The sequence below is a fragment of the Diabrotica virgifera genome, chromosome 2 (assembly GCF_917563875.1).
Source record: "Diabrotica virgifera virgifera chromosome 2, PGI_DIABVI_V3a".
Classification (NCBI taxonomy): Eukaryota; Metazoa; Arthropoda; class Insecta; order Coleoptera; family Chrysomelidae; genus Diabrotica; species Diabrotica virgifera.
In genome coordinates, this window is record NC_065444.1 from 274,275,698 (window position 1) to 274,564,055 (window position 288,358).

At 32.9% G+C, this 288,358-nt stretch overlaps 4 protein-coding genes across 11 annotated transcripts in view; 1 reads left to right on the plus strand and 3 right to left on the minus strand.

Moving 5' to 3' along the window:
* Positions 1-9,535, plus strand: part of LOC114335738 (protein groucho) — a 645,524-nt gene extending 635,989 nt beyond the window's left edge. For all 5 annotated transcript variants that reach the window (XM_050644661.1, XM_050644662.1, XM_050644664.1 and 2 more), the window contains 2 exons: positions 683-970; positions 8,871-9,535. In XM_050644661.1, the coding sequence (XP_050500618.1) occupies positions 683-970; positions 8,871-8,978 (396 nt within the window). In that variant the 3' untranslated portion in view covers positions 8,979-9,535. The remainder of the gene's footprint in view (positions 1-682; positions 971-8,870) is intronic.
* Positions 7,288-8,508, minus strand: LOC126880641 (uncharacterized). Its single transcript, XM_050644666.1, has 2 exons — positions 7,788-8,508; positions 7,288-7,723 (listed from the first exon to the last, which is right to left on the minus strand). The coding sequence occupies exons 1-2, from the start codon at positions 8,046-8,048 to the stop codon at positions 7,547-7,549; spliced, it is 438 nt and encodes a 145-aa protein (XP_050500623.1). The 5' UTR covers positions 8,049-8,508; the 3' UTR covers positions 7,288-7,546.
* A 21,356-nt stretch (positions 9,536-30,891) lies between the features above and the next one.
* On the minus strand, positions 30,892-240,395 carry LOC114335736 (unconventional myosin-IXa). Of its 4 annotated transcripts, none has more exons than XM_050644658.1 (22): positions 240,075-240,395; positions 226,534-227,523; positions 150,322-150,470; positions 142,723-143,033; positions 134,557-135,014; positions 121,168-121,572; positions 106,451-106,696; positions 100,441-100,673; positions 96,875-97,116; positions 93,385-93,545; positions 88,222-88,426; positions 83,574-83,704; positions 82,927-83,067; positions 77,842-78,028; positions 65,579-65,817; positions 62,817-63,107; positions 61,024-61,369; positions 56,708-57,097; positions 47,620-48,192; positions 44,475-44,830; positions 40,315-40,525; positions 30,892-35,956 (listed from the first exon to the last, which is right to left on the minus strand). In XM_050644658.1, exons 2-22 carry the CDS (start codon positions 227,385-227,387, stop codon positions 35,723-35,725), a joined length of 6,363 nt encoding a protein of 2,120 aa, XP_050500615.1. In that variant the 5' UTR covers positions 227,388-227,523; positions 240,075-240,395; the 3' UTR covers positions 30,892-35,722. The 4 variants fall into 4 exon arrangements, with proteins under 4 accessions (XP_050500615.1, XP_050500616.1, XP_028141824.2 ...); XM_050644659.1 differs by having other exon boundaries at positions 106,502-106,696; positions 239,680-240,395; XM_028286023.2 differs by having other exon boundaries at positions 239,680-240,395.
* A 33,200-nt stretch (positions 240,396-273,595) lies between these two features.
* LOC114335740 (putative sodium-coupled neutral amino acid transporter 10) lies at positions 273,596-282,857 on the minus strand. Its single transcript, XM_050643218.1, has one exon. The coding sequence runs from the start codon at positions 282,768-282,770 to the stop codon at positions 280,254-280,256; it is 2,517 nt and encodes an 838-aa protein (XP_050499175.1). The 5' UTR covers positions 282,771-282,857; the 3' UTR covers positions 273,596-280,253.
* Positions 282,858-288,358: the final 5,501 nt, after the last annotated feature.

Genomic DNA, 288,358 nt, shown 5'->3' on the forward strand with positions numbered 1-288,358 from the left:
CCATGACCTTTCTGACCCATTGTCAGAACGCATGACTCACTGTCATGCGTTCACTCTGTTCTCTGGTGTGTAGTAGTGGATCCAGGTTTCATCAACGATTACCAATTGACACTGACGCACGCCAAAAGTCCGACGGATTGCGCTTTATTAAGTTTATTTTATCAACAGGATAATTTTTTTATATATAAAACTACATTCACAATATGACTAGTGCGCTCTTCACAAATTGTCTTCTACTTCCACTTCTCTTTCTGGCGGGCGAACACATACTTAAACTTCTTGACTCTCTTCTTTTTTACTATCTTATACAACTATCTCAGGCAGCGATGAATTCCCGGTACCGCCTCGCCATCTGGCTACCAGGCCAAGACTTTACTGGCGAAAGGAAAAACTAAGACTGAATTCCTTGTTCTCACGCTTTGATGATCTCTTCCCGTCAAAACAAAACTCTTAGTTGACGATTGGATTCCACTTCTCGGCTTTTGTCAATGTAAATAAACAGATTTTTTTGCTAACGGCACTTTTGAAGGTAAATAAATGGTTGGGTTTTGTTTATTCTAATTCCTCGGTTTTGTTAATTCTCTCTTCTTTGGAGAATTGTAAGATGCCAATTAACATCTTATACATGGTAGAACAAAACAATGCTAGAGTACACATATCTTACATTTTTTTTTATTTTTAGGTTCGCAGTTGGGATCTTCGAGAAGGCAAGCAACTACAGCAACACGACTTCAGTTCTCAGATCTTCTCTTTGGGATATTGTCCCACGGGAGAATGGCTGGCAGTCGGGATGGAGAATTCTCACGTCGAAGTGTTGCACGCTACGAAAGCAGACAAATATCAATTGCATTTACATGAGAGCTGTGTACTTAGTTTGAGATTCGCAACGTGTGGCAAATGGTTCGTTTCCACCGGTAAAGATAATTTACTGAATGCTTGGAGGACGCCATATGGAGCCAGTATATTCCAAGTAAGTATTATATTATATCCCATTTTTAGCATATCTTGACCTCAATGGTTTAGTTACTAGTAATTGACATCCTGATATCATATTCAATAATGATAATGATAATATATTAGCACTTCTAGTCAAGCAGGCTCATGGCTTGGTTTACTCCCCCCCACTAGTAATTGACATCCTGATATCATATTCAATAATGATAATGATAATATATTAGCACTTCTAGTCAAGCAGGCTCATGGCTTGGTTTACTCCCCCCATTCCTGTTTATTTTCCGCTTTTTCTGTCCAGTTGCTTTCATTCAATTCAATACAAATTTGTAGAATAATCTTTTTTGAGATCGATGTACGGAGTGGAAATAGAAATGCCGAACATTAGTTATAGACCAAGAGGCAGCGCTGAAAAATCTCTTTGAATTTACTAAAGCTAGATTTTTCACAGTTGATTACTGTGAGTGTGTAGAGAAACATACTGCGGTCGGTCAAGCGAAACGTAGAACAGGGGTTACTTGAGAGGGTATCAAAGTTGCTTTCCTACGAAGGTAATTAAATCCATTTACTAAGGCTGAAAATCAGTACACACATTCTAAATTAAATATATATAAATAAAAGTTATTATAGTCGGTCAGCTGTATGACGGGACAGAGCCGGTCGATCGGCCCCAATAGTCGATTGAGGAAGTGAAGCATTTTGGCTCGCAATTTTTTCGTCCAGCATGGATTTACTTGAAATTTTCACAGAAGGTAGGGAATAGTCCAAGGATCATTTTCTATATCATGCCGCTATCATACGTTAAAACCTTGGGGGTGGTTGCCATCCCATCTCGGGGGTGGTTGCCATCCCATCTCGGGGGTGGGAATTTTTTATATAGGTATTCATTTCTTACTGGTATACCCATTCCTTCGCACTTTCTTTTCCAAGTTTTCAGAATTTTTTTCTAGGAATATTTTGAACAGGGTAGGGGATGTGGAGCAGCCCTGCACAGTTCACCAAGAATAGCTGAAAGTCTGAAAATAACCACGCCCATTCGTCATCCGACGGATCTCGCACTGAACGTTCACTTAATATCCACCGTTTGTAACGTGAACAAGTCGGTACAGTCTGCGAAACATTTTTTGTAAGTACGAACCGCAAAGGAGAATCAATTTAAAATTTGCAAATTTTGTTTAAATCGAATCTGAAAGGAAAAGTTTTAAATAATCAGACACGGGAAGTGATAGCAAACGTGATTCATTTTATGATAAATTAAGCGAAAAACAATGAACCGTGTAGAGATTTGAAAAAAGTGCAGGAACGTGTGGTATTGGCAACAGGTGTTGGTTTAAGCAGCGTTCAAAAAATTGCTCGGGAAATGCAATTAATTGAAGATGGCGAATATTCCTCATTTGTAACTCCAAACAAAAAGAGAAAAAAAAAGCGCTTCAAAAACGTGCTTGGACGATTTTGATATAGGGCGTCTTCGACGTTATATAATGGATTTTTGTATAACACAAAAACAAGTCCCAACTGTGAAACGCATACACAGAACATTTGCAGAGGAGTACAACTACTCAGGTTCCATAGAGAGCCTACGAACAGTAATTAGAAAGATGGGATTTCGTTGGCGAAAAACCAGAACTAATAGAAAATTATTAATGGAAAAGCCCAATATTCAACATCTTAGACTGAATTTCTTACGTAGTATGAAACGTTACAGGAACGCAAATCGCCCAATTATATGTATACATGGATGAAACATACGTCCATTCATCTCATACCTACCAAAAGAGCTGGTCCGATAGTTCAAACAAGGGCATACAAAAACCAGTATCTAAAGGACAGATGCTTGTGATAGTGCATGCTGGAGGTGAAAGTGGTTTTGTTAAAAACGCTTATCTGCGCTACAAACCTACTATAAAAACAGGAGATTATCATGATGCAATGAACTACGACAATTACAAAAAGTGGCTTCAGGATAAACTGATACCAAATTTGCCCCCGAACAGCGTTTTAGTGATTGATAATGCACCGTATCACAACGTACAAACTGAGAAATGTCCAACTATGTCTTCCAGGAAAGCAGAAATGCAGCAGTGGCTGACAACGCGAAATATTTCCTTTACAGATGACATGTTGAAATTTGAATTATACGACATTATAAAATTACGCAAACCTCTGTTTAAAACCTATGAAATTGACAAAATACTCGAGGATAAAGGACATTCAGTTTTACGGTAACCCAAGATATTATCCGGATTTGAATCCTATAGAATTAGTATGGGCTTCTATAAAGCAATATGTCGCTGAAAAAAATGTCAGTTTTGATTTTAAATTAGTGAAAAGTTTGTGTGGACTGAATAAAACGATGACGACAAATGCTATGGAAATGGATACGAGAAAGGTTATAAATATCTCTTTTAACAAAAGTATTGGTACAAAGACACCATATTTATGCTTCACCGGGACCGAACATCTAATTTCTATTTAGTATTGCAATAGACGATTTTATTACTACTTTATTACCCTACTGCTTACGCCCTTTTTCTCCGAAACCTTTTGGTCAATATAATGGTAATATAAAGTATAAATAGTCAATATAAAAATATAATTTTTGGTTATAATGCCATAATTTATAGCAACACAAGCGCTTTTTGTTGGATCTATTTTATTACATCTCACTTTGTAAAAAAAATACTACAAATATACTGAAGAAAAGTAATGACAGTAATAATAATTGTGTACGGGACCTATTAGAAACTATTCAAACTTTACGTTTCTTTATTTGTGTCTTCGATTGTACCTATATTTTAAAGTTCACCCGCGCGTACAGGCTATCTTTTTCCTTCCGAGTGCGTTCTCACTTCATTGTTCGCGCAGGCAGTTAGAATTTCAGACTTTCAGCTATTCTTGGTGAACTGTAGTAGTCCCTTTGTCGTCTTAACCCATTTAACGCCGAAACTTTTATTCTTTTATATTGAATGAGATATTTAATTTTTAGGCTTATTAAGGATGACAGAAATAAAGTATGGAAGAAATTTTGCAAAAAATACGATAGGTTTTTCAAAAAAGGGTGTCCTTTTAAAAGGACGGTGGCATAATCAATGATTGCGAATAACAAAATAATTAATAGTACCAAAATTTTAAAACGAAAGTTTTTTATTCTAATTATTTCAACAAATTAACATACAAAAATCTTAAATATCTAGTTTGTATGATATTTATAAAAGCATTGTTTTGGATGTAGTGCTACATTACATTTATTGCAGCAAAAATTACATTTTTTGTGCCAAGCAGCACAACGAGTTTGAGTATCCTTATAGACAATAAGGTGGTCCATCCGATCGTATCTTGAGTGACTATGCAAATTGGCTGAAGGTTTGCTAGGCCCTCTTTTTGTTGTCTTTTTAAAAGATTCAAGAATGCCTACTGTAATTGTGCGACGATGCTGTAAATGATCCATTTTACCGCCACTAATTCTATGAAGTTGCCAGGCATTTTGTTCTGCTAGATCCACTATGTGGCTTATTATGGGAAAATACCATTTCTTGCCACGGATGGCTACTCTGTAGTAACTGATATTTTCATCTGCCCGATCGACGCCACCCATGTTTTCATTATACTGTTTTATAATATTAGGTTGATCAACAAGCACCTTCTTTTTTCTTTTTGAGAATACCGTTGTACTTGCTTTGTTGGGTATATTTGATTATGATTGGATATTATTGAAACAACATTATTGTCATTCCATTTGCAAACTACTATTTCACTTTCTTCTGCCGTGCAGTAGTCAAACGAACCCCTTTCTTTCTTTTTCAGTGTGTCTGAACCCTCAATATCACAATCTTTACCTAGGCGATTTTCTCTTATTGTACCTGTTCCTTTACATCCCCTTGATGTAAGTTCTTCCAAAAGGAGCAGCGTGGTAAAATAGTTGTCAAAATATATATCATAGGGTAATTTGGAAGCCTTGACTTCTAGGGCATCAACAAATTGTAAGACAATACTAGGTCCCAAACCAAGAAGTTTATATTTATCTTGAATAGTGGATGAAGATCCCTGATATGGATCAAACCACTCCACATAACCTAGCCTAGTAGTCCCCATCCAAAACTTATATCCCCATCTGATAGGTTTACCACGGATAAACTGCTTGCATCTATGTTTTCCATAATACGGAACCATTGACTCATCCAAACTGTGGTGTTCTTCTTGTGGTGCTAAATCAAGAAATTTTTGATTCATTACATCAATTAGTGGTCGAACCTTTGAAAATTTGTCCTGTGTATCTAATTTTGCATTGTCGCAGCAATGAATATTCTGCATAATCAATCTGAAACGGTTTCTAGACATTGCATTAGCTACAAGGTCGTGAGTAGAATCAGGAGATTTTTCCCAGTACATATCTCGGCTAGGAACACTCATATATCCACTATATAATAAAATTCCAATAAATCATTTAATTTCGTTTGTTGTAATATCGCCTTCACGGTTATGTAAATTGGCGTACATATTTGAAAATTCAACAAGCATCTGAATAACTGTATTATCAAAAAATAAGAAAAAAGTATCTACCGGGGAAATGATGTTTTTTGGACCTTCTATTATACTCCAACTTGAAATCTTGCTATCTATATCTCTCTTGGTCCATCGATAGTTTTTGCGGCGTTTGCTCTTCTGTTCTTTCACATTTACTGTAGGAGCTGCTTGTTCTTTAGACTTTGAAGTATTCTTTTTAGAGTGCGGCAAAGGGATGTCGTCTTCATCTTCTTTTATATCGGATTTGGTATGGGTTTTTTGATCATTTATGACTATCTCTGCCTCCCCTCGTAGTTGATTTCCTGGCAAGTTACTTATTTCCACAGCATCTTCATCACCGCTGTCCTCGTCAGTCTCTTCCCCATCTTTGGGTGGAAAAATAATTATGTCATCAGGAAGTTCATTATCTGACAGATTTTCTATCTCGTCCATTAACTCACTTAAAGTCAAAGGTTTTGTCCAGTACCTAAAACAATATTCATACTTAGTATAGCGAAAAACGCCACCGTTCTTTATAAAGAACACCAAACTTTGATAACCAATATACAAAAATAATACTAATTTTTCTATTATATAACTTTTTATATATAATAATAAAGGCATTTTAAATACATACATAAAATATCTTTGAAATTAAGGGATCTAAACAATATATTTTACTCACCTTCTATCAGTCATGTTTGGAAACTGTAAACAGTCTTTCAGGTAACCTCAAAAATTATGCAGAAAACACCAGATTTATATAATAATTGTTAATTTTATTTAATAAAATGGCTTCTTATTACACGAACCAGCACGCCATCTCCTTAATAACTAGCAAAATAATTAAGTTACAGGCATCTTTGTAGCGAGGTCTTTTAAAAGGACGGTGGCCTTAAATGGGTTAAATGGACTGCATATTTTATTGCCCATTTTGATAGCTACTTTGTTATTTTTGTCGAGTGCTTTACTTATTTTATTAATATTCATATAAACTTTGATGTCTTCCATTCCTTCTCATAGCTGTTCTAAATATCGAGTCATCTTCTTAAGCTATAGAAAAATCAGATGGACAGATCTATTTTTGGCCATTATTTTTTCTATTAGTTCGACAGTGTAAATGTACTGGTCTTCTCTGATTTTCTCCTTTATATGTATTTCTAATTTTTCCTTTATGGTCTGTCCGTACAGTCTCCCCATAGAAGATATAATGTTTGATTCCTCGATAGCTATTTTCTTTCTTATATATCAATGTCGTAATAATATATGCTTGACTCCATTCTGCCGGTAAGTCGTCTCCATTCGGTGCTCTTTCAAATCTTTTTCGTATCCTTCAGAATAGCTTTTCCGATCCGTTTTTTATCAATTCATTTGGTATTCCGCCGGGGCCTTCTCCTTTTTTTTTTTCATTAAATCGAATACAGGACCAAGTCAAAAAATACTACATTATTTTCTTGGACATTTTAAATGGATCACCCTATATTTTATGTTACTGCTTCTGTCTATAATACTTTTAACGTTCTAGTCCCAATAACGAGTCATAGAATGAGCTATACACGCTGTATATACTTATATTCTGTATAGTGATGTAACCAATAAAAAACGGTACCGTTTTTTAAAAAAAAAACCGTTTTTTATTGCAAAAAAAACGAAGCCTTCGTTTTTTTTGTTTTTTTTCGTTTTTTTTTATTTTGATTTTTTAAGTGGGTACAGTTTATTTAATGACAAAAACATATAATAAATATAATATTCTGTATAATTTTATAACAAAATAAGTATTATTTCGTTTCATAATTAATTTCGTATAAATCCTTTAAATAAAAAGACCATGGGTATAAACAAAATAAGAAGAGTTTATTCGTTAACTTGCAAAATCAAAGCAAAAATAAGTAATAAAAATTTATCAAATAAAAAAAACAACGTCTTAATGATTGAAAAGGTTCAATTAATTAACCGAATCCCTTAAATTAACACTGATCCGTCCCGTCGCTATCTGCATTTTCTTCAGACTCTGAAGCTTCCTCTTCATCACTTTCAAAGACAGACTCCGACTGATCTGAATTGGATATTATCATTGGTTCCGGTTCAGATTCTAATGCAGGATTGACTGTGAAGCTAGGATAGCTGCAATTGTGTCCTCATTCCATAGAAAAGCCTTTTTGAATAGTCCTTCTTTTGCAATAAAATTGACAACGTCAGCTAAGACGGCTGCTTCATCGACATCTGGCATCTTCTGTGCTACCTTGTATATGACTTCTGTCGCATCAGTCTACATTAAATAAAAAAATTAATAGAAATATAACTAAAACCCACTATAACCTAAAAAAAATTACCATCTCATCTGAGCTAAGTTCGCAGCCACGATATTTTGGATCCAAAAGGTTAGCTACAAAATGAACACTATAAATAGCAAACTTCTTCCGATTTTCAAAAATTGCCCTTGTATCTGCTTCCTCTTTGGATAACAATGGACTTTTAGTGACATTTTCTAATGAGGTGTTAACCATTTTTTTAAATAAATGCAGACATTTTGAAATCGTTGGTGTGTCACCTTCTACAGAGGTAATTGTGTTAGCAATTGGTTCCAGAAGCATAATGTATCCTTGTACCCGGTCCCAAAATATATCGCTTAGAGCATTTTTTTTAAAGATGGGTGTTTGCTTACTGTCTTTTCAACTTCTTCATTGATAGCCATCCTTTTTATTATTTGTTTGTTAGCAAGCAATGATTGTAGACAAAGAACTAATGATCCCCATCTGGTAGGCACTGGGAGTTTAAGACTGCAACTTATTTTTAATTCGTTTTTTTTTCCTTTACCCACGCAGATAATATGTGGCTTTGTCGGATGGCCTTTGTAAGGGCAACAGCCTCGGCAGTAAACGATTTCAGACTTGTTAAATTTAGCACTAAATATTATTATATATATAGTTATTTAAATAAGCACTAAACACAAATATTTCCGGCACAAGGCAAGTAAATCACAAAATAACAACAGAAACAGAACACCTGCAAAAGCTAATCGGTAATTCCCCGGTTTTCTCAGCGCCAACGAATACGAGCGTCCTGCTAAATTACGGTCATTCCCCAAAAGCAACGACGTAAAAAAATAATAGATAAAGGCAGTAAGGGTTTAATGTTTCAATATTTTTTAAAAAGGAACGTCAAACACTGAGTTTCTAGATGTTTTGGATATAATATTGAAATATTGGGTGATTTTTAGGCTTACAAACAACTCCTAATATTGATATTGTTAATATTACGTTGAGAAACTAATAAAAAACAATTAAAAACAAAAAAAACACGTTTTTTATTGTTTTTTTTTTTCGTTTTTTTTTAGAATTAAAAAAAAACACGTTTTTTTACATCACTAATTCTGTATTAAATATCATTTTAATTGTTTTTTTTTTAATTTTCAGTCCAAAGAATCCTCAAGTGTTCTGAGTTGTGACATCTCCACTGACGACAAATACATAGTAACAGGATCTGGAGACAAGAAGGCGACAGTGTACGAAGTGATATACTAAAAGTGCGCGCGTTTGTAAAAATATACACAAAAACTTTTACCATGTGACTTAAGCGTCTTTGACTATATTAATTTTTGCATTCTATTGTACATAAAAGATTGTAGATGTTTACTACAGAGGGCGTAACTGTTTATCGTTTTCAGCTTCTGTCAAAATTTCACTATTTATCGAGTACTTTCCTGTACTTTGACACCCTGTACATTTTTCTAGATAGCTGAGCAAAGAGGGACATTTTTAATTTATGTTTTTTTTTATCTAGGGCAAGCCTCAATGCGATAAATACAGTGTGTACCAAAACTAGGAAATCTCTTGGCAGATACGAAATTTTGGAACAATCTGTATATTTGTTATTTGTTTTACAAAAATCTGACATATTGTTAAAACGTGTGTGTGAATTAGATGTCAATGAATTAAATAAAAAAACATGGCACCAGTGATTCAAATTCAAATACTTAACAATTTAGAACTTTTCATTGGTTTCTCGATGTTATTACGAAACAGAAGATTACGTAGCATATTTTTCGTAATTAAATAAAATTATATAATTACAACAGAAAGCTTATTTTTATTTTAAACCTTTCAACATCCGTTTCCTTCTAATCCACCAAGTACAGAACCTATAATAAATAACCAGAAAAACAGGAATGATCTGCAAATGTTACTAATGAGAACTGAAAACATTATGTTGATGTTTTGAAAATGTACATAGAACATACAATTGAAAAATTCTATTTCACAATTTTTTCATGGACTGTATCTATAGCAGTGTTTCCCAACCTTTTGGGTCGTGTCTCCCTAGTCATGCCAAAAATTCTTATGCCCCCCCCCCCTGACATAATATTATTCACTAGAAAATGGTGGGTTTTAGGAAGAAATCGGTAGAAAATTGTTAACGAAACAGTTAAGTCAATTTTCAAAACGGATAGGTATAATGAAAAACTCAAATTCAGATTCCAAATAATTTTAATACAGATTTTTCTGTATTAATTTATTATTTTAATTTAGTAAGATCCTTGCTGCACAGAGATTTTATATTAGTTTACAATTTGGTTAGCTTCAGTATCAAGTCTCCACGTGGAGTTATATACAACCGATTTCTTTTTTACCAGTAAATCATTTACAGCACTAAATCTACATCCAGCTAAATATGGATAACACGATAGCAATAGTTTTCTTGCACATTTGGTTGAGTTTATTTCATTTCTGTTTTCCCACAAAGTCATACCATCGCTTAATATTAAATACAGTTTTATCTGATTAGTCATTTTGCAACTCGATGAGTTTTACTTGAAGTTGCTTATTCAATATATTTAGTTTTTCAAAGATTTTGGCTAAATAACTCACAATTATTTTACCACCGATTGTTAACAGATACTTTATTTCAAGTAAGTCGCATAAAAAATCAATAAGTATCAGACAGTTCCATAAATATTTTTAAGCAGTTCCCTTCAGATAACCACCTTAGTTCAGCTTCATTTCGTTCTTCACAAAATAGCTCGAAGAGACACTAATATTTGGCATTAGATTTAATAGCATTAACACACTTTCTTACAGGCAAGATGTTCTTAGCTATCAAGTTTTTCCTATGAATAACACAATGTACAATTTATCATTTATGGATTCGCATTTTTCATAAATTTTAAGAAGCCATTTTTCTTGCCCATCATATTAGGAGCACCATCAGCAGCACAAGATATCATATTCTTCATTACATATTGTGCCTTTTACATAACAAAATTTCTTCAACACAACGCCCTGTTTCAATATACGAGTATCTTATGTAAGTTAACACTGCTTCATTGTCCCTCAAAATTGATTCATCCATTTGCACCAAAAAATTTCTTGTTTCCAGCTTTTCAACAAGTTGTTTTTCAATATCTTCACCCATTTCTTCTATTCTTCTGCTAATAGTATTGTTACTGAGTGGAATAGCTTTTACATTTTTGTCATCTTTTTCAGAAACTCTCACTCACTTTTTTTCAGTCACTCTCAAATTCTGTTATTGACGGTTTTAGCGATGAATAAAGATATTTGATAACTAGCCTCAAGAATATGATTATTAGATGAAGTATGTATAAGCACTAAATAGAGAATTTAATGTTTTTCACAGAAATCTAGCATTGCATTTAAATGACCAATAATGAAACTCGTGTCGAGTCCCTATACGAATTGCCCCCCCTAACTATCAAATTGCCCCCTGTGGGGCGTGGGCCCCACGTTGGGAAACACTGATCTATAGCTTTTCGATTTTTGGCTGTATTTTATACTAAATCTTAACCCGGGAGTAGTCGCGCTCACTTCTGTAACGTCGATAGTCGCGTGTGAGATTCTATCTCAAAATACGAATTTAAAACAAATTTTTATTTTGTACTATTTTTATCTACTTTTTATGTTGAAAATATATATTTCTAACAATTTTATTAAAAAAACCTGTGTTAGCGGCCACCTGTCCTAACGGCCAGTTTACTAATTTTCCAAACCAATTATATGTATACTACAAAAACTGGCAATACCGTCCACCTTTCTGTATCGGCCAATAGTTATTTCATTTCTAGTGGCCGTTACTGAAAAATGTTACTGTATGTATTACGAAAAAGGATGAAATGTGAGATTCTATCTAACGGCGCAACTACTCGCGGGTTAAAGCTAATTGGCTCTCCCCAAAGCCATAAATTCCACAAATAGAAGAAGAAGAAGAAAAAAAATTTCTACGCATTACTACACCCTTCCTCGAGGCACTTCCTCGATGATAAAAATTGAGATTCTATCTCACCACGCAACTACTCGCGGGTTAAAAACATTAAAAATGGTAAGTTCTCGATAGCCTTTCGATTTGCTGATGTATTTTTACTAGATATTAAAAACATTAAAAATGGTAAATTCTAGATAAATAATGTTAATCCATCATTTGTTAATGAACAGCAGCCACCCCGCAGTTGTTTTTCTCTTGAGAAATCGTATAAACTCTAAGAAATGTAAAAATTTAAAATCTTAAAAACATTAAAAATGATAAATTCTCGATAAATAAACTGTAGCCTCCCCGCAATTGCTTATCTCTCGAGAAATCACAAACTCTAAAAAACGTAGATTTTTCACAAACAATTTTATTTCAACATTTTTTTCATTTGCGATAGATAGCCTTTCGATTTTCTGATCTATTTTTACTAATTATTAAAAACATTAAAAGTGGTAAATTCTTGATAAATAATATTAATCCGTAATTTTTTAATGAACTGTAACCATCCCGTAGTTGCTTTTCTCTTGAGGAATCGTATAAACTCTAAACGTAAATTTTATTTCATTATTTCTTCATGCACTTTATAGCCTCTGATTTTCTTCTGCATTTTGACCCAATTTTATTAGGAATACCTGTTCAACCATGTAGACAAGACGAAACCGGCGGGTTCGTTGGACAAAATATTCCCATGAGATTTTTTTGCATTATCATATTCGTGAGACATCCCAGAATAAGGTTCAAGAGTCCACGTGAAAAGTGGTCCAAAATTTTTTTTTTTCAATTTTCTTTTAATCAAATTGCAAAAATCAGTATTTTCGGTCCGGGCACATTTTTTAGGTTTTTTGGACCGTTCTGGTCTCTTTTATAATTTTTCTCTAACATTGCTCGTTTTCGAGTTATAAGCAATTTAAAATTAAAATATACGAAAAATGGCTATTTTTAAGACTCAGTTAAAAGTTATTATTATGAAAGTCAGAAAGTGATCAAATAAAAGTTTAAAGCCCGCTCTACAAGATCCTGAAGAAATTTTTGTCATTATTTTATCACTATGCTGTTATTTTTAAGTAAAACTAATAAGCGCCATGCACGTATTAGGCGGCCAGCAATGATGAGTGCGAGAGAGATGCCATTCCGGCAGTCAATGGTGCATCTTACTCGCACTCACATTTACAGCCGCGTCAATACGATCTTACGGCTCATTATTAATAATTAAAAATAACAGCTTAGTAATAAATTAACGACACAGATTTCTTCAGGATCATGTAGTGGAGGCTTTAATCTTTGATTTGGCCACTTTCTGAACTTCATAATAATAATTTTTAACTGAGTTATTAAGCCTTAAAAATCGCCATTTTTCGTTTTTTTTTTCAATTTTAAATTGCTTATAACTCGAAAACGAGCAACTTTGGAGAAAAATTATAAGAGACCTTTTTTGTCCAGAATGGTCCAAAAAAACTAAAAAAATGTGTCCGGGCCGAAAATATTTGCAATTTGATTTAAAAAAATTTAAACAAAAATTGGACCACTTTTTAGGTGGGCGATTTCTTGAACCTTATTCTGGGATATCTCACGAATATGATTAACCCTTAAACGCCCAACCTTTTTTAGGTTCCATGTACGCCCAAGGGTGGGTAAAAAATGTCCACCTCGAAAATAGCTAATATATTTATTGAGAGTTGTTGAAAATGGATTAAACTTAAGAATCTTATGCTAAATAAGCACAGCATCTTCTAAAATATTAATATAAACAATTTGCAAACCTTACAACAAAATTACAATGTACATCAAATTAACATACCAGTAATTCAGATTTGTCGATTTTCTCCATATTCTTTCTTTCAGCCTCCTCATTGGCGGATAATTATGTAGATTATGTAATTATACATCGATAATTATATGGATTATCTTCCTACCAACGAGAAATTTTATAGAAACCTTTAGTAACAAGTTTTGCCAAGGATGTACTTTTTATGCCCATCCATATTTAACTCAAGATGCTGCTTTTATTTTCAAAAATATTGGTAGAACCAAATTAACATTCGATAATGGGCTGCCTTTTTAACAATAAATAATTTTTAAAAAAAATTTAAACGCGTAATAAATATGTTACAAGGGAATACGCATTAGGTGGACATTTTTTACCCACCCTTGGGCGTTTAAGGGTTAAGCAAAAAATCTCATGGGAATATTTTTTCCAACGAACACGCCGTTTTCGCCTTGTCTAATGATATTCTAATAAAGGGTAATATTCTTCAAGGTAAAACATAGAACACATTAAAAAAAATTAAAGATATCTTAATATTTTTTATTTACAAATTATGTATCATATTTGTATATTAATATAAACAATTCTGTCATTATTGTTAACATTTGGTATAGTTATTAATTTAGATATAAACGTTTTCTTAACAAACATTTACAATAAGAAAAAAACTCAGTCACTGAAATGCCCCCAATGGTTATATCAGTAAAATAAAAGTAAAATAGAGAGAGTATCATAAATGTCCTATTTTGATTAAGTATTGGAACATTTCTAATTCCACAATGATCACGAATTTGTCATTACGTTGATTAGTTGTTAAATACATGACAAGAATTCGGTTTGCTGTGAAATTTTACACATTCCGATTTGTCGACATTCTGAACACCCTCAGAAAGTAGACTGTTCCATTTTAAGGATACTTTATGTATTTTCACATGTAATAATTCAAATGCAATTTTTGATAACAATAAAACAGAAGTCGATAAAAAATCTTGTTTTAAAATTACATTTATAAAGTTACACATTCTTCCACAGCTTCACAAATATTAAGAAAAACTACTCACAATAATATATATGTAAGCCTACACCTGGGGTTGTAAGTACAGAAAAGAATACTCACTATGAAAAGTTCAGATATTTTTGTTCTAAGAATATCAGTTCCTTTTTAGGTTTTTTGGTTAACGACCAATCTAGCAGAAATACATCAAACATAAAAGTGCATACATCTAAAAGAGAAGACACAATAACGGAAGAAACAATGCCAGATGAATAGAAAGAACGGGGTATTATACAAATCCACAAAAAAGGACACAACAAGCAATGTACTAACTGCCTGGGAATAAGGGTACGAACATGCCGAAGATACATGGATGAGCGCGGTGTAGGTCGCGATCGCGGTCGAGGTTTACATCGATGACGGGCAGACGCAGAACATACCGAAGATACCTTCCTTTCAGTGTTCTTTGCGGTTTCCATATAGCCAAAACTTGTCGCAAGCTGATTACAACAAGAAATGAATAAATACACCAGCCGTATCTACGGCGAATGTCACGTGGTTTAAAAACTACCAATAAACTTTTTACCACGCGATCAGCAGCTCTATCGCGATGTAGATGAAGACGGGGCTCCTAATCAATGAAAACACAACTAAATATGTATATGAGCCGCAATAAATGAAACAGATACAATAGGACAGAATATCACCATCGATGACTTCAACTTTGAGCGCGTTAGTGAATTTAAGATCTTAAAACAACAATAATTGAAGACAATAACGGATCACAAGAAATAAACAATAGGATACAGCACCTCAACAAATGCCTTTATGTCCTTCAAAACGTTACAAAATATAAACGACTAACAAGGCATACAAAGATGCAACTACATATTATATAAAACAATCATACGACCCGTAGTGATGTATGATAACGAAACGTGGACGATAACCAAGGCAAACGAAGGCGACTACGTATTTGGGAAAGAAACATCCTAAGGAAGATCTTTAAGCCTGTGATTGATGGAGCAACAGGATAATATAGGATAAGAACTAACAAAAGGCTCGAAGAACTATATCCAGAGCTAACCTAAAAAAAAAATATAAAGTCCAGAAGACTCCAATGGGAGACTTCTTTCGTCAGAAGACATTCTGACGAAAGAATAATATGGCTGGTATGGGAACAAGTCCAACTGGAAGAAGACCAGGTGGACGACCTTGACTCCGGTGGCGAGAAACTATAGCAGGAAATCTTAAAGCTATGTGCGTGGATAATTGCATGGAGATTGCTCAGACAGAGAGGAATAGAGCATGTTGTCAAGTTGGCTAGATTCCACGAATGCCATGGAGTAAGAAAGTATTATAGATGTTTGCTCACAAAAGTTGTTAAATCGTTTCTTATGAGAAAGCTGATGTTTCAGCAGACCATGTTAAACTGACTATATTCTGTAGAAATTTAAAACTGTGTATGAGTCACTGAGATTAACGTGATACAAAACAATCAAGACAACCAGACAATTTTGTTTGTTAAAGCACAAAAAATCAATGGTGTGGGTTTAAAACAAAGAGTAAAAACAATATACAGAATAAAATGCAGAAAACATTTAAATCCAAATAACTAAATGCTGCACAACGACTCTGAAGAAATGAAACTATACAAAATATGTAGAATTACTATATAGCTCCAATTGTAACAAACTCGATACAAATAGCAGCATCATTGCAAACGATCTATCTACGCCTTAAACTATCAGGAATACCTTTGTCTAACTCAGATTGTAAAGTAAATACTGTAAAACTTTTGAAAAAGACAATTTATGTATCCTTTCAATGCAGAGGTGATGCACAATATCTAGACAGCTGTTTCTGTCTTACGACGTCCTCAATAGAGCTGCGTGCACACCTTTGAAGCAAAACGAAATGAAACTGTCTATTTATGTGGAATTTTAACACGTTCACGGACAGTGCGTCAAATGTATAAGCAACTGTTGTGACAATATGAATTTTGCAAAGTAGAATGGCGACGGTTAAACTGCAAAACCTCGTAAGTCAGTTTTATGTAACTTTAGAGGAGAGACGAAAAACATTTTAGCTTCTTTATGTAAGATTCAATTTATTCGTTTTTTGTGAGTAGGGTTCTTTTTAGGTAACGATTACATTACCATTAAGTAAAATTCAGTAATATCGTTTTTTGCCAAAAAGCTACTTACGAGGTTTTGTAACTTAAAATCTTAAACTATCATTAAACTTGCGAGGTTTTGTCTCATAAAAATGCTACTTACGAGGTTTTGTAACTTAAAATCTTACTTACGAGGTTTTTGTAGATGTCGCTAGTATCATTTAATTTAAATATTGACTTACAAGCTTTCGTAGTTTAAAAGATATGTAAAAGTATAAAGCAACAAAGTATAAAAGTCATAATGGACCAAAAATCGACGTACGAGGTTTTGCAGTTTAACCGTCTATAGGGAAATTGCTGAATTTCCTTTAGCGCTTATATAGTCCGTCTAGAAAGTATCCGGAATTGTATATTTTTCCTAATTTTAATAGATTTTCGTTTTGTAACATTTTAAGACAAAAGTAATGCAACAAGTAGGTTGTGCCGATAGTAGGTTATGGACAAAATCGCATGACAACACCATCTGTCAAATATTGTTGTTTGTAAACCGACTTAAGATTTGTGAAATAATGTCGCAAGTAGAAAAAAAAAAGTGGTGGAATATTTGTATCGAAAGGGTGTCCGAAACGTTAAAAAAATAGTACAATTGACTGAACTCAAAAAAAGTGCAGTGTATGAGAAAATAAAGAGGATAAAAAATGGCATAGATATGAGACATAGACCAGTTTCGGGCTACATAGACATGTAGCTACATATCAAGGAATCCAAAAAAAATCCCTACAATGACACCTCTGCAAAGGCAACAAAGAATAGATTTTTGTCAACGTTTTCGAGAAGATAATTTTAATAATGTCTTTATATCCGATGAAAGTTGTTTCCAGCTTGGTGAAAATTATCTAAAAGTCCTATCAAGAGAAAATGTTACCGTTCAAATATCTAAATTTCTCACTAAAATAATGGTTTGGGGAGCAATATCTCAGCGTGGTGCTACACCTCTCTGTATAGTTAATGGTACTGTTGATAGTGCGAAATATTGTGACATCCTAAATAGTTTTTTTCTTGAACGGCTCATGTTTTATATCCAGAGGGGTGGCGTTTTCAGCAAGATAATGCAAGATGCCATACTTCTGCTTATACCCAAGCTTGGATGCAAGAACACGAATTGGCAACAATTCCGTAGCCAGCAGCATCTCCAGATCTTAGCCCCATTGAAAATATATGGGGACTGATAAAGATTGAAGTGGAACGAGCAGCGCCACGAGATAAAGAAGGTTTGATTCGGCCAGTTTTACAGGCCTGGAACACCATTACCGAAAATTATGGCCTTGACCTAGTTTCGGGTGTACCTGGACGTTTAGTTAAGTGTTTAGATTTAAATGGAGGTTGTATAAGTAAATGAGATGAATTATTTGTTGAAATTTTATATTTCAAGTGATAGAAATAAATACATACCGTAAAATTATAATTCTGCTTTCTTTTTTCCGGATACTTTCTAGACGGACTATAGTTTATGGAAACAATAAGTTTTTTGTCGTGTCACATTTCGTGTCACATTTCATATGCATCTGTAGATGTAATGTGACAAAGAATGTACCGATTTTTTTGCACAACTCGTTATTTTAAAAATGTCGTCTACAGACATTGTGTCACCTTACATCAATAGAAATTAGACGTCTACAGACGTTCTGTCCGTCAACGTGTTAAAGATAGTTTAAAATTAACTTTTTTAATACTTTTCTTTATAATTATCTATCCAGTCCAAAATTGATAATCGGAAAGAGAAAACGATATAAAGTATCCCCATTGGAACAAACTATATATAGGAATGCAGTCGTTTGAGCTCTTCAAGACAAAAATTTGGAATGGCATTTACTTACCAATATAAAAATACACAGTGTAGAAAAACGAAACTTATAAAAAAGGTTAGTAAATTAAATATTATTCAAGAAAACTTATAGTAAAGCAGGGTTAACTAACTTTCAATGTTTGATCTGTAAAAAAGACTAAATATAATGCATTTTAATAAGAAAATGCAGATTTAGAAACTGAATACGAGTAGACATTACACAAACGCAATGAATTCAAAAAAACTGTACAATCCATTAAGTGGTCGTTTGCACCATAATAGAAATTAAATTCAATAGAAATTATGGTGCAAACGACGCGCGATTGCGATTTGTGTCTTGCTTACAATTAAAAATATTTAAAAAAAGTGACTAAAGTTTCCTTTTTATAAAAGCAACGAAAATATGTAAAAAAAGTAATACAATCTAATAAATAATATTAATATTAAATTTACATTAATCTCATAGAGAACATATTTCAAGAATTTCAAACCTATAAAAAAGTGTATAATGAGGCTAATCTTTCAACAACTGTTCAAAATGCTTTAAAACGTAAACAGTCACATTATACAGTAATAATAAAAGTGTACAAAAGATATTTTTGATATATACTGAGTGTTACTTCCAAATTTTTTGTCCAAGAACACTACAAATTGTTATTACCAACGAATATTGCTTTGATTTTTAAATATTGTTGAATAAAAAAGTGACAAAATGAGTATTGCGCATAACAACAATTTTTTCATACACCTTTTAAATGTACAGTATGACTCAACAGTAACAAATTCATCTTTACAGTCAAGACACCCTGTAGATCACGACAAAACAATCATACTCTAATTCTTAAAAAATCCAACAATAACAATAATAATAATTATCAGCCTAATTGGCACAAGAATGTCTTTATTAGTTGGTGGATTTGAAAGTACAATAAGTGCAGTCTATTGTTGCGTTTTTCATATTTTTGCATCACAATTGATTGCATATTATTCAGTGTTTAACAACATTAAGGTTTACAAGATATTTTGCACTACTTACTAAAATTACACGATTTGGCACTGCATGTTTAATTGGCCTTCATATTGAACAGACATTTAATTTTGGAAAATACAACTATTCTGCAATATTCATACGTTACAAATAAAAGAATAATAATAGATCTTTGCAAAAGAAACAGAAATTATAAAATTACATCTTAATTAACGTTTTAACTTCAAAATCAAACACCGTTTCCAATAATTTGAAAAGGCAAACACCTAAGAGTGAAAACAAGGGCCCGAATATACAGGCCAGTTATGACTTACACAGCCGAAAAAAAAAACCAGATACAAGCAAAACACAAAGACATCTGGAGGCCAACGGAATGAAGATCTTAGGAAGGATTGCTGGAAAAAGACTACAGGACATGGTAAGAAGTGAGGAAATCAGACGCATATGTGGTGTAGACAATACAAATGCCTGAGTAGAATCAACATATAAGAGCGGGATTTCTGAATCAAGGATAGTAAAAATAGCCAGGGATAAGGCACCGTTAGGCAAAAGAAGTATAGGACGCCCAAAGAAAAGATGGAATGACAATAGGGGCAGAATAAAAGGCACCGTTGAAAAAAAAAAAGAATGTGTGTGTACTATGTACGCACGTAAGAAGATATTCTTCTATTATATAATAGGTAATTTAAACGAAGTAAATATACTTAAAAGGTTATTTGTATTTTATTTAAAAATCAAACTAACTTTCTTATCTACTACTTTCAAAAAATTTTTATTAAAACAACCAAAAATAAAAAAGAATATGAATCGCCGGGAATTGAACCCGCAACCTTCGAATCTCAGTGCTAACGCATTTCTAACTACTCCATCGAGGCACTAGAAATAAATATGTAAGTTTCGGATATAATTACACAACACGGCGACATATAGTGTAAAAATGTTATGCTTACATAATATTTTATTAATCCAAAAACACAAGAATTATAATAAATAATACATTTCCTAAAACCACTAATATATTCTTTTAATGACTCATTTGCACGGTTACAGATACATACATACCTATCTTGAAAGATTAGCAATGAACTACAGTACTGTCAAAACTACATACTGTCAGTGTGCGCAGGCGCGCGGTAACAATATGTACAATTGGTATGTACAATTTTACCCTCAATCGATTCGCCGCTAAAGAAGAATATCTTCAAAAACAGGCAGTACTGCATACATAAAAGAAAAAGAAGAATGAACAGTTTCAAATTCTTCATATTCAAAATAAAAGCCTTAAGCTATCTTTATTAAAATCTATGGAAATTAATAAATTGAAAAATACAGATATAATTCTGAATGACCAACTCGAGACAAACAGCTCCCCCATAGTAAACTAAATCACTTGAGAAAGGCACTCTGCCGAAACAGTTGTAGTCATATAGTTATAATAAATTTTGTGGAAGTATAGAAAACAAACGTTTTCAGTGTTTTATTGTTAGATAAAATGAACTTCCATCAAGTAACGGTCGAATCCATCAATTATTGAAAAGAAGAACTTCAAAATCGACACTTATATCAAAATATACTTTTACAATAAACGCAACTTATTTAAAATTATATTTTCACAATAATTTTCGATTTGTAAATCAAAAAGTATTGTTTATTTATACCCATGTCTGGTTTATTACGAGAAAGTGTTTGATCGAGTACAGCACGCAAAGATGATGAAAATACTAAAAGAAGCAGAAATTAACAACCAAGATCTGAAAATTGTTAGAAACCATTACTGGAATCAGATCGCAAATCTCAGAGTTGAAGGTGAACACAAGGAAATATGTGAAAATCATGCGTGGAGTGAGGCAAGGTGTATTTTGTTTCTTCTAATCATGGCCCTCAACTCTGAAAGAATTGTTATCGAAGCTTTGCAAGAAATCGAAAAGACAATCTACTAAATAGGTACCTGCTAAATAACATTAGATATGCAGATGACACCATAGTATTTGAGGACAATCTGAAAGACCTACAAGTCCTTACGAACAAAATTAGGTATTACAGTCAACAATATACTGAATATAAACGTAAAGAAAATAAAGCTCATGTCTTCATTATGTCTGCAAACATTAAATCTCGAAAGTAATAATACTTCTGACAAACTGTTCGAAATGAATCCAGATATGCCCTCCTACAATCCATCCTGTAAGGAAAAAAATTTGAAAAGCGAGGTCCAGAAAGAAGAACATCCTGGTGAAAGGACCTCAGAACATGGTTCAACGGAACATCTGTTCAGCTTTTCCCCGTCGTTGCAGATATTAATGATAGGCACATCAAAAGATAAAAAAAATCACTATATTATGAACAGGCACCAAAAGAAGAAGAAATCAAAAAGTCAGTCATAAAACGTTTATTTTATAATGTTCATTTATTATAATATTAGTCTGGGCTGATTATCGGAGAATAGGACATTTTTGGGAAAAGTTATTTACCAGCAATTTTATTGCTGGAATCGAAGCTTATGATTGTATATATTAATAATATAGATATATGCAAAGTCCGCAGATAGTGTGCTACTTTTTTTATAAACAAACGAAAATCGTGTTTTTTTCAATTTTTGCTCTATAACTCCAAAGATTTTAACTTTAGACCAAAAACACCCAAATAAAAATTCACCGCAATTAAATTCTGCATAGAGACGTGTTTTTTCCGGTTTACTTCGACGAAAACTTTCCCCGGAAAAAGCGGGTTTTTCCAACAAAATCTTTAATTTTCAACTAAACTTTTAGATAAGCAGTTGTTAATCAATAATTAAATAACTTGGTAACGTAAAAGCCCTTTCCGTATATATTATAACTCCAGAAGCAGATGGAAATTGAATGAACAGTTTAGCAACAATTGAAATGTTAATTAAAAATTTACGGTCGCTATAATAACGACAATAATTATGATGCATAAGAATAACTATGATTTTTTCATAAAAAGACACTATACCTATCTAATGTACTTTACAGAATTGAAATTGGACTATTTAAGCGGCCTCAGGAATATTTTAAAATTATAAACAATTTTTTGGCTTATAAACAAATAGAATATCTCGCGAAATATTAAACTAAATTAAATTGTGAAAACGGTATTCGAAAGACAGCGGCAGGACGCTTCTTTTAAAAGAAAAAACTTTTAATTATGACGAGTAGTTCCTGAGATACAACCGATCAAAGTTGACCGAAATTTACGGCAAAGATATAAACAATAGGATCATAATTTTCAAACCATCACCTTTTTATTTTTATCCTCTTTCTCCACACCAATTTTCATATCTTTAAAATCGTCATAACATATATTATTATAATAAAAACTATCGATAATACGTGTGAAAATTGCCAAAAATAGCAAAATTCCAATGAAAAATTAGGTTGTAGAAAATGTAACCCTCAAAGTTCAAAATCGGAATACGTTAAAAAAAAATGCATTTTCTCGGCTTCCCATGGAGCAATTTCCTTCATTCTTTTTTTGTTCCCAAGTAACTCGAGTAGAGCCATCGAACTAACGCATTATTAAATGACAAACTTGCTTTTCTTTTGTTATAATAAATTAATTTATTTATTATAACACAATATTTTAATTTGTTTAAATAAAAATTGTTTAAATAATTATACAGCTTTCAAATGAGAATATTTATGTTTTTAACTTTAAAAGGTACTCTTGTAGTAAGTTTATCTAAAAAAAAGCCTACAACTGCAAAAATATGTAATTTTCTGTTCTTATAAATAAATTAATCTGTTATAACAAAACAAAAGCAAGTTTGACATTTAATAATGCGTTAGTTCGATGGCTCTACTCGAGTTACTTGGGAACAAAAAAAGATTGAAGGAAATTGCTCCATGGGAAGCTGAGAAAATGCATTTTGTTAACGTATACCGATTTTGAACTTTGAGGGTTACATTTTCTTCAACCTAATTTTTGATTGGAATTTTGCTATTTTTGGCAATTTTCACACGTATTATCGATAGTTTTTATTATAATAATATATGTTATGAGGATTTTAAAGATATGAAAATTGGTGTGGAGAAAGAGGACAAAAATAAAAAGGTGATAGTTTGAAAATTATGATCCTATTGTTTATATCTTTGCCGTAAATTCCGGTCAACTTTAACCGGTTGTATCTCAGGAACCACTCGTCATAATTAAACGTTTTTTCTTTTAAAAGAAGCGTCCTGACACTGTCTTTTGAATACCATGTTCACAATTTAATTTAGTTTAATATTTCCCGAGATATTCTATTTGTTTATAAACCAAAAAATTGTTTATAATTTTAAAATATTCCTGAGGCCGCTTAAATAGTCCAATTTCAATTCTGTAAAGTGCATTAGATAGGTACAGTGTCTTTTTATGAAAAAATCATAGTTATTCTTATGCATCATAATTATTGTCGTTATTATAGCGACCGTAAATTTTTAATTAACATTTTAATTGTTGCTAAACTGTTCATTCAATTTCCATAGACTTCTGGAATTATAATATATACGGAAAGGGCTTTTGCGTTACCAAGTTATTTAATTATTGATTAACAACTACTTATCTAAAAGTTTAGTTGAAAATTAAAGATTTTATTGGAAAACCCCGCTTTTTCCTGGGAAAGTTTTCGTCGAAGTAAATCGGAAAAAACACGTCTCTATGCAGAATTTAATTGCGGTGAATTTTTATTTGAGTGTTTTTGGTCTAAAGTTAAAATCTTTGGAGTTATAGAGCAAAAATTGAAAAAAAACACGATTTTCGGGCGTCATTTTGTTTATAAAAAAAGTAGCACACTATCTGCGGACTTTGCATATCTATATTATTAATACATACAATAATAAGATTCGATTCCAGCAATAAAATTGCTGGTAAATAACTTTTCCTTGTATTTTTCTATTTAGCCCAGGGTATATACATTTTTGATGTTAATGAACCTAAATTTTAATTGAAAATACGTTAAAACAAAATATGATATCCGGTTCGAACAGCCATTTATTTATTGTAAACCGGATAGGGTATAAAAACATGGTTAAAGAAATCAACACCAAGGATCAAAACGTGAAATATTATTTGTAAATTGTAAAAATTACCTACTTTTGATCATTCCTAATTATTTATGATTTAAAACCCTCTAACAGGCAAGACCGTCTTAAGACGGTCCTTGTACTCGTATTAGCTTATAAAACTTATACCGAATGGTTTTTGCTGCCACAGTAACGACATGCATCTTTAAAAAATCTTACTTGACGTTACTCGATACAACTAAACACATTCTGGCATCGCGATTACGTTATTATCGTTAGTCAAGTGCTAACATCCCATAAAATGGCAGTGAAAATTATTTCTTCATAAACATTATTTTTAAATCGCCAAAAAACACGTTTAGATCAAAGTGATCAACTTGATAATTTTATGGTAAGTAGATTATATTTCATGTTTCAGTAATATAATAAGCTTTTAGTAAAAACTATTGTGTAAATAGGCTTTATAAACAAAAATACCAAGACGGTCTTGCCGGTGTACGTATAGAAAATATCCCCTTCAGTATGAAATTTTGTTATCTTTTTGTGCGTAGGAACATGCTTATTTTCCTGTTGTTCTATTATTTTTCTTTTCTGTGACCGATGCATCGTTTAAATCGTAACCATAAGAACAAAATCAATTTGGAAGAATTGTCCGATGAACAATTATTTGACTTTATTGATTCCGTTGAAATCGACGATAGCATTTATAGTAGTGACGATAGTATTGTGGATCCCGACTGTGTTGATGATAGTATTGAGCCTGAAAAGCCTTACAGCCTATCCGAGGTATCAGAGGCTAAATCACAAGTTATTGACGACTGCATTCAGGAAATGCTTGAAGCTCAGACAACTGATGCATTTGTAAATGATATTTTGCCAATGGATATAGTAATGTTGATCAATCAGCAGCATCTTCAACATTAGTTTTGGATGATGTAGCGACCGAAACATCACGCAAAGGAAACGCATCGAAGTTGATTGTCCACAAATCATACGTAAATATAATGCTCACATGGGTGGAGTCGATTTGATGGATGGCCTTAGGGGTCGATATCACATTCGAGCTAAAAGCAGAAATATTATGATTCGGATTTTCTATCATTTTGTCGATATGGCCGCCACAAACGCATTCATACTATATAAACGTATACGTGCCGAAAAGGCAAATAATTCCAGTGACTGTTGCGAAAAGGAGAGGCTTCTATCTCTTTCACAATTCCGTGATGAGATAGCATCTGGCCTTGTTTCTTTCAAGGAAAAACGAAATGTAGATCGACCATCATCAGCTCGAAATGGTGAACCTGGTTCTTCTAGTAAAACTAGTTCATCTGGTGTTGAAAAAAGAGGGGTTCATCAAGTTGCTGATGTACGTTTTGATGGTGAAAACCATTTTCCAGTTTGGGTTGATCGAAAAGGCAAGAAAATGTGTAAGTTGTGTAAAAAATCTGATACGCAGCTTGTTTGTTTCAAATGTGACCTCCATTTATGCGGCACAGTCGGTAAAAATTGTTTTTGGGATTACCACCATCAAAAATAACATGTTATATACTCATTTTTCTTAATAAATCTTGTTTTATAATAAACATCTACCAAATTTATTTTTTACTCATAACCCGACAAGACCGTCTGTAGACGGTCTTCACTATTTCTCACCTAGCACTTATTCTAGACAAGATTTTTGGCAGAAAATTTAAAAATAAGTTATTTTTGCCTATATTTACTTGAAAAAAAATATCAACTTCAACAGATAATTTTTACGATTTGGCCTGTTAGAAGGTTAACTAATGAATTTAATCGTGAAAAATATCTTGTAAAGTACTGGAAGAAGAGTTTTGAAAGTCGATAATAAAATATTTGCAATTTTAATTAAATATATAGTTTAAATATATCGAAAATATAGTATGAAGAGAAACTATCTATGTTTTATAATTTACTGCTTATTGATATGCAGGAAATATATATTTGTAGTTTTGACAAGAAAGGCTAAGTTTCATATAGAGATTTCTATCAATATAGGAAAACGTGTAGAGGAACTGTTACACCAAAAAGCTAATTTTGGGCCATTTTTGAATCTATTTGTTGCTTTACTCTGGTACTATCACAGAACAATAAATTATTCAAATTACCGAACAAAACATGAACAAATAATGATAAATTCAACTATTTTAAATGAAATCAATTAATAGACATACTCACAATCAATTTTATTTACTCCAGACGACCCGTTTCGCCGTCTACAAGATGCACAGCATCATCAGGTCCCGGTAACAGTAAACTCAATGATGCCGATACAAGGAATGATTTCTGAAGCCTGCACTATCATACTTTTTTGCTCAATTATTGCTAAAAGGAAACTGATGGAAACTATGGACTTAACTGTATTGATTAGTCAATATTTGCTAATCAATGCAGTAAGTACATCCTTTCCCTATTAGCAATAATTAAGCAAAAAGATATTCATAAATCATTCCTTTTATCGGCATCATTTAGTTTACTGTTGCCGGGACCTGATGATGATGTGCATCTTGTAGACAGCGAAACCGGTAGTCCAAAGTAGATTATAAATTGATTGTTAGTACGTCTTTTAATTTTTTTCATTTCATTACGGACTCACATATGCAATCCATTCATCAATTTCAACTATTTTAATACAGATTTAAGATCAACACAACATACACATCTAATAAGTTAGTTGGTGATTCATACAAACGATGTATATTCATTTTTTTAAATGTATCTTTGTTGTAACAATTTCTCAACCGGCCTTTAAATAACTTCTATAGGAAAATCAGATTTCGGTATAATTAATATTACCCTGCCTATTATAGTACACATCTTAATATTTTTACATCACAACTGATTTTTGCAAAGGATACAAACAGGCATTCGACAATTCATTTTATATAACGTGAACAGTTATATCGATAAATTCTTATTTATGTTAATTACTCACCCTATAAGCACAACGTACTAAAATTGGCATTTGGTTTGAAATATCTGTAATGAAGATCAAGTTTTCAAGTGTGGCCCGACAACTCACCAGACATGAATCCCATTGAAAATGTCTGAATATGTCTAAAAAGGAAGTTGGCTGAGGAAGCAATAATAAACTAGGTTCAGTTGATAAAGAGAATCATTATTCACTGGAACCATAATGACCATTTAAAAGAAATAGCAGCAAGATGCATAAACAGCATGTCTAGAAAAGTGGCTGCACTTCTTAAAGCCAAGGTGGCTCAACAAAATATTAGTATTGTAGTAAAATTAGTATTAATAGTAAGCTGAAAATTTGTTAATAGCTTAACGGTGTCTAGTCGGACAAACTTTGATGTACGGGAACACTGGAACAGGGAAAGTTTTAATTGTGGAACAGGTTAAAAATTTGGAACGTCTGACTACGAAAACGTTCCATGTATTTTGTCAGACAGAACTTCCAATTGATTTGTTACCATTTCATTAAACTCTCATGCAAAAATCAGACTCGTGTTTATCACTGGCCATTTTAATGAGTGGAACAGGAAGAACATGTCAAATGACAGGAATCATGTTGGTTAGTAATAGCAGTCTGATTTTTGCATGAGAGTTTAATGAAAGGGTAACAAATCAATTGGATGTTCTGTCCGACAAAATACATGGGACGTTTTCGTTGATGTTCCAAATTTTTAAACTGTTCCACAATTAAAACTTCCCCTGTTCCAGTGTTCCCTTACATCAAAGTTTGTCCGACTAGACACCGTTTAGCTATTAACAAATTTTCAGCTTGCTATTAATCAACTTTTTTTTGGTACGCGGGATCCAGACCTATATGTGATAATTTCAATTTTTTATCATCATTATCATTTTTTATATTCGAAAACAAATCTTATTCCCTATTTTAATTGTCGCTTTACTGTACGAAATGACGATGCATGCCATATATTAAGAATCTTTTGTGTTAATGTCACATACATTATACGTTGTTTCAAGGGTATTGCTTTTTTAAAATAGGTTTAATGAAGTATTGCAAAAAAGTTTACTGGTAAAAACTGGTCAGTTTTCACTGGAACTGATTATTTCGAACATTTCCTATCTTTATTATTATTATTTATACCAAGAGAGCATTTTGTCATAGTTACGGTAAAAGTGGATCTTATCTGTCAAATGCCAGTCCTCCAGTTGCTCTAGTGACTCTTTCTACAAAAACTTGGTGACAATTATTCATGACACTGTCAGTGATATTTTTTGTAAAAGGTCACAGTATTTTAATATAGATAGCTATACAGGATCATTATTTACGTCATGGCGCCTTATACACACTTATAAAAACTTTTCCAATGATTAGCAAGAACCGTTTGGCACTTTAGGTACAATATATTTATAAAAGTTTTTATTGCTAAACAATTCGGCTGATTTTTGCAAGTTAAAGATGGAATTTTAGAAGAATATTCCCCATAAGATTTAAGTTGTCGCAGTCATATTTCTAGGACTATTTAAACAAATTTACTCGAACACTATTCATAATTGCTTACGATTGCCAGAAAAAAGTAAATCTCTGCTCCATCGACTTCCAAAAAGCTTTTTATAGAGTCCAGCATAAAAAGACAGGGTTGCGCGTTTTGTCCGTATTGATACTATCTACCTTAAAGGGGATAATATAAAGAAGTTGGAAGCATTTGAGATGTTGTGATATAGAAGGATTCCAAAATATCATGGATCCACGAGTTACAAATGCAGAAGGGTTCAAAAGGCTACAAAAGGATTGTGAGGTCATAAGGAACATCAAAACAAGAAAGCTGGAATATTTAGGCCACATTACCAGAGGAATGCAAAGTAAAATTAAGGGTAAAAGATCCATAGGGAGACGAAGAATTTTCTGGCTGAGAAACTTAAGAGAATGGTGTAGTTGCAGATCAGTGGATCTTTTCAGAGCAGCCGCCAATAAGGTACGGATAGCTGTGATGATAGCCAACCTCCGATAGGAGAAGGAACTACAAGAAGCATGAAGAATTGTTGAAATAACTGCAGAAAATGAGGCTGGACTATTGAAACCAAGAAACAAGCTTAAAATATTCCAACTACACAAATAAAAGTGTCCATAAACAAAGGGGTGTCCGACAAGGGTGTGTCATGTTTGAATTGCCTTTCAATCTGTACTCCGAATGTATACTAAAATACGCTCTAGACGACGCCAAAATTAACAAGAAAAGAAAAAAGTCCTACAAAATATACTAGACACAGTTAATAATGCAAGAGAAGCAATTGCACTAACGTTATATGTATTCTCAAAAAACTTAAGTAATGGTAATTAGCAAAGTCAATGAAAACTGTCATATTGATCTAAATAATAATTCAAGGAAACGATTCAGGACAGAATTGAAGACCTTGGGACCAGAAGGGGACAAGCCACAATTTCGTCAAAAATGAGTTAAACTAGAAATCGCACACTTTAAATCATATTAATGTCTCAAACACAAAAAATTTAAGCTGTTTTCTCATAGATGGCGTCGCTGTAGTAAGTCCCGTTGTGTCATCAACATGTCGCCTTCTGGCAACGATACCGGGACGACTCAAAAAATGTGTTTCGAGAAAATCGAGTTGCAAGTTTTTGTCATTTTGCACAGCTATTGTATGCTTTGAGTTATATTCGTTTTTAACTAAAACTATGTTCTTTGTTTCAGTTGATATCAAAGATTGTTTTTCAGTTCATTTTGGCAATCTTTTGGTACCACTTGAGTTAACAATTAGCAATTAATTGAAATTTTTTTGAATTGTCCCAGTATTGTTGGAAGAATCATTTCATTATTATGAATATTTTTGTGATCATTGTGGCATACTATCCGTTGCAAGATAATTCGGATGGAATTCCCCAGATTAAGAGACTGGGCCGATATCAAGTACAAAATGACTGTACTCCCTTAATGCTGTAACGAATAGTCACCCTTAATCTTTCGTTACATTAGGTTCAATTTTAAATTCTATCCAAAGTTTAAAGGTACTTTACTAAATCATAATATAATACACACGAATAGTACACACTGAGAAAATTCAAAAGGTTCACGACGGATTTTAGCGTTAGCCCACTACTCGCGCCGCGTTTACCTCCTACCACTCTGAATGTAATAGTGGACCTAGCGCCCTCACTCGGAGAGTATTGCACTTAAAAATGTCCCAGTCATCGCGGATTATAGAGCTTAAAATCCTCTATAAATATGTTAGTGTAGACATCTCAAAAACGACCAATTTTGAGTTGTCCCGGTATCGTTGCCGGAAAGCGATGTGTAGTAATCAACATGGCGGTGGAACATTCCGTGTATGTAAACGGAAAATAGACTTTCCTGAGTTTGATTCTGAAGACGGTGACCAAGATCCATTTCTAAATGAAAGCGAAGATGACAAAGACTATACAGTATCCGGAAGTAGCAGCGATTCGGAAGATATAAACTCAGAAACAGTAAGTTTATTAAATCTGTGGCTTGTCCCCTTATGTTATATTTTTCGGACATAAAAATATTAGGATTGTTGTGAAGGTTTTTTGTGGCTTATCCCTTTTTAGTAAAATACCTACTTTATTGTAGAAAAATGAATGGGTTTATACCCCACAGACTTCTGGAGGTCTTTTGCCAACTCCAGAAAAGAAGGAGCCTCCTAGATGGAGACACAATGATACCCAACGACATAAAAAAATTAAGCGCAAGACTAAAATAAATCTAGGTTACGAATATATAAATACAAAAGGGAAGAAAACAGAACCACAAAAATTAGATGCACCTTGCGGTTGCACAAAACAGTGTAGACAGAAAATGGTGCTTGTCAATAGATTCTACCATATACTGAACCACTACTGGAATATATTGAAAATTTGGACGACTTTTCAGATATTGAAAATATTGACAACTGAATTATTTTATTGTTGCATTTTATGTTCATTTTTTAGAATATCATTTTTTATACAAAAGGGGATAAACCTCATATTTGTTCAAAAAGTGTTCAAAAACACAAAAACCGTTAAATAAACATTTGTGTTACTTTTCTTGTGTATTTAATAACATATTTCCAAACGATTATGGGCCTTACTTCCGAGAAAAATATAAAAATTGGATTTCAGGATTTGAAAATAAGTTTAAAATGATGTTTTCTCCAAAATATTGTTTGGTGGCATGTTTCCTTTTGGTCCCAAGGTCTTCAATTGATGATAGTAACACTGCTTTAAATGTAAATGCTTAAATGCAGTTATCCTTACACATCCATAACAAACTCTCCGTAGGTTTTAAGAAATGTCATTATTTCGACGAAAGAGTTTATAGCACTCATTTCTATCATCAAGCCCGTTCTCAACTACGCGTAAGAAACATGGATCATGACAAAAAACAATGAAAAACTCTTAGGCTGTTTTGAATGTAAATTCCTCAGACATATTTATAAAGCCGTGCAAGGAAACGGATTATTGCGCAGGAGCTATAATTTTAAACACTACCGCCTTTGTAGTGAATCTGATATTATTAGGTGCATCGTCCATCGTAATAAACAGACTGCAGAGACTAGGCCACGTAGACAAAATGAACGAGATGGATTTTAACCAAAGAACGGTTGGAGTGAGAAGGAGAGGCCCAGAGCACGATTTAACCAGGTGGAAGAAGACTTGAGAGTATTCCTAATACCAAGGAGAAGAATAGGAAGAAATGGAAGCTGATCGTGTAACAGACTAAGACTCACTACAAATTGTACAGTCAATAATTATGATGCTTTAAATAAAAACATTGTTTCCGTTACTTTTGTGCTTCAAAATCCTGTGCTGTACTCAAAAGAATACGCCTATAATATTTCTGAAAAAACTAGATAAACTATTAATATGAATATTCTAATATCGAACTCTAACTTAACGCTTACTAAAACAATCATTTCAAAAAAAATCTTGGATTACATGGGTATAAGAAAAAACTGGCATAGAAGAATTTATATATTTATGTTTTATGTGTATGATATAAGGCGAAGATGGGTATTTGCAACAATTACAGATTTATTTCTAGTATTAAATAATAAATAATTAAAACACTACAAATAGATCTTTTTTATTTTTTTTATCGTTTAAATTGATAAACCATAATATAAATGAATATTACAACTTTCTACTTGGCCAAACAGTTCTTGAATCTTGAAAATAACCGGATATATAATATACAAGGGGAGAAATTAAACAGGGAAACCTAGGTATCACACATTAGAATACAGCCAGGTTTAAGATCTAATATATCCTTTTTAAGTGCAAATCCAGATTCCCAACAAACTTTAAATAAAACGTACGACAGATATCTGCTTAGAATGACGTTTTATTTAAATTTCAAAGTAAACCTACATACAAAGCAGATAAACTAAGATCATGCTGGTAAAGTTATATATTGTAACATGTACTTTATGCTGAGCATTTTTAAGATATATTTCAAAAATGTTTGAGATATTAATTTTTGACCATACTGTCTACTTATTAGGTACTCTTTCTGACTATTCCGTACAGAACTTATACTCAATAGACTGGAACTATCTCCTCTTTCCAAGTTCCGTGCAATACCCTGTACATTGGTTTAATATTTCGTTATGTAGGAGTAATGGCCTTACACCGTCACCCCATATATTGTTATTTATAAACTAAAAAGGGTAGTTCCCTAGGTTGGCTGTATACCACATAGTTAAAAAACTCAAACATGGATTGGAACTCAATGGATTGAAAAAATGTGTCCAATTCAGAACGTTTTCGGACCTATCAGTCCATCATCAGTGAATTCTAATACTTGCTAAATAGCCCCAGAACCAAACAATGGTTGAAATTATTATAATTCAATCTACATTATGTTGTAGTGATATTGAACAGGCTAAACGCCGATGTTAAAAGATATAACCTCAGGGAACATGGTGAAAATCTATAGGTATAAACTCTGAGAGTTTCACCATGTTCCCGGAGGTTATATCTTTTAATATCGGCGTTTAGCCTGTTCAATATCACTACAACATAATGTAGATTGAATTATAATTTCAACCATTGTTTGGTTCTGGGGCTATTTAGCAAGTATTCGAATTCACTGATGATGGACTGATAGGTCCGAAAACGTTCTGAATTGGACACATTTTTTCAATCCATTGGGATTTTTAAAATTTTTAATAAATATACCAATTGCATAGAAGTGGTTTTTACTTCATGTTTGAGTTTTTTGTTATTTATAACTTTTGAAAGCAGTATTTCTATACAACTGTGACTACTTATGATATTAGGGTCTCATTCATGTTCATATTTGATTATCGGTTATATAGATGTAAGCTGATAAATAGGTCAGTCACCTTGTTCTAGCCTTGTCCCCTTGTAGTAGATTCTGTTCTCATTTGATTACACTGGGGAACAATTTGAAAAAAAAATGTGTTGGCTTTGATTTTTGAGCTGTTTTCTCTACAACGTCAAGTTCTTCCTCTACCCCAGAATCTATAGATTGTTATGTTAACAACGGAACGTTGCATATATAGGGATACGTATTTCTTATGGACGATAGAAGCGCGCCGATGCCACTCCGTCTGATTACAATTAATAGTATATTGGCAGTCTAATAACAACACGTGCCTGAGAGTTTTGGCAACACTGACCTATACAGATTCGTTAGCTTCTTGAAGACAAAAATATTTTACCCAAACAATGTTGAAAGAAATTGAAAAGAATGCTTGGTTGGCTTTCAAAAACATTGTTAAAGACTTTCTTGGAAATATAAAAACACAGAATTATGCTAATATTGTCCAGAATTTCTTAGAGACTTTCTAATCCAGCAGAGGAGAGCAGGGTGAATGATTACATCAAAAATAAACTCATAATACAACACCCACTGTTTAAAAATCTGGATAAGACCGCCAGAAGACAACCAGTAACTCAAAAATTCAATTTATATGAACCCTTTCACTCCTGGTGTGCACATTAAATTTATTGAGGCACTAAGTATTTGATGTGTAAATTTAAATTTCATCGGTTATCAGCAGTTGTCTACATTTGTACACATATAAGAAAACTGTAAAATACTACCTGTACAATGTTGAACGTTATAATTACCTGTTAGTACACAGTGATGAGTGCGCTAATAGCCGACAAAATGACGTAAAAGACGGAAACCATATTAAGTTTTGTTCTGAAGCTATTTCCTTGTGGCATTTTTATGATTAATTATTTATATGGGAAATAAGCCACAATTAAAATGAAAAAAATAATTTTATTAACGTTTCGACGCCCAAATCGGGTGCCGTTGTCATATTAAGTTGTGAGATGAAAAGAGAGGAAAATAGTAGAGGTGGGAAATTTAGCGATAGAAACCTACAAATTTACTCTATATTGATTGTTTCGCACCTTTAGACGTATCAGACGAGTTTGGCAACTACCACTGTGACAGTGACAGTTTTATTTGACATAGTCCTCTGACACGTCTAAAGGTGCGAAACAATCAATATACAGTAAATTTATAGGTTTCTTTCGCTAAATTTCCCACCTCTACTAGTTTCCTCTTTTTATCTCACAACTTAATAAATACATGTCCACATTTTTGGACATCTGTATCTAAAAGATGTATTTTTGGAGAGAAATGTTTTTTATGATTGAATTTGTATTTAGAGGCCATCTATGGTTATAAAGATGAATAATCAATAAAAATGAATAAGACAAAAAGAAGTTCTTGTAGTCAGATGTGTAGCAAGGAAATATAGCTTGATAATACAGGTTACATGCCTCTTTTTCATGAAAAAAAAAAAACATTGCTAGCCAATGCCAATTTTCAAACTATAAATTCAAATTTAGAATAATGGACGAAAATGCTAAATACATATTGTATTTCAATTTTTGTATTAATAAAACATTTATTTTCTTACTTTTAGGACTAACAAAATGTACATTCCATTGTAAAAATTTCAAGTGTTTCTGTTTTGAAATACACATTGAAAAATAAAAATGTTCATGTAAAATACATGTTTCAATCTACACTGTATAATCATAGAATTATTTCTCCACGTGCAGATGTTGATCATTGATTGTCATACCTACCATAAACTTATTTTCTACAAACTTCGAGATTGTTTCTTTCCAAACCTATATCACAATATAAAACACTAAAAATGCACCGTTGTAATATCTATCACAATCTTCTAATCTAACATAACCTCAATTTATCTACTTTCGTTTGCGGTCTCACCAATTCCAACATTAAAAGTCCCGATTAGGTAATCTATGTACAAAAGTAAATCTAAATCAACAGAAACCACAGACAGACACACCTAATCTTTTTACACCATAATAGGATCGTCTGGACAGTCTTCGGAACATTTCGCGTCTGTCGAAAGTTGCCGACGTAGCTTCGGAATCGGGCCCGTGCTGATCGAGCGCACGATCGGCCGTTGATTGTGACGTTTGTCGGCTAAACACGTGAGGTCGTCTAAACTACCGTCGCCATCTGTTGACAGCATGTCATCGTCAGAGGTGGCGTGAGTGAGCGTTGGAAGAGTTGATGTAAGATGTTCCTGTAAACAGATAAATCCACTTAGAACCATTCTCTGCATCATTAAAGTAAAGTACAGTTGTACAGAAATATCTGAAGCCACGAAGGTCACTCAGGTAGCAAATCAAGGAGAGAGGACTTCAATTGAATGAGTTGGTACAAAGAGTAAACAGTCATACATTTAATATTCTTCTTCTTCTGGTTCCTATCCGTTTCGGATATTGGAAATCATATTGGCAATCATAATCTTGCTCGCTGTGGCCCGAAACAGTTCGGTTGAGGTTTTCTTAATCCATGTTCTCAAATTCTGCAGCCATGATATTCTCCTTCTACCGGGTCCTCGCTTACCTTTGACTTTCCCTTGCAATATGGACTGCAGCAGGGAGTGAAGATGCTGACTTCTCATAACGTGTCCCTGATAGTGCAATTTTATGCGTTTGATGGTAAACAGAATCTCCAGTTCCTTCTTAATTCTTCCTAGAACGTTCTTGTTCGTGATCCTTGCTGTCCATGATATTCTCAGCATTCTTCTATAAAGCCACATCGCAAATGCTTCAAGGTTTGTAATAGTGGTGTCCGTAAGCGTCCATGCCTCCGCTCCGTACAATAATACAGAGAAAACATAACATCTCAAATGTCTCATTTTTGTATCTAGGGATATATTGTGGCTTTTGAAGATGGCGCTCATTTTGTTCCTTTCCTATGCGGTACTTTATTTCCTGTACATTGCTCCACTGCTCATGTATAATAGTTCCCAGGTATAGTACCCTCGGAGATCCGTGGAAAAAATTTACACCCAAAATAACAAAATTCAGTTTGGCAACACTGTGCCAATGTTGATACTAACATATCCTTTTTAAGATAAGCACAACGTTAATTTAGTCCAAACAAATTAATATATTTTTTTTGCCAACAAAAATGAGATTTTTCAACCAAATAATGTTTCAAATATGATGTGCAAAATAATTTTTAATTGGGTTCTGCTAATGGGCTTGCTTTTTTTGTCATTAAAATAAAAAAAAACTAAATTTTACTCATTAAATCAATGTTGTCCGGTTATCGTCTTAATTATTTTAACTGTACTAATATCCGTTGAGTAATTATGAATGATTATTAGGTCGTTAAAACATTTTATCTATAGCGGCTTCTGGAATATCTTAAAAATATCGAATTTCATTGATAAAATGCGCATATTCCACCGATCTTCGCTTCGACAATACCAATACTGTTTCGCGCGCTCTATCTGCATTCTAATTAATGTACAGATGAGCCCCGTTTATATTCTCCTTGCTGATAATCATTTGTTTCGTTTTTTGGGTATTAATGTTTAGTCCGTACTGTTGACTGTACCTACTCGTTGATTCTGTCCATTAGCCTCTGATGTCCCGCTAAACTATCTGCTATCACCATGGTGTCGTCGGCATATCTAATATTGTTTACTCTTTCTCCATTTAGAAGGATGGCTTCGTCTACTCCGTATAAAACCTCGTTAAAAATTCTCTCTGAGTACATATTAAATATCAACGGCGATAGGATATATCCCTGTCTAACTCCACATAGTATTTTTATGTGATCGTTTCTTCTCCGTTAATTTTCATATATGCGGTATGATTCCAGTAGAGTTCTGAAATTATTCTGAGGTCTTTGTCATCAAAGTCTGCTTGTTTTAAAATGTTAATAATCTTTTGGTGTTAAACTCTGTCAAATGCCTTTTCATAATCGATCAAGCATGCGTATACGTCGCAGTTAACGTCCCAGCATCTTTGAATCAGGACCTGTATTCCAAAAAGTGCCTCTCTGGTACTCCCTGCATTAATGAACCCGAACTGTCTGTCCGATATTTGTTGCTCGCACTTCTTTTAAATTCTTGCATGGATGACTCTAAGAAACAGCAACTCTATATCTTTAAGCAAGCGTATAAGACGGTTGTGTCGGACCTTATCGAACGCCTTATTGTAGTCAATAAAACAAACAGAGTGGTTGATTTACATCCATACATATTTGCATGAGGATGTTAAATCCAAATAATGCCTCTCGTGTACCCATGGCATTCCTAAATCCAAATTGGGTTTCAGTTGTGTTCCACTTTTCTGAAAATTATTAAATGGATAATTTTTAAGAATATTTTTAGTGTGTGACTCATTAGACTAATTGAGGGGGTTAGAAGTAAAAGGGTTTAAGGGCACTTTTTTAAAATTTTACTCTAAGTATAGATTCGCATACCTAAATGGTATTAGAACTTGGTGGTAAAACGATTTAAGCACATATTATTTTGCCCTACAGTCGCCATCTATCGTCATTACATTTAGTTCACTGAAAACAATTACAGTTTGCTTTGATAGTAAACAGGTTTAACCGTGCGCTTGAACCGTTTTACCACAAAACTATTTTTATCATTCTGTAAAAACAAATAGTAATAAAATAAACGGAGTGCGCTTGAACCATTTTACCACAAAACTATTTTTAGTATTCTGTAATGTGTAATAACCCTCCTTAATACAGCTTACAAAATATTTTCGAGCATCTTATATGGTCGCCTAAGTGCATATTCAGAGGAGCTTCTTGGAGAACATCAAAGTGGTTTTAGGCCTGGTCGATCAACAACAGACCAGATCTTTGTGCTAAGACAAATACTGGAAAAAACCAATGAATTCAATATCGACACATACCATCTTTTCGTAGATTTTAAATCAGCCTATGATAGTGTCCTAAGAAATAAATTGTATGAAGCCATGGATGAATTCCACATCCCTGACAAACTGATAAGATTGGTTAAGGCTACAATGCGTAAAGTCATTTGCAAAGTCGAAATACAGGGCGAACAATCACAGGCGTTTGAAACGAATACTGGGCTGCGACAGGGAGATGCGCTGGCGTGTCTCCTCTTCAACATAGCTCTGGAAAAGGCGGTCAGAGATGCCCGAATAGACAACAGAGGAAATATTTTTAATAAATCATCCCAAATTTTGGCATATGCCGATGACGTGGACCTAGTTTCCCGCACAACACGCAAACTAGAAGAAATGTATACCACCTTCTCAAATGCCTCAAAAAATATGGGCCTGACAGTAAACGAGGATAAAACTAAGATGATGGCATCAACACCCAACAATAGAGTCAGAAACATCGGTCACCAATTCTCTGTTGATAATTCTACCTTTGAAGTGATGGACAAATTCACATACTTAGGCTCCCTGATCACCAAGGAGAACGTCATGACGGAAGAAATCAAGCGAAGGATAATCCTAGCGAACAAATGCTATTTTGGACTGAGTAGACATATGAGAAGCAGAAACTTAAGCCAAAAAAACAAAAATAACCATATACAAAACCCTTATACAACCAGTGCTGACATATGGATCGGAGACATGGACCATCTCCAAGGCAGATGAAAATCTTCTGCTTATATTTGAACGAAGGATCCTGAGAGGCATATTCGGTGGCATCTGTGAAAACGGTATTTGGAGGAGGAGGTAACAACTACGAGGTATACCACAGATATAAACATATATTTGGTGGTAAAGACGTAGTATCTCTTATAAGAATAGGACGACTAAGATATGCAGGACATCTAGCAAGATCACATAATAACAACCCTCCTAGAAGAATCCTTATGTCACAACCTGTGGGAAGTAGAAATAGGGGTAGGCCAAAACTTAGATGGAAAGATGGTGTAGATGAGGATGGGAGAAAAATAGGCGCAGCAAACTGGCAACGGTTGGCAATGGATAGGACTGACTGGCGTAATAGACTTGCGAAGGTCGAGGCTCTTTCATAGGGCTGTAGCACCATTGATGATGATGAATGTGTAAACACATGTTAATACAGGATTAATTTCAAGTAAATAAATATTAGATTTGTGACCAATTTTGAAGACTAATTCAGTATTATGCAACGTGCCAGTTGTAGTTACTCTGTGGATAACAGCTGGGACAAAAATGATTAGTAATATGTAGTTAACATCTGCACTTGAACCGTTTTACCAGTAACATTTATCAACACCATATACCGATTCAAGTACATTTTTTTAATCATTGAAAAAAAGGAAGGATATAATAAGAGTAATAATATACCCTTATATTTTTATCATTTTATAGTACATTATACACTAGACATATTTTGGTTTAATGACTCCTAGAATTTATAAAACTCAAACAACTTTGAAGCTGATTATCTCAGAACTATCAAAACTGCACTTAAACCCTTTTACGTCTGGCCCCATCAATTATACTGTGGTCATTACATTCTCTTGCATTAGGTTTTTTGGTAATGTAATAAATGTTGATTTGCGCCAATCTCTCGGAATAATACCCGTATTAATATATAGTACATATTATACATATAAGTTATGACATGGGCTAGTAAAATAATCAGTCTTACCTTTTCTTTTTGGATTTCCTGTATGTGGTCCTCCAATAAGTGTTCTTCCTCATCAGTAGGCTGTTGAGAAGGCTGATTAGCAGGCAGAAGCTCGTCGGGAGTGAATACTTTGGAACTTCTTAAGCTAGAGAGTCTATTCGTCGCAGCTTGACACGCTGTATCTAAAGTATCGATGTCATCTAATGTGCTTCTTATTTTCCTCAGTTGCACTCTGAAAAAAATTGAAGTTACTAGGACACTAGATACAGAGAGTAACGTATCGATATTTTTGACAGCTGTCAACGAGAAAAGAAATTAATTATATCAGTATGTGGAAAAATTGGAAAAATCAATTGACCTGCTGGAGTAAATTATTGGCGGTAGTTTTTTAGCACTGTCGACATTGAATATGGAACGGTCGCCATTTTGAAACTTCACGGCAAATCATACAAAAATCTAGGAATATACTTAGTAGTGCAAGAGCTTTCAAATGAGATATTATTTGCTATATATGATTCCATTTATAATAATTTTACAAAATGGCGTACGTCCACCATTCTGAATAATTAAGTCACTTCTTTTGCCCTTTAATTCGTCCAATTTTGAACAAAGGCTTCTCCCAGTTTCCTCCATTCGCTTCTGTTTCTAGTGTGTTCCTGCACAACAATGGAGACCATGGACAGGAAAGAGAGCAACATGGCGACCCCACTGGACTAAGTCACTAAGATAACACAAAAACAATATACAAACAATATTATATTGTAAACCATTTCAAATAACTTGGCAGCTAGTTAAATGTAAATTGTGACTCTGATGAAGAGATAATAACCATGATCGAAATATGTATTCCTTTTATGACCTGGAAATCAATTCTCTTTTAACAGAAACCTGTCGATGAATATTCGCAAGAAGGTCTCGAAATGTTATGTGTAACCTATCTTATTGTATGGTTGTGAGACGTAGACGTTAAAAACTACAATGCTAAACAAATTAGAAGTATTTGAATTTTGGTGCTATAGACAGATCCTAAAGATATCGTGAGCTTCATACACTTCCAATGAAGATGTTCTTCAAATGATGAATTCAGAACGTCTGCCCATAAAGACAAGAAAAACAGAATACTTCGGCTATATAAATAGAGGAACTAAATATACTTTTTCTCAGGCGCTTCTTTCAGTGCGTTACAGTTTTTTGATTTCTTTCTAACGCATTCAGTTGGAAGTGACAGAAAAAAGGTACTTCCGTGATTATACTCATTTATAACATTTATTCTAGTTGTTGATAGATGGCGCTATATTAAAAAAATATTTACGTATTATCTATACGACTATAATCTGTACAATTTATATGACTATACGAATCAAAGAACATACATTTTTATAAATGCAATAAACACGATTGATTTGTTTTTATACCAAATTTCAAATAAAAGGGTTATACTGCAATACCATTTTCATGTTTGGCTGATCACGACTCTGACAACTGTCACATTTGACTAAAATGTCATGCAATAATTCTCTACATTCTTAAAATCATATATGACGTCAAAATTAATGACACACTGAAAGACTGAGAAGAACTTTAAATTTTAGTAGTAGATTTTAGAAGATGTAATAGGTAAATCATTTTTTTCCGATTATAGGCCATCTATCAACAACTACACTCACCGGCACAAAAAACGGGCACCCCAAAAAATTAATGACTTGTATTTCCGATTTAAGTAATTTTTTTAATATGTTATAGCCTTATTCTTTATCAATATCGCTGTAATAATAGTGTTGCTAGACAGGTACATTGTCATTGTATACAGGGTGTACGAATCAAACTGTGTTTTTTTTTCTCAAACTTTGGAACACCCTGTGGAATGTTCTAGCTTTTATAAAATACTGAAAACCCAACTATAGCCTCAGGTTTTCTTAACATTCTGATTTTTGATTCATTCGCTTATGTGGGATAATAAAAAAGTTAGGCACTTTAACAACTACCCCTGTTTTTCGTCAATACAGGGTGTTTTTAAATAAGTACGGCAAACTTTAAGGGGTAATTCTGCATGATAAAATAATACAGTTTGCTTTATAAACGTATGCCCCCAAATGCTTCGTTTCCGATATAGGGGGTGTTAAAATTGTTCTTACAAACTGACGATTTATTTATTGCTCTAAAACGGTTTGTGATATGCAAATGAAATTTGGTAGATTTTAAGAGGTAGTTATTGCGCATTTTTTGGAATACAATTAAGAATTTTATATTCACCATTGGCGTGCATACGGAATATATCTAAAATGTTTATACCCGTATGTACGCCAATGGTGAATATAAAATTCTTAATTGTATGCCAAAAAATGCGCAATAACTACCTCTTAAAATCTACAAAATTTCATTTGCATATCACAAACCGTTTTAGAGCAATAAATAAATCGGCAGTTTGTAAGAACAATTTCAACACCCCCTATCTCGGAAACGAAGCATTTGCGGGCATACGTTTATAAAGCAAACTGTCATTATTTTATCATGCAGAATTACCCCTTAAAGTTTGCCGTACTTATTTAAAAACACCCTGTATTGACGAAAAACAGGGGTAGTTGTTAAAGTGCCTAACTTTTTTATTATCCAACATAAGCGAATGAATCAAAAAACAGAATGTTAAGAAAACCTGGGGCTATAGTTGGGTTTTAATTTCAGTATTTTATAAAAGCTGGAACATTCCACAGGGTGTTCCAAAGTTTAAGAAAAAAAGAATGTGTGTGTACTTTGTACGCACGTAAGAAGTTATATGTACTTCTATTATATGATTTCAACGAAATTAATATTCTTTAAACAGTTTATTTACATATTAAACTTATACTTACTATTTCTCAAACATCTTTATTAAAACAGTGCCAAAAATTAAAATAATAAAAGAATAAAACACACACAAACACATTGAAAAATGCCACAAATGATTTCTGAACAATAATTGTCGGAATTTTTTTTAACTAAATACTGAAAAAAAAAATTATATAATAAAATATACTTACAATCATAAAATGTATAAAAAAAAAATAAAAAAGTAAAAGTTTCTAGTGGGTTTCGAACCCGCTTATCACCGCAGTTAGTATTGAAATTCATTCACCTTAAACATTTACCCACGGAGACCATGCGTCATCGTTTGCGAAGATCAACTAACTAAAGGATTAAACTTTTGACAGTTCTGAATTAAATAAAATTATTTTGATCTTGAATTGAAAAACATAGAATAAGAAAACAATATATTAGGTGAATATTGATAGAAATTTTGATGGTATGTAATTAAATTTAATTATGTAAATCAAAGCATTACATACTATTTTGATAGGTTCTACCAAATAGGTAGGTACCTATGAAATTTTTTATTAGGATACTGAAACATTTACAATTATTACGTACCTGTCGCTTTTAAAAACTATTTAAAAAGTCACTACAATTATAAACTTTTTTTCTCTGCCATCACAACAATAAAAACAAATATGAATATACACAACATTAATTTGTTTATCCAAAATCTCCATATTGAACAATTATTGACAGATGATTTTAACACCCAATCAGATCCCGTATAACGTTTATACCATACTGTCGGTGTGCGCATGCGCCCAGTAAAATCAAAATTTTCACCCTCGTGCCTAAAGAAGTATAACTTCAAAAACACAGTTTGATTCGTACACCCTGTATACAATGACAATGTACCTGTCTAGCAACAATATTATTACAACGATATTGTTAAAGAATAAGGTTAACACATATTAAAAAAATTACTTAAATCGGATATATATCAGGTTTAGGAAATACAAGTCATTAAAAATAGCCCATTTTTTCGGGTGCCCATTTTTTGTGCCGGTGAGTGTAGAATAAATGTTATAAATGTGTATAATCACGGACGTACTTATTTTTCTGTTACTTGTGACGCACTGAAAAAAGCCTCTGAGAAGTACCATGCCATCTACTTCGCCTTATAATATTGGGAAAAGTGGAGTGAAAGAGATGCATTGGTCGAAAGAAACTTTCATGGCTGCGTAATATTAGAGATAGAGAAAGTTTTCAAGAAATTGTAATCAAGCAGTCAACGTCTGATTACAGATAAGGTACCTAAAGAAGGAATTGTACAGGCAGTCTTATATTCCTTATTATACAATTGTCAATTATATCCTAGTTTGTAACTTTACCTGATGATGGTCTCAATACACTGCGTCTGACTGCTGATATCGATGAGACTCTCTTGCGCAGGAACCACTTTATTAGTCCTTAACACACACGGTGCAAACACTATCGCTAACGAAGCGGCACTCATCCTGTTCGTCTCCTCGTGGAGAGCCACTCTGGCCAAGTGGAACATCAACCTTTCCATCAGATCGTAGTTTGGAGGAGGCAGCTTCTTCAAGATGTCGTACAGGGTGGTCACCCGATCACTTTCCACATCCAAATTGGCTGCGGTGATGAAATTCTCGTAGCATTCGAACGTCAGAAGCGGTTCCGGCATTTCTCGGAGGAAACTCTTAAGAACTGATGCCAGCACGTGGACCTATAATCACACATTTTAAATCAGAAATCTAATTTTTAAAACTAATCTCATTATATAATCAAAACTTTATTATATTGTGACGCTCCTAGACCCCGATTTACCGCCGAAAATTCCGGCCTATTTTTTGTAATTCTGCGTAAACAATTTTTGTCTACCTAAGCGAGGATAATTTATTACCTGTTTGATTTATGATGTAACATTCTATTCATTATAGACCCTTGCCGATTGTACTAGTAAATTATTTTTACCTGTAATTTATTCCGTATTTTAAACGCTTCTATGTTTTCGAATTGTTCGATAAAGTGGTTTATTTACCTTTCAATTTTTCTAGACTATTGTTTGTTTTTTAACCAAGAGGAGTGACTCACATTTACCGCGCTGTATTGCTTGTTTGTAATTGGTCCAACCGCAGGCAAGTTTACTCCACTGTTATAAAATTTTGGCACAAATGACATTTATCAAATTTTGACACTAGTGACATTTCATAGGTTAATTAAGTATATCGGCGATTTTTGTGTTTTCTGTGTTATTCCTTTAATTTTTAGATTGTTAGTCTGCTTTTATATAAAAAGCAGTTGTTTTTTGAACTCTTTAGCGACGTATTAATTTAATATAATATTTATGGATTATCGTTGAGGGTCGATTAGATCAACCAAAAAAGAAGATGTATTTGGTTATTTTTCTAGTGACTTTCTTGGGTGTGAATCTGTCTTTTTAGTTTACTCCTCCTGGTTAAAAAATAAACTATAACTGTATATACTATTTAAGGAAACTAAAATAAATATCGTAGTATTTCTAATGAATTAAATGTTAAGTGTTTATTTATTTTAAAGTTTTTGTAAAGCCTTTCATAGTGTATGTAAATAAAATAATATAAAGTACGTCTTTTTATTTAAATAAATATAAGTTAGCGTCTAAATATAAATCAGTAAAAATAAAATAGTAAAGTCAATCGCGTAACATTACAATATATTCGTTTAATCTCGTTCACAAGCTAAGACATTTTAATGAGAAAATACATACTATATAATATACCAATAACACTAGCCTTACAAACAAATGCATGATGATTGGTAAACAATAAAGACATTGGACAATCCAGTAATCCTTTTTATAGTTTCAACAAAACGCACTCATAGCATTTCCTTATCACACTAAAAAGCTTTTTCACTTCTGAAGTGGTTGCCACCCTTTTTGGATATTTATTGTCTTCCATTTAATTGCAAAATAGGCACAACTTAAAAACAAAATTGAAAAGGAATATTTTAGTCCACCATAGACCACATGTTTACACTAACCCAAATTATACAGAAAAAATTAACATATAACCAAGAAACCCATATATTGTACGTTGACTTAAACAAAGCCTTAAGCAAACTCTGGGAAACTCTACAAGGCTCTAACATCAATTTCGAATTAATAAAAGCCGTAAAATCATTCTACAATAATAGCAAATCGTAAATCAAAATGGGACATAGCGTAACAACAGGATTCGGTATAACAAAAGGTCTAAAACAAGGATGCTATCTATCACCAATGTTGTTCAAAATATATTTAGAGCAGACGCTAGCGAGTTGGAAATGGAAATGCCAAAACATGGGCATACCTCTAGATAATGATACAACATTATACAGTTATGAGCGCGCTAATAACCGGCAAAATAACACAAAAGATGGAGAACATAATACATTGTGAATTAGAAAGAGATGAAACTAGTAGAGCTGGAAATTATCGATATAAACGTATAAATTAACATTATATTACATAGTTTCACACCTTTAGACGTCTGTGACAGGAGTATTTTATAAAATTCTCCTGTCACAGTGACAGTTTTCATATTTCTCCGATGCGTCTAAAGGTGGGAAACTATGTAATGTAATGTTAATTCATACGTTTATATCGATAATTTCCACCTCCACTAGTTTCATCTCTTTTTACCTCACAATGTATTATATGTTCCATCTTTTGCGTTATTTTGCCGGTTATTAGCTCCCTTATCACTGTATATACTATCATTCGCAGACGACCAAATTATTATAGCACAAGACATAATATATTATATAGAAATGACAGGCAAACTTGTAGAAGAATACAGTATCTGGGGCCTAGAAGTAAACGTAGTAAAAACAGAATACATGTGTATTGGTGGAACACAACAAGACTTACAACTATCAAATGGTCAAACAATCAAACACGCAAGTCTGTACAAATACTTGGGAATGAAAATAACAAAGGATGGAACACTCGATGAAGCAATACTTGATAGAAATATGAAGGGAAGAAGGGCAATATCAATGTTGAACGGAGTCTTATGGGATAAAACAATAAACAACAAAAACAAAAAGAGAGTATACGACACTATAGTAAAGAGCATAATAATGTATAGCTGCGAAATATGGCCATTGAAAGAACGAATCGAACAAAAATTAAGAGCCACAGAGATGGACTACTGGAGAAGAGCGGCGGGAAAGTCGCATCGAGACAGGGTTACAAATGAAAGAATCAGACAAATGATGGGAATAAGACATGACATCACAGAGTTTACCAAGTAAACAATTAATATGGTACGGGCATGTACAAAGTATGCCTAATAACAGAATCCCAAAGAAAATGTTCCAGTGGAACCCAAAAGGAAAAAGAAGAGGAATAAGACCACGGAAGAGTTGGCGAGAAGGTATTGACAAGGAGAAAACGGTAAATTAAATGATGTCGCACGGGTAAAGAACCGTGGACTAACTGTAAACATCATTTTGTTGCTAAGTTTAAAAAAAATTGTTGGTCAAACTTACTTGATACCTCTCGAACTCAACTTCCTCTGGATTCTCATCCATTCTATTTTTTAATTCTTTAATCTTGGAACTAACACCGGATTTCCTATAAATTCCTTCCGCATATAACCCATGCAATTCGATCGTACTAAGCAATCTCTCGATAACCAAAGGTATCTTACTATCCTCCGTGACTAACGTAACCAGAGGCACTCCGAAAACCTTCTTCGTTTCACCTTGTAATCCCGCTTCTTTCAGACACTGGTTCGCGTTAAGGTAGCACTTTTTGTGGCACGTCATCTTACAACTTTGACATACTAAACCGCGTTCTATGGGCCACATGAAGAACGAACTACAGATTTCGCACGCAGTAGGAATATTGATGATGGTTAATAGGAAGGTATGGCCGTTGTGCTTGTGCATCTCCAATTTTCGCTTTTTCTCTTTTTTCCTTTTGGATTTCGAAGGCTTTTCTTCGGCTCGAGATGACATGAATTCGTCCATGAAGCCTCGGAACGCATTGACGCCCATCGTTACGGGGAAGTCCGCCGCATCGTTGGATTTTTGTTCGCGCTGGCAAACCGTTTGCATCGCCTAAAAAATAAATAGTTGTTTTAATGGGAGATTTTAAATTTACACACCAAGAGCTAGTAAACATCTTTCAGTAATTTTTGTAACGATTCAAAAAACCTGTTATTTTTTTTAATTCCATTTTAATTCAGAAAGAAGTCAATTTTTTTCGATCCTGTATAATGTTCATAAAAACCACCCCCTCATTGGTTTCGATTCTGGGAAACGAGACCTTTGTTCATTTTGTGAGCACATTACAGTCCCTGGCCATAGTATTATCGTTGATTGATAAATACGGAAAGATACGAAACCCTATGCATTATTTTGTTGTCTTTAAAACCTGCCCGTATAGTGGCGCGCCTAGCTTAAATTTGTTGGAACTAGCCTTAGAGGGAAGTGTAAAATTCTCCTTACTCAAGGAACTAGCCAAGAACACGCGGTTATTTGACGTGGCCCGTATTCAAAATTTTAACGCAGCAGTCACTATCATATTAATCTGTATTAATTTTTTTTTTGTTTTTGTTTCTGCAAAAATGTTGAAAATATAAATTGACTATAGAGTTTTTTTCACTACTCTTGACCTCACAAGTAAATACTTTTCGAGTTATTTGCGAGTGAATATATTCATTTCTCAAAAAATAGTATGTTTTTAGACGGATTTTCGCAAATAACTAAAAAAGGAAGTATTTCACCAAAAAAACATTCATAGCAAAAATACAGCTTATCAAAAAGTGAAAAAAATGTTTTATATAAATATGACATATTATGAAGTCGTAGACCCAGTAAAAGCAGAGTTATAGCTAATGAAAAGTAGGTTCTTATTATTTGTCAAATTCAAAATTGAATATTTCTACATGAAATAACCAAAAAATTAAGAACTTTTCGGGGAAAACTCATCATAACTTTTTTAAAAAGTTTAAAATAAGCTTTATTTTTTTGAGTTTCTAGTATCAGAAGTAAACAAGTTGCGCACAAAATAAAGTTGATCCTTTTTTTTTTGTAAAAAATATCTAAAAATCGCCTCCTAATTAGCATCTCAAATGAAATTAATCAGTAGCGCTTCATAAGTTACTTTACGTATGTATGCTTATTATAGAGGATCTGTAAGTTTCATCGGTTCATAGTGCTTATTTTTGAAAGGCTGTAGTTAAAAGGGCTTCAATGAGTCACTAATCACGAGTATATGCAAATTCGGAACAGCCATATCTTAACCAATTTTTGTATTACAGAAAAACAAAATATTCAGAAAACCAAAACCTTTAAACTTTGGGATATTTCGTATCACAGGTTATTTAAAAAAAAGGCATTTTTTTCAAAATAAAAAAATACTGTAAAACTAAATTTACGATGAAATTTACAGATCATGTGTATTATAAACAATACATAAGTAAAGTCACTTGTGAAGCGGTAACAATAATTTGATTTTATTCGTCTTGAGGGGCCAAACGAAAAACACAAACTACTCTTTTTCTTTTTAAATCGTGTGCTGTTGTGATTTATAGCAAATTTATAGCATCTCTTTCGAAATAAAAATGTTATGCAAGTTCCCTTTTAGAGGGTGATTTTCACGCTTTTTTAAAACTATTTTTACAAAAAAGGACCAACTTTATTTTCAGCGTAACGTGCTTACTTTATGCTAGAAACATTTTTAAAAACAAAAACAAAGCTTTTTAAACACTTTAAAAAAGTTGCGATGAGTTAGCAAATTTATAGCATCTCTTTCGAAATAAAAATGTTATGCAAGTTCCGTTTTAGAGGGTGATTTTCACGCTTTTTTAAAACTATCTTTTACAAAAAAGGACCAACTTTATTTTCAGGGTAACGTGCTTACTTTAATGCTAGAAACTTTTTTAAAAACAAAAACAAAGCTTTTTTAAAGAAATGTGCTTTATTTTTTGGTTATTTCACGTTGAAATATTCGATTTGGAATTTGACGAATAAGAACTTACTTTTTTAGCTACAACTCTGTTTCTACTGAGTATAAAGATTTTATACAGACATTTTTTTTTAAATTTTTTATAAAGTATATTTTTATTGAATACCTTTTTCGATAAAATACTTACTTATTGTGTTATTTGCGTAAAGCCGTCTAAAAACGTGTATTTTTTTGTTAAAAAACGAACATATTCACTCTCAAATAACTCGAAAAGTATTAGCTTAGTCAAAAAACTGAATGGAATAAAACTTGCTACAATTAATCAGTTTATCCACTTGATAGATACTAGATAGTATTAGACTTATTGATATTATAGCTACCTAGCCTTATACAAAGTGGGTTTAGAAAGTCTACATTAGACAACCTAGTGGATATTGAATCTGTAATTCATGGGTAATTTGGATGTGATAAAGTATGTTTGGCTTATGGCTATCTTTTATTATATTGTATAACGCGTGCCATTTGGGGATTAGATATAAGAATTCTATTAAGTTGGTCAATTCCAGGAAACATAAAATTTATTAGTAATTTCCTATATAGACGAAACTTATTCGAATAGATAACGTCCTTTTAGACTCAAAAATCCAATTAAACGACATTCCTCAATGGTCTACTCGTTGCACTTTTCCTTATTGCAATCAATGACATCGCTAAATCACTTAACCCACTAGTCATTTAGAAATTAGAGAATTGGTCAAACACTACTGGCCTAGAATTTTCTTCCACTAAAACGAAAACAATAATCTTCAGTAAAACTCCAAAGAAGCACATTATACTACCAAAAATCTACCTAAAGAATTTCTTCTTCTACTTTTTCTTTTATATAGGCAGTACTGCCTGTTTTTCTTCAACGGCGCCTTTCATTCTGTCCCTAAATTGTCATTCCATCTTTTCCTTGGGCATCCTATACTTCTTCGGCCTAATGGTGACTTGTCCCTGGCTATTCTTATTATCCTTGATTCAGACATCCTGCTTATGTGTTGATTCCACTCTTCTTTTCTATTCTTTACCCAGGTATTTATATTGTCTACCCCACATATGCATCTGATTTCCTCACTTCTTACCCTGTCCCGTAGTCTTTTTCCAGCAATCCTTCTTAAAATCTTCATTTTGTTGGTATCCAGACATCTTTGTATTTTGCTTGCATCTGGTCTTGTTTCGGCAGTGTAAGTCATAACTGGTCTAATAACTTCAGTCAAATGACTTATATATTCGGTCCTTTGATTCCACTCTAAGGTATTTGTTTTTCCAAATTGTGTCGTTTAGGCATCCGGCCGTTCTACTGGCTTTAATTATTAGTCTTTAACCTCTTCTTCGATATTATTGTCGGCTGATAGATTAATTCCCAGGTATTTACTTTTATTGTCTAAGTCCAATTGGCATCTTATTGGTTCTTTGGATATTACTAAGCTTTTTGTTTTTGGGCTGATATTTTCATATTCATTTCTTTTGCGCTAATGTTGAATTCATGCAGTAATCTTTGTAGGTCGTCTTCGCACTCTGCTACTAACACGGTGTCATCAGCGTAACAGAGTATTTTTATCTCTTTATCGCCCATTTTTTACACTCTTTTTTCTTCACTTGTTTTATCATTGCATCCAGCGTTATGTTTAACAGTAGAGGGCTTAGTGAATCTCCTTGCTTGATTCCTGTGTTTGCTTCTATATGGATTCTGTTATTATTCCATTGACTTCATTTCTATTTTATTTCGTACATAAAGGTTTTCTATCAGTTTTATAATATCCAGTGGTAAATTTTTGTCATATAGTAGGTGTATCACGTCTTTTAATTGTATTCTATCAAACGCTTTCTCTAGGTATATAAAACAGAAAAACCCTCGCTTGTTACACTCTAATGATTTCTCCGCTATTTGTTTTATCACAAAAACTGCATCGTTATGATCTTCCCCTTCTAAATCCTTGTTGTTCAACCGATATATTTATGCACGCCATTATTTTCTTCATCAGTATTTTTGTTGGGAGTTTCAGTATAGTGCTCCGTAAATTAATCCCTCTATAATTACTGGGGTCTGCCCTATCACTTTTCTTAAATAACGCTATCATCTAAGTGGTACTCCATTCTTCTGGAATTCTTCCTGTATTTATTATTTTACTTATCAGGATATTCAGTTCTTTGTGAAGTCTCTCTCCTCCGTATTTTAAAAGTTCATTAGCTATTCCATCTTTCCCTGGTGCTTTTCGATTTTTCATCTGTTTTAAGGCGTTCGTTATCTTTCTCTTTAATTTCTGTTTACTCATCCGATTCTAATCCTGGTTTTCCAGTTCTTCATGATTAGATGTTTGATACAGGTTTTCTAGGTAAGTTGTCCATGTATTTGTATCAATATGTTTTACTTCTACTATCAATTCCTTCATCTCTGCTGTTTGACCTCTTATCATTTTCCACATTTCCTTTTGCATCCCGTATAAGTCGTGCTCCATCTCTTTTGAAAATGCTTACCAATGTTCTGTTTTCTTCCTTCTTACTATTGAGTTTAACTCATTTCAAACTCTTTTATATTCTTCACATATGTTTGTCTCGTTCTTTTGAATTTGTATTCTAGCTAGATTTTCTTTTTTTTTGGCATTTTATTTTTATTTCTTCACAGATCCATGGGGTGTTCTCCTTTTCTTTCGTATATGTTTACTTATCTTACGATCTCCAAATGCGTCCGTTGCTGCCATTTTGATATTATCTCTAATCTTCCTCCAAATTTCTTCTATGTCTTCATCTGGTGTTATGTAATTTTCGTTCAGTACTTTTTGCAGTCTTCTCTGAAATCTCGTGTCTGTTTTACCTTTATTCTTGTCTCACATTCAATAGGGTCTTTTTTCCTGTTTTTTTGTAGATGTATTCTGATTTTTCCAAGTACTAGGTTGTGATCACTTCCGATATTAGCTGCACTTAAACATCTTATGTCTAGTACTTGAGAATTATGGATGTTTCTGTTTGTCAATATATAATCAATATCGGATCTGTGTGCTCTTGTATTTTTGAATGTATATTTTTCTTGATCTTTGTGTCTGAAGAACGTATTGTTTATTCGAAATTCGTTCTGAGAGCAAAAGTTAATAAGTAGTTCCTAAAGAGTTTACAATAAATTATTCATAATTGATTAACTTCTTGGGAACAAAACTGGATAATCGTCTATCTTGGTAAGACAATATACACTCACTCCGCTCAACTTAATGAAAAATATCTCTCATAAACAATGGGATGTCGACGTCCAAACTCTTATGACTGTTCACTGAAATTTGGGTTTCAACCTGAGATACAGTCGGAAAAATGAAAGAATACCCATGAACGAACATATAAAACACGCTGTATTTTCCTGTCATCATGTCGCAAAGAAAATTGCCCAGCGCAAGTACATGTAATAATAATTATTACATGTACCTGTGCTGGCCAATTTTTTGTGTGATACGGTGACAGGAAAATAAAGCGTGTTTTTTATGTTCGTTCATGGGTATTCTTTCATTTTTTCTATTGTACAATACGCTAAAGTGTTACGTTTGGCTTGTTCTCTTGTATGTAATGAAAGCATGGATAATAAAGGCCAGCTCCACTAACAAACTTGAAGTCTTTGAAATGAGGTGCCTGCACCGAATGCTTAAAATATCATGGGACATATTTAGGGACATATTGCGAGGAGAACGATATACTTGTCGGCAACTGGAACTCGAAGGAAATATAGAGGGTAAGAGAGGTCTAGAAAAAGATGTCATGGCTGGTTAATATTCGCCAAATGATATTAATGAAATTACTCTTAATAGAATAATGTAATCGTGACTATCTAATATCTCACCTGACAATACAATGCACGGTGGACGTCTACGCAGAAATACACGGCACCTTAAGAAGTAAAGTTAATAATAAACAATTCAATAATTATACTTAGTCACTATTTTCCCCCTAACTCGGAAAATATCAACGGCACGAAAAAACTTGGAAGAAATTGTTGGAAATCGCGATTGCAACCATTCATGTGTCCTTACCATTTTTCTCTCGAAGAGTTTAAAGTGGCCGAGCGGGTTACTAAGTCAATTTCATTTAAGTAAATACGTTTGCAATATCTCCAAACAAAATATACAATTATCAGAAGAAACTGTAATTAACGAAAATAACTACCTATTTTTTTTATCGAGATTATGAGGCAAATAAGAAATGTACAATATTTAAAATCACCGAGTGAGTATTTTTCTCGTTAAATAAATTTTTTATTAAATAAATTATATTATTATACATATATATTATATAAAATTATTAAATAAACTTTAGAATATTTAATGATTTGTTTCAAGAATTCAAATTAGAAGACAAATTACAACTACAAAATTATTCTTGCTAATTTAAAAACGAGTTTAGAAAGTAATACATAGGTACACTCCAATAATTATTTACCATTGTTATCGTTGAATGAGAACTCAAATTTAAATGCATCAAAAGAATTAAATAATTTTTATTTTAATCCGATCGACCCGACCGACCCCAAATTCCGATAACCAAAGCTACCTGAATACGTCTCATCGTTGTCTCAGGTAAATTCAATCTCGCACCTAGAAAGCTGCTAACGCCATCTATTTCTAAAACCACTGGTGTCGTACATAAACGCTCATTTAGTTTCGTATCTTCCAGTATATTTATCAGTCAACGGTATTATGACCACCTATAAATTTTTACAAAAATCAACTACATATTCCACTAAGTTCGTTTTGTTTAAAATATGATTTTTAAATTTAATTTTGTTATGCAGCGTTAATGTTATTCATTAACTATAATATATTTAATAATAAACAGCAATAAAATATTTGAAAATATTACATATTTATATTTTTTTAATATTTGTTCAACTTCTGACCTTATAATCAGATGGAAAATATTTGGGAGCTTTTAAAACGTGAAATTTCCGATGAAAAGGTCACTAACGAAATTGCTTTGATTAAAGAACTAATATATCGTTGAAACCGCAATGACAAATTGAAGCAAAAAATTTAACTGCATTCAAAATATGCCAAGACGGGTACTAGCGGTAATCAAAGTTAGAGGGGGCTCAGCAACATATTAAAAAAATACAAATATGTGATATTTTCAAATGGTTTATTGCTGTTTATTATTAAATGTATTATATTTAATAATAAACACCAATAAAACATTTAAAAATATCACATATTTTTATTTTTTCAATATTTTGATGAGCCCCCTCTAACTTTGATTACCGCTAGTACCCGTTTTGGCATACTTTGAATGCAGTTAAATTTTTTTTTGCTTCAATTTGTCATTTTGGTTTCAACGATATATTAGTCCTTTAATCAAAACAATTTCTTTAGTGACCTTTTCATCGGAAATTTCTCGTTTTAAAAGCTCCCAAATATTTTCCATCTGATTAAGGTCAGAAGTTGAACAAAATATTAAAAAATATAAAATATGTAATATTTTCAAATATTTTATTGCTGTTTATTATTAAATATATTATAGTTAATGCATAACATTAACATTGCATAACAAAATTAAATTTAAAAACCATATCTTAAACAAAACGTACCTAGTGGAATAGTTGATTTTTGTAAAAATTCATAGGTGGTCATAATAATATGGCCAGGGACTGTAGCTTGCTTAACTTTAATAGGGCCACACGTTAGGCGCCACTTAATGTGTAGCATACCAGGGGCACTAAAAATTTAGCACGCTAATGTGTACACAAAATGAATAAAGGTCTCGTTGCTCAGAATCGGAAGAGATGTGGGGGTGGTTCTTGGGAACGTTATACAGGTTGAAATAAAAGTTACTGCTTTCTGAATTAAATGCAATTTATGGAATGGAATAGTTTGTGTTATAAACTAAAAGTCAAACAATTAGGCATGCACGTCATAGATTTAATGTCATCATAACATACCGGTACAAACTTGACGATAAACAAATTCAACAAATTTTTCCTCACATATATTAGTTTTTTCGCTACCTTTAAGTTTAGCAGGAAAGCGTTGTTGTCAAAAAACATATTTGTATTTACCACAGTAACTAGGGGCTACACTGTTTCTCTTTGTCTTGAGTGTGAAACAAAGATAACTAATAAGTATCAAAGTCACATTGTCCTATAGAAGGTTATGTAAGATTTTTGTTTGTTTATTTTTCTCTTCCTCTTTCATGGCCTTTGGTCGCTGTGCCCATTTAGCCAGCAACATTTCTTAAAATTAACGCCTAACTAAACCTACCATTCAACAAAACTATGTATTACGAACCTAATCGACCAATCAAGGATAGGAAGAGAAAGTGAAGTTGATTAAAAAATAAACTGTGGTTAAAATTTAAATTAAAAAAATAAAATATAATTTGAAAACAATAATTTGACATCATGTCACCTCCAATATTATGACAGACGTTAGTTACCATTTACAATCTCACCAAATATAATAATGACATCATATAAACTCGTCACTAATTCTAGCCAATGAAATGCTCGCTGTAATAGGAATGGCATGTCAAAAAAGTCTGATTATTCCCTATGTATTTTTTCAAATTTAGAATATGACAACAAGGGGAAAATTACGTGCATTCCTTATTGTTTGACTTTTCATATATTTGATATTTTGAAACATCACTTACTTGATTAAAAACGAGAATGAGATCCTTGTACTTAATATTGCACGTCTCCAAACTATTATGCTTCGTTGCATTGCTATAAATCTGCACCAGATTGTCCTTGAACTCCCTTAAAGCCTGTTTAAACAGTTTGTCGACGTCACTGTTCTTTCCTCCCACGGACTCCATCTTCATGATTTTGTCGGTGATGAACTGCTGCATGAGAGTGAGTTCTTCGGCTCCGGTTATGATTTTATCAGTTCTGTCCATAAACTCGGACGTTCCCGTCAGACTGAACTTACTCTCGTCTGGTTTGCGCAGATCGTAGGGCGTCCGGGAGTGTTTCCGGTGTTTTCGCCGTCCGGAACGGATCTCGGCGTTGGGGGCGTTGCGTTCGCAGGGCATTTCGAAAACCTAAAAGGAAAGTGATAATACAAAACATATATTGATATACATGGAAGGAACTTATTAGAAACAAAAAAACAGTCATTGGTTTAATAGTGGTAAGAAAAGCAAATAAAACAATAATACAAGATTTAAGAGTATACCGTATTTAAGTATACGTATTAAGTAGTACTAGGGAAATTCATATACACGGGAAAACGATAAAAAGACAATATCCAAAGAGATAAGGAAATTTAAAAAATCACAAATACGAGGTATAAAATAGAATTAAGTATTTTCTATGGGAAATAAGCCACAATTTTACTAAAAAATGAATTTATTAACGTTTCAAAGCCCAAATCGGGTTTCGTTGTCAAAATACAAAATACTATTAAAATAAACAAAAATGTTGTTGCTAAGTAAAAAAATTCTTCTAATAATTTATTTAATCTGACTCATTTATATTGACAATTCAGACGTATATTATACATTTTAAAGTAGAAGACTTTAAAATGATATCGCCAATATTTATGAGTTGCGTTCCTGGGACGACTTTACTAAAAGATACTTCATTCGATTACATGAAATCAATCCCAACTCAAGAATATCCGTCGCAAAAAAGTCATAGCATGTGATCTGTCTTTAAAAAGACAACCAAATGCAACGATGATAGTAAAATTCTCGCGTTAGAGATTCCATAGTTTTTTATAATTCCTGGTTTTCCCTCGTGATTTACTTTGGAATCTCTAACGCGAGAATTTTACTGTTATCGTTGCATTTGGTTGTCTTTTTAAAGACAGATCACATGCTATGATTTTTTTGCGACGGATATTCTTGAGTTGGGATTGATTTCATGTAATCGAATGAACTATCTTTTAGTAAAGTCGTCCCAGGAACGCAACTCATAAATATTGGCGATATAATTTTAAAGTCTTCTACTTTTAAATGCATAATATACGTCTCAATTGTCAATATAAATGAGTCAGATTAAATAAATTATTAGAAGAATTTTTTTACTTAGCAACAACATTTTTGTTTATTTTAATAGTATTTTGTATTTTGACAACGAAACCCGATTTGGACTTCGAAACGTTAATAAAATCATTTTTTAGTAAAATTGTGGCTTATTTCCCATAGAAAATACTTAATTATAAGAATGCCACAAGGAAATAGCTTCAGAAGAACATAAAATAGAATGTCTACAATTTAGTATTCGAACACTATATATCAGAATAGGCTACAGAATAAGATACAGATGAACAAAGAATGAATCCCAATAGAAACGTATCAACAATGAATAAAAGGACAAAATAAATAAAGCGGCAAACGAAGTGCTGACACAAGAATATATATTTGAAGAAATACAGTGACGAACTATAATGGCGCGTCCGCATTGGTAAATTTTTCGTGCGTATTGAACTGATGGTTCGTCGCAAATTTTTACCAGTGAGGACGCGGTGCTCAAATCATTTGATCTTCGCTCGAAAACGATAACCGATCGAGCGTGTGCCTCGAAAATTCTTGTGTCCGATTTATCATCTTGTCTACTCCTTGTCAGGAGTAGACAAATCATTGCACAAAATTATTGCAGGAGAATATACCGGAGTATATCTCACAAGATTCTGCGACAATAATGACGGAGGAAGCCAAAATTACAGAGGAAGATATAAGTAAAGCACCACAGAAAGCCGAAAATAACAAAGCACCGGGACCAGGGAACATAAAAATGCTGAACTTGATGTATCTTAAAAGGAGATCCCAGATGAGCGGAATCTATCCTACAACAAAGACAAAAATATTGTAACACGTATAACTTTACTTGACTTGGAGAAAACATACTACAGCGTACCCAGGAAACAAATGTGGGCAGCAATCAGAAGAATGCAACTTTGAGAGAAATGGGTAAATATAACAAAGACTGTAAATATAAATGGTAGGGGAGCCCAAGCGGGGATTTTTGCAGTTACTCGAGCGCGTCAGATTATCATGTGGGGAGAAACCTGGTACCCTGCAGATGTACCTCTACCATATATTGGCTCTTAACACAGGGAAGTTCGTTAAGGGGGGCCCGAAAAAAAATCTATCCTTAAAAATACTCGAAATTTTCAGATTAAGATAAGGTAAGTTAAGTCATGCAAAAAAGTGTATATTTCAAAAATCTGACGATTTGAGCGGGGCGTAAGGAAATGGATGAGTCAAAAAGTTTCACAAAAAAAGCGAATATTTCGCGAAATGAACATCAGATCGAAAAACTAAAAAATACGTCTTCAATATTTTTCAAAAATCTATCGAATGGTACCCCCACGGAGAGGGGTGGAGGTAAATTTGAAATTTTAAATACAAACCCCGCGATACTTCATAAAATGAACATCACATCGAAAAACTGCAAAATACACTTTCAAAATGTTTTTGAAAAATCTATCGAATGGTACCAAACACGACTCCCCGCGGTGGTGGGGTGGGGTGAGGGGTTACTTTGAAATCTTAAATGGGACCTAAAAATTTTTATTGCAGATTTGGATTCTTTACGTAAAAATAAGCAACTTTTATTCGAAACATTTTATCGAATTATGAATAGATGGAGCTATAATCGGAAAAAACGATAGTTATAAATGGAAAATTTAATTAAAAAATGAAAATTTTTTTTGGTTTTAGGCCCGAATAATCACAACCCAATAGGTCCCCATAACGCTCGAGTGACTACAAATTTAGCATACTTTGCTCCTCTACCAAAAGAAACCAGGTGCAAATAAAATTGGGCAATAAAATAATAAAATCAATCATTGCAATAAAAGGCCTCAAACAGGGATTTGGACTATCACCTACACTTTTTAACATATACATAGATCAGGCTTTGAAAAAATGGTATAGAAAATGTGGAACAATGGGCATACCAGTACAAGAGAATATATTATTACATTCTCTACTTTTCGCCCATGACCAAGTCATTTTTGCACAGGGCAGAGAGGACATAGAATATATGATAAGGAAATTAAAGGAAGAGTATGAGCTATGAGGACTCCAGATAAATATATGTGAGACCGAATACTTATGCATTGGATCCAAGGATGCAGATTTGAACTTAAGTTTAGAAGAGGCCATTAAGAGTCGAGTAAAGAGTAGTATGTTTTGGTAGTTTGAATGTTACACATTGGAGCCCAACGTGGAGCCAACAGATTTTAAATTGTATAGTACTGAAGCAGTAATTCCCATACAAAAAGTGTAGATGGGCGATGAAAGATTTGTTTGTCCTTTGAGATGTACCGGCGAACGAACGCCGAAAAAATCAGCGCTTTCAGCTTTGTAATGCTGCATTATTAATGCATAATTAAGAAACTTACAAATTTTTAGTAGATAATATGGTTTGTTTTTAAACCAAGAGGAGTGATTCAAATTTACCACGCTGTAATGCTTGTTTGTAATTGGTCCAACCGCAGGCAAGTTTACTCCACTGTTATAAAATTTTTACACTAATGAAATTTATCAAATTTTGACACTATTGGCATTTCATAGGTTAATTAAGGTATATTGTCGATTTTTTGTGTTTTCTGTGTTATTCCTTTAATTTTTAGATTTTTAGTCTGCTTTTATATAAAAAGCAGTTGTTTTTGGAACTCTTTCTTAGAAGCGACGTATTATATAATATTTATGGATTACCGTTGAGGGCCGACATGATCAACCAAAAAGAAGATGTATTTGGTTATTTTTCTAGTGACTTTCTTGTGTGTGAATCTGTCTTAAGTTTCTTAACACAGAATCTGTGTTAAGTTTACTCCTCCTGGTTAAAAAATAAACCATGGCATCAAAGCCAGAGACAGCTAGATAACTACAAAAATGAGGCATAAAAGGTAGAAACACCAAAGAGTAAACAGAGAAGACTGAAACACTACAAAGTACTTACATACATTCGAAAAATATCTATAAAATGTTTATTTAGTTATTAAAAACAGACTTACCTTGTTTTGAATACACTTAGTGTGAAACTGTTTCTTGCAATTCGTGCATTTGTATCCTGGTGTGTAGAAGGCATCTAGCTCGGTGTTACAGAACATACACAGATCATCCTTGGATATTCTAGGTATTTTCCTGAAGGAGTGACCGGCGATAGAGAGGGCATTCACGTCGTACTTGTAATCATTCGTTTTGATAGACGGACTGGCGTCCAGGCCGCCGGGATGATCAGAAATGACGGCGATTTTCGTAGCCGGATCGCTGTTTCTTCGCCTCAGGTCGAGTTGCGGCAGATTTTGGCGTTGGCGTTTCGGCGTTAGGCTTTGTTTGGTTCCACCGTCTGTCGAATTTCTGTCAAAAAATGGTTTATATTAAAACATGTACGTTGATACAACTTCAAATGAATTTGGGATACACGGGATAAGGTAACAACAGTAATCTTCAACAAATATTGAAATAACCAGACTTAAATTGATATTAGCTTCTTAGGTAGTCATTTCTACTGAATTTATTTACTATTCTTATGCACAGTATCGGAAAGAATTTAACCTAGGTATTTACTTTCAACGGCAGGAAGTGAAAGAAACATATTTAAAACGGCATAGCGATATTAAAACTGATCTAAATAGCAGTGTTCCGATGGTAGGTTACGGAGTCAATTAAAAATAAGTGTAAACAATGAACAATAATAGATTTATTTGTGTCGATAAAAAGAAGGGCGTGTTTTGCTTATATCTCGAAAGGGTATGTTGTTGAACTATTCCGACGACCGCTTGGTTGTGTCTCTCGACGGGAGACTGTGAATCGACTCGTAGTTATCTATCGACTAACTGTGGCTGAAAAAAACCACAAACGCTAATATGTTTGTGTTTCTAGAATATGGCTAGAAAAGGCAATAAACTACTACATCTGGCGTTTTAAAAGTTGAGAACCTTTCTGTATTTTAAGAAGTTAACATAAAATTTGATAAGGTAATTAATGTATGGGGAATTCAGTTTGTTAAACTGAACACACCAAAAACATATTATGGTTAGGGATACATTTCGTTTCGTAAAACTTCTTAGCATCTGGTTTGTATATTAGATGTGAATTTATATGACCGTTTTGAGAAAAGTTATTAAAAAATAAAATTAGCAAAAATAGTAATTAAAGCGTGTCGCCACAGCAGCTTACTATTTTTATTGAGTATAAACCACACTTTTACTTTAAAATAAGTTCATTTTAACGTTTTGATTTCCACTTCGGAAATCGTTCTCAAAATACAATACATTACAATTTATTTATTGTTTGTCCGAAGTTTGTTATTGTTTTATTTATTGTATTGTTGTCCGAAGTGGAAATTGAAACGTCAAAATAAACTTTAAAATAAGTTATATTGTGTCATATTGTGGCTGGCAAACCACTCGTATTAATCTGAAGTCGAGAGAAGAGTGTAAGATTCTAAATAGAGGCACGCAGGGTGCTGCCCCACTATGACAATGACAAATTTTGACAAACTTTTTTTTAACATTTTACTGCCTAGTTAAATAACCTTTTCGGTATTCCCTGCAATAATGTGTGCATAAAATATCTTCTTACAGTGCGAAGTGAAAAAAATGTCACAAATTACAGCTCCCGGAACGAACCATGGCCGGTAACAACCGCTGTTGTCGGTCGTACACCCACCTAATCTTTACGCAGACAGGGTTTCTCTCACAGGCTATGGTTCGGTTCGGGAGCTGTAATATGGAAAGGAAAGACAACAAGTACAAAATGAAACTTCACATGTACTTCACAATTAAATAAAAAAAAACCTCACCTCTCTTGTATAATAAACTCAGGATGCACTTTAGATTCGTCTATGGTCCCCAAAAACACGTTCTTATCTAAACTAAGGCTATCTGTAACCTCCTCTCCCAAACTCTTAACGTGCCCTCTTTTCGACTTTCTCGTATTTCTAGCAGGCGCCTCCGGTCGTCCCAGGATCTGCTCCAGCTTGTTAGGCGTTTGCACGTAGGGATAGGCATCAGGTCGATCATCGGGCAGAAATTTTTCCCTGTTCGGCCTACGTACTGGTTGATAGCTTCTTAGGTGTTTCGAATCACTATGCCTGGAACAGAAGGACCCATATACATAAAAAAATATAAAGCTTAAATTTTTGCATTTTATAAAATTATATATCTAAACAAACTCAACTTTTAACGCTAATTAATAACTGAATCTCTTTAGAACTATACACAATATTGTGATTAAAAATTTTTAATTTAAAGAAGCTCTAGGCTTATACAATCCTAGAAGAATTTGTGTTTGGCAGATAATCAAGTGTCGAAGAAAAACTAGATACTTGGAAGAAATATTTATGTGAAAGTAACTTTTGCAGATGAAAGGCGTAATACCATTGAAGATACGGAATGCCAAACAGAACCACTAAATATGGAAAAGCTGTACGTCCTGACAAGTTTTGTGCAGAATTCATAATACTTATGAATGAACAGTTAAAAATAAAATGGATAACAATTATGTTTAACAAAATATATATTATGTAACTGGAAAAATATCCCAACACTGCTTAAAGTCGACCTTCGTAACTGTACCCAAAAAATTAAATGCAAAGATTAACACATGCAAAGATTAAGGAACAATTATCCTAATGAGCCACTTTTAAAACATTTTTAAAAGTGATACATGGCAGAATATGTAAAAACATGCGAAGAACAATGGACACAATTTGGATTCCGCGATGCCTTCCGAGTGCCTAGGCACTCGAGAGGCTCTATTCGCTATAATCCAAGTGCTTATGCAGAGGTGCAGGGATGTCAACTATAACATATATATTTGTTTTATCGACTGCAAAAAGGCATTTGATAGTATTGTAATGTAAACATTGTATTGAACATGTGTAATTAATATTACAACTAAACTGCCAACATTAAAGTGGATGACCAATTCAGAGAGACAGTCTCCATAGATAGAGGAGTGAGACAAGGATGCATTCTGTCCCCGGTGTTATTTAATATGTACTCTGAACATACCTTTGAGGAAGCACTGGGAGAAATATAGAGCAAGACATATTAGTCAACGGAGTGCGTCTAAACAACAATAGTTTTTGCAGATAGCTTAGATGGTTTGCAAAGAATAATGTCGAAAGAATAATAATACGAAAAAAAGCAAAGTACATGGTAGTCAGTAAGAGCGAAATATCAAATAACGGCTTTTGGTTAACCAACAACCAACTGACAGGGTGACAGTACACATACCTTGGTACCAACACAAAAAACCAATGGGACCAAATCTAATGAAAATCTCTTTTCAGAAGTCACGATTTACCACTTGGTACAAAGATCTCTATCATCATAAACTATGTATTTTCTACGTTATTATACGGAGTGGACGCCTGGACACTTTCTGAAGTTCCTTTAAGTAAACTCGAGGCCTTCGAGATGTGGTGTTACAGACGCATTTTAAGAATTTCATGGGTGGACCGTGTCACTTATCTTTAGGTCCTACATAGAACAGGCAAGGAATCCGAAATTATTAAAACAATCAAAGAGCGCAAACTATAATATTATATTGACCATGTTGCAATGAACAGAGATATGGCTTGTTCTTCAGGATGAGGGTATTTGGAAAGAGCGGACCAGGAAAAAGAAAAATATTTTGGCTTCAAAATCTAGAAAGTAGTTCAATACATCTACGACCGGACTATTCCGAATAGCAACAAGCAAAGTTAGGATAGCCATGCTCATCGCCAACATCCGGAATGGATAGACACCGTAAAAAAGAAGAATGTAAAGTAGGCATATGTGAAAAAAGAAATTATGCAGTCGCTGTATACAGGAGTATTTTGAAGTATACTAACCGTGGCCAAATCACTTATTTGAAATGTGCTTCTATATGCGTCTATGTCTATATTCGTTGGTAAGATATACTTGTGGCAGAGATGAGATATTTACGAAGGGTACAGGGAACAACCTGAAGAAATAGGGTACGAAATAATGTTATAAGGGATGAATTAAATCGATTGAAAAAAGGCAGTTAAGTTGGTAAAAAGAGATTGTAAACTCCAGCACAAGGGAAAAAGAAGAGAGGAAGACAGAGAGTTGAAAAGAAAAAAAGTTATAGCAAAACAACTTGACAAAAAAAGGTTACATGAAGAGAAGCAAAGAAGATGGCAAAATATAGGAAGATCTGGAAGAGATTCATGCTCAGTTGAAATGAAAATGCATTCCATGCCTTTAAGATATTTATTTTTAGAATTAAAGAACTTTGAAGAGGATTACGGCAGATAATTTGGATAACCGCAGACCTACAGAAGCTGATTATAAATTCGATCGTTTCAAACCATTTATCATTATTTTAAAAAGTGTATGGATCGATAGTATTAAGCATTTATTCAGGCTTACAGGCCTGAAAAAATTATCTATCTGTGGCAGACGATCAAGAAGCCTTCGCAATGGTGATCTCCAATGTCGGATAATTCTGATTGGTGAAGAAGACTAGAAGACGACCAGATATACCCTGATAAACTTAATATATTAACGACAAAAATAATCCTAAACACCAAATATAGTTTGTGCTTACCTTATGTCTTTCCTAACCACAGTCGGTGGCACCCAGCAATTAACAGCTTCAGTTCTCGTCAAAGGTGTTTTGACGTAATAGTCTCGTGTAACAGGTTCTTTGTCCCACATAGATCGATCTCTGATTATAGGCGGTGCTGAGTGTGTGACTCTGCTCTCCGAGTAAGGATCACTGGTTGTGCTGGTAGATGACCATTGTTTGTCCAGTAGAGGTTGTTCCTGTTTGTGAAGTTCTCGGACCTTGTAAAGATATTTTTTTTAAAATTAAGTTTTTAGAAAAATTTAAAAACGAAAATGTTAACCCTATATTGCATGAATTTTAAATATGCAAACTAAAAATGTTTTTTTTTATTTTACATGGCTTTAATTATGAACATAAATGTTCCCCTAATTTAATTTTTGAGTCGGCCCCCCTTTTTGGAAAATTCGGAATGTGTATTGTAAGCAACAATATGCAATTAAACTACATTAATCAGATAAAACAAAAATTTTGTATCGCCACTTTTCGGTGTTTTTTGGATTACACTGCTTTATACTGCTTCTTCCTTTGAAAGGAACAATTTGTTCATCTATTGACAACAACTCTCCAAGGGGAATTGTAGAACATAATTCATTCACTTTAGTGATCAACGGTCTTATCTTGTATGAATGGTCATAATCTGGAGAATATTTAGATGGTTGTCTAGTATTGTCGCTCATAGTAATTTTGTTATAGCCTGAAATTGATTCACAGACATTACATCGGCTACTTGGGTAATCCTCATTTTTGGATTCAAAAACATTGGTTGTTGCGGTAGTTTATATATAGGTAGGGTAGACATGTAGCATGACATACCAATAAATTGTTCAATTTCATTTTTTTTACACCAAGTGGCTTATTTCGACTTTTTTGAATACTATATAAATTTGACTGCTCTATTAGAGTTCCAATCAACTCGTCATCAAAAAGTTTAGTAAAGTATTCTATTGGTTGTTTTAGTTCACTTGTCGTAGGTACATTACCTTTCCACTTCGGAATAGGTAATGCAATTTTTGTTTTACAAAAATAGGTTTTGTACAAGCAGATTTTGTTTTACTGTCATCAGAATCATCTGGCACTGCTCTTATAACAACATTTTCATTTCTGTTACTCCGATTTCCATACAATCGATTTACACTAACTAAATAATTCCATGATTTAATTGCATAAAGTTGCCTCAAAGCAAGACCTGTTTACAACTTGATTTGTGATTCTTATTTTATATTTACAATTATAAAATTACTAGGAATTACTTCCCTCACATAAGCTTATTAGAAAAAGTAACCAATTTTACGTTGAAAAATGGTGTACAACAAGAAAACAACTTCTTGAAAGGTCTTCTACCTCTCGCTTATAACACACGACTGGCAACGCCCGCGAACTTTTGGCGCGAAAACTTGTCTTGACATAATGACGTAGAAGTTTTGCGTGATTACATAGATAGAATGTATCTTTCAGAACACAACATGCAGTTTAAATTCACTTAATAGTTAAAGGTTATAGGGGAGTGCAATTAGAACGAAAAGATACAATGTTTCGGAAAAAATCAAACAAGGTTATATTTTTCTAAAACTTTTTTTGTTAGTTTATAAATATGTTAAAGTAAAAAGTTCTACTCACAAATTTTGCCGCTAATTGTTTATTAATTGTTTAAACAATAACAATTGTTTTGTATAAATAATGTTAAGAATATGGGTGAATTCAACATTTTATTTTGATAAAAAATGTTTTTATTTTAGTTTTGATTATGCTGAACCCGAATCTGACATTACAATTTGCAAATTCAAAATGGCGGATTCAAAATGGCGGATTTTTTCCTAAAAATCCTTAAAATGTAGTTGTAAAATCCTAATTTTAATAATTTACCTGAATCAAATTTTGATAATTTAAATTATAAAATGGCAGATCCAAAATGGCGGATAACTTAAAGAATAGTTGTAAAATCATAATTTCTTTACAAAATGTATTTATTTCTACATATATTTATTTCTGAGAGCTTTGATAAACCTAACTTAAATGTTAACATTATAAACTATAAAATGGCGGATCCAAAATGCGGATTTTCGAAAAAGAACATAAAAAATAACATTTTTCTAAAACATTTATTGTCTTTATTTTTAACAGGTTGTTGAATCTGAATTAAAGATTAAAAATTTAAATTTCAAAATGGCGGATCCAAAATGGCCGATATTTAAATGAAAAACAAGTAGAATCCAATCAAAAAAATATGGAATTTCATTCTTAAAAAAAAGATAAACAAATAATTTTCACAATAATATTAAAAATTAAAATGTATTAGAAAGAAAGAACAAATTCTTCAAAATCTATCTCTTCAATATCACCTCCAACTACGCTGACATCTTCGCTTTCTTCAATTTCTTGTTCATTTAAAACGGGACAATTCAAACAGTCTTGTCCGAAACAATGAGAATAATATTGATAAAATATAATATTTTATATTTGCATATTAAGTGTTAGACCATGCACAGCTATTTATGGCGAATAACTTTCTTCATAAAATTAATAATAAAACAGTTATCTTAAATAATAAGTGAAAATAATGCTGTTGGGTATAATTAATTTGAAACAATATTTAAAAAAAAAACAAATTTTCGATTAGAAGGATATAATTAGGTATTGGAACATAGTTTTTAATTCCAAACAACTTTTCTTTATAAAAATTTTCGATATTGTGAAATATAAAGGTACTTTACTCTTGAGTGAAATTCATATTTTTTAAAGTACCTCGTACAAAATTAACAAAATTTGATACTTGATGGTTGCATCTTATGTTATATACGATGCAGAGTATTTTATAAAGAATAACTTTTTTTCGTAAAACTGATATTAAAAAAGTTATCAATAGGTTCCAAGTTACGCAGACATACTGTATAAGAGCTAAAAAAATTTTTTTTGTTGAACATTTATTATTGTTGAAGCTTATTATTAAATGTATTTTAGGTAAGTTTTACAGAAAAAAGTTTTGATCACTCTGTATATACATTTTTTCAGCTGGTAATTTTCGGTTTTTGTATTACATTTTTGTTATCTTTCTTAGTTTTCTCAAAAAGAAATTATTTATTTGACATTTAAACTAAAATAATTCAGTGCTTTTTAAAAATTACATCCTAAGCTTTAAAAAGATATCAAAAAAATTGTATTAGATTTATTCAAGCTTGAGTAATACCGTCTTAAAGTGGTGGGAATTCTGTACAACTACGAAGTTTTAAAAAATTACATTTTTTGAGACATCGTATTATTTGAATTAAATTTTTGAGATTTTTGAAGTTATACTTCTTTACCGGCGATAGAGGGTAAATTTTTATATGGGAAAACCTAGCGACCGGGCGCATGCGCATTATAACTTTGTTCTGATTGGATGTTCAAATGACATGTCAAAAATTATTCAATATGGTGGCTGTGGCACAGCTGTAGTTAGATTATTTATGGTTGTTGCGTTTTAAAATTTGTGTGAAAAGAAACAACAAACAAAAGTTAGTTAATAGTTATACTGCCTTTTTAAATAGTTTTCATATACCTATATTTTTGGACTTTTGGACTATTTTGGACAAGGAAAACTCATTCTAATTTGGTAAGTACCTAGTTTTTATTATAATCATATTGTAATTATACATTTGGATTAGGTTGAAATACATACATTTATTTTTTCAAGAATGCGGATTTTAGAGAGAAATCCCAAATTAGGTTCGATTTTTATTTTTAAATTATGATTTTTTGGCGTAGATTTATTTATCTAGTAGGTATGTAATGCTTTGATTTACATACTTAATTTGATTACCAACAAAAGTTCTACCAATCTTCATCTAATATATTGTTTTCTTACTGTTTTGTTATATTTTTATATTTTCTTCCACAAAATTTAAACTACATAATTTTCAAAACAATTGTCAAACAGTAAAACGTTCAGTTACCGTATTTTTCCACATGATAAATAATGTGCGATTGGACGAGTGAGTCTACGCTTCGATTACGAGTCAAAGCGGCACGAAATTCAAGGGTTCAATTCCCGATGCAAGTTTTATTTTTTTATTTTTTTATGCATATTATGATTTTAAGTATATTTGTTATATAATTTTTTTTTTCAGCAAATGCGTATTTAAAATTTTTGCCAACAATTATTATCGTCCAGAAATCATTTTTTCTTTGTGGCATTTTTCAATGTGTTTGTGTGCGTTTTATTCTTTTATTTTTTTAAATTTTTGGTATAGTCTTAAAAATCACATAATATGTAGTAGAAGTATAACTTCTTACGTGCGTACAAAGTACACATACATTCTTTTTTTTTTGAATGAAACATCGTTTAGTAAGATGATTGAGAGGTAAGTTGTGCAAATTTGAGAGTTTTATAAGTAAAATTGTATTAGTTACACATTTTTAAATCATTTTTAAACAAAATTCATGTAAGGCTCACTTTCCGCACACACTGTACTTATGTCCATACATTTTATTTCTCTTTATTACAACCATAAGATAGCTTATTTGATCTTCTTTCAGGTCCAATTTGTAAAATTTCTTTTGATCCATTAGTTAAAGAATTACATTAAAAAAACTCAACCGTGCACTTCTTCCAACGCTAGTTTACAGTGCGCCAATGTGTGTGAGAAGTGTGACTTTAGCGTTATAAATAAAAAATTACAGAAGCTAGAGATTTAATTTTAGAAAAATCTTTATATAAGGTTTTTTTTGTAAAATTTTCTGAATTTTTCAATGGTCAAGTCAGTTTTTTTCTAAAAATTACATTTTCGGAGTTATTTAAAAAAACATCTAAGTTCGCTGTTCATTTGTTTAATAAAAAATGAAGCACCCACTTCTCGAGTAGAACTTTTTGATATGTTGTTTATTAAACATTTCTTAATAAAATTACAAAAAGTTTTATCTTGTTTGATTTTTTCCGAAGTGAAAATCTAAATGCACTCCCCTATTAGTTTTATAACGGAAGTTAATTTTGGTGTTGCCTTAAAGCAACGCTATGCAATATAGGGTTAAATCAATAGTTTGTTTTAAATTGATGATGGCCACACACAAATATTTACAAAGGAAAGGTAGAAAGTTTTCGATCTAGCCTATGAGAGTTAGCACACGTTTTCCAAAAGTTAATACCACTTGTGATATTGTATTTAGTGTAATATTCCTAACTTCCTACATTCCTAAATATTTCTGTCTTATGGAAACTTTATTTCTTAAGCAGCAATTAAAACAAAATTTAAAAATGATTTATGTTAATATATCATTTTTCAGCAGTAGCGTCTTAGCTGAGATTTTGGCCCATTGTTGAAAACGATCGTTTTTAAGAGCGTAGGCACAAAATTTCGGGCCAATGCTGTTTAAATGTATTGATTTTTTTCGAATCCTGAGAAAACTAATAAGTATTTTTGAAAAATTTAAACGCAGAATAGAAGATTACATTATTACCGAGGACCGAAAGTCCCCAAAGACTTCTATAATCAGCCCTATTCTGTAACTTTTAACAAATCGAATAGAAATGACCAAGTCGAATCGTAATTACCCAAAATCGGAATGTTTGATATCTATCGCGTCATTTTTGTGTTTGGATTGGTATTCTGTAACTCATATCGTAATGGAAATCTCTGACTTCTATTTCACACGGTTCTGAGGAGGCGACAACCGCGCATTAACCAGTGTTCTGTGTTCTGGTTGTTACTCGAAATATGCCACCGTTGCCATATCCTCAATGTTTTCATACTTTCTTCATACTATCCTCTAGTTTTGAAAAGTAAATAAAATATTAGTGTAAATACTGGATGCAAAAAGCTCAAAAGAGAATAAATGGTTTTAAATTAGAGTTAATTAAAATTGATATAAAAAAGAAGATAAACTGATAAATAAAAAGAAAAGTGAAAGTGAATATAAGAAGTATAAATGCTTTTAACGCTCGGTTTTATAATCAGTTAAAGTGGACTTTAAATTATAAGTTGGTACCTTTATCAATGCAATTCATACGGGTAAATGTCAACTTTAAAGTGAACTTTATTTAATGTTCACTTTAAGTTGATTATGAAACCGGGCGTTTTAAATCAAAGATATTTAAGTTGATGTTATTAGGTTTGTTTCAACATGAACTTTTGGACGGTCCAGAAACCGTCACGAAACTACTTGTACCGTTTGTTGTGCGCATGTTCGTAATTGTGTCGCCCAGTTATCGTCCGATGACGGTAATTTGGAAACTGGTGTTGGAACGGTTACCTGACTCATAACTGATTTATCTATCAATATGTATATTGTTGTTGGTATATCCAATGATAAAAACCAAAGACGTATGCCGTAGATATATTAATTATTATGTGACACATGACAGAAGCTCGAAACAAATGACAATCAATGAAAAACTTATGAAAAAAAAATGATTACTGAAATGGTCATCACGAAACTGTCACTACAAGATCACAATTCTTGTTGGAACAGTGGGAAGGACGATCCGATGACGATCATATTTTGTTGGAACGGATTTTGTTTAAATAAATTATTTAAAATTGATATTACTAATAATATGCAATCTTTAAGATTCGACTCCAGCTGAAATAACTGCTAAACAACTTTTCCCAAAAATGGCAACTTTTCTATAATTTGTTCAGACTATGAGCGTTGACTGATAAATATACAAGTAGGTATACTAGTATAATATACAAATATATATATTTATCAATCAACGCATAAGAAGTCTATTGTATGATATTCTCGTAAATTATACCATTGATTGAAATTGTACAAGAAATAAAAGCAAAAACAGTATGGCAACACTGCGAGTGGCAAACATTCAGATGTCACATAGCAAATAAATAAGATTAGGTCCTACAACATGTCTAAATTAAATATATAATTATCTAAACAAATAAAACCACAGACTAAAAATGAAGCAGCTAAAAAAAAGGTAGAAATACTATAAATAATTATAAATAAGTAGTAATCAATTATTTTTATATATAAAATATAAACGCCAAAACAAAACAAAATGCGCTTGCGTCAACCACAATTCCGATAATCGAAATCTCACCTCGACAGGGTAAATGCTGTCGAAGTGATTTCTATTCACTATTACGATTGTAGAGATTCCGAAGTAGTTATGGAATACGGATTTGGACTATTTCTATTCGACTTAGCCACTTCTATTCGATTTTACTGACTTCTATCATCGAAATGAGTTACAGAATAGGCTTGAATGTTTATTTTAATAAGTTACAGGGCTAAAAAAGAGAAAATTTAGTGTGCTTTTTAATTTCAAATATCTCATTCAAAAGAAACTTTTTGTATATTCTAAGGGACTTCGGCCCTCGGTAATGATGTAGTCTTTCAATCTGCGTTTAAATTTTTCAAAAATATTTATTAGTTTTCTCAGGATTCGAAAAAAATGAATGCATTTAAAAAGCATTGGTCCAACATTTTGCGCCTACTCTCTTAATAGAACCACAACTGATACAACACAACTCATTTTCACCACAACTCTTCAACTTAGTTCTGGAAGACAGCAGTACAAGAATCGAAAAACCGACTACAGTATAGAACTTGATAATAACATAATTAATTATTTTCTACAAATTACAAGTTTTCATCAATAGTGAGTTAAGAAAAATCCTTAGTATATTTTGGCCTAATTGAATCTCGAATGAAAATTTATGGAACCAAACCAACCATCCCAGATATGGGATGCAACCAATGCAGTCCTTATGAGAGTTCTTAGCGCTGTGATGCCGATTTTATCAAAAAGAATTTGTAATCGAACATTAGAGATATTAAATATAACTGTTTTAGAAAGGCAATCTACAATTTTAGGATTCATATGCGTAGTAAAATGTATATCAAATAAACTTACACGCATATGAATCCTAAAATTGTCGATTGTCTTTCTAAAACAGCTTTAATTTAATATCTATAATGTTCAATTACAAATTATTTTTGATAAAATCGGCATCACAGCGTTAAAAACTCTAATAAGGACTGAATTGAATATGTTCCCTATACTGCAAAGTTAACGTGGGACAGACTACAGGGTGAGGCAAATAAAGGGCCTATTAGAAATATCTCGAGAACTAAAGGCAACAGAATCATGAAAATTGGACTAAAGGGGTTTTGAAGGATGATCTATTAAATGAAAATATTTTCATCTCTTTGGAACTTCCGGTTATATCGGAAGTTGCTTATAACTTCGTTTTTTTAAATGGGACACCTTGTATATTTTTACATTTTTGGATTCTCTTCGATGTTTTCTTTCTTAAAATATCAGGTTTTGTAATATTATACAGGGTATTTTAAAAGATAATTACGTTTTTTTATTAATTTCGTAGCAAAATTAACACCCTGTAGAATTGTAGTAGTTTGACATATAAAACTCTACTTACGTTCAAATGATTTTTAATATACTCTACTATTGTTAAGAATCATTAGTATAGCTAAATTTTTAATTTTAGTATACAGGGTTGGTCGAAATTCGGAATGAGTATTTTCTGAGTTTTCTTAAATGGAACACCCTGTATTTTAGTATTGTAATGAAATGATATTTTATGGTACTTTTTTATTTCTTAAGCATTTCCTATACCTAACTGCTTTAATTTGTGCTTAATTGTTAATCGCACCAACAATCTTAACTACGTAGGTATTTTGATAGCTAAACCATTATTGGTAATTTTAAGGACCAGTCTGGATTAATATGTATTTATTTCTGAAAAATTATTTGGGATTGAGTATTTTCACGGCCAACCTAATAAAATTTTACGTATTTTTTGTTGCAATTAATGTTTAGCTTGAATCACCAATAACTCACAAATTAAAGCAGTTAGGTATAGGGAATGCTTAAGAAATAAAAAGTACTATAAAATATCATTTCACTACAATACAAAAATACAGGGTGTTCTATTTAAGAAAACTCAGAAAATACTCATTCCGAGTTTCGACCAACCCTGTAACTAAAATTAAAAATTTAGCTATTTTAATGATCCTTAACAATAGTAGAGTATATTAAAAATCATTTGAACGTAAGTAGAGTTTTAGATGTCAAACTACTACAATTCTACAGGGTGTGAATATTGCTACGAAATTAATAAAAAAACGTAACTATCTTTTAAAATACCCTGTATAATATTACAAAACCTCATATTTTAAGAAAGAAGACATCGAAGAGAATCCAAAAATGTAAAAATATACAGGGTGCCCTATTTAAAAAAAAAACGAAATTCCGGTATAACCGGAAGTTGCAAAGATATGAAAATATTTTGAAATATTGAAAATATTTTCATTTAATAGATCCATCCTTCAAAACCCCTTTATTCCAATTTTCATGATTCTGTTGCCTTTAGTTCTCGAGATATTTCTAATAGGCCAGTTATCTGCCTCACCCTATATAGCAACAGAAAAAGAATAAAGCATAAAATTTTAAATTTTTGCTATATAATTTTCATATAAAATAATAACCATTCTTTGTACATCGCCCTCTAAATTTTTAATGTATTTTTTATTAAAAAGTAAATTATACTAACAAAAACCACATATTTTGCTATTTTAACATTTATGTAATGAGTCTTCTTTTGAATTTATTGTACTATATTGGAAGATTATATCTGTTAATGATTGTTTTTGTTTTTAGAACGCTACACATTAAGACTTCCAAGCATCATTAGGAATAATTATTGTATGCATTCTTAATATGAGTAATATTTAAATCATGTATTTGGTATTTTAATGAATTCCGGTTTTACATATTTATAGAAACTTGTAGTATTTGAATTTTATATCCTTTTTTATTTGTTGCCATTCATATAACACTAATTTTTAAACTTATTTAGAGATATATTATTATTGCTTATCCAAAATAATTATGTCAATAATTTTGTTACCTCTTTTTAGCATTACTCGCTTTGGTAGTTATTATTTTTTTCGCTACTATCTAAAAATCTAATGAATCGTAGGATATTCAAACACTAACACAAATAAGACTGTGACATTACACGGTCAATTATAACAATTAATCAATGGTTTTCAATAATATTATTATTCAATGAATAAGAATGATCATCACACAAATAAGACGAAGTATGAATTACAATTAGCTGGGAGGAGAAGATAATTATAATTCATAGTTTATTGATTACAATAAACAATACCTGAATCATCTGTGACATACTGACGATATAATTCGGATATCTGATACAAAAATGAATTTAAAATGTATGTATGACGAATTAAATAGTGAAGACAAAACAATCAGACAAAACACGATCTGTACTCTGTACCTAAATTTTTTTGTCATAATCGATTTCTTTAATTAGATTTTTAGAGGGCGAGCATTTAAAAAGCATGAATGTTATCTAGCTCCAGCGACACTATTACATGTTTCGTTCTACTTCGAGCTCATTAAATAGCGGTGGGTCTAATAAAATCCCGAAGATCCAATTTTTTTACTTATTGAAAAAATTAATAATTGCAGTTTTATAAAAAAGAACTTTTTATAATAAAACGTTTTCATTATTATAGGACCCAATATAAAATTATAAACTATTTTGTTGTTTCAATTTCCGTCATAAAAGAATTTTGTAATCGACTCTTTTAGAGGCATATTTTCTCTAGCGGATTTAAACTCATATAAACCAAAGAAAATATTTAAAATGGTAGGTATATATAATAGTTATGTATAAAAATTAACTCAAAGTGATACTTGCCTCCACAACTCTTCTAGTTGTAATACAAAAAGAGATATATGGTAGGTGAAAATAGTTTGTTTTTTGGTACATTCTCAAATTGGTGTATTCAACTTGAAATAACCGAGAAATGATCGATTTTAGGTGTATAATGCTACCAATACCTTTTGTAGTTCTTGAAAAGACCTTTAAAATGAGCTATATTAAGGTCCATTACATTAAAACTAAGCGAGATATGCGGCAAACAAAATTGATAACTAATGTGTTTTAAGAAAAAATGAGAAGTAATTTTAACCCCCGTCCACCAAAATGTAAATGCATCGTTTTCCTTCTACAATACCTTTTACTATAGTGTTATTTATATGTTCAGAAAGTTGGACGGGTTTAAAATGAATGGTTTTTGAAAAAAAAGGTCAAATTATAGATAGCATTTTTAAATTTTCTTAAAAATCTTCCTTTTTCTCCTTGTAACTTGAAAATGATAAGAGATACAGTAATGAAAAATAAAAATAAAATTTTTATCTGAAACAACCCTACATTTTTGTGTGGTATCCTTTTTTCGTATCACTTATCATTTTCGAGTTACATGGAGAAAAAGGAAGATTTTTAAGAAAATTTCAAAATGCGCTCTATAATTTGATCTTATTATTTTTTAAAACATTCATTTTAAACCAGTCCAACTGTTTGAACATATAAATAACACTATAATAAAAAGTATTGTAGAAGGAAAACGATGTATTTAAATTCTGATGGATGAGGGGTTAAATATACTTCTCATTTCTTCTCAAAATACATTAGTCATAAACTTTTTTGCAGAATATCTCGCTTAGTTTGAATGTAATCGACATTTAGTAGTGCTCATTTTAAAGGTTTTTTTTAAGTACTATAAAAGTTGTAAGTATCATTATACACCTAATATCGACCGTTTTTCTGTTATTTCAAGTTGAATACACCGATTTGAGTATGCAGCAAAAAAAACAAACTCTTCTTACCTACCATATCCCTCCTTCTATTTTAACTAGAAGATTTATGAAGGAACGAATCTCTTTGTTTTTTTTTATGACCTACAGAAACATTTTATATAGTTTTTTTGTTAGATTCATAGTTTTTAAGATATTCACAAAAATCCGTCCAAAAAGGTGTTATTTTTCAATGAAAATGGCCAATTTTCAACCACGAATAACTCAAAAAATATTGAGTTGTCAAAAAATAATCATAGAACAGTTTTTGCTTAAAATTAGGTTCTCTAGCCTCTCCCGTGGCTATTTTAACCAAAGAATTTTTCACTAACGGGAAGGGGTGGGAACCACCCCCAAGATAAATGCGCACATCGGCATAGGGTAGACTTTGTTTTTTGAGCTATTCCCTACTTAGTGTGAAAATGTCAAGTAAATCGATGTAGTAGGATGGAATTCGAAGCCAAATACCCTCATTGACTGCCCTAAAAACGCCTTGTTGCGCCACTGGCAGCGAATGTGTTAACAAACAAAATTGTTTCACTAACACTTAAATAATCAAGCGCAAAAATTAATAAACAAGCTTTTAGATAAAAATTTTTGTAATGTAAAAATTACTTACTGTTACGCTTGAATGAGAATCAGAACTCTGCTGGGACTCCAGGCTCCTTTGGGAACTTAACGAATCTCCACTGCCTTTCCGTTGAGGAGTGTAATCCAAATCAGAATAATCGATAGTTTGGTGCGATTTGGGAGTCTTCTTTCGTATCACGTCTAAAGTTATCTTTTCCGGTTTTAAGTCTTCATACCTAAACATTTAAAAACGATTTTTTTTAAATGTTGCTGTCTTGCTGACAAATTTCTTTTATTGCGCGAGTATAAGAAATATGATGTTAAATTAAAATAAAAATCAAGATCTTTAGCAATAATATTGTAAGACTGTGAAATCTTTAGTAATAATATTTATAAATGTACTTGTATATTTTTATAAAACATATTCATGAAAAGTTAAGAGAAAAATATTCAGAAGTGTTTATCAAAACAATTCCCTGTACAACGTGTTCGAACTAAAATTGTATTAAAACAAAACTCAGAAATACAGATTGGTACGACCGTTAATGATTACAGCGACTGAAGTGAAAAGCACAAACATTTTGAACGTGCGTGAATATTATTTAATAAATGAATACTATTAAAACGCCATAACTATATTTAGAAGATTGTTATCGTGAATTCCGATCTTTCATTCTTATGTATGGTGACAGTGACTGTATATCAAAATTATTTTATAATAAATGGAAATTTCACAAAAATGATTTTTTGATAACATTTAACAAATAATAAAGGTTGAATAGAAAAAGCAAGGAAAAGTTTCCACAAATTGAATAAGATAGCTTGTACCGGGTGTCCCAATAAGAATGGCTCTCGGCAATATCTCAGGGACCGTTTATAGTACAGTTTTGAGAAAAAAATATTTATAACAAAAGTTGCCTCGGAAAAGCCTGGAAATTATTTTCATAATTCTAGGTCCACCGCTAGAGGGCGTAAACTGAATATCAACAAGCTGAAAATGCGAGCATTATCATAACGAAAACTTAGTTTATTTACGTATTTTAATTCATAATATGGAAAATTGCTATTATGAAAAGTAGTTTAGAATTAATAATTATGTTTTATTGTGCAATTATATCATTCTAATTTAAATATTATGAACTATAAAGGTAGTTTAATTTTGATCGAAATTCATATTTTTTATATACCTCGTATAAAATTAATAAAATTTTACAATATGATGGTTGCATCATAAATCTTAGAACATGAAGAGGTTTTTATGAAGAATAACTTTTCTTCGTCAAATTAAAAATAAAAGACTTATAAATGAAAATGTTGGTATCCATAATTTGAGAAAAATCTTCAAATATTTTTTTCCATTAGAAGGATGTAATTGCACATATCAGACCATAATTTTTTATACCAAACAATATTATTTCATATACTGTCGGTTCGCTAAACTCAGACACAACTGGTTAGTGATTTTAGTCAATAATTTTGCCAATTTGGCAAAAAAATAATTACTAATTAGTTAATAATTACTAAATAATTAGTAATTTTGTCAATTTTGGCAAAATTCGCAAAAACAAAAAAATTACCTACTAAAATTATTAGCCAGTTGTGTCGAGTTTAGCGAACCGACTATATTTTAATTTCGTAGCAAATGGAACAGTCCATTTATCATAAAGGGGAGGCCGTATACCCGTATAGACCTTTTTAAAGCTGTTAATAAATAATTATTGCTTTTAAAATATACTCAAATTGTATTTTTGAACATCTTATTTATTTTATATAATAATTAAATTCACTATCAAATGTCATTGATGTTTTATTAATACTTAATTTAAAATTTAGTTTGACATTCACAAAGTGTCAAACTCAAATGTAAATAACCTATGCTTTGCTTAACAAATTGAGATTAAAAAACTAGCCTACTTAATAGCAACGATTTCAGCTGGACGTGTAGTGTGTAGGAAGAAAATAAAACGATTGTGACGTCACATTTTAGACTTTGAAGCCGATTATCTCGAAGACGGTTAGAAATATCGAAATGCCGTTTTCAGATTTGGATTCAGAAGAAAAAACTACGTAAGAATCCATCGATAGATCTGATCCGAGTATTGCAGGAGCGGCAACGCAATAACACACACACTTTTGCGAATTTATAAACGAAATGTTTTCGTTGAAAATTAAAAAATCAAAATTTTACAAAATTTACCTGATGAAAGGGCTCTGGAAATCCAATCATCGCATTCTTCATAAAATTCTGCGCATATTTGATTTCACAAGTTTAAGTCTACCTTTTCAAATAAGAGGTGGATGTAAGTGGGAACCCCCTTATGAAAAAATAGCTGTAAGTCCGGTTCTGCTAAATCGAATTTTGCATACTTGGTCTTGTTGAAAACAGCTCTTTTTCGTCAATGTACATAAGTGTCTTATTTTCAAATTGCCTAATAAGTAATATGCAAGCTAGGAGGCGTTATTTAATTATTTTCAGAAATCTAGTTTTCTTTGGAAAATATTAAATACGAGTATTCATTTTTAATCCTGTATTACAAAATTAGACCAAATTAGCAATATAATGCCGAATCTTTTTTCGATCTCGAAATATCTTAAGAAATGTGTAAATTTTAAACATAAACCGGTGTTACTGTCACCGGTAAACGAGGTTAAGAAAAAGTAGTGTGCTATGGAAAAAACAATATAAACATTTTCCAGATTTAAACGTATATAATTAATTAAAACAACAATAAGACAACCAACACTATAAAATATAACAAAGAGATAAAAGCAACTACTTACTTAGTCTTATACTTACTTAGCCTAAATGTTCAAATTGCTGCCCATCATTTTTGATGAAATCATTTTTGATGAAAGCATTTACTCTTTCAAGAGTAGATTGAATAGCAACAGCTTTAACTGTTTTAGACTTTTATTTGTGGGGACGGATTTAAGACCTTGTTTTTGCCGCTAGGCCCACTACGCGAGAAAACATGATCTAGAATCTAGAATCTAGAGAATACGAAACGCCATTCAAAGCATTGCGAAAGCAGAAATTGAGTCTGCTGTTCAATCTACTCTACATTTAGGTCGTCACTAAGTAAGTAGTTGCTTTTATTTCTTTGATATATTTTAAAGTGTTGTTCGTCTTATTGTTGTTTTAATTAATTATATACATTTACATCTGGAAAATGTTTCTTTGTTTTTCCATAGCACACTACTTTTCCTTAACTTCGTTTATCGGTGACATTAACAGTTGTTTAAAATTTACACGTATCTTAAGATATCTCGAGATAGAAAAAAGGTATCCACATGCGGTTTTCGGTATTATGTTGCTAATTTGGTCTAATTTTGTAATACAGGATTAAAATGCATATATGTATTTAATATTTTCTAAAGAGAACTAGATTTCTGAAAATAATTAAATAACGCCTCCTACCTTGCATATTACTTATTAGGCTATTTCGAAAATAAGACACTTACATTGACGAAAAATAGCTGTTTTCAACAAGACCAAGTATGCAAAATTCGATTTAGCAGAACCGGACTTACAGCCATTTTTCATAAGAAGGTTCCCACACACTCCCACCTTTTATTTGCAAAGGTAGACTTAAACTTGTGAAATCAAATATGCTCAGAATTTTATGAAGAATACAATGATTGGATTTCCAGTGTCCTTTCATTAGGTAAATTTTGTAAAATTTTGATTTTTTAATTTTTGATATTCAATTACGCCCTCTAGCGGCGGACCTACAATTATAAAATAATTTCCAGGCTTTTCCCGAGGCAACTGTTGTTATAAATATTTTTTCTCAAAGCTGTACTATAAACGGTTCCTGAGATATGGCCGAGAGCCATTCTTATTGGGACACCCGATACAATTGACCTGAAACGAAGAGATTCCCGACACAACTCTACGAAATGGAAACGGTCCTAAGAAGACCTTACATTATGTATTAAAACGCCTGATCCTAGCATTCTGCTATCTCCTCAGCTATTAAGAATAGGTAATCTTCTATTTCCTGACTATATTGCCTAATTACTTCGTTTCTTGTAATGCTATGATCTGAAAGTTTTATTTTCTAAGTTCGAGTACCATTTCTTTTAATTTTCCTGCTTTGTAGCTTCCTCTTGAACTTACTCCATGTTGCCATTGGTATTACTTCATTTGATTTTATTGTTTTCTTCAATGTTTTGTATTTTTCCTCTCGTATCCTTTTTCTTTGCTGTGTCCGTTATACTTCAATAGTTTTTTGAGCTGTTATAATTTACTTTTTCCAATTTTTGTGTTTCTACGTTCCTTTTTCTTACTTCATTATCTACAATAAACCTTTGATATTTTAAAAAAATCTACAAGGAAAAAATTTTCCTGTAGCTGGCTGTATACCATTAATCACAAAAAAAATTTATTCAAAAATCCTTTATATAAGGTTTTTTTTATAAAAAACTCTCAAAACATCTAAATCCCAGAACGCTTTCGATCTACATAGGTCATCATCAGTGCTTATACAGGCAGATTAAATTTAGTGGTTCAGCATGTGATTTGTCCATATCAGCACTGATGATGATCTATGTAGATCGAAAACGTTCTGGGATTTAGATGTGGGCCTTTGAAGATTTTTAAAATAAATATATACCTTTTATAAAGTATTTTTCAATAAATTCTTTTGATATTTTACGTTCGCAATTTTTCCTTGATTATCTTCTTTAGCAGTTGTTCTAATTTTGGATTGTATGTCTTTTTCAAGTTTTGTTACGTTTTCATTTATGCTCCTCACTTTAGTCATTTCCTGAATAGAAATATCGTTTTGAAATGTATTTTGAGTAAATAGAGTGAAAAATCAAATATGTTTTCTTTGTAAAAGTATTTCATTATCAAACAATCCTAGAATTGTAAACAGCTTTAAAACAAATAGTCTACCGCAAAAATGTTGATTAGTCACAGAATCACTTATTGTGTCATTATCTATATGAATGATTACCTATTTTTGTAATTAAGAAAATATTTTATTGGTCAAATGATCAATTATACTCGAAATTAACCATTTTCAGTAATTTATCAAAATTTACCAAAATACGAATAAAAAAATTCTCGTAAGTAATAACAAGCTTCGTTCGTTTATAAAATGACACTTATAATAAAATAGGTCTTTACCTGTAATTTCCCGAGTTATTGAGATAATGATGATAATAAGCAGGTTGTTGAGTTGACACGCTCGGTAGTGAAACGGTCGACCTTAAACTTATTTTTCCGTGCGAAGTAGTATCAATGTCGTCCTCAGGTATACCACTGCTCCTACAAATAAAAAAATGTATTTGACAAGCAATAATAAATGTGTATATTAAAAAAATGTATATATGTAATAAGTAAGAAAATCATCTATATGATATGGTTTGAAAACTTAGAAATTTCGTTATTTTGACTTCTGAGTGATATCAAAAACTCAAAAATTTTTAAAACTAAAAAACTCCACAAGGTTATCTCGAGAAACTCATAAGCTAATAAAACCTTTTTGAATTTTTTGTTTCACATAATCTATTGACGAGTTCTGAACCGCATAATCCATTTTTTTGAGGTGTCTGTAAAAATTTGCCACCGTTGGCTTATTTTTCAATATTTTGCTTTGAAAATTTTTTTGAGTATTCTTTGAATTATACTGAATACGATTATTTAATTTAAAAATAAAATCATTCTAACATAGATTCAAAAAAATTCACAAAAATGTGCTTGAATGTTAATTTCAAACCATACCTCCCTCCACCCTTAAATATGGCTAATATAAAAATATAAAAGATACTTACTCATCAGAATCCAACAGTTTTCTATCGATTTGATCTGTACGTACTTCTTCAAGACTAGAATCTTTACTAATGAATGCCTCATCTGAGCTTCCATGTTTTATTTGGAGGTGAGCAGGAAGTGCACTAACAATCTAGAAAATAAATCGACAAATATAGATAATAAGTTAACATAAAGGCACTCTATAAAGGTGGGCAAAAATAAAGTCTAAAGTAGAAGCCACAGTTTAGAATGCAGTGTTGGTCTTAGGACGCGCATCGATGCCGCTCATGTCGGCACAGTGGTAGTTTGGCCATATACTGAGAAATCACCGGTCCTGATGCGCCGCTCGGGGCAAACCGGCAACGTGGTCGGCCGTTCTCCCGTAAGAAATACATTGCTCTATGCTATTTACACTGCATTCTAACTGTGGCTTTTAGTATAATATCTTAGCCTCAACCAAGGAAGTTAGCATCACTATTATTCACCACAAAGCAAATATTACTGAGAAATCACTAGAGTATAATAGACCAGCATTTCTGTGTCTGACTGACTTGAAGAAACCATTTGACAGGGTAAGGCTCAAAGATTTAATCCATTTTTTGTTAATAGAGACTATGTATACAGGGTGTAACAAAAATACAGGTCATAAATTAAATCACCTATTCTGGGACCAAAAATAGTTCGAATGAACCTAACTTACCTTAGTACAAATATACAGATAAACAGCCCTTTGAAGTTACAAAATGAAAATCGATGTTTTCGAATATATCGAAAACTATTAGACATTTTTTACTGAAAATGAAACTGTGGCATTTTTATGGCAGGAATATCTTAAAGAAAAATTATAGTGACATTTGTGCACCCCATAAAAATTTTATGGGGGTTTTGTTCCCTTAAACCCCTCCAAACTTTTGTATACGTTCCAATTAAATTATTATTGTGACACCATTAGTTAAATTCAATATTTTTAAAACTTTTTTGGCTGTTAGTATTTTTTCGACAAGGCAGTTTTCTAATATGTTTACATAAAGATTTTATGGGGGTTTTGTTCCTTTAGACCCCCTAAATGGTTGTGAACGTTCCAATTAAACTATTACTGCGATACCATTAGTTAAACACAGTGTTTTTAAAACTTTTTTGGTTCTTTGTATTTTTTCGATAAGGCATATTTTATCAAGATGTGGCTTCTTTTTTAATATGGTTCAAAATATACCTAAAAATGTAAATCATAAATAAATTTTCCTATTATTATCAAGTCTCCATAATCGTAATTAGCCATATACAAATATGTGGTGGATTTGACAAATATGCAAAATATCTCTATAAAAACTGACGTTTCGAAAAAGTACTAAGAGGCAAAAAAATGTTTAAAACATTGTGTTTAACTAATGGTACTACAATAATAATTAAATTGGAACGTACACAAAAGTTTGGGGAGGTTTAAAGGAACAAAACCCCCATAAAATTTTGATGGGGTGTCTAAATTTCACTATAATTTTTTCTTAAGATACTACTACCATAAGAATGCTACTTCAAAGGGCTGTAACTTTTTTATGTGCACATTTGTACTAAGGTAAGTTGGGTTCAATCGAACTATTTTTGGTCCCAGAATATGTGATTAAATTTATGACCTGTATTTTTGTTACACCCTGTATAAAAAATTATTGAAAACGTCTACCAAAACAACAAAATAGAGGTTACAATAGATAGGCAACTTATAGAACCTATAGAAATAGACAGTACAATAAGACAGAGGTACTCATTGAGCCCTATGCTCTTCAATTTAATCATGGATCAAATTATCAAAAGTATCAAGAAAATGATTAATTATTTATATGGGAAATAAGCCACAATTAAAATGAAAAAAATAATAAAAAAATAAATATTTTGTATTTTGACAACGGCACCCGATTTGGGCGTCGAAACGTTAATAATAGTAGATTATACCACGAGTCAATAATGATGGCTATTATTCCCGAGGAATATTTACGAACCGAGCCGCGTTAGCGGCGAGGGAGTAACATTCCGAGGGAATGAGAGCCATTATTGCGAGTAATATACTCTACTTTATCTACGACAAATTAATTAATTTAAGATTTTTAATGAACAACTTTATTTGTTAAAAACATTAAAATTGGTAATAGTACAATTAATAGTACAACATAGATTTAATCATTGAATAGAATGACCATAATGAAGACGGTTTATATTTTGCACTTAATTCAGCGAAATAGGCCAGCAGAACATTTTCGGAAAATGATTTCGCGTTGTTTCGAACACGCCATTCGCTGAAGGTTGCGTACGTTTTATTATAAATGGATTTCGATGTTTCAGGTATTAAGGTAGATGCTGTTGCTGTAGCTAGTTCTCCAATTTCTGGTGGTGTACAATTAAAAGATTCTTCATTTTCGTCCATCTCAACACAAACTGTCAAATATACTATTCGTTTGACAGTGACACTTTTTGAGGTTAATAATTTTGTTTCCGTGGTGAATTTTGTGATTGTTGTGCCAGAGGGATTAATAGCTATTAATCCCGCATTATTAATCCCTAAGGGATTATTATATGGCATTATATTGCAAACACCACAAGTATAATACATATATTATGTATCAGTCGTAGATAAAATTATTTTTTCATTTTAATTGTGGCTTATTTCCCATATAAATAATTAATCATAAAAATGCCACAAGGAAATAGCTTCAGAACAATATCAAAAAAATAGGATGGGAAACAAAGAAGTAAAAATACTCTGTTACGCAAATGAAGGTAGTCTACAAATTCTAGTCCACAGATTTAACATAAAACCAAAAGAATTTAATATAGAAATCTCAACTCAAAAGACTAAAACAATAGTAATCAGCAAACAACTAACCAGATGTAAAATAGAAATTAATGTCATCATGATTAAATAAGTAATGAAAAAAAAAAAAAACCGTAGAATTACACTGTCCAGTACACTGAGACGTGGACAAATAAGTGAGAGATCAAGTACAAAAAGCAAATAGACTGGCAGGATACCTTAATACCGCTATATGGCCAAACAAACATAATTATTAACACTGAGATGAAGTCAAGAATTTATAAAGTCAGTGTAAGACCAATAACGACATATGCATCAGAAATAAGATTCGGCATAGCCACAACACAAAGACTACTGGAAACGGCAGAGATGAGTGTACTGAGAAGAATTACTGGAAATACGCTGAGAGATCGAAAGAGGAGTGAAGACATTAGAAGAAAATGTAACGTACAGTGTATAAACGAATGAGCACTAAATAGAAAAAAGAATAGAATAACCACATAAGCAGAATAGGGGAGACCCGTGTGGTCAAAATAGCAAGAGATAAGTCACCAATCGGTAGAAGAAGTATCGGTCTACCGCGCAAAAGATGGAGTGGCAAGCTTCCATAATGGTATTAATAATAGAAAACATACGAGAAGGATGACTTTTATGAAGATAACTCTCAGAACGTTTATATAATATTCCTTGGAAATAAGAATTAATTTATGTATAAATAAATATCAAAGAAAATTGTTTACCTCAAACTCTTCTATAAACAGAAACTTAATGACACAAAGTGACATGGGTTTTTACACTAATATCAAACCGACACCCGAACGTTAGGTCTTCACTGCAATTGTCCAAAGTTTAATGTCAATGAAATGCAACCTCTAAACAGCATACAATCTTATGAATGCAAGATCGTCGTACCTGAACCCAGTTAATTATAATTGTGGGAATGTACCTCATACAAAACAATTAGTACCACTATTTGGTGTTCAAGTACAAAGATTCGATGACGTGGGAATGTAAACAGAAAGAAATATGCAATTGTGACATAATTGTTTTCATTTTAACGATGCCATAATATGATAATTACAATTAAATTAGGATTATTATAGTAGCCCATAAAAATATTATAAACAGATAAAAACAAACGAAAAGATCCTAAAATGGGCCAAATACTAGGCTGTTTAATAAGTTTTGAGACTCGATAAGAAAAACACAATTTTATGGTTTGAAATACATACACTTTCTCCAACGACATTCCAATTTACAACTTCCATCCTTCAACGGATAATCTGGAAGAGCTGCAAAATACGCTTCCACAGCTGTTATGACCTCATCATTCAATGAAAAACGATTTCCACGCATGCATTTTTTTAGGTATTAAAACAGACGAAAGTCGCTAGGTGCCAAATCTGATGAATAGGGGGAATGCTTTAACAATTCGAACATTACTTCACGGATTTTAGCCATTGTTAAAATGCTTGTTCCGATGGTAGGTTACGGAATCAATTAAAAATAAGTGTAAACAATGAACAATAATATATTTATTTGTGCCGATAAAAAGAAAGGCGTGTTTTGCTTATATCTCGAAAGGGTATGCTGGGTTGTGTCTCTCGACGGGAGACTGTGAATCGACCCGTAGTTATCTATCGACTGACTGTGGCTGAAAAAAAAAACCACAAACGCTAATATGTTTGTGTTTCTACAATATGGCTAGAAAAGGCAATAAATTACTACATCTGGCGTTTTAAAAGTTGAGAACCTTTCTGTATTTTAAGAAGTTGATATAAAGTCATAAAGGAGTGATTACACCATGATGATGATGATGATTATTTAAAAGGATAATCGAATAAAACATGATTAATTGTACTTACCTGAGTTCTCCTTGGCGGTATGCCCCCTTTTATCTTCATTTCACATATCATTTTCCGAACTTTACAACCTCTACAATGAGCTTGGAATATAACTAGTGTTGTCTTTAACTTTTGTAACCAACTTCTAGATTTGTAACCTCTCCAATGTTTTTGTATCTTCAGTGTTGCTTGAAGTCTTCTAATATATTTTTGAACCAAGAACATCCTAAAAATAATGTACATACTTAAATACGTTTGAAACAATTGCATTAAAATGAACAAAATAAATATTACCATCATGGGGGTGAGTGAAACAAGATGACCAAATACTTATAGCAATTACATAGCAAACGGATACGTCGTTTATTTTTCTGGAAACTAAGACCATATGCATCGAAACAGAGTATGAATAATTATGAATCAGCATATTAGTAAGCATGTCACTAACTTCATCTCAATGTCAGACAAAGTAATTTCAATACAGCTGAATGCCAAACCTGTAAATATAAATATAATCGAAGTTTATGCTCCCACTGCTGGTGTAGATCAGCAGAAGATTGAAGAATTTTATGATCAAACAGAAGAAGTGCTAAAAATAAAAATAAACACGAAACAATAATAATTATGGAAGACTTCAATGCTAAAGTTGGACAGAAGATAACGCAAAACACACTGGAAAGTGTAGCTTGGAAGAGAGAAATCAAAGAGGTGAGCGACTAATCGCATTCTGCCAAGAAAATGACTTAGGTTATTACACATACCTGGTTTCAACTTCTAGGAAGGCGTCTGAACATATGAAAATCCTTTCAAGATGGACAACAAGGTAAAATAGTACGGAATCAAATATATTACATCTTAATAAACCACCGATTTTGAAATAATATTAATGTAAAAACTTAATACATACAAAAATAATGTACTGCAAAATACGAAATAAATTAAAGACATTCACAAAGCCAACTAAGCCTAGTAAGATATATCTCGACCCCCTTAAAAAACTCCCAAACGCTCGAACACATAATATCACAGCAGATAAATAGAAAAATACACAGAATAGCAAGTGTGCCAAACGAAAACAGAACCATCAACGAATGTTGGTACGACATACAAAACTCGATTTTAGGAAAAGTAAAAGGTCTAAAACCACCTAAAATATTGGTAAAAAATGAGTGGATGGCACAGGAAATCCTAGACTTGATAATTCAGTCAATTTGTACTCTCCGAGCTCCCTAATGGGAAAGTTTTGGGGTAGTTCTGATCTCTTTCATTATGTATGTATTTTGGGCTGCTTAATTCGAATATGAGGTTTGCGGACAAAATTTCTTGACGGAACATTGGAAAAAGCGAAAAATTTCTCCTTTTTTTGGCTTTTTGCTCAAATCTCGAAAACTATTATCTTTTAGTAAATAGTCTGTTAACAGAAATTAAAGTACTTAAAATTCTCTACAAACATCACTATTTACTTTTTTGAAGTTATACTTCTTAAGGCGCGATTGAGAGTAAAATTTCATAATACTGTGCGCATGCGCACACAGACAGTATGGCGTTTAGTTGCTAAATATTTCTAGTTATGTATAAATATATGAGTGCAAGAAAAGGTGTGAAAAGAATAGATTAGTGTTTTTAGTAAATATATTTATTATAATTTTTGTGTCTTTGGATTTGTCTTCCTCAGGAGTAAAATGAGTATTATTAAAACATTTTATTGTAGTATATTTATTATACATCACCTTGTCTGTTTGTTACCGTGAATTGTCATTAGATACGTTCGAACCGATACAGACACAGTCTTCGTAGCGTATTTGGTATAGCATTCGACCAGAGATCGAAAGATCTTGAATTCGAATCCAGTGCAATCCTATACTTTTTTTATATTTTTTTGAAAGCGGTAGGCACAAAATTAGTTTGGTGTTTAAAAAAAATTAAAACAAAATGTTTAAAGTATATTTATTTTTAAGAAATCATATAATAGAAGTATAACTTCTTACGTGCGTACAAAGTACACACACATTCTTTTTTTTTTCAGACGAACCGTTCGGTCTAAAGTGCAAGTTGAAAATTGCCAGTTTTTAACGGTCTCGGCAAAACCCACTTTTTACATTCCAAAACCTTATTTTTTATTAGAATGCTGTCATTTGATAAATTTCTTTTAGTTTTCTGTACAAATATACATGTAAGTTCATAATATGAATATGGTATGTCTCTTGTCACAGCTTCCATGAATCCGTTCCATCCTAAAATACCGAGAATGTCTCTGCTTCTACCTTAGAGCCACAGAAGATCAGGCACAGAAGGAGTCACAGTTTCAGTTGGTGTGAACATTCCCTTCGGATCTGTTATCTTGATTTCTGATAAACCTTGGAAGTTTTGTCCTTTCAAAATGTATTAGTTGAACAGCTCCCTGACTTCCATAAACCTCAGGCGCGGGTTTAGTTTTTAACCGAGGAATGGATTTGTTAGGAGCTACTGCATGTTTTGGTGCAATACAAGAAATGCCACCCATGACGTGAAACGTGTGGTATCCGTCGATAAATATATTAAAATCAGTGTTATCGTACACTTCTTCTTCATGTGCCTTGTCCGTTGCCGACGTTGGCTATCATCATAGTAATTTTAATTTTGTTTGCGGAGTTTCTGAATAACTCGATAGATGTTAGTCCAAACCATTGGCGTAAGTTTTGAAGCCATGAGTGTCTTCTTCTTCCAGGTCCGCGTTTGCTGTCTATTTTACCCTGTATTATCAGTTGGAGTATATAATATTTATCATGTCTCATAATATGACCGAGGTATTCAAGTTTCCGTTTCTTAATAATTAAGAATTATTAATAATTCTGAATAATTAAGAATTTCTTAATAATTAAGAATTTCTCTTTCACAATTATTGTGAAAGAGATTTCTTTTTGTTTTCCCATTCGGCGCAGTACCTCTACATTGGTGGTGTGAGTCGTCCAGGATATTTTGAGGATACCACACTTTTCACGTCATAGGTGGAATTTCTTGTATTGCACCAAAACATGCAGTAGCTCCTAACCAATCCATTGCTCGGTTAAAAACGAAACCCGCGCCTGGGATTTATGGAAGCCAGGGAGGTGTTTAACTAATTCATTTTAAAAGGATAAAACCTCAAGGTTTATCAGAAATCAAGTTTAACAGATCCGAAGGAAATGTTCACACCAACTGAAACTGTGACTCCATCTGTGAAAAGCAGAGACATTTCCGGCCTCTTAGGATGGAATGGATTCATGAAAGCTGTCACAAGAGACATACCATATTATGAAATAACATTTATTATTTGTGCAGAAAACTAGGTGAAATTTACCAAATGACAGCATTCTAATAAAAAATAAAGTTTTGGAATGTAAAAAGTGGGTTTTGCCGAGACCGTTAAAAATTGGCAATTTTCAATTTGCATTTTAGACCAAACGGTTCGTCTGAAAAAAAAGTAAGTAGTGATATTTGTAGAGAATTGTAAGTACTTTAATTTCTGTTAACAGACCATTTACTGAAAGTTAATAGTTTTCGAGATTTAAGCAAACAAGCGAGAAAAAGCAGAAATTTTACGATTTTTTTCGCGATTTTTTCATCAATGTTCCGTCACGAAGTTTTGTCCGCAAACCTCGTATTCGGATTCAGCAGCCCAAAATACATATATAATGGAAAAAATCAGAACTACCCCAAAACTTTCCTAGTCAAAACACAATTTTATTGAATTATGATGGAAATCCGTGAAATCAACTAACTCCAAAAATGAAAAATTAAATAAGTCAAATAATCTTCGCTCAAGAACTCATGTAAAGAAATAAAAGACCTCCAAAAAAACACGACAGTTTCAACCTCTACAAGAAACTTAAATACCTCCGGAATTACAAAACTGAATAATGCTCATGTACTTAAAAACGCAGACGGAATAATTTCGTATCACGAACAGCAATGCAAAGAACGGGAGAGATACATCAGTGACCTTATTGACGATGTTTCTCGAGAAAACACATACTATTTGTGGCAACCAGTTAGACAAAGGTCCCAGTATACTGAAATCAGAAAAGCAATACAGCAAGCCAAAAATAATAAAGTACCTGGACCAGATCAAATCCCTGCTAAGCTACTTTAACCACTAACCTTTGGACGAGGAAAACATTATCTACTTACGACATTCTTCAACAAAATTTACAACGAAAAATACCGGCTAAACAAGTTTTAGTTATAATAACGCTTTATTATTTTTAAAAATAATTTTTTTTTCACATCAAACAACAAATTATAAAATGTAGGTAATTCAATTTTTTTAAGAAAAAACAGAAAACTTAAAACATAAACTAAAGAACAGAAAATAACCCAATAAAAACAAGAGTTTTCAATCAATGTATACTTCGGGTCCTCAAATTGGCTCTCGACCTGGACGTTTACAATGGCAAGTAAGGGAAAAAATAGCAAAGGGAAAGATCCATGGCTGAAAGACAAATGCTGAAAATTAAACTAACAGACAGGAAAAGAAACGAATGCATCCATTACAATATAATATTGAGAGATGTCTCAACCCAAACAGCAAACCTTAAATGGAAGTTCGCCGGACGTACCCTAAGGCAGGATGAAAGATGAACTAACTAAGATGATGATACATTGGAGACAGTGGAACTACAAACGAAAAAGAGGAAGGCCATAAATGCGATGATTGAATGACCTGAACAAACTCACCGCGCCGGCGCTTGGTCAAAATGGATGCAAAATGCCCAAGATAGAGAGGCATGGAAGAAGGAAAAGGAAGCCTATGTCCAAGAAAGGATGTTTAGGGTGATTAGAAAGATAAATAAAATGTTCATTACAATGAATTATGTAATCCCATATAAGTAATATTTAAAAAATGTAAAATATTTCATTTGCTGAAATTTTAATACGTAAAGAACTGGTCTGGAGCTAAGTCCTAAATATAATTTATAAAGTGAAAATGATAAAAAAACCATTGCAAGCAAACGTAAAATATTCTTTGTTGAAGAAATATTTTTAAAGTCATGTCACTTTATCACAAATGTAAATATTAAATAATCAATAAAATAAAAGTAGGCGGTGTGACAAGTATACAAACCTTACGAATACAACAAATCACTAAAATATGGAACTACTACTGTCGATATTCAAAGCGAACCCAACTTGAAAAAACAAACAGTTAACAACTTGGTTACTAACCTGCAGTACGACTGAAGAGTTATCACAGCAGTCTTAATCCTCAAAAACCGTCTTCTCTCCAAACGTGCTCTAAACCATCGTTGTAACGTCACTATACTAGCCATAATTTGTTGATGTAGTTTGCAATCCAGTTTATACTTCTCACTCTCTCTCATAAAAACCTAAACAAATAATAGAAAGTCATTAATATTAAAGGCATAGTAAACAAATTTTTGGTAAAAAGTAACAACAAATAAACAAAAAGATTAGGTAAATTGAACAAAAGACACTAAATATCCGTGTCATCAAAATAAGTTTAGGGAATTTTTAATATAATAATTGACTTGTTTTTCATGTAACTGAAATCTAGTAGGCAAAATGTTAGTAAACAATGTATTTATTCGTTATCTCTTTCTAAAGTTGTATGTGTGGAAAGGAGTTCAGGACTTCAGATTTAGTCCATTAGCTATAGATCGTTTTTTATTTATCATGCAGAATGGGAATGTTGATGAGAGCATTTCTACGAAGACATAACCCAAAAAAGAAAACATGGCATAAATAATCCACACATAAAAATGGTTGTGGCGTTAAATGATATTTTATATTTTGTTCTTTAAAGTGACATTCTTTGTCTATTGCTTTTCTAAAATCTGTTATTTTACTAAATCAATGATGTTCACATAGTGTTTTATCAAATAAGTTTGATGAGCGAGGCTTTATTTCCTTCTATTATCAGTTTTAAGAATTCTTACTAAACACCTGTAAAGATTTGTGAACTCCATATTTATGTTAAATGCTTTAAATTTTTTTGAATTTCTTAGACTTGGCATCAAGAGTTCACGTTTCCATTGAGCACTCCAGGCCAGAACAGAACATTTCGAATATTACTGCACAGTTATTGGATCATATCAAGATGTGGTTGAGAATACCACGTCTGGCCCATTACCAAATCGTTGAAATTTGTGATGCACTTGCCATTCTGGCCAAATATTGAGTCATATTATTCTTTTATTTGTCACCCATGTCTCCTAGATATAAAGTGAGCAGCTTTCCACTAGTATTTTAAAGGTGTGGTGTTTAGTTTTACTTAAAATATCGTCGCTCGATGTAATATTATTGTAATTGTCGTATTATTGCATTTCCTTTTATTATTATATCCATTTCATCTAATCATGTATTTGTTAAAGTTGCTCCTAAGTATTTATATTCATTTGTTTATTTTATTAAGTTGTGATTCACCCCCAGATCTTCTGCAGTGTTTCAAATGACCATGTATTGCGTTATATCATAATTGATTTCCAAAACCCATCTTTCAAATTCCTCTTTTGTATCATGCTGACAATGTCGTCTTTGTCTTCTGCTAAAATTATTTCGCTCATCCTTAAGAAAAGTGTCCCAACTCAAAAAACAACTTTTTCCGTCGACCGTCCATTTATGATCCATTTTAACACCCTCAAAATCATTGATTAATCGCCCCTATTAATGAATGATTTTCTATTAATGAACGATTTCATTATAGGCAACACAGAATACATTGCTTGCACAGTGACCTGTGGTGTAGGCAACCAAACATATACCTATTTATATTCCCACTAAAAAATTTAAAATCAAGTAGCCGCTGTTAGTACTATCTGTCATTGTATGTCATTATTTACTTTATTGTTTAAACTTCTGTGTATTTAAAAAAATCAAAAGATGGATATATCTTTATATCTGAAAAGTACGGTCGACGGAAAAGTTTTGTAACGAACTCGTGAATTAAAATGGCGATTAACAATCTCGAACATTAATGCGCTCGCCCCGCTCACGCGTTAAAATATCTCAATTGTTAATCGCCCTTATTAATACACTTGTTGGTTAAATAACTATTTTCAGGGGAGACAAAAATAGATATTTTAGATTTTAATTTAACTGTAAGTTTTAAACGGTAACTGCTAAAATTTATAAATTAAAAACGAATAATATGGAGAAGTGAATGTTTCCAATAATTGTGCAAGAGACAAAACCAAAAAAACTATGATATCTGATTTAACAAAGAAAAAAAAGATCAAAATTTTGAGTTATGTCACTTTTCTTTTAAAATATTGGCCACTTTTTTTTAAATTAACGAAAAATACTTAGGACACTTTTCTAAATACAACGGTTTTTGTGATAAATAACGATAAGTTCACGTCGAATATCAGAGCATAACTGAAAAGTGTCAGTCATTGTTCCGGAATAAAAGTACCTATTTAATTTTTATTTTTCAAGGAATAATTACACTACCGCCATCTTTCGAAGGTGGAAGTAAACATCTATGGGACATTTTTCCTGATAAAAGTGTAGGATATTTTGGAGTGGATTTCACAAGATAACTCGATTTATGCATTTTTTGAGTTGTGTCACTTTTCGTTCCGGATGAGCGATTTGATTATCGGCAAACAGAAGGCTATGGATATGGTTGTCGTCAATTTGTACTCTTATCTGTACACATTTCTTGTTACAGCTTTTTAGCGTTTCATCTAGATAAAAGTTTCAATAAGATTGGTGACAGACATTATCCTTGTCTGAATCCATTATCAACTTTGATAAACGGTTCCGAGTAGTTGTGTCAAGAGTTTTATTCTACATTTATTGCCTTGGTAAAGTTATTTTACGGCATTTATGTAGGTGTTATCTACTCCGTGATTTTCCATTGCTTTCCAGAGGTTGTTGACAGGGACACTATCACAGGACTTTCGAATGTCCACAAATACAATGTACAATTCAGAGTAGCCATCGTCTCCCATGTCGCATGATTCTGTTTGTACGAAACAGAATCTTTTGCTTTTCCCCCTCTAAATAATTTTTGGTTCTCTCACGTTTTTTGTTCATTTTTAGCAATCAAACAAAGATTAACAAATAACAAAATTTATAGGTTATGGATCTGATTACAGTGGTGAGTACATGCACAGCGCTTACGCCAACGAGTACAGTCGGTGGAAAAATCATTACGCTAGAACGTATTCGACAAATATGTGGCGGACAAGTAGATATTGAAACGCTAATTAATTTTATTCGACCAATAACTATGTTCCGTTGGTGGTTTACGGAAACAATTAAATGAAATTAAAATAAGTGTAAGCACAACAAACTGTCAATAATATATTTATTTGTGTCGGTAAAATAGCGTGAATATTTCTCGAAAGAGGGTTTGTTATTCTTTGTGAGTGTGGTGGTGTGACTGCACAGGGTGCCCGCTGTGACTATACTAAACTACAAACGGTAGTTTTACATGTCTGTGGTTTTTAAAGAAGTGGAAGACTGATTTATTGACATGTGGAATTTTGTTTCCCATAAACTGAACAGACCATTAACATCTGGATAGGGATATATAACAGGCCCTTCTATGCATATGGTTTGTATATTAAATGTGAATTCATTTTATTCGACCAATAACTATTCACCGATTTATTAATTTGTTATTGGTGAAACCGACCCTAACTTACTCAACACAGTTTAGTTATTATTGTATTCTGTAATCTGTACATACCTTCGTGCTTCCCAACTGATAATTATCCCTATCGAGGTTAAGAGTAGCCAGGAAGTCCCGTACGTCGTGTTGAGAGCTCAAAAGACCTTTGGGAAGGAGAATCCTATAGAGCTGGATGAATTCATCGTAGGTCAAACGAACATTAAAGCCGGCTTGTCGGATACGAACGGTTTCGAGCATACCGGTGTAGCGTAGTTGTCTTTGTACTGTTTGTTCGTCGAATGTGTTAGGAATTTTATTGCCTGAAAGAAGAATAAGTTAATTTCAAATATATTACGCAAAAAATATTTAGTAAACATTATAAATCTAAAATTTGACAAGGCTCTGTTCAACTGCTATCGACTGCGTGATGAAAAGTACTCTAAAATATGGTGCCACCCTTGGAGCTAAGGGCGGTAGTAACACAGGTTCTTTTCAATGTTAAGCAGCTAAGGGAGAAACAAACATCTTGACTCGAAGAACACCAAGTTTATACTCCCTTAGCTGCTTAACATTGAAAACAACCTGTAGTACTACCGCCCTTAGCTCCCAGGGTGGCGAAATATATTATATGGCGATCCTGGCAGGAACGCCATATAAAGATGTTGGTTAGCCATCTGGTGGTTGCTAGGGTTGATTAGCAGGAATGCATTTAAATAGTCATAACTCATTTATTCGGTGAACTAATACCATATAAATGTATTCAGTTGATAGGTGATTACATTGTTCTGCTCTTACGGTAGCAAACCCCCAAACCTAACTAACTCGTCTAACTCACTCAAATGACCAATTGATCTCGAATCTAATCGTGTTCCCTTATTTATCAATACTTCGTTAGGTAAATATGTTTGTATATATTTTTCATTACTGTGTACAAAGTTTAATAAACAACTTTGCTGATGTTAGCAAAACTACATTGCGTGCACTTATCAAAGGTGTTCTACTTATGCAATTAAACGTATGCCTGGTGTTTATTGTTTTATAAATAAATATCTAATGATTAATTTAGTTAATTTAAGGAATTTTAAAAGATCTTAATAATCAGATAAATCCTATAACAGAACAGTGGACAACAGGTTTGCGATATCGACAACATCAAACATCGAGTGGAGTCAAAAACCAACACTGAGTTATCTCCAAGCTGGTTTATCTTCAGTTGAATCTAAGTTAATGTCCTAATGAAGGTTTTGTCAGGAAGTTGAAAAATCACAAAAATCAGCTGTTCACTTCAAAAAAACTTCTGCCAGAGTGGAACCTTCCACAATGATACGATTAACCTAACTTCGTCCTCTACTATTAGTGCGATAACTATGAGGTACCCGAAAAAAATCTACTAACTACAACAGAAAAAGACAAGTAGCACTGGTATCAAGAAACGATGTGGCTGGACTATTCTGTAAAGAATTTATAAAGTCAGTGTAAGACCAACAAAGACTTGTATCAGAAACAAGACCCGATACAGCCACACCACAAAGACTATTGGAAAGGGCAGAGATCAGAGTACTGAGAAGAATAGGGATGTTCACTAATTTTTAAATAAAGTTAAATTCAATAGATATTAAGGCATATAAAAACGTAGTAATCATAAAACTCTTTAAAAATGTATATTTTTTAAGATAAATGAGTTCATAATGTTGATATTCTTGGAGGCTAGAAAAACGGTACCCTGCAGCGAGGCTACGGTCTGTGACGTCAGCAGTCGTATCGTCTTTGATCGACGACTAGTTTTGTATACTTATTTACGAAGTTGAATCTGTGCAGTTCTTTACGTATTTAATTAGTAAAAATGAAACCAAATAAGTGGCGATTTATTCCTTGTTGTGTAAATACCTCTAAAAACAATTCTGACAAGAGTTTTATTACAGTTCCAGCTAATTTAAATCGTAAACAGAAATATAAAAAGAAGTATGTATGTAGATACCTATCAATAAAAACCAAGCTTTTCTCTTGCGAAGATCACTTCTTTATTGTAAGTTATGGATATTTTCCTAAATATATGAGTTTTTAAATAAGTACATACTCATTTTTACCCAATTCTATGATATGCTTTAGATTTAAGTTAGCTTGGTTATAAAAAATAAGTTATAAAAATTCTTAATACCTCCAGCCGAAAACTTCATATTTTGGACTTCTAAATATCTGTTTCTAAATATCCAGGCAACGAAATGGGTTAGCAAGAAAAAAGTTTAGAAAAATAAGAAGTACCTAGTTTATGATCTTTCAATTTGTCTGCAGGTTTAAAAGACTTGGTGTCCATAACGTAGTAATAAAGTACATATTTATTACCGACAGCCTCTATAAACTAGACATCATTTAAAGTAGTAGGGCAAAATCTGGGGCAAATGCTATTTAAATGCATTAATTTTTTCGAATCCTGAGAAAACTAATAAATATTTTTGAACAATTTGAACGCAGAATTAAATATTACATTATTACTCAGGGCCGAAAGTCCGTTAGAATAAACAAAAAGTTTCCTTTGAATGAAATATTTGAAATTAAAAATCACACTAAATTTTCTCTTTTTCTTTTCACCCCTGTACCTTATTAAAATAAACATTCCACTACGCTGTGGTTGATTTATTTCTTTACAAGATGACAAGAAATCAGACACCATTCACCATTGTTACATGTACAGTAGGTAGGTTAAGCGAATCAGCTATTTTAAAACCTTTCATTTTATTTATTTATTTGTACTACCCAAAATATGTCCTTAGAAACAGTCTATCCATTTTAAACTAAACAAATTCACCATAAAGCTCCACGTTAGCCCTGATAAAACAATAAAAGAACAAAACACCCCACCCTCTTATCTATGGAACAAAATACAAAATAAAGTGACCTGAACTAACGTCAAACAGGTACCTAAAGAGAAAGAATACTGTGGACATGACACGCGTTGGGGTATACGACTAGTGACGTCAGAAGCGTTTTCTTGAAATTTAAAATAATGCTAGATTTCTAATGAAGTTTTTTCATATACAGGCTTTTTTAATTTTCTTAATATTTTAAACAAATATTCCTAGGGTGTTTCTTAATCGTTTTACATGTTTAAAATGACTATTAAATTTTTTGTGAACATCCCTATTACAGGAAATAAGCGGAGAGATCGAAAGAGCAGTGAATACATTAGAAGGCAATATAAGTAGTGTTGGTTAACGTACAGTGTATAAACGAATGGACACCAAATAGAGAAACGAAGGAATGGAATAACCACATAAGCAGAATGGAGGAGACACGTTTGGTCAAAATAACAAGAGATAAATCACCAATCGGTAGAAGAAGTATCAGCCGATCGCGCAAAAGATGGAGTGACAACCTGCCATAGAGGTATCAATCCGCCAATTAACAAGCAGAATTGCTTATAAAGAGGAAGAAGAAAAAGATAATTTTGTCTCTTTACAAGACTCTCTCTTCATGTTATTCTAAATGATTCTTCTCAATTCTATCAATTGTAGAAAATGGAGCGACAACTCTTAACCAAAGGTCTATATCAACACTTACCATATTCAGCCATACTATTAACTGTATTTTAAATGATCAAAAGTATCATAATATAAAATGTTCTCATATGTTAAAATGTTCCTTACCATTTGATTTGATACACCTAATAAAAAAGGGATTCGCTTGATTGAGCGTATCCATGAGCGAATGGAGGCTTTGTTGAAATTGAGCTGTAACCGTCATCGGTTGTTTCCTCGCCTTCCCTAACTGGCCTTGAGGTTGAGCAGTGATGCCGGTTCTACCCACCAACGTTTTGACCGTTTGGAGGTTCTTCAGTCCCTTCTTGCTGCGTTCGCGCGGCCGGAATGATTTGTTCTTCCTGTGAGAAAAGAATGTTACTAGAAGGAAATGGATAGATGCGAATAATATAAAATGTACATTGAGTATACATATATTCTAGAAAAGCTTGAAAAAATCGTGCTTAGATTTTTATTTCTGTTTCAGTAATTTAACAAATATTTTCTTATAATTATTGGATTTTGAGTTTTTATTGGTATTCATTTTATGCTTTCATTGCATATTCTATCGTTGAACATTGAATGAAGATGAATATTTTTTGAATATCCTGAGTACAAAGTTTGAAAAATATTTTTAAAACGGCTCATCAAGCTGATGATTCGGTAGTCACTACATATTTTCGCATTTGGTTTGTTGGGCAGCGTCACAAAAGTTGACAGCACATAATCTGTTGGTATATAGCCAGCCTAATATTTTTTTAAAGATAATATTTTTGAAGAGAGATCTTTTACCTGAACTTAAAGAATTTCTTTATTTCAATCAGTATTTCATCCGTTACGGTCACTTTTCTGGTCTTTGCAAATCTTATTGCTCGTTCTATTTAGTCCATGGTATTTCACAGGTTAGTGTATTTATCAATTGGTAAACCATGGAGTAAGAATTTGTGCAGTACAGACATTGGTGATCAACTGTACCACAGATAAATGGAGATGTACTCCCATATAACCAGGGCCACAAAAAGACGGTTTTTTGAAATGTTTTTTGCGCGGTCTTTGGCCAACTGTGGTTTTTCCTTGTTTAACAAATGTGAAACTTACTCAGGAACAATACGTAACATTCAATATTAAAATGAAATAAAATCTAAACAACTTGCAATCATAGCACTTTTCTAAAATAATTTTAGGCTTGAATCGTTAAGCAACATGCAAATTTTGATAAATTTATTATTTAACTTTCAGTGTTTTAGATAATGATGAAAACTAACTACATATTATAATTTGATACATATTTAATTACTGATTACTGATCGAACTGATAGGGCTTTTCATTGATTGTCATTTGTTTCGAGCTTCTGTCATGTGTCGTCTAATATTAATATATCTACGTCATACGTTATTGGTATATACCAATGATACAAACCAAAGACGTATGACGTGGATATCTTAATATTATACGACACATGACAGAAGCTCGAAACAAATCACTGTTGATGAAAAGCCCTATTGGTGACTCATTACTGACATCATTAACCTCTGTATGATACACATTTTTTGGTGTTTTTGGTTCCATTATGTACGTCTATTTCCCTTCCACATCGATGAGATTCGAACCAGCATTATTATGAAATGACAAGTAAATAGTAAATGAATGCAAATGAATGAATGTTTTGGCCATACTGATCAAAAGGTCTCATTGCCCCAAGACCCAAAAAAAATCAATTGTTTCTGAGTCAAACGGTTAAAAGTGTCGGTATTTAGTCCATTTGAGTAATACATTTGTATAATACACAGGGTATTAGTAAATAAGGGCAACAAACTGTTATTCTGTATGAAAAATAATGACAGTTTGCTTACTCGTAGAAACAGATGGTGAATATAAGTTTTAGACATTCTTTGCTGAAGGAAGAAAAAAAGTGTCTACCCCCAAAGTTAACTGGCTAAATTTTTATAGTCATACCGCATACCCCAAAAAATGCAGAAGATAGCATATATAAAAATATTATGTCAGCTTATGCTTCATTTTCTGAGATAAGGGGTGTTAAAACTTTTCTTACAAAGTGACGATTTATTTATTGTTCTGAGACTGGTTGATATATTATGCAAATGAAATTTGGTTGGTTTTAAGAGGTCGTTTTTGCGCATTTTTTGACATACTATTAAGAATTTATATTCACCATTATTCATTCACCAGACCACGAGAAAAATCCCAAATTCGATGGAACAAGTATTTTAAGATATTGCTGGACCAATGTGAAAACGAATTCTGTAAGATAGAGGCATTATATTTTTAATACTCTGTATCTTGTAACTAATATTTCCCAACTTTAGGAACACTTTCGGTTCTCTGTAAGATTAGCTAGAGTAGAATAGTTAATGATTTGAGCAAATATGTTTAAAACTCTTCATCTTCTTTTGATATTGGTATTTCCGCATGAAATAATATAGATGAAAATTAAAATGGGCAATGTTCACAGAACGTAAAAAATATCTACTATGAACGATCAATTCTTGTCTGTATCAATCAAACGTCAATAATTTCGATAAAATGTCAATAATTGTCCACACAAGTTAAAATTTAAAAAGTTACATGCAAGAAATACGTCATGCAGATTAAAAACTCTGAAACCTTAGAACCTTTTTATGCTGAACAATTGAATTAAAAATGGTAAATGAAAATTATGCTAAAAGCTTAATAATATGCAGTACGTAAATCTTTCAGCTGGACATAGGTAATATACATTGAGGTAAGCGTGGCAACTGCGCTATCGATCCTAAAAGTTAAAACGTCTGCGGCCTTGATGACAGCAGTCGAGCGGGCGCAGTTGCCACACTTACCTCAATGTACATTACCTATGTCTAGCTGAAATATTTACGTACTGTATATTTACACACTTATAGGCCATATACCAAGCCATCAAACCATCTATTTCAATCAAACCCAGTGTACGCAGTGGAAGGTATTTAAGATATATTAATTCAAAATCATACAGTTTGATGAATAAATAGATGGCTTAACTAACAAAGCGAACATAAAACGAAATTGACAATGTGAATAAAAGTATGAGATGTGTATTACAGTGAAAGTTTGCGACTCGTTCCACCTTTACGCCAGCCAATCACCACTTTGGATCCGTCACCAGCACTCAATCAAGACACTACTTCGTATGTTTAGCAATATCATAAAGACAACCATTTTTAATGTTTAAAGTACTGTCTTGTTCTTTGCAAGGGTAAAAAATAGGCAACAGTTTAATCCAAAAAATGTAATACATATATAAATTGAGGAGATATGTTTTAAACTCTATTAGGAGATAAGTATTGATAATAAAATAGTAAACTATACTAAAAACGGTTCTAAAACTACTTTCTTGTTGTATTTTTATATTAACTACTATATTTAAAGGAAATAAACCACCATATTATTTAAAAATACTGTGTATTTGACCTATCGATTTCCACCTCAGAAATATGAAATTCTCAAAAGAATTTTATTGACAAAATCCTTTATAAAATGTACATATTTATTAAAAAACCCTCAAAGGGCCACATATAAATCACAGAACGTTTTAGATCTACATACACCATCATCAGTGCTGATACACTGCTGATGATGATCTATGTAGATCGAAAACGTTCTGTCATTTAGATGTGACCCTTTGAGCGTTTTTTAATAAATATATACCTTTTATAAAGGACTATTTTAATAAAAAAAATTTGTGATTAATGGTATACAACCAGCTACAGGAATTTTTTTTCTGAGATGGAAATCGAAACAAATATTAAGTATTTCTAAATAATATGTTAGTTTATTACCATGAAATACTAGTCAACTAAAGAGGGTGACATGCTGCAGAGTCATCATTCAATCTTCGCTTGTCCATTGTTGGAAATATATCTCCCTCATAATTTTCCATCTGTTTCCATCTTTTCAAAGTTCTTGTGGTAGACTACTAGACAAACGTGGTAAATTATTAAACAAATAAAATAGCAAAATGTTCAGGAGGATACCGTTCTCAGCCAATTTGGCAGCTTTTTAGGATGGTTCCAAACCATGTAGTCGAAACCTCGATAAATTTGATCTCCATTTAACTTATTAAATTGTAAGTTCTTAATTGATATTCATTCATATTGATTGTTCCATTGTCCTTCTTTAATTTCTTCGGAGCTCACTGAAAATCTTACTCCTTTCATCCAAGTTTTTTTCGGTTTTCCTCTCTTCTGCCTTTCTGTAGGTGTCCATGTGAATATGTACTTGTTTCGGGAATTTATTGTTTTTCATTCGTTGTACGTGTGTGTACCATATAAGCTGCTTTCGTTGTATGTCATCCGTTATTGTACCTTCTATATATTACCAATACACTTTTTCTTCTTTCGTTATATTCTTGCTCCAAAGAATTCCGTTGAGGCATCCTATAACTTTTCCTTAGTCGTTTGGTTCTTCTCGATTGAATATTTTAACTATTACTTAAATCTCTTTACTACACTGCGGTGCAAAAAATCGATCCACTAAAAATTTGGTCATTTTTGATGTTTCGAATTTCCTAAACCTGTTGTCCGATTTAAGCGATTTTTTACCACGTTATAGCCTTATTCATTGACAATATCGCTGTAATAATATTGTTGCTAGACAGTCAAACTTTCATTGTATACCGGGTGTACGAATCAAACTGTGCTTTTTTCTTAAAGTTCGCACCACCCTGTGGATTATTCTACCATTTATAAAATACTGAAATTAAAACCCAACTATAGCCTCAGGTTTTCATAACATTTTATCTTTCGATTCATTCGCTTATGTTGGATAATAAAAAAGTTAGGTACTTTAACAACTGGCCATGTTCGTCATCAGTACAGGGTGTTTTCTAAATAAGTGCGACAAACTTTAAGGGGTAATTTTACATGAGAAAATAATGACAATTTGCTTTATAATCATATGTCCGCAAACGCTTCGAGATACGGGATGTTCAATTTTTTTTACAAAAGGACGATTTATTTATTACTTTAAAACCAGTTAAGATATGCAAATGAAATTTGGTGGGTTTTAAGACGTAGTTATTGCACACTTTTTAACATACAATTAAAAATTGTATACTCACCATTGGCATGCGTACGGGTAATATTATCGGTCATAATGCCCGTTTGCGCGCCAATGGTGAATATTAAATTCTTAATTGTATGTCAAAAAATGTGCAATAACTACGTCTTAAAACCCACCAAATTTGATTTGCATATTTGAACTGGTTTTAAAGCAATAAATAAATCGTCAGTTTGTAAAAAAATTGAACATCCCGTATCTTGGAAACGAAGCGTTTGCGGACATATGATTATAAAGCAAATTGTCATTATTTTCTCATGTAAAATTAATCCTTAAAGTTTGTCGCACTTATTTAGAAACATCCTGTACTGATGACGAACATGGCCAGTTGTTAAAGTACCTAACGTTTTTATTATCCAAAATAAGCGAATGAATCGAAAGACAAAATGTTAAGAAAGCCTGAGGCTATAGTTGGGTTTTAATTTCAGTATTTTATAAATGCTAGAATAATCAACAGGGTGATGCGAACTTTGAGAAAAAACACAGTTTGATTCGTACACCCGGTATACAATGACAGTTTGACAGTCTATCAACAATATTATTACAGCGGTATTGTTAATGAATAAGGCTATAACGTGGTAAAAAATCATTTAAATCATTACTATTCATATGACTTTTATGTGAGTTGACTAGTTCCAATACAAATTCTTGATAATCCTTATGTCTTTACCATTTTGTTTGAGCAGATTTATAAGTTTGTAATGCTTCATGTTATTCAATGCTTTCTCATAATCCATAAAGCATGACAAACAAGACATTACTCTGTTGAATCAAGACTTTTTTGGATCAACATTTGCGTTGAGAATAAAGCATGGTGCCCATACCATAAATTCTGAAACCAAAATGGGTTTCACTTGTATAAATTATACTTTTTAGTAAATGTGAAGTAAATAAAGTGTGAGTGTGAATTAAAATTAAAATAAATACTAATAAATTAAGCTACATTAAAAAAATTAATAATTTATATATTAAGAAAACCTAAACTGTTGCATATTCGTTTACCCCTTTATACCATTCACCCCCGTGTCATAGCAAAACGTCACATACATAACAATCTGATTCGCCCGCTGTATAGCTCTAGCGTCGTCGGGAGCCAACCTTTCTAGTCCCACAGAAGAGCTGGGACTCCCCGTCAACGAATCCTTTCTTCTTCTGTCGTCGTCATTGTTTTTGTTGCTGCTAGGGCTGTGTCTGTTTCGTTGGTACAACTGCGGCCAAGAGAGTCGGTTGTTCGATGATTCGTTGTCTAAGTTTCTACCCAGTCGATTAAATGAGATGGTGTTTCGTTGTTTACTGATGTATGAGAAAAATATGTAAGCAATATTTTTTAATTTTTAAACTATTACTTAAAAAATGTCCGACAATCGGAAGATGCTACTTAAAAATGCGAGGAATAAGAACCAAGAAATATGTTGTAACAAATTTATGTTTTTCCACCTATTTAGTATTATGTGAATATGGGATTGAGATACAATTGTTGGTGTATTGAAAATTACATTTATTAATTAACTAGTGTTTGAAGTTTCGATTTCTGTTTGATTACTAGCAGTTATTGAACGAAACAAGTAATAACATCAAAAAACAAGCAATAAACACTAATTACAACACCTGCTTATAAAGTTTATCCCTTCTGATAGCTAATATTTTGAGAGAAAGTGGAATTTCTCCATAAACGCAATACATACACAAATTTAAATTAATTGGTTGGTAAATATTTCAAACGTAAACAAAGGAGATATATAGGTAATAACAAATAAAAGGTAAAAACTTACAATCAAAGCACAACGACGAAGTCAACACTGTTTCGCGTGTGTACACATTCGAGTTCTGAAGGCATCTCCTTCCTTATGTCATAGGGGTAGAATCTTGCATTTCAAGTGTGGTACCCGCTCGACCGATCTCACATTCCTCAACTGCGATATCGATAAGAGGAACACATGTGTAGCAAGGAACACGGGCGTCGAGAAGGGTAAAAATGGGATATGCTTTGGAACTATTTACACAACCAAACCAATTTATCGGAATTCCAACAATTTCCATCCCGGAAATCGTTCTCAAAATGAAAAAGAAAATAAGTTTTAAAATTCTGGGAAAATTTCGGAACCTGATATTTTTAGATTATGTATGTGTGTAGTTTCTCCTGTTTTATAAAGCTGATGATGACAGAGATGTCGAAACGCGTCCTGGATTTTATTAAATATTGTTTTTACAATTTGTAAAGAATTCTTTTTAAAGAATTAAATTACGGAAACAAAACAGAAAATTTTTACTTGAATATTTCTTGTACACTGATATTTCAATAATACCAGAGCGGTTTTATTGAAACAATAAACTTTGAGAATTGACCAAGAAATACCAATCACACGAAAGTTTGCTGTATGGGCCATTCCACGAACATACGCCTGTTTTGGATTACTTAACAACGAATATTTTACTGTGCAACATAAGAAGTACGAAAGTAAATGGAGCTAATAATTATTCCAATAAACAACAATGTAATTTGCAATTTACTTTCCTTCTTCTTATTTTGCACAGTAAAATATTCGTTGTTGAAGTAATCCAAAACAGGCGTATGTTCGTGAAATAGGGTATAAAAGATAACCAGGGCAATAATCTGTGTAGTAATTATTTTGTATCCGTTCCAGGGATTGGTTGAAGGTTCCCTTGTTTTCCAAACAGACTTCGATACAGAGATCTGGTTTTAACAGATTCCACATTGAGGTAATACGAGAGCTCTTACCATGGATGAAATACTCGAGGCATTACATGAACTGAAGACGCGTAAGTACACCGGACTAGACCAGATACGAGAGGCTTTTGGAGCACATGAATGCACTGCTTGAAGCACAGACATTTCGGGAGCCTTGGGAGGGCATTAATGTTGATGCTGTTCCTCAAAACTGGGGAGAAGTATCGCCCCATATGCCTCCTCCTGTGCATCGATTATTGGGCTACAATGGGATCCTGGACAACGAAATGGTGGTCAATAAAAACACGGAAGACTAAGGAGAAATCTTCAGACAGCTTAGAAAGAGTATCATCAGATTAAATACCGTACCCTAACTGCCTGGAAAAACAGGAATCTTATTTTCATTTCCTTGGGGAATGCAAAGTTTTTGGAATAAATATGAAACGATTAACATCTCTTCTTGTTCCCCAGATTTTCCCTTTTCAGGGGCACTGTTCCTTACTCTTTTCCGCCAGTCATTTCTGTCTATCGTGGCGAGTGTAAATACCTTTTAAAGATAAAAATTCTGTGGTCTCATGACCAGATATTCTGACCTTCGTAAAACTAAGCCCACTAAGCTACTGTACACGTGATGTACAGTGGTTTAGTGGCAACCTTGCTTCTATGATTTGGGACTTTTTCCATTATAAATAGCTTTATTATAAAAATATTGTGACGAATTACCGACAGCAAATAACAGGTTCCATCTCGACAGCTCGGCATGGAGACATCTGGAAGGATGACTCATCAGACGAGCGAGGAAAAATTTCTCCAGAAAGATCGCCTACGCATTACTAAAGTTGGGCGGTTCCGTTTTTCTGGAACGTTCAAGAACATGGCTTGTATTTTTGTATTCAATATAAATAAGGATGGAATTTTTAGGAGGAGTTAGTCTGTAAAATAGATTCGTCTGTAACTTGTATAAATAAATTCGTATAAACGAACCGAGAGTATTATTTTAACCGTAACCACGCTACAATATCATCTAGGTTAACAGACATCTACATTTTTTATTCATCGAAAAAAAAAAGAGCTAAATAAATTATGTAGTTTTGGTTTTCTAGCGTTTTTACACCTTCCGGTAGCTTGAATGACTGAGCTTCACAGAGCTGAAGCTGCAACTAACCCATGTGCTTCCCCCATGCAATTTTATACCCATGTACTTAAAAATGTATCTGGCTAGTACTGAGTATGTCACTGTCGCTTAGATGCGGAATTAATAAGCAAAACAACTCTAGAAAATGGCATAAACATATACAATTCTCATTTGGCCACGGAGAAATGGAATTTAATATACCTATAACGGTTTCATTCTTACATGTTTCTGTTACAAATATTTTTTGGTCCAATTCATGAGTAGCTACAAAATTCGGTATGACAAAAAATATGTATGTAAATGATCAAGACGCACATTATGTAAATGCTCAGTAAATTATACGTTAACATAAAACATGCATCACTGCAAAATCCGCATCATCATACATAATTGAATTTATTTAATGAGGAATTAACAACATCGAACAAGTAAAACTATTATATGCATGCGAAAAGTATTCAGAAAATAAGACAGGACTGTAATTATTCATAAGAGCAATCCTTTAAACTATTTCAAAGTCAATATATCACTTTTAGTCAATTATAGTGATGTTATATAACAGTATTATTACTCAATGAGCATATAATTACTTCACTAATGCTTTTATAATTCATTGGTTGGTGGTGTGGAGTATAAGGAATATTGTTTAATTTTATTTGTACAAAACGTTTTCGGACTGACAATTCCATCGTCAGTGCTGTTTACAAGGTATAAATGGTTGAGCCATTAAAAATATCTGGGCAAAAACCCTTTAGTTATTATGAAGTTACATTGCTGTGAAGTTTATTCACATTATGTGCCATTGGTTGGTCTGTGAGCACAGACTAGCCCAGTATAGCTTGCAGTTGTTGTTTTCAAGCATTCTGTCAGGGATGTTTTGATAATAAGGGAGATGGTTGGTTTGGAGAAGTCCCAGTTTGTTGGCTAATTCCTGGTCAATGATCTTTCACACTGAATCATGGCGTTATTTATAATCAGTACCGACAAACGCCTGGCTGTTCCAGGTAAGACGTTGGATGGTTTCGTGGGCTTGACATACATATCGGCATTTGTCGTTTTGGACTTGAAAGTCTTTGACAATGGTTCCTCTATTATTATTATTATCATCATCGTTACACTTTATTGTAATTATTTTAATGTCAATATTATTATATGTATTTAAGAAATAGTTTAGAGGAATATCTAAAGAACAAAAAGAAATTCACTGAAGGACAAAAACCATAAACGGGGAAAAACGTGATTTAATTCAATTCACTTACGCTATTCTGTTTATTGTGAGATTCACAGCCGAAACTGTCACAAGATGGCTACAGAGTACACATATGTGTATAAGTAAAGTGCGGAGGTTATTAATATATCAACGAAATTTAAAGATCTACCGCGTTAGTAACAAAACATCGAGAAGCTAAAGCGAAAACGTACGCAATAAAATATTAAAAAAATTGAAAATTCTTGTGAATTGCTAAAAACGTCCCCAAAAATATAAATTAATTTCTTTTTATGAAAGATGTATCTACCAACTATGTGCGTAATATGTATGTATAAAAATATATAATTAGTGATTCATAAAAATATCTGCAAATATATATTGTTATATAATTTTTATGGGAAAAATTTAGAAAATTAATTTATGTCAAAGACCACGAGATCATAGATTTTCATCGCCCTGTATATGGCCAAATATTGTAAATAGTATAATTTAGTCAATAAGCAGTGTTTAGTGGAAAGTGAAAATCGGTCAGTATTAATGATTCTATGAACGGACTTATACAATTAATACGGTCGGATTAGAAAGTACATGTATTCGCTTTGAAGTGAACAATGGGACCTTTATAAATGCTTCTTAGAAGGAAAGACGGTAAACACAATTGTTGAGTTTTAGAATCTCGGTTTTTTTTATAGCATGTAGAAACACAAAAGTAATTTTGGTATCTCCTGGAATTTGAAGAAACGGAAAAGTTGTATATGTACAAAAATAATTTGTTCTTAAGAAATGAAAGTAGTAGAGAGAGGATGTGTAGAGAGGATGTTTTGTGATTGGCGAGAGAGACGGATGGAGGGAGAATAGAGTGTTTGAATCTGAGTTTGAGGAGGAAAAAAGTGGCACTGTGTAATGAAGATCTGGAGAGAGCAGTCCAGTTTTTGAAAAGTAAGAAGTCTGTGTAAAGTGGTGAAGTTGGCGGCCGTGTAAGCAGAATCGTGTTGAAACGAAATCGTTAATCAAGTTGAGAAGTTAAATCTCCTTTGTGCCCGAATAGATTCCTGTTTCTGTCTGGAACGAGTAGCCGGTTGGTATCAATTTGCATAAGATATCGAGCAGAGAGAAAACTGAGGAGAGATTTCGAGCGAGTGCTGTTGTTATTTGTAAAGCAGTTTGGACGAGAAGGATCGTCGCAGCATCCGAGGAGCACGTGTGGGAGAAACGAGTACTACACAATCCAAGAGAAGAAGTAAAGAAGAGAAAAAAGGTTAGTCAGATTATTTGTGAAAGGGAGAGAGTTGTTTTATATCACATACCATATTTGTTTAATTTTTTTATTGAACAGTTCTACAGCATCATTTAGTCAGTCATAAATTCAAAAAAGAAATATGTAATCTATTCAAAACGTGAAAAGTAAATTTTATTTTGTTTATATAATAGTAAAAACAGTCTAACGAATTATTTAAATGAAAATTTTGTTAAAAAAAGGAGATAGCAGAATTAAAGATTAATTTATTAGATAAGAAATAGTTGCAACAAAATTGAGTTTTAGCATACATTTAAATTTTATATTTATGATATATTGGATAAATAAATAATATTTATAGAATTTATATGACATTGAGTATATTTATTTTCCCTGTTCTGTCCTGGATGAAGTAAGCAACTAGAGATACTAGAAGCCACAAACTAAAGGTAATACATTAATATAATTTAGCCCTGAGAATAAATTTTATTGGAAAGTTTTATTTAATTTTTGTTTTGTTTCCATAAGTAATAATTAAAATAATTAATTAATTAATCAAAATAAGAATATGCTGATCAATCTCATAACAGAGAGAAAATACAGAGCATAACAATATGAATAGCCATCATCATAACTCATCAAATCAAAACTGGCGAGGAACTGCAAATATTTCCTCAACAACCTGGTAGAAGACAATAAGGTGTCTTTAATACAGGTATCGGGTCATGAAGGGTGCTTGGGAATAAACGAGCAGATCTGTTGGCAAAACAAGGATCGCGTGAAACCTTTAAAGGCCCAGAACCTTTCTGTGGCTTCACTGATGATGCCACGAAAAACGAGGTTCAGAAATGGCTGATCAGTAATCATCAAAAGAAGTAGAAAGCCACTCAAGGGCACATCCAGTCTAAAAAAATAATCAAGAATGTTGATAAATAATTCTACAACAATTTTAGGAACCTGAATTAACGGGAGATCAAAACGGTTACTGAAATGGTGACTGGACTGAATGTCCACCTATAGTCGACATTCCATATAATTGTATAGGAATGAAACCACCTATACAAACTAGGTAAGGTAAATGAACCATAGTGCAAAAAGTGTGAAATGGAAGAAAATACTGCCATACACATACTATGCCATTGCAAAGTGTTAAGTGATGTGATGCAAGAATTCACTGGTCAACTGAGGTTTGAACCAGAAGAGATCTCAAAACAATCCCAAAATTGTTGACCTTCGTTGATACCACAAGAGTTACCACAGGTGGTACCATTAAGAGTTTAAGGAAAAAACAAGGTATGGTACAAAGGCCAATTACAAACGAATGGTAATTGTTTTTATTAAGACGTTCGGTGCCCATCTTTAACAAACGCCACTTGACTGGTACAACATACTTAAATCGTTCAGTTAACAACACAGTATTACTGACGCACCTTATGCGTCATCGGTACCTTTGATAAAACCTTCGTGACGCTACTCATGCGTCATGGCACCGAACGTGTTAATCTAACAAAAACGTGATTAAGAATATCATGAAAATGCATTTATGCAATTAATTTCAGTATCTAGCGGAATATTAAATTAAAAGCATGTTGAAATATCAACATAATTATGTTTTTTAATGAATAAAATTCATTTAATTTGTTAAGTTGGTAGATACATCTAAGCATGTGATAAAAAACTGTTCAATACGCTTAAACTACAAAAATTATAGAAATAAGTAAAAAAAAACAATCCATTTGATTACAATTTTTTATCTTAATAATTAATAATATGTATTATGGAAAATTTTAATATTCTGATACATTTACGACAATGTTATCTTTCTGATAAAACCACATTCAAACTATTTTTGATGTTAACGACCTATTTTGTCTAAGTATAACAATCACTCGTAAAATTTTATTTATAAACAAATGAGTAATTTGAATTATGACTTATTCATTCAAGGATCATTTGAATAGTTTTTTCAATTGTACGAATAAGATGTTTTTATATACAGTGGCTTCTAAAAACTTATTAACGAAACGATTTGAAGAAAGTTACTGTTTATACAACTACCATTATACAACTACATACCATTATTTTTATCTACTTTTGATGGTTTTAACAACAAATGTAGCATTTATCGATACTGTAAAATTCTAAGCAAAGTGCTACATTGCATTATCAACTGCAGGTATCAGGTATAAAGTATAACATGGTTACTGCCTGTTTTCGGAAGTAACTATCCCTTGCATAAAGTTTGATAGATTTTGTTACAGTTACAAAGGCTCTATAAAAATATATCCGTTCCCACCTCTGTACGTCGTTAGTTTTTGTAAAGTTCGTTTTTGAAAGACCAAAAATATCTGCTTTGTCTTCATTTTACTGTGGTGGTAAGCAGTTGTTTGTGGGAAGACCCATTGTACAAGGTAATAATTCTTGATTGCTTTTTCTATTCCGGTAAAAAATTGTCACTATAGTTTTCTAAATCCTAAACAATATTCTATTGTTTCAGGGTTTGGTTTGGTTTTCCGTTGGAGGTTTGGTTTGGTTCCCGTTTAGTTTTCGTCAGCTATCCGTCTTTCACGCCCAAATTATTTCAGAAAGAAATCTGTTTTAATTTTATTCCTTTTTCTGGCCCTCGAATCCCACCTTCTTTTAGTCTCTTGTTTCTCGAGCTATTTAGCCGGTGCTCTATCCTATTCTTCTTCTCTATTCTATACTTTCTTTTCTTGATTTCAAATTGCATGTTAATTTCGACTATCTTTTTTTCCCAAAGCCGAGTTTAGCGTAGCAAGATTGGCGCGCAACGTGGGGCCAAAATTAAGGAATTTCGATTTACATTTTGCAACAGCCAGAAAAGACGGCACCAGGAAACAACGACTGACAGATGTATGCTTAAAAATCAAATAACTATTTTAATTTAATACTTTAAATTTAAAGTTTTTAAAAGTGGTATTCCACATATCCGAGTGGGAAACATACTTTAGAAACCTATTGCAAGAGAATAGACAGGAATATGTAAGGCAAACCATCATCGCCCCAAACAACCTGGAACAACTAGAAGATATAACTATTCGAGAACTAGAACAAACGTTAAGAGAAATGAAAAACAATAAAGCTCCTGGTCCCGGAGGTATTCCAATTGAACTCATTAAGCACAGCACGACACAAGCAAAAGAAATTTTAGTTGAAATATTCAACGGATGCCTTTCAGGCAATAGTGGCGTGCCCTCTGAGTGGAAAAACTCCATAACTACCCCTATATACAAAAAGGGTGGTAGAAAAAATTGTAATAATTACAGAGGCATTAGTGTGACCAGCTCAGTTGGAAGACTGTACGGACGAATAATAAAGAAAAGGATAGAAAAGGAGTGGCAAGATTCCGAAGAACAAAGTGGATTTAGGGCAGGTAGATCATGCACAGATAACATTTTCTGCATAAGGCAATTACTAGAAAAACGTTCTGCTAGAAATCTAGAAACTCACATGGTATTTGTAGACTTAAAAAAAGCATACGATACCGTTCCCAGAGAAAAAATGTTTGAGGTATTACAACAAACCACTTTAAATAGAAAATACATCCAAACAATAAAAGATCTCTATGCTAATGCAACAACAGCAATTAAAATTGGAACGAAACTTTCAAATACCTTTGAAACTTCGAAAGGCCTTTTGCAGGGATGCTGTCTGTCGCCCACTTTATTTAAAATTTACCTTACACATGTGTTAAAATATTGGACTAGGAAATGCCAAACAATGGGGATACCAGTAGAAGATTCTTATTTGTATACGTTGCTGTTTGCTGACGACCAAGTTGTGATTGCTGCTGATAAAGATGACGCCAGTTACATGATTAGAAAATTGAAAGAGGAGTACCAAAAATGGGGTTTGGAAATGAGCATGGAGAAAACTGAATACCTTGTAGTCGGAGGTGATACTGAAGACTTAGAATTAGAAGGGGAATACATAAAAGGATGTGATGAATTTAAATATCTAGGTTCAATTTTTGACAAAAACTCCACATGCGATCAAGATATAGAATATCGAATAAGCCAAGGAAGAAAAGCTATAAAACAGCTAAATGGCATTTGGTGGAGTACAGGACTGCAGAATCAGACAAAGAAAAAAATCTACCAAACTATCGTGGAAGGAATTGTCCTGTACAACTCGGAAGTGTGGGAAGTAAAAGACCGACAAAATAAAAGACTTCAAGCTTTAGAAATGGACGCGCTTAGAAGAAGCTGCAGAATATCTAAACTGCAGCATATCCCAAACGAAGAAATAAAAGAAAGAATGGAAGTAGAAAAGGATATTATAGACAGAATAGAACAAAAAAGATTAATATGGTACGGGCATGTCCAGAGAATGGGACCAACAAGATGGCCCAAGAAAATGATCCAGTATGTACCACCCGAGAGAAGAAAAAGAGGCAGACCGAAGAGAACATGGATACAAGATGTAGAGAAAGCAATGAACAGTAGACAACTCAACGAGGAAGATATTCGTGACCGAAAAGCATGGCGAATAGGATGCGGGAAACGGCGAATGCTGTAGAACACCCGATATATATATATATATATATATATATTAAAAGTGGTATAAAAATATTTCCAAAAAAATTATATTTCATTTCCACTGTATATAAAAACATTTAAATCAAACACTTTTTAAGCAGAAAGGCAAAATTATGAAATGTTTTCATATCTTCGTCTTCTTAATATAAGCAATTTTAACAATTTGTATAGAAAAAACCAATACAAACTATATTTTTTTGAAAAATCCCCACTGAATTCACTTATAATGTTTAAATGACTCATAAACAGGAAGGAGGTTGAGTCACCTCACAGAACAAATCATAGGAGAATATCAAGCCGAATTCAGACCAGGACATTCTACTATCTACCAGCTATGCAACATAAAACAAATAATAATAAAAAAAATCCTTTATAAAAGGTATATATTTAAAATCAATAAAAAGGGCTACATCACAAAACTAGTTTTCGATTGGTTGACCAATCATCATCAGTGCTTACCTAAAATGAATATAACCTGGTAAAATAATGCAAAGATTTTGAAATTTTGAAATTACCAACATATAACACTCATCTATAGTAAAACCAAATCAAAAGTCTAATTTTCTTTCTGGGTCCCGTTCATGTTCCATTCTCATTAATTTCCTCATAGACATTTGACACCCATCACCTCTTTCCCCCTCACCTACTGACATATTCATCTTAGTGACGGTTTGGTTTTTAGACCCTTAGGGATCCGGGCAGCCTGTGGGGTCTTTAGGAATTACTCGCCTAAGTTTGAGCTTGTGCTTTCTTAATGATACATCCCCCTAGATTATTTAAGACATTTTTACACAGCAGTCACCCCCATTGTCACCTCTTTTTAAACTTACACAAATTCCAACAGCTACCAATAAGTTAAATAAACTCGATAACTTTAAATCAACACAAAATTGCTTTTTTAAATCTTAGGTCTTTTGACAATAAGATTTGATTACTGACTTTAGTTTTCGAATACAAACATTTGTGTAATGTGGTTTGCCTAACCACCTCCACTGACAATATACGTGAATACATTTTAACTGCAACATCTAGTTTATTGTATTTTAAATGATTATTTTTCACAATGAAGTGAGTGTGGTTACATCATTTTTTATTTTAACTAGCTGTACACCATAGTCTTTAAATGACAGGTTAATTTTTCAACTTCCTGTGGAACTGTCACTTCTGTCATGTTATCGTTCAGGAGTCTCCTGTCTCCATCCATTTCATTGTCACTTGCTGCCATACTGTCACCATGTGAACAAGTAAAACCATAGCTCAGATGTTACCTGGATCGTATTAATGAAATATTTTAAACATCCATGCTTAAGATAGCATTTTTAACCGATGTTTCCTTGACGGATTACTTGTAAATGGCTTTGACCCACATATTTTTGTAAAACTATATCTTGGTGGTCAGCATGTAAACTTTACGTGAGTATAACCTACAACTTCTCTTAACAAAATTTCAAAATCTTTGCATTATTTTACCAGATTATATTCATTTTAGGTAAGCACTGATGATTATTTGTCAACCAATCGAAAACTAGTTCTGTGATGTAGCAATTTTTAGGGATTTTAAATATATATCTTTTATAAAGGATTTTATTGTTTTTTGTATTACATGGTATACAGCCAACTACAGGAAAACTTTTTTCTTGTGGATTTAAATAATATTAGATTAACCCTGGGAGCATAATACAGATATCTACCAAATCCTCCACAAGCCTATGACATAAAATATTTAATTGTGCGAGAATTTGATATACCAAGGAAATTGACACCCTCTGCGACGATGGTATGTGGAGAATAATATGACGAAGTGAGAACCGACGCTAGAGAGATAATGAGAGTGAATATCTGGAGGACAGCTGTCGAGCAAATGGATGCTTGGAGTTTGGAGGCTGATGCTAAGGTGGTAAAACTGACGCTTCGAGAACTGGGATGGCTGTATCATGTAGCGCGCATGGAACCTTCTAAACCAGAAATAAAGATAACTCAGCAACACATAGTGTGAAAGCGATCCAAGGAGTGGGCAAACATACGATATATGGACCAAGTATATGCGGATTGGAGAAAACTAGAAACCGGAGAAAGAAAGCGAAATAGACGAATAGGAATCACTTTAGTGGATACACTCTACAATTTTTGTAATAGATGGTTTTAGAAAATTTTCTTAGAAGACCTCCCCAAGACTCAACATGAGAATTTGATAGACATTCTTGTAAATAACAAACCAGAACAAAGATATTAAAATTGCTCCCAAAGAACTAATTTATAACAAAGTATGTATATGAAATATTTCATGAAAAGTTCTCATTTTACTCAGGTCGAGTTCACCTGAGACATTTACGTATCTTAAAAATGCTTGCTAGATTTGTTCTTACCAGGAATTGAAGCTGGACCTTCCATATGAAAATTAAACGCTGTACTGTATCAGGAACTCGCTTTTTGACCCTTCGCTTCGTTATCGAACGTATTCGCTTCGTATCTGTTTAGTGTACATATAGCGAATGATCGATAACGAAGCGAAGGGTCAAAAATCGAGGTTCTGAATATGATACTGAAAGATTCTGGTCTTGGAATCAATAGACAACGAGGCAACATTTGGCAAATACACTCCTGGCCAAAAAAATCCGAACACTTTAAAAATTGGTCATTTTTGATGTCTCGAATCTCCTAAACCTGGTTTATTTACCTGTCCGATTATAGTTATTTTTTCAGTATGTTATATCCTTATTCTTTAAGAATCTCGATGTAGTAAGGGTTGTTGCTGAACAGGTAAATGTCATTGCATACCGGGTGTAACAATTATACTGTGTTTTTTCCTTAAAGTTCGGAACACCCTGTGGAATATTCTGGCATTTAAAAAATACTGAAATGAAAACTAAATTGTAGCCATAGGCTTTCTTAACATTCTGCTTTTTGACTCATTCACTTATGTTGGATAATAAAAAAGTTAGGCACTTTAACAACTAGAAATGTTCTTCATCAACACAGGGTGTTTCTAAATAAGTGCTACAAAAGGGTTAATTCTGCATGAAAAAATGATGACAGTTTTATTTTATAAACATATGTCCGCAAATGCTTCGTTTCCGAGATACGGGATGTTGAATTTTTTCTTACAAAATTACGATTTATTTATTGGTCTAAAACCGGATCAAGTATGCAAATGAAATTTTGTTGGTTTTAAGAGGTAGTAATTTCACATTTTTTGACACACAACTGAAAATTTTATATTCACCATTGGCGTGCATACAGGTAATATGACCCGTATGCACGCCAATGGTGAATATTTAATACATAATTGTATGCCAAAAATTGCGCAATAACTACCTCTTAAAACCCACCAAATTTCATTTGCATATCTTAACCGGTTATAGAGCAATAAATAAATCGTCAGTGTGTAAGAAAAAATTCAACATCCAAAAACGAAACAATTGCAGATATATGTTTATAAATCAAACGGTCATGATTTTTTCATGCAGAATTACCCCTTAAAGTTTGTCGCACTTATTTAGAAACACCCTGTATAGATGAAGAACATGGCTAGTTGTCAAAGTACCTAACTTTTTCATTATCCAACATAAGTAAATGAGTCAAAAAGCAGAATGTTAAGAAGGGCTAAGGCTACAATTTAGTTTTAATTTCAATATTTTTAAATGCTAGAATATTCCACAGGGTCTTTGTTACATCCGGTATGCAATGACAGTTACCTATTCAGCAACACTATTACTATATCGATATTCTTAGGCAATAAGGCTATACCATATTAAAAAAATCACTAAAATCTGACAACAGGTTTAGAAGATTCGAAACATCAAAAATGACCCATTTTTAAGGTGTCCGGGTTTTTTGGCCAGGAGTGTAAGACCAAAAATATAAAAACCTTATACGAATACGGATTTGAGTATGCCACAAAAACGGAGCTATTCTTATCTGCTTTATCAAAATGAAGATAGAAATTTTGAATTTTAAGTTTCCTAAAGATGAAACTTACGGACAAGAACTTCTGTTAAAAAACAGTTTTTCATATAATTATAATAGCACCTTTCCAAGATGCTTTTGTAGTTTATACAAAATATTTTTTTATTAACTGCACATTAAACTGCACATTAACAAAAAATGAAAAATCAAAAAGAGTTACTACAATTAAGGTGATACAGTAGCGATCAACAGGTAGCGAAAACGCGTTCCAAGATTGCGGCTGTAATTTTGAATATTTTTTCGAGATATTTGGCACACGTATTCGTAATATAATAAAAAATGGCGGTACAGAGCCCAATTTGAAAAATATATTAATATGTGGAAATTACTCTGTAATTAAATACAATATTAAAAAAACGAGCCTTTACCGCCATTAAGAAGAACAAAAAAATACACTTTCTTCAAATAAACTTTTTTATCCGATGCCTAGATTTTGTGTCATTTTGGAATTACTAATGAAATAAAAAATTTTAGTAGTTCCAAAATGAGACAAAATCTAGGCATCGGATAAAAAATTTATTTGAAGAAAGTGTATTTTTTTGTTCTTCTTAATGGCGGTACAGGCTCGTTTTTTTAATATTGTATTTAATTACAGAGTAATTTCCACATATTAATATATTTTTCAAATTGGGCTCTGTATCGCCATTCTTTATTATATTACGAATACGTGTGCCAAATATCTCGAAAAAATATTCAAAATTACAGCCGTAATCTTGGAACGCGTTTTCGCTACCTGTTGATCGCTACTGTTTCCTCTTAAGACGACATAGATGACGTTAATATGCTTGGAAAATCTATTCGTCCTAAAAAGTGTTTGATATCATAATTGCGCCCCCATTTAAAAATAAAACCAACCAAAAAACCGGCACTACCGTTTTTCTATATTAAAATTAAAATAAAAGACCTAATCCCACCTGTCAAACTATATAAATATAGAAAACTGAGCATAAACTGGTCAAGTGATTTACCTGATGAGATTTTCATTCGGTATATGATTCCTCGAATACCTCTGCTGGATGTTATTTTTATTCCCGTCCACTCTCCCTTGCCTGTGCTTCCTTCCCGCTTCGTGAAAGGCAAAATAGGCTCTAAAAAAGGCTCTGACAATAGCCCACCTAAACACTGCAACGGGATCGGCCCCTACCAGTTCTCGGACAAAGGCCATGGAACTGTTTTTTAGAACTCCTACGATATCTTGTCGCATCAGGTCGAGGTTCTTCTCCCGCATGTCCATCACTTGGTACTTCACTTTTCCCGCGTAGTGGACTATTATGAAGGCGCCCTCTTTCTTCTGCGGTTTCTGGTAGAATTTGTTCTCTTTGTGAACGGTGTTAAACTTTTGGAGTAAAGTTTCGTTCGTCGCTCCAGGAAAGCTAAGAAATAATAGATAATTAGGTTCGGTTCAAAATTATTACTACATACACACAACTAAACTTATATGGAATCACCTTATATTTCAAACCAATATTTATTTCTTTTGAAAAACTTGTTATGGTTGCGAAGAATAAAGGTTTTTATTGAAAATAAACAAACCGATAAAACAATCGGATACCACAGCTCTCTATGTTAGAGATTATTTGCTGTAGTTGTAAATTAATCATAACATAACTGCAGTGGTAGATGTAATACAGGGTGTTGTGTCAAAAACCTATGTTAGGTATCAGGAATTAGGAAAGCTTGCAAATAGACCAAGACAAAGTCGTCAAAAAATTACAACGGCTCGCCATGATCGTTTCACTGCCCAAGAAGCTAGAAGAGATCCAACAATTTCTAATCTACAGCTCCAAAAGCAGCTTTTGGAAGCTAGAGGTGTAGTGTTTCAGTTAAAACGATAAAAAAAAGAGTTCGTGTGTATAAGATTATACAACAGGAAACAGTCACGGGTTCCTAAGTTAGCACAAGATTGATCATCTAAATTGGTGTTTTCAACACCAAAACTGGAACATTGGAAATTGACAAAATTTGCTATTTTCAGACGAACCCAGAATTTTTGTAAAATCAGATGCCCGACCAATTCGTGTACGTGGAGAGTGAGGAAGACCAAAAATAACGAAAACTACCAGATCTACAGAATACACTAAATTTTCACCTAAATTCACTGTAAAAAATACACTAGAACTAGTTAATAAAATACAATATTTTCAATTGCCCAACAACTCCAGACTAATTTCATATGACGTAAAAAATCTTCTTCCTAGTGTTCTTCCTACAGAAACTTTTGTTCTAGTTAAAAACCTTTTACACCATAATAGTACAAATCCGATCATTGCATCTGAAATTTTACACCTTCTTGAAATTTGCATAAATCAAGACTATTTTGAATTCAATAATCAAATTTACACAAACAACAGTGCAGGACTTATTATGGGTAATTCTCTAAGCCCATTGCTATCAGATATATTTATGAACCAGCTTGAAACAACAATTTCTAAACATCCCGTATTTAAACAGTTCTTATATTGGTGGAGATACGTGGATGATGTACTAGAGCAGGGGTTCCCAAACTGGGGGGCGCCCCCCCCTGGGGGGCGTGAGGTCATATCAGGGGGGCGCGAGACAAGTTGAACATTAAATTAAATTTAGTTATTTTTCTAAAATTCAAAATTAACCGCTTGTTAAACTGTATCTGGTAACGCAGAGTAAGCAAAAGTTATCTCAAATAAGTACCTCTTTTTGACAATACTGTGAAACGCCGCATTGATGATATATGACCGAACACATACAAAACCAGGTAGTTGATGCAGTAAAATAATCGCCATTTTTTGCTATTCAGCTAGACGAGAGTACTAACATATAATTATCATATTATCATATTCATAACACAATGTTATTAGTTAATTGTTTATGTTCGGTATATTCAAAACGAAAGAATGAAGGACGAGCTACTCTTTTCTACAGAGTTGGAGACTGGAGACCACGACAAAAGCTGTTAATGTTATGAAAGCAGTGTGAGAGTTTTTTGACAAACATAAACTATCTTGGCAAAAACTGATCAGTTTATGTACAGATGGCGCAACTTCAATGCTTCGTTTTCGTTCAGGCTATTTGTAATTAGTAATAGAAAAAAATGCTGATGTGATTGGGATACATTGTTTTATACATCGACAAGCCTTGTCAGCAAAAACCCTTCCAAATGAACTTATGGATGTCTTAAAGTTGTGTATTAAAGTAGTGAAGTACATAAAAAACAGTGTGTTGAATACTCGACTGTTTAAAACTCTGGTGTCATCGACCTTCCTGAGTCCCCGATTGTTCACACTGCAGTATACTGCATAAGGATTTATTGGTCCTGAAAATTTAGAAAGTGATCACAAAACACTGCTACTTCATACAGAAGTACGATGGCTATTAAAAGGAAACATGTTGGCAAGATTATTTGACCTTTAAGATGAAATAATCACCTTGGAACATCAAAAGCAAAATGAGCTAAACATGGCCTTCAAAAAACATTGTACCCAAGTAATATTGGCCTATTTGTCAGACATCTTTGACTCGTTGAACAGCCTTCACCTAAAACTGCAGGGTGGAAACTCAAATATAGTAGTTACTCATTGTGATGTAGGCTTAATTACTCAACTTTGGAGGCGTAAAATATCAGCAAACCCCTGAAATTATTCAAATTTCTCTAAATTAGAGCCAATCTCATAAGAAACACGCTTCAAGGACATTTATGAAGGACCAAGTTTAAAAATCCAAATATCAAACCATTTGGAGAGCCTAATTGAAGAGTTCCGAAATACTTCCTAAACACTTGTGACAATTTTATTTACAGAATCCATTCCATGTCAACTGATCCAATCCATGTCAACATAGACTCCCTGCCTGAATCACTTCAAAAAGATGCTTTGCAAATAAATCCAAATGATTTTTTGAATGATTCCTCTGCCAAATACTTTGTTATAATGGACAAACCTTCATTTTGGTTAAAATATTTCAAAGTGTATCTTAGTGTATCACGGGAAGCTCTTCATTTATATTTGCCTTTTTCAAGTAACTATTTGTGCGATTTTCAACACTTGTGGCAATTAAAACAAAGTATCGGTATAAACTTGATGTTGCTAGTGACTTGTGCTGTGAGCTTACTAAAACTCAGCCACGAATAGGCATACTAGTAAATAAAATGAAAGCACATCCATCTCACTAACCAACCTAATATATTTTTCTTGTATTAATAATTTTTGTATTTTATGGAAACTGATATTATAGTACAGTGGAACCTCGATAACTTGGATTAATCGGGACCGCGACCGATCCGGGTTATCGAAAATCCGAGATAGCAGGAGAATATGGTAAAAATTAATAAAATACGGTATACTTACAGATAAACTCCGTTAGAATTGAAATAACATGAAATATATTTATAAATATGCACAGTACCTACTCATTAAAATTAATAAAAAAAACACCAAACCCAAAGTAAGCAAATGGAAGGGACCAATACAAGACACACAATACTAAAGACCATTGTTTATAAAAGAATTTTTTAAATAGTCTTTCCTAAACAATGCTGACAGTTTGAAATAAAAAGGAATAGATACTACAGACAGGTGGCTGTTGTTTCGGCCTGTGCTATGAGTCAATATCTATAGTTCAAATTACACACATAAGTACACATTATTTCTCAAATATTATATTACATACATTTTTATTGTTGAAAGGTTTGTCTGATAATTAACTATTTTGATTGGAAATAAGCCACAATTAAATTGAAAAATACAAAATATTGAAAATCAAAATGTTTATCTGATGAAAATCGGTCCGGGTTAGCCGGACTTCCGGGCTATCGGGGGCCGACTTATCGGGGTTCCACTGTATCTTATGACAGCATAAATAAATGTTTTGTTTTCAAGCTAATACTTATTTGTTTTGATTTTGTTCCTATTTAGGCGCATACAATTTATTGTAAAGGGGAGGCGCGAGAAGCTTTCATTTCAACAAAAGGGGGCGTGGTACAAAAAAGTTTGGGAACCCCTGTACTAGAGGAACTAACAGGCAACTTGACCAATTTCTATCATACATTAATTCACTTCATAGTAATATTGACTTTGCAATAGAAACAGAACAGAATAAGTCCATAAACTTTCTAGATGTAACAATTACCAGACTACACAACAAACATGAGTTCTCCGTATATCATAAACCTACCCATACTAAGATACAACTATACACAATTCATCATCCCATCCTACACAACACAAATTAGCAGCCTACCATAGCACGATACATAGACTGACAGAAATTCCCATGTCAAAAAATAACTTCGAAATAGACTGAACATCATTAAACAAATAGCAGTAAACAATGGCTATAACGAACAAACAATTAATAAAATTTTAAACCAAAAACTCCATAAGAAAGCCCTGAAATTAGTCTATCCACCACCACAGAAAGAACCCAGTACCTTCTGCTCTATCACATATACTGGCAAGTTAACAACAAAAATAGCTAGATACATAAAAAAGAAAGGAATAACACCAGCTTTCAGAACTAACAACAACTTAAGCAAATATATTAAGAACAATAAGAGCCGAAAGAGAAAACAACTACAGAGTGGTGTCTACAAACTAACTTGTGGTGACTGTCCGAAAACTTACAGAACCTACAAACTGGCAGAACCTTTGACAAACGGATAGCAGAACACAAAAGGGCTTTCAACAATAGAAAAACAGACACTTCTACATACGCACTTCACCTTCTAGATCATAATCATTCTTTTAATGAACAGTTTCAAATTCTGCATATTCAAAATAAAGGCCTTAAGCTATCTTTATTAGAATCTATGGAAATTAATAAATTAAAAAAATACAGATATAATCCTCAATGACCAACTCGAGACAAACAGCTCCCTACTCCTCAACCTCTTCAGTTAAAGACTTTAAAAAGGCAAACCCATAGTAATCTAAATCACTTGAGAAAGGCACTCTGCCGAAACAGCTGTAGTCACATAGTTGTAATAAATTTTGTGGAAGTATAGAAAACAAACGTTTTCAGTGTTTTATTGTTAGATAAAATGAACTTCCATCAAGTAACGGTCGAATCGATCAACTACCAGATCTGTTCACAGAGTTGCAGTAGGAAGTGTCATGTTCTGGGGAGGCATTATGACCGGTAAAACAACTCATATAATTTTTATCCAACCAGCTTTAACAGTTCGCAGCTTTGTTGATTTGGTTCTAGAATATATAGGTAGGTTTAGGAGAGGAGAAATGGAAGAAAATTTAATTTTCCTGCATGACAATGTACCTATATAATATACCAGCAGAGTGACTAGAGATTTTCTTGAAGCAGAAGATATCACTCTTCTGCAGTGGCCTGCTTGCTCACCCGACCTTAACCCTATAGAGAACTTGTGAGATATGCTTAAAAGAAAAATTAGAGCCTGCCGGGACAATCTAAAAAAAGTGCACGGCCAGTACAAGCTTCTCTTGAATAATGGATCAACTTTTTTTTATTTCCAGGCTTTATTGTTTGCTTTAATTTGTATGTGTTGGGGAACAAATTACTTTAAAACAAATATTGTTTGACTTCGTATGTTGTTTTTTTTTAATTCGCACGAAATAATAAGAAATATCAGATGATTCCATATAAGTTTGGTTGTGTGTATTACTTTGCTTAACACAAAAATAAATAAATTGCTTCACAGCAGCAACGCTACGTCTTATCATTCACAATTAGACTGGGAGATATTATACAGAAGTTCAGCCACGATTTTCTAAGTCCTGCCTTTTGCAATACTGGAAGGGTAGACGATGTAATTACAATCTGTGGAAACATCCACAAATTTCCTGCGACATTTTCCTGTAAAAATTAGATTTTCCCAAAAAATAAAAATAGGGTTTTGCGATGAATTTCTAAGTCCTGCCATATCCGTAGATAGACAGGATACTATCGATTTTATGAAGAAAATTTTTTGGGCAGGACGGTCGCAAAAGTACTTAGGGAGTATACATATATACAAATATGTAATGAAAATAATGAAATTTTCATGATTTTCTAAGTCCTGCCAACTTAATAAACTAAACATATTTATTTCAAAATGATCAAAAAAATATTGGCATGACGTCTCCTAATGTTTAAGTATACTTGTCCCTTGGAAAATTCTGCGGAAAATTCTCACCCTGATTCCGTGATTTTCTAAGTCCTGCCTTTAAAAAGTTATAATACTCAAATACAATCAATACCTTTTCGGTACTCGGCAGGAAGGTTAAACGGTTCTTGTAAGACGGCAGGAGTCCTAGATTTGTAAGAAAATTCGTGAAAAAGTCAACGATTTTCTAAGTCATGCCATTTTGCACATGTTTCAAGAATCTTAATATAAGTCTATATACAAAGAGGCAGGATGGTTTTATGGTTATTTTGTATACAGGGTGGGACATTAGTGTGGGCTAGTCCAATTACTCGTTTGTCGTAAGATATACGAAAAAAGTTATTTAGGTAAAATATGTGCCACAGATAGGACTATAATTTAACAGTATTTTCTAATATACAGGGCTACCCGTTTTCACAGGGTGACAAAAATTTATGTTTTTTTAAATGGAATACCCTGTATATTTTTACATTTTTGGATTCTACTCGATGTTCTCTTTAATAAAATATAGTGTTTTGAAATATTATACGAGGTAGTTTAAAATATAATTCCGTTTTTTTTTTTAATTTTGTAGGAACATTCACACCCTATACATGTTGTTAGTGATTTGATATCCAAACTTCTATTAATTTATGTTTAAACGATTTTTAATATAGTCTACTATTGTCAGTTATTAATAGTATACCAAAATGTTTAATTTTAGTATACGGGGTTGGTTGAAACTTGAAACTCGGAATGAGTATTTTTTGAGTTTTCTTAAATGGGACACCCTGTATTTTAGTATTATAATAAAATGATATTTTATGGTACCTTTTTATTTGCTAAGCATTTTCTATACCATATTTATATATTAATTTCGGCAGTAAATTGATACAGACAGATTACTCAGGTGGTTTTTGGGGTTTCTGAACAAGAATGTCACATTAGAACAGATCTTTACCTAGTGCTCGGGGTGACTGTATTCTTAAATTTCGAGGCATTCAGACACTAAAGTGATGCAAGTAGATTTCTCGAAGAGTTTTGTGGTTGCTGAACATGAATACGCCACCAGAATCGACCTCCAAAAACTCTCTTAAATTCAAGATCAGTCACCCTGGGCACCAGGTGCTCCGAGGGTCGGTTGTAATGTCATATTTGTGTTCGGCCATCCCAAAAACCATCGAATATTCTGTTTTTTTTTTTTAATTTATTGCCGATATCCCACGAAACTCAAGATGGCGTGCCTTAGCAGCAACTCTGGGCACTAGGTGATTCCGAGGTCGGTTCTGCTTGCGTATTCGTAACTCCATAAACCTCCCAAATAACAAAATTTTGCCCTTCATACACCGATTTTGACAGGTTTATGCACTTTTGGATGCATGTTTTGCACTAAAATGCAATTTCCACGCATTTTTATATTATACACCTTTTCCTGATGTTATCCTGAACACAATGCAAAAAGTTGCAAGTAGATAGATGCTGTATTTAAAAATCGATTTGTTCTGGTGTTGTTAGTGTTAGTAAATTTTGCTATCAAATATAGGAAACAATATCAGGATAATATCTACAATCCTACAATATCAGGAAAACGAGTTGAGTGCGGCAACTCAGCGCCTGTTACATGCGTGTGTATTTTGTGTTCGAACAAGTAAGAAGGCAGGATAAAATTGATATGCAACAAAATAAATTAATAACAACAAATTGATTTTAAGGCAATTAATAATTGCAATAAAGGCAATTAATAAATTTAATAATTTTAAGGCAATTTAACACAATTCAACTAATCTGAAAATGCTTCCTAAGGCAGATTAAAATAACATAAAACGTGAAAGATGAGACGTGAAACATGAAACTTGAAATAAGAAACAAATAAATTGTGAAAAAACATTTGATTTCATGTGATATACTAATCGAAGAAACAAAAATAAAATTTGTATAGTCGACAATGGAAAGTTATGACGAGGTCGTTGCTGTCATGGCAAACCTTTATTACTTTCTAAGGGAGGCCGCAGATCAAAGAAACGTGAAGTAAAACATAAAACGTAAAACATGAAAAAAAAATGAATTGTGAAGGACGATACCGTTTCATATTATATACTAATCAAAGAAACAAAATGAAAATTTGTATAGCCAACAATGGAAAGTAATGATGACGAGGTTGTTACTCTTGCGGCAACTTTTTATTACTGCCCAACATCATAATCATAGTACGTATTTGGTTGAAAACGAACTAAGTAATCATCTTCCCAAATTTAAATAATTTTATAGACTGAGTATTCAAACATCTACATTGTTTTATTGTGGGTCCTGGTTTAAAGAAAACTGATATTTTCTTATCATTACCTATTCGAGTACCTCTCCAGGTTATAATAATTGTACAACTCTTCTTTCTACTTTACAACAGAAACCAATGCAATATTAAATTCTTGGTTGGAATTCATATTATGCACGTAATTAACTGTCCAAAACAATGAAACTGAAACCGAAAAATACAACACGATCTCTTTCCTGAAACAGATTTCACCAAGATAAAAATGTTTTATGTGCATGAATCACACTCGCTTCTTGTGTGTGCGGACTTCAATTTGTTTAGCTGTGTTTTATTTTCATGAAACGTGTTTTACGTTTCATGTTTTATGTTTCTTTGGTGTGGGGCCTCTCGAAGATAAAAAAGTTTCAGGCACATGAATCACACTCGTTTTATTGGTGGGCGTACTTTTAAATAGACAGAGGCCTATGACCAGTACTAGAAATTCACAATTGATAAAATCGATTCATCTCTGGAAGAGAAATAAACGTAGCAGTTTTCGTTTTTCTAAATAGAATTTTTCTAAATTCTTTTAAACTCAAAAAACCAAAAAACGAAAAATTTTTCACATCGATTTTTCTAGAACACTGCACTGCGTATTCTTCTGAGTTAAAGCAAAAGTACCTTTTAGTACAAAACTATCCCAGAATTCAATAATCCAGTGTCAGAGATGCTTAAATGTTAGACAGAAAAGTTATTCGATAATATATCCGTTTCCGTACCCAAACGGACCCCTATGACCGGTACTAAAAATTGACAATTGATAATTGACATTTGACAATTGACCTCTGGAAGATAAATAAGTGTACCAGTTTTCGTTTTTCCAAATAAAAGCGTTCTGCAGCTATTTTAAAGAAACTAATTACAAGACTTCGATATGCTTCTTCTAGACGAAGCATATCGAAGTAGAGGTCGTCCGCCAACCAGATGGTCTGATGACATTTGTAAAGTTGTAAACGGTTTTAGATTAGTGTTTTTTAAGCATACTCGGCATGGTATGACTCAAGAAAAATGTGGTGATATGAATATGTTTGTATAACACCCTGAAATAATTTTACAGACAGATAATTTAATTTTTTTATACGAAATAACTATACAACCATCCTGCCTCTTTGAAAATAGATTTATATTAACCTTCTTGGTGTAACTAAACATCCTGCCATTTTGCATAATGTATACTGAAATTATTTATTTTGTAACAAAATTTATTTTATGACTTAGAAAATCACGGAACGAAAGTGAAAATTTTATACAAAATTTTCCAAGAAACAAGTGCAGTTAAACATTAGGTGACGTCATGCCAATATTTTTTTTGGTCATTTTGAAATAAATATAATTAATTTATTAAGTTGGCAGGACTTAGAAAATCATGAAAATTTCATTATTTTCATTACATATTTGTATATATGTATACTCCCTAAGTACTTTTGCGACCGTCCTGCCCAAAAAATTTTCTTCATAAAATAGATAGTATCCTGTTATTCTATGGATATGGCAGGACTTAAAAATTCATCGCAACTCCCAATTTTTTTATTCATGGAAAATCTAATTTTCACAGAAAAATGTCACAGGAAACCCGTGGATTTTTTCACAAATTGTAAGTACCTTCTCTAACCTTCCAGTATTGCAAAGGGCAGGACTTAGAAAATCGTGGTTGAACTTCTGTTAATATCTCCCGGTTTAAATAATTAAAGAAGCAACAAGCAATGCCTCAAAAAATGTGATAAAGTTTAAAGTGTGGAAAATAATGTTAAACCATTAATAAAAATAAAATAATAAATAAACAAAGACCATAAATCAATTAAAAATATAATGAAATCAAAACTTTTCTTGTTATTTACTTCATGTTTTTACGTCTTATATTTTTTCAAATAATTTTATTCCAATTTCTTTTGATTTTATTCATTTGCTAACTTTCCGTTTTATTTTACTATTTTTTTCTAAAAGTAGTTGGCACTAAAGTTTTCTATCAACTAAATTTTCTCTTTAATCCTTATTCTTCAATTTAAATTTTCATTTATTTTCAATTCTATTTCCATTTACTCTTCGTATATCTTCTTCTTCTTCTTGTAGTGCCTATCCGTTTCGTATGTTGGCGACCATCATGGCAATCTGTGCTTTGCACACTGCTACTCTAAAAAGACTTGTGGTTGCTGTGTTGAACCATGTGCGTAGATTCTTCAGCCAGGAAATCCTTCGCCTTCCTGGTCCTCGTTTTCCCTCCACTTTTCCTTGCAAGATTAGTTGCAAAAGTACATATTCCTCGCTGTTTCTCATGATGTGACCGAGGTATTCGATTTTGGCTGCTTTTATTGTGGTTAACAGCTCTCTGTCTTTTTGCATTCTCTGCAAAACACCCTCATTAGTAACGTGTTTGGTATACGATACCTTCAGGATTCGACGATAACGACACATCTCAAAAGCCTCAATTTTCTTGCAGGTAGCGTCTGTGAGAGTCCACGACTCAACTCCGTATATATACCTTCCTTCTACAACTAGTCGACAATGTTTGTCTGTTGGCAACTCTGACTTCCGATCTGTCCAAGTTAAGTTTTGCTTCAAGATACAGAAGTGAGAATGTTTTTTTTAATCTTTCACCTATTTAAAGTGAAACTTTTTCCCGAAATTCCTTTATATTGTTTAAATCGAATATTGCGTTTTTGTATTAATTTTAATCCGTCTATTTCCCCTTGTTAGTGGGACACCCAAACCCAAACCATGTGGTGAACCACATGTAGCAGACAAAAGTAATCTGGCTGCCACCACGATGAAGCTTACATCAAAAAGTATCTAAAAACTAGCCACATCCAAACAAGTACATGTCTAGTTGACTTTGAGAAAGCCTTATACAAAATACAACACAGAAGGTTTGCAAACATATTATAAAACACAGAAATAGATGATCAGGATGTGAGAATCATTATAATTTTTTCCGATATCAGAAAGCCATAATACAAGTAGATCAACAAAAATCTAAAGAGATATGTATAAGAAGAGGAGTACGGCAAGGATGTGTATTGCCCCCTCTACTTTTTAATATGTGCTGAGAAGAGATCTTAGCAGAGGGAGCTAAAAATTTTGGTTGATCATACAGGTGTGACCAACTCCAATTCAGTCGAATCCGGGACAAGGCTAAAAAAAAAATACCTGAAATCCGGGACTTTTCAATGAAAATCGGGCCATTCTTTTTTCAGAAGACGATAATTAAAATACAGACACGAAAAAAAGTTCACTGTTTTAGTTTTCGTAGAACTATAATACCACGATATAAAATGCATGCGTTTTGGATGTGGTATAGTCGGTATAGGTAATTTGTTTGTTTTTGGCCAATTTTGCCGAAATTGGCAAAATTACTAACTATTTAGTAATTATTAACTATTTAGTAATTATTTTTTTTGCCAATTTAACCAAATTGGCAAAATTATTTACTAAAATCACTAGCCAATTGTGTCTGAGTTTAGCGAACCGACTTTATTAGTATTACACTCTAGAAATTGTCCACTTTTTTCGTCCCACCAATTCAATTTGATGTGAATTCTTAGAAAAATAGCGTATTTAAAATTTCAAAATAGAATTTTACCAAAACGTTGAAAATTCGGATGGCCCGGAAGCCTTGTCAGGGATGCCGGGACACGACTTCATAATTCGGGCCATGTCCCGGATTTTTCGGGCTAGTTGGTCACACTAACATACTAGGTACAGTCGGAAAAATTAAAGAATACCCATGAACGAATCACTTATTTTGTATTTGCTGTCTTTATCTATAACAAACGTTTGTTATTTATAGAAAAAGGCAGTAAATACAAAATAAGTGATTGATGTGATCGTTCATGGGTATAGGGCTTTTCATTCACAATCATTTTGTTTCGAGCTCCTGTCATATATGTCGTATAATCCGTGTATATCAATATTATACACAGATTATACAACATATGACAGAAGCTCGAAACAGATGACAGTCGATGAAAAGCCCATCCTTTCATTTTTCCAACTGTAGTACTGTGGACGATCACCAACTAGATGGTCCGACCAAATTAAGAATTTAGCTGACAACTCATTCTACGAAGCTCTTAGAGCAGCTGAAGATAGAGACCAATGGAGAAACATTGTTAGGAATATTGGAAGAAATCACGATCCTCAGTAATGGGGAAACGACAGGAGAGAGAGAGTACTGTGAGAGGTATGTAATGGCTCCAAACACACAAAAAAACCAAAATCAGATTTTTAGTAAGAACAAGATTGAAAACAATCTAGTTAAAGGAAAAGCTTTAGAGAAAGTACCCAGATATAATTACTTGGGATGTGAGCTAAATGGATAATGGGACCGCGGCCTTGAAATCACAACGACGCTTGAGATGGCGCTTTCTGGTTATCTCAATGCGTCTGGCCGTCTCGATCAAGATAACATGAAAGCAGAATTATGCAATGGAAAACTGGGATAGCAATTAAAACTAGAGTATTGAGATGTTAAGTATTCTTTGTCCTTTTATATGTACAGCTTTGAGATGTGGTGTTATATGGATGTGAAATTTATATGGATGGATTTGAGATGTGGATGTGAAAAATATCATGGAGACATCAGACAACACGTAAAAAACACGGAAACATTAAGAATTAGAAAGAAGAAAAACTCAACACTGTGAAGGAAAGTAAACTGAGCTACTCTGGTCACATACTAGGAAATGAAAAATATGAGTTGATGCGATTGGTTATAGAAGGGAAAGTGGAAGGAAAAAGAGGACCGGGGAGATGACGCGCGTCCTGGTTGTAAAATTGAAAGCAGTGGAGTGGAAAAATAACAATAGAACTCTTCAGAACCACTACAGACAGAGTAAAAGGGGCCGTACTGAACGCTAATGTCCTTCAAGAATGAGGCACACGAAAAAGAAGCCATATTAAACTTCTTTCCAAATAAAAAATAGATTCTAGACATAATAGTGAACTATGTATTTGTAGATAATTTAGTAACGACTAATAACTTACTTGCACTGATCGTCCAACAGAAAAATTAGCCCATTTGGTTTGCCTTCTATCAACTGCAAACACCCTGTATTGTCCATAAACTCTATATTCGTCCACCTAATACACTCTTTCCTATACTCTTCCTGCTCATACTTGAAAACGTGCTGATTGAAGTAATACTGAAGATGTTCGTTGGCGTAGTTTATGCACAATTGTTCAAAACTATTGTTCAGTCCAAAATCCTCGAACCCGAAAATGTCCAAGACGCCTATCGAGTTACCCTGGTGTTCCCGAAGAGTGTCCTTCTTGGCTAAGAGAGCGTGGTTGACTTGGAGAACGATCCAGTCAAAGAGCGCGCCGTAGAGGCATTTAGCCATTGCGTCTCGAGAGGCGATGGCTTCGGGGAGCCGGTAGTTGATCACGAGGGTTTCCCCTGAGGCACGGGCTCGTTTGGCGGTTAATGCTTGCATTAGGGTTTCCTGTAAATACAAAAATGCATTATAATACAAATATAAAGCACTATTCATTAACCACAAAAAATATAAAGTTATTGAGCAAGGGGACTAATTCTTCGAAAGTGAAACACTTGAATTCCGAATAAGAAAGCGTACTCAAAACATTTTTATTTACACAACCCCCTTGGGTAAACTGCATCCTTCTTTTTAAATGATCTGTTAATTTCATAGGTTCCTATTTAACACTTTCTGAATCGTCGATTAGAATAAACAAAATCCAATCATTTATTTGAATAGAAAATTATCAGTAGTAATTGCACAAGAGCTCTGAAATTATTGAATTTTTCCCGAGTGACACTTTGACAGTTTTAATTTCACGAGCCGAAGGCGAGTGAAATTATGTCAAAGTGTCACGAGAGCAAAAATTCTAAATTAATTTCAGAGGTCGAGTGCAATTTGTTGCGATTATTTCATGAATAAAACTGTTCAAAACAAAAATTTTATTGTAATATATTTATGTAAGTACCATTAAACACACAGTCTTTATAAATATTTGACGATTGAAAGTCATCATTTTTATAATTTTTAAAACATTAATCGTCATTAATGTCACTGAATGTATTTTTTCGTAGCAACGAAGGGCACCTGACGTAATATACTTAACGACGGGAGATTATCAAAAATTATCGATTTAATTCAGATTTCTGTAGCTTTCTATTGGTCAGAATCTCCTATGAATGAAATAATCGCTAGCAGAAACATAAGTGCTTATTTGCATTGCCAGATGCCTCTAAGCATAGCACCTGGGGGAATTTTTATCATTGAGAGAGCAGGGATGGGTGAGAACAAGGGAGTCAGCTTGGGTCTGGTCTTTGTCCACAAGTGGCCACCCCCAAAATACACACAACTGATTCACACAAAATTCACACCATAATTGATTTATCATACGGTTTTTATGTTCGATATTGTTTTGCAACAACTGCGTTTACCAATCTCGAGGTGCAACACTATCATACCCAGAGGATGCATGGTACACAGAAAAAAGTATTGCCTCCGTATTTCGTCCCGACTTATGGGAAAAAATTGAACGCGAAGACAAAAAGAGATGACCCAGAAGAGGACTCACAATTGAGTGCCTTCTAAGTCTGCAAATAAAAATGTAAAGGGTGTGAGCGGAGAGGAATTCGCTGATACTGTCTTTGTCTTAAATATGTCAATAAACCAATCAAGGTGTTATGGGTGAATATTCAGCAGAGTTTAGCAACTGTCGCAGAATTTACAGTTGCTATTATAATATAAGGGTTCAATATCCCCTTGATATAAAAGCTCAGTAAATAAAATGTCTATCGTGTCAAGACAGTCGTTGCTTTTCTCTAAAACGGGTATAAGGAAGAAAAGTGTATAGTAGGAAGGAATTATGGGAGAGATCCTTGCTCTTGGTTATAGCCTGTTCAAGGAGTGGAGTCATGTGTCTGAGTTGGGTGTATCCTAAGGAAAACAAGGTGTAGGAATGTATCGACATCCGTTTTTTCTTGGATGCTCTACAGAGGGCTGCAACCCTCTGAGGTGAAACATCCTCTGCATTAACCATTTTCAGCTAGATTTATGTAGGTAGTTTATTATATTCTCTTACACTTATAAATAAAATACATTGGTTTCGGTTCAGTAAATCAAACCAGGAGTCTAGAATGTGCTTAGAAAAACTCCGGCAGGGGGCTACCAGAGTTAAGACGATTCTGTGGCAGTTCGAGCACCGAGCATGTACACATACACAGTACACAATAAAAACAGAAGTACACTTGAATCCGATGGAGAAGAAACGTGAAGAATACCTGATAAATCATAGACACGAAATATAATTCAGAAAAGCAAACGAATCAAAATCAGTTATAAAAAGACAACAAACTATTATTATAATAAATCAGATTATTTCATTCATAGGAGATTCTGACCAATAGAAAGCTACAGAAATGCAAATTAAGGTGATAATTTTTGATAATATCCAGTCGTCAAGTATATTACGTCAGATGCCCTTCGTTGCTACGAAAAAATACATTCAGTGACATTAATGACAATTAATGTTTTAAAAGTTATAAAAGTGATGACTTTCAACCGTAAAATATTTTATATCAACTGTGTGTTTAACTGTATTAATTTGTACTTACATAAATAAATTACAATAAAATTTTGATTTTGAACAGTTTTATTCATGAAATAATCGCAACAAATTGCACTCGATCTCTAAAATTATTATCGAATTTTAGAGCTCTTGTGCAATTACTACTGACAATTTCACTTCATTATCACTGTTTAATTAAACGTATTGTTCTATTAAACTTATTATATTCAATTAAATTTATTATTCAAGGAAAGTTACAACAGAAAAATAAAGGCATAATATGATTTGTTTGCCATTTTTAAAATTTATTTTAATGTACATACATAATATAATAAATTTTAGACAGGTATGTATTCACGTAATGTTTGCCATGAATAAATATTGAAACTATTGATTTATAACCGTTCATTGGTTACCAGTATATTTGCATTATATAATCTACTGTAATGTACTAATATCCAATTTAGTTCATATTTTTAGATGTTGCATAATGTTTGTTAATTACACCTGAAAAGTGCTACTCTTTAATGTATTTGCTTAAAATATTCAATATTTGAGAAAAATCTTAATTATTAGAATAGGTTTGAGAATTTACATGTTTTGTCTACTTTAGCCACAGAATAGCATTTATTATTTTATATTTTTATCGAAATCTTAATTACATAGTACTAGAGAATGTGTCCAAAATTTTGCCATTTAACCCTTTTCAATCTTTCTGCACAATCCAGCTTACCTTCTCTTAACCCTGTTTTAACATTGCAATATATACCAATTATGATAAAGCCTTTTTTAGAATCAGTTGAAGAAGAACAATGTACAATTTACGTTTGACCGACCTCAAGTAACGCTTGCCACTCAGTTATCTGGTACGCGGAGCCTAAATTCTTGAGAATTCTGCCAATATGGCGATTTAGCTGGAAACCAGAGCGCGAGGAATAGAGTTGGGTGGAGGTGATTGTGGAAGAATGTATTTTGGTATACAGAGTGGGCCAAAGAAAACAGTCACCTCGATATTTGGCACTATTTATTAGATTTTAAGGAAATGAAGAAACAGGTCAATTTTTGATCCAAGGGGGACACATTTTTACGATACATACATCTGTCATTTGTCAACCCTCTCCCTTCCATTTTCCCCACCCGTTATTTTTAAATAGGTAATGGGGGTCGTGTGCTACCTTATTTGAAAGGTTATTCAATTCTCTATTCAGTAATAGAATGATGATGATGATGATTCAGTAATATTAACATTGACATAATTATTTATACAGTGTCAAAAAAAAAATTATTTTGAATTAGATTATTTGACACAAAAAGAAGAATGTATGCAATTTATTTAACTCAAAATACATTCTACTACTGATAGAAAACAGAAAAAAATGTTTATTTGGCAAATAAATATTGTGTTCCGCTTAAATTCAATATTCAACCTACCAAGAGGCAGACGGGTGGCAGCAAAAAACATTTTTTTCTGTTATTTGACAGCAGTAGAATGTATTTTGAAGTAAATAAAAAATAAATAAATTACATACATTATTCTTTTTGTGTCAATTAATTTTATTAAATTTTTTTTTCTTGGATACCCCGTATAAATAATTATGTTAATGTTTAATTTTTAATGTTAATGTTTTAATATTACTGAATAGAGAATTGAATAACCTTTTAAATGAGCTAGCACACAACCCCTATTCCCTGGGGGGGAGTGGAAGGGAGGGGGTTGACAAATGACAAATGTAAAAATGTGTCCCCTTAGATCAAAAATCGACCTGTTTCGTAATTTCCTTAAAATCTAATACATAAATACTGCCAAATATCGAGGTGGACTGTTTTGTTTGGCCCACTCTGTATAATGAACGATTATGTTAATTTTAAAGGGTGATATGATAGAATTCAGACCTGTAAACTGGTAATGATAGTCTTATAATATAAATCCATACCGTAAACAAGTTTTATTTAAATGTAACTCCCTACAGTATTTTTGTTTTGTTATAAGTGGCCTGGGCCTACGTGAAGCTTGTACCACATATCAGTAAGGCAGGGAAAGACTCAGAGACTACTGGGACTTCTTGTGTGCCGAAACATCTGGTACCTAACAGCGCCAGCCAGGTACCGCAGGAGATCTTGGTTCTAAAAATCAGCTGGAACATGCTCGTAGAGAAGTTCTAGTACTCAGGACTTGGGACACCATGTTATCCTTTGGCAAGACGGACTCTCAACGTAGCTCTTCGGTGGGAACCTGGCTTGCAGGCTTGATTTGTAGTTGGGAGCCATGTCATCTTAAGATAAGGAGGACCTAGGAATGTGTCGACATCGTACAGTTCTTTGAACGCTCCACAGAGGGTACTTCAACTATCTGCGGTGAAGAATACTCTACGCAGAATCCATCTTCGGGTGGATTCCTGTAGTCTATGATATTATCTTACATTCGACGTAGAAAATGGAAATAAAACGGAACGGTTCGTACGAAAAATCAATCGATTGCCGACAGATGGCTCCCAGAGTGAAGACGACTCTGTATGGGAGCCTGAGCAAGACTGCCTTACTGATTTTCCATCTTGGTTTGTGGTGGTTGGGTGTAATTCCATGATGGATTTTCTGTATATAAGAGAGAATTTGTGTGGAACGGACTCAGTAATAATTTCGATGTTAAGTTTGCAGTTATTGATGCATGTAAGATAAATTGTACAAAGTAATTAGGTATAAATTATACGTGTTAGTGTTATGTTTTAGTGTGTAAATTAAAAATAAAGAATATAAATTAAGTGTTTTTAATTAAAACAAAGTTAATAAATAAATAAGTAATCCTTTTGAAAAAGTGCAACATGGAACAGCTAGTAGAGGAAATATTAAACACCATGAAAAGAAACTGTGCAAATCAAACTGTGGTAGATAAACGGTCAACACAGCTGTAATGTAGATACTAAAAGAATCAACTTAATTGTCATAAGGTGATATATTCGTGTTTTTAATTTATACCTTTGCTTTGCATATGTAGAATTAGAGATAAGAATGCTAACATTTCAAACCAGTTTGTTTAATCCAATAAACATTACTATGTTATCATAATTATATGATTAACTACTTGTATTTTTAAATACACACGAATATTAATTCCTTGAAGATATTTTATATACAAAATAAATCATAATATTACCAGAGTTAAAGTCAATGAACAAAAAGTAAACATAGAATGATATATTTTTATGACAATGAATTTATCAAACAAAGCTATAAGTATTTGTATATCTCTTTCTTTCTTTTAAATTTCCCAGTAAAAGACAGACTACTTCAGGGCTTGGCAACCCCGCCCTACACCACCCATGTTGCTCTCCTAAGCTCCCTTCCTAGGAGAAAACAAGTCACAATCTTGTACTCCATTTAATCTTCATAATATATCCTTCACTTCCTACACCTCGACCGGCAGTAGGACCAAGATAAGGCGCATAGGAAATGATTCTGGACTGGCTTATCATTTTATTTTCACAAGCGCAGCTGTATGTACTGCGATGTAATAGGACAGGGAATCCATTGCATTACCATTCCTAAGAAAGTTATGCATGATGTCCAAGAAAATGCATCGGATGTTGTCATGCAGTCCCGATGACCATTGGAAACTTCCTTCAGTACGGCAGTATCTATAATACCGTTAACAATTAACATTATTATACAAACTTACTTTTACTTTTTCGAGTCTGGATCAGCCTACAGTTTTTCGGTTCAGTATCGGGCTACGTCTACACCCTTTGTATTTGCGAGCCATAAATCACTGAGGGTGCACTGTGATGGGCAAAGTCTGCATACTCTCAGGTGCTCCACGTTCTGTACTTCCCCACATTCATAAAGTGCGTAGTTATCTGTCTTGATGCCCCATTTAATGAGGTTCTGTTTTATAGGGGCAACACCGGTGCGTATGCGGTTGTGTATCCGCCAGGTTCTCCAGTCCAGGTTCATTCCATTAGGTCGTTCTAGATGCAGGGGGAACAGTTCGGCTTTTTCTTGATTTAAGTCGGTTGGTTCCTGGCGGTTCGTCGAACCCGTATAATTGGTGCCTTTCATCGAAAGTTTGCCTGAACTTCTCCACATATTGTGAGGCGCATCTACGGTTGTCTGGTGATGCGAATCCAGCTGTCCGGTATAGTAGGGGTAGGCTTCATACCACCGCTAGTTATTCTACATGTTTCATTTAATGCCCAGGTGACTTGTTGGGCGTGTCTACATCTACCCCAGATGGGACAAGCATATTCCCCTGTTGACAAATATAAGGCCTCAGCTGTTGACTTGGGGTTTGCACTCCACTTGCTCCATACAATTTTTGGGAGAAAGTTGTTTCTCGTAGAAACCTTTTGTCTTGTACTCTGACAGTGGAATTTATACGTTAGTGACCGGTCTAGTATCAGTCCATGATATTTGGGCCTATCAGTATGTTCCAAGCGTTGTCCCTCCAAAAATACATTCAGTTTAACATGCGCCAAATGGATGTTGAGATGGAATGTACATACTTGGGTTTTAGTAGGGTTTGGTTTTAATGAGTTTTGTTTGTAGTAAGTTTACATCATGTTTAACCTGGCACCTGCCACGTGGGGTGCTACCAGCACCCCATAACACATTTTCATCAAATATTTGGTATTTCAAGTTTGTTAACCGTGCTGTGCGTCATAGTAGCTTTCTATAATATTATATAGCATAGATCTGTTTGCCTTTGAAGTAGTTATTTAGTGTCATTCTGAACTTGTAGCTCTAAAGTCGAATCGGGGTGTCATCATCTGGCAGTTTAAGTTTTAATTTTTTTTTGTGTTTTTGATATACAAGTCAGATTTACATTTTTTATTGTAATAACTAATTTAAATTATTAATATAGTCTCTATACTCAATAAATCTTAATTTTTTTAGATATTTTACTTCACTTCAATTATTATGGGTTGGTACTTGCTAATTTGCTTATAACACCATTTTAATTTTATTTTTTAACTTTTATAATATATTAGTAGCTAATAAGTTAATAAAACATGTTTTTTATATTCTTGTGTAACTCAACACATTATTTTGTTTATAAACAAGTAGATCACAGAACATTTTTAAGGGGTGCTATGAGCACCTCACGTGGCAGGTGCCGGATTAAAGACTCATGCAGTGTCGACTCTACTTGTGTGAGTGTTTTCCCTCTTACGGCGATACCGAGGTCGTCAGCGTAAACAAAACTCTCAGTGTGAGGGTGCATTGGTTAGTCGTTGGTGTAGATGTTAAATAGGGACGGCACCAGAACGCTTCCTTGAGGTAGGCCATTTTTTGAGTTCTATTATACAAAGAAAGACAAACAACGATGTATATTGCATACATTGTAAAGCTTAGAAAGGCGGTTGAAACAAACGTTGAGTGTCATCATCCAATAAATACCTGATGATGAAACTAAAGAAAGAAACGCATTAGAGAGTCGCGGACTAGCCTGGCTCAGATTCTTTACGTTGTTTTTAATCTTCATGAACGCATTTGGAAGTTGCGGACGGGACAAGGACTTGATTCAATCTTTAACGATAGTGTCAGGTCTTCTACTGTCTGGTTCGCCGCGACTCTCTAATGCGTTTCTGCCTTTAATATACATATATAATAAAAACTTACTTGTTTAACTCTGAGCAACTCCGATATTAAAGCTACAACCTCCGGATTCTTGACACCAACCGCCTCGTCATGGTGGTACGCCGATTTTCTTGGTTGAAACTCAACATTGCCGAGCAACAACACGGCCGATAGTACCGAGAAAAGCCTCCTTTGTTTTTCAGTGGTAAAACCCACCATTTCCATGGACTGCTTTAATCTGGAAAATTCGTAGCTTTCGTCCGTATTATCCAAGGCACTGCACGATTTGTTGAGGTAATAGTATTGGTCGGGACGTTTGAGGTGGAGCTGTTGCTTTTCTTGTTCATTTGCGCCTAAAAACAAAAATACATTAATATTCAATAAAAATTTCTTAATTAACTAACTTAATTACTCAAAACCAATATGACAATAGATCCAGAAGAATAGCAGTCCCCATATTCTTACACAAAACACCGAGAATCTTAAGATATCTCGGTAATATTTATTTGGAGCTCAAGGAAGGGCAATCGGCAACATGAAGTTCCTCGATATCAACGGAAGTTGATCCAAGTTGTACCACGAAAGTTCTGAACTTTGTCGCCGACTAGTCGCCGATAGGCACCCGCGAACGCACTTAATATATATCTCGATTTCAATCTGGTAGAGACTTTTATTCTCTCTCACTCTCTCTCTCTCTCTTTTCCAATGGCGCTACAGCCCAAGTCGGTCCCTGACCTTCCCCAGCAGCCTCCTCCAATCATCCCTTTCCTTGGCTGCCGTCCTCCACTTATCCAGCCCCAATATCTGGTTAGCATCGGTTCTTACTACGTCTTCCTATTTGCCAACGTCCCACCATAGTCTCAGTAAGCATTCTACCAGGTGTTCTGTGTTCTTATCCATTATTATAAGGTGACCTGCCTAGCGCAGAAAGTGCTTTAAATAGTGATTTGAATAATTTGCTATAGAAAGTGCTTTATAATATTGATAAAACTCGTGGTTTAAGCATATTCTCCACATATATCCTTCTCAATATCTTCCTCTCAAAAGTATTAAGAGGCTACAGTAGCGATCAACAGGTAGCAACAAACGCGTTCCAAGATTGCGGCTCTAATTTTGAATATTTTGTCGAGATATTTGGCACACATATTCGTAATATAATAAAGAATGGCGGTACAGAGCCTAATTTCAGAAATATGTTAGTACGTGGAAATTACTCTATAACTAAATAAAATATTGAAAAAAGGAGCCTGTACCGCCATTAAGAAGAAAAAAAAACTTTCTTCAAATAAACTTTTTTATCCCATGCCTAGATTTTGTGTAATCTTGGAACTACTAAAATTTTTTATTTCTAACAAGAAATCGAACATATTATAACTAAATAACTAATTAGACAACATAGAGAAATTATCAATACTGTCATTTTGACAAACCTGCGTCAGATTTTCATTAGGCAACATAGAGAAATTATCACTACTGTCATTTTGACAAACCTGCGTCAGATTTTCTCTAATCTGTTCTGTCATCTTTATCGATATCTGTTCAGTGCAGTAGTGTGTTAATTTATATAAGAATTCGTTTTTGTTGTTTCATAGGAAAGTAGTGTTTATTGATAGTTAATTTATTATATATTTGTTGTTGTTGGCATCTTTGAGAGAATATATTGTTGTTAATTGTGAGTTTTAGTTATATGTAGGTAGGTAAGTATATTTTACGTAAACATATTTCGAATTCTAATGCGAGTATATAACGTTTTAGGAGGATTTTTTATTCTAAAAATATTATCAATAGTTTAACAAAATGGAAAAAGTAAATCAAACGAAAAATAAAGTGAAACCTTCCAAGAAAAAGTCCATTAAAAACCGTGCCAAAATTATGCGAAAATCGAAATTTGTTTCGCTTCACAACAAAAAATGATTATTTATTATTGTTTTATTATTAGATATTTCATGCAAATACCTTTCTAAATACCTATCTTAACATAAAATATTCACCCATTTTGTTTTATTTTTGTAAATATCTATTTATTAATAATAAAATCGTTTTCTATTACTTCCATTTAGCGCGACTATGATATTGTCAAAATATTAATCTTAGATAATGTCAAAGATTACCACTGTTGCCAAAGTTTATGATACTATCTCCCGAAGTTATATTTTGTTGCTACCTGTTGATCGCTACTGTTTACTCTTAATAATATTGTATAATAAGTAATTATGTTTATGTGCGTCTGTGTCGTATAGGATATATATCCACTTCCCTATGGATGTTTATTTTTATTTTTTCATTCATAATTTAAAAATAGTTACAAATATTTTACTAACATGTACGACGACACAGGTGATTGATTATTTTTATTTTTCATTCATACTTTAAAAATAGTTCACTATTTTTAAATATTTCATTTTATTTTCGGTCAAAATTCTCAAACATTTCCTGAACAACCGTTACAAAAATGTTATCTATGAAAAAAGAAATTAGTTCTATGTAAAATGAAATCAGGAAGCCCAATTACTGATATCAATTGCCTTTAGATTACCTTAAACGATTTTTGTGGTTAATATAATATCGAGGATTTCCTTGAATCGATAAGACAAATATTTATACTTATTATATTCATGAACAATTTAACAACTTTTAAGAAGCAATTAGCGAAATGTTTTTTAACAGTGATACATATTGTTCATTTAATTTCATTGTCTGTTCAATTTTGGCAAAAAATTTAGGTTTTTATTTAAAAAACAAAAACAAATATAAAACGTCATCATGACGTCATGGTCACGTCATCACGGTTGCTATTATTCAAAATAAATGCAAACCTAATGCATCGCATTTCTGAAATATTGAGGGTGGATCCTTTTTAAATTCTATAGAGATCCTCTTCAAATCCTAATAGACCGAAGGTCTTTTAGAACCACAGCTTCATAATTCCCTTCGACTCTTTTCGGTCTTTAGCTTGCACTCACCGTTTTGAACGTTTTTCTGTTTGAGGTCCTTCCTTACCTCATCGGAGCATATTTTTCTTGGACCCCTTACTCTTCTTTTACTTACCAACTCTGTCTACCACAATTTACTTGGTATCTTTTCTCGTTTCATCTTTCTAAACGTCATAGCTTCTTAGTCCCATTGCTTCGGTTACTTGGACTACTGTAAGTTCTTCTTCTATAGAGGTTTACTTCTTTGACTCAGTCTAGAATTCTTAAATTTGTCTTTCACATATATATTAATTTGCTTCTGCTTGGGTTAAAGTCCAATGTCTTATAGATTAATATATTGTGGGCGTACTGGGAAAATCCACTAACTCGCAAAAGTAAAGTTTTGAGAAAAACGCATTTAAACATTATTATACCTTATGGCTTACCTCTTAAAAATCGGATACACTAGATGTTCAAGTTTTAGTACCTGGATTTGATTTTAAAGGATGTTAACCAAAAGCGGTTGCACATATGTACATGTATATAAAAATATGCGGAAAAACATTATTTTATTCATGAAAACTTAGAAAAAGATGGAGTTAGTTGATTTTCTTTGTCATTGAATGTACCGATTTATGCACGGTGGGTGACGAATTTGGAGATATACGGTTTTTCCTGTTAACATATTGATGTTTGTGGATTTAATGGTATTAAAATGTTAAAATTGAAAAAAAAATGGAGTTAGTGGATTTTCAAAGTACGCCCACGATATTTCGCTTTTCTTGAGATTATTCATAATGTAAGTATCTTATGTAATGCTCCTACTTTCTTTATTTCCTATTTGTAATCTTGTCGTTAGTTTATTGTGTAGTGTTGTTACAGTCCATTAGTTTTATATCATGTGCTACACTCCTGGCCAAAAAATCGGGACACCTTAAAAATGAGTAATTTTTGAGGACTCGAATCTCCTAAACCTGTTGTCCGATTTTGGTGATATTTTTAATATGTTATAGCCTTATTTTCTAAGAATATGGATGTGGTAATAGAGTTGCTGAACAGGTAAATGTCATTGTATACCGGGTGTAACAATAATACTGTGTTTTTTCCTGAAAGTTCGTAACACCTTGTAGAATATTCTAGCATTTAAAAAATATTGAAATTAAAACTAAAATTGTAGCCTTAGCCTTTCTTAACATTCTGCTTTTTGACTCATTCACTTATGTTGGATAATGAAAAAGTTAGGTACTTTGACAACCAGCCAGGTTCTTCATCAATACAGGGTGTTTCTAAATAAGTGTGACAAACTTTAAGGGGTACTTCTGTATGAAAAAATAATGACCGTTTGATTTATAGAAAATATTATGTCTGCAAATGCTTTATTGCAAATGCTTATTTTCCGAAATACAGGATGTTGAATTTTTTCTTACACACTGACGATTTAGTTATTGCTCTAAAACCGGTTGAGATATGCAAATGAAATTTGGTGGGTTTTAGGAGGCAGTTATTGAGCATTTTTTGACATACAATTATATATTTTATATTCACCATTGGCGTGCATACGGGTCATATTACCCGGTCAGTGAATATAAAATTTTTATTAGTATGTCAAAAAATGTGAAATAACTACTTTTTAAAACCTTCCAAATGTCATTTGAATATCTCAACCGGTTTTAGAGCAATAAATAAATCGTCAGTTTGTAAGACAAAATTCAACATCCCGTATCTCGGAAACGACGCATTTGCGGACATATGTTTATAAAGCAAACTGTCATTATTTTTTCATGCAGAATTAACCCTTAAAGTTTGTTGCACTTATTTAGAAACACCCTGTATTGATGAAGAACATGGCTAGTTGTCAAAGTACCTAACTTTTTCATTATCCAACATAAGTGAATGAGTCAAACAATGTTAAGAAATGTCAAAAAAAGAATGTTAAGAAAGGCTAATGCTATAGTTTAGCTTTAATTTCAATATTTTTTAAATGCTAGAATATTCCACAGGGTGTTACGAACTTTCAGGAAAAAACACGGTATTATTGTTACACCTCGTATACAATGACATTTACCTGTTCAGCAACACTATTACTACATCGATATTCTCAAAGAATAAGGCTATAACATAATGATAAAAAAAAAACACTAAAATCGGACAACAGGTTTAGGAGATTCGAGAAATCAAAAATGACCAATTTTTAAGGTGTCCAATTTTTTTTGGCCAGGAGTGTATATCGACGAATATATTACCAAAATTGAAAGAGTGTAATGATATTACGACCATCGTTACTATCTGTATGCGTAACATGCAAACAAGACCAAAACAAAAAGAGATATGGGAAAGGAAAATATTTCCAAGACTTTAAAATGGAATAGGTACTAACCAAGAAGGGGGAGGCGCCAAAGTGAATAAGTTTAAAATTTTCACAAAAAACTACGAATAGACGAAACAATTAAACAAAGGTATCAAAGGTTAAACAGAGTTGGATTGAAACCATTAGAAGGAAAAATGTTCATGATGATATACAGAATGCCAAGAAAGACGGTGGTGGAAAGCGTTTATTCGAGATGGCCTAAGGAGACAAGAAACACAAGAACTTGAAAAAATAAACGACAGACAGGGAAAATTATTCACAAAGCTATTGAGGTTGTTACAAAAATTAGTCATACATTTAATGTTGGTTTTATTAAAGAATAGTTATTACGGAATAATGTATTCAAATTGATTAAATTCTATTAATTTTTTAAATATCTATAGAACTATTCTAGTCGAGTACCCTATATACATGAAACAACTAAAATCACAAATTCTTGTTCTATATTATTTTCATCTACATGATTTTATTATTGGAAAATGAATATGCATTTGCCGACGGTAATACAGGTTTACAAATTCTGACTCATTATGTATAATCATCATAAAATTACCTTCAGTGATTAGTTCATATTTTTACTAGTTTTTCAATGACATCCGTGTAAACTTCTACAAGTCATGTAAGTCAAGATTTTTTTAATGTAATCCGTGATAAAGATGTTTCAAATCGCGACATGAGAGAAAGAACCGATACCAAAGATATCTATATTGAATTTCGAAGAAGGGATTATAGTTCCCATCCAATGACATTTGTCATGGTGCTCTACATCACAATTTCAGGGAAATAGGAGTGGATGCAACAAAAACTACTTGTCACCACACAGTGTTACCGGGAATCAGATAATTATTTAAATATAAAGACAGTAGTAGTTCGAAACCTAGAGAAAACACGATAGTTCTAGGTGATCTCAATGCAAAGATTGGAAAGGGGTAACGTGGAAAGTATGTAGGAAACTATGGTCTGGGAAATCGCAACGAGAGGAGTGATCATATTTACAATTTTGATAAGAGCAGAACTTGATTACAAACATTTTTCAAGCTACCAAACAGACTACTATATACATAGCGATCGCTGGAAGATACATCAGACAGAAAGTTGTAGTTAGAAACCAGATAGACTACAGATAAATGAAACATACCGTAATGCTATTAAAGCCGTGAAAGCATAACCTGGAGCAGGCGTGGCCTCTGATAACAACCCGATGGTCGACCAGGATTAACCTCACACTTAAAAACATTAAAAGACGCGTGAAAGAATTCCTACATAGACACAAAGAAGGTTGAACAACCCAAAAAGAAAGAATGTCACCAACATGAACTGCATATGAACTGTAGCAAACTCAACATAGGCACCAATAATATTGACGAGAACTGGGGTCGACTTAAACATTGTCTACTGGAACCGCGTAAAGAAATGCTAAAATTGTTGTCATTACATGGTGGATTTAGCCAAAAAGTTTGAATGGACTGGTAGTCTTGAAGATGCCAAGCTTTGCATCTCTCGTTAAAGCTTGACATACCAAGCACACGCTTCGTAGGATTATAAGACATCGGTTTGCACTACTTCTTCTTCTTCTTCTTCAGGTGCCATCTCCGCTACGGAGATTGACAATCATCATAGCTATTTTAATTTTTGAGGCAGTAGCTCTAAATAGTTGTTTTGAGCTGCATCCAAACCATTCTCGCAGGTTCTTTCTTCGGCCATGAAATTCGTCTTCTCCCGATGCTTCTTCTGCAATCTATCTGTCCCCGCACTACTATGCCCCGCATTTGCTGTAGGAGCTGAAACCGCAGGAATTTCAGCCGTACATCAATTTGTGCGAGTGGTACCTAATCATGAGAGCAGCCGACTTTTTCTTTCGAGAGACAAATCTTATCGAATGACGAAACACAATTCAAGATTAATGGTAGGGTAAATAAGAACCACTGCGCTTATTGAGCCATTTACTCATCCTCACGAAATCATGGAAAAGGAAATGAAAACCCGAGGTTGAGGTTATAGTTTGGGCTTGGGCAGGAATTAATAATCGAGGAATTGTTTGCCATTTTTTTTTTCGACGGGTCAGTTAATTCAGATAAATACTTGCACCTTTTACAAGAATTATGTGTATCTTTGGATGAAGATGGCACATTCCTGTACATTTAGGTCTGGAAGTTCGTGCTTTCTAAACGAGCGTTTTCCTGGATGGATCTGTAGAAATGAAAACAAACCGTGGCCTCCAAGATCGTCAGATATTGCTCCTATGGTTTTCACGATCTGGAGTCTAAAACTCTTTAAAATGTGAGGTTGTGTTCAGCTTTATGTATCACTTTTCCGAACCACTAACACTAGAAGATATATTTTGAGTATAAAAAACCTTACCTTCTAATAAATAATAAAACACGTGGTAGTTCCTTTCGTATCGTCCTTGCGAGCATATCCTAGATTTTTCCAGAAGGTACTTCTGAACCACAGCGCCGTGGACCATGCCATTTTCCTTGTAGTTGACTTGAATGAACTTTCCAAATCGACTGTAACAAAGAAACAAACACAATAAGTAATCTCTTCTAAAAAATCTCAGCAGATTTTTAATTACTAGTCTTGAATATATTTTAAAATATAAATTGATAACTTCGCTTCAGAAAATAAAATCTACCAAATAAGAACACTATGTCTCCCATTGTTTTGCTCAAGGCAGCTCCTTAAAACCACTGAAAACTTTTCAATAGTCAAAGCAAGGAGACGAGCTGGCATTGTTACTATTCGACCTGTCTCTAGAATATCTGATAAGACAGTTGAATATAGGAAGAGATAATCTCTTAATAAATAAATCGATACATATTGCCGCCTAAACCGATGATATCAGCATTATGTCTCGTAGAACTAAAGAGGCCGTGCTAGTAATAAATATTATGAAACTAGACTTTATGAACTCTGTCAGACCACACTTTGGTAATTTAAGTTTGTTTACTTTTTAATCTGTCTTTCTTTCCAGCTTCTTCATTTAATTCATGAACAATTGAAGTCGCATGAGAAATGAGAAGAAAATAACACAGAAATTGAAGAAGGCGTAAGCGAGACATAAAGATTCGAATGAAACTAAAAACTGTCATAAGACCAGCAATATTGGACAGATAAAAATAAGGAAGAACGACGAATGCATGTAGAGGAGGAAAAAATATAATACTAGTGTGTAATACTGCAAATTCATGGAAGGAGTAAGAGATGAAGAACAAAGAAGACCTGAGAGAAAACGCTTAGACAGCATGTTTGTGAATTAGATAGATATCGGTATTAACCAATATAAAAATATATGAAGAAGCGTAATTAATAAAGCCGACCACCCATAAAGGCACAAGGAATGGTGATTAGGATGACCAATTTGTTAAGCCGTATTATTGGTTGTTTTCCACAAAGTAAAAATGAGACACAAAAAAAACAGTTTATTCATGGCATTTACTTTTCATTAGTCTTTAGAGATAACGTAGATATTGAAATTATATTTTTTGACTTCCTATATTAAAAGCTTGTGATCTAACAAGATAGTTGCAACAAGTTCTTTATAAATTGTTTACATATTTGCAAATAATTCAGATAATTCGAGCAAACTGAAAATGTATAAAGTAAATACGATAAATATTTTTGGCGGGTATGAATAATGATTTATCAGTGTTTGTTTTTAAAATATATGAGTAGGTGAACAGATAAATATATCAATGTGAGAGTTAAAATATTTACTTATTTAAAATTGCAATAAATCTTCAATCAATAATACTTTAGCTCTTATCGCGAGTATTTCTTATTAAAATATTTCATATTTTATGAATAGAACAAGTGCAGGTTTTTTACGTTAAAGTTATTATTTATGAGATATATTTCTGTTTGTCATCAATAATTATGATTTCTCGTTTAAATAGATTGTTCAACGTGAAAAATACAGCAGTCAACTCTATAACCATAAATTATTTAATAATTTATGGTAGGTGTACGAATACATTTACAACCGCTTTACTACGTATTAAAAAGCGAATTCTTCATTATTTTGGTTCATTCCGGATGCCTTAGATATATAGGGTGAGGCAGATAAAGGGCCTATTAGAAATATCTCGAGAACTAAAGTAAAGCAAATTATGAAAATTGGAATATAGGGGTTTTGAGGTGTGAACTATTTAATGAAAATATTTTGGTCTCTTTGCTACTTCCGGTTATACCGGAAGTTGATTGTAACTTCGTTTTTTTAAATGGGACACCCTATATATTTTTACGTTTTTGAATTCTCCTCGATTTCTTATTTCATAAAATATAAGGGTTTGTAATATTATACAGGGTAGATTAAAAGATAATTACGTTTTTTTTTATTAATTTCGTAACAAAATTCACACCCTGTAGAATTGTAGTAGTTTTACATCAAAATCCCTTTATATGTTCAAATGATTTTTAATATGGTCTACTATTGTTACCAATTATTAGTATAGCTAAATTCTGAATTTTAGTATACAGGGTGGGTCGAAACTCGGAATGTGTATTTTCTGAGTTTTCTTAAATGGAACACACTATATTTTAGTATTGTAATGAAATGGTATTTTATGGTACTTTTTAATTTCTTAAGCATTCCCTATACCCAACTGTTTTAATTTGTTCTTAATTGTTAATCGCACCAACAATCTTAACTACGTAGATATTTTGATAGCTCAACTATTGTTGGCAATTTTAAGTATCAGTCTCGATTAGTATGTATTTATTTCCGAAAAATTATTTGTGATTGAATATTTTTACGGCCAACCTAATAAAATTTCAGGAATTTATTGTTGCAATTAATGTTTGGCTTAAATCACCAATAACTCACAAATTGAAGCAGTTAAGTATAGGGATTGCTTAAGAAATTAAAAAGTATCCTAAAATAACATTTCATTACAATACTAAAATACAGGGTGTTCCATTTAAGAAAACTCAGAAAATACTAATTCTGAGTTTCGACCAACCCTGTATACAAAAAAGGAAAAATTTAACTATACCAATAATTCTTAACATAGTAGACTATATTAAAAATCATTTGAACATAAACAGAGTTTATATGTCAAACTACTACAATTCTACAGGGTGTGAATTTTGCTACAAAATTAATAAAAAAACGTAATTAGCTTTTAACCTACCCTGTATAATATTACAAAAACTTATATTTTAAGAAAGAAGAAATCAAGGAGAATCCGAAAATGTAAAAATATACAGGGTGTCCCATTTAAAAAAACGAAGGTACAACCAACTTCCGGTGTAACCGGAAGTAGCAAAGAGACGAAAATATTTTCATTAAATAGTTCACACCTGAAAACCTCTGTATTCCGATTTTCATAATTTTCTTACCTTGAGTTCTCGAGATATTTCTAATAGGCCCTTTATCTGCCTCACCCTGTACAGTAGAACCCCGAAAATCCGAACTAATTGGGGGGACAGCCTGTTCGGATTCTGAAAAGTTCGGATTATCCGAAAGTTAGCCTAACTAATAGTAGCAACGCTAGTAGTTCAAAGCTTTCATTGTCGTTGATTTTGAGTCGCCAAAAGTTCTCGCAAGATAAGTTTATGTTTAATGTTTAACCTTTATAAGCACTATATAATTAAAGTACGTATTTATTTTTAAGAAAATTTTAAATGTCCAAGTCTTATTAATCCTACATTGTTTAATTTTCTGGTTTTACTCTGTATAATAAACATGTTTTTAAGTTTTTTTGAAGTTATACTTCTTTACCGGCGATAGAGGGTAAATTTTTATATGGGAAAACCTAGCGACCGGGCGCATGCGCATTATAACTTTGTTCTGATTGGATGTTCAAATGACATGTCAAAAATTATTCAATATGGTGGCTGTGGCACAGCTGTAGTTAGATTATTTATGGTTGTTGCCTTTTAAAATTTGTGTGAAAAGAAACAACAAACAAAAGTTAGTTAATAGTTATACTGCCTTTTTAAATAGTTTTCATATACCTATATTTTTGGACTTTTGGACTATTTTGGACAAGGAAAACTCATTCTAATTTGGTAAGTACCTAGTTTTTATTATAATCATATTGTAATTATACATTTGGATTAGGTTGAAATACATACATTTATTTTCTCAAGAATGCGGATTTTAGAGAGAAATCCCAAATTAGGTTCGATTTTTATTTTTAAATTATGATTTTTTGGCGTAGATTTATTTATCTAGTAGGTATGTAATGCTTTGATTTACATACTTAATTTGATTACCAACAAAAGTTCTACCAATCTTCATCTAATATATTGTTTTCTTACTGTTTTGTTATATTTTTATATTTTATTCCACAAAATTTAAATTACATAATTTTCAAAACAATTGTCAAACAGTAAAACGTTCAGTTACCGTATTTTTCCAGATGATAAATAATGTGCGATTGGACGAGTGAGTCTACGCTTCGATTACGAGTCAAAGCGGCACGAAATTCAAGGGTTCAATTCCCGATGCCAAGTTTTATTTTTTTATTTTTTTATGCATATTATGATTGTAAGTATATTTGTTATATAATTTTTTTTTCAGCAAATGCGTATTTAAAATTTTTGCCAACAATTATTATCGTCCAGAAATCATTTTTTCTTTGTGGCATTTTTCAATGTGTTTGTGTGCGTTTTATTCTTTTATTTTTTTAAATTTTTGGTATAGTCTTAAAAATCACATATGTAGTAGAAGTATAACTTCTTACGTGCGTACAAAGTACACACACATTCTTGTTTGTCTTGATTTTTTAAATTTTTTTCACTTTCCGTTGGTTCGGATTTGACGAACGTTCGGATTAGCGGGGTTCTATTGTAGTTGATTATGGAAGGTAAAACTGATGGTATAAAAGAGATAGAGGAAGTGTAAAGTGTAATACTTCCCTTAATCCTTTTTATGGTATTCTGTGGCAGTAAAGTGAAGCAACATGGCATGATATTATAGGTGAAAGAATTAGGTTATGTAGGAGCTACAAGCATATTGACCATTCCAGGTCACGTGACTTTCGACACCGTTGCTGGAGGGCAAAAATTGTGTTTTTGGTGTTATTTTTGCTATTTTCTCGTTTTATTATAAAAAATCTGTGGTTTTAACTACAAAAATTTCAAATATTGGATATAGGACACCCTCGTAGGGGATGCAAAAACCCGGTATAATCAGAAAATCAGTTTTCTTGGCCCATACCGTCGTTCTGTTTACAGTGTATTGTGATTATAGTGATTTAAAACATTTCGGTCTTTAAATGCGGCTGGTATTATAAAAAAAACTTACTTGATCTCTTTTACCTTTACTGGAACACTTTCAAACTGAACAAAACGCTGGTATTTTAATAATATTCTTAAATTAAACAATGGTTTTCTACACTTAACCTAGTTTCTTTACAATATTTTGCCCACCAGTCGTTGTCAAATGACGTCACCCTGGAATGGTCTATAGTTTGATATGATAATTAGAATATGTACAATGTCGAGGTAGTATTAGAGTATTAAATAAAACTAAGGAACAAAGAAAAAGTGTTTTTACAAAACGACAAGGAGAAGGCAAACCCTCGGTTGCGAAATCTGGGAGAATGGTATAACTTGAGGGGTATAACATCCAACTTTTTGGAGCTGCCGTAAATAAAGTTAAAATTGCCTGTTGAAATTCAACGTTCACAGATGACAGAACTTTAAGAAGAAGAAACATACTTTGAATTGGACAAAGCGCAACTAAAGTGTAGCAAATTGTTTAGTTTCTTGCTTTTTATAGCTCCATCCACTATTGTGGTGTTTTTGTAATAGGAAACAAGGAAAACAACTAGGAAAACAAGGAAAACTTACATGCAATTAATTAGCGAATTATACATTCCCTTGAATAAACAACAGTACCAGTTTTGATTTGTACTTGTATATATGTATCTTTATACGACTCTTTATGCGTCTATGTAGTTCCTTAATAACTTTCTGTTGAAAGCTAACTGTTAATTGATAGCTAGATAATATATGATTTAAATATTTTAATCACGTTTGAGTGCGCTGGAATATTGCCTGTACGACTACCGAACCTAACCCCATATTCATGTCATGTTAAAATTACTAACAATTTAAAGAATTTTCGTTCCGGCATCCTTTTGTTTAACACGCGCTATTCGAGTAGTACTTTTATCGTTTCTGCATATGTAATTCGATCGTTATGGTAATTATGCATACAATAAAAAAAGATAGTTTTAAGATACGCAAAGGTATTGATAGATACGATATGTTATTAGATTAGTTGCTTTGGTATCTATACTTGTATGCGCCGAAAGTCATAGAAGGGTTGCTAGATTATTGTTGCTTACTACTGAAGCCAAAAAACAACGAATTTTTGTCCTTGATATGTTTGATTCTAACTTTTTTTCGACTTCGATTAATAGATATCTACAGCTCCCGGAACGAACTATGGCTGGTGACAAACGCTGTTGGTCGTACACCCACGATTTCTCTCACCGGCGATGGTTCGGTCCGGGAGCTGTAGCACTTTGTCCATTACATGTTAAAATTTCAGGAAATTTGTCTACACAAAAAAATGACACGTTTGTTTGGATCCATGCGAAGGGGTTCGAGCAGAAAGAGATAGTGGGGGTAGCCTTGATAGACCTCACAGCGGCATACGATACAATTAACCACAGAATCTTGCTAACTAATAAGATCTATAACACTGTGCTTGACTATAACCTGGTGAAGATCAATAGATCACTGTTGTGTAATAGATGCTTGAAAGAAACGCAGATGGAGAACTCAAAAAAACGGCCTACCGCAAGGAAGCATTCTGGCGGTGTCTCTATTTAACATAATATACACCAACGAACAGAAAATTCACTCTCAAACTCAGTTTTGTTTACGCTGACGACCTAGGTATCGCCGTAAAATGTAAAACTCTCATACAAATAGAGTAGACAATGGAAGAGGCTTTAAACATGATGTTAACTTACTACAAACAAAACTCATTAAAATCAAATACTACTAAAACCCAAGTATGTGCATTCCACCTCAACAACCATTTGGCGCATGTAAAAAATTTTGGGAGGGACAACACTTGGAACATACTGATAGACACTGTGACAGGAAGTCATACTAGACCGGTCACCTACAAATAAATTCCACAGTAATAAATATACAGCGTGTCTACTTAAGTTGGAAACATATGGGAAACTTTTTTATTATTAATTTTACGAAAAAATGTTATTCTTCATAAAAAGTTCTGCATGCTCTAAAATCCAATATTCAATCATTATATATCAAATTTTATCAATATTATACGAGGTATGTCAAAAAATGTGAATTTCGTTTAAGAGTAAAGTACCTTTATTTCTCTCAATATCGAAAATTCTTATTATGAAAAATTGTTTGCAGTTAAGAACTTAGATCAAATATGCAATTACATGCGTCTATTTGAAAAAAAAATATTTTCCAAATTTTTCTCAAATTTATGGATACTAACTTCGTTTTTATTTATTACACATATGATAACTCTTTTATTATTACTTTTACGAAAAAAAAAGGTATTCTTTATAAAATGATTTGTACGTCCTAAGACGTAAGATGCAATCATCAGATATCACATTTTATTACTTTTATACGAGGTATGTCAAAAAATATGAATTTCACTCAGGAGTAAAGTACCTTTATTTTTCACAATATTGAAAATTGTTATTAAAAAAAGTTGTTTAGAATTAAAAACTATGTTTAAATTTGCAATTATGTACATCCTTCTAATTGAAATATTGTGAAATATATAGGTGCTATACTCATGAGCGAAATTCATATTTTTTGACGCACCTCCTACAAAATTAATAAAAGTTAATATATCATGGTTGTATCTTAGATTTTAGATCATTCTGAGCCTTTTATGAAGAATGACTTTTTTTCGTAAAATGAATAATAGTTATCATATTTGTAATGATTAAAAACGATGCTGGGTATTCATAAATTTGAGAAAAATTTGTTTTCAATTAGAAGTAAGTAATTGCATATTTGGTCTTAGTTTTTAATTCCAAACAACTTTTCATAATAAGAATTTTTGATATTCAGAGAAATAAAGGTACTTTACCCTTGAACGAAATTCATATTTTTTGACATACCTCGTATAATACTGATAAAATTTGATATCTGATGATTGAATCTTAGGTTTTAGAGCATGCAGAACTTTTTATGAAGAATCATTTTTTTTCGTAAAATTAATAATAAAAAAGTTTTCCATATGTTTCTAACTTAAGTAGACACGCTGTATAATTCCAGACTACAAGACAAAAGATTACTACGAGAAACAACCTTCTCCGGAAACTTGTAGGGAGCATGTGGGGTACAAAACCACAGGTCTTAAAGACAATAGCCGAGAATATGCCTGTCCCGTGAGGGGTAGGTCTAGACAAGCACAACAAGTCACCGCTTCACTAAATGAAACATCTAGAATAACTACCGGCTGTATGAAATCTACCCCTCTATTCCTATTGTACCGGGTAGCTGGATTCGCATCACCAGAATACATTTTAGATGCGCCTCGCAATATGGGGAGATGTTCAGACAATAATCCGGTCAACTTAGACATCAAAATGCTTGGCAAATAACAAAAATTGCCGGAGAGCCAAATTTTGGTGGAGAGCTAGGGTATACCATAACAAATAAAGTTTAAAAAGTCCCCATCGATCCCATGTGTGCGTCAAAAGTCATTCGGGGTCAAAGGTCAAAATTTGAGATTTTTTGGATTTTTTTCGAAAACGGTAAGTTTTATAAAAAAAAAACCTCAAACCAAAGTTGTAGATCTTGACATTCTCTACAAAAATTGTCCTTACAATTTTTTTCCTAAGAGTTACCATTCCTGAGATATCGCGATTTTAAAAGTTACTTTATACATTATATGCACATATAAGCCACGTATATACATATGTGGCCCTTAAGACAAGTATAAATGCCTATTTGTGTCTCTTTTATATAGTATATTATATACTATTCTGAAAATATTGCTTCAAAAGGTAATCAGTCCCAAACTGAATTTCCTCTATCCACGTTGCCTTGAAAAACATTTTTCTATACCATTGTTTAAAAAAGAACAGATTGTCTATTATAGGCAATGGCTACAGTATTGTCCGTAGGTCTGGTTCATAATATTATCTGTTTCTTTTAGTGCTATAGGCGGCTACAATGACTCGACAAAGAATATTAAATCTGCAGAACAACGTCGTCGAACTACAAAAACATCATCGGGTTCCGAGATTATCTTTGATGAAAATATAACAGTTCCAGCGAATCAACAACAATTTTTCGCCAACATTAATAATAAATCTCGTTTCATTTCCATGTTAACTGACAAATTAACAGCTGCGAATATTGAAGTGAAACAAGCTAAAAATGACGCAGATGTCCTTTTGAGACAGCAATTGAAAAATTTAAGGCAACAAACACAACATTTGTAGTTGGTGAAGGTGTTGATTTGTTGGTACTGATTACTGCAAGGACTCCAGTAGATAAAGTTATTTATTTTCTGAAACGTGGAAGGGCTCAACAGCGAACAGAGATATATTCTTCGAATAGTTTATCGGCTTATCCCAAATGCCAAAAGTACATGTTATTTTTACATGTGATAACCGGCTGCGACACTACGTCCGCAATGTACAGAAGGGGCAAAACGTCAGTACTTAAATTATTCGAAAAAAAAAAAGATTTGACTGACTGCTGTAAAGTTTTTACAGAACTTGATTCTACACCGCAAATAGTGATGAGCGAGACTGGTCTTGGTCTTGCGGTCTTGGTCTTGCAGCAAGACCAAGACCGCCTTTTGGTTTGCAAGACCAAGACCGCCTTTTGGTTTGCAAGACCAAGACCAAGACCAGGTATGCAAGACCAAGACCAAGACCAAGACCGAACCTTGCAAGACTACTCAAGACCAAGACCAACCTGCAAGACTCTTGCACTTTTTTGCGAAATTGGTTTTTTATTATTTAACTTTACTTTTTAGTTCAATAATATATACTGACATAATAAACCTTAAACAATATCGAATTTTTAAAATACATAATATTTTGGTTATATTTTTAAGTCGTTTTGATTAAGTCAAACGGTTTGCATTTTATCAACCCTCAAAGTGTCTAGAAGCCAAGTTTTCAAACGGCGACAGTTCAAGCACAATTGAAATAATTTGTAAGACAAAAAAATGTAATTATAGATAGGGTAATCCATTTAAAAAAAATGCCATTAAAAACGGTTAAAATTGAAGGTTTTTTTAATTTTTAACCTTTACATTTGAAACGTACTTTTTAATGAAATAATTAGGTGAATGTATAATGTTAAAATTGGTATCCGTTTGAAACTACATTCTACATTCTTTTAAAATTTTAAAGCAAAAAATATAGTTTCATTCTTCACATCTTTATTTATTTCAATGTACATTTTATTCGAAATTGTTTGGTTCAAATTATTACTACCAAAAAAGCAAGACCAGCAAGACTCTTGCAGCAAGACCAAGAACAAGACCGGCTAGTGCAAGACCAAGACCAAGACTGCCTTTTAGCTGCAAGACCAAGACCAAGCTTGCAAGAACAAGATTAAGACCAAGACTAGCCTGGTCTTGGTCTTGTTCTTGTTTTGCTCATCACTAACCGCAAACAATAATTACGGATGGAATTCGCTTTCTTCTTGCGGTTTATGGAGCTCCAAAAAAAATTATTTGTCTTGATAAATACCGATACTTAACTTTTGTAAAAAATACGCGAAACAAGAAACAAGTACAACTATCATGTCTTCCTCAAACATCAGCATCTGCTTTTCAACATTTGTATCGAGTATATTATCAAGTTCAAACATGGCTAGGCAATGAACTGAATCCAGAAGACTGGGGTTGGAAATTAATATATATAATACTCTGGAACCGATTAAAACCTTACTCCCACCTGCTCCAGAAAAACTCCTTAACACTATTTTTTGCAATTGCAAAAAAGGTTGTAGTGCCAAATGTGGATGTAAAAAAGTCGGGTTGCTGTTCTCTAGTGTGTACCAACTGCCAAGGTCAGTCTTGCTCAAATGTCCAGTTTAGTACAACAGAGGAAGACTCATGTGATTTTAATGAAGAGACCAATGACTCAGTCACATTTGAATAATTTTTGAACATCCAGCAAGAGGAAGAGAAAGAAGATGAAATCGAAGAAGACTTGACTGTTGAAGTAGACTTTCAAGAATATGAATCTGATTAAAATATCTAAAGAAATCAAAACAATAGTTAACCTAATAATCAATAGCAATATCAAATCAATATCAATAATAAGGTAATATCTAGAACTTAACCGGTATTGTTTCCTTAAATTATCCTAAAATTGTCAAAACAGTTAGTGGAGTAGGCCTACAGGGGAATCCACGGTAAAAAAACGCGCCGAGTACACTACCTCACAGGTGGTGTGGAAACGTGTGCGTATCATGTATAATGTGACTCTTTGAATCGCGATATCTCAGGAATGGCAACTCTTAGGAAAAAAATAGTAAGGACTATTTTTGTAGAGAATTTTAAGATCTACAACTTTGGTTTTTACCGTTTTCGAAAAAAATCCAAAAATCTCAAATTTTGACCTTTGACCCCGAATAACTTTTGACGCACACATGGGATCGATGGGGACTTTTTAAACTTTATTTGTTATGGTATACCCTAGCTCTCCACCAAAATTTGGCTCTCCGGCAATTTTTGTTATTTGAAATGTCTATATAGACCGGGTTACAAACTTTCGACGAAAGACACTAACTATACGAGTTTGACGAATCGCCAGGAATCAGCCGGCCTAAATCAAGGAAACGGTTAACATTTTTATATATTTTGCTTTACTAAAAATTGAAAAGATAAAATAAATTAAAAATTTAAACCTCCGGCTAAGAAAACATGAAATCTTATTGAGAACTCTTAATCTCCAAGGAGAGAATTCTCCTAGCGAAATAATTTCTTCTGTCTTCAGAGGTTTAAAAAGGTTTTATTCTATAAGGGCGCCAGATGTTAAATTTTTACCCTGAGAACATCATCAGGTACCTGCTTAAACTGGACAAATGCCCAAACTCAATGGCCAAAATATTAGAACATTTACGGTATATGGATGACTATTGAACAAAATAGGTCCAGAGGTGACAAAAATAAAACAAATACCTTCATAGAGAAAAAACGTAATACAAATTTATAATTAAAACCAAATTAAATCCCAACAGATTAACACACTAATGTTAGTGTTGTATTGCCATATTCCAAACATGACAATGTCATGTGGACTCGCTCAACCATAAAAACGTGCCCACAACGGAACTACAGCATAAAATCCATATTTTATCCCAAAACCCAAATCGTACGGTCCTCCTCGATATAGGAACGCCGGGAATAAACTATACAAAAAATGTCTTCAGGTAGGAACCACAACCTCTTATTTTAATCACCAGTAACAGGGGTAATTCTCAAAATGCATCCAAAAATATTATTTTCATTTTTTAGGATTCATTAAAAAAACAAAGCAAAATCAGCCGTATGTCTTCACACGGATTTTTCACAGCTACCCCTCATATACCTTTTTAAGAATCTTCAAATATCTGTATAATAATAATAGTCTCCCGTTTTATACCGCTGACGCGGCTTTGGGATTATAGCAGGGTAGTCTGCTATATCTAGGGCCTACGGTATACAAGGAAGGTAACAGGGCCAGTGCTACGCTTCAACCGCCTATTATTACCCCTGGTTTTACCCAAGGTACTCATTTTATTCAGGCTGAGTCGACCTGGGGTCTATAGACATTTTTTAAAAAATGTCTAGTTGTTCTTGCCGGCGATGGGATTTGAACCCCGACCTACCAGCACTCGTCAAGCATACTACCGCCTGAGCTACGCCGGCCCTCAAATATCTGTATAAGTTTTTTAAATTTTTTCCTTCCTTGACTGGGGTATATACCTTAAAACCCTCGATTAGAGCATGCCACATCGTCGATAAAAGTTACAATATACAAAGATAAAATAAAGAATAAAGTGTGTTTGGACAATTTTATCAAAAATTCAAGGGATGTTCGTTTTTTGAGCAGGTGGGTGTATAATAATGTTATAAATAGTGATCCCATTCTATCTATTATATTCTCATTTTCTTGTTAACTTGAAAACTGATATCCAGTTCCTTGTTTCTACTTCTAAATTCGCTTTACCTTTCATACTCTTTGAAACGTACCGGCCTATAAAACCATCTATGAATTAAATTCATATTGAATAGCAAACGAAACCCACGCCTTTTCTCGTTTGACAAAACGACAACACTATCCGATGCATGCGACAATAGACAGATACACCAACATCAACATCCAACACCGCTAGGCTCCGGACTCCGGTGTTCATTTGTGTTTTAGCGCAAGAATCGCGTATATTATGTATGTATACAGGTGGTTGACAAAAGGTTTATCGCCTACTGCTCTTGCCGTTCCCGCTCATGTCGTAAGCAAAAAATCGATTACCAGTGACGTAGACGCATCAGAAAATATTTAAACACCACTTTTATCTACTTTATGTCTTTAATCACTGCTGGGGATGTATAGGAGTATATACTGCGTAAAGTAAACTATAAACGAAATGGTTATCCTTCCGCCCTTATTTATTAACTATCGAATATCCAGTCCATAAACGAGAAGCACATCTCTCTGAGCAGGAGTTACACAATAAAAACAATTAACAACCAAAACTTCTTAGAGTCCAAAATGTCCTTAAAACTACCTACCCATCCTTTGGCAGCGTATTCATCAGACATCCCAAATACAAGCTACTCTTCCTCTCGACAAATTGCTGGCCTCCACCAGTACCAAACTCCCTGATGAATATATCGATATCCTGGAATTTTCAAATCAGTAAATTCACTCTATCAAATTAGCCTCCTTTGGACATAGGCCTCCCCAATCCTTTTCCATTCTTCTTGTCTGTCGCTACAGTTATCCACGTAGAGCCCACGTGCTTCTTGACATCATCTGCCCATCTCATTTGGGACCTTTCTCTGTTTCGTTTATATTCCCACGGTCTCCAATTTATACGAATTTTGTTCCGCATCGGTCAGTAAATTCACTAATCACGTTAATAACAAAAGGTTTCTGAAAAGTACCGGTTTAACAACCAAGTCCTTTCTCCTCTGACCAACCTCTGAAAACGCTCTCTTCAGCAGACACAACATCCAACACACAGACATCGATACCATGAGTGATATACACCAACAGAAGGAGTACTGACAGGTGTGTAAGACAGACGGAGATAAGATGATAGCACATCTGTGATGACATCGATACCATCAGTGATACACACCAACAGACGGAGTACTGACATTTGTGTAAGACGGAGATAGGTTGATAGTACCTCTGTGATGCAATTTGCAGTTACTATAGGCGCAGAGTACAACTGCAAGTAGATAAACGCTCCAATCGAACAAGTGAAAACATTCAAATCCTTGGGAATGATGGTGAATGACCAATGGGATCCTCAACAAGAAATAAAATGCCGTACCGAACAAGCAAGACATGCTTTTATTAAATTTAAACCGCTACTTTGTAACCGCAATCTTTCCTTCAATCACCGTTAGAGAAAAGTTAAGTGCTATGTATGGTCCATATTGTTATACGGCCGGGAGACATAGACGTTGAAAATATCTTCCATTAATAAGTTATAGGCCTATGAAATGTGGACCTTGCGAAGAATGTTCCGTATACCATGGTCAGATAGGGTAAGGAACAAGAAGTCTTAAGAAAAGCAAATATTGAGACATAATTGTTGAACTTGATCAAGGTACGAAAAATTGGATACCTGGGTCATACCCTGAGAGGAGAAAATTACGCAATCCCTCAACTAATCATCCAAGGAAAAACATTATTTTCTATAGTTTCAAAGGATTTTAGAAGTATTAACATTAATTACTAGATTTCTAATTCGATTAATATTAGATGAATAAAGAGTTGTAGGACGTCTATGTCCAATAACTAACAATGGGAAATAGCAAATGATTCTTACTTACCCACACAGTATGAATGTAACAACTTATTAAAAGTAATTCTAAAACATTAGCAGACTACACTTTGCATAGGTTGGAGGATGTAAATATTATATAGGACGATGAAGCGCGTCGGACAATTATTGCAAAGTACTTATTAGTTTTACGTTGCAATGAAAACCTTGGGAACTTTTACAATTAAGTTACTTTTTAACACAGGATGATTTAATAGTTAATCAAAATTTTAGTCAATATATTTCCTTTAATTAGATGATTTTTAAATCCGTATTATACATTTCTGGCAAACAAAGCTAACTAAGCCCAAAATCTAGAACACGTGAACACATAAATATAGATAAATAGAAAAATACACAGAATAGCGAGTAATTACACCAAACGAAAATATTATAATCATCAACGATGCACAAATCGTAGTATTTTATCTTTCGTTGTTCAACTGAAGCGATTAATATATTCATACTTCTATTTTTTCTTCTACCTATCTTATTTTCACTTCTCTCAGTCCATTGGGCCTTTTTGATATTCTTCAAATAAGTGTTACCAGTTTTTAGAATGCGTCTTTTAACAGTTATGTGATACATCATTTTTTAAATATATCCACAATAAATTGGTCAATTAAACATGGCTTAATATAAAGATTGCATCTACAAAGAGATTCCTGAACTAAATGTGTCTGCCTTTCGTCTAATAAGATTGCTAGCTCAATCATACACAATATATAGGGTGTCCCAAAAGTAGCGGAACGGTTGAATATTTCGCGAACTAAACATCGGATCAAAAAACTGAAAAATACGTGTTCAATCATTTTCAAATATCTATCCAATGATGACACCAAACACCAATCCCCACTACACCCCCTGCAGGTGGGGCGGGGGGTAACTTTAAAATCTCAAATGGAAATCCCCAGTTTTTCTTGCAAATTTATCCTGATAGCATAGGTAAATTATAGAAACGGTCAATATCTCACGAAATACACTTCCAAATGAGAAACCAAAAAACAGATTTTTAATCTTTTTTGAGAACCTATCGAATAACATCAAACATGACCCTCCAACCCACCCTCAGGAGGTGGGGGCAACCCCCACTTTTTATTGCAGGTTCGGATTCGCCATAAAAAATTAAGCAACATTTATTCGAAACATTTTTTTAAATTTCTGATAGATGGCGCTAATAAATCGTATTTTTTCAATTAAAGCGCCATCTATTATCAATTCAGAAAAATGTTTCGAATAACTGTTGCTTAATTTTTCGTGACGGATTCTAATCTCTAATAAAAAGTGGGGGTTACTATTTAAGATTTTAAAGTTACTCCCCACCCCACCCCCAGGGGGTGGGTTGGAGGGTCACGTTTGGTCTTATTCGAAAGGTTTTCGAAAAAGATTAAAAATCTGTTATTTAGTTTCTCATTTAGAAGTGTATTTCGTGAGATATTAGACCGTTTCTATAATTTACCTATGGTATCAGGATAAATCGTTTTTCCCAATTATAGCGCCATCTATCCACAGTTCGAAAAAATGTCTTGAATAAAAGTTGCTTACTTTTACGTAACGAATTACAATCTGCAAGAAAAACTGGGGGTTTCTATTTAAGATTTTAAAGTTACCCCCCACCCCATCTACAGGGGGTGTAGTGGGAGTTGGTGTTTGGTGTCATTGGATAGATTTTTGAAAATGATTGAACAGGTATTTTTCAGTTTTTCGATCGGATGTTTAGTTCGCGAAATAATCGACCGTTCCACTACTTTTGGGACAACTTGTATATACATATAATTGCTAGGGTTTTACTTGTTTTGTTCTTTCATACTGTTCATCCCAAACCCTTTTTTTCAGTGCGTCATTCATTTTAACGTCATACAGGATTTTAAGAATGTCGCAAATCGTTGCATGACATTTTAATTAAATCTGACAGTTGTCAGAATATATTTATATAGATAAACATCAATATTTTTACAAATATTTGACAGAATATTAATATTTAAAATAATTTAATGTAAAAATAAATAAGTATAAAATCAAATTTTACTATACAATGTCCGAATATATCAATGACATAAAATATTTATATTTACGTCGCTGAAAAATACTAACACTAGAAATTACAATTGTCATTTTACCCGTTGACATTGTGAAAGTACTGTCACGATCGATTACTTTTGTGTCAAATTATCTTTATTTATTCGCATCATTGATTGGTTATCTATTTAGAGTATTGTAATCGCCAACCAATTATACATCTATAGGTATAAGCAGTTTAAATATGCAAATACCCGTCAACGAATACATAATTTTTTAAGTTCTACACTGCGGAGCAAAAAAATCAATCCACTAAAAAATTTGGTCATTTTTGATGTTTCGAATTTCCTAAACCTGTTGTCCGATTTAAGCGATTTTTTACCACGTTATAGCCTTATTCATTGACAATATCGCTGTAATAATATTGTTGCTAGACAGTCAAACTGTCATCGTATACCGGGTGTACGAATCAAACTGTGCTTTTTTCTCAAAGTTCGCACCACCCTGTGGATTATTCTATCATTTATAAAATACTGAAATTAAAACCCAACTATAGCCTCAGGTTTTCTTAACATTTTGTCTTTCGATTCATACGCTTATGTTGGATAATAAAAAAGTTAGCTACTTTAACAACTGGCCATGTTCGTCATCAGTACAGGGTGTTTTCTAAATAAGTGCGACAAACTTTAAGGGGTAATTTTACATGAGAAAATAATAACAATGACAATTTGCTTTATAATCATATGTCCGCAAACGCTTCGTTTCCGAGATACGGGATGTTCAATTTTTTTTTACAAAATGACTATTTATTTATTGCTTTAAAACCAGTTATGATATGCAAATGCAATTTGGTGGGTTTTAAGACGTAGTTATTGCACATTTTTTAACATACAATTAAAAATTGCATATTCACCATTGGCGTGCGTACGGGTAAAATTATCGGTCATAATACCCGTTTGCGCGCCAATGGTGAATATTAAATTCTTGATTGTATGTCAAAAAATGTGCAATAACTACGTCTTAAAACCCACCAAATTTGATTTGCATATCTCAACTGGTTTTAACACTAGAATGTCTGGCTTAGCATACCTACCTAGAAAGCCGGAAGGGATCATTTTGGTCCCACGTTCTTTAATCAATTAAAACTCAGTTTAAAGAAATTAAATCAACTCTAGACGGTAGAATCTAATTTTATCTTTTACTTTTATTGTTTAACACATTCGCTGCCCATTAAAAACATTCGGAACACCATGCAATTTGCAGTTTTTGATATTTGCCACACATTGCCTTGTTACAACCGTGGCAATGATTTGAAGTATGATTTCCTTTACAAAATATTTTCAACTGATATATTTTTCGTTTTTGGATAGTAACAGTGATAGTTGTTGGTAGACCTGGTGTTGCTAGGCCTAGTTCCAGATTTCGGGAGACAAGGTATGGGGCGCATAATTCTTCACACAGCCGAAGAATAAACTTACGGAAACTGAGTCTACTTCCAGTTATTTCTTTATAAATAATCCATGCATTTATCACTTCCAAGTCAAGAGTATGATAAAACACGTACATAGGCCATCGTCTTGAAGTTGCTTTTGTAGTATAAAGATGCGTCATTTGGTCCTCTACACCAACAATTGCATCTTTGTGTTCGCCAACAATTGTATCTTTATTACGTAGATGATCAGTACCAGTATAAGGGTAACCATTTACAATAAACATACGTAAATATAATTTCACCCATTCGACAGAAATTTGAAAGAAAGGATCGTCGAATTTACCAGAAAACGATAATAACTTACACGGGGCCAATTTGGCCCCTTTAGACTTCTATGGTAGATTGTTTAAAAAAACCATTAAATAAATTTAGTAAACAATATTTTTTTGTTTTAAATAAGGCTTTGTATCAAAATATTAAAAGTCATAAAATATTAAAATATTATTGCCTCAAATAAAGAAACTACAATAACTTTAAATCGCAACAGGGGCCAAATTGGCCCCTCCGGCTTTCTAGTGTTAAAGCAATAAATAAATCGTCAGTTTGTAAAAAAAAATTGAACATCCCATATCTAGGAAACGAAGCGTTTGCGGACATATATGATTATAAAGCAAATTGTCATTATTTTCTCATGTAAAATTACCCCTTAAAGTTTGTCGCACTTATTTAGAAACACCCTGTACTGATGACGAACATGGCCAGTTGTTAAAGTACCTAACTTTTTTATTATCCAACATAAGCGAATAAATCGAAAGACAAAATGTTAAGAAAACCTGAGGCTATAGTTGGGTTTTAATTTCAGTATTTTATAAATGCTGGAATAATCCACAGGGTGATGCGAACTTTGAGAAAAAAACACAGTTTGATTCGTACACCCGGTATACAATGACAGTTTTACTGTCTAGCAACAATATTACTACAGCGATATTGTCAATGAATAAGGCTATAACGTGGTAAAAAATCACTTAAATCGGACAACAGGTTTAGGAAATTCGAAACATCAAAAATGACCAAATTTTTAGTGGATCGATTTTTTTTGCACCGCAGTGTATGTATCATAATCACGAAGGTACGTTTTTTCTGTCACTTTCAATGCGTTAGAGACAATTTGATAATCTATGACGCACTGAAAAAAGGGTTTGGGATGAATTGTATGGATGCTTATACTATTTTACCCATACAGTTTGATAGTGCAGTGCGATATTTTTTTTTAATTGATTTTGTCATGTTTGTTTTGTCAGTTTGATTTCAATCTAATTTATACAGTTGTCAGTTTATCAGTTGTCCGCAGTTATTTTATAAAATCCTGTATCGTGGAGTTATTATTTTAAAAATAAAAATGATTCATACGAAGCATTTTTCTATCTTATCTACACCTAGTTTAATCTTCTAAATAATACCTAACTGTTGTTTGTTATAATTGGCTGCTAAATGGAAAGAATATTGTGATTGATCACGGTAATGTAATTCTAAAAAGTGCATGCCTGGGTTCATTTTTCAAGGTTTTGCAGATATTACCGTTTAATATAATACAATGCAGTGTGTCGGAAAAAGTAGTTTATAAATAGATACATTGATATAAAGATATTCTTTGTAAGTTTCGTGATACAGTAGAACCTCGATTATCCGTCAGGGCACCGGACCAAGGGTATGACGGATAATCGAAACTACGGTTAACAGAACATTAAAAATTGATAATACAACTCTCAAATTTTATTTGTATGTTTTGTTTGATAATATAAGAGGAATTTGTGTTCGTGTTAATATTGTCGAATTTGATTTAAAATATTCTGAAATCTTTGTTTGCTTTATGGTAGGGGAGCCCAAGCGGGGATTTTTGCAGTTACTCGAGCGCGTCAGATTATCATATGGGAAGAAACCTGGTACCCTGCAGATGGACCTCTACCGTATATTGGCTCTTAACACAGGTGACCTACAAAATGGACAATTACCAACCAGTGGAACAGGCTGGCTTCCGCAAAGGATATAGTACATCAGACCATCTGCTGACAATGAGAACATTGATAGAGAAGGCAAATGAATACCAACTACCCGTATTTCTTGCCTTCGTAGACTATGAAAAGGCGTTTGATAGTATCGAGATGTGGGCCATAGAACAAGCTATTAATAATTGTAGAATAGATTCGAGATATAGACAACTAATACATAATATATATGAAAATGCAACTATGATAGTACAACTAGACGAAAATACAAATCCCATCCCTATTAAGAGAGGCGTGAGACAAGGAGACGTAATATCGCCAAAGCTTTTCAACCTAGCACTAGAAGACGTCTTCAAAACGACAAATTGGTCAACCTATGGCATTAACGTTAATGGCAAGAAGCTAAATCACCTCAGATTCGCTGACGACATTGTGATTATAGCGAGCTCATTCGAGGAACTGCAAATTATGATAGAGGAACTCGCAGGCAGCTCCCAATACGTCGGTCTAAAAATGAACATGAAGAAAACAAAAATAATGACAAACACAGATGACCCCAGACGCATAACTATAAATGGCAGTGAGATAGAAAAAGTCCAGGAATATATCTACCTAGGCCAAATCCTGAAACTTGACAAAGAAAACCAAAGTGCGGAAATTAATAGGAGAGCAAGACTAGCATGGGCAGGATTTGGAAAACTTGGTTGGATACTTAAGAACCGCAAAATACATCAATATTTGAGGACCAAAGTGTTCAACCAGTGCATCCTTCCTATCATGACATATGGGTGTCAAACCTGGACCCTAACCAAGGCAAATATGAATAAACTAGCTACAACAGAAAGAGCTATGGAAAGAGCAATGTTAGGTATACGACTGTCAGATAAAAAGAGGAGCGACTGGGTAAGATCAAAAACAAAAGTCGAGGACATAACAACAAAAGTTGCCAAACTTAAATGGAGCTTTGCAGGCCACACTATTAGACAAAAAGACCAACGTTGGAATGCCACGATACAACATTGGAGACCTTACCAAAGTAAACGACCGAGAGGAAGACCACAGATGAGATGGGTTGATGATATTAAAAGAGTAGCCGGAACGAATTGGAAATATGTTGCTCAGGATAGAGACCGATGGAAGGAGTTGGGAGAGGCCTATGTCCAAACGTGGACGATAGAAGGCTAAGAAGAAGAAGAAGAACACAGGGGAGTTCGTTAAGGGGGGCACGAAAAAGAAAATCTATCCTTAAAAAATCTCGAAATTGTCAGATTAACATAAGGTAAGTTAAGTACATGCAAAAGAGTGTATATTTCAAAAATCTGACGATTTGAGCCGGGCGTAAGAAAATGGGGGAGTCCCAAAATTTCACAAGAAAAAAGCGAATATTTCGCGAAATGAATGACAGATCAAAAAACTAAAAAATATGTATTCAATATGTTTTAAAAATCTATCGAATGATACCAAACACGACTTCCCATGGAGAGGGGTGGGGGTAAATTTAATATTTTAAATACGAATCCCGCGATATTTCGCGAAGTAAACATCAGATCGAAAAACTGTAAAATACACTTATTCAATATTTTTGAAAAATCTATCGAATGGCACCAAACACGACCCCCCACGGAAGTGGGGTGGGGGTTACTTTAAAATCTTAAATAGAGCCCTCATTTTTTATTGCCGATTTGGATTCCTTACTTAAAAATAAGTAACTTTTATTCGAAACATTTTTTAGAGTTATGGATAGATGGCGTTATAATCAGAAAAAACGATTGTTGGAAATGGAAAATTAAATTAAAAAAATGGCAAGCGCCCACTAAAATGGAAAACTTTACTTAACTTTTTTTGGTTTTAGGACCTACTCTTCACAACCCTATAGGTCCCCAAAGCGCTCGAGTGACTGCACATTTAGCATACTTTGCTCCCCTACCATTACTGATGCTTCGCATTTTACAAGGGCTGAATTTCTTAATCGACGTAAGATCATGCAATCTACTTTATTGGATTCTTCTTGCCGAGAATACCACTCGATGAATGGTTGCATGTGCGATGCAGCCTCTCTAGCATCTTTAATCAAATCTTTGTCAGTTGCAAAATCATCATCGACATCGCCACCGTTAAATTCCAAGTTTGTGTCAGCTTCTGAACCTGTTGTTTCGTCAGCCTCTGTTTTGCCATTTCAACGATTTCATCAACTGTCAGCAATCGATAACCGTTTACGTCCTCATTACAAATTAACTATTCGTTTATGTCATCTTTAGGCAACGAAAACAAAACAGTTGGTTCAGCCATAACTTCATTTTATGGTTTTACCGCATTGTACATTTCAGCGAATTTCGTTTGGCTTATCGCACTGCTAAAAAAAATGAATTGGTGACTCAAATTTTTTCTTATGTACTCAATACAACTTATGTACGGACCCTGACGGTTAACAGAGGTGGCGATTAATGGAGAGACGGATAATCAAGGTTCCACTGTACTCGCAATGTAATGGAACACTCAAAAATTTAGTCTTGGTCAAACAAATAATAATTTCTATAATTGATGCTGAGGCTAAGAACTTATACCAACTTGTAAAAGCCTTTTTCAAGTTGGTAGGAATCAAGAGCAGCCTTTTTGAAGATGAGGAAATTTCTGAGTAGCCAAAGACCCAATCTGCAAATCCGATATCGGATGTTATATCCACTCTATTCTTCTTTATGGTATCGAAGCTTGGACTGTTAATATTAACTTGAATAGAAAGCTGTAAGCTTTTAAGATGTGGGTTTTTAGGAGAATTTTGAAAATACCATGGATCGATCATATTCATACAGTGCGGTGGAATAAGTGTTGCCCCCCCCCCTATTAACTTGTTTATTTTAAGAATATAAGCAAAACGCTCGGACAGGTCGATTTTTAAACTAACCATAGTATATTATAGCATCAACGTTTCGAACTTTACGCGATCCCTCTTCAGGTGACAGGCATAACTTTGATTTTTTTTAAATGGGAAAGTACATCATGTGACACCTCATTTAAAAGCTCTTAAAATACTGATTTCAAAAATGTATAATACTTTAATCCTGTTTGAGAGCGTAGGCGCAAAATTTCGGTTGAATTCTTTCTAAATGCAATAATTTTTTTCGAATCCTGAAAAACTAATAAATATTTTTGAAAAATTTAAACGCAGAATGAAATATTACAGCATTCTCGATGGTCCAAAGTCCCTGAGAACTCCTATAATGTTTATTTTAATAAGTCACAGTGGTGAAAAAAAGAGAAAATTTAGTGTGAGTTTTAATTTCAAATATATCATTCAAAAGAAACTTTTTGTTTATTCTAAGGGACTGTCAGCCCTCGGTAATAATCTAATGTTTGATTCTGCGTTCAAATTTTTGAAAAATACTTATTAGTTTTCTCAGAATTCGAAAAAAATAAATTCGTTTAAAAAGAGTTCGACCGAAATTTTGCGCCTACGCTCTCAAACAGTATTATACATTTTTGAAATCAGTATTTTAAGAGCTTTTAAATGAGGTGTCACATGATGTACTTTCCCATTTAAAAAAATCAAAGTTATGGCTGTCACCTGAAGAGGGATCGCGTAAAGTTCGAAACGTTGATGCTATAATATACTATGGTTAGTTTAAGAATCGACCTGTCCGAGCGTTTTGCTTATATTCTTAAAATAAACAAGTTATTAGGGGGAGGGGACAACACTTATTCTACCGCACTGTATGTGTTGCACAGAATGGAAAGAGACAGAGAACCTTGACCACCATTAAAAGGAGAAAAACAACATATTTGGGACACAAATGTAATAATACCTTGATTATGAAAGGTAATACCCTGAATATACTGGCTGAAAACATTCGGCGACTGAACCGGGTTAAACACACAGAAGCTTTTAAGAAAAGCAGAAGATTGCAATGGTTATAGCCAACCTTCATTAGTGTAGCCGGCACTAGAAGAAGAAGAACACATCCCAACAAAACAAAATTTTTGTCTTGCTGCCGAAAAAAAAGCAAATGATTTTGATTAATCAAATACTTAAATATTAATATGGTATTACCCCCTCTGTGGCTCAGTGGTAAGAGCGCCTACCTTTGGATCGAAAGGTCCGAATCGCCATGAGTTCGAATCTCACCAGGGCCAGAACTTTTTCGTTTATTATAAATTAATACAGCCCAACACCGAAAGGTACGAATGGGCTTAACTGATAATAATAATAATAATAATAATAAATGTCTTTATTAGTATTCCAAAAATTATACAACAAAACAAAAATATTAATTGGTCTGTAGGGCGAGGTTCAGCTTGTACATCACTGAAGGACAGCAATGTACAGCTGCTCTTCCACCTAACCCCCATTTCCTAATAGAAGGGCGAAAAACTATATTTTGTATATACATATACTTACATATACTGATACTACTAGATAGTATGCAAATTAGGTACTCTAAAAATCGTAGGCTTGGCATTACTGCTCAGATAACAAATATTTAAACATTTTTTCCTTAAAACTATGTCCGGATAATGTACGAATATCATAATCAAAATTATTCAAATGACTCGCAATTGAAAAAGAAAATGAGCGTTTGAAAAAATGCGTTACGTGACGTGGTAAAGAGAGAGTGTTCCTATGTCTTAGATTAAGGTTATGGACATCAGTTCTATAAGTTATTCTATTGTATAGGTAAGGAGGTACCCCTTCCCGAAGAATCTTATGGTAGAAACATAAAGCATGAAGTTTTCTGCGGTCTTTCATGTTTAACCACTTATTTAAAGTAAAAGTATGGCTAATACTTTGATACTTTCTAATTCCAAAAATTAATCGCAAACAGGAGTTTTGTAATTTCTGTATTCTCCTAGAATCAGTCTCAGTAAGGCATGAGTTATAAAGCACATCGCAATAATTTAATTTTGATAAAATTAAAGATTCACACAACAAGGATTTGGTAGCACTGTTTAATATATTACGACTTTGGTATAGAAGCTTAAGTACCCCGTATGCTCTTTGTAAACAAAGACTAACATGGTGTGTAAATCTTAAGTCTTCATCCAACCAAACCCCCAGGTTTTTTACCTTTTTGCTAAAAACTAAGTTACCATTTTCTAAAAGCAGTTTATTTGAGTAAGTTTCTAAAAATATTTTTCGATGAGAGGATCTACCAAAAACAATAGCCTGAGTTTTGGACGCATTCAGTTTTAGGCAATGATTTTGAGAAAAAATCTGCATATTTAATAAATCATAATTTATTGCATGAACTGCTTGTTCACACTCGTCTAAATTAAATGACATATAAAGTTGTGTATCATCAGCATAGTAGTGTTGAGTGCAAGACAAAAAAGCAGAAGGAAAATTTGATGTATACACAGAGAATAAAATGGGACCTAGTATCGATCCTTGAGGAACACCATTGTTAAGTTCTAAAAAAGAAGAAATTTCTTGATGAAGTTTTACAGCTTGATATCTATTTGATAGATAAGATTTCATTAACTCGACTGCTCCTTCATCTAACCCAGAGAACTGTAGAATATAGGATAATAAATCATGGTTAATTGTATCAAAGGCTTTCGAGTAATCCAAAAGAATTAGAATTGATATTTTATTTTGATCATAAGCTTTGAAGATGTCATCAGTAATGTTTACTAAAGCAGACAGACAACTATGCCCAGACCTGAAACCGGACTGTATAGAAGGAATAATTTTATTCTTATTTAAGTGAGTACTTAACTGATTTTCAATTACCTTTTCTAGAATTTTGGATAATGTTGGCAGAACACTTACAGGTCTAAGATCATTTAAACTATTAGGAATTTTAGTTTTAGGTAATGGAATAACATGCGCACGTTTCCAGTTATTAGGAAAAACAGAATGTTTTAAACAAAAGTTGATAATATGCGTGATATACGGAAGAAGATAGGGAATACACAACTGTAATGTTAATATGTTAATACCATCATGTCCAACAGCTTTACTCTTTATCTTATTTATTATATATAAAATATCAGTTTCAGAGACTGGTTTAAAATTAAGCAATTTGTTAAAATAAGTTTTAACATTGTTTTGATAAAACATTTTTGTATCTAAGTCCTCTTTCATTTTTGGTATAACTTCAATAAAGTGTTTATTAATGTCATTTATATTCCATTTGCTACTTACATCAAAACTTTTCTCATGCTTATCGTCATTTATCAAATATTTTAAATTGCTCCACATATCTTTGGCAGATCTAACATGAATATTTTTAAAAAATGATTTTTTTTCTTTTATAGTGACTGCTGATACTAAATTACGTAATTTTTTGTAGTTATTCCAATGTGCAATATTTTTAGAAATTTTGTAACTTAAAAATGCTTTGTCCCTATCCAGCATTAAAGCTCTAATCGTATCAGTCAGCCATGGAGCATATTTCTTTGTAATCCTGTAAGTCCTAATTGGGACATGAATATCAAGCAATGTAACAATATTTTCAGACAAAAAAGTTACTTTACTATCTACATCTGTGAGGTCATAAATATTTCTCCATGGTATGGACTCCAGATCAGATTTAAATTGATTATAATTTAAGTTTTTAAAGTTACGACCAGTAATAAATTTTGTTTTATTGGTTTTAACCTCACAACTTACCTTTAACATTATCATTTCATGATCACTTATTTCAGGAATATGTTTTATTTCAACTGAAATTATTTTATCCTCACTTGATGTGATCACATAATCCAGTAGGGTGGATGTAGATTTTGTGATTCTTGTTGCTTGATTTACCAGCTGTTTTAACCCAAGACCATTTAATAAATCAATAACGAATTGTGTAGAATAATTGCTAAAGTTTAATAGATCAACATTAAAGTCACCCAAGCACAGTATATGATCTACTAAGGGCAATATTGAAGATACAACTGTTTCAAAAGAGTCGAAAAAAGTTTTATAAAATATTTCATTGGGATTATAGCACACACCGATTGCTAATGTTTCATTTTTAAACGAAAGTTTTAACCATATCTGTTCTATTTCATTTGTTGATTGTATAATGTTATACGTTATATTACTCTTTAAATAAACTCCTACACCTCCACCCGTAGTATTTCTATTTCTATCAACTCTTACAAACTGATAACCAGGAATATCAATAATATGATTAGAAACACCTCTACTTAACCAGGTCTCACTTACACCTAATACGTCCAAATCATTATCCAGAACAAGCCTTTTTACATCATTAAAATGAGCAACTAAAGATCTAGAATTAATGTGAGCACATTTTAGATTATTCATGATTTGCTTAAATCGGATGCATATATTATATATTTAAATAACATTTCTTACAAATAGTATCAGTGGCTGCTTATAAATTATAATTAACAAAAAATCTCCCCAAATTACCTGTACTAATTGTAGTAAATAATAAATCTCTGAAATGTAAACAAGTATACGAACCTAAATAAAACAAAAAGCAAACTTTAACTGCCAGTAACAATACCTACTTAAAATTAGCAACTAATGCCCAATGTATCAATTAAATTAGAAAAATACTATTTTAAATACAGCATAGATACAAAAATACATAAACAAATAGATAAATAAACAAATCAGATTGAGATTTGTCAAGCTCCGAGCAATTGTCCCATGTAAATTTAATGTTTAATTAATTGCATTTATAAATTACTATGTCGAAAGGTCATTTTCAGATGATATGATATGATTAAATAAAATAAATAAATAAATTAATAAATGAAAATAGTTTCTGTCCTTGTGGGATCGGTACTCACCGGAGGGACCGCAGACGTTCGGATATAATTAGCGTCTCTTTGCAAAGACAATGACGTCAACTTTGCAAAGTAACAAGACACTTACTCAACACACACACTACACATGACACTAGGTACCTAACTGCAAAAATTTATCGTAGCTACCATGCCAATGGCCATTAGTTGTCGAGGCATTCGCTAAATAAAAAAATATGTTATTGTATATTTCATTATTATAATTGCAATATATTTATCGAATATCTTAACAAATTCTAAGAAGAACAGACTGTAATGACTTATAATGAAATAATTGTACTTTTTGGAAATAACCATGATTTGAATTTACCTAATTGTTTTTAAATTATTTCCATTTGCGGCAGCGGACAAAAGACAACGAAAATGTTTAAAGTTTGTTAATGTAAGGGGCGTTAATCGTAACAATCGGCATAATTGGACATACCCTAAACTGGATTCAGCAATAACACCTATTCTACATCAGCTCGAGCAGATATCCATTTCCAATATTTACCAGCCTCCCTACGTTGGCAGAAGATAATGTCGAAACGTCATCTGACGTACTCTATAGACTAATACATTTTTGAGGAACAGTGACTTTGAAGGGGATTCAACAAGTCCTGAACGTTTTACTCAGGACGAGCTAAATGATCTTATTAGAGATTTGAACCTTCCAAAGGAATCTTCAGAGTTGCTTGCCCCCAAATTAAAGGCAAATAATCTTCTTCATTCCGGCACCAAACTTACATACAGAGTGAGTTTTATGTATGGAAACCTCTCAATTATCTCGGAAACGGCTTGCACGATTTTTATAGTGATAATTACATTGTTGTCAGATCTTTCGTTTCTCTGAAAATCTAATTAAATTTCTTATTTCAAATGGAACACCCTGTATATTTTTTGTGTTTTAAAGTCCTTAAGAAATACTGATAATTTTTCATGTTATATTCCCTATACCTAAAGGCCATAATTTCGGAGGTATTGCTACATTTATTTAAAAAAATTTTTGAAAATTATAAAAATCAATTTTTTCGGCCCGGGTAGACATTATTTTACGTTCTTTGGATCATTGGGAACAAAACAGTTCTGTTGTAATTTTTCTCTAAAGTTAATAGTTTTCGAGTATAAACAATTTAAACTGAAAAAAATCGAATAATGACGATTTTCAAGGTTCAAAAACACAAATCAAAAATGTTATTTTTGAAACTGCGAAGTACACAAATTCAAGTTCAAGCCTTATTTTATCAGTTACCGATAAGTAATGTGAGCTTGTTTCATTCTAAAATATTGTTTTTTAATTGTTAATACAGTCCGATCGCCCCTCCTCTCATATGCGCTTCATTAACAATTAACAATAAAACGTGCCAAAAAATTTTATAGCGAGTCCCTAGAAGAAGGGTTTATCTTGAATTTGGGTACTCCGCAGTTTCAAAAATAATATTTTTTATTTGTGTTTTTGAACCTTGAAAATCGTCATTATTCGATTGCTTATAACTCGAAAACGATTAACTTTAGAGAAAAATTACAAAAGACTTTTTTTGTACCCAATGATCCAAAGAACGTAAAATAATGTCTACATGGGCCGAAAAAATTGAATTTTAGAATTTGTTTATAATTTTGTTTTTAAATAAATGTAGCAATAACTCCAAAACTATGGCATTTAGGTATAGGGAATATAACATGAAAAATAATCAGTATTTCTTAAGGACTTCAAAACGCAAAAAATATACAGGGTGTTCCATTTGAAATAAGAAAGTTCATTAGATTTCCAGAAAAAAGGAAGATCTGACAACAATGTAATTATCACTATAATATCGGCTGCATTAGAAAACCCCTACCCACCAAAATCTATCAAAATCGTGCTAGACGTTTCCGAGATAATTGAGGGTTTCTATACATAAAACTCACTCTGTATTACCGTAACAGAGAAAAATATCTTTTGCCGTTTATTTCTCAGCAAAATGATATGGTTTTTTGTAACAATATTAAAGGACTGTTAGAAAAAATGGCTATATCAGAGTATATACCAGATCACTGGTGTTTATTTATCGACAGATTCAAACGAAGTTTAAAGTGTGTGCTCTACAAACTCTACATAATGGCAACAAATATGGAAGTACATATACCAATTGGGCATTCAAAAACATCACATCAGTGGGTGATCTGTGTTGATTTCAAGATAGTGAATTTTCTTTTAGACCAACGGCGGCTATACAAAATATCTTTGTTTTCTAACGATTATTTGAAATTTGTATTATGCTTTCGTTTATTCTTCGTGTGATGAATACAAAAGTATTAGGTGGATTAAATGAATGTTAATTTGATCGTCCTTATCCTTTTTCTCTAAATTGTCTACTACATTATGAATTGAGGTTCTAGTGATTTTGATGATCTAATATGTATGTATTATGTATAAATTTTGATATGCCTACACAATTTGGATCTATATTTAAAAAAATTATATAAATTTTCACACATGTTTTAATTTGTAAACATAATAAATATTTAAAATTAGATCCAATTTAAAATTAAAAAAATAACGTTAGAACTGTGTTATTATTTTCTAAACATAACAACTTTAAAACTTGAAACACGAATGCCCACATCATATTTACTTTTTAAAAAAATTTGATGCGTGTTCTCTCAAAATAAACTGTTTCAACAATTTTCAGTAAGTATATCTTACAAAGTGCAGTAATAAAGACAACATTTTATGATTCCAAAAATTACTTCGCCTCTCACCACTAACGAGATGGTTTCGTAAATTATATAGAATAAAGAAGTAAACAAAATTCTATCGCGCTAATAAAAATTTACAGCTGGTCATCTACTGACGCACTTCTTCTATTAGCTCGGGGAAATAAAGCCGGGATCCAACGGAGTGTGACGTAGCACTTTTCGCCAGTTTATGTTGCCAAAGGGAAATATTAACCCTTAACTTGGCGCGCCTATAACCGCTGTAAGAAAAATGTTTTTGCTTACTGGATGTCATTTTTAGAGGGCTCCATTATCAGAGTCAATTACAGTTTTTTTCCTATTTTAAATTTTTTGACATTTTATTGACATTGTATCCCATAAGATACACTACTAGGCGTACCGTACATTACAATGTACCTCGCAAGACACATTGCCAGGAACACTATAAAACAAGTACTGATGCCCAATAGATACATTGCCAGGTTATTAAAAAAATACCTCCGTATCTAGAAAGATACATTGCCAAGATGTATATTTGTAGTTTGGACCAATATATTAAATATTATTGGGTCATTGAATTAAAACAAAATTATCAAAATTCCACAAAATATAATGAAAACAATAAACAAATCTACAATAAATTGTTCCGCAAAAAGTCTTTAGAATTTTCAAGACTTTTAGCAAAACATTTGTAGATTTGTTTAATGTTGTCATTTTATTTTGTGAAATTTTGTGTTATTTCAATTATGAATAGATGCCATTTTCAGCCATACACATAGCATTGAATCAATTAATATATAATCATGTACATTTATAAATTATAAATAAACTACAATGATGATCAAACATTTATTTTTAAAACTTAAATTCAAAACTTCAAATAAAACTTGGGAACACTCAAAAAATAAAAGTAGATAGTAATTATAAGTATAAAAAAATACAAAATTTAGTTATTATGAAAATCATAAAAACAATTACAGGATTCCGTCAAACATAATCTCGCCCTACATTTTGTACAACTCATTGCTGTTTGTACTTTGCAACAGTTTCGGCATCGTCCTTTGGTTGTAAAAGTTGGAAAGTGTCCGAAAAGATCTTTTCTGACATCTTCTCCAGGTATATTCTACGAATATATGACGTGACTAGGAATCTTCTTTTTCGGTGTCATCGATAATGTCATCACGCCCAGATGGATGACGTCACTAGTATTATGCCAAAAAATCGTAATTTAAAAATAAAAATCGATCTGTTTCGGGAATTTCAATGTTTATTTAGATAATATCTAATGAATTTATGCGTTACTTTATAGACGCACTGTATATACTTAATATGTAAAAAATTGAATTCGATAATATGAAAACATACTGTAACATTTTTTTATACTAATACTTTCAAGAAATATTGACGGGACATACATATATGATTCATACATACAAGCTGGGACATACATACAAGCTTTTGGAGTAGATAAGAACATACGATAAATCATTACAAACATAATATACCAAATGTTTTTATCACTTTTCTGTTAATCCTCTATAGGGCAAAGTAGCTAATAAGAAACAGTTAGTATTTGTCCGTATACCGGGTGACGTATCCAAAAAGATACTCATTCAATTTTCATCAGTACCTGCCAATGTATATTCAAGGATACTATCTAAATTGGCGCTAACCTGGCAATGTATTTTCAGAGATACTACTTTTCAAAGTGATCCTATCTGTTTGTATATAAACAAATCCTGAATATTATTTTATACGATTGTTTGTTGCAGGCCTGATTATCTGGAATTATAGTTTACCAATTCATATACATAATAACTTAAAACATTTAAAAAATGAATTTACTTTCCGAATGACACAAACTAACACCTTTTTTGGAAGCCATTTTTAGCACGCTTACATAAAACGCTCTCTCATTGGTGGAAATCTCTGTGTATGACATTCAAATTAATTTATTGGTTAGGCGAATACTTTATGGAGAGGGTACGTTTAAAATCTCGCGGCAACTTTACGTATATATAGACAAATTAATTCTAATATACAACGTATCCTGGAGTACACTCCGCCAAGTTAAGGGTTAAACAAGTAATTGGACTTCGCAAGTCCTAGGTTTTCACCCAAAGTAATCGAAACTAGAACTGGAAGTCGATATCTGAACGCTTCGTGTAACTATGCGTCGATCGATATACGATTTTACTAATTTTGAGTCATTGTTACTAAACTTTGGGTAATCATTGTTTAAACAGAAGTGACTTCAAAACAGGAACTAAAGATTAAAACTCAACTTTTCAATACGCTTCGATTGATGTGTTACATGTACTATTTTTGCGACTATAACGGCACTTCTGGTTAGAAATTTTTAAGCGGAAATGATATAAAAACCAAAACCAAAATTTTTTCTCATCTTTCTAAGGCACGTCGAATGATATATCGCTTATACTATTTCGGTGACTTTAGAACAGTTCATACGGTTGGAACTCTAAAACCGAAAGTCTGGTGTCAAAGGACATCGTACACATCTTATGGAAAATATAATGTCACTCAAATTCAATAAAATTTATACGAATAGATTCGTTTTAAATTAACGGTCAAATCTTATCATTGCGCCAACTCTTAATTATGATTAATTACGGCGCAAATTGCAATTAAAGTTTATCGAAATCACATTTTTGGAGTCAGTAAAACTGTCAGTTACAATCACTATTGCTCTGGGTGCTATTCAAAAGAGCTTAAACCCCGCTGGGCCTAAGCGGATTAGTGAAACTAATCAGCTGATTTATGGAGTACCGACAATTTGGGTATTATAAAATATTTTTTCTCTCTCTAACTTATGTACGTATCCATTTGATTTCAGATTTATTTATATCAATTTCTGCTCTTATTATTGAAAATATGGAGTTGGCGCAATGATAAGATTTGACCGTTAATTTAAAACGAATCTATTCGTATAAATTTTATTGAATTTGAGTGACATTGTATTTTCCATAAGATGTGTGCGATGTCCTTTCTCATCTTTAATACCATCCTTGGTTTATAAGCTTTCATTCAACACCTCATTTGTCATTCTATCTGTATTAATAATGGAGGAGTTGTATTAGTGGACGGAAAGTCAGATGAACAGACAGTCATGAAACCGGAAGTATATATTTGTTCTCTTTTTGCGAAGTAGCGTCGAGTAATATATCACGTGTTCTATTCCGGTGACTTTAAAACAGTACTTCTGGTCGCATTTCTAAAGCCGGAAATCCTAGGTCAATTTTCGCACATTTAGTATCATCCTTGGATTATAAGCTTTTATTCGACACCTCAATTGTTATTCTACCTTGTATAGTGACGGAGGAGTTATATTCGCAGTCCGACGGGCAGACGGACAGACAGCCTAGGTCAAATATCTCACATTTAGTACCATCCTTGCATTATAAGCTTTCATTTGACACCTCATTTGTCATTCTACCTGGTATATTGACGGAGGAGTTATATTCGCGGTCGGACGGACTGACGGACAGACAGCCTAGGTCAAATATCTCGCCTTTAGTACAATCCTTGGATTATAAGCTTTCATTTGACACCTCATTTGTCATTCTACCTGGTATAATGACGGAGGAGTTATATTCGTGGTCGGACAGACCGACGGAAAGACAGCCTAGATCAAATTTATCTCCTTTAGTACCATCCTTGGATTATAAGCTTTCATTTGACACCTCATTTGTCATTCTACCTGGTATAATGACGGAGGAGTTATACGCGGTCGGACAGACCGACGGACAGATAGCCTAGGTCAAATATCTCACCTTTAATTTCATCCTTGGATTATAAGCTTTTATTTGACACCTCATTTGTCATTCTACCTGGTATAATGACGGATGAGTTATATTCGCGGTCGGACAGACCGACGGACAGACAGCCTAGGTCAAATATCTCACCTTTAGTATCATCCTTGGATTATAAGTAGGGAGCGGATTTTATGCTAAATGCATATTGCATGCATATTTCGCATATTTGAGAACTTTACTAAATTTTGCATATTTTTAAAGAAACATGCATATTTTGTGCCTATTAAAAAACATTTAAGTCCCAAAAAAATTTTAAATTTTTTGATTTGACACAAAACATTTTCCCGCACAGGCTGTCGTATCTATTAATTCGAGAACTACCTGAAGAGGACGGCTCGTTCACTGCCTTTCATTTTTTCTTAGAAAATACCCGATCTTTAGACAAAGTAATTATAGTGCTTATAGTAACCCCTTATAAAATGATTGTAGGATATTAAAGTGATGAAGGATGGTTTACCCGGAAATCCGAATTTTATTTACTTTTATTATATTTAGTAGGTACCTATAATTCTGGTGATTCTTTTAAATCCTCTATTGTTAAGAGAATTTACACCTTTAACCTTTAACTACCCGCGCATCAAGTTATAACATAACTACACGCGTGGCATACTTTATACGTCACAAGAAAATACACTTAAAAACAGCGGATTTGTTTATTTTTTTTTTTTGAAAAAAATACACTTAGTTGTTTGTTATAAACCTTATTTGGCATCAGTGAATACTTGGAGTTCCTTCTCAGCAAGCCAATTGGGACTTATAACTGGAATCATGGAATAACTGGATTCCATGATAAATAAAATTACTAATGAAAATTTTTTGAAATGCGATTGTTTACATGAGAAAAAGTATTATTTATAAAGAAAAATATATTTTGTGCCATAATGACTAAAAATCAATTGCAATATGTACTTATATTACGACTTATATTAATATAATCGTGGTGTATATTGTCCACCACCGGAAACAACAAATAATAAACTATAAATTACGATCTTCCCAGAACGCCGATTATAACGAAACTAAAACCAAATTGTAAAGCACATTCCAGTGATAGGTTAGAGAGATAAACAAGGTCAAAAACTAAAATTTTAAGTATATTTGCAATAGAATTCTTATATCTGGCGTACAAAATACGCCAGCGCGTGTAGTTAAAGGTTAACCATAGTTTTACGATTTTCTAACGGAAATTAACAAGTTATTTTAAATACGCCCCAATTACTTCTATTGATGTTGAAAGGAAGTTTTTCAAGTTATAAAAATATTTCATCCAATCAAAGAATATGTTTCCTCGTAAAGAATTTGGAAAAACACATTGTAGTGAATTATAATCGAAGATAATAATATATTTATAGTGATATTGTTGTTTTATTTTAAATAGGTAACTATTGGTAGCAGTTTTTGTAAAAACTGTAAATAAATTGCATATATTATAAAAAAATGATTTTATTTGAAAGATAATAAATAAGATTGCCGCCCCCCTATAAAAGAACCCCTTAGAATAGAATAGAACAGAAAATTTGTGGTTTCTCGAAATGCGCATTTTTTGAATTTTTGTGCATATCTTGCGCATATTTCGTAATTTTTTACCGCATATATATGCGCATATTTCATCAAAATTGATCGCATATAAATCCGCTCCCTAATTATAAGCTTTCATTTGACACCTCATTTGTTATTCTAGCTGGTATATTGACGGAGGAGTTGTGATTACAGACAGACGGACGGACAGACGGACGTGGATGATTCAAAGTTTTCACATTTTTTCAAAATTGGGTGAAAACAATATTTAATAGTGAAAAGAAAAGAGACCGGTTACCACCCCACGTTACTGTGAAATTAGTCGAAGTTTAATCTCATCCGTATTTTTTACTTAATAGTTCTAGAATAACTTTATTTTTTTAAATACGTGTATAATAGCCTGCCAGCTTTTAAATATAAAATATATCGTCTACAAGTAATAGCTTCAAAGTTATTCGAATTGTTTAGACGTTCAAAATAACAGTGATTTTGTAAAACGATTTTAAGTAATAAAAATGTTTTTGAAGTTATACTTCTTTGAGTGCGATTGGGGAAAATGTTGAGAGCGAATGTTTACAAAAACCCATGCGCATGCGCACACAGACAGTATGGAGTTGGTTGCTAAATATTTCAAGTTTTGCATGTATCAGTGCAAATAAAGTGTGAAAAAAATATATCAGTGTCTTTAGTTAATATATTTATTATAATTGTTGTGTCTTTGGATTTATTTTTCCTGGGGAATAAGATAAGAAGTATTATTAAGACGATTTTATATACTTCACTTGGTCTTTGTCACTATGTCCGAGAGGTCTCCGGTTCAAATCCGAGTGTTCTCTATTTTTTTAATTTTTTTAACAACTTGTCGAAACCCAAAAGACTCCATTTTCAAACAAATAAATGTTTAAAAATAATAAAATCTTTAGATTTCTTAGTTCGGAAACAGATTCTCTCTTATACCTATTCCCCATCCTTCTAAAATTTGCAAGGAAAAAAGGGTGATGAATGCAGAGACATGGGGAGTCTATATAGTTGCAGTCCACAACACATCAATTCACCGAGGCAAAGATCAACAAATCTGTCTCCTAGTACTCAATACGTGAGTAAGAACGTAGGTAGATAAAGGCATTATTTTTATTTTCGATTCAGAGATCATTACCATCTTTCTATGGACCATTTCGAACTCCTTAGTTCTCATCAGGAAAGCTACCGTAATGATGCTCTGTTAATTTTTTTAACTTTTGATATTGTTTTAATAAAACTTTTTGGAAAGTAGTGAGTTTTAAAATTAGTTTAGCATTTAAATAAAATAAAAATAATTGGTCAAAACAATTTTTATATTGGTCTTTACTCCTTTGCGTAACTAGGTCCATTTTCCGTTGGAATTTACCAGCTGAACAGAAGGGGTCGTGAATTGTAAGTTTTTTGAATTCCCTCTTGTCTTCTTCGCTTCAGCATCCATCTAGCTTGCAATTTTTAGAAGTCATTGATGTGTTACCAGGGAAATGGACCAATAAGTTTTCAATTTAAAAATCTTTTAGTAATATTTTTAATATTTTTCAATATTATTAATGTTGCTATTAGGATTGAACTTTACCTTTCAGTTGCCAGATGATGCTAGTCACCTACTCCATACACGTCAGTTGCAATGCGGGGATAAACTTTCATGGTTTGGTCACTTCGAGCAGAGAGCAGCAGGCCTGCGCCTCTCCGATGATGACTCCAATAAGAGTCGAAAATCGTCGATTCAGAGTAGTGGACTGCGCTCCCTGTTCTAAGTGAAAAATAAGACAATTGCCTTCGCATTGCAACTGAATAAAAATGTAATTTTTATTTTATTTTAAAAATAAACTGTTTAAAGTAGGTATATACAACAACGTTCTCCGCTGAACTGTTTGCTATCCTAAAAGCATTGGCTCTGATAGTTAACAAAAATAATAAGAGAAACATCATTATCACAGATTCACTCAGCTCAATATTGGCATTAAAACAACTCTATTCTGATCATCCACTACTACTTTTCATTAAAAAGGAACTGAAATATGCAGAAAATATGAATATTAAAGTTAATTTTATTTGGGTACCATCTCATACTGGAATCGAAGGTAACGAGGTTGTAGACAAAATAGCAAAGAATGCACCTAATAACCCAAACGCAGAAGAGAACATGAAAACCCTACACACCGCCCTGAAAGCATATTTCAAAGTAAATACTTTTAAAATATGGCAGGATACATGGAGGGACTCATCAACCAAGCTATACGAAGTTGACATTAACCACAATCAAATTCCACAATTCAAAAACAGAAGAGAGCAAGTAATCTTCACTACTCGATTAACCCATGACTACATACTCCAACGTGCCGATCAACCTGTGTGTGATTTGTGTAGAAGTGTCCTTACCGTAAAGCATTGTTTATTACAGTGTCCGAAGTATAAAGTGCAACATACCACCAACATTAAATAGTGCAACATACCACCAACATTAAATAGTGCACTCGGAAAAGACAGTGATACAAAAAGCATCTTCACATTCCTCAAAGACTGCAACCTCTTACCAAAAATATAGTATTTTACTTTACTTTGTATAGATTTAGAGCTTTTTATAATTTCCTATTGTTATGTTTAAAATCTATTTTTAATTTATAATTTTGTAACACAATCCATACACGCTAATAACCCTGCGTGGTTGATGCGTAATGGAAGGAAAAAAAAGTAGGTATATTTATTTCGTTGAAATCATATAATAGAAGTATAACTTTTTACGTGCGCACAAAGTGCACTCACACATTCTTTTTTTAACCCCTTTTGATACATATTTATGGTATTGTTAAACAACTTGCATTTGGTATGCGCAGAATTACCGGATTTTCATTATTTTGTGACTAATGTCATTGCTAAAAAACGTCTCTGGAATAAATAAATAGAATAACTTTTAAACTAAAAAATGGATCGATCTGAAATTCTGAGTTTGTTCGAAAATTAAATTATTAATAATTAAAAAAAGACGCCGAAATCTCTGCAGAAAACATATGGGTTTTCTTTATGTATTTTATAATATGAATTCTATAATAAACCTGGATCTGTCACTTTCCCGAACAGGCTATTTTTTGGTTATTTTCCTGTACTATATATTCACATTTCCAATATCCAAAAATTATTCATCAAAATCAAGATCGGTGCGAGATTTTTCAATTTTTTTTATTTCAACACAAATCACATAAAAATGCAGGTTTATGAGTAATTAATATCGAGTCAAGACGAATTTGATTTCAACGTTGCAAATCTTTATTAAAACGCCACGTGGCCATAAAAACAAAAGAAATTATTAGTTTATATCAAACGATATAAAAAATAAGAGGCAATATTTCATTATGATTTTTTAACAGGTTTGAGATGAACATTTAAGAATGGGGATCAACATAGTTGAACAAATATAACTCATGTGAGGATGACTCATGTGTACCACAGACAACTCAAAAGACAGAATTATGTTATGGTTGTGACCTTACACTTTGTCACAAAAAGATATATTAAATAAGTTAAATAAATGACTATGAATAAAAATTTATAACGATTCTCGATATAAAGTTACGTATTTTTTCAACATGTACAGGGTTATTCAATATATTTTGACCCCCCTGTAAACTGCTTTATTTACAGAATTATAAAAACATGTAACATAGAAAAGTTATTCGATTTTTAATTTATGATTTTTTGACATATGTATCGTACTAATGACGTCATCTATCTGGACGTGATGACGTAATCGACTATTTTTTAAATGAAAATATTGAAAAATGAAAAATATGAAAATGAAACATTAAGATAATAAAGGGTGTTCAAAAAAACTTTTTTGAAGTTATACTTCTTTACGATTGAGAGTGAAATTTTATAATGCCGGGCGCATGCGCCCACATACAGTATGTAGTTCGTTGCTAATCTTTCAAGGCAGGTATATATGTATCTTTATCAGCGCAAATAAGTCATTAAAAGAATATATTAGTGTTTTTAGTAAATGTATTATTTATTATAATTTTTGTGTCTTTGGATTTGTCTTCCTCGGGAATAAGATATTTTATAATAATAGTAAGTATGTATATCTAAAGTATTTTTGTATACTTCACTTGGTCTATTAAATTTGTCAGTACATATGTATGAGAAATCTTGGAAGCTGTCAAAGCAAAGGGAATATAGCTCAGTGGTAGAGAGTGTAACCGGAGATCGAGAGGTCCCGGGTTCAAATCCCGGACGATTCATTTTTTTTTAATTTTTGGTATCGTTTTAATAAGAATGTTTTAAAAGTGGTAGGTAAGAAAGTTAGTTTAATATTTAAATAAAATACAAATAACCTGTTAAGTATATTTATTTCTGTGAAATTATATAATAGAAGTATAACTTCTTACGTGCGTACGAAGTAAACACACATTCTTTTTTAATTAAATTAATTGTCACAAAAAGAAGAATGTATGTAATTTATTTAATTCAAAATACATTCTCCTGCTGTCAGAAAACAGAAATAAATGTTTATTGAACTTGGCAGCTTGAACATTGAATTTATGCAAAAAGCAATTTTATTTGTGCAACAAACTTTTATTTCTGTTTTCTTCAGTAGAAGATATTTTGAATTAAAAAAATTGCATAAATTCTTCTTTTCAATTAATTTAATTCAAAAAATATATTTTTTTGGACACCCCGTATAAATAATTATCTTAATGTTTATATTACTGAATAGAGAATTGAATAACCTTTCAAATGAGCTAGCACACGACCCCTATTCTCATTTAAAAAAATAGTCCATTACGTCATCACGCCCAGATGCATGAGATCTCTAGTACGATATACACACACCGGCAAAATTAACCGAACACGTTAAAAATTGGACATGTTTGATGTCTCGTATTTCATAAACCAGTGGTCCGATTTGAGTGATTCTTTTAGTATGTTATAGCCTTATTATTTAAAAATATCGTTGTAATAATATTGTTGCTAGACAGGTAAATACCATTTTATACCGGGTGTACCAATCATACTGTGTTTTTTTCTTAAAGTTTGGAACACCCTGTGGAATATTCTAGCATATGTAAAATATTAGAATTAATACTCGATTGTAGACTTAGGCTTGCTTAACATTTTCCTTTTCGATTCATTTAATTATGTGAGATAATAAAAAAGTTATGTGCGTTAACAACTATCCATGTTTTTCATCAATAAACCCTCATAGTAGGGGAGGAAAGTATACTAAATTTGCAGTTATGGGGACCTATTGGATTGTGAAGAGTATGTGCTAAAATTAGAAAAAGGTTAAGTTAAGTTTTCCATAAAGTGGGGGACTTTTTATTTTTTAATTTAATTTTCCATTTGAAACAATCATTTTTCTCCGATTATAGCGCTATTTATCCATAATTCGAAAAAATATGTCGAATAAAAGTTGCTTATTTTTACGTAAAGAATCCCCATCTGCAATAAAAATTGGGGGCTCCTATTTAAGATTTTAAATTAAATCCCCCACCCCACCTCCGTGGGGGCTCGTGACACCCCACGGAGAAGGGTGGGAGTAAATTAAAAATTATAAATATGAACCCTGCGGTATTTTGCGAAATGAACATCAGATCGTAAAACTGCAAAATACACATATTCAATATTTTTCAAAAATCTACCGAATGGCACCAAACACGACCCCCCACGGAGGTGGGGTGGGGGGTTACAATAAAATATTAAATAGGAGCCCCAATTTTTATTGCAGATTTGGATCCTTGACATAAAAATAAGCAACTTTTATTCACAACATTTTTTCCTATTATGGATAAATGGCGCTATAATCGGAAAAAACGATTGGTGGAAATGGAAAATTAAATTGAAAAATGGAGAGTCCCACACTTTATGGAAAACCTAACTTAACTTTTTTTGGTTGTAGCACCCACTCTTCACAATCCACTCCAGGTCCCAAGAACGCTCGAGTAATTGCAAATTTAGCATACTTTTCTCCCCTACTATGAGGATTTATTGATAAAAAACATGGTTAGTTGTTAAAGCACATAACATTTTTATTTTCCAACATAAGCAAATGAATTAAAAAAGAACATGTTAAGAAAGCATAATTCTACAATCGAGTTTTAATTTTAATATTTTATATATGCTGGAATATTCCACAGGGTGTTCCGAACTTTAAGAAAAAAACACAGTATGCTTTTTACACCCGGTATAAAATGACATTTACCTGTCTAGCAACAATATTATTACACCGATATTCTTAAATAATAAGGCTATAATATACTAAAAGAATCACTCAAATCGGACCGCTGGTTTATGAAATACGAGACACATGTCCCATTTTTAACGTGTTCGGCTAATTTTGCCGGTGTGTGTATATGTCAAAAAATCATAATTAAAAAATCGAATAACTTTTGTATTTTACATTTTTTTCTAATTCTGTAAGTAAAGCAGTTTACAGGGGATCAAAATATAGTGAATAACCCTGTACATCTAACCCTGTATTAGACGCGTAGTGATTATGAATCTTGCCGTTCTTCCAGAGATGGTATGTCCTTATTACGCCGTCCATCCACTTGTTTTTATTTTGGTTTGCTCGTTCTGCACTGCAATGACCAAAGGAACCTGGTACTTTTCTTATGAAAAGATGGTTTCAGTTAAATTGGCTGAAGCTGAAAGCAGAGAGGTAGCTTTGGTCATCCTTGTGATAAAAAGTTCTCATTATCCCAAGACTCAGAAATCAATTGTTCCTGAGCTTCCGAGGTTCAAAGAGTCGGTTTTTAGTCCATTTGAATAATAAATATTTCTTTAAAATACAGGGTGTTAGTACCTAAATATGTGCATCAATCTTCGGGGAGTGAATCTACATAAAAAAATAATGACAGTTTATTATATAAACGTTATTTGTTACATACGGAAATGCTTCGTTTACCAGGGTGGTGAAATTTTGATTACAATCTGACGATTTATTTATTGGTGTGAAAATGGTTGAGATATGCAAATCAAACGTGGTGAGTTTTACGAGGTAAATATTGCTCGTGTTTTGCCATATAATTAAGAATTTTGGCTGTATACCATATATTACAAAAAACCAATAAAATCCTTTATAAAAGGTATATTTATTAAAATTCCCTAAAAGAGGCTACATCACAAGCAGAACTAGTTTTCAATCTGATAACAGATCATCAGTGTTAACCTAAAATAAGTATAACCTGATAAGTTAAAGCAAACATTTTTTTGAAATTTTTGAAATACGGTTTTAAAAAAGTTTAAGGTTACTGGTTATACTCACAAGATACCAGATGCTAACATGCTAACCACCAAAATACAAAAATACGGGGTTTTTACCCGAATGTTTTTATATTTTGGTGGTTAGTATGTCAGCATCTTGTGAATATAACCTTAAAACTTTTTTAAACCGTAGTAAAAATTTCAAAAAAATTTTTGCTTTAACTTATCAGGTTATACTTATTTTACGTCAGCACTGATGATGATCTGTTATCAGATTGAAAACTAGTTCTGCTTTTGTGATGTAGCCCTTTTAACGGAATTTTAATAAGTAGGTATACCTTTTATAAAGGATTTTACTTGTTTTTTTTTAAGAATTTTATGTTCATCATTGTAATTGTCTCAATTTATTTAAAGGAAAACGTACTCCAGAGTATTAGGTACTCCATTGAAATATTTCAAATTAAAATCATTTTTAAATTCGTTTAATTTGTGACAACAATTTTTCTTCTTTTTTCATATAAAGGGTTGTTTTTATGAAAATAAAAACATTTTTTGTGTATTTTTCATTTCTTTAATACATTCTCAAAAAATAGCTAATAAAATACCATTAAACCAGAACAATAACAGAAAGTACCACTAATGAGATTTAACTCCTGGCCTCATTGTCGTATTCGTGCAAATATTTCTGGTATATTTCGTATTTACTCAATGTAAAAGTGCTGTCAGTTAAATTGACTAAAACAATGCATAGAGCTAGCTTTGGTCATGCAGATGAAAAGTTCTCAGTGTCCCAAGACTCAGAAATCAATTGTTTCTGAGTTATTAGAGCTTAAAAATGTCGGTTTTTGGTCCATTTTCAAAATCATGAATTTATTATTATTGAATGTCTAATATAACACATTCAATACACGACATATGAATCTCAATAATATCGTGCCTTATTATTTATCCGATAGGTTACCTTTGTTTTATTAGTTACGGGAAACAATTGATGCGATGATGCAGTACTCTTTATCACAATATATTAGAAAACTATTCAAATAAAAGATAATGAGTAACAAGTACTACATAGGTAGTTCAAAAATTTACTATGTAGCAGATGGATTTCTACTACAATGTTTTATAAAAATATCCATTAATGTTATATCCTATCCCAAGAAAAAATCTATTTTTCTAATATTTGGAGAGTTAATATATCATTAAAAATTCTAAGCCGTCCCTGCTTATGAGTGATACCATTTGTTTCACAACATAGTAAAATCATAGGAAATTTCCTGTTTACTTGTATAAACATTTATTATTCTAGAATGAATCCTCAAAAAGTCCCAGTATATTTCCCTTAAGTTTTGAGCGCTAAGAACCCTATGATATTATTGGTCTGAATTTTGAAAGATCCTTGAGTTGTAGTTGACGATTGGTCAATAGTTTTGGTCGAAAGATCGAGAAGAAATGCATCCGTTGGACGCGAGAGAGACGTGACGATGCAAGGCAGTTCTAAAAGTACTGAGTTCCAAAAACATGTTAGAAGATTAAACATCTTTTTGTGTGGAACTCAACTAACAGACTCGCAAAAAGAAACGCACTTTGCCGGCTTTAAAATGGTTTTCTTTTTATGGTAAAAGAAATGAAGGACTGGCAGTTTGTCCATTAAATATCAAAGAATATTATTACAATAGTTTCACAACATTTTACATGGATATATTCTTGTGAAACACTATTATTGTTATGCAGTTTGGTTTGCCGGCGGTAAAAAAGAAGTGCGTGGTTCCTGGTTCCTGTTTTTATGATGTTATGGTAACATTCCTGTATTGAAGTACCCCGATTATATTTGATTTGGTATCAATTTTATCCATTGTCCTGTGGTTCAAAATTGAATGTCTCCCCTCCCAGCCCCGCTTAGAATGGAAAATTTTGGATAAGTGTTTGAACGTGTGACATGGATTTTTGTTTTAAGGTATGGATAATGTTTATTTTAAATAATTCACAAGTGGATATTAATTTGGTAAAGGTTTTACATATTTAAATAATTTGTTTTCAACATGGATTCTTGAAAAGTTTTATGTAAAGTAAATTTAATGGCAGTGACTTTTGACAGCCATAAGTCAAATTTTTGTTTTGGTACACTGCTAAAAATAAATAAGGTTAAGAATTGTAAAACCATGTATTTGTTTTTATTATTCATTTCTTGTTTGAGAATATGTTTATTCTCATAATAAAAGGTATAAAGGTTTAAATAAACATTATAAAATGTACACATTTTCATTAATGTACACATTTTCATTTATGTAACCTCTTTCTTCAAGAAAATTATTAACAGATATCTAATACAAGCGAATTAAGTTTTAGAATAGAAGAAAATGTAATGGCATAGAAGCCAATAAAGGTAAATGATAGCCCAGTATAACCCCAACGAAGAATCTACGATGAATGTCCCCCCAGTTGGTTTCCAGTAAGTACTCGATATGAGAATTTGAGGATTTTTCAAACGGCGTCCCAATTTGTTTAAATAGTAGGAAAGTCCTCAAGTCTGTGTAAGTATCCTTTGCTTATTTGGTTATGTAGTTAGTCTTCTTTAAACCCTCCTACCCCTCCCAACGAATCTACGACACGCCACCGCACAAAAAATGAGCTGTCGTTCGCATGAAGGTTTGCGTGTCTGTTCCTTCTACTAGCCCCATTTCGACCCCCCAGTATCTTAGTAGATAGTCTTTCCTTGTCCCCATATGAGCAGACATGTAAAACGCTTCAACTAATCAAAATGTATCTAGTAGGTATCTTCCTTTAAAAAATTAATTAATATCATTTGCGCTAGGTACGACACTGATCTCTTAACCGACAGGTAATTCCAATTCATTGCCATGGAAAATGATGATAGATCTCTCATCGTACTAGAACATAGTACTTGTGTTAAAAATAATTGCAATATAATTTCAAATAGTAATTACTAAAATATTCTAGATTCTAGACGTTAAGAATCCTATTCTACAGTGCACAAAAGAATTAAAGAAAAATCGACTAGAATAGAAATAACGGTTATAATTAAAATGACTTTTGCTTTATATAGTTTATAGTTGATGTTGAAGAATGAATAACTACTCTAAGGTGAAATTGGGTTGGACATTCTACAAGAATGAACTATAATAGTTGGACTAAATTATAAAATGCTATAAAAAAGTAAGAACTAAAAAGGGATACCAAATGGGAGAAAAACAACTTAAAATAATCTGCTACGCAGACGATGCAATACTAATCTCTCAAATTGAAGATGATTTACAACGTACGCTGCACGAATTTAATATAACCGCCAGAAAATTTAACATGTTAATTTCCCTAAGAAAGACAACATGCATGGTTATAACAGCAAATCCAATAAGATGTAAATTGGAGCTGGAGGGTCAGATAATAAACAGATGATGGAGTTTACAATATCTAGGAATCACCGTATCTAGCTACGGAAAGCTCGAAACAGAAGTAGAAGATCGAGGTAATATAGCAAACAAAGCCGCGATAGCCTGAATGACACAATGTGGATAAATAAAAATATCGGAAAAGAAATGAAAGGCAGAATTTACAAAACTGTCATCAGACCAATAATGACATATGCGGCATAAACACGACCTGACACAGAGAGGACAAAAATATTACTCGAAACAGCGGAGATGAAAACACTTCGAAAAATAGATGGAAAATAACTATGGGACAGAGCTAGCAGTATCATACATACGACGGAGATGCAAGGTGTATAACATTAATAACTGGGTAAGAAAGAGAAGAATAGAATGGAATGACCACATAAGCGGAATGACAACAAATTAATAGGGTAGTCAGGACAGCGAGAGACGGTTTCCCAATAGGAAGACGATCAGTGGGAAGACTACGAAAACGATGGAATGACAACTTACTAGAGGCACATTGAAAAACAGACAGTCATGTCTATACAAGAAGAAGAAGATAATTTGTGATGACTAAATTTTAATATAGTAAGAAAAATATATCTAATAATACAATTTTAATTATTAAATATCATATAAAGGACATAAAAGCTTTAAAATGTGTTTATAGTCTCATTTCTAATGAAATACGATTAAAGCAATGGAATATGGAATTATGAGCATTGCAAACATTAACCAATCCGATCACGTCCACGGAAATACAAAAACGAAAATTTAGATTGTTATCCGACCAACAGTTATACATGCAGATGAGATGTAGATATAACTGAATTAATAGAAAATTCCTACATGGGATCATTCATCAACAACTGGGGCGGGAACTTATTGATTCGTCTCTGCCTTTCTCTATGTTTTGTGAATTAAAATCTGCATTTTTTGATAAGACGTATAGTTTATGGGACTTTCATACATTCATATATGTATTTGTTTTCTTTCATATACATATTATATCATTTATGGAATTTATAATGTCGAAAAATACCGGAGGGGGGATTAATGTTAATTTTAAAATGTATTTTTTTTAATTATTCAATTAAAGTACTGGACCGAATTTAAAAATTTAAATACTAATGTATATAGGGAATTTCAAGAACTCTCAAACGATCTCTTAATTCACCCTCATTGCTATTAAAAATGTTGGGGCGATTCTTACCCTAGTTTATGGGTGAACGTAAAATAAATCGAGAATATAGTCGATTCGCTAATCTGAAACACAACTGTCTAGTGATGTTGGTAATTTTTTTGGGAAGTTAGGTTGCTAGACGTGACTGGAAATTACTCCACAACCAAACATACCTGCTCATAGCCAATATTATTAATAGTAAACAAACCTAAATTACATAAATCTTACGCCAATCAATAATTACTTATTTACACCATTAAAATGTATTGATAAGAAATGAGAAAATTATTTATTGTACAAAATAAAAATATTTTGAAGAAATAAATTCTACAAAATTTTTTGAGTTTAGAATACACTCTCACTATTTCCAATAATTCTGCTTTTTTTAATGAAAGAATATTGAGCAGTTAATTTGTAAGGTAGGAATTTTTCGTATGTTTCCTACTCTGAATCTGTCTGCGCGAATTTAGTTCACCAAAAAAATAGGTCCCTTTTTAATAAAAAAATGACCTGTCGCTGGATTTTGAAAAATGTCGTAGTTAATGCCTCTTTTTTGTTATCCCCCAGCCACTCTGTATACATACCAAAGACATAAAATAAGCAGTATGTATGTATAATACTTAATAAGAAAAGAAGAAAGTAGATCAATGTGAAAAATTCTCGAAATAAACGAAACATGACTTTTACGAGTACAGTACATACGAGTTCAAGCTTGAGCTTTTAAGACCTAATGTAAAATATACAGGGTGTCCAAAAACTCTACCGACAAACGAATACAGGAGATTCATCAGATAATTTTAAGACAATTTAACCCAATTCACCTTTAATAGTCCAAAAATGCTTTCTAAGGGAACTAGAGCTCTTTAAAGATGGCGTCTTGTAATTAGTTTTTCTTAAATACCTCCAGAAGGCTTCAATTTAGAAAAACGAAAATTGGTATGCGTATTTATCTTTCAGAGATAAATCGATTCCATCCATTGTGAATTTCTAGGTCATAGGCGTCCGTTTTGGGTAAGGCAACGGTTATTTTGTCGCATAACTTTTTTGTTTTTAATTTTTAAGCATGTTTGACTATGGATTATTAAAGTGTGAGGTATTCTAGTACTAAAAGGTACTCTTGCTTCAAGTCGATAGGATACACCGTTTTCTAGAAAAATCGATTTGAATTTTTTTTTAATACAATTTGAATTTCAAAAAAGAATTAAAAAAAATATTTAGAAAAACGAAAACTGGCACGTTTATTTATATTCCAGAGATGAATCGATTTCATTAATTGCGTATTTCTTGTACAGGTTATATGCGCCCGTTTTGGGCAGGTGAAAGGTTATTTGATCGCATAACCTTTTTGTCTTTAATTTTTAAGCATTTTTGACACTAAGTATACTATTAAATTATGAGGTATTCTAGAACTAAAAGCTACTCTTGCTTGAAGTTGGTAAAATAGACCGTTTTTTTTGAAAATTCTTTTCAATTTTTTTTCAAATTTCCAAAACGAAAATTTTCAAATCGATTTTTCTAGAAAACGGTGTATCCTACCGAATTAAAGCAAGAGTACCTTTTAGTACTAAAATACCTTTTAATTTAATAATCTCCAGAGTCAAAAATGCTTAAAAGTTCAGGACAAAAAAATTATGCGATAAAATAACCGTTGCCCTAACCAAAACGGACGCCTATGACCGGTACTAGAAATTCCCAATAGATGGAGTCGATTTACCTCTGGAAGATAAATATGCTTGCTAATTTTCGTTTTTCTAACTAGAAGCGTTCTGGAGGTATTTAAGAAAAATTTATTACAAGACGCCATCTTCAAAGAGCTCTAGCTCCCTTAGAAAGCATTTTTGGACTAGGTGAATTGGGTTAAATTGTCTTAAAATTATCTGATGAATCTCCTGTATTCGTTTGTCGGTAGAGTTTCTGAACACCCTGTATGAACACAATAAAACAAGAAGTATGGCCGAGTGCCTTATATTATTGTGGGAAGTGTAAGTATACACAAAATAATCTAGGTGTGCAACCGCACTTTCCGTGACTCATGAAATTCTTCGAAATCTCTATATTGCTAGTGTATTAGCGTAATAGTCGATTTGATACAATTACTAATGAGAATGTTTTGGAATTTCAGAGTATTTAAAAATGAATAATACCATAAATATTTCTGTTTAATATGTTGCATTCGAACATTAATTTTTACTCAAACTTACATCAAAGAATCATTCTCAGAACTCTAGTAATGTTTGTAGTTACTTCCGAAACAGTAATTTGGCAATCATTATCATTGTTTCCTAAATATTTCCCCGTACGTCATTAACAACAAAACTGTGTCAGAGAATTTCCATTATCGTTCCTAACTCAAAACATAATCTAGCAAACAGTGTCAGCTTTTTAGTATTTTGTTTATGGCCCCTATTGTATTTACACTTAGATGTTTTTGTAATAAGATGTAAACAATAGTTATTTATGATATAAGTGTCAAAAGTACAATTTTAGGACACGCATGTGAAAGTTTGCAGAATGAGCGAAGCGAGTTCTGCAATTCACATGAGTGCCTTAAAAATGTACTTTTTAACACGTATATTATACAATATTTTTTCTACAAAACGTCTTATATATCAATAATTATAATTTATTCACTCTCAATTACAGGACAATATCTACAAAAACTTTTACTTGAACTTGACTGACATACCATTTTTATATTTTTCTTGACATTACATTAAAACTGCCTATACTGTCAATACGTAAATCATAATAACTATAGAATAACATCTTACTATTATTGTTGTATATTCTAACAAATTTTAATAGTTTTTTTCTACAAAGGTGTTCAAAAAGCAATAATACAGTTTAAATTAAATTTTAAAAAACCTTTTAAACCACCTTTTTCAAATTGCGCAAGTTGTACTGTTAATATTAATGTTATTAAATGAAATATAAATATTTTGACCTTTCACAATTTGACAATTCACTTTTAACTGCAGTGTCTTAAAAATTCTAAAGCACTAGTGCTTTAAAGTAGCATTTTTAACGCTCCTATGGAGTGCTAAAAATTACATTTTTAGATTACCCGAGGGTTTTGTGGTCGCTGAATACGAATACGCCATCAGAACCGACCAGCGGAGCACCTGGTTTCCAAGGTCAATGAAAGGGGCTCCTGGAGTTTCGAGAGTCTTCGGTACTACATTAATGCAAATAGGTTACTGACGATTTTTGGCAGAGCCGTGCGGTTCATCTTTTCAATATGATGCAAGTCTTCGAAATGCCGCTCTTTAAATATTATTGAAACTTAACTTGTATTTTTCTTGATGGGTCCCTAGACGAGAAGCGAGTAACCATGTTATTCCTTACTGATAATCAAATAGGTATTGTGATAATTACTTTCTTTTCTTTTCTTTTCTTTAGGAAGAACTTAAAAAAGTTGTATTTTTATTAAAAGAAACTACACAAAATGAACGAAAACTTTTATTTTAAAAACAAAACATATTCTAAATGCATTAAAACAATGCTTTTTTAATGCATTAATTTTTTTCGAATCCTGAGAAAACTAATTAGTATTTTTGAAAAATTTAAATGCAGAATAAATGATGACATTATTACCGTGGGCCGAAAGTCCCTGAAAATCTCTATGTTTATTTGAATAAGTTACAGGGTGAAAAAAAGAGAAAATTGAGTGTAATTTTTAATTTCAAATATCTTATTCAAAAGAAACCTTTTGTTTATTCTAATGGACTTTTGACCCTCGGTAATAATGTAATCTTTCAAGCTGCGTTTAAATTTTTCAAAAATGTTTATTAGTTTTTCCAGGATTTGAAAAATAGTGAATGCATTTAAAAACATCGTAAGCAAATTTTGCGCCTATGAACTTAAGTATCATTTACAAAAATTATAACTTTACCCTTCTGACTTTAATTTTGGCAAACTCGTCAGTCAGATTGGTATAGTCTAGTGTAGCAGCTAGTCAGAACTCTATTGAAATAAGTGCTAAATTTTTTAGTTTTGTTCGTCTTATGGAGCTTCGTAAATAGCTTTTAATTTTGAAAAACTTCTTTCCTCACTAGCTACCGAGACAGGGAGTGTTTATAAAATTCTTAGTTTACAACTACATCTATGTATAAAGAAATTAGGTCAGTTTGGCACAAATAGTTCAAAACCTCTAAAGGTTTCATGGAGTATGGTATCATTTGAAATATATCACGCAATTCTTCTAGGTCATTATATCATCAGATTTTTTTCTATTTCTATTGAAAATATTGAATGAAGATTCATACAATTTTTTCTAGTGTTTCATCATCTATTTTCCTCAATTTAAAAATATCATATAAAAATTTAAAATTTTTATTATGAGTTTCTAGAAACGAAAATCCATCAATCAAATAATTAACGGTAATGCCTAAAATATAGATGAACAAATTTATTTTAAATTTAGCTTCATCTGTTAAGAGCTCGTCCACAGATTTTTATTAGTCAAATAAACGTTTTTTTTCTCGTGGCTCGAATTTCATTTTCAGCTGGAAATTCGGAAGTTATATCAAAATTTTCTGCAATTTCATTAAAATTTCATTTGGTCATTAGCCATATTATCTGTAACTTTTAATTTTTTCTACAGTTTCTGACAACATGTTTACACAATCTGACAAATTTTTTTTATTTTACTGATTATGCCGCCCCCTTGTGATGCCGCCTGATGCGACTGCCTCGCCGCATCATAGCACGGCACGGCTCTGATTTTTGGGGTCGCATTCGAAGCATCTAATAATACCAGGCTTTCGACGAAGCACAGAGACATAGCATATTTAAGACACATTGAAAGAATGGAAAAGGAAAGCATGCCGAATATGGTACCCCCACAACAACTAATCCAAAAAAGAAGAAAAGACAGACTAAGAAATAGAGGAAGGACAGCGTCTATGAAGACTTATAAAAAAAGTAACATAAAGTAAACATAAAGTAAAAGAGGATAATCAAGAAAACGAAGTGGTTAAGAAATGTATGGAAATATTAAATGTAACTGGAAATTGTAATGAAAAATTAAACTTTTCCTCCCTAGGCCTTCAAGGCATGTTAAGCTTTATAAATATTTCTTAATGTACAAGTGAAATCGGCTAACACTTAAGGGTTCACGCTAGAAGATGAATATGCTTTCATGAAATGACTTGTTTTTGTGTAGTCTAGTCGCAACATAGGGTGACACTTTTAGTTCGCCGCGATTTGATGGTGGTATTATAGGTTTTTTGGGCCGCTGAATCCAATGGAAGTGGTCTAGAAGCCTAAATGCGGTGCGTTTAATTGTTACTAACAAATTATGGTAAAATTAGGTGTTTTTCAGGAATTATTAGAAGCCCTGTAAATAAATTAATAGTGTTAAGGTCTTCTCTGGTGTATTTTTGGTCGCTAAATCGAATTCGACTAGTCGCGATTACTCAAAATGTGTTCTTATTTTGTTAATAACAAAATAATTGTTTATTCGCCGAAAAGCTCGAAATGCGTTATCTACAGCAAGTTTGTAGTCTTTTACATAGTATTTTTATACGCTAAATCGATTGTCACTAGTCGTGATAGCTTAAACCACGTTCCGACTTCGTTTTTAATAAATTATTGCAAAAATAATGGTTTAGAGTACGTTTACTCACGGTTTTTGCTCTAAATTTTAAAAAACCACTTGGAATGACATGAAATTTGGCATGCACGTAGCTAACATGTCAAACAAAACAAGTGATATTGTGTCGATGTGTGCTTTTACCCTAGGGGTGAGTTTTACCCCGTTTCGGGAGTGAAAGAAGAAACCTTTAAAATAGGTCCGGAATTAGATAAACTGATTAATTCTAAGCAACTTTTGTTCTATACAGTTTTTTTACTAAGGCAATACTTTTCGAGTTATTTGCGAGTAAATATGTTCATTTTTTAGTTTAGTGAAAAAACTGTATAGAACAAAAGTTGCTTAGAATTAATCAGTTTATCCACTTCCGGACTTATTTTAAAGGTTTCTTTTTTCACCCCCGAAAAGGGGTGAAACTCACCCCCCCCCCCCGGTAAAAGCAGATATCGGCACAATATCACTTGTTTTGTTTGACATGCTAGCTACCTGTATGCCAAATTTCATGTCAATCCAAGTGGTTTTTTAAAATTTAGAGAATAAAAAGTGAGTAAACGTAGGTACTATAAACCGTTATTTTTGCAATAATTTATTAATAACAAAGTCGGAACGTGGTTTAAGCTATCACGACTAGCGGCAATCGATTTAGCGTATAAAAATACTATGAAAAAGACTACAAACTTGCTGTAGATAGCGCACTTCGAGCTCTCGGCGAATAAACTATTATTTTGTTGTTAACAAAATAACAACATATTTTGAGTAACCGCGACTAGTCGCATTCGATTCAGCGAAAAAAAAATACACCAGAGAAGACCTTAACACTATCAATTTATTTACAGGGCTTCTAATAATTCCTTAAAAACACCTAATTTTACCATAATTTGTTAATAACAATTAAACGCACCACATTTGGGCTTCCAGACCACATCCATTGGATTCGGCGACCCAAAAAACCTATAATACCACCATCAAATCGCGGCGAACTAAAAGTGTCCACGGGACCCCCTATGTTGCGACTAGACTAGCTGCAATTTAATATAATCGGCATGTATATGATGCACATGGCTATAATAACTGATATCAATTAACGTAATGCCGCGTGAATCATACGGTGATTCCTATCTCTAATTAACTCAAATCCGCATTTAAAAAAAAGTGTAGATATTTACTTAGTTTTTAATTGTATGTGTATGTATATATAGGGTAAAATATTTGCAGGTGGATGAAACTTTGTGGCAGTCAGTGTGTTAAAGGTGATCCAATTTTTCTCTTTTGAGCAGTCATATATCTTCTTATTGGCACAATTTTCTTCCGCTTTTCTTCAATAAGGTTCTTTATTCAAAAAAGTAAGTTATATCATCGAGATTATATTATGACCCATCTAACAATCTCCTACAAAAAGATGCAACTTAAATGAGAATTGTCTTGGTTGCCCCTACTCTACTTTGATTCTTTTTCTATTTTAATTCGTTTTTCGTCTTAAAGAGTACCTATTGCTGTACCTAGTGCCATTATTGTTTTCGCCCATTTTAAAAAAATAGAAAACGTTTCATTATCCATGTCTGTCTGTCCGTCTGTATACACAACTCCTCCGGTATAGACCAAACAGAAGGACAAATAATGAGGTGTCCAATGAAAGATTATAACGATGGTAATACAGGGGAGAAATATAACCTAGAACTTCTGGTTTCGGAGTTGCAACTGGAAGTAATTTTACAGTCGCCGAAATATTACAAACGATATACCTATTATTCGACGCGCCTTACTTACTTTTTCGTGTCTGGATCCGACTACAGTTTTTCTGCCCAATATCGGGCCACGTCTGCACCCTTTGTATTTGCGAGCCATAAATCATCGAGGGTGCACTGTGATGGGCAAAGTCTGCATACTCTCAGGTGCTCTACGTTCTGTATTTCCCCACATTCACATATTCGACGCGCCTTAGCAACACAATAACAAATATATACTTCCGGTTTCATGATTGTCTGTCCGTCTGTCTGTGTGGCCACGAATGTAACTCCTACATTATTAAAACATATAGAATGACAAATGAGGTGTCCAATGAGAGCTTATAACCCTAAGATGGTATTAAAAGTGAGAAGTTTGACTTTAGACTTCCGGTTCCAGAGCTGCAAGCAGGATTACTGTTTTAAAGTCACCGAAATACTACAAGCGACATATTACATGACGCACCATAGCAAGACGAGAATTTAAATTTCTCAATTCTCAATCTCAATTCTAATTTTTCAGAATATATTTCCTGAATTTAAATTTCTCTTACGGTTAAAAAGTTGCAACGGAAGTTCCACATTATAGTCGAAGAAATAGTACATGCTATATATCAATCGAGGCAACGGTCTCGAATATTTAGTTTCGGGTTTGATGTTACTTTAGGTAAAAAATTAATGGAAGTTTGGCAAAAATAACTCAAAATTAGTGCAATAGTCTATCAATCGACGCAAAGTTACATGAAGAGTTCAAATATCGACTTCCGGTTATGTTGAGTGAAATCCTAGGACTTACGAAGTTCAAGAGCTTGTTATAAGTCGAAATAGATCAAGATAAAAGACATATTTTTCCGATTATGTCTCTCTAGATTAAGACCTCTTTTGGTTAATCATCGTTTAATTGATTGTTCTTAAAAACAACTGTTACAATATTATTTAACAAATAAAACCTCTACAACTCTTGAGATTTCTGTATATCTCTCCACCCATGCAATCAATAAATCATTTCGTATCTCGCAATCGGCTTTTACAAGAATGTCTTAATGCATTTTATCGTAGAATAATTGTTATAAATAAACATTATACATGTCGGTTGCTAATAGCCAAACGGCGGTTTTTTTTCAAATCAACTCTTAACTAGAACTATGAGGAGGTCGAACTGAGAGCTATGTAAAAGGCAATAACCTTTTACCCCGTATACAGTATACATACTGCATTCTTCCAATTAGAAAATTCGCAACAGAAACAAAGATAATGTTTCATTAATACCATTTAATGTCGATATCAGAAGCGGAGGAATATGTGAATAATATTGTAACGTTAAAAACGTCACATCTTTATTAATTTATATTTAAATAGGTACTTATTTAATTCAATTGCTTTTGAATTTAATAGGTAATTTCTCAACCTTCTGTTTTAGTTTTACTATTTTTCCTTCAAAAAATAGTTGGCGCCCTCTCCCTTTTTTATCAGCTAATAGTCTAGAGAAATAAGATTTTTCTTGTTACACATCCCCCTCAAGGCCGAAACCAAATTTTTTTGAGTATGGACATCTATAATAATAACCTATAATATGTTTCCTGCAGCCGATTTTGATGATATACATAGTTATAAACAAATCAAGATAAAAAAACGGTAAATTTTCGCTTTTTTCGTCTATTATTAAAAAGTGAAGCATTCTAAACAAATTTGAGAATAAGAAACTCATAAATTATATAAAAAACTTCAATATAGCGTTCGCTGAATATGTCTATCCTTATCTGTTGCTTAGAAAATTGCAAAATAAGTAATAAATTTTGAGATTTTATAAATGTTCATAAGTTATGTAAAAATTAAGTTAGAACCTTCTTATTACTAGTGATGAGCAAAACAAGACCAAGACTAGGCCAGTCTTGGTCTTGTTCTTGCAATCTTGGTCTTGCAGCTAAAAGGTAGTCTTGGTCTTGGTCTTGCACTAGCCGGTCTTGTTCTTGGTCTTGCTGGTCTTGCTTTTTTGGTAGTAATAATTTGAACCAAACAATTTCGAATAAAATGTACATTGAAATAAATAAAGATGTGAAGAATAAAACTATATTTTTTGCTTTAAAATTTTAACAGAATGTAGAATGTAGTTTTAACATTATACATTCACCTAATGACCTAATTATTTCTCTCTATATAAAGAGATTAGAGTATATTTTTATAATGGTAATGTTTATCAGTAGGAAAAACCTGCATTTACAACCCTTGTTGCAATTGCCGGCCTTCGGTTCTGTCACGTTGTGTTTTGCATGCTGTCGATACCTGCCGCCTGCGTTCAGACCACGTCTTGAGTCTGGATTATTGTTTATTGCCCCTGTATTTTAATAAAATGTTAAAGAAAAAGAGCTTCTTAAAGGTGCCACAAATGGTCGGGGACCTTCAATTCACGGATTTTACGAAAAGGGATAAACGGTTTATAGTTGTTAACAGATAATGATCTGCTCCTTTCACTCGAACACTGTAGATCCTACGAGGGTCAAATTTAAGAACATAAATTAAATTTTTTTAAGAGAACACAAATATCAAATATTTTTTACTCTATTTAATCATTATTTAATATAATTAACTTTTTTTATAAACTAACTAAAACATACTTTTTATTAAATACGTATATATTTACCATACCTATTTATAGACCTAATACTATAACATAATAACTAAACCTTATGGGGAGTTATAAACGGTTAATTCTGTAATTTGTTATCTTGCAGTTCTTTAATTTTATTTAAACTACATTGCTCTCGTAACACGAGTTATTCGCACTTTTTATTTTCACATATTTTTGGATTGAATACCCATTATGACATTTAAAAAGTTGAAAATATTCGGATGTGGGTAGTAGAAACTAGAATTTAAAACACACTGAAATGATGCGCATGCATTTCAAGTGCGGCACATACTATTTGTACTACTGGCCCTTTCTGGGGAAAACCTAGATTCTTCCAAATAGTTTTCAACTATGAAATCAGTAAAATTCTTTACACGTTTGTCATCCGGGATTTTCACAAATAATTCAACTTTTAACTTTCGTTGATTGTAAAAAATTAATCCAAAAAATAATTTTAAAAATTTCCCAGTATCGGAATTTTTGTCATTATATTCAGAAACTGAACCTAAGCTTTGGATTTTGCGATACCAAGCTTGACACATTACAATCGACAACCAGTTATTTTTTATTCAGGCCACAATGCTTTCACAGCATTGAGAATCCCTTTTCAAAATCTATGATGATATTTTTTGTATTCATTTTAAATTTAACGACCTACATTTTTCCTCGATTATGCGAAAAGAATTGAAATAAGTGTCAGTATTTTTATTAGACAAAAAAGCGAAAACTACTGGTACATAAAAATCGTTTTTAATTGCATTTTTTTTAAATGGATTACCCTATCTATAATTACATTTTATTGTCTTACAAGTAATTTCAATTGTCCTTGAACTGTCGCCGTTTGAAAACTTGCCTTCTGGACACTTTGAAGGTTGAGAAAATGCAAACCGTTTGACTTAATCAAAGCGACTTAAAAATATAACCAAAATATTATGTATTTTAAAAATTCGATATTGTTTAAGGTTTGTTACAATGTCAGTATATATTATTGAACTAAAAAAATAAAGTTAACTAACAAAAACCAATTTTTCTCAAAAAAGTGCAAGAGTCTTGCAGGTTGGTCTTGGTCTTGCGTGGTCTTGCAAGGTTCGGTCTTGGTCTTGTTCTTGCAAGCTTGGTCTTGGTCTTGCAACCAAAAGGCGGTCTTGGTCTTGCTGCAAGACCAAAACCAAGACCGCAAGACCAAGACCAGTCTCGCTCATCACTACTTATTACACGGAATGCTGAGACTTCTTGTGCTTAAATTAAATTTTAAATTTCAAAGCAATTCGTCAAATAGTTTAAAAGTTATTTAATTTGTTTATCCCAAATTCATTTGTTTGCAACCCTGCATGTCAGAAAATTATAAGGTTACAGTAATACTTTGGACAGTTTATGAAAGAAGAACATTTATACTTTTAACTTAATAAAAAAAATTTTAAACAAAGTAATTTTAAACAGTGTAAAATTATTTTGCAAAAGCACGTCGATTTTTGCTTACTTATAAACTATTAGAATAACTTTTTAACCGTTACCCGTAGAAAAATTATTTTTTCATATTTAGAAAGACTGAATTTTTATACATTTAGAAAGAAAAACAATTGTCCTAGGACAATTAAGGACGAAGTTAGCCCCGCCTTTTTTTTAATTCACATGTTCTTGCAAAATAATTTTGCAATTATGCTTAGAAAAACTCGAAATCATCAAATTAAGGTAAGTTAAGTGAAATACATGCAAAGCAGTGTATATTTCAAAAATCTGACGATTTGAGCGGGGCGTAAGGAAATGGATGAGTCTCAAAATTTCACAATAAAAAAGGTAATATTTCGCGAAATGAACGACAGATCGAAAAACTCAAAAATACATGCTCAATATTTTTCAAAAATCTATCGAATAATACCAAACACGACTCTCCATGGAGTGAGGGGGGGGGGGGGGCTAAATTTAAAATTTTAAATACGTACAAGCAATATTTCGCGAAATGAACATCAGATCGAAAAACTGAAAAATACAAGTATTCAATATTTTTGAAAAATCTATCGAATGGCATCAAACACGACCCCCACAGAGGTGGGGTGGGAGTTACTTTAAAATCTTAAATAAGAGTCCCCCCTTTTTTATTGCAGACTTGGATTCCTTACGTAAAAATAAGTCACTTTTATTAGAGACATTTTTTCGAATTATGGATAGATGGCGCTATAATCGGAAAAAACGATTGTTGGAAATGGAAAATTAAATTAAAAAATGGAAAGTCCCTGCTAAAATGGAAAACTTTACTTAACTTTTTTTGGTTTTAGGACCTACTCTTCACAACCCAATGGGTCCCCATAACGCGTCGAGTGACTGCACATTTAGCATACTTTCATCCCCTGTCCCCTACTATTAAAGGATTTTTGGGCTTTACTGTTCAGAAAAGTTGATGATGGAGGCTGGGAAGCCCAGGATCAAGAACAATAATTAAGACGGAGAATTTACGAAAAACAGGGAGAAATTGATCTGAATTCCATCCAGGACCTCACGAGAGACAGTATTCCATAAGATAGAAAATTAAAAAACGTGTATAGTGTATAGTATAATAAGGATTAACTGAAATATGAATATAAATAAGAATTAATAAGATTTTCAATTTTACAGCGTACTTATAGGCTTTAAAATATTTTTGAAAAGACCTGAGGTATTTATTGACTAGAAAATACACCTCGATATAAAAGAAGAATTTGGTGATATTGGTATTTTTAACTTTAGTTTAATTTAGTTAGGTATACACGCTGCCGAAACTGTGTAGTAAAATATTGTCTTTCATTCACACAAATCATATTTCAAACTCTTTCTTGCAGTATTTTCACTGTAACAGAAACTTCATTCCTAATATGGTAAAATCCAATCAGTAAATCAGTTAAGTTAAGTAAATCATTTGAAATATCCTAAATACGGGAAAATGAAACGACATTTCCCATAGATATTACGAATGGTGACAGGCTTGGTACGACTATGGTTAGGATTCGAGAGAAACCAATCTCGCAAACCGTACCAATGAGTCACATTTGATAAAGCTATAAATCGTTCATTTCCTTGTCAGTAACTGTAACTGGAACATACACACTTTTAACAACCAACCATTTTATGACTTACTATTGGATACAATTAATAACCTGCTCTCCAATTTTCATTTTATATCAAATCTAATTGAATTGTTTCGAGAGATTTATTGGCCGACTGAGGCGATATGATTGAAAATATATGTTGTAAAAATGTTTTTAGGTCAGTTGGTATTGTCTGGTCGTAACGAAGTTAGTCATAATAAAATAGAATGATATTGGCAGATTTGATATTTGTTTATTTTAAAGAAATGATCAAATAAAATGGAACTAGGTATTTCCTGCTCAAATTATTACTCACTCTAGAACAGCGATACTCAACCTTTATTTTTCCTGGACCACATAGCAGCTATTGCCACAGCTTGCGGGCCGCAATCTATGTGAAGTAATATACAGTATGGTACAAATGAAAGGAATAAATTCGTTATTTCGTAAGCCGGCGACTTTAAGGAAAAATTCTGAAACATCGATTTTTAGTTTTAAATTACGATTTTTTGGCATATGTATCATAATAGTGACGTCATCGATCTGGGCGTGATGACGTAATCGATGATTTTTTAAAATTAGAATAGGGGTCGTGTGCTAGCTCTTTTGAAAGGTTATTCACAGGATCCCCAAAAAATTTTTGTTTTGAATTAAATTAACTGACAGAAAAAGAAAAATGTATGTCATTTGTTTAACTCAAAATATAGCTTATTGTTGTCAGAAAACAGAAAAAAATGTTTATTTCACAAATAAACATTGCTGTTCGCTTAAAATTATTGTTCAAGTTTCCACCCACTTGCCTCTTGACAGTTTGAACATTGGATTTAAGAGAAAAACAGTGTTTGTCAAATAAACATTTGTCAAATAAACATTTTCTTCTGTTTTCTGACAGCAGTAAAATGTATTTTAAATTAAATACATTACATACATTTTTCTTTTTTTTGTCAATTAATTTAATTCAAAACAAAAATTTTTTGGGCATACTGTATACTTAACTATGTTAATGTTTATATTATTGTATAGAGAATTTCAACTGAGCTAGCACACAACCCCTATTATCATTCAAAAAAGATCGATTACGTCATCACGCCCAGATGGATAACGATAATATGATATACAGAATAAGCCAAATAAAAACGGAACATATGCAGTTAATATAGCGTATCGGAACTACCTTTGAAATAGTCGACCAATATAAAAGTTTGACACACATAAATCATAGCAACTCAACTACCTGTCTTCTTTTAGGCTAAGGCTACGGCCAGACCAGCGACAATTTACGGCGCCATAAGAGCATAAAATGGAGCGCGAAAATTGGTCCCGGGGTGAGTGTAGAGGCCAGACTGAGCTGTAAAATATCGCGAAGCAATATCGAACGGGTCCATCTTCAGCGTCGTGTCGCAAACAAATGGACATAGGTCCAAATTTGTAGCTCATGTAGCCACAACCACGACCAAAACACTGTATTTACATCTCGCGACACGTCGTATTTTACATCCCCGTCTGGCCATGTTTTTACTGCAGTTACTGCCACTTCATTTTACTGCTCTTACAGCGCCGTAAGAGCAGTAAAATGAAGCGGCCGTAAAAATCATGACCAGATGGGGATGTAAATTACGGCGTGTCGCGAGATGTAAATACAATGTTTCGGTCGTTGTTGTGGTTAGATGAGCAACAAATTTGGACCCAGATCCTTCTTACCAGGACCCATTTTCGCGCTTCATTTTACTGCTCTTATGTCTTGTCTGGTAGTAGCCTTAGCCTAAAAGAAGACAGGTAGTTGAGTTGCTATAATTTATGTTTGTCAAACTTTTATATTGGTAGACTATTTCAAACGTAGTTCCGACACACTGTATTAACTGCGTATGTTCCGTTTTTATTTGGCTTATTCTGTATATGTAAAAAAATCATAATTTAAAAATGAAAATCGACCTGATTCAGGATTTAAAGTCGCCGCTTACAAAATAACAACGTCGTCCAAGTGCGAATCAGTGTCAGGATAGGTAAACATTTTTTTGCGTATTTCATTTCTGAATATGAGGATTCGCACAGGTATGATGAAGCGAACAACGCGAGGAACAAGTAAGCGCAACTTTTGAGAGTTTTATAGTTATCCGGTACTAATTTCCAGAATTCTTCACGTTGATTTGCGTCTCTTTTTTCTTTAAAAATTGCCTCCAGATTTGTATAATTTTTAAAATTAATTAGTTCATGTGACAACTTTGCGCTATTATCTCCCACTGGCCGCAAGTTTTATAGTAGCGGCTACTTCTAAGTGCCAGGAATTTTCCAATAATAGCAAGAAAACTAGAAAATTTGAAATAAGTAGTATAGTTTTCTGGAAATACATCAATTCCATCTTGTTGAGGTTTCACCAATGTCGGAAAGTTATGCAGATTTTTATAATAATTTCCGCGATGTACATCTTTAGCTTGTCCACGAAAGCAGATACTTTATTTTTGTCAACTACGAAAATAATTTTATGTTTACCTTTTAATGTGTAAACGACATATCTTACTTGATATCTTAGTTGAGTTCAAAAAAATTTGGTCATTTACATGGCCTTTTAGTTAGCCTTCGGGCCGCATAAAAAACGTAAGAGGGCCGCATGCGCCCCGCAGGTTGAGTATTGCTGCTCTAGAAATTTCAGTTTTTTGAAATCCAAGTACCTGAAAAAAAAAACTCCCACGGAACGTTGGAATGACAGGCCGAGTGAAAGAGAAAAATGTAACAAAAAAAAGGTAAGAACTGAAAAACGGGATTCAACGCACCGTGAAATAGATTCAAAACAAAACCTGAAATAGCAAAATTTCCCTCGAAATTTATTATTTATGATCCTTAAGCTAATACCAAACCCTAAATTTATTGCCTTTTTGAAGTTATACTTCTTTAGGCACGAGGATGAATTTTTACATTCCCTGGCGCATGCGCACACCAACAGTATATTTAGTCGTTCAAACGTTATACGGGATCGTATTGGGTGTTAAAATCATCTGTCAATAATTGTTGGAAATTATGGAAAAACAAATGTTGTGTATATTAGTTTTTATTGTTGTGATGGCAGAGAAAAAGCAAGTTTATAATTGTAGTGACTTTTAAAATAGTTTTTAAAAGCGACAGGTAAAGTTGACACCATCTATCTATCGCCCGTCGGCAAATTCAAACAAAAATATAACTCCAGACCATCTTTTACCACCTTTAGTCCAGACAAATTAATATATGTATTTAATATATTTTTTACCATCAAAAATGAGATATTTTAATCAAATATTGTATCAAATGTAATTTGCAAAATAATTTTGAATTACGTTCCGCTAATGAACTCGCTTTTTTGTCCTTTAAAGTAGAAAAAAAGTTTCAATTATATTGGTTAATAGTATAATTGTCTAACAATTTTAACTGTACTAATCCCCAAGTATAAATTTTTAAGTGCTAAACTGATTGATTTACGATGAGTAACCGGGTTGTAAAAATACCGGCATGTGCCTAGATAAAGGGACATCGGTTTACTCGAATTTCATAACATACAAATATTATCTCTTTGAATTTGCCGACGGGCGAAATATCGATGGAGCCGACTTTACGTAATAATTGTAAATGTTTCAGTATCCTAATAAAAATTACATAGGTACCTACCTATTTGGAAAATTTAAAATGAACCTATCAAAATAGCATGCTTTGATTTACATCATTTGATTACCATCAAAATTTCTGTCAATATTCACCTAATCTATTGTTTTCTTACTCTATGTTTTGTTGTATTTTAATGTTTCAATATTCTACAAAAATCAAAATAATTTGGTTAAATTCAGAACTGTCAAAAGTTTAAACCGTTTCACGGTGTTCAAGAGAAAATCTAAATAAAACTTGATCGAACCCCCTATTTTTTTTGATTTTATGCTTGCATTATCCCTTGTAGATTAGAAATACGTCAAAATTAAAATCGGCTACAGGGCACTTTTTTGCGCATGCGTAAAAGAATTTTTTTTTATTTATTTTTTTGGTTTTTATTTTTCTTTATTTGTATAATCGGATTTTCATATATTTTAATATGTGTGAGTGTGTATATGATATGTACAGACACTCACACATATACACACAGACATACACATACACACACAAATATACCGGGTGTTGAATAGTCAAAGGGCCATAGGAAACAATGGGGAATTCTAAACTGTTGAATTTCTGCTTCCCTAATTATTTTAGATCAAAAGTCATGAGAAACTATTTGTAGAGGACTGAAATCTATATTAAAAACAAATGTTAAAATTGTTCTACGAATTAAACACATTTCAAAATTTTGCAAAAATATAAAGCAATTGCCAGAGAATTATTAGTCTAATCGACCTCTAAAAGTCAGATTTGACCTCTAAAAACCATACGAACTAGCTGAATTTTGCTAAAAATATCAACTTTGGTGCCCCAAAAAAGATTGCCAGTCCTACCCCCGGGCTTCCCCCTAAAACCACCCGTCGTAAAGGGGGAAATCGATAACTTCATATTACCAACAATATGTTTACGCCGCATAAAAAAATGATTTAAACAAAATGTAGCTCAGATTTTGAACAAAAATGTTTGTACAGAATGAACCGTTCTTTCAGAAACAACGCTTGAAGTGACCGGTGATTTTAAATATTAGTTACGCTCGCGAACTCAATTTTTTAAATAGAATTGTATCAACCCGACGGTCAAAATTCAATATCTTTTGATCAGAGCGTCCCTCTGACAACAATCTAAATGCGTTTTAAAAATAAAATATGCTTAGCTTTGGTGTCTAATTTTTGCATTTTATAGCAAATGAAGTCAGTTTGTACATAAGATTTTTAGAGGTTAACTCTAACTTTTAGAGATCGATTGGACTAATAATACTCTGGCAATTGTTTTACATTTTTGTAAAATTTTGGAATGTGTTTAATTCATAGAACAATTTTAACATATGTTTTTAATACAGATTTCAGTCCTTTACAAATAGTTTCTCATGACTTTCGATTTAAAAGAATTAGGGAAGCAGGAATTCAACCGTTTAGAATTCCCCATTGTTTCCTATGGCCCGTCTGACTATTCAACGCCCGGTATATTTGTCTGTGTATGTGTGTGAGTGTGTCCACATATCATATACATACTCACACATATTAAAATATATGAAAATCCGATTATACAGATAAAGAAAAATAAAAAACAGAAAAATAAATAGAAAAAATATTTGACGTATTTTTGATCTACAAGTGATAATGCAAGCACAAAAGCAAAAAAAAAGAATGTGTGTGTACTTTGTACGCACGTAAGAAGTTATACTTCTATTATATGATTTAAACGAAATTAATATACTTTTTATTTATATTTTGTTTAAATATTAAACTAATTTATACTTACTACTTCTCAAACATTTTTATTAGAACAGTGCCAAAAATTAAAATAATAAAAGAAGAAAACACACACAAACACATTAAACAAGCCACAAATGATGTCTGAACATTAATTGTCGAAAATTTTTTTAACTAAATACGTATTTTCTGAAAATACAATTATATAATAAATATACTTACTACTTACAATCATAAAATGTATTAAAAAAAAACAAAAAAGAAAGTTTCTATTGGGACTCGAACCAGCGCTGATAAGAGCGGTTGGTATTGGAATTCATTCGCCTTCTCCGCTTAGCCACGGACACTATGTGTCATTATTTACGAAGATCGACTAACTAAACGGATTAAACTTGTGATATTTTGATATTTTGAAAATTGATCAAATTATTTTAATTTTGAATTGAAATGATTTAGAATTGAAAAAATACAACAAAACATAGAGTAAAAAACAATATATTAGGTGAATATTGATAGAAATTTTGATGGTAATCAAATTATATAAATAAAAGTATTACATACTATGTATTTTGGCAGATCAAATAGGTAGGTTTATACCTATGATACATTAACAATTATTACGTACCTGTTGCTTTTAAAAACTATTTAAAAGTCACTACAATATTATAAACTTTTTTGTTTCTGTCCTCACAACAATAAAACTAATATATTATACATTTGTTTACCTTTACCTCCAAACCACAGCTGCCATATCGGATAATTTTTGACATGTCATTTGAACATCCAATCAGAACAAAGTTATAATGCGCATGCGCCGGGCTGATAGGTTTTAACATATAAAAAAATCACCCTCTATCGCCGGTAAAGAAGTATAACTTCAAAAATAGGGGGTTCGATCAACTTTTATTTAGATTTTCTCTTGAACACCGTGGTTTAGTTCGTCGATCTTCCCACATGATGCAGGTGTCTCCGTGGGTAGAAGTGTAAGATGAATGAGTTCCAATACTAACTGCGCAAACAGAAGCGGGTTCGAACCCCAATAGAAACTTTTATTTTTTTGTACATTTTATGATTGTAAGTATATTTATTATATATATTTTTTTTCAGAAAATACGTATTTAGTTTAAGTTTTTTCCGACAATTATTATTCAGAAATCATTTGTGGCATTTTTCAACGTGTTTGTGTGTGTTTTATTCTTTTATTTTTTTAATTTTTGGTAGTGTCTTAATAAAATTTTTTGAAAAGTAGTAAGTATTAAAATTAGTTTAATATTTAAATAGAATATAAATAAACTGTTAGTACACACAGATTCTTTTTTCTCTATTTTTATTGTCCTGAGGAGCGTGGATCATTTTCTGATGAATTGTGGGTAGAATGATGACACAGTTCAAAGAGATTTAACATACAGGTGCTAAAATATCCCCCTTTCAACTGAACTAGGGAGCTGATAAGATCAATGCCGTGGTAATTTTACTGTGTAGTGGTCCAACTGTTAAGATTTTTATCATTTTATGAATTAACCAAAATAAAAATTCTACATGCCTGCAACCGGCGTTCAAAGCAAAGAGCAAGGAAAACCATGAAGGCAGTTCCCCTCGGTGTAGTGAACCGGGAAGAACTCAAACGCCAGAAATGCAATGGGATGAATTGGAACCTGCCGAGGTGGACGCGCTCTGTAGTGAGGAGGCGTTTCGCCGGAACCGTAACCGCAGCGAGCGGTAGCCGCCATCTCCGCCCAGAGCTGGATGATGGGTAATTGTCTCGATGGGTCGATGTTTGATTGGGGACTACGAGTCTCAGTGTGTAATAGTAATTATGTTGATTCCGAGCGAAGACAGAATGATATTTTATTTTGTTATTTTTAATTTTGAACTGTACATAAATATCCTGAATATATTTATTTTATTCTAACCTGTAATTTATTGAGTCTGTCGTCTTCAAAGAACTACTCGTTACAATATGTTCTACATCTCTTTACCGACGTTTAAATTGGCAAACCGCTTCAACACGTTCTTGAACGCGTCGTTGGTCCCAGGCTTAAGCTAACATTTGATCATCCTCCTGTTTCATTGACAGAAACTCACTGAATCATCAAAAATAGAAAATAAAAACAACAAATGAATTGGGACTAATTTTAAATAGGCTACACTACGCTAATGAATAATCAAACAAAATTTTTAAAAAATGTAAACACAATCGTTTCTAAAAATACCTAATTTTAGTGAATGAAGTCCGGAAATAGATAGGCATAAGTAGATTAAGAAGCACCGTCATAACAATTGTGACATAGACTTAGGTCGTGGTATTTTTCCAAGCCGTGAAAAAAATTACAGTGTACATATTTTAATTTTTTTTTGGTTGACAAGCACCTCATCTCACAAACAAGGATGATTTAGACCCGGCAAATCTTGCACCAGTCAAGTCTTTACACAAACAAAACACATTGAAGAGAGAAAAAAGAGAGTCAAAGAAAAACTTATATCAGACTTTATACACTCACCGGCACAAAATTCCGCCACCCAAAATTTTTAATTAAGTTTGACAAATTATAACTTTATATTATTTTTTGTACTCCGATTTTCAAGATTCTTGTACCAGTTTGTAGGTAATTACATAATATGTATTGATATCGTTTGTTATTATTTCGGTAAAAAAAAATTTGCTTGCATGGCATTATACGGAGGTGAATGGAAGCGTTGTATTTTCTTCTAACTTTAAAAAATTCTGTAGAAAAATGGAAGAGCTGATTTTGTTTCTTAGTCCTGTCAAATTATCCCGGAGGCATCGCTAAATTTTTTTTGAATTATGCGAATATCTCTTTTCTTGTAAGAGCTATACCATTTTTTGTAAATAAAAACACTGATAAACATAAATATGTTCGATGTTGGATTGATAAGATTAGAAGGGCCCGCATGCAGCCCAGATCTCAATCCTATTGAGTATTTATGGGATGAAATAAAAATAGGTATTCGCCGTCATCCTAGGCCTCCAAAAAATTTGGTACAATTATGGCCCTGGTAGAGGAATATCGGGCTATTCCCCAGACAACGATAAAACATCTTTATTCGATGCCAAACAGATTGTGAGTAGTCGTTGCTGCAAGGGGTGGACATATCAGCTATTGAATTGCCCTCTTTTGCTGTTAATTGTGTTTTGTTAATTTTAGTGCATTTGATATTTTTAATTAAACAAACCTTCAAAGCAGTGTTTTTATCTACAGCTCTTATAAGAAAAAAGATATTTGGATAATTCAAAAAACAAAAGCTTAGTGATACCTCTAGGATAATACAAAAGGAGTATGAAATAAAATCAGCCCTCCAATTTTTCCACAGAATTTTTTAAAGTTAGGAGAAAATACAACGCTTCCAATCACCCCCATATAATGCCATCTAAGCAAAAAAATTTTGTTACCGGAATAATAACGAAGGACATCAATACAAGTATCTACAAACTGATGTAAGAATCTTGAAAATCGGACCACAAATAATAAAGTTATAATTTAAGTTAATTTTGGGTGGCGGAATTTTGTGCCGGTGAGTGTATATGTATGTAACTCTTTCGTATATCTGATAGCAGCCTATGACACAGTAGGGCACAAGACACTGCTCCACAAATTGTGCGAAACTCTGAATAGTACTCTAGAATGTACTCTTCACAACCCAATAACTGCAAATTTAGCATATTTTCCTCCCCTACTATGTCTATTTAAAATAAACAAATCAATGGATATTTGATAGAAAATCTGATTTTTAAGCAAACTTTAAGATAAGTACTAAAATAATTATTGTAATTACTTATGTAGAAACTCTTTTTACGTTACGTCTACCACGTTAGACAATATACAGAAAAATTGTGCAGAATTCATGCAAAATTTTAATCAGCTCAAATGTATCAAAAATTACGAGCGTTAATTATATATAATTAAATCTGTATTTAGGTATCACCTTAAATATTTTATACAAAATTATTAAACCCGAACAAGGAAAATATAATTTATGCAGAGACATGCAGGTAAAATATAGCTAGAGTTCAATTTTGTAAGATTTATAAACTTAATTCTGCAAAACAATTAAAGGTCGGAAATAAGGGGTTGTTCAAGGTCAGAAGACTAAAAACAAAAGACTAAAATATTTTCTAGACCAAAACAAATAACTAGGTTTGTATAACAACAGCAGAAAGATTTGTATTCTAAGAAATATAACAGGTCCGCACTGATGTATATTTAACTATTTCTTAAGAATCTGCAGCATTAATTAATTATAATTTTGACTCACAGTACATACACAACATTTTTTCAATGAATGGTTTTATTCACAATTTTCTTTCATAAAATGGATACAAAAGGTGAAAATGTAATTAATTAAAAGGCAAAGTTTTAAACCTAATAGAAACATTAATAGTATTGAAAAATATTAAAAATATTACTAAAAGATTTTTAATTGAAAACTTATTGGTCAATTTCCCTGGTAACACCTCTATGGCTTTTAAAAATTGCAAGCCAGATGGATGCTGAAGCGAAGAAGACAATAGGGAATTCAAAAACTTACAATTCATGACCCCGTCTGTTCAGCTGGTAAATTCCAACGGAAAATGGACCTAGTTACTCAAAGGAGTAAAGACCAATATAAAAATAAAATAATAAAATAAATGGAATTTTTATTTTATTTGTAATCAATTAAATTCACCATGAAGGCAGACAACTATGTATAATTCGAATCCTTAAATATAATAAACCAAAAGACAATCCAAACTCCTATCACACAATATCACTAACATACTTACTTGCAAACGTTTAGAAAATATTTTTAAATATGGTCTTAAATGGCGTCTCAAAAACAATAACCTAAGAAGCATAAGCATCAGACAAAGTGGATTTCGTACCAGTAGATCCACAACAGACAATGTAATAACACTTAATTCATAACATAGGAAATGCTTTTGACACAACAGGGAGACATCTTATAGTCAAAGCACTTCAAGAGTGTAATTTTCAAAAAACACAAATTTTCAAGTTGGAATTAATGGATTTAAGTACATCTTCCAGATGAGTAGTTCAAAATAAAACTCCACAAGAATCTACTATTAGTTCAACACTCTTTCTAATTGCAACAAATAAGTAGTACTTTAAATCACATGAAGCATTTATTTACTAGCCTGTATGCAGATGACTTATGGCCAGTTTCACTAATAACGAATAGTTTATTCGATGAATAAAGTTATTCAACCAATAAAACTGACACATCTGCGTTTCAATAACGTCAAATTTATTTATTTATTTATTTATTTATTCACGGGCAAGCCCTATTCCGATATAAATTTTACAGTGTTCTAAATTATATAACATAATTATATTTTTTTTTATAATTATACAATTATATAACATTAATGTTAACCAATTATATAACATAAACTATCGTAATATAACATATAACCAAGTGGTTTGAGAAAAAATAACTCGTATGAGTAATACAGTTACAAAAAAGAAAAAAAAAGAATAAGATAACATTAGGTCAATACAATTACAAACAAAAGATATCACCTAAATCAATTCGGAAATGTTGTAAGGTATAACGGTTTTAAGTTATCTAATACATACAGGTCATGTAACACTAATCACAATACAAAAGCTCTGGCCGAAAATATTAAAAAGTTAAAAAGTTAGGGAAGAAATTAGGTTTTTAAAGCGGGAAACTGATATATTAAAAATTTCGAGGTTATTTAATGAGTTAGCTAATCGAAGAGTTCTAGGAATAAATGTGTTGTAAGAATAATTGAATCTATGAAAAGAGACATAAAAGGTTTGCACCTGCCTAGTCGAACGACTGGGGACAAATAGAGATATTTTGGAGAGAAGTTCGGGGCAGTTACACAGCCCGTTGATAATTTTAAATAAAATAATTAAGTCTCTTTGTTTTCTGCGTACCTCAAGAGGAGGTAAGTTCAGTATGCGCTCTAATACAGAATAGTCATAGTATACATGCAACTTACTGGCAGTATATCTCAGAAAATTGTGTTGGACAGCCTCAATCTTCAGTTTATGAGTAAAGTAATAGGGGGACCAAATTGTGGAACAGTAATCGAAATGAGATCTAACCAGGGAGAAATAAAGAGATTTAATAGCTGAGATGTTTGTAAAGTCTCTAGTGGTTCTTTTTATAAAGCCAAGCATCTTCATAGACTTCTGTATTGTACTGTAAATGTGTGATTTATAGCTAAGGGCGGAGTCAAGGATCACACCTAGATCCCTAGTTTCAGAGGCAGAATGTAAGGTCAGATTATTTATACTATATTCGAAGATGATTGGATGATGAGTTCGGTGGAAACGAAGAATATGGCATTTGGATGCATTCAAACACATACCATTTTGCATACACCAGTTAGATAGGCGATCAATATCACCTTGTAGACTAAGTGAATCAGCCTCAGATGTGATTATTTTAAAACATTTTAAATCATCAGCGAATAACAAAGTTTCACTTACTTGGAAACAGGGTATTAGATCATTGATAAATATATTAAACAACAGAGGTCCCAAGTGTGATCCCTGTGGTACACCTGAGTTAACAGAGATGGTATGAGAATAGTGATGATTAACCCTGACAATTTGCGATCTTTGCGTAAGATAGCTCTTGAGCCACTTCAATATAAGGCCATCAACTCCGTATAAATAAAGTTTATGAATCAAGAGCTCATGATTAACTTTGTCGAAAGCTTTGGAAAAGTCAGTATACACAGAGTCAACTTGTAAACCCCTCTCAAGAGCATCTGTCAAAAAATCAACATATGTTATGAGACCCAATTCTGCTGATTTTTTGGATGTAAATCCAAATTGTTGGGCCCCTATAATTGGCGAGAAGTCATAACTTAAATAATCGGAAAGACTTCAAATAAGACTTTAACGTCAAATTTATTTATTTATCACATAAATATTAATTCTTCGAATAAATTAACAATTTATTCGAAAATATATTGACAGATTTTGCTTTAAATATCTATAACAAAGAAAATTCGTCAGTTTAACTTTAAATTATCAAAATTGTATGGAAACACAATATAAATCTAGTCGATAAATAAATCTTATTCACACAATAACTATTCAACTATTTATTTGTTGTTGGTGAAACCGGCCCTTAGTCATTTATCTAAAAACAAATGATGTAACTCTGGGATCACATATATGACAAACTGCCTTACACATGTGGTGCCACGCTTCAATTACTATTTTGCTAATTTTAATTTTTAATAACTTTTTCAAAATGAAATAATATGTCCCATTTAAAATTCACATTCTTTCGGTTCATAATATCTATAGGAAACCAGATGTTAATGGCCTGTTTAGTTTATGTATGGGAAACAAAAATTCCACATTTAATAAATTACCTTATCAGACCTTATGTCAATAAATCACTTTTTAAATTCATTCGAAAACGGTTCTTAAAACCATATACATAATGACAAACTAATGCTTGTAGTTCAGTAGAGTCACAGCAGGCACCCTGTGCTGTCAAATCCTCGCTAGAATAACAAACCCTCTTTCGAGACATTTTCACATTCTTTTTACCAATTAAAATTAATATATTATTGACAGACAGTTTGTTGTTTTTACATTTATTTGACCACACCACGGAACACACACAATTGAAAGCTGGACTTAAAACACACACCCATTTTGTATTACCTGCTAAATAGACACGGCATTTAATTTTTAACAAAAGAAAACATCCTAATTTTCAATTAACATTAAGCAGAGTTATCCTGAAACAGACAGAAGAAATAAATTTCTTATGACTTTCTTTTGATAGTAACTTAAAATGGGAGAGCCACATAACCAGGGTTGCAAAAAAACATGTTTTTTTAATTTTAAACAAAACAAACGTTTTTTTTTTGTTTTAAACGTTTTTTTTTGTTTTAAACATGTTTTTTTTTTTGTTTTTAAATTGCATGTTTTAAACAAATAAAACTTGTTTAAAACACATGTTTTTTGTTTTAAACGTTTTTTTTGCTTTAAAAATGTTTTTGTTTTTAAATTTTATATTTTAAACAAATAAAACTTAGAAGAAAACATTGTTTAAATCATATTTTCCTAAACATAGTATTAATTGAAAGTGTTTGATCTATTATTATTATTCTACTAAATAATAGATAAGAAAACCAATTTCAAAATTAGGAGCTATTGCCTTGGGAACCCCAGACTATTTACTATTTATAAATCCGCATTACAAGTTGGCTATTGCAATAACGTCTATTGTCAGTTGTTTTGTGCTGTTTCTGGTGGTGCTTAGTGTTTTTTTTAAACATGCAAATGATTTGGTGACCTCAGCTCATTTTTTGGCAAATTTGCTTGAGCATCGCTTTATTGAAAATAAACTTATCCTCCATCCATTATAAATTATAATCCAGAAGCATTTTAGATTATTATTATAACCAGGCAAAGTGTGTACCCTTTACACCATATGTTTTCTAAACACCTATATTGAGAATGTAAAACAATTAGCATGGTGGCGTTCTAAGAAAAATATAAATAGGTATACTACAGCATTGAAACTTGCTCAACAGCTTCACACAGCTGTTGCATTGTCAGCCAACACAGAAAGACTCTTCTCATCATAAGGTTTACCATTCCAAATTACGTAATCGGCTAGGCAATGTCAAAGCTGCTAAGTTGGTTTCAATTTTTAAAGAGCTTAATTCCATCAGTGATGATGTGACTGATTTAAATAACAAGATTACTATGAGTCTGAAACAGTTTTGAGAAATTGATTAATTCTTCTTTGCAAAATATTTTCAGTTTTCCAATTTTTTTTTGTGTTCAGATTATTAATAAATAAATAATATATATGTTAAGTTTATATAATGTATTTGAGAATTTTTTTGATGTTATAATATTAATAAAGAAAATGAAAAAAAAGCAATTAAGTGTTTTAAACAAAAACTGTTTTAAACATAAGCAAACGTTTAAAACATGTTTAAAACAGTTGTTTAAAACAAAACAACCCTGCACATAACTAATCTGCAACATTTCTGCCAATCCCGAAAACTATTAAAAATGCTGTCAAATACCTCTTGGGGCCTGATACAACATTACTTACTCTATATAGATCATTAATATGAAGTAAATTACACTATGCCTGTTTATGCTACGATACTGCTAACACAACATCATTAAAAAAAACCTCGACTACATTCAAAATATATGGTTGAGATTAGTGTTAGGTGCCACAAGAACCAGTCCAGTATGTAGCTTTTAAGTTCTGGCTAATGAACTCCCCTTAAGCCAATGAAGGGAGCTCCTGTCACTAAATTACGTTGCCAGAATTTCAACAAACAAAAGCAACATAGCCTACACAAGATAATTTACAGAACAATTTTATCTTCCAATATTTATAGAAATATTGGAAGAGAAAAATGCTACCATTTCCTGAGCGAATAAAATGTATTGGTCTTAAATTAGAACAATTCAGTCTTATTACGCCTGTTCCTGTAAATTTTCCTCCCTGAATGAAACCTCCAAAAATAGATATGTCTTTAAAAGAGCTCCCATAACATTCCACACAGCCTTTCATTATCCAGCAAGCTTTGAAGCAACAATTGAACATCCAAATAACCAACAACCCATCAAATCTTCACTGATGCTTCCAAATGTGATGATGGACATGTGACAGCCTATATCTGTAAAGACACCAAGTCCAGTGTACGAATTCCAATAAATTGTTCCATATATACTTAAGAAATTACAGCAATTTACCAATCCATGAAAACATGAAAAAATCTGGTTTTATCAATACAAGTAAAGAATTTGTACTTTCCGATATGGGAATAAGTGGCAATGAGGAAGTGGATTTTTAGGGCTTGATAACATGGAAAGAGCCCCACTAGAGCTCAATCATTTTAATACGACATGTATCTGGGATGGAGGAATAAGGATCAAAACATATTGTAACTTGTTTAAAACTCTAAAATTAAATTAACGGAATTAACGCACCTGAAAATTCTCAACCAGAATTGAGTTTTCTATAATTAACAATCAGTTGTGCAAATATGAATGCTAGCACATCCAGAAAAATATTCTGAAATGTATCAAACCACAAAAGGAAATATTCAAACATTTCACAATTTCAGTATATTACGTTTCCAAAAATAATAGTGATAAGAATTTGTCATGTTATAATTTTAAGAATTATAGTTTCGTTCAGGTCTTAAATAATAAACAACTTACCTCGAATTGTTATTATGAGCAGTCTTAGCATTCCCAAAAGCTTCTAACACAGGCCCGGCACTAAGTATAGTCTGTTCCACTCCACTACCGTGCGATCCCTTCTGGCTTAATGCTGTCAAGTGATGCAATAAAAAATTAGTACTTTCAGTCTTTCCCGAACCACTTTCTCCACTAATAACTATGCACTGATTTTTTCTGTCTTTTAACATGCAGTGATAAGCAGTATCAGCCACTGCGAATATGTGAGGAGGTAAATTAGGTCCTAATCTTCTGTTTTGATACAGTTTCACATACTTCGGATTGTAAATGGGATAAAATTTAAACGGATTTAATGCTATTAAGATAGATCCTACATAAGTATAAATATGTCCAGCTACGAATCTAGCTCTGAGGTTATCCAGTAAGGTTTGTTCATTAAGATCAGGCAGTTGGCATAGATCTGGATATTCTCTATCTTTCGGCTGATAAAGGAACCTATGGAAGTAGTCTTTAATAAGTTGGGGGTCCATCACAAACTGGTCTCTCCACACATAATCATTCACCTTCTCCCTTAAATAAAATCTATAAGAGGAATGATCTGGTCTGTGTTTTGGCCACAGCATCATAAGTTGCACTGGACTTTCATGAGCAGACAAGCTCCTCTCCTTACACTCCTGGCCAAAATCATCTCCTATTACCTCAGCTAACTCATAGGAAGCATTGTCATTTAAAGATAGCCTCTCAACTATACAAGAAACTATCTCTTCTGATGTTGTTTGCTTGCTAGCTTCAACTGACAGTGCCTCATAGAGAGCTGATAGAGCTCCTACATACACCTGAACGATGTATCTATTATTTTCTGTGCTATGCATCATGATCTTTGACTTGGAACTTTTGGTGAAGAAGTTTGGCAAATATTACACATGTCGTCAGGGAAATTTTCAGTCTATTGTGAAATATTTCAGTTTGGTTATGGGTTTACCACTCATCATGCTTCTATGAGGACACATTCTGAAATAAAGAAAATTATATTAGATCACTGACAAAAAAATAATGCACAAACATAAAGGATGGTAATAAATTTGAACTTAATAATAGTTTTTGATCAATTATTTCCTTAAGGGGGGGGGGTATGGTTTGAAATATTTAATTTTTTTGTATTATTTCAAATAAAAGTGCATACTTTCAAGAATACTCTCTGACAATTTCAAAATAATCGGAGTAAAATTACCACAGATACAGCGTGTTGACTATCTCTACCTTCGACTCGCTTTGCTGCGACTTCCGGCCAGCACTCTTGAGTGTAGTGAGAAACGTTAAACAACTGTCCGCCTTCTCTTTTGTAGATTACTCCTTGATTCAAAAAACATATTCCAATGTGCATCACTTTACGATTTGGCAGACAAATAAGAAGATGAAGATGCAATTGTCAAAACCTTAAACGCATTTTTCTCAAAACTGCTTTTTCAAATGCGGTGGACATTGTAACTGAAAAACTACTTGGCCGATCTACCTGATATTTTGCACAGATTTTCTTTAGACATTTCATGAGGTAACAACGTCGAGATATTTTTCTTTTTTTGCTTATTTTTTGTTCAACATAATAAATCAGTTGATTTTCACAAAATTTTTACCAAAAATTTCATTTTTTTGATTTGAGTGACACCAAAAATTAAAAAATCATTAAAAATAAAAAAACTCATTAAATCTTTTTGAATTTTTTGTTTCGTATGATCTAGTGTGAAGAGTTCTGATGTTCACCGCAAAATCCATTTTTTTGTGAGCTGCCTGTCAAAATTTGTCACCAATGGCTTATTTTTCAATATTTTGGATTTATTTTTTTTTAATATTCTTTGAATTGTACTTAATATGTTTATTTAATTTAAAAATAAAATATTATTGTCATATTGTCATAATGAAATCAGCATATTTACGCAAAATTCACAACATAAAACCTAAAATAGATCAGTTGACATTTGATCAGTCCATTTTCATATGTCTGTGACCAGAGTCTCTCTTGCTCTCAAACTTGCCTTGTACAATCAACTTTAGAAGTCAGTATTTATTATTATGCATTATCTAAGTCGAAATTGTCTAACGGCCGGTTTCACAAAGTAAAGTTAACTTGTGGTTAAGAGATAACCTCAAAATTACCCCAAAATATGCGTTTCAGTTTCACAATTGTTACCCTTCTGGGTATACCTATAAGGGTAACCCACTCCAACCTCTGGTTAAAAATTCTGTGAGTTAACCATACTTCGCCATTGACCTGAAACTAAAACGCATATTTTGGGGTAACCTCTGGTTATCTCTTAACCACAAGTTAACTTTACTTTGTGAAACCAGCCGTAAGTCTAAAGCATTTGACAGGGCAGATTGTTGCCTTTTATTGTGACTTTTCTGAATTATCTTCTTTACTATGTAACTGAAAAGTTATTGCAAGACTGATCTTTGTATGTCAAACTGAAGGGCTTTCCTAACTCTGGACTGTTTCAATGTGCCCATTTGGTACCTCTTCTCTTTGCAGTTTTTGTTGATGGTGCTATCAGATCCTTGACTGACTGTGAAGTTTGAGCTAGGGTCAGTGATAACAAGCCCTTTTATCTAAAACACTGAAATTTGTTGTTTTCAATATTTCCACAAAATTTATTACACAAATAATGTCACTACAGCTGTTTCAGCATAATTCCTTTCTCAAGTACTTAATGTATTTTTACTATGCATTTACTATCATTATGTATCACTTTTTTGAAGTTACACTTCTTTAGGCACGGTTGGGAGTGAATTTTCATTATTTTGCACACATGCGCACACATACAGTATGGCGTTAGTTGCTAAATCTTTCAAGTTATGTATAAATTTATCAGTGCAAAAAAAGGTGTGAGAAGAATATACTATTAGTGTTTTTAGTAAATATATTTATTATAATTTTTGTGTCTTTGGATTAGTCTTCCTCGGGAGTAAGATAAGTATTATTAAAACATTTATATTTATTATACTTCACTTCATCTGTTTGTTACTGTGAATTGTCATTAAGTCCGAGATAATAATAACAGAGAGCTTGTAGCGCTATTGGTATAGCATTTGGCTAGAGATCGAAAGGTCTTGGGTTCAAATCCGGACCATATCTATTCTTTTTTTTATTTTTGGAAAGTGGTAAGCATTAAAATTTAGTTTATATTTAAATAAAATTAAAATAAACTGTTTAAAGTATATTTATTTTGTTGAAATCATATAATAGAAGTATAACTTCGTATGTGCATACAAAGTACACACACATTTTTTTTCCAAAACCAATAAAGACCCTTATCGACCAATAAGACTAAATTTAGTTAAAACAAATGAACGTCAAGGGGGGATGATGAATGCACAAATGTCAAACAGGGTCACATGTTACATCTATCCTTCATTTCTTACCGGGACACTGTACTGTTGTATTTAATGAGTTTAGAGCAGATGAACCATACAAAGTCAATGGACTAATTCAAATAATTAATTTATCTAATTTACTACACAATTCCGTGCAATGCCAAACATAATAAACAATCCAAATGGTCTTGAAATCAGCCCATAACATGTCTTCATACACACTTTTCGATTAATTTTATGTACCTAATGATATTTTGTGCCGCCAGAGAAAAAACCTAGTACCTTTTGCTCAATTATATATAAACAAAATATCAACACATAAAAAACACATAAAACAAGAAAGGAATAACATCAGCTTTCAGGACAAACAACGACTTAAGCAAGTATTAAGAACAACAAGAGTCAAAAGAAAAATCACTTACACAGTGGTGTGAACTTACTGCTCTCGGAACAAACCATGGCCAATGAGAGAAACCCTGTCTGCGTAAAGGTTAGGTGGGTGTACAACCTACAAGAGCGTCTGTCACCGGCCATGGTTTGCTCCAGGAGCTGTACATGTAGTGACTGCCCAAAAACTTACATAGGTCAAACTGGTAGAACTTTTAAGAAACATATAGCAGAACACAAAGGGCTTTCAATAATAGAAAAATAGATTATCTGTACACACTGCACCTTCTTGATCATAACTATTCTTTTAATGACCAATTACAAATTCTTTATATTCAATATATTCAAAATAAAGGCCTTAAGCTACTGTTATTAGAATTAGGGCTTACAATATAGACCCAAAATCTCAATACCAGTATTTGGTATTTCAAATACTGGGATCCCTGTATTAAAACCGGTATTATGAATAAAAAATATACACATTACATTTATACTATCCTCAGTTGTTATATACTGTTGTTTATACCGACTTGTTATTAAATAATATATAGTCGGAAAAATGAAAGAACACCCATAAACGATCACATCAATCACATTATTTTGTATTTTTGCTGTTTATTTTTCATAAATAACAAACGAGAGAGATAGCTTATTAATAATCTGAATAATATGTGATTGATGTGGTCTTTCATGAGTATTCTTTCATTTTTCGGACTGTATGAAACCTGTTAAATTTTGTTTTGAAATGAGTAGATGTTGTTTATAACATTACAGAGAGAGTAGGAATAGATAGATACAAAAAATGTGCAAATAGAAAAACTATATATTTGATTCTAGGATAAATTTTGCATATAATAGGATAGTACTTTTACTTATGAAATTTGCTATTTGTAAATTAAGTTAACTTTAAAATATATTAATACAAAGATTAACTTACTGTGACAAATATTTTATATGGATTACTCTGTATTTAGACCGCTATATATTTTCAGTTATTATTAATAATTCAGAAAATAAGTGAGCCTAATTTATACACCACAATAAACAAAAAAATGAAAAATAGATCTGAAAATGTAAAAACAATTCTGATTAATAAATCTTATAGCTTATTTATAAAATAAAGTAGTCTAATTTTAAATATTTAAGAATTTTTATATAACTCATTTTATGTATTTGTATAGACGAGATTCGATAATTCGGTTCTAGAAGCTGATATAACCTTTCGCCTTAAATTAACAACATTCACGCTTTTAGAAAGCGCTATACTTGACTTGTATGTGTAAAAAACGTGTTTAATAAATATTTTTTACAATGATATTGGTTGTTTATCTTCAAAAATAATTTCTTGTAATAGCAAAAAGTATCTTAGAAGAAAGTTTATTGTGCATCAATTCACTTTTTATAAATTAAGCTAATACCGAAATACCGGTACTTTTATTATAAATAGCGGTATCGAATACCAGACAAAAATCGTCCGGGATCCCGGAATTTCGGTATTGTAAGCCCTAATTAGAATATTCTTAATGACCAACTAAAGACAAACACCTCCCCCTGTTCAACTTATTCGGCTAAAGACTATAAAATGTACCTAGATGCATAGGAACACACATCACTTAAGGGGGTATTAGTACGCTATGGTCAAAATAGGTGGCCAATTTTTAAACTAACGTTTAACAGTTCTTTGAATAGATGGCAGCACGTACATATATTTTATTATTAAATTTAGTTCTCTGAACGACACCGCATTGATGCCATGTATTGCAACTTAGGCTCGGCACATCTCGATCTTAATCGTACTTTGTATTTACAGACGACAGTTGTTAATCCTTTCTTTACCTGCCTAGGGTAAATTCTCATTAATAGATACTAAACGTTCATTCATTTGGATATAGTTTATTATTTAATATTGTATTATACGGCAATCCGTAATTCTTTACCTGCTCAAAAGGATTTATTTCAAACTAAAGAAATTTGCAATTATTTGAAATACAAGTAAGTGCCTATCTAAATGACCAAAAAAGAATTATGCTAATTCTCAGAATGAAGATCGAGTATAAAATTAGTATTTTTAATAAATGTAAAATACGTAAGTCAATTGAAAAACAGAGTCACTACAATAACTTTTTTCATATTGAATGTTTTTTCAACAGGGAAAGTTTCTTCCTCGGAAAATTTCACATTTTCATTTCATTTCTCATTTCAACATGCGAGGCAGAATAATAATTAGCCTAATGAACCACTTACTTAAAACATTTTTAAAAGTAATATACTGCAGAATACCTATATAAAAAATGCGAAGAACAAGTATCACGGACAAAGATTTGATTCCGCAATGCCTTGCCCTTAGGCACCCGAGAGGCTCTATTGACTGTCTAAGTGCTATATATTTGTTTTATCGACTACAAAAAGGCATTTGATAGGGTACAACATGATAAGCTGCACATACTCATAAATTATCTTGGAGAAAACTGAATTAGATGATAGATCTAAACAACATTAGATATGCCGACGACGCAGTAGTTTTTGCAGATAGCCTAGATGATTTGCAAAGAATAATGTCGCGCATATAAGACATAAGTAGTGAACATGGAATTTCAATACGAAAAAAAAAAGAAAGTAATGGTAGTCATTAAGAGCGAAATATATTACATACACGGCTTTTGGTTAACCAACAACCAATTGACAGAGTGGACAACTACACATACCTTGGTACCTACATAAACAGTCAATGAGACCACTCTAGTGAAATAAAACAACGCATAGGAAAAGCGAGATCAGCGTTCATAATGATGAAGTCTCGTTTCAGAAGTCACATTTACCACTTGTTAACAAAATTTCTATTATCAGATCCTATGTATTTTCTAGATTATTATACTAAGTAGAAGCCTGGACTCTTTCCGAAACTTCTTTAAGAAAACTCAAGGCATTCAAGATGTGGTATTACAGTCGCATTTTAAGAATTTCGTGGATGGGTCGTGTGACTAATGTTGAGGTCTTACGTAGAATGGGCAAGGAATGCGAGATTATTAACACATTATTATCAAAGAGCGCAAAGTAGAATATTTGGCCATGTTATGAGGAATGAATAGAGATTGCCGCTACTCATTCTTCAGGGCAAGGTATTGGGAAGAGAGGACCAGGGAGAAGAATATATCTGAGAAACTGGTTCAATACCTACATCGACAAACAGACTATTCCGAATAGCAGCATGCAAAGTTAGGATAGCCATGCTGATCGCCAACATTCGGAACGAATAAGCACCGTGAGAAGAAGAATATCTCATTTTAAATTCTTCTTCTTCTTCTTCATGTGCCTCGTCCGTTGCGGACATTGGCACGTTAGTCCAAACCATTGGCGTAAGTTTTGAAGCCATGAGTGTCTTCTTCTTCTGGGTCCACGTTTGCTCTCTATTTTACTCTGTATTGTCAGTGGCAGTATACGATATTTATCATGTCTCATAATATGATCGAGGTATTCAGGTTTCCGTTTCTATTGTGAAACAGATTTCTCATTTTTGTTTTCTCCTCAGCGCAATACCTCTACGTTGGTAGTGTGAGTCGTCCAGGACATTTTGAGGATAAGTCGGTACACCCACATTTCGAATACCTCTAGCCTTTTCGATAATGTTTCCGTTATTGTCCAGGTCTCTGCTCCATACAACAAGACTGGAAATACATAGCATTTTAGCAGCCGTATTTTTAGTGGGACAGATATGTCGCAATTATTGAATATATTTCTCATGTTAAATGTAGCTCTGGCCTTTTCAATTCTACATCGTATTTCGGTTGTTTGATCCCATTTCTAGTTGACGACTGTTCCAAGGTATACATATACTTCTACGTGTTGAATTGGTTTTTTATTTTCAATTGTCTGGCAGGTTTTTGAGTTTTGCTCACCAGTGTCCATTTTTGTTTTATTTATGTTGATGGTTAAAATCTCTTTTTTCACTCGCTCTTTGTAGGTACCCGGGTATGACAGGCCTGTCGATACTGCTAGCAACCACAACTGTATCGTCTGCATATCGGTTTATCTAATTATTACTCCAGTAAATTTCAATATTTTTTTTCACTTACGGAAATATTTGACATAAATTAATCAATGATTATACAATATTGTTTTGTCTACAATTTTTTTATTAGGATAATGCCTCAACAAATACTAATGGCCATTGGCATGTGTAATGTGTGTAAAAATGTCGACGTCATCGTCTTTACAAAGAGACGCTAATTGTATCCGAACAATGCATTATTTGCGGCCCTATAAAAATTAAATTTGCCAGAAAGTGAATAAAACTGAAATTGTTTTTAGATCCGCCCCACATAACATACTAGAGCTTACTTATGTTATTTATGTATTATGTCAAAACTAGTATAATCCCCCAGTAAACACTTTGAGTCATTTTGAACCTCGTTTAACTTTCAACCATTCGTATAACGTCACGGTTTCAAGCATAAAAAATGTATATTTGTATTGTTAAGACACTGTGACGTTATACAATCATGATTGAAAGTGAAAGTCAAACAAGGTCCAAAATGCGTACTGGGAGGGGGTGGGGCCACTTTTCTAAACAAAACCGAGTGATTCATTGTATTTCCGTGGTTACAAAACTCGTTTTCAATTGTTTGTAGATTTTCTTAAAATCCGGCAAACGCGCATCTGTCTCCATTTAATACATCACTGCTGCCATCTACTAAATGACACGTGAACTCATCTTCTCATCTATTAAGTGACAGCGGAACTAATTTATCACTAGGAAAATGCCAACTTATTGCTGTAATTTCAACAAAATCCCCAGATTGCAGCTTTTAACTAAAATTTTTACTTTTAGGTACAGTTAATTTAAAAATTATGGCAGTATGGACAATGAAATTTTGTTTAAAATAAAGCTTTTTGCATAGTTAATCGTTTCTGGTAGTTATTTTCCACCCAAGTTCAAAAATTATTATGCAAAACGAATTTTTATAGCAAGTTACTAAGTAAGTTATGACATGGACTCCTTTATGTACAGTTATAAAAAATATACTGCTTTCTTTGGAAATTTTAACTAGATACTATTAAAATAGAAAGTCTACAGTTCACGTACATACCCCTAAGTTGAAGATTGGTTTTGAAATAGTGACGGTAACTGTACCTAAAAACTATATAAATTTTAACATTGTGTCATACCACCTTAAGAAAAACACTATTCCAAAACAGCTGTAGATACATTAATTTGTAATAAACTTTGTGGAAGTATCGAAAACAAAAGTTTTCAGTGTTTTATTGTTAGATAAAATACTTTTAGTGCAAATTTGTTTACCTAGGAATAAGGAAATGCTACATCTGCTTTAACGCTGAGTTCGTAATCTTACTCTAATAGTAGTACCTATCACCAATGATATATTTTCTTGGGGTACTTCACTTCGATATTAATGTAAACAATATTAATTGACACTACGATGACACGTTCATAGAAATATACAACTGATAGAACTATAAGTCAAAAAATGAGGCTATAAGTATTTGTGTGCCATTTTTTGTAGGTGTAATTTTATTTTATCTTTCAAGATAATAATATGTTAACAGTGGCGGCTCGTCAGAGGAGGCAAGGGAGGCTCAGCCTCCCCATAAATTTTTTACACACTCTATACTGTTTTGTTTATCATGAATCGCGAAAACAACAATTACTCTCACTATTATACAACGTGAAAATTCCATATTATCATTAATTATCCATACGTACGGAGCATTAGCATTAGAACGCATGATCGCGTCTCAGTTTTATTACATATTATTGTAGGCAGGACCCTGGGTTATCCAGAGATGCACGAACGGAGCCGAGAAGCCCAGCATTCTCCGTTACTAATGCTCCGTGCAGCACAGCAGGCGTTTAAGGAGACCCGGTCTCCTAACAGTGGCATCTACGGCGCCATCACACGCTGCCTGGAGATATACCAAGGGAGGCAGATTAGCTTCTCAGCTCCGTTGGGTGGTTGGGTGCGTCTCGGGACAACGAATTTTAGGGCCTGACTAAAAATAATGAAAAATCTAAAAGTGCGAATTTTGTTATGAAATTTGGTATGTGGGGTTATAATAATATTTGGAACAACTTGCTCAAATAACTTTTTCCGATATCTCTAACTCAAAGCAAAATATCGGTAATTTATCGTGTTTTTGAATTCGCAGTAGGCCGCGTTTAGAATTAAAAAAATTCAATTGAGTATCTTAAAAAATTTGAAGCTTCATTATGTATGGACTGCAAAACTTCAAATCTGTATTTATTTTGATATGCATAGGTATCTATTTACAAATAGATGGAATTGTTAACAAATAAACGACACAAACTTTGGTATTAAACTTTTACTATTAGACTAACTATTTTTAAAATGATGATATCATGAAATTATGAATTAGGATGATATTATGAAATGTAAATAAAAATGGTCAAAAGATTGGGCCTTAAATTACATTTTTTGGCGCATTTTTTTGCTAGTGCAAATTTGTCTAGATATTTTACAGTTAGGTATAGCCTCCCCTATTGTAAAAATCACGAGCCGCCACTGTATGTTAAAGATATTCAGTTGAGAGATATTTCCGAAATACAATATACAACGAAGCCTAACACACTGCACATTTGGTATTTTACATTAATTTAAATAAATGGTCAAAGAGTTTATACATTCTAACATATCCAAGGAAGAGGTGTACTGACACAAAATTGTTTTCTAAAAAATAAACCAAATATGAATCCAATACTATCTAGTAGGCCGGTTTTAGTCAGTACTACCTTGATTATGTGTACCACTGTGATGTGGTACTAGGGCAATTACTTTTAAGTTAAGCTACAGTTCTAATTCTTCAATGGAAATAATCAAAAGACAAACCTCTACTTTCTAACAGGTTTCTCGTATCGATTAATCATATTTCCTGCCACTTTTATGTATCACTTTTTTTCCAAAACCAATAAAGACCCCTTATCGACCGATCAGACTACATTTGGTTAAAACAAATGAACGTCAAGGGGGATGATGAATGCACAAATGTCAAACAGGGTCACATGTTGCATCTATCCTTCATTTCTTACCGGGACACTGTACTGTAGTATTTAATGAGTTTAGAGCAGACGAACCGTTCAATGTCAATGGACTAATTCAAATAATTAATTTATCTAATTTACCACACAATTCCGCGCAATGCCAAACATAATAAACAATCCAAATGGTCTTGAAATCAGCCCATAACATGTCTTCATACACACTTTTCGATTAATTTTATGTACCTAATGATATTTTGTGCCACCAGAGAAAAAACCTAGTACCTTTTGCTCAATTACATATAAACAAAATATCAACACATAAAAAACACATAAAAAAGAAAGGAATAACATCAGCTTTCAGGACAAACAACAACAACAACTTACTAGAAAAATCACTTACACAGTGGTGTGAACTTAAAGCTCTTGGATCAAACCATGGCCGGTGAGAGAAACCCTGTCTGCATAAAGGCTAGGTGGGTGTACGACCGACGACAGCGTTTATCATCGGTCATGGTTCATTCCGGGAGCTGTACATGTGGTGACTGCCCAAAAACTTACATAGGTCAAACTGGTCGAACTTTAAAGAAACATATAGCAGAACACAAAAGGGCTTTCAATAATAGAAAAACAGATTATATGGACACACTGCACCTTCTTGATCATAACTATTCTTTTAATGACAAGTAAAAATTCTCTATATTCAAAATAAAGGCCTTTAGCTATTGTTATTAGAATACAGTAGACTCCCGTAAGTTCGGCCACCTCAGGACCGGACCCTGGACCGAACTTAAAAGTGGCCGAACTAACCGATGCTTATCTAAAAAATGCCCATTTATTGTTTGTATGGATCTAGCAAAAACAAAACACTTGTACATTAAGTAGAAGACAACACAGAGGAATACTCTGACATATATTTAACATATATGAAAAGATAGACTGTTATTGTCGAAGCGAAGATCGGTGGAATATGCGCATTTTATCAATGAAATTCGATATTTTTAAGATATTCCAGAAGCCGCTATAGATAAAATGTTTTAACGACCTATTAATCATTTATAATTACTCAACGGATATTAGTACAGTTCAAATAATTAAGACGATAACCGGACAACATTGATTTAATGAGTAAAATTTAGTTTTTTTTTACTTTAATGACAAAAAAAGTAAGCCCATTAGCAGAACCCAATTAAAAATTATTTTGCACATCATATTTGAAACATTATTTGGTTGAAAAATCTCATTTTTGTGGGCAAAAAAAATATATTAATTTGTTTGGACTAAATTACACTTGTGCTTATCTTAAAAAGGATATGTTATCAACATTCGCACAGTGTTGCCAAACTGAATTTTGTTATTTTGAGTGTAAATTTTTTCCACGGATCCCCGAGGGTACAATACAAAAATACTATAAAACAATACTTACGGAACCCTAGGCCTAATAAAATTTAAAAATATTATTGCACATTGGTGGTTTGGCTTCTTAAACACTTAAAAAGTCAGTAATTTTTTTCTGAATTTTCTTTTCTAATGATTTTTGATGTGCAAAGTATGTGACTAATGCTCAGAGAGCCGGCCGGACTATGCGGAGACCGAACTAACCGAGGCCGAACTTACGGGAGTCTACTGTATTCTGAATGACCAACTAAAGACAAACACCTCTCCCTGTTCAACTTATTCCGCTAAAGACTATAAAATGTACCTAAATGCATAGGAACACAAATCACTTCAGCTGTAGATACATTAATTTGTAATAAACTTGTGGAAGTATCGAAAACAAAAGTTTTCGGTGTTTTATTGTTAGATAAAATACTTTTAGTGCAAATTTGTTTACCTAGGAATAAGGAAATGCTACATCTGCTTTAACGCTGAGTTCGTAATCTTATTCTAATAGTGGTACCTATCACTAATGATATATTTTCTTGGGGGTACTTCACTTTGATATTAATGTAGACAATATTAATTGACACTACGATGACACCTTCATAGAAATATACAACTATAAGTCAAAAATGAGGCTATAAGTTTTTGTGTGCCATTTTTTGTAGGTGTAATTTTATTTTATCTTTCAAGATATGTTAAAGATATTCAGTTGAGAGATATTTCCGAATTACAATATAAAACGAAGCCTAACACACTACACATTTGGTATTTTACATTAATTTAAATAAATGGTCAAAGAGTTTATACATTCTTTCTATATCCAAGGAGTAAGAGGTTTACTGACACAAAATTGTTTTCTAATAAATAAACCAAATATGAATCAAATCATATCTAGTAGGCCGGTTTTAGTCAGTACTACCTTGATTATGTGTACCACTGTGATATAGTACTAGGGCAATTACTTTTAAGTTAAGCTACAGTTCTAATTCTTCAATGGAAATAATCAAAAGACAAACCTCTACTTTCCAACAGGTTTCTCGTATCGATTAATCATATTTCCTGCCACTTTTATGTATCACTTTTTTTCCAAAACCAATAAAGACCCCTTATCGACCGATCAGACTACATTTGGTTAAAACAAATGAACGTCAAGGGGGATGATGAATGCACAAATGTCAAACAGGGTCACATGTTGCATCTATCCTTCATTTCTTACCGGGACACTGTACTGTAGTATTTAATGAGTTTGGAGCAGACGAACCGTTCAACGTCAATGGACTAATTCAAATAATTAATTTATCTAATTTACCACACAATTCCGCGCAATGCCAAACATAATAAACAATCCAAATGGTCTCGAAATCCGCCCATAACACGTCTTCATACACACTTTTCGATTATATTTACGTACCTAATGACACTTTGCACTACATATTTTCTCACTAATTCTGGCGATTTCTTCACAACCGCGAGGGTTTCGGTGATTTTCGTTAGGAATTTAGCCAACGTAGAGATCCGTAACCACCATTTTTATTTTGTATCTCAAATCAACTTTGCAAAGCAAAGGAGTTCCTCTCCAGTCGCGTATCAAGGCCAGGTCACGTGACTCTTGGAGCGCGCGAAGTATGAATCATTCCTCGAGTTTAGATTTCTCGTATTTTGCTTTTTTTAACGGTTTTCTGCTAAATATACTCACATTATAAATTAAAACCTTTATAAATAATTACACAAATTTATTTACAATGGAGACTAGCATCAGATTACTGTTTTGATAACGAATGTAATTTGAAACAATATTGTTATCTTGTTTATCGCTTTTTGATTAAAAATGAATGAAATGTTAGACATTACTTATAAATAATACTATCACATATCTCTGTATGATTAATATAAGTATATCGTATCACATCAGTGTAAAATCTTTAATAGATGTATCTTCAAGATGAGACCTTAGTAAAGAAATACAAAATTTATTTGAATTAAATTTTCCACGTTAGCTGTCATATAACATTATTAGGGAGGTCCGATAAGTATTTAGCCTCCAAAAGAATAACGAAAATTTTGGAAAAGTGGCGATTTAATTCTCAATATTCTCTCCTTTCAGCTTTCAGTACTTCTTCTTCTTCTTCTTCAGGTGCCATCTCCGCTACGGAGTTTGGTTTTCTTTCTTTAATTGTAAGTTCAACTTCCTTCTCTTTACCTATTCTTCTCAGTACTTCATTGTTCGTAACTCTATCTACCCAGGAAACCCTCATAATTCTTCTATAGGTCCACATTTCACATTTCAAAGGCGTTAAGTCATCTCATTGTCTACATCTAACGTCCATGATTCCACTCCATAGTATAGTAGGTACACTGTATACGTAACATTTTGTTAGGCCTATTTTAAGAGATAATGTTAAATCTTTGCTACATAAGACCTTTTCCATTTTTACAAAATTAGAACGTGCTTTTTCGATTCTGACTTTGATTTCTGCGGTGTAGTCATTATTTTCTGTTATAAGTGTTCCTAGGTAAGTGTACTTTTTTACTTTTTCGATTTGCTGGCCCTATACTATCAGGAACTCGTTAGTATTATGGTTGTCTTTACTAATTTTCATAAAATTCGTCTTTTTGATATTGAGAGAGAGTCCGTACTCCCTACTACACCTTACTATTTTGCTCATGAGTCTTTGCAGGTCTTGTAAACTATTGGAAATTATTACTGTATCATCTGCATATCTGATGTTGTTAACTAAGACTCCATGTACTCTTATGTCGACTGTTTCATCTTCCAGAGTTTCTCGCATTACCTCTTCAGAATAAGCGTTAAATAATAGAGGTGATAGTATGCAGCCTTGCCTGACTCCTCTCTTTATTTCCATCTCTTCATATGCTTCTTTTTCAATTCTTTCTATTGCTCGCTGATTGTAATAGAGGTGTGTTATTAGTCTTAAATCTCCTTCATCTAGGTTTTTATTTTTTAGAATTTCCATGAGTCGATCATGTTTTACTTTATCAAACGCTTTATTGTAGTCTATAAAACAGACGTAAAGAGGTCGGTTAACATCCAAACATCTCTGTGTCAGCACGTTGAAGGAGAATAATGCCTCTCTGGTACTCATACCATTGCGGAACCCATATTGAGTGTCACTAATATCCAGCTCCAGTTTAGAGTGTATTCTGGCGTGGATGATTTTTCAATAGAATTTTGAAGGTATGTGACATTAAGCTTATGGTTCGGTAGTCACTGTATTCTTTGGCAAACACACAAATGCCGATGTCAACATTTCTCTAGGGATGATTCCCGTAGTATAGATAGCGTTGAACAGTTCTACTATTATGTCCAGGTTTTTCTCGTTGACCAACTTTATCAGCTCGCTAGGTAATTCATCTGGACCAGCAGATTTATTGGTTTTCATAGAGTTTATTGCCTGACTAACCTCTGATTTGGTTATCTCTGGGCCTACATCTCCCGTTTGGCTATCTACGGATGTACTAGCAGTACTGAAAGACAAAAAGATACCACAAACCCTTCGAACCAAATAAGTGTTCGACTATCGTATCCATGTATCCTTCTTGTCCTCCCTTGCGGAGCTCAAGCCTGGACATTCACAAAAATGAACATGGACAAGATTCGAAAAACTCAGCGAGCCCTGGAACGACAGATGCTTGGTATCTCACTCATAGATCGGCAAACATACGAAGCAACCTGAAACAAAAAAAAGTAAGCGACGCCGTGGAACAAGCAGCTAAATTAAAATGGCAATGGGCTGGACACAACGAACGTCTCGAAATTGGTAGATGGAACAAAGAAGTTGGAAACTGACGATCATACCAAGCGAAGAGACCAAGAGGAAGACCTCAAATGCGCTGAAGTAACGACATCAAAAGAGTCGCAGGACCAATGTGGAAACGCCTCACACAGAACAGGGATGAATGACAGAAATGGGAGAGGCCTTTATTCGACAATTCGATTGGAAAAGTGGCTACAAAAAATTGTCTCCTTTTAGCTGGATACAGTTGACCCAGCGATGCTCCAACTTCTTTAACCAGTCTGACAAATATGTTTTCTCGAGGTTTGCAAAATAGGTTTCCATGGCGACGATGAAGTTCTCATTCGGCTTTCTGCCCGACGAGTGGCTTTTTCAAGTTTGGAAAGAAAAAGAAGTCCTATAGGGCCAAATCTGGAGAATACGGTGGATGGGACAGTTAATAGTCCAAATACACCAGTTTGGCCATGGCGACGGCGAAGGTGTGAGCCGGTGCGTTATGTCATGGTGGAAGAGCACTTTTTTCTTCCCCAATTGAGGCTATTTTTTCTACAAGTCGGAGTCTCTACAATAATGCGTCATAGTAAAGCTTTGTGACCGTTCTGCCCTTCTTCAGGAAGATAATATAGATCACACTTTGTGAATCCCAGAAAATGGTGGCCATCACCTTTTCCAACGATCGGACAGTGTTCGCCTTCTTCGGAGCACGTTCGCGGGATGACGTTTATTGTAACGACTGTTCCTTGGTTTTTGGTGAGTAAGGCACATCAAAGAAACATGAAACGTAAATTACGTTTCATGGAAATAAACCAATGCTAAACAAATATATGTCCGGCCGTTTATGAAACTCTCCGAAAATAAAAATGTATCATGAGCATGAATCACACTCGTTTCATTGGTAGGCGGACTTTGAGATTTGTTTAGCAGTGTTTTCTTTTCATGAAACATGTTTTTCGTTTCATGTTTCATGTTTTTCGTTTCATGTTTCTTTGGTGTGCGGCTTGGCTAACGGTTGATCCAAGTTTCGTCGACGGTTAGAAAGCAACGCAGAAACTTCTTCAGATTACACTTCAACAGTCTCGATTTTTCGAATGATGCCAAATATATTTTAGTCTCATCCAAAACAACATATCGACCGATAAGAAGCTTGTATAGGGCTTTTCATTCACAGTCATTTGTTTCGAGCTTCTGTCTTATGTCGTATAATCTGTGTATATTAATATTATACACAGATTATACAACTTACGACAGAAGCTCGAAACAAATGACAATCGATGAAAAGCCCTATTTTGTATTTGTAATAATTACAATATTAGAAATGATTTGCAATAGGTACCTATTTTCTAATATTTATAATGAAATACAAAATTCTATTCGTTTCTAAGGCATCTCATTCGTATCTAATCTCTGTAGAGAGAAGGATGAGTCAGCAACCTCACCGACATTAGAAAAGCAGAAAGAAACCATGGAAATGTTTGGAAAATGCTAAGAGCCAAAAAAGAGAACAACACAAGATATCCCAAATAATAGACGAAGCTACACACATCGAAACCTAAGGACAAGTGGATGAAATTGCAAGAAGAATGGCTGCAACACATATCAAAATCAGAACATGTCTGACCAACAAACCATCGAGGAAGTCAACAACGAATACGATAGGATAACAAGGAGGAACCAATTTTTAGTAGAGAAAGAAGACTACCTAAATCCAACAGAAGTTGCTAAAATCATAAGAAGACTAAAAGGAACCAGAGCTCCAGAAATGGAAGGCATCCATAACATCGTACTCAAGAAGCTACAGTTGTATTACATTTTCAATTTTGTCTACAAAACGCGCATTTTCAGAACAACTGCGGAAACATATATAAAGATCATCCCTCTACTAAAACCGAAGAAGGACGGAAGAAGACCCAAAAGCTACAGGCCAATATCCCTGGAACTGCGAACTACAACTTACAAGAGTCATCAGCGACACAAAAATCCGGTTCAAGAGGAAACAGAAGACATGAATGGCCATTCTGGACAAAGAAAAGGCCTACGACACGGTCTGGAAGAAAGCCCTTATCATCGAGGTGAAATGAGCTAGGTTGCCTCATTATTTGGTGAATATTTGTGACAAATATTTAACTAATAGAACTTTTCAAGTTTCAGCCGACGAAAAGATGTCCATGATACAAGAAGCCCAGGAAGGGATACCTCAGGGCAGTATTTTATCGTCCATTTTATACAGCATTTTTGTTTCAGACTCATGAACAGATACAAAAACAAACACAGCCCTGTACGCAGACGATACAGCAATCTACACATCAGGAAAAGAAGACAGAAGAATTGTCCAAACTCTAGAAAACCACTTAGAAAGAATTTCAGAATTCACCTACAAATGGACGATCAAAATCAACGCGGAAAAGATGCAGTTTATCATTTTTACACAGCAATGTAGATCTTTACGTAGAACTCACGATGAGAGGAAACGTCATCAGATCGGAGCCATCAGTCAAATACCTATGAGTCCACCTTGACAGGAAGCTGAACTTCACGAAACATACGAAGCAAATCAAGGTAAAAGTCACGTTAGTAAAAACACTAATTCAACCTTACATTTTTAGGACCTGTCCCCTAACGAAGGCCAAGAAAATCCAGCTGTACCAGGCCTACGTTAGGGCTGTGATGTTGTATTCACTTTCAGTATGGAGTTCCATGGCAGAAACCAACTGGAGAAACTTGGATAGAACAGAGACAGCGTGTTACCGGTTGATAGACGGATCAACGTGGTAAGACAACGAGTCAAATACAACTTTCCGAGAAAGGTTCCAATACACATCACTGAGGGAGGTGGCCGAGAATAGGACAAGACACTTCTTACACCAGGCCACAAGAACACTCCTAAAAACAAGAGACATCCTCGCCAGAAATTAGATACAGAGGATGTACAGATGTAAACACAGACTGATCGATCATATCATCAGGAAGTAGCCACGTGGTTGCAAAACCGCTAAGGAAAGTGGTACGGTGTCACAAGAAGTACCTACAGAAAAAGAAGTCCAGACGTCCACAACATGATGAACCAGGTATCCACAAAGGAAGCAGTCCAAAAGGAGATTGGTGCAGAAGCGGAACATCACAAGAAGAAATGAAATATCATAAGGAATGGATCTTCTTCTTTGGGTACCGTGCCCAAATTTTAGGCGTGGATAGTTTCCATGGTAATTTGCCGAAATCATTCTCGAGCTTGCGCAGCATGTAACAATTTCATCTCTTGATAAGCCAGTCTATTGACGAAGGTTTTATAGCCATGAATATTTCTTCCTACCAATTCCTCTTTTTCCGTCGATCTTTCCGTTGAGTATTAATTGAAGTATCCAGTATCTACTGCCTCTCATTATATGCCCCAGCTATTCAAGTTTTGTCTTTTTTATTATCTTCATCAAGTCACTTTCGCCTTCTGTATTCTAAGACTTCTATATTTGAAATGCGTTGGGACCGTGATATTTTGAGCATTCTACGATATGACCACATTTCGAAGGCTTCTAATTTGTTCATCATATTAACATTCATAATCGAGGTTTCATCTGGATTATGAAGCCCAGTATAGAGCTAAGTTTCATGGGAATTGCCCAGTATAGAGCTAAGTTTCATATATGCCCCTCTTGTAATTTCTATCCTAGTTTTAATTTCTTCATCAGGATTTAGTGTCTCGTTTATCTAACATCCTAGGTATTTAAACTGGTTAACTTTTGTAATCGGTTGATTGTTGACAATTACGTCTTTTTTACTAACCACAAGTAACTTTGTCTTTGGTGTATGTATGCCAAGTTTATTATTGGAGTATTCTCTAGTGACTTGATCTATAAGGAATTAAAGATATTTGATACTTTCAGCCATGATCGGATCGGTGTGTCATCTGCATATCTGATGTTGTTATAGTTTCTCCCCAAATTCGAACTCCACATTGTCCATCCAAGGCTTCGTTAAATATTATTTCTGAGTAAACGTTAAACAAAGTTCGGGATACCACACAACTCTATCTGACACCTTTTTGAATGCAAATTTTGTCTTGTTCTTTGCCTTCTACCAGAATAGAAGCTTCTTGATCGCAACATAGATGTTGTATAAGTCTCAGGTCATCTATTCCAATCATTTCTAGATATTCAAACATTCTATCATGTTGAACCCTATCAAACGACTTCTCAAAATCTATAAAGCAGACGTAAATTGGTTTCTGTGGCTGAACACATAGCTAGGTTAGACCACGAATACACAAAGATATTCTTCTTTTGGTCCCTAGTCGTTTCGAATATTGGCGATCATTCTGGCTATCATTATTTTATTAAATGATGCTTTAAATAGATTAGTTGTTGTTGTGGAGAACCATTTCCTCAGGTTATTTTATTCACGAAGACTTTTTCAAAACTAGAGGACACAAGAAGTAGAGGACGACCAACAAGAAGATGGATTGATGATGTGGAAGAATACTTAATGGTTATAACGGTCAGAAGATGGAGGGATGTTTCCAGGAATCGACGGGAGTGGCGACTTCTTTGCGAGCAGGCCAAGATCCACAATGAATTATCCAGCCACTTATGATGATGATGAAAATTGGTTTATGTACTTCCCATGACCGTTGAAGTAATGTTAGCATTGAGAACAAAGGACAAAGCTTCCCTCGTTCCCAATCCTTTTCTGAAGCCGAATTGTTTGTTTCACATTATTTCACTATTAAGAATTATCTTAAGAAGTAGTTTGAGAGAGTGACTCATGAGACTAATTAGTCTAAAGTCTTTACATGATGATGTATTAGGTGTTTTTGGGAGTGGGATAAATGGACTCCAACCATATTTGTAGACCGGAGTATTTAGCACTAACAAATCGATTTTTAAGGTACTAGTACACTTTAGAAGACCAAAAATTTTCAAGATTTTATTTCTCAGAAACTTTATTAAAAATGAACATAAAACTTTTTACATATTAATATCTAACTCTTAGAGAATACAAAAAATATATCTTTTTTCAAAAAGTGAATAACCATTTTCAATTTCGTTGCAAAACGAAAATACAGCCGCAACATATTCTAGTCCAATCAGAGAGTGCAGCAAGCACCTCTACCGGTTTCGAAACTTATTAGTCTCTCGTTGGAACTTTACCGCACTGAGCAGATGGGACGTGAATTATAAATTGTAAAATTCCCTCATCTTCCTTAGTCTCAGCATCCGTATGGCTTGCAAATTATAGAAGCCTCGGAGGTGTAACCAGAGAAGGTTCCCACTTTATCACCGTTAGTAAAAAATTCCGCAAAAAAAGATTTTACGGAAATTTGAAAAATGTTTGTGAAAAAATCGCCCGTTTTTCTGCAGTTTTTCATGGTTAAAAAATATTTAGTTTTTATTTTTTGGTCAAATTATGGTAAATTATCACGTAAGAAACCTTCAATTATCAAATGCAGTACAATATTTTTGTTTCAGATATCCCAATCCTGAGATTAACTGTCTGCCATTATTTTTCGAGGCCTCGACTTTTGCGCCCTCTACAATATTAGTGTACCTGCATAAATGAAAAAAGATAAATTTTTTGTACTCTATAAGTAAGGTATTAATAATATGTAAAAAGTTTTATGTTCATTTTTAATAAACGTTCCGAGAAAAAAATTCTTGAAAAAAATGATTATTTTTGGTCTTCTAAAGTGTACTAGTACCTTATACAGCACCTAGAGACTTACATTTTGGACACGTAGTAAGGGGAGACCGGTATAATATTCTTTAACTTATTATGGTGGGTCAAATCGAAGGACGCAGAGGAATTGGTAATTGGTAGAAAGCAGGCCTCTTGGTTGAAGAATATCCGGGAGTGGACAGGAATAAAGAAAGCAGAACAACTATTTAGAATAGCTCGAGACAGAGACAGTTTCGCCATGTTAATCGCCAAAGTCAAGGGGACTTGATAGGGCACGTTAAGAAGAAGAAGAGACTTACAACTTTTTGCATTGTGTTCAGGATGGTGGCAGGAAAAAAGTCTACTAGGTGGTATAGAAAAATGGGTAGAAATGTATAGTTGTTGCATTTTAAAGTGAATAAAATGCATCCAAAAGTGCATAAACATATCAGAACAAGTGTATTAAGGGCCAGATTTTTAGTCGGGTTGTTTTTGGGGTCGCTGAAAACGAATACGCCATCAGAACTGACCACCGGAGCACCTGGTGCACAGGTTTATTGCTAAGGCACGTCATCTGAAGATTCGAGTGTTTTCAGAAATAAATTGATGCAAACTCCAGAAGATAACATGCCTTAGCAGTGACCTTGGACATCAGGTAGTCCGCGAGTCATTTCTGATGACGTATTCGTATTCAGTGATACCAAAAACCGCCTATTAGTATTCTATTTGCATGCATTTAAGGCCGAAAACCTTCGAAACTCCTGAAGATGACGTGCCTTTGCAGTGACTGTGGGCACCAGGTGCTCCGAGAATCAGTTCTGATGGCATATTCGTGTTGAGTAACTCATAAAATCCCCCCTGTAATCTGTTTGCATCAATTTAGTGCCCATCTTCGCTCGAAATTCCAGAAGATGACGTTACCCTAGACACCGCGCAGGTGCTTCGTGGGTCGGTTCTGATGGCACGTTCGTTTTCAGCAAACACAAAAACTGCTCGAGTAACCTATTTGCATCAATTTAATGCCGAAAACCCTCGAAACTCCAGAAGATGACGTGCCTTAGCAGTGACACTGGGCACCAGGTGCTCCGGGAACCAGTTCTGATGGCATATTCGTGTTGAGTAACTAATAAAATCCCCCCTGTAATCTGTTTGCATCAATTTAGTGCCCATCTTCGCTCGAAATTCCAGAAGATGACGTTACCCTAGACACCGCAGGTGCTTCGTGGGTCGGTTCTGATGGCGTGTTCGTTTTCAGCAAACACAAAAACCGCTCGAGTAACCTATTTGCATCAATTTAATGCCGAAAACCCTCGAAACTCCAGAAGATGACGTGCCTTAGCAGTGACACTGGGCATCAGGTGCTCCGAGGGTCGGTTTTGATGGCGTATTCGTGTTCAGCGACTCCAAAAACGTCCAAGTAATCTGTATCAAATTAGTGCCTATAACCCTTGAGCTTCTAGATGACGTGCCTTAGCAGTGGCCCCAGATACCTGGGGTTCGGGGGGTCGGTTTTGATGACCTAGTCGTGATCAGCGACCGCAAAAACCCCCAAATAATAAAATTTGACCCTTAATATGCTTATTTTGACATGTTTATGCACTTAGTGGATGCAGTTTATGCACTCATGTACTACATACTACATAACATATAAATATGTATATTAGGATTAGGATAGATATTCACACACACACACACATGTTCGTATCAACCCCAGCCCCGGGGGACATGTGTGTTCCAATGGAAAAGTGGAACCCACATGTCCGAAGATCAAACCGGTCACACCCCGTAATAGAGTGGTACCTATCTGACCCCCAAGCTATACCTCCACCCCTCCCCATCGAAGGACATACCGAATGGGGAGGCGTTGACTTTAACGTTACTTTGGATGCCCTGGGTAATGGGACATCCTTTGTATTACTTCATGTGGTTAAGCCACCTGGTTTTAGGGGTAGCTAGAAGAGCTTTTCTCCCTATTAATGACTAAATTAATTTTTTTCTTTACTTTGGACTTGTGTCCTAAAAAAAAAAAGTGTTCCGGACATCAAGGCACCGATCTAAATCGGTGTCTCGCTGTCCAGACCGTGTGTGCTCGGTCACTCAGCCGGCGAATTGACAAAATAAATTTTGTTCTCCTCGACGGCTGAGCGCCCGAAAGGTGTGGCCACCAAGCCCACGTCTGTCGGTACGTGACCTCGATGCTCACATTCCGCGGCTATGGTCCATTTGACCTACCTGAAGGGTACTTAGTGCCTGAAGGGCGACATTTGTCTTTCGATATCATGTGGCTATCTCAATTTTTCATTCTTAAGGGTTTCCTCTATATCCAGCTAACTGCTGTCTAGGCCGTCTATGTACCGTTCTTTGGTTTTCGTCGTAATTAGTCAATTCTCTTAATAATCTGCTAGGATGGTTCCTGATATTATTAAATATTTCTTGTGCTCTTTCGTCTATCATTCTCAGGACTTTCTTTTGTTGCGTATGCCCAAATACGTATCTTAATGGGACATATCTAGGTATATTCAGAGCTTCTCTGATCATGTGGTTTTGGATGATTTGTATTTTTTTCTTGTTGGTATTACACGTGTGTCCCCATGCGGCTGAGGCGTATGTTAGTGTTGGCAAAATTATACAATTTGCCATCCTAATCTTTGTCTTAAATCTCAGTTTACTCTTTCGACCTATTAGCGATGAGAGTTGACTCCTAAGAGCTTTAGCTTTGTTGATTGTTTGTTTTACGTGTTCTGTAAAGGTCAGCCTTTTGTCCAACATTACGCCTAGGTATTTGGCTTGATTTGACCATTCAATTTGGGTATCATAAAAGCAATAAAATGTTTTTATTTTTTATTTTTATTTTTATTTCATATCATTTCTATATTATCGGGTGAAATCGATTTTCAGTCCGAATCGCCTTATTTCTTATTTGGTAGCATAATGCATAATGTGTTAAGAATTTAAAATAAATCCTAATCACACTTCCATACTACAAAAACGAGTTTTTGTCGAGAGCGAAAAATACAGGCCGTTTTGACGGTATCGTAACATCATAGAGTGCTCTGCATGTCCGTCCAGTGCAATTTTAAAAACATAAAGACCATAATCGCTTAAAACAATTTTTTGCTAGAAAATTTCTAGTAGGCTTATGACCAATGACTATTTTGAATTTTATCATTGTTTGCCATTTTTACTTGTGTTCTAGAAGGGTCTACGTGACAGTGTAGCTGCATCTTTTGAAAATGCCGAAAAACTGTAAGTTTATTCAATTTTACTTTTGTAATTTTACAACAAAATGAAAAATATTTATGACATAATATACATATAACAATATAAAGACTAATTCATAGAAAACAGTAAAAAACAAGGTAGTTTTTGAATGTTTGAACATGTTATTCTTACATCTTAGTACCTGCACTAGCACTACATACCTAGATTATTGTATAATTTAAAATATCTTATATTTCTACAGGATGATATTTAGAGTTGATAGTACGATTTTAATGTATAGATACTATCTCATATTTTTGTATGTTATGATTTGATATAATATTTAGTATCTATACGAGATGATAATATATTTTTTTACCACAATAAAATATTGTTAATACGTTGTAACTTATATTCATGGATTTATTGTTAATTTATGGTCTTATTTCGATTGGTTGTATTTCCGCATCTTTGTTTTTGAAAACATTTTAAGATAGAGTCGCCCATTTGTCATACATACATACATATTCGTACCTCTTTTACCGTTAGTATCCACCCTTTCATGCTGGTGTCTGACACCGGTGTCTGCCACCGGCAGCAAATAATTGCTTAATACCCTTTCTGACCAAGACACCGGTGTCCGACACCGGTGTCCACCACCGGCAGCAAAGCATTGTTTTAAATGAACTACAGACGAGCCACTTTCGAGTGTCTGGCTGATTTTAGTGGCTCAACAATGCTTTGCAATGCAATTGAACACCTGTGGCGGACACGAGTGTCAGACACCAGTGTCTTAGTGTGAAAGGGTACTTAGTACCCTTTCAGACTAAGAAAGCTTTCAGGCACCGGTGTCCAATTGCAGCAAAGCATTGTTGAGCCAATAAAATCAGCTTCTTCTTCTTCTTAAAGTTCCCTCTCCTATCGGAGGTTGGATATCATAATGGCTATGGTCACTTTGTTGGCTGCTGCTCTGAATAGTTGTAATGAACTACAGCTAAACCATTCTCTAAGGTTCCTCAGCCAGGAGATGCGTCTTCTTCCTATGCTTCTTCTTCCTTGGATCCTTCCTTGCATAATAATTCTCAGCAACTCATATTTTTCTCCTCTGGTAATGTGACCCAAATATTCCAGTTTTCTAGTTTTTATACTCTTCATAATTTCTAACTCCTTAAACGTCGTAGCACTTCAACATTGGTAATCCTTTGAACCCACTGAATTTTTAATATTCTTCTTTAACACCACATTTCAAACGCTTCTATTCTTCTTATGTGTTGTCTCTTCAATGTCCAAGCTTTCATTCCGAATAGAAATATAGAAAATATGTAGCATCTTAGAGCCCTCAATCTGAGAGGCAACTGAAGGTCTTTGTTTGTAAGTAGTGTCTTCATTTTTAGAAATGCTTGCCTTGCAGTTTCAATTCGGACAATTTCTTTGCTTTGGTCATTTTTGCCATCAACCCAGGTTCCCAGATATTTGTATGTCTTAACTTTTTCTATTTGGGTTTGCTCTATCATTAACCTTCCATTTCCATGTTCTGTTTTTGAGACAATCATAAATTTAGATTTTTTCTTGTTTATTTTTAGTCCGTATCGAATGCAATAATCGTTAATTCTATTTAGCAATTCTTGTAGCGATTCCAGGGTGTCTGCCATTATAACGGTGTCATCAGCGAATCTTATGTTATATACTATTCTTCCGTTTATAGAGATTCCATCACTTAGCTCCGCTATCGCTTCCTGAAATATGGCTTCACTGTACAGGTTAAACAGTAGCGGCGACAGAACACAACCCTGTCTTACTCCTCTCTTTATATCAATATTCTCGGATTCTTGTTCTTCTATCTTTATATTGGCCTTTTGATTCCAATACAGATTGATGATAATTCGTAAACCTCGTCTGTCTATATCTCTGTTTTTCAATAATTCTATTAGTTTTTCATGTCGGACCCTGTCGAACGCTTTTTCGAAGTCGATGAAACAGGAATAAATATCCAGGTTCATATCTAAGCATCTTTGAGAGACATTAAACGCAAACAATGCCTCTCTTGTTCCAAGTCCTTTGCGGAACCCAAATTGGGTATCATCCATATCATATTCTAGCTTTCTGTATAATCTTCCATGAATCACCTTTAGAAATATTTTGAGGGTATGGCTTATTAGTGATATTGTCCTATAGTCCGAACAATCTTTGGCGTATATTGTTTTTGGTATTGTTACAAAGGTGGACACCAACCATTCCTTAGGGATTTTTCCGGTTTTATATACTTCATTAAACAGATCCAGTAGTACCCGTAGAGTTTCATCGTCTAGACATTTCAGTAATTCCGAAGGTATTTCGTCTGGACCTACAGTTTTTCCGTTTTTTTTTGCGTTTCGTATTGCTTGTTCGATTTCCTCCATTATGATCTCTGGTACCGTTTCGCTGTCGATTTCTTCCGGTTCTTGTCTATTATCCTCAAACAGATCTGTTATGTATGTCTTTCACGTTTTTAATTTCTCTTTGACTTCTATAATAATTTTTCCATTTATGTCTTTAAGAAGGCCACCTTTCTTTTTTCGCTGTATATTTGTGATTTCCTTTATTTTCTTGTGCATGTTAAAGCTATCATACTTTTTAGAATATTCTTCTATTTCACTACATTGATTTGCCAGCCAGGTGGATTTGGCCTCTTTTATTTTCTTTTCTATTAATCTCTGGATTTCCTTGTATTTTGCCTTACTCCTGCCTTAATGTTTCCTTCTTTCCTCCATTAGCTCTAGGATTTCTGAAGTCATCCATTTCTGTTTTTTTATTATTTTTATGGGTAATATCCTCTTTGCTGCCTCTACTAAAGTTTCTTGTATCATGTTCCATTTGTCATTAGCATCTGTTTGTTTTTATCACGTCTTGTTTGATTTTCTTTAAGTTATCATTTATTTCTTCTTTTGCCTCTGACTTACAGGTTCTTCTTTTAAATTTGAGACATCAAATCGTGGTATATTTGTTTGTTTTTGGATCTTTTTCAGTTTTATCTTCATTACGACTACTAATGGATTATGATCTGAATTTATGTCAGCTCCGGGGTATGTTCTCACAGACTTTATAGTGTTTTTATATGTGGATTTGATTAAAATGTAATCTATCTGGTTTCTTACAATGTGATCATCCGAATCCGCCGGTGATATCCAGGTAAAAAGTAAATAATATAAAGTCTTCTTTTAGGTAATTTAAATAAGGCATTCATTACTACCAGCTCCTCGCTTTGGCAGAATTCGACAAGTCTGTCCCCCCTTTCATTTCTTTCTCCCAAGCCAAATTCTCCCACACATCCATCCACTTTTCCTTTTTCAATCTTCGCGTTGAAATCTCCCATCACCAACAATATGTCATCTTTTCTTGTGAATAAAATCAGCTAGACACTCAAAGTGGCCTCGTCTGTAGTCGTTCATTTAAAACAATGCTTTGCTGCCGGTGGCGGACACCGGTGTCAGGCACCAGTGTCTTAGTCTGAAAGGGTACTTTAGTGTCGAAGGAGGTGCATATAGCCTTTGATTAATTTTCTCCATTCTTCCCTGTTCTTCTCCACATGTGTTATTTCTTGCAAAGATTTGCCCTTAATTTGTAATATCACTGCTATATCGCTGTTCCACTCTTTTATTGGTCTTCCTCTTCTGTTTTTCCCTATTGGTTTAGATTCCCACAATCTTTTCACTTGTCTTTTACTATCCATGAGGAATCCCTATTTAGAGCCTGGAATATTTTCCCTATTTTTTCTAGTTTTCCTGGAATTTTACTTTGGTAATTTTACAATGAAATGAAAAATATTGATGACATACAGCGTGTCTACTTAAGTTGGAAACATATGGGAAACTTTTTGGTTATGCATTTTACGAAAAAAAGTTATTCTTTATAAAAAGTTCTGCATGCTCTAAAACCTAAGATTCAATCATCAGATATCAAATTTTCTCAATATTATACGAGGTATGTCAAAAAATATGAACTTCGTTCAAGAGTAAAGTACCTTTATTTCTCTCAATATCGAAAATTCTTATTATGAAAAGTTGTTTGGAAATATAAACTAACATCAAATATACAGTTACATGGTTCTAATTGAAAAAAAATATTTTCCAAATTTTTCTCAAATTTATTGATACTCACTTCGTTTTTATTTATTACACATACGATAACTCTTTTATTATTACTTTTACGAAAAAAAGGTATTCTTTATAAAAATCTCTGTATGTCCTAAGGCCGAAGATGCAACTATCAGATATCACATTTTATTAATTTTATACGAGGTATGTCAAAAAATATGAATTTCATTCAAGAGTAAAGTACCTTTATTTTTCACAATATTGAAAACGGCTATTAAAAAAGTTGTTTAGAATTAAAAACTATGTTTCGATATGCAATAACATCCTTCTAATTGAAATATTGTGAAATATAAAGGTACATACAGTGGAACCCCGATAAGTCGGCCCCCGATAACCCGGAAGTCCGGCTAACCCGGACCGATTTTCATCAGAAAAAAATTTAACAAATAAACAATTTAAAAATTTTATCAAATAAAAATATGTGTAGGCAAAATAATATTTGAGAGATAATGTGTATTTGTGTAGTTTGAACTACATATACAATAGTAAAAATGATTCATGCACACGGCAGCAGAGCCAGAGCGACCGTCTCGGCTCATCGGAAAGAACAGGCACCTGTCTGTATTCCTTTTCCTTTATTTATGTTAAACTGTCTTAGCATTGTTTAAAATAGACGTGACTATTTAAAAATTCTTTTTTAAAACAATGGTCTTAGTCTGTTCTTAAATAACAACATTGTTCCTTGTGACCGTATTGTGTGTAGTACAGTCGTATTAATCACTTCCGTTCTGTAATCGTGCTTCAGATTGTGTTTGCGTGATTTTTGTCTACGTAATGGTAACAAAACGTAAAAATGTTGTAGTGACATTGGAAAAGAAACTAGAAACATTAGGTAGGATTGATAAAGGCGAATCTTTAAAATCAATTTATTCCAGCATTATATGGTGTCGGTACATCTCTACAGTATGACTGAGTTTTTTACCAAGAAATGAACAAAACTCTACACTCTATACAACTATACGTAATTTAGATGTGTACTGTGCATATGTGTTTCATGTTTTTGTAATTATAATGGAGGTTATCTGTAAGTATACCGTATTTTATTAATTTTTACCATATTCTCCGGCTAACCCGGATTTTCGATAACCCGGATCGGCCGCGGTCCCGATTAATCCGAGTTATCGAGGTTCCACTGTTCGAGGTTCCACTATAATCTTGAGCGAATTTCATATTTTTTGACACACCTCGTATAAAATTAATAAAAGTTGATATATCATGGTTGTGTCTTAGATTTTGGACCATGCAAAGCTTTTTATGCAGAATAACTTTTTGTCATAAAATGAATAATAAACGAGTTATCATATTTGTAATAATTAAAAACGATGTTGGGTATCCATAGCTTTGAGAAATTTTTTTTCCAATTAGAAGCATGGAATTGCATATTTGATCTTAGTTTTTAATTCCAAACAACTTTTTATCATAAGAATTTTCGATATTGAGAGAAATAAAGGTACTTTATCCTTGACCGAAATTCATATTTTTTGACATACCTCGTATAATATTGAGAAAATTTGATATCTGATGATTGAATATCAGGTTTTGGGGCATGCAGAACTTTTTATAAAGAATAACTTTTTTTCGTAAAATTAATAATAAAAAAGTTTCCCATATGTTTCCAACTTAAGTAGACACGCTGTATAAAAATATAAAGACAAATAATTGATCTAATTCATACAAAACAGTAAAAAGCAAGATAGTTTTTGAATGTTTAAAGATGTTACTTTTACATCTTGGTACACAGATTATTGTATCTTTTAAAATATCTTATATGCATTATGAATGATCTTACATTAGTGTTAATAATAAGATTTTAATATACTACCTTTTAATTTTGTAAGTATGTTATGATTTGACATATTTTGTATACCTACAAGACTTTTTTATTACATACTTATTTTAATTTACAATCTGCTTCATCGAAGCTGTAAGTAAGTAGTTTGAGTGTTAAATACATTAGAATGAAGCTACCCTTTAGCAAACCTGCTATTATATTTTTTATCATATTATATTTAATTTATTAAGTCTGTTGGCCATAGTTTCTTCAATTGTCTTCCAAATGCGGGCGGAACGTTTAGCAGTCTTGCTTCATCACTTGGCGAATTCTCAATCCATCAATGTAGTTCTTTGTGATTCTTCGAATTTTTTCCTCTATCAAAGGTGTAGCTGAGTCCTCGTGTAGGGTTTTATTTTATTGCTTACATACCAGGGCGCGTTGAGTATCATTCTCAACATTTTTGATTGGACTATTTGTATTATCTTGATATTTGATGGCCTTGAGCAGCCCCAGAGTTGGGCACCATAGGGCGGATCTGTTTTGAGGTAGATGTGAGAGGTGACATTCGGATTTTTGTAGATAAAGTTAGGTGACAACTTCAATAGTTATAATTGACTTATGCTCCTTCTAGTCCTGTCGCCAGGGGGGGTACAACGGCCTCCTGTATTCAGATGGACTTACCCAAGTTTTTATTATGTATTTTGGCCCGTAGAACACGAATTTTTTGGGTAACAGTTGATCCGGATGTCGATAAGATTGTTATAAACAAAGAAGTTGAGGAATTACATAACAGCGATTTCTCGCAAAACAAAACATGTTTTTGTATTTTTTGGACCATTCTAACCAAAAAATGTTCCTACAGGTTTTTTCGTAGGATGCATAGTTTTCGAGATAAACGCGGTTGAACTTTCAAAAAATCGAAAAATTGCAATTTTTGAACCCGAATAACTTTTGATTAAAAAATAAAATAGCAATTCTACTTACCGCATTTGAAAGTTCAAGTCAAATTCTATCGGTTTCGAATATATACATTGCTAAAAATTTATGTGTTTATTGCTAAAAAAAGCTATAAACACATAGTGTTTCCCGTGCCTAATACATGCGTTTACATGCATGCGACGTAGAAATAGCCTCGCTTGCACTTGTACCTACTCTACCTACTCGTTCGATTTTAAATGAGAAATCATTGAAAACATCACTCCAGCACTAGGTGTTTATACTTTTGTTTAACAATAAAATAATAAATTTTTAGCAATGCAAATAACTAAAACCGATATACTTTGACTTGAACTTTCAAATGCGGTAAGCAGAATTGCTATTTTATTTTTTAATCAAAAGTTATTCGGGTACAAAAATTGTAATTTTTCGATTTTTTGAAAGTTCCACCGCGTTTATCTCGAAAACTATGCATCCTACGAAAAAATTTGTAGGAACCCTTTTTGGTTAGAATGGCCCAAAAAATACAATAACATGTTTTGTTTTGAGAGAAATCGCTGTTATGTAATTCCTCAACTTCTTTGTTTATAACAATCTTATCGACATCCGGATCAACTGTTACCCAAAAAATTCGTGTTCTACGGGTCAAAATACATAAAAAAAACTTGGGTAAGTCCATCTGAATACAGGAGGCCGTTGTACCCCCCCTGGCGACAGGACTATTCTCAAATATGCCCGGAACATTAATAAAAAAATTTAAATCTTTAAAAATTTCGAAAAATATCGATTTTTTTCTACTTTCATTGCTTATAACTTTAAAACTATTCATTTTGGAACAAAGTCGTAGGGAAAGAAAATAAAGATAATTGAATTTTGTATAATATAGAACTAGTTTAAAATGTCTTAAATTAATACCCTTTTTGCAAAATAGCAATAAATAGAAAATAAGAGGACAAAAAAGACTGTTTTTATTCAATGTCTTTCAACCACTTTGGTTGCACTTAGAAGCTTCATAACTCGCTTAGAAAATTCTTACGACATACTTAAACCGTCCACAAAATTTCATTAAAATCGACGTAATAGATTTTGCATAATAATTTTTCAATCTAAATTTTTTTAAAAAAGTTCAAATTTTTTAAAAACTTTCTGAACAAAAAGTAGACCATTTAGAAGTTTGCTAATTTTTTTACATATAAAGACGTTCTCTACCTATCTAATACATTTTACAGAATTAAAATCGGATTATTAAAGCGGCCTCAGAACTTTTTAAAGTTATAAACAATGTTTTGGCTTATAAACAAATACAGTGAGGACATTTGAGTTGGAATAAATTCATTTTCTTGAGAATGGGCGACTCTGGAGATAAATCCCGAAACAGATTGATTATTATTTTTAAATTATAATTTTTTGGCATAAATATCATACTAGTGACGTCATCCATCTGGGTGTGATGACGTAATCTAAATATTGGAATTAATTTAACTTAAATTTTTTTTTAATTCAAACCCTGTATAAATAATTATGTTAATTTTTATATTAGTGAATGCAAAATTGAATAGCTTTTCGATTGAGCTATCACACGGTACCTATTCTCATTAAAAAAAATCATCGATTACGTCATCACGCCCAGATAGATGACGTCACTAGTATGATATATATAGCAAAAAAATAGAATTTAAAAATAAAAATCGACCTGTTTCGGGATTTATCTCCAGAGACGCCTATTCTCGAAAAAATGAATTTATGCCAACTCAAACGTCCTCACGGTATATATTTGTTTATAAGCCAAAAAATTGTTTACAACTTTAAAACAGTGCTGAGGCCGCTTAAATAATCCGATTTTAATTCTGTAATGTGTATTAGATAGTCAGAGAACCTCTTTATATATAAAAAAATTAGAAAACTTCTAAATAGTCTACTTTTTGTTCAGAAAGTTTTTAAAAAATTTGAACTTAAAAAAAATTAGATTGCAAAATTATTCTGCAAAATCTATCAGGTCGATTTTAATGAAATTTGGTGAACGATTTAAGTATGTTGTAAGAATTTTCTAAGCGAATTACAAAAGTTCTAAGTGCAACCAAAGTGGTTGAAAAACGTTAAATAAAAACAGGCTTATTTTGCCCCCTTATTTTGTATTTATTGCTATTTTGCACAAAGGGTAATAATTTAAGACATTTTTAACCAGTCGTTTATCATACAAAATTCAATTATCTTTATTTTATTTCGCTACGACTTTGTTCCAAAATGAATCGTTTTAAAGTTATGAGCAAAGAAAGTAGAAAAAAATCGATGTTTTTCGAAATTTTTAAATATTTTAATTTTTTTATTAATGTTCCGGCCATACTTGAGAAGGAGCATAAGTCAATTATTATTGTTGAAGTTGTCACCTAACTTTATCTGCAAGAATCCTAATGCCACCTTGCACATCCAAAAATAGACGTTTTTTCACAGATCAGCCCTGGTCTATAGGTCCAAATTGGTGTTATCATATATTCTATAGGAGCAGTTTATTTTCAATAGTGAGTTTTGATTTAAGCCAGCTCATTTGTCATATTTTGATGTTGATCTGGGTTTTGTTAGCTTGAATGTGCGGCTTCTATGTTATTTTTTTATTAATGGTTAGTCCCAAATATTTAACCTGTGTGCTGACTGGTACAGAACTTACAGAACGACACCGGTTCTGAATCGGCCCTAACCCCCTCTTCAAATACAGAGAAAAAAATTCAGATCGGTTAAACTTTTCCACATACATACAAACATATCCACAAACATTTTCCCATTTTTAAATAAAAATTGAGTCATACTTCTGAGCTCGGTAACTTTTGAACGGTATAACCGATTTTCAAAATTAGACATGCGTTGGAAAGGTACTGACTAGTACTATCAGAAAATGCAAACATTGGACTTAAATTTTTGAAATTTTTGGGAGGTTTGGGGACGAGAACGAAAAATCCACACCCTTGGACCAAAATGGACAGTTGACATATGGATGGGCGAGTCTTGTCCTAAACTTTAAGGTGGGATTTGGTCCAATTTTCAATTTAGTCAGGTTTAGAAAATCGAAAATTTCGTGTATATATAGTGTCGAATATAGGGGTGTTGTGCGCCACTGGCGAGAACTGCCGTTCTCTGGTAATATCTTTGACATCGGATATTATTGTTCCGTCTTGGTCATTTTTTATTTTAGTTTTATTTCTTTGTTGTTTCTTAGAGTTTTTTTGTGTGAATTTGATGGCCTTGGCCGAGCCAATTAGCCAAACAAATTTTTTTTCAATCAGAGGAATATTTTCTGTATTTCTAATTCTAAATATTGTCCTTTTCATGATCATTTTTCAGTGCGTAACAAATGATAGGAAAAAGGGTAAGTCCGTGATAATACACATTTATCATTTATTCTAACATGACATTTTAGTTAAATCTGACAGTTGTCACATTTTATTTTCAATTTGGAATAAAAACAAATCAAATGTGTTTCTTGCATTTATAAAATGGTATTTTCTTTGATTTGTATAGTCTTATAAATTATACAGATTATGACGAAGTAGTTTTCAATCCTAATAGTAAATTATTAATATTGAAAGTATTAAAAATATTACTAAAAGATTTTTAAATTGAAAACTTATCGGTACACTTTCCTGGTGACACCTCCAAGACTTCTACAATTTGCAAGTCAAATGGATGCTGCAGTGAAGACGAGAGGGAAGGAATTCTACACTATGCAATTCACATCCCCCGACTGCAGCTGGTAAAGTTCCAACGGAAAAATGCACCTAGTTACTCTACGGAGTAATACGACTATAAAATAAAAATGTATACCATTTTTATTCAGTTGCAATGCGAAGGCAAAACAATCTTACTTTTCAATTAGAATACGGAGTGCAGTCCAGTCCCTTGAATCGCGATTTTCGGCTCTTATTGGAGCCTTCATCGGAAGGAACGTAGGCACTGTTCTCCATATTTTAACTGATTCGTATCGAGACGTTTTCTACCCATTGCAACTGAAGTGATGATAGTAGGTGGCTAGCGCCATCTGGCATTGAAAGACGAAGTAGTTTTCAATCCTAATAGTAAATTATTAATATTGAAAATATTAAAAATATTACTAAAAGATTTTTAAATTGAAAACTTATTGGTACACTTTCCTGGTGACACCTCCAAGACTTCTACAATTTGCAAGTCAAATGGATGCTGCAGTGAAGACGAGAGGGAAGGAATTCTACACTATGCAATTCACATCCCCCGTCTGCAGCTGGTAAAGTTCCAACGGAAAAATGCACCTAGTTACTCTACGGAGTAATACGACTATAAAATAAAAATGTATAGCATTTTTATTTATTTTTATTTTATACAGATTATATTTGTAATATTATTATCTAATTAAAAAAAATATTTTTTTATTATGGCGCCATCTATCGACAACTAGAATAACTAGAATAAATGTTATAAAAATGTCACCGACGAAATGTAATCACCGACGTGCCTTTTTTCTGTCACATACAATTTAATGCGTTAGAAAGAAATCGAAAAACTGTGACGCACTGAAAAATGATCATGAGAAATACTGTACATGACAAACTAACATATTACAATTATTATCTAAATAATACACTGTTTTGGTTGTAAAAAATATTGTTTGTGAATATTTATTTTTTGGTATTTTTTTTATTATATATGTATTTTTAATTTGTTTTTTATTATTATCCAGATTTAGCCATACTCCCTCTAAGGGGAAAATTGACCCATCCCAGATACCTACGGTATCAAAAGGATTGAGCTCTGGTGGGACTCTTTCCATGTTATCGAGCCCTAGGTGACTTGGTATGCAGGTGTATCTCCCAAAAATTTTCGTACACTTCTGGCCGTCGCAAGCAGGGCCGCGTTTAGGTCAATTGACGCCCTAGGCAATTCTCTAGTAGCCGCCCTTCAAACATGTACGATTTTTGCGAAAAAAAATGCAAGAATTTTTTTAAAATAAGAATACACTAAAAATGGATTTAAACTACGATGTTTATATACCTATAACAGAAAAAATTGTCATTCCAGTTCGATCACATTAGAGACTTCTTTTCAAAAAAGACTTTTAAATAAAAAAAATTTTTCTTGACAAAATCGACAAATTCTTAACGCGTTCTTGCGTTATACTTGATGGGAAATTATTTTTAATTCTTATATAAAAATGACCTTTCAGCGGACACGTTGGCAACTGGGATGCACAAATCAATGTGCAAAGCAATGTCAAAATTATAGCCCAGTAAATGAACGGGAAATACGGCGTTACGGTGTATTTTCCAGGGGCAACTCCGAATTGCATGAAAATTTTGATTCCGGTTCTACTTAGGTACCCTCCACTTCAAAGTTGAATTTGTGCAGTTGGTTGCTTTTACTTGGGGGGTGAAAAAACATACGTTCAAGATAATCCCGGAAATGGATAAATTGACTGATTTTAAGCAACTTTCGTTCTATAGTGTTTTTATGTGTCAATACTTTTCGAGTTATTTGTGGTTGAAAATGTTTATTTTTCGACAAAAAACTACGTATTCAGACGGTTTTTCGCAAATAATCCAAAAAGTAAATATTTTATCAAAAAATATTTTTAGCAAAAATGTAGCTTAGAAAAAAAGCGAAAAAAATTCTGTATTCGTGAAGTCTATAGATCCATAAAAATCAAATTTGTAGCTCATGAAAAATACGTTTTTATTCGTCCAATTCCAAATCGAATATTTCATCGTGAAATAACCAAAAAATGAAGCACTTTTCGGGAAAAACTCATTTAAACTTTTTTAAAGTATTTAAAAAAAGCTTTATTTTAGTTGTATACAAAAGTTTCTAGCATTAAAAATAAGCAAGTTACGCTCAAAATAAAGGGCCACCTCTTTTTGTAAAAAAATCATGAAAACCTCCCCGTGTTTAGCTCCCCAAATGAAATTATTCGTTACCGCTTTACAAACAATTTACTTGACTTATATATTTTTTATATTGATATGTCAGTTTCACCGGTTTAAAGTGCTTATTTTTGAAAGGGTTATAGTTGCAAGTGCTTGAACGAGTCACTAGGAACGAGTGTATGCAAACTTCGAACAGCCATATCTTAACCAATTTTTGTCTTACAGAAAAACAAAATGAAACTAGCATTTATAACAGCAAAGCCTACATTTTTTACTATTTGAGATGTTTCGTATCACTAATACTTTTTAAGTTATTTTTAAAAAAAGAAATGTTTCCAAAATTTTTAGAAAAAAATTTTTTTTAATATAAAACCAAATTTTTTCAAAAATAAGCACTTCAAACCAGTCAAACTTACAGATCGTATAAACAATACACATACATTTAAAGTAAATGGTAAGTAAAGCGGCAACAATTTGTTTTATTTATGGTGCTAAATACAGAGAGATTTTCACGATATTTTTACCAAAAAAAAGGTGCTAACGTTTTTTTCAGTGTACTCGTTTATTCTTGCTGCCAGAAAATTTTGTAAAAATTAGAAATAAAGTTTTCTCCACCTACCTCTACCTCAAGTATACTTGTCCTGACCTGATTGTAGGGAGCAAGTCGTACTTTTTCTCCCTAGGGAGTAAAAACTTTTACCCCCTAGGGAGGAAAAGTAGAAGTGATGTCATTGATGAAATAACTTATTGACGCCCTATACAATATTCTATTATCTATTACGTAAGTATCTATACATTTTAACGTTTATTTATAGAACACCCTGTATTTTGCAGAATGGTAAAAAACAGTAAATTGTTATTTTGATTTAACAATGTTTACATTAATAATTTGACTTATATTTGACAGCTGACAGTTATAATGCACCTACTTGTTAGTTTTAGTTCTCTAACAAATTTTGTTAGTTACATGAATAAATTATTTAAAAATGAAAGAATGACTTATAGTTCAGAGATATAAGGAAAAAAAATATCGTGTTGGTGACACATCCCCCTCCAGGCTGAAACCAAATTTTTCGAGTAATATGGTCATCTATAATAATAACCTATATGTTTCCTGCAGCCGATTTTGATGATATACATAGTTATAAACAAATAAAGATCAAAAAACGGTAAATTTTCGCTTTTTTCGCCTCTTACTAAAAAATTGGGCATTTTAAACAAATTTGAGAGTAATAAACTCATAAACCGTATAAAAAAACTTCAATATGGCGTTCGCTGAATATGTCTATCCTTATTGGTTACTTAGAAAATTGCCAAATAAATCATAAATTTTGAGTTTTTATAAATATTCATAACTTATGTAAAAATTAACTTAGAACCTTCTTATTACATGGAATGCTGAGACTTATGGTGCTTAAATTGCACCCTAAATTCCAAAGCAATAATTGGTCAAATAGTTTAAAAGTTATTTAATTTGTTTATCCAAAATTAATTTTTTTTGCAACACTAAGTCAGAAAATGATGAAGTTACAGTAATATTTTGGATAGTTTATGAAAGAAGAAAATTTACAGTATTAATTTAATTTAAAAAAAATGACAAAAAATAATTAAAGATATTGCAAAATAATTTTGCAAAAACATGTGAATTAAAAAAATGGGGGGGCTAACTTTGTCCCTAAATGTCCTAGAACAGTTGTTTTCTTTCTAAATGTGTATAAAAATTCAGTCTTTCTAAATATGAAAAAATAATTTTTCTACGGGTAACGGTTAAAAAGTTTTTTTTTTTTTTCTTGGGTTTGTATGACTGCGGACCTTAGGGTCCATTCGCCCATCTAACCGAGTTTGGGTTAAAAAGTTATTCCAATTGTTTATAAGTAAGCAAAAAATGGACATGTTTTTGCAAAATAATTTTACACTGTTTAAAATTATTTTTTGTCATTTATTTTTAATTAAGGTAATAGTATAAATGTTCTTCTTTCATAAACTGTCCGAAGTATTATTGTAACCTCATAATTTTCTGACTTATAGTGTTGCAAAAAAAATGAATTTGGGAAAAATAAATTAAATAACTTTTAAACTATTTGACCAATTGCTTTGAAATTTAAAATATAATTTAAGTACAAGAAGTCTCGGCATTCCGCGTAATAAGAAGATTCTAAGTTAATTTTTACCTAAGTTACGAATATTTATAAAAACTCAATATTTATGATTTATTTTGCAATTTTCTAAGCAACCAATAAGGTTGGACATATTCAGCGAATGCCATATTGAAGTTTTTTATACGATTTATGAGTTTCTTACTCTCAAATTTGTTTAAAGTGCTTAACTTTTTGGTAATAGATGAAAAAAGCGATAATTTACCGTTTTTCGATCTTTATTTGTTTATAACTATGTATATCATCAAAATCGGCTGCAGGAAACATATAGGTTAATAATATAGATGTCCATACTACTCAAAAAATTTGGTTTCGGCCTGGAGGGGGATGTGTCACGAGAAAAACCTTATTTCTCTGGACTATTATTATTTGAGGAAGGTGGAAAAATCATATGTATAACATGGGAGTAAAGCGCTGCGCGTCGGGCAGTAAACTTCATTCTCGAGAGGAAAAGTAGCACTTTCCCCCTTGTTATACAAATAGCTATTTTTAAACACTTTAACAAATGTTAATTAGTTTTTTCCGAAAATTGTTTAATTTTTCGGTGATTTTACGTTGAAGTATTCGATCTGGGATTAGACGAATGAGAACGCATTTTTCATGAGCTACAACTTTGCGTTTACTTGGTCTACAGACATTACTGATAATACACCGTTGTTTTCGTTTTTTTTATAAGCTACAGTTTTGGTAACAATATTTTTTTAGATAAAATATTAAGTTTTTGAGTTATTTGCGAAACACCGTCTGAAAACGTAGTTTTTTTGTCAAAAAATAAATATTTTTAATCGCAAATAACTCGAAAAGTATTGACTTACATTAAAACTCTATGGAACAAAAGTTGCTTATAATCAGTCATTTTACACATTTCCGGGCTTTTCCGGACATTTTAAACACGAGTTTTTCACCCCCGAGAAGGGGTGACTGTCATCCCCCAAGTAAATGCAACCAACGGCACAAATTCAACTTTGAAGTGGAGGGTAAGTAGAACCTAAATCGAAATTTTCATGCAATTCGGAGTTGCCCCTGAAAATTACACTCCCAAAGCGGTCATTTACTGGGCTATTAGGAAAAATATCTAACTCTTCTTTAAATATTAAGATATGTCAATTGATAATTTTACTGTGGTATCCAAATGACCCTTTAAGTGAATGCATTCATGTATGAATGATGTATCTTGGTCGTCTTTATTTTGTATCAATTTCTTCATTGCTTAATTTTGGCAAATCTGTTAATAACACGAAAACGTTGATAAATAAGTCGATAAGATTCCAGACGTCTATTTAGGTCTCTTATCAGAGTGTCGATTATAATATAGAATGTATGGATCTTCATCTCATCACTAGCCGAAAAGTTTAGTTCATTATCGACCCCCTCGTCAAATTGAATTTTTCTTTTTCTCTTTCTTATTTCTTTATATGTTTTATTTGGGCAAAATTTTTTGGCTTCCTTGCGGTAAAGTAATTTGAAAGAGCTTCATACTCTGTAATGACATAACCCAGATCCATAATTTTTATATATCTACAAATATTTTTTGTACAGTATTTTTGCCGCCCTCTCATAATGTGCCGCCCTAGGCAACTGCCTATATTGCCTAATGGATAAAGTGGCCCTGGTCGCGAGTAGTACAGCTTTCAGCATGGTCTTATAAAGATGTTCATTCAGACCCAGCTTTTTGATGCTCTCGAGGAGGGTCTTCGGAATGACTCCAGTAGAAGACATAATAATCGGTATTGTCTTGGTACTTTGCATTCTCCATTGTCTCCGTATTTGAATTTCCAGATCTCTGTACTTGGCGATTTTTTCAGTAAATGTACTACGTAGATTATTGTGATTTTTTTTCTCTTCTTTGTGTTTTTTTCTTTTTTTTTTCTTGTTCTTTTCTTTTTTTCAATTATAATATACAATAATTACTTAACTCTACAGGGTTTTAAAAAAATAACAACAAAACAAACATGTTTGTTTTGTTTTAACAAACATGCCTGGTTTTTTAACAAAATTACTTAAATGCAGGGTAAAGTTTTATTGCTCCAATTTATATTTACAGTTTTTGATATGGTCGTAAATTGTTTTTAATGTATTAATATCTTCAGAAAAAATCAAATTGTTCAGGTAGACGGGAAGTGGAATTTTTAATATATTAAAATTAGGTATCATAAAATGTGTTTATTTACTGATTGATGTGAACATTCGAGGAGAATATGACATGTAGTAGATCACCTTCTTTTCCACACTCACAGTTAGGTGACTGTGAGACCCAAACTGTACATATGAAGGGGGATAAGAGCGTGATTACATCTCATTATTTGACGTTTGGACTGCCACTTCGGAAATCGTTAGAAAATAAGGATCTAGCGAGATTATTAGTAATTTTTTGAATGTAAATCAAGCTTATAAACTTTTCTCTCTGATTTTTAACTAGATCATTGTATACTTATTTGATTTGAAATATTTAACACCGAAATTGGCAATTTTAATCTTTCATATTTTCTTTTTTATTACAGCGTTATACGATATTGTTCAACGGTTTCGCTCGATCAATGTTCAACCGTACTATCAGCCGTTTCTCCTAGCGGGTAAAGGTAAGTGTATATTTATTTGTGGTGGAGATACTGTATTTGTATAATACTTGTTAAATGATTGAAACAATTAGTAAAATAGATTATAACAATAAAACTTATTCATTTATATTATATTTATAAGTTAGGAACTCCACAATGTAGATGTCTGAGTGTGATATATTATTGCTTGTGAGATATAAGTTGGATCACTTGCAGTTTCTGGGTCAATAAAGCCGATTAACTCACGAGCCCTTTGTGTAAGGGCGGATTCAGGACCGATTTTCGTAACAGAGAAAGACGCCCTCTCTGGATCCGCCCTTGCCTTTGTGACTTTTGGCTTAGTTATACAAGGCTGACCAAGGTACTTCCAAAAAGCCATTTAAAATAAAAATTTTGAAGTGAAGGAAGGATCTAAGAGAAGAGAAAATACAAGAATAGATAAGGAGGGAAACATAGAAGGATTTGCAAGCAACAAGTGAAGAAAGGATCTAAAAGAAGAAGATATACAAGAATAGATAACGAGGGAGACGTAGAAGGATTGACAAACAATTGGATGTGTCTAGTACTTGAATTGCTGCGAACAACAGTTCATCTTGCTATAAGTACTCAAAGAACGAAATAGTTGCTAGGAAATAATTATTGCATGAAATGTTACTTATTGCTTACTAAAATAATAGTATAGTTATAAAATTATTCACGTAAAATTATAGTATAATTTTACACGACACTGAAATTACTCCTCAAATTCCGTAATAATCCACGAACTTCGAAATGAACCACTCACAACTATTTCGTTCTCTGACTATAATATATTGCTCTTTCTACTATTTACAGTTGAGTCCGCGAGTCTTTACCCGTGCGTCATTAATACCTGGTGAGATAAAACACATACTTTTTATTTAGCATCATTCTCTTCCACGCATGAAATTAATGACAAACCAGCTGCCGCCTGTTAATAGGGCTTTTCATCGACTGTCATTTGTTTCGAGCTTCTGTCATGTGTCACATAATATTAATTTAGCTACGTCATACGTCTTTGGTTTGTATCACTGGGAATACCAATAACGTATGACGTAGATATATTAATATTAGATGACACATGACAGAAGCTCGAAACAAATGACTGTGAATGAAAAGTCCTATTAAGTAAATACACATGTTATTTTCATGAACGATTTAGACTCAGTGTATTGAAAAGAGATAGGTACAAAGAAAAATGATTGGGGATGTCTTCACATATTTTAAGTACAATTTCTGACGTTTTGGTTTGTTTACTATTGTGGTTGTCAGTTTGTTGAATTTTTTGCTGTTGTTTTGTCGAATTTTTGCATTTTGAAGTTTTTATAGTATACAAACAGTTGTTTTCACAACTAATTTTATATTGGAGTTAGAAATTTTGTGATAAGTTTATGTTATTTTAAGATAAATTTTGACGACGTACAAAGCTAACCTCATTGTTGACACTGTGTTTAAGGTTCCGCCAAAGTGAATAAAATAAAAAAAGAAAACATGTTATTTATTTTTTTTATAAATTGTTTATTTATTTATTAATCAATGATAATAAAATAATTTATTAAGCTAGTTCAAATGTAGCTGTAATTATGCACCAAAATTTTAAAGCAAAACTTAAATTTGACATTCTATTTATTTGATAATGTCAAATTTTATAATAACCCGTGATCGGAATAATATCCATTTGCCGTTGCGTTTAGTAAATTTCCGACTTATTTCGTATGCTTTAAATGATGACGTACGGGTAAAGACTCGCGGACTCAACTGTATTAATGACCTTCTTGAAAATATTTCATGCAAAAGACTGGGCTTTGCTGACGATTTGAAAATATTTTCTACTATTAGGGAGCTGGATGATTGTAACCAACTTCAGCAGAATATAGAAATATTGGAAAATTGGTGCAACAGCAACAAATTACAACTTAACACAAAAAAATGTAAAGTAGTGACTTTTTCTAGGAAATCAAGTTTATTTGTATTTAACTATAGTTGTCACGATAGAATATTAGAAAGGCAGAACACGGTTAAGGATTTGGGTGTATTTTTTGACACAAAACTCACTTTTGTGGAACATAATATGTTCCATAATATTATTATGTGTGTTAAAGTTTCTGAAGCGTTGAAGGCTTATGGGTTTTTAATTCGCAATTGTAAGTCATTTAATAATATAAAGTCATTAACATTGCTATAATATATTATACTTATGTCCGCTCTAAACTTGAATATGCCAGTATTGTATGGAGTCCTTTCTATGATTGTCATAACATTGCAATTGAAAGCGTTCAAAGAAAAATTTTAATGTTTAAAGTAAATGGTCTTTATCCGGCTAGAGGTGTAGATAATAATTACTTGTGTGATAGTTTTAGTATGTGTAGTTTAGAATTAAGAAGAAAAGTTGCATCTTTAATTTTTTTGTACAAACTTGTTAATAATGCAATTGATTGTATTTCAATATTAGAAAACATTAATTTTAATATTCCAAGGTCAAATTTAAGAACAAATGTATTATTTAGGTGTACAAGAGCTCGTCCAAATAAAATATTCTATGTAAGGCTCCTATTAATGTAATGTGTAGAAATTTTAATGTTATTGGTAAGCATTGTGACATTTTTTCATGTTCTCAAAGGAACTTTATAAAAGTAGCTATTGAGTGTCTGAAATAAGCACTAATTTTTTATTTTATTTTTTTTATTAATTTATTTTCTTTTTCTGTTTGAATTTATATTAATTTTAGTCTAACTTGTATTATTAATGTTATTTTTTTGGTACTACTGCTTAAATCTTTATCTTACCTATAGGTGATATAAATTATGTAATATTTTTATCATTGTCCTGTAAATGAGAAACTGTTGGGCAAAGAGTTGAAGGATTTACCGATAGAATCTGTATTGTGATGGTATGGATACATGTCAGAATGAGTTGGTCGCCGTGAAAAATGGAATTTCGCGCGATTTCTTAACGCGAGTTTCGGGTATATGTCGATCGACTATCGCGCGCGTATCGTGGATCGTGAACGGCGCTATTTCTTAACGCGAGCTTCGGGCATATGTCGATCGACTATCGCGGATCGTGTCTCGAGTATCGCGCGCGTATCGTGTATCGCGGATCGTGAAGATTTTTTCATGGAATCCCCAGCTACACAGAAAGAGGACCTAGAATATCGCTTCAAACAAGGTAAGCTGTACCTATTATATTTTATTTATTTTTACGCACAATAGGCCCTTAAGACCTTCTTCTTCTTCTTCTTAACGTGCCCTATCAAGTCTCCTTGACGTTGGCGATTAACATGGCGAAACTGTCTCTGTCTCGAGCTATTCTAAATAGGTGTTCTGCTTTCTTTATTCCTGTCCACTCCCGGATATTCTTCAACCAAGAGGCCTGCTTTCTACCAATTCCTCTGCGTCCTTCGATTTTACCCATCATAATAAGTTGAAGAATATTATACCGGTCTCCCCTTACTACGTGTCCAAAATAGGCCATCTTTCTATATTTGATGTTATCAAGCAGCTCGCGGGTAGCATTTGCTCTCTTAAGGACTGCCACATTTGTCAGCATAGCCGTCCATGGTATTTTCAGAATACGTCTGTGCAGCCACATTTCAAAGGCCTCCAAACGGTTAATGGTGGATATTTTTAATGTCCATGCTTCGACACCATACAAGAGGACTGACCAAATGTAGCATTTAATCATGCGCTTTCGAAGTTGAAGTTGCAAGGTATCATTACAGAAGAATGACCTCATTTTTAAAAATGTCGTGCGGGCTATCTCGGTTCTACATTTTATCTCTTTATCTGGATCTAGTTGTTCAGTAATATGGCAACCAAGATATTTAAAACTGGGTACTCTTTGAATTATATGACCATCAACATATAAACGTGAATCTTGATGGGCCAAACGGCTAAATACCATGTATTTTGTTTTTGAACAGTTTATATTTAGGCCAAAGTCTCTTCCCACTGTGTCAATGGCATTTAAAAGGTGTTGTAATCCATTCATATCATCACTTAAAATAACTGTATCGTCTGCATATCAGATTGTATTTATCAGAATTCCATTAACCTTCACACCCCATTCCAAATTATGCAGCGCTTCCTTAAATATTCTATCTGAATACAAATTGAACAACAGTGGGGACAGTATACAACCCTGTCTGACACCTCTTTGTATTTTGCATATTTCTGTTGATTTTCCATTTATGCAAGCTGTCGCTGTTTGACGCCAGTATAATTTTTCTATGATTCGCACATCTTGACTATCAACTCATTTATCCTTTAATATTTTAATTAATTTGTGATGTTGTACTCGATCAAAGGCCTTCTCATAGTCAATAAATACAGCAAAGACGTCTTTCCTTTGATCTCGGCATTTCTGCAATAACACATTTAGTGCAAAGACTGCGTCCCGGGTTCCCAGTCCATTTCTGAAGCCAAATTGTGTTTCATCCTGGTCTTCTTCACATTTATCTCTGATTAAGACCTAGGGCATTTAAAAAAAAAGTAATCGTGAGATTGACCAATTAGGTACAATTATTTTAAATAAAACTCAAACTTAAGTATATAATTTGTGCCAAGCAATTTCACAGATAAAGTTTTTTAGTGTCATTTTTACTAGCCTGATAAGATTTATTGGTATAAACAAGTCTCTGTAGTTGATGGACTCTGCTAAGAAATCTTATTATTCCCTATAGGTATTTCCACGAGCAAACCCCTATTTCTATAGTCCTTGGGTTAATAAATGGGTGGGAATAAAAATGTTAAGCCAATGTTGATCTTTTGTTTCTACCCATTCTATTAAAAAACTAAATAATTCCTAATATACACACTTTACTTGTTCAGACTACAAGTGTGAACAAACCAAGAGACAAAATAAATAAAACTCATTTTCAGCATGTATTACATTCTATTTCTTACAAATCTATACAACCTATTGCTATATTTACAAGAATCACAGTCAACAATCATAAGTATCACATTTTAAAAAAACGTTGTTTATGAAATAAATTGTATTCAACAGCATGGTTTATATACAGGGTGGAAGGCACTTATGGAATAAAATTATTTCTGTCCTTGTTTAAAAAAATTATAAAAAATGCTGAAACCCGTCGATTTTTAAATAAAAATGTTCACTTTTTAAACATAAATTTAAATGTACAGGGTGATCCTTGCAAGTCTAACAGAGTCCATGAGCTTTATTTTTAATGGAATACCCTGTATATTCTTATAATTTTAAAAGCTGCTTAACAACCTGATTTTAACAAACTATATCATGTAGGGTGTATTATGAATAATACAGGGCGAAATTTTGAAATTAAAGAGTATGGAAACCATTTATGGAATAAAATTGTTTGTGTCTTTAGCTTAAAAAATTATAAAAAATACTGGGACATGTCAACTTTTAAATTCTAATGGGCGCTTTACCACACTATATAGAGTATAGAGATTCCACAGTAAAATCACTCTTCTGTCGGCGCTTTGATCTCAGGAAGTAATATCGGCAGTACGCAATTGGTAATTCACCAGTGGTGGATGCGGGTTTTCCCTGTTAAAAGCCGTACGTTTCTATGCTAATAGCAATGCGAGAGTGGGGCAAAAGCGACTGCCAACATTGCGCGGTCGCCATGCGCGATTACAGATTTTACTTTCAATTTTTCAGAGAGTGGTTCTACTGTCCCTCTTTATACTGTGGCTTTACAAACATAAATTCAAATATACAGAGTGATTCACGCACATATAGCATAGTCCATGATCTTTAGTTTTAATGGATCACCCTATATATTTTTAGAATCTGTTAAACAACCTCATATCAAACAAGTGTATACCTATTATGTAGGGCGTATTATAAATAATACAAGATGAAATTTTAAAATTATGTGTAATTTTCGGCAAGGTATCATGCTTTAAATAATGGTATATATTTTAAATTAGCTAAATAAAGGTATCAATTTTCTAAACTAAGTATTAAATCTATTGGGTTTTGTATTTAAGGTCTTGACAAAATTTATAAATAATTTCAAAATTTCACCTTGTATTGTTCATAATGGTTGTTATATAGGTTGTCAATAGGTTGTTTAGCAGATTCTAAAAATATAAAAATGTACAGGGTGATCCATTAAAACTAAAGATCATGGACTATGCTGTACTTGCGTGAATCACCCTGTATATTTAAATTTATGTTTGTAAAGCGACCATTTGAATTTAAAAGTTGACATGTCCCAGTATTTTTTATAATTTTTTAAAATAAGGATACAAACAATTTTATTCCATAAGTGGTTTCCATACTTGGTAATTTCAAAATTTCACCCTGTATTATTCATAATACACCCTACATAATATAATTCGTTGAAATCAAGTTGTTAAGCAGCTTTTAAAAATATAATAATATACAGGGTGTTCCATTAAAAATAAAGCATATGGACTCTGCTAGACTTGGATCACCCTGTATATTTAAATTTATCTTTAAAAAGTGCAACTTTTTATTTAAAAATCGACGGGTCTCAGCGTTTTTATAATTTTTTGATACAAGGACAGAAATAATTTTATTCCATAAGTGCCTTCCACACTGTAGATACAACAAATGTCATTTATGATGTATTTTCGTCTATAACAAACTTTCGGCTCGAGTCGCCAGACTCTTCTTACGAAATGATTACAAGCTAGGCATTTATTCAGTGGAGTATTTAAAGTGTTAATATTTCCAGAATGAAAAAAAAACTGACACCTGTCATGGTCTCCTTAACTAATGTCGCTAAAATGGGCAGTTTTAGAAACTGCACGAAATTTCATCATAATTGGCATTTGCTGTAGCACAATATACAGGGTGCAACAAAAACGTAGGTCATAAATTAAATTCAGATCGGAATATGTGAGTTAATTTATGACCTGCCTTTTTGTTACACTCTGTATATAATCGGTATTAAAATATACTATCATAATGCTATCATTAATAGTCCATTCTTTCACGGTTTTTGCTCTATATTTTAAAGAACCGCTTGGATTGACATGAAATTTGGCATACGTATAGCTTACATGTCAAAGAAAAAAAGTGATATTGTGCCGATGTGTGCTTTTGCCCTGGGGGTGACTTTCACCCCCTCTTGGGAGTGAAAAAATATATGCCCAAAATAGGTCCGGAAATGGGTAAACTGACTAATTTTAAGTAACTTTTGTTCTATAGAGCTTTTTCGCCAAGTCAACACTTTTCGAGTTATTTGCGAGTGAATATGTTCATTTTTCAACAAAATAACCACATTTTTAGGTTTTTCGCAAATAACTCAAAAAGTAAGTATTTTATCGAAAAAACGTTCTTAGCAAAAATATAGCCTATAAAAAAGTAAAAATAATGGTGTACGCGTTAGGTCTCTGAATGTCGCAGAACCAGAGTTATAGCCAATGAAAAATAGATTCATATTCACCAAATTTCAAATAGAATATTTCGACGTAAAATATCCAAAAAATTAAGCACTTTTTGGGAAAAATTCATTATAACTTTTTTAAAGTGTTTAAAAAAGCTTTATTTATGTTTTTACAAAAAGTTTCTAGCTTTAAATTTAAGCAAGTTACACTCAAAATAACGTTGGTTCCTTTTGTTTTTGCAAAAAAAAATCGGGAAGACCACCCCCTAATTAGCAACTTAAATGAAATTAATCGTTACCGCTCCAAAAATTATTTTACTTATGTTGTGTTTATATGATCTGTAAGTTTCATCGATTTAAAGTGCTTATTTTTGAAAAAAATTGGTTTCAAAGTAAAATTTTTAAAAATTTAAATTTTGAAAAATATCCATTTTTTCAAAATAACTTAAAAATTGTTAGATACCAAAAATCTTGAAAAATAGAAAAGTCAGATTTGCTTTTCTGAATATCATGTATTTTTTTGTTTTTCTGTTAGACAAAAATTGATTGAGATTTGGTGTTTCTAAATTTGCATACATTCGTGATCAGTGACTCGTTCAACCCCTTTTAACAGCCGTTTCAATAATAAGGACTTTGAACCGATGAAACTTACAGATCATACAAACAATATATACACGAGTCAAGAAACTTGTGAAGTCGTAACGATTAAGTTAATATAAGATACTAATTAGGGGGTGATTTTCTCGATTTTTTTACCAAAACCAAAAGGGACTAACTTTATTTTGAGCGTAACTTGTTTAATTTTGATGCTAGAATTTTTTTTATAAAACAAAAATGAAGCTTTTTTTAAACACTTTAAATAAGTTGTAATGAGTTTTCCCCGAAATGTGCTTCATTTTTGGTTATTTCACGTTAAATTATTCCATTTGGAATTTGACGAATATGAACCTATTTTTCATTAGCTATAACTCTTCTTCTACTAGGTGTAGAGACGTGATATATACACAATTTTTTAATTTTTTTACAGGCTATATTTTTGCTAAGAATGTTTTTTCGACAAAATACTTACTATTTGAGTTATTTGCGAAAAACCGTCTAAAAGCGTGGTTATTTTGTTGAAAAAATGAACATATTCACTGCCAAATAACTCGAAAAGTATTTAGTTAGTGAAAAAACTCTATAGAACAAAAGTTACTTAAAATTAGCCAGTTTATCGATTTCCTGACTTCCTTTGGACGAATATTTTTTCACCCCCAAAAGGGGGTGAAAACCATCCCCAGGGCAAAAGCACATATCGGCACAATATCACTTTTTTTCTTTGACTTGTTAGCTATGTGTATGCCAAATTTTATGTCAATCCAAGCGGTTCTTTAAAATTTAGAGGTTTTGCAATATTTTACCGTTAAAGAACGGACAATGCAAAATATTCTATACGATTTCATGAGATAGGAGAGGATATGTTACTGTGTAGTTCTTTTTACATAGAATGGTCTTTTAGAATATTCAACCAATATAAAACAAAGCAAAAGACAAAACTAGTATTCTACATAGACTCTAGACAATTGTCTGGCTTGTGGATTTTAATGCGAATACAATTTGATTTTTTTAAAAGGAAATCAAAAGTTACAGGTTTTGTCCAAAGTGTGAAATATCAAATAAATATGTAACGGTTTTAGTAATAAATATATTAGAAATAATACAGTCTTCTTTAAATTGCCCATTATACACTTACACTAGCCCGAAAGAGCGAAGAACTATAAGGCGCGCAGACGATAGAAAAAGAGAGATGTACCCTGCAAAAGGATATTATACATGTTTCATAAGGAAACACAGGTACAAATATTAACCTTCGGAGTACGGAGATTATTTGACTTACTTAGATTACGATGGTGGGTCAAGCGTGACCCATTCTCATTTTATTTATACGGATGTTTTAAATAGTCAGTATTATTAAACAGTATCTTTAATTTAACAAAAAACAAACAAACATAACAATTATAATCCTAAATTATTGTATTTCAATTTTTTAAGATGGTTCCCCATGGGCATATACTAGTTCGCTCCGGCGTCCAGATTTTAATACCTTACAGAAAACGGGCATAGGTTAATTCGCTCCGGCCATATATTTGAATACCTATACTCTTAAACAGAGACAGCTGCGATTTACGTGTACCTACAAACATATCGAAAATATTCTTCGAAATCCGAAGACTGGGTCAGGAATGACCCGGCATCATAGATGTTACGTAGAGGAAAAACTGTAATTTGCATGTTCACGAATTATATACGAAAAAATAGATTGAAACAAATAAGGAGAACTTACGATCAATCGAATTTGTAAAAAAATTATTATATAAAATATTACGACATAAGTGAATTTCGGGTCACGCTTGACCCAGTCTTCGTACTCCGAAGGTTAAATTGCATTAATTTTCTACTTTATCTTTTGTAAATTTTAAGACGTTATACATTGCTTCTTGCATTTGATGATTTACAACTTGTCGTTTTCACATGTTTTTCATATTTATATCACAAATTAATATCAATAACACTGCAAAAAAGTAACCTTTAAATTATATGAACGTAAGTGCTTTGTGAATTCAAAGGGAACGAAGCATTCCCCACTGTTTCGAATTGCACACACTCAGAACTCGAGTCTCTTCGCTAATTTGGGCTAGTGCAGATAATTACTAAAACACAATCTGGGCAATATATACTTCCTCTCTATAATAAACTATACAATTTGCTAAAATACTATCAAAAATATCTGATGTTCTAAATTGTAATATAAGTGATTTGTTCCCGATTTTAAACGAAAGTAAGTCTATGCTGACATTTCTCATTCAAGTATCTAAGAAATGGGGCCCTTGTGGGCGACTTTTTAAGATAGCAAGAGGTTCTACAATTGAATGAGCCTTAGAAATGTGCTGGACTTTATAAATAATAAATTACACAATTTTCGAGATCAACCACTAAAATGTACCAGTGAGGCACCATATAAACAATTTAAGTACATAAGAAAATATGTAACTACCCATCTACTATATGCATACTCAATTCAATAAAAAATGAAAACAATACAGTCCTTTCAGGCTGCATATATATAAAAAACAAGAATATAATTTATATAAAACTTCTCTACTTAATACAAAAAATGTATAAAACCACAAAAAAATGTTTCACAAAATAGGGAATTCATTATAAAAATAATAGGAGAAATATTTACAGTTATTTTGTGAAAACTGCATGCCAGAATGGAACTAAGTACACACATTATAAAGAGTATCTAACGAGAGTTGCATATATAAGCACACATAGGCATAAGGTGGTCGAGAGATACAGTGAAGATGATAACCCTACCTCACTATAAGATATATGTGTACCAGAATACAACAGATCATCCTTAAACCATTTGAGATTTGCAGATGACATAGTTTTAATAGAAGATAATATCCAAGAACTAAATGAAATGTTACAACAATTAAATGAAGTTTCCGGAGCAGTAGGCTTGCAAATGAACTACAGTAAAATAATGAGTTAGAACCAGACAAATATAACAATACAAAACTATACCACAGAAAATATTAAACATTATATGTAAAGATCTGGGCCATGCCATCAACATGAGAAAACCAAATGAAGATGCTGAAACTAACAGAACACAATTGGCATTGGCTGCTTTCGGCAAACTAACATATATCTTGAAAAACACCTCCATTTCTAGAAACTTAAAGAAAAAAGTGTATAACACATGCATACTAAGTTTGGCAATGGAACTGCTTATGATTGGAATAAGTATCACTGAGAGATAAGATCAGAAACACCAAGATAAGACGTAGAATAAATATCAGGGATATATTGGAAGAAAATGGCTCTGGGCCAGTTACATAGCCGGATATAATGATAAGTGGATACAGAAAATCCTAGAATTGAGAACAAGGACTCCAAGAAGCATGGGAAGAGCCCAAAAGAGATGGGTAGGTGACATAAGAGCAGTAGGTAGCAGTCAAACAATGTATTAGCTTAGCACAAGGTAGAGCAAGATTGATTTAATTGGGAGAGACCTACATTCAGGAGTGGATGCAAAATTGTTGCCGAAGAAGAAGAGACCAGCATATACAAAAACAAAAATTATTTCATTCAGATATTAAGAAAATTCAACCTAACACTTTTTCACAACAAAATATTAATTAGAAGACACACTTAATATATCTCTTCTCATAGCTTGGGCTTCATTATTACCGTCTTCTTCTAAAACTTTGTTCTTTTCTTCCTTAGATTCTATGTTTGGTAGGGGATTATTGATATTTTTATTTAGCTGTGATACTATGGGTAAAGGAAGACGCTTCGAAGGATTGGTTTCTTCTATGATTTTTATATCTTTTTGACCAGATTTTAAATACATTGATCCATTTTTACTTAATTCTATCTTAGATTCTGAATCTGGAATTAATTTTGGAATAATGTCTTTACTCTGTGGTTGATCTCTACGTTCCTCAGTATTTCTGTCTCCTGTATTGGGCAAATTCTGTAACGGAATTTCATTATTAGGTGAGTTTGGTGGTAAAATATTGCTAGCAATTGGTTGCTGTTGCTGATTTTTTAAGTTTTTATTTATTTCGTTCAGCTGGGAACTTATTTCTTGGACCTCTTGTTTAACATTTTCAACATTTTTCTCAAACTCTTTGTTAACTTTTGCTTTGTTATCTAATTCTTTGGATTTATTTTTATCTTTTTGATCATTGACCCTATTTAAAATATCCTCAACCTCTTGCTTATCCTTTTTCAAACTTTCTTCTATTTTCTTTTCTTTTAGTTCACTTCGTTCTATGCCCTTTTTTACATCATCAACTACTTTTTTAGCATCTTCTCCTTCACTAATCTTTTCTATAGCTTTAAGAGCAATGCTTTCAATTTCTTTCACAGCTTTCATTTTCTCCTGTTTAACTTCGTTCATCTTCTTTTCTTCTTCAACTTTCTGTTGTTTCTTTATAACTGCCAATAATTCTTTCTGTTGCTCCACAATTTCTTTCTGAACTTCGTTTTGCTTTTTTATAGATTCTATTAAGACCTTATGGTCATCTACATGATCCTTTTCTTTCAATGTATTCGATTTCTCCAGTAACTCCTCTTTGTCCTCCTTTTTTATGGCTTCTATATCTACTTGATCGTTTTTAGTATCATTGACTACACTGGCTTTAGGAGCTACTATCTCAATTTTGTCAGCGGGATTTATGGTTTCTAGCTGCTTTAGAGGTTTATCCATTTCTTCAACGCTTCTAGGTTTTTCATCTTTTTTAGGTTCTTCTTCTATGGGTTCAATAGGTTGTGGAGGTTCGTGTCTGATTTCTTTTACGTTATTCTCAACTGTTACTAACTCAGGCTTTATCTCTGACTTCACAGTAAATGGGAGCTTATTAACATTGTCTTCTATTTTTACAGGGTCGAATTCAATTGGTTTCACTGTGATTATAATCGGTTCTAAATTATCTACAGTTTGTAAATTTTTATATGTTCCTACAACCATTACGAAAACTCCAATCATAAGTAGAAATTGCGCAATAATCTTTTCATTGGTGTTCTTCTGAGTAATGCAAATAAAACATATTACAGGAAATAATACACAGATCATAACTCCTATGGTCGAGCCCACTAAACCTAACACCAATTCAATATTCGGAATAAGGATTCCCATAACAAGTGAAACACCCACTATTAAAATCGTAATACCTTTGAACTTTCCTTCAGGAATATAATTTATGCTGCCTTCGTGTACAGAATATCCTTCCTTATACAAGCATGAATACAAACTAGCTCTACATGGAAAGATGACGAGTGGAAAACTAAACGCAACTGAAAAAATAAAGCCAACTTTCATAAGATGAGATATAAATCCTGGTTCGAAACTTAATAGGATATTTCCTGTAAATGGTTTATTGACGAATGCTATATACCCAAAAATGCCAACACACATATACACTGCTGTACAAAAATTAACTGCATGTTGTATCAAAATATTCATTTTATCAAGAGTAGGATTAGGGACTACATCATAGATTTCAAATAGTTGGGTTTGACAAAATAAAGCCATAGAGAAAATCGGAAGACACTGAAGTAAACCTTCTGGCCTCCAAAAATTGACCTTATCGTACCAACTATCTTCAAATAAGGCTGGAATAGCTTCTATTATTATTCTTAAAACTAAACAACAGTAAAACATCATCGTAGCTTTCGAAACACTGATTAAACTATGTACATTACGCAGCAATCCCAGTGGTAACACAACAAATACAGCTAACGATGTCAGAATACTGGTTCGCATGGTGCTTGTAACGTTTACTTTTGTCACTTCTGCTATGATTAAAGGTCCCAAGTCTCCCATCACAACAAAAAATGCAATACAAGTGCCCAATAAGAATCCAATCATTCCAATTTCGATAGCCAGTTTTCCTATGCTTCCGAATAGATGAAACGCCAGAAATTCAAACGTTTTTCTTCTTGAAATGATGGCAGATTTGAGTAGATAGTGGCAGGCCAGTCTTGAAACAACACTGCTAATCATCAAGAGTAAAATAGAAAGGATTATTCCACATTGCTTGAAGCAGTAAGGCATTGCAAGTACGCTGACGCCTATAATGCTGTTAGCCAGGTTCATAACGTGTCCACTAAGTATTTCCATATTGAATTTTATGTTTTCACACATTCACTGAAACATTTTCTTTATTTCATAAAGTGCATTTGCAATTATTTACATATTACAATAAATAATATAACCTACAAATGTCAGTGTCACGTCACCACGATAACGTCTTCTTCTTTTTATACGTGTAATAAATAATTATTTGGTTCCATATACAGGGTAATTCACTAAGAATGTCCAATCTTTGAGTTGTAGATTCTAGACCTCAAAATGATAATTTTAATTTTTGTAATAATTTTGCATAATTTCACAATCTCTATATGTATATAAAAATTAATGTTTTGTATTTCCTTTATAGAATCGTAAACTATGCATTTGATCATCATAAAATATTATGATGACGATGACCTTAATCAAAGTTGTTGTATGTACATGTAAATACCCGGGGGAAGGAGTTGGTACGACCAACCTAAGTGAAAAGGGGAGTTGCCTCACGACATTTTTTTTTATTTTTTTTGGAAAAATTGTTTTTTTCTTAATTTTATATGATGTAGAACCCAAAGATACATACAACCCTAAATTTTCACTTTTCTATCACCACCCGTTATTTTTCAAGTAATACTTCTTTAGGCGTGATTGGGAGTAAATTTTTATTTTCCTGCGCGCATGCGCACACAGACAGTATGGATTTCGTTGCTAAATCTTTTAAGTTAAGTATGTATCAGCCCAAAAAAGGTGTGGAAAGAATATGTTAGTGTGTTTAGTAAATATATTTATTATAATTGTTGTGTCGTCTTTGGATTTGTCTTCCTCGGGGGTAAGATAATACGTATTATTAAAACATTTTTATATTTTATACTTCACCTCGTCTATTTGTTACCGTCGAATTGTCATAATGTCAGAGAAACCGTAAAAACAATACCGTCATAGATGGTCATAGTGTATTGGTAGAGCATTCGACTACGGATCGAAAGGTCCCGGGTTCAAATGCCGACAATTACTGTCTTTTATTTTTAATTTTTGGAAAGTGGTAAGTATTACAATTAGTTTAATATTTAAATAAAATAAAAATAAACTGTTTAAAGTATTTTATTTCGTTGAAATCATATATTAACTTCTTCCGTGCGTACAAAGTACATACACATTCTTTTTTTTAAGTGCACAGATTCTAAAGGTGCCGGTGGGTGATGGCGTCTATGAGCAGTATTATAGTCGGTGTATGAGAGAGAAAGTATTCGAAATAATGAAATAACAAATAGGTAATGTGACGCCATCCCCCACCACGGATGTAGAACGAAAAGATACATACAACCCCAAATTTTCACTTTTCTATCATCACCATCCGTCTGTGTTGGAAAATCCTCATGCTAAGAGCAAAAACCCATTTTTAGCATGACTTTGGTGTGGAGTAATATGAGACTACTTAATAGGTCCTTTTGAACTGCCAACCAATTTAAATAAATCTCTTTATTTAAATTTTTTTCAAGAATATTTATACGAACTACTAGAGGATATACCTCTCGCCTTATGACAAAACATGAGGTTTTTGCATGACCGCATCAATACTTAAATCAACAGTTTTCGCATCGATGGATTTGAGTTTGCTTGATGGCCACCAAGAATTCCCGATTTCAGCCCTTTGGATTTTCCAATTTGGTCGCATTAGTTTACAAAAAAGAACTAATGCTCTTTTAGAATTGCGACAGAAAATGGAAGAAGTCACGAATATGATTAAAAATAATAGACTTATATAAAATATGATTATTATATTTATTATTAATAATATGATTAAAAAAAATAATAAAAGAGTTATTTGATATTAAGAGATCTTTGCGATACTGGATGATAAAAGTAGATTGAAGTGAACATTTATTTTAAAGTTTCTTCTTTTCTAAATTTAAAAATTCTTGGAGTTTTTAGAAGCAAATAACTTAATCGATCAAATTACATGAATCAAACAACAGTAAGTTTTTTGTAGAATCTACAGTTTATTCGCATAAGCTATGCACTATTTTTGTTCATAGATGTAAACATTTTAGTTGGCGGCGATGGCGTCATCAGGAATATAGAGATGGCTATTTCGTTCAGTTTTTGAATATTTTTGGATAACAGTTACTTGTATAATGGCGTAAATTATTCATTAATTTAATTAACAGGATTATTTTTTTCACTTTTTACATATTCAGTCATAAAAATTGCTTTTATTTAAAACACAACCAAGTGTAGGTAACTATAGCGCCCTATATTAGGAATGCTAAATTATAGTCTAACTTAGCAATCCTCATGCCAAAAAAACGTAAAATTGTCATTTTTGAAATTGAAATTGTGAAAACATAAAAAATTGCGAAAATTAAAAATCCGTATTTTAAGAGATTGGACATTCTTAATGAATCACCCTGTATATCGGTAAAAAACAAAGAAATATAAATAGTAAATTCAAAAGTTTATCTTTATGTTATAAGTTCATTGATACCATTTTTTGTCAAAAACAAATATGTTGTTTCAACAAAACTTATTTTTAAATTCCTTGTCAGGTTAAAATTTATTGTGTTAACTTTGTGTGTGATAATAACTGTATGCACCATCTCTGATTTATCTAATCAACTAACCCGTCTTACATCTAGACATCTATATGTTACGACTAGGGCGCCGTCTCTTGGCGCTTCTGTGTACAATTATAGGCGTAAGTTCGAGCTTTCGATAATCTCCGAGGATGGCGCCACCCATATCGACGCTGCATTAAACGACAAGGTCGTCACGACGCTATCCGTCTTCAGTTTGTGCCAAAAGGCAATGGGGGCAATAGTAAGGTTCTAAAAACTCATCTTACTCACCCTTACGTGTTCTAATCGTAATTTCCCCGTCGGTACGACGTTTCCACCGTTATTACCATCCTCAGTATTTGCTCAAAAAAGCGAACTTTGTCAAAAACATCGCCGAAATCGCGAAAACGTTCATCGGTAGCCTAGTTTTTGTATATTCAGGTGTTTTTTGACAGTTTAGTGTTGTGTAGTGTCGTCAAAATGCCTGTTAGAAAGCAGGGTAAGTGTTTACATTTGACGTTTTAAGCGTTTGTATGATTTTGTTGACGGAAATTTATTTGTCAATACTAATAGCACCACGTGTTATTCGAGGTGGTGGGGGGTTACGACGGATGATGTCATTTACCGTCAATATACGGGGTAGTGTAGGTGGGCTTTTGGGGTGTAGGTCAGTGATGTAAAAGGTATCTTATTTCCGATTGAATTCTATAGGGTGTATTTACGAATGTAGGTCACGGATTAATCCGTATAGGAGAAGTATTAGAGGCTCTCAAGTAAAAACATCTACGGGAAAATAGACAATAAAAATTAAAAACCATATGAGATAAGGCTACTCAACAGTGGTACTTATTGCTTAGTAAATAGTTCGACTAGAAAAAAAGTCATACAAAAGACCTATAAATATGAACGTCATAGGTTGGATAAATAAAAACATCATACAAATTACAAATAACAGGTTGTTAATATAGGCATGTCAAATGATAGTCCAGGGAAGAAAGATTCTTCTCAGGTCTTTGAATAATGCTTTGAATAATGCTGGTATCTGACAACTTTTTTAGTTATTATAGACATGTAAAAAAAAGTACCTGTTTCTTGCCAATAGTTCGGAGTCGTTTATTAATTATTAACAATTTAGTACAAAAACCCGATTTCTTCTTCTTCTTCTTCTTCCTACTTTATAAATAGGCTCATGCCTGTTTTACTTCGGTTTTTAGCCTCAATTGACTTTGTCTGACCATCTTTTCCTCGATCGTCCCAATAATGATCTTCTTCTATTTGGCGATATGTCTCTTGCTATTCATACTATTTTATTTTCTGTCATTCCCCACTAGGTGCATTACCCATAGTCTAAGAGCTATAGTGAACCCTTCGACTAACGGTTTTCCTGTAAGGCTAGAAATTTATATAGTGATAATTCACAGCACACCAAGGCTAAAAACTATGACCTGGCAGGCATCAGTCCTGCACATGTATCTACCAGGTGAATCGAAAAGTGCATAGTTTAGGGGAAAAATAAACTTTCTTCTGTAAAGTTTAAATTCAAGTATGTGTTTGAGTAAGTCATTTAGAAGAAATGTGTGCAATGACAGGCGATTCTGAACAGCACAAGACCTTGCCAGGCGAGGGGAAAGATTAGGGGTTTTTCCTAAAATTATTTTTTTTTGCATCGAACAAAGTTTTTTTAAGTTTTTTGAATCATTCCAAACAGAAAAGGTCTCTAGTGATTTTTCTCTTAGGTTAATAGTTTTAAACAATGTTTACATTAATAATTTGACTTATATTTGACAGTTGACAGTTATATTGTACATACTTGTTAGTTTTAGTTCTAATAAATTTTGTTGGTTAGTTACATAAATAAATTAAGTAAAAATGACTAAGTGAAATGATTAAGTAAAAAAAATGACTTGTTATTTGAGGAAGGTGGAAAAACCATATGTATAACATGGGAGTAATGTGTCTTTTCCTCCCTTGAATGATTACTGCCCTCCGCTACGCGTCGGGCAGTAAACTTCATTCTCGGGAGGAAAAGTTACACTTTCCTCCCTTGTTATACAAATAGCTATTTTCATATTTGGAAAGACTAAATTTTTATACACATTTAGAAAGAAAAACAAGTGTCCTAGGACAATTAGGGACGAAGTTAGCCCCCTTTTTTTAATTCACATGTTTTTGCCAAATTATTTTGCAGTATTTGGAATTATTTTTTGTCATTTTTTTTAATTAAACTAATAGTATAAATCTTCCTCTTTCGTAAACTATCCAAAGTAACTTCACCATTTTCTGACTTATAGCGTTGCAAAAAAAATTAATTTGGGATAAACAAATTAAATACCTTTTAAACTATTTGACCAATTGCTTTGCAATTTAGGGTATGATTTAAGCACCAGAAGTCTCACTATTCCGTGTAATAAGAACGTTCTAAGTTAATTTTTACATAAGTTATGAATATTTATAAAAACTCAAAATTTATGATTTATTTTGCAATTTTCTAAGCAACCAATAAGGATAGACATATTCAGCGAACGCCATATTGAAGTTCTTTATACGATTTATGAGATTCTTACTCTCAAATTTGTTTAAAATACTTAATTTTTTGGTTATAGGCGAAAAAAGCGAAAATTTTGCGTTTTTTGATCTTCATTTGTTTATAACTATGTATATCATCAAAATCGGCTGCAGGAAACATATTTATAGGTTATTAATATAGATGTCCATACTACTCAAAAAATTTGGTTTCGGCCTGGAGGGGGTTGTGTCACCAACAGGTTATTTTTTCCTTCTTTCTCTGAACTAATTTTGAAAAAATGTGAAACGTTGAATTATCCTCGTTCGTCCGTCTTGTCTGTCTGTTTGTAAACTCAACTCCTCCGTCACTATACCAGGTAGAATGAAAAATGAGGTGTCAAATGAAAGCTTATAATCCAAGGATTTATGCAAGGTATATTTATCTATTAACGATATTATTTATATTGAGGTTAGGTCGAAGTATATGACGGAGGAGTTATATTCGCGGTTGGACGGACAGGCGTACAGACAGCCTATGTCAAATTTCTCACCTTTACTACTATCCTTGGATTATAAGCTTTCATTTGACACCTAATTTGTTAT

Coding starts and splice junctions, on each gene's coding strand:
- LOC114335740 (XM_050643218.1), bottom strand. CDS start 282,770: ATGTGTGAAAACATAAAATTCAATATGGAAATACTTAGTGGACACGTT.
- LOC114335736 (XM_050644658.1), bottom strand. CDS start 227,387: ATGATGCATAGCACAGAAAATAATAGATACATCGTTCAGGTGTATGTA. Junction 61,370..62,816: donor GAGTTTATTATACAAGAGAG/GTGAGGTTTTTT, acceptor ATTTTTTGACAG/AAATTCGACAGACGGTGGAA. Junction 44,831..47,619: donor TTGAGTTCGAGAGGTATCAA/GTAAGTTTGACC, acceptor GTGTGATTATAG/GTCCACGTGCTGGCATCAGT.
- LOC126880641 (XM_050644666.1), bottom strand. CDS start 8,048: ATGCTTCTGGAACCAATTGCTAACACAATTACCTCTGTAGAAGGTGAC. Junction 7,724..7,787: donor AACTTAGCTCAGATGAGATG/GTAATTTTTTTT, acceptor TATTTAATGTAG/ACTGATGCGACAGAAGTCAT.